This window comes from Rhinolophus ferrumequinum, chromosome 7 (assembly GCF_004115265.2).
Source record: "Rhinolophus ferrumequinum isolate MPI-CBG mRhiFer1 chromosome 7, mRhiFer1_v1.p, whole genome shotgun sequence".
NCBI classification, from domain to species: Eukaryota; Metazoa; Chordata; class Mammalia; order Chiroptera; family Rhinolophidae; genus Rhinolophus; species Rhinolophus ferrumequinum.
This window is the reverse complement of record NC_046290.1, coordinates 48,462,209-48,706,001: the sequence shown is the minus strand read 5'-3', so window position 1 is coordinate 48,706,001 and position 243,793 is coordinate 48,462,209. Positions and strand designations below refer to the sequence as shown.

Genomic DNA, 243,793 nt, shown 5'->3' with positions numbered 1-243,793 from the left:
GACTTGCCTATTCAATAGCTACCTTCCTTCTTCTTGGCTCATAAATGCCAGTGTTGTTCAGGCCAATCAGAAGCCATGTGCTTCACGAGGGAGAGAACTGTTTCCAAGCTTTCCGGAGGAAGGAGAATCTTGTCTCGTCTAAGTTATCGGAATTATATTCCCCTTCTAGTGACTCGGTTAGGAACAGGCAAATGACGCAAATCCAGCTAATGACACAGAGGGGGAAATCTGCTGGAGGATTCTGAGAATATTCCCTTTGATCTTAAAAAGGGTCATAAAGAAGAGACAGTCTCTCCCCCACCCTTAGATTTTTAGGTGACAATATGATGCTTAGACTTGCTAGAACCATCCCATGCCCATGAGGGGACAAAAGCCAGTGTGCTGAGGATGGCTGATCGAAAAGACAGAAAGAACCTGGGTCTTCAGTGATGGTGCCATGTCACATCATAGCCAACCCTGGCATTTTCCTATCTCCTTTGCTATGTGAAATACCAATTCCCTTTATTAGTAAAGATATTGGAAGCTGGATCTTCTGTTAAACGCAGTCGAAAGTATTCTTTTGGGATTAGCAAATCCATGGCAGGCAATCTGTGTTTCTGCCTCCAATGCCAGTGTTATAAAACATAGCAATTTTTTGTCCTCATTCTTCACAAGCTCCCGTTCCAAGCAGTCACCACCAATCAACTGGAATTCATATGCTAGTGAAAAATCTGTTTGCTATTCCTGCTCTAGGGCAAAAGAACACAAGCATCTGCTTTGTCACAAACTCCCCCACAAACATTTTCTTCCCATTGGTCCCGGCCAACAATTGGAAAGTGTTCCTGTAAAACCAACAATACATCAATACCCATGACACCAACCCACACAAACAATTCAAACAAGCCTGAATCAAGGGAAACAGGTTTGCATGATGCCCAAGGACATTTAAAAAGGAACTTACTTTTGAAGGGTCAATTCATGCTGGGAAGGGAAGTCAGTCACACGGCAATCTTTATTTGAATATAATGGAGCAGAAAATGCTCTTTTATTAATCTGATGTACATTAAATATCTTTGCAGCTGTTACATGAATGTTAGGTATCTGGCATATAAATGTATACACACTTCCACATGTGACAGATTTATACTGTACACGAGTCATCCCACACGAAGCATGCCCCTTCACAAGGATACGCATGGCTGTCTCAGGACATTTGTCAAAACACACTTGGTCAAACATTTTGGCAATCAGGAATCAGACACAGAGGAGCATACCAGAAAGATGAGTTCACAACAGGACCAGCTGTACTTCAGATGAAAAATCCAGAAAGCTGAAACAGAATTTATTGGGGTTCACACATGCAGCACGTATATACAGTACAATTAGGGTAACTGGAACATTCATAGCAGGAGGTCTTACAGAGCAGTAAAAACAGAAAAGAAACAAGACAAGACAAAGCAAAATACCCAAACGCCAAAACCAAGGTCAGGACCACTGCCAAGATCATATTGCAAAGGAGAGTGGGTTGTAGGTTTCGCATGTGGAAATGGAGGTTCACCTGAAAGAAGAAGCCCTTCCAGGACTTTATTTACAGTATCTAGACATTAGTGAAGGACATATCATCTCTTCAATATGTTCCTGGGTCAGGGCAAGGATACATAGCCACATTTGGGATGCTGTGAAAGCACATATCAAGAAAGAACATTTCTTTTTTCTTCCATTTGATTTAGGACATAGGTTCGGTACAATACATGTATAACAACAGCAGTGGAAATGAGATTAAGTCATTAATCTGTCCATTTCCTAGGCAGACCTGGGGTATGTCAGAGGCAAGGGAGAGTTCCTGTCTTGGACGCCTACTTGGGTGTGAGAGGGTGATACTCTGTAACGTCAAACAAGTTTATTTTTGTTTGCACATAATAAAATAGCCAATTTTCTGTAGGTTTTTCCTGGAGGAACAATATCCATAGAAAACTGGGTTCCCAACACCGTGGATCCTATTCTAAGTCAATACAAATGCAGAAAGAAACCCTTTGTGTACCGACATGAGGTTGAGCTTGCTAAGTCTTTCCTTCCCTGAGGCTTATGGGCAATGCTGACCTGCAAATCCTTGGGACTCAATGTGGTGTAGACTGGGCCTCTGCCATGGGAGATGACGCATAACTTTGGCCCCTGTGAGCAGGCTCGGCCCATTGTTCTCCAGGTACCTGAAAGCTGCTTAGGACTCTGCACCCCTGCATCTAGGGTAAGCTGTTAGCTTGGTGTTAAACCCTGTCTGAGTATGAACAGAGGGCGGAGGGGCGCTTTCTCCTCTTCCTAAACCTCCTCCTAAATCTGGACACTCTTGGCTCTAAGGGGAGCACGAATGTGGTAGGCTAGGCAGAGAAGGGGCAACCTCTGCGATTTCAGCATTTACCTCTGAATGGAAAGCACCCAGCCTTCCGCATCAAGGAAGACCCTCTGTAGGCATGGAGAGATGTGTCCACCTTCCACAGGTCAGTGGATTCTGAGACATGGGCCTCTCTTAGATTTCATGTCAGTGGTGCACATCCTATCTGCCCCCCACAGGAGTTGAGAAGCAGTTGGAAATCTAGCCCAGTACAGGGCCACGAGTCTAGAGCTCACACCCCCTGCACCCTTCTGTTCAACACATGCTCCATTCTCTGGCCTCCACCACACACGTGGAATGATCACCATGTTCTTTAGCCCCAAGCGCCCCAGTAAAGCTTGGCCTTGCCTTTGTACACTGCGAGAGTTAAGAGGTAGCAAGAGGAGGAAGGGAGACAGAAGAGAAGGGAAGGAAAGGAAGTGTGTACTACCTGGGGGAGGTAAGGAGGAGAGCGCTAGTGGGGAAAAATAGGGGCTCTTGGAGGGGAGGGTGGAGGGTCACTGACAACCACCCTCTCTCTGCTCTGCCTCCCCTCAGGCCGCAGAACCCCAAAGGTTCTTCAAGACACTTTGCAACAACCATGCACTGGTTTTAAACTGAAAACTGAAAATCTGCTACTGACTGTCAGAGTTTGTTTTCTGGGTGGCTTATCTGCTGAGGGTGGAGAGGGGGAAAGCTGCTCTAGGATATCTGTGAAGACACTTGACTCAGTCACAAGTTTTCCAAATCAGAAAGGAAACACCCTGGGAAGCAGAGGCCAGCAGCTGAGGGATTTGCTGACTCCACTCCACTCCAGAGCAGAAAGTCCCGCACTGCCTGCTCTGGAACAGACTTCCCAGCCCCCATCTCTAGGGTCAGGCCACGAAAAAGAATACCTGGGAAGACACTGGGATTTTAAAAATGAACATCCCTATAAAAATGGGGCTATCTTTGCTGCTGATTCTTTTCCTTGAATAATACCTAGGGCAATTTCCTGCCAAGACATTTAAAGACCTAGCACATACGTGGCTCCGTTTTTCTCGTTTCCTTAGTTAGTAGTCCCTCCGACAAAGGCCAAGCCATTGAGGGACTTTCTCCTCCTGTCAAAAATATTCCTGATTTTCAAGGAGTTCCTACACTGCCCACTATAGGCGATTAGTTCTTTTAAATTTGGAAAAATAACACTTTGTGTTTATGGGGAGGGCGTTTCAGCCATCTGAGACCCCTGTTACAGATGTTTTCTCTTTCACGCCCAGTTTGCCCTGACATCACTTCAGTCCCGTAAAGGGTTAATTATCTCCATGCAGCAGTGCCTCCATGGGAGGTGCTCAATACATACTTGCTGAATAATCACAGGAGATGACAAGCGAGAAGTGAATGCTCTGCCAAGTTCCTTCCCCCATCCAGCCCTGTTAGCCTTAAACATCCATCAACTGCATCCTTGTAACTCAGAATTCTGGGATTACAACACTGGATCTAGATATTGTTTGAGAAAGACCGAAGGAAACCCTGGCAATGGCTGGAGCGGCTGGTGAGACACTACCACCGTTTAGAGCAGAAGGCATTAGACACAGAGAACTGACCCTCTCCACCTGAAACAATGAAGGGATATACAATACATCTAGGAGAGACCGATAATTTTCTTTTGTCTACGTTACACAGACAATGAGAGAAGCTTAACTCAAAACACACTTTGCTTGGCAGAAACAAAAACTGTAAGAAACGTGTAGTCCATTTCTGAGTGCCCTGCCGGGTAGATCGCTTGGGTTGTTGCAACATGACTAGTGTTTGTGTAGGCTTGGTAACTGGACTAAGTTCTGCACGATATGGGGGGAAAGGAAAATCAAATATGTAGCCAATAGGCACCTAAACAGCCAACCAGTTATCTCCCTGTGATACCAGATGAAGGCCCAATTCAGATGTTCCTGACTTCAGAGCCTTTAATGCATGAACAGGTCAGGTGTTTTACTGAAAAACTAGATAAATCCCGTTTTGATATTGACCAGAAAAGAAATTGGAGAATATCATATTCTGTTTGGCTTGGCAGAGGGAATCAGAAGGTATTCCCAAGGAACGCTTTTGAAATGGTACCAGGGTTTAGAAAGGCTAAAAACTGTACCCCAATCTCTACACTGGAACTTTTGCAAGGCTATCTTGGACTCTCCCTCTGTCACCACATTTCTTTTCCCACCTCTGTCTTGAAATCTCAAGATATCCAGAAAAGCAGCGAAGCAGTTTTTGGTGCGAACCTGAACTGATTCGGTGAGATTTGTGAATGAAAGTGCACTTGCCAACTTAGGTAAAATCACTTAAAAACTCTGAAGGCCTACATCTACTTAGGCCCACATTTAAAGACTTAAGTGGAGTACACAGTCGGGAGAGCGACAGGATACAGCTCTGTGGTAGTACTGTGCTCAGTCTCCCAGTGGTGTCTCTGGCTGGGTGGGTCCCTTTCCTGGACAGGCAACGGTAACTGCCCAGCCAGCACTGAATCGAGATAATGTTTGGAATCTGAAAAAGCCCACAGCACAAACAACATGGGAACTATGTTCTCTGGCCCATGGGGGCTTCCAAAACAACTTCCTGAGCTCTTGTACGCGTGCCTAGCTCCTAATTTTTCAGTTTCTCAACTGAACTTACTCGATGCTTGTAAAGATGAGTTTAGCATCAGAAGGTAGATAATCAGATGAAGCGATTTTCATGAAGATCCTCTAGAGACTTGGAACTACTCCCACTAGCAAACTAGGCCCAATCCTTTATAGACAGGGAAACTGAGGCTGTTCGTGACTGACATTCTCCCCAGCAAGATCTGGGTCTCACTGTTGGTTAGTGGTGGAGCTTGGGCTAAGACCCGTCTATCTTATCTCCTAGGGTCAGCACTCTGGGTGTAAGATGACCTGGGTTTGGCTTCCAAAGCACAGGATTGCGTGGCAGCTGGATGTTGTTAAAACCCATCACTTGGGGGTGTAACATGGTATGGGATTTACAGTTTGGAGCAGCTGGGGGTTTTACCTACTGAGAGGACCCAGTGATAATAGGATTTCGGAGGATTCTGGATTGGTTCCAAAGAGCTATGAGGAAATTTTAGATAGAAAAGGAGCTAGAAACATAGGAGCAAGTGGTACTGTTTCCTAGGCTTTCGGTTTTTCATATACACTGATTTTCCTTCTACCTGAAATGAGATGCTGGGTGTATGTCCCTGTGCCAGCGGCTTCTGACATTGATAGAACTGAGAGTTTCTATTTAATTGCATGGCTATATCTTAATCCAGCTAACCCCAGAACAAGCCAGACAGGCCTCACTACATACTTGGGGAAGAACTTGAGCTCTCATAGAAAATCCAGGTGACGGGAACAATGTAAGGGAGGCAGAGAAAACTGTAGGAAGGGTGGAAAAGGTGGTGACCAAGAAGGTTTGTGACCACAGACTGTCCAGGAGATTAGAATAGATCCCTCTTGGGCCACCTGGGAGGTTTGGATTAGGTGACAAGAAGGCCAAGAAAGGCCCTGCTGAAGGGGATGCATGGTGGTAGGTCTCATGAAGTGGGGTTCTGCTGGTTTATCCTATTCTGACCCAAGCCAGCATTCAAATAAAATTCTGTGTAAACTGGGCTCCATCGCTTGGGAGGAGGTTTATGAATTTAGAGCGACAACAGACACTGGAGACATTTGTAAAAATAAAGCTAGTTCAGGAAGCAAAGTTAGCTGTCACGGAAGACTAGAGACAGTAACATCCATACACACTTCAATTCTTTTTTTTTTTTTTTTTTTGGAAATGGGTCAATGGAGATACGTATCATACTTTTGCAGTTTTTACTGCACGTGCTACGTCCAACTGAAAAAAGCCCTGCTCGGGTCCCCAAATATGTCTTTTCTAAGAAGATAAATCAAGGGGTACAGAGGTGGAGACATGAGTTCATATGGAAGAAGAATAATATACAGGGCACTTCCTTGGTTTTTGACTGCTGGCTTTGTTCTCCAACAATATTACAATGGGCAGATGTGAGAGTGTGTTCTGTTTCTTTCCCTGCTTTGTGAATATCGGTCTACTAGATCTCCTCTAGTCTTTATTGATTTTCCTTCTGCCTGCTACTTTAGCAGTTTTTGATTTGCGTTTTCCTGATGTTCTGGCCCTCAGCTCATATCCCCATGGAGCCACCCTCTTCCTGACAGCCCCAACCCCAGGCTGCCCGCCTACAGACCTGAATTGCTTCAAGGGGGAGTTGATTAGCAGCTTCTATTAATGAAAGAAGCTTTTCACTGAGTCTGAACTCTGCAGTCTGGAGCTCTAGGAGGATCATTAGGAAGCAGAGAGGGAGGCAGAGCGGCGTCTGGGGCTAAGACATCTTTGAATGTAATGACTATTAGAAACAAAGGCTCTCCTTAGTGAGGCCCCAAGACTGAGGCCTGCTGGAAATGCCTCTAATAAGTATAGGTATATAACCCTCTCACAAGACAGAGAGAGTTAAAAAAGGAATATTGTTTTAATATGGGATTTATTCCTGGCTGCTGGTCATTGCTGCAAGTCTAGAAGGAGGCTTCAGATTTCAAAGAAGATGAGTAAAAAGGACCAGCATGGAGGAGGGGCAGGCCCAAAGGGGTGAGAAGGTCATAGTAGCTGACAGCCCGTGGGAATGTCCTGCTGACCTCTCTCTTCCAGGACCAGGCAGATTCCATAGATAATATGAGCAACCCAAACTACCAGGAGATGCTGCCTTGTCTGCCGGAGGGCCCCTGGGAGTATGGCAGGCTGTGATTTCACACAGAGCCAGCAGCCAGTGCCCCAGCCCAGGGGAAGATAGAGGAACGGGACCCGCTTCAGTGATGCCAGCTATAGAAAGTCCAATGTCAACTACTGTGGTCACTGTTCCTCAGGAAAGTGGCACCCTCAAGGTATCATTTTGCATTTTCAAACGGCTTTTGGTGTGAATGTCTTCCTAACTTGTAATTGACAACTCAGATGACTGACAATCTTTAGACTAGAGACAGTTTGGATGAATGGCAGAATCAGGTAGGCAGATCCAATTTTTAGAAAGTGACTTTCTTTCCTTGAATCCGCTTTCTGGCAAGATCAATGGCAGCTAGGGGTGGACGGGGGGTGGGTCAGGGGAGGTAAATAGAAGCCCAAGATCTCTCTCTGATCTCTGATTTTCTAACATTCTGAACCACATGCCACCATCACAGATGCCATTACTGTCCCTTTCCCTCACGTTTCTCATAAGTTTAATTCGGCTTTCTGGCAGATATTTTGCTTATTCAACTCACTGAGATCTTTGCTGCTAACTGCAGAGCCTTTGTTTTTCTTGTCAGCAGAGTCACCTTAATTGTCATGCCTGAAAGAGCCCCACCCAGCTCCGTTTGGTACCACATAGTTTACTGAGAGGCCCCGCTGTAACAGCGAGAATTGCTGGGTGTCCTTTTCTAAGTAAACAGGAAATATCACTGTTTGAAAAAAAAAAAAGAAAGAAAGAAAGAAAGAAAGAAAAGTTAGAATCCCTCTCCTCTCCTCAGCACAAAAGCAATAATATGCCAACTTATATTTCCTGCAAATGTTGAACTAGGCGCAGGATCTATGGCTTATAGCAGCACAATCCTCTTCTTAGCTTCTAAACCTCCGGTGAACAGAATCTCAGGGAGGCCCAGCTCACTGGACATTTAAAAAATGCCTCCACTGATTTTTGGGAGGCAGTAACATCAAAGTGAGGAAAGGTAACAAGGCGTAAGAAAATCCCCAAATCAAAACCTGTGCAAAATCACATTTAAGGGGCAAGATGGTATGCATCTAAATTTTAGTCACAGCAAGAGTTAGTGTTCTCATATTTTTGACCACCTTTCTATATCTGAAAAACCTGAAGCCTTGAGTCGGTCAGGAGAGTTGACACAGACAGGGCAGGAGGAAACCCCACAGGATGGATGGCTTGTTTCCGGTTACATCAGGACCTGGGTTTGTGTGTCAGGCAGGCGCAGCCCCACCAGCCCCCCACACACGAGCACAGTGGAGGCCAGCAGGATGGGGATGGCTTTGGTGATGCTGACGAGGGAGCCGAATATCAAGTTCCCAAGGACGGCGGCGGCTTTGCAGAGTGCATTCAAGAAGCCAAAGCCTGTTGCCCTGCAAAGAAAACAGAGTTGGACAAGACTGAGAAAAGGAACTTCCAAGATTCCAACTTTAGATGCAAATGTCCTATATGTCACTTTCCAGTGATCTCCACGTAATTGTTTTGTGTATCATGAGAGCAAGGAACTAACTGCTTGTCAGCACATCTGGAGAGAGAGCACCCCACTTGTTGGTATGGTTCCTTCAGCCCTCTGTTGACTTTCTCTCCCTTGATTCTTATTCTGCCCACAAGTTGCAATGTCTCAAGCGAGGAAATTTCAGGGAGTAAGAGAAGTCTCTTCTCTCTTCCAGAGTTAAATGAAAATGTATGACAATACAGTTCTTTAGTTTTCTTTTATCTTCTTTTTTTTCACTCCCTATTTTTTCTTAACTAATGTGCAAGGTTTTTAATAACTAAAGTCCATTTTCAGGAAAAGTCAGGGATGACTAGACTGTATTCCTCATCTTTCCAGTACCATGGAGGTTAACTATCACGCTCTCTTCCAGAACGTTTTTGGTGGCAGGTAGAGCCTGACTACTGAGCTGGGCGGCCCATCAATGAGCTACTGACACATTTCTTACATCCTTGTCAGAGTTCCAGGTGGGTAAGCAAGTCCAAGAGAATATTACAGAGGAGAATCAGATTGCAGGCCTTGAGAGCTTGCATACTCTGTTGGCATTTAAGCTGTGCAGGTGGTATGTCGATAAGACACATCCCATTCCTTAAGACATTCTTTGGGAAAGAAAAATGGCTATCTTTACGTGTGTTGAGTGTGATTTTACTGAAGCCTTCTGGGCAGGAAACTTAATTTTGTTCATGAGAGTATCGAGATCACTGATGTCATGAGATAATATGAATTTCCTCTGCTTTCATGTCAGTTCAGTTTTTTGTCAGTCACGGGGTACACATGTATAGTCAAGTCACATCGAATGTAGGGTAATCGCTGGGTACGTTTTTTTCCTCCTCCAGAGGGAAATGCGTTCATTTTAAGTGCTGCAAAATGCAGCATTTAGTGCACATTTTCCTTTGATTGATTTACAAATTTGTAAGTGTGGCTTTTCTTTTGGCCAATCATAACAACTACTCATCACTGCTTGTGCTGTTCCTAGTGATATTTTCTTCCACGTGGAGATATTTATTGAGGTTATTATCCCACCCACACCACAGGAAAGGAATCCGCCCTCCTCTCGAGCTGCAGGAACCAAGCCTGTGAGTTAGTGCAGGCTGGTGATTTCACTAATCAGAACAGACTTAAAAATGGACAGCAAGCACTGACTTTCTTTGCGGCTATGACATCTAGAAAGTAGAGTAAGGAATGGGTGTAACAGAATCTCTAATTGAGAGAAACAGGAACTTCTTGAGAAGAGGGCAAACTAAATTTGTATCCTTCTTATTATTGTTGGCTTGTTTTTAAGAAAAGAGACCACTAATAGCAACAACCACCAAAAAGAAAAGGAGATTTAATATACTAATAACTATTTTCAAATGAAATAGCTTGAGGCTACATGTTGGGCACCAAACATTTACTACATAGCACAGTGTCATCACCCACCGCCTCTCCCATCTCTACAGAGATCGTGCCATGAGGCTGAGGCTGAAACATTTTAAAAAGTCATCGTTTTTTTGGCTCCCATTAACTAGGACTTTTGACTTCCCATTCGGGAAATTGTATGTATGGATTTAATACATATTTCAAGAGCGCAATGTGCCAGGCATTACTCTAAAAAACAAACAAAAAAATAAAATAAAATTGAGACTTTTTGGAGCAGATTTAGGTTTAGAAAAAATTTAGTGAAAAGTAAAGAGAATTTCCATATATCACCTCCCCCCCAGTTCCCCGATTATTACTATCTTAGTGTGGTATATTTGTTCCAGTTGCTGAGCCAATAGTAATACATTATCATTAACTGAAGTCCGTAGTTTATATTGGGATTCACTCTTTATATCATGTATTCCATGGACTTTCACAAATGTATAATGGCAGGTATCCACCATTACAGCATCACACAGAATAACAGTTTCACTGCTCTAAAAATCCCCTGTGCTCTCCCTTCATCCCTCTCTCCCTCCCTCCCTCGCCCCAACCTCTGGCAACCATAGATCTTCTTACTGACTCCATAGTTTTGCCTTTTCCAAAATGTCATATAATTGGAATCATACAGTATGTAGCCTTTTCAAACTGGCTTCTTTTACTTTTTTTTAAAGTACATTTTTTGTTTCATAAATTACCAAATACATCTTACAGTGGTGAAATAAGCTGTATTGTTCTGGAAAAAATGGGTAGTTGCTGATAAGAAAGAAAAACATTCTTCTGTATGAAGAAGTCTCTCAATGCTGAGACTGGAGAATGACACATGCAGAATTTACATCTGTGTTACAATAACCATATTTTCCCAAGCTATAAACCTCTGGTATAACTCAGAACAGGGTATAAAATACAGGTGGCCATCTCCTTATCTCTCTCAAAGTGTACCAGACGAGAGGACAACTTCCTGAGATTTCTGGGCAGCACTAAGACATGCGTCAGAAGCATCTGGTATCTGAAGCTTCTAAAAAAAGACGATCAAATCCTCATTTCCTAAGACTCTCCTTCTTCATTTACCAAGCAGAGGCAGCTCTTCACATGAAAATCTGGTGTGGATGCAAAGCATATAGCCTCCTTAAATTAATGTTGGCATTCGAGAAAACGTGACTGTCCTTTCCTTGGATAAGTAAATTATTTCTTCAAATACTTGTAGCTGGAGGCTGTGATTTTCTATGCATTGGAGGCACAGCTGTCTTAGAAAAATCATTCTCAAAGTGTCTCTCCCTTGGGGGTTATCTGTTTATAAAGAAGCTTTTAGTTTATTTATTCCCTTGTTATTACTTAAAGGCACGGCATTCACTTCTGCAGACGTACAAAGCACAAGCCACCATATGCTCCTAAAGTCCTCTGAGGATGGGGCGCTCAGAACGTGGAGGGTCCCCCCTTGTCAACTTAGCAGGACAAAAGATGTTCTGTACCTGCTCTTAACCAGCAAGCACCAAAGAGAAAGACTGAAATGATCTATCATCTTTCTAGAAGCTCCATCCCTCCTTCCCCCACCTCTCCAGCCAGAATCCTTTGTTTTCCATTCTTGCTCAACCTATCGATTTAAATCCTTCAAGTGGGAATTTTTTTCCCCAAACAGTACCCTGTGAGTGTAGCAGTCCTGTCCCCCATTCCATTAAGGTGGCTCTTCTCTAGCACCATTAATTCCCAGTCTGAGAATCAGGTGCTGGTCCAGGCAGCTGGCTTCAGCTCAGCTGATGGGGGCATGGCTGCCAGAGCGTCCCCTTGCTGCGGCTGGACTGTGGCTTCTCCTCCAGGGCCTTCACAATTTAGTGAGTCTTAGTTCATTTATATAATTATACTCGCATGTAGTAATTGGTGGCTGGGAAAAGAAAACTGTAGGCTCCACTCTGGATAGAGTGAGGGAGGGTAGCTTTGCCCTCCTCCCATCCAGTCTCTTTCTTATTTGGCTTCTCTGACTTCAGGGCAGGATCAGCTGGGATATTTTGAGGCTCCTGGGGAGAAGAAAGGGGCACTGAAGGATGGCAGCACTCAGGCAGTGCCTGGCGCATCTGGTACGCACCGTGTGAGTGTTAGCCATTGTTTTAAACATCGGCTGAAATATCTGCCCCATTGACTGATGAAATCGTTAAGACAAGAAAAATAATAAATGCTGTGTTGTGAAATGGAGTGAAATGGTGTAGATCCAGACTGAGCTCATGGAATGTACCTGTTAAAGGGTAAACTGTGAGCATTCTCTTTGTCTAGTCTAAACTTTGGAAAGGAACTTTTCCTGGACAGCTCAGTCCAATCATTGGTAGCAGTCTCTCAGCGTGGGGCATTTGGGAAAGTTACAGGCAATCCTTCAGTAAGGAATACTCCGTGATCTAAAGATTCAGCTGGCAGTGGACTATTTGAAATAAAACAGAATGAATTTCATTTTTCTCACAAAAACAATATTACAAATGACGTCTAGGTTCCCCAGGTTAACCTAAAAAAGCTACTTTAATACTGACTCCATCTGAGCTATAGAATTACAATGCTAAGAACACTAGAAACCCCTTGAATATTTGTCTAAGAAGCAAATGTGTCATTAATATAATCCTGATTTACACATTCTCTTATGCATTTACTCCTTTAGCAATCATTCATTAAGCATCTATTATATGCTCAGCACTGCACTAGACACCAGGGATCCCAAAATGAAGAAGATAAAGTGCCCATTTGCAGTAAGACAGATGCAAAGAGATCATGGTAACACAACATGCTAAGTGCAGTGACAAAGATACCCACGGGGTATTAGGGGGGCACAGAGGATGGCAAGTGATCTCCGGCTAGGGTGGGGTAGTGGAAGGGAGCTTTCTTAGAGGGGATGGGTGGGAACAGAATTGGTTTGAAGGAATAGGAGGAGCTTGCCAGGTGAAGGATGGAACGTGGGCAGAGGTGTTCTCTGCCTCTCACATCTTTCTAACTTAGCTCTGTGGTACCCCACTCAGGTCTGCCTGAGGCATCTCCCCCAGTGGCTTCTCAAATGCCAATGGCCTGCCTTCCGTCAGTCCCCAAATAAATTTCCCATTGCCTCATGCAGCTGTTCTCAACTTGGGGTGAGGAGAGCAATCTGGTTGACTAGGGTGCACAGACACGTATAACCGCAGCCTCACCCAGTGGTGTTCAAACCTGGGTGCATAGTAACACCTGTGGAGCTTTGAAAACAGTGATATATATGGCAACACCAATGCACAGGGTCACGCTCACAGAAATGACGACTTCATTGCTCTCCCGGGGGCCCAGGCATTGGTAGTTTAGGAAGCCTGCGTGATGTTCAAGTGTATCCAGGGCTGAGAACCCTGCAGTCTCCCACGGACTTCTACATTTTTTAATTGATTTGGATTTACTGTTACACACTAAAGGAAATTACAAAGGCAAAACATCCACTCCAGCCTTCAACAAATGAGTTTCATTTCTGAGTTCCCTTTAGAGTGCTTCCAATCATATCCACATTTTCACACGTGACAGAATTTATAGAAATTTGCTTTCTGCTTTTTCCAATCAGTAACGTAACTGTTTGTCCCATGTCATTTATGTTTCATTTAAAATGAAGTGATTTAGCAAATAACCATTATTTCTGTAACCATATCATTGGATAATTAGGAGCTTTCCAAGTTTTGGGGAACATAAATGATGCTTCAGTCAACACGTTCACACATGAGACCTCCTCTGTTTGCATGTGTTTGTTAGGGAAGATCAGGCAGTGTAGCACCACCAGGGAAGATGTTTACTATGTGGTGCTGTGGCCACAGGAGAGGAATCTAATGCAAAGGCCTCCAGCCTTTCTTCTTCTCTGCTGGCTCTTAACTTCTCTTGTGTATGCTGGTTTCACAGCTCATTTGCACCAGAGGCAATCAGTTTCTCACCTAACCTGAATCTTTCCTTCTCTTCCAACTCTCACTCAGTTGCTATAGGGTGGACTTGAGGCAGCATGGAGGCCTCCCCTGCTGGGTGAGACCCACCTTCCTGCTCCCCTCCTAAGGGCTGGGTTGTACCAACTGCAGAGCTCCCCTGTCTGGAGTTAGCCTTAGTGAGGTCCCAGCCACATTTTTAGGGTTGGACCGTGTAGTTCTTACATTCAGTCATCCCAACCCCTTTTTGGGACTGGCACAGGGATGCATGTGACACTTGTAAAATGAACTAAGGAATGTCCTGATATCTTTAAAATAGGTTGGAAGTAGATTTCTGCAATAGCCATTTGAATGGGCATTAGTTGGGTCATGTTTGTTTATTGTTGCCAGACTATCATCTTACTTTTTCAGAGGGGAAAAAAAAAAAAGAATTTCACATTCTTAAGTCAGAAAAGACTGAATTGCTTTCTGATCTTCAAAGAAAGAGAAAGTTTGTCTCACCCAAGTAAGTAGTATGGTATGTATGAGATCTGTGTGTGTCCTCCTTAACCTGGGGAGACTGTAATTAGGGCTCTCCTCGCTCACAGAAGGATGTACCTATGAGTTGTGAGCTGGGAGCAATCTCTGGGCCCAAAGCACCCCTCATCTCCCTCCCACCCCCACCGCCATCAAGGGTCTTCCTAGTTCTTATTCCTGTTGAAATGCAAATATTCATGCACAGCTAATAATGGAAGCCTTTGTGTCTGATCATTTATCTGTTAAAGCTAGCTAGGAAGTGAGGGCCTGGGCCAAGATAAGTAATGACAGAATGAAAGTGAGCGTTGGGAGGCAACTTGGAGTTCATCTAAGGCCAAGGTTCACAAACATGGCTGTCCATCCCAATTACCAGGGTAGCTTCTTAGAAACAGATTCCCAGATGTCTACCCGAGACCTACTGGGAGCTGGTAGACATGTCTGCACTGAGAGCAGCACCTGAGTCACACATCTGGGTTTGAGGCTACGTGGTCCAGGGCAAGTTACTTCCCTTCTTTGTGCCTTGTTTTCCTTACCTGAAAAGAGAGTAAAGCTACCTACTCTTGTAGGGTTAGAGTGAGGATTAAACAAGGTTAAATGAGATGATCTAAATAGCACAATGTCTGACTCACCCCCCCATTTCTCAGATTTGGAGATCAAACCCCAGAAAACTAACAGGACTAATCTGAAGTTACCCAGCTATTTTCTAGCAGCATCTGAATTCTGGTCTCCTCCACAGTGTTGATGGAGAAGGCTGGGAAGGGGAGGAAGAGGGTCTGTAACAGGCCGTTCTGTATGGGGGCGGGAGCTGATGGCTAAAAGATCGGGAGGTTACAGGCTGTGGATGACAGAAGTGGAACAGGACAGAGTAGGGCAAAACAAGTCAGACAGAGAAAGACAAATACTGTATGATCTCATTTATATGTGGAATCTAAAACAAACAAACTCATAGATACAGAGAACAGATTGGTGGTTGCCAGAGATAGGGGTGGGGGGGGGGGTCGGTGAAATGGGTGAAGGGGGTCATAAAGTACAAACGTCTAGTCATAAAATAAGTCATGGGATATAGTGTACAGCATGGTGACTACAGTTAATAATACTGTATTGCATATTTGAAAGTTCCTAAGAGAGTAAATCTTAAAAGTTCTCATCGCAAGGAAAAAAATTCTACAACTACGTATGGGAACAGATATTAACTAGACATACTGTGGTGAACATTTTGCAATATATACAAATATTGAATCATTATATTGTAGACCTGAAACTAATATAATACTGTATGCCAATCATTCCTCAATTCAAAAAGTAAAAAGAAGGGCAGCAGAAAGGGAACTGCAGAGGGCTCCTCCTTCACTCACAATTGGCCCAGCCAGCTTACCCTGGAGAGGGAGGGAGCTCATAGGGAGGAAAACAATCGCCCATAACCTGCTGAATTTTAAAAAGCATGTTTATTTCTTTCACTTATTCATTCACCTGGAGTTATGGTAGTAAATAAGGAAAACAAAGTCCTGCCTTCAAAAGCTCACATTCTAGTGGGTGACAGACAGTAAACAAATAAATGTACACCCTAACAGCCTGATTAGACATGTTAATCAGGAATCCACAGTCTACAATGGTTATTTAGGGCTTTAAATATCACTTTAGAAATCTGCATGAGAAGGTTTGTTAATAAACATGGAAATCATTTTTCACTGATGATATGAATGGTATTCAAGACATGCAGGTGGATCTACTGAATGAGAGAAGATGTTTGCAAATGATACATTCGATAAGGGATTAATATCCAAAATACATAAAGAACTCATACAACTTAACAACAACAAAAAAATCCAATTAAAAGATGGGCAGAGGACCTGAATAGACATTTCTCCTAAGAGGGCATGCAGATGGCCAACAGACATAAAAAATGCTCAACATCACTAATCATCAGGGAAATGCAAATCAAAACGACAGTGAGATATCACCTCATACCTGTCAGAATGGATATCATCAATAAATTAACAAATAACAAGTGCTGGTGAGGATGTGGAGAAAAGGAAACACTTGTATCCTGTTGGTGGGATTGTAAATTATTGCAGCCACTAGAGAAAACAGTATGGAGGTTCCTCAAAAAATTAAAAATACAGCTGACATACAATCCAGCAATCCAACTTCAGGTATTTATCTGAAGAAACCAAAAACACTAATTTGACAAGATATATGCACTCCTATGTTCACTGCAGCATTACTAGTATTAGCCAAGATACAGCAGCAACCTAGATGTCCATCAATAGATGAATGGATAAAGAATATGTCAAACACACACACACACACACACACACACAAACACACAAAATGGAATATTACTCAGCAATAAAAAAGAATGAAATCTTGCCATTTGCAACAACATGGATGGACCTAGAGAACATTATGCTAAGTGAAATAAGTCACGCAGAGATAAATACCATGTGTTCTCACTTATATATGGAATCTAAAAAAACAAAATGAATGAATCAACAAAAGAGAAACAGACTCATAGATGTAGAGAACAAGCTGATGGTTGCCAAAGGGGAGGGGGTGAGGGATGGGAAAATACAGCACATACAATTCTGTACTGTACATAATACTTGATAATAATAATAAATGAGTATGTCACTGGGAAAAAGAAAAGGCATGCAGTTGATTGGAAACAATTTTCTGTCCTTAGCACAATGGACAGACAAGCATCCTCCAAGCCCCACAACCTCATACCAGTGAAATGGTACCCTTGGCCTAGACTCCAGATGCTAGAGTCCACTGGTCCCACACCCCAACACTTAACAGCACACTCTGCTGATTGACCGGCCCCACGTCTGGTCGTCCTGCTGTCAGCATATCATGATATCCATGGCCCTGTCATGCAAGGGCTTGTTCAGTGCCCAAAAGCAGAAGTATGGACTCCCCTGGAGTCAAGAACTGGCCAAATGACTGTTTTTGTGCCTGTTCGCACATTTGGTAGGATCTGCTTCCATGGCCATACAGCACCTGGGGACAAGATGGTGGGCGAAGACAACTGATACTCTTCCTCCCCTCACCCTCTACTTTTAATTGCCAGAGACAAAAAAGGATCTGACATTTCCTGAATGGCCAAAGTGACTTGGGTCACATAAAATGTAAACATATATAATTTAATGCTAAGGCCTATAAAGGAAAATAAAGCAGGGACATGGGTGGAGTGTACATTGGGTTACATAAGATAGTTGAATGAAAGATTCTTTCATCATTCAAAAAAATAAGTGAGGTCTTTATCTTCATGACTACAGATGTAGGATGTAGTCAAGAAATAATGAATACAAGTGCTGTTATGGAATACCACAAGAAGAGGCAAATTCCAGACCTAGAAAGGACCTGAGATACCATTTATTTCAAACTCCTCATATTGTATCTCAAACAACTAAGGCACAGTTATGCTGAGTGGTCTCCCTGAGGTCACAGAGCTGGTCAGTAAGAGACCCAGGATTATAGGCCTTCAGGATTGAGCATGGGGAAGCAATGGGAACTTCTCTGTCTAAACAAGAATTGTCCTAAGGGGAGGGCTTAGGTTCTTTAATTCTGGGTAGATGTTTTGATTTTAGCTCATCAAGGAAGAGGACCATCCCACAGTGCTGGGTAACAGGAGCAACTGCCCAGAACCAGCAGGAAATAGCAGGTAGGCACAATCAGTGTTTTACTTTCAAATCCTTTTTGAGGTCATGTCTAGAAATTGTGCATGTGTAGGAGGGTAGGAAGAAGGAAGCCATTGGCCAGAGAAAAGCAGGAGATGCTGCCGGAAGAATATCCATGAGACAGGCCTGCTGGGCAAGGGGGTCTGTGCAGAGTTGGAGCCAAGCAAGAGGAGCCTGGATTTCATCACTTACAAGGTGGGAGCTCCTTGCCCTGACCTCCATGGAGGAGGGGTAAAAATGGCCGTCTGGCTATAAGGCCACAGGGAGCATGAGCAGTGGAGCTCTACCCCACCCACAGGGTAACAACAGGAAGTCACTGACTGGATGCAGAAGGACGTACAGGCCAAAAGTGAGAACCAAAATGAGCTGGGTACGTGGCCTATTATACAAGGTGGGCTACGTTTATGACTTTCAGGAAGTTTAGAACTTTTATCAGAGGGGAAGACAAAGAAGGGAGGTGAAGTGAAGAATGGGGTGAATAAATGGTGGATAAATCCAGGTCAACCTATCCCTCCATGTTTTTCACTCTTCGAAAATTCCAAGAGATGAGGGAAAATTTGTTATTATTTTTTTCCCCAGTTAAAATATAGAGGGTGGGCTCCAACAAGCCCTGACAGAAACCAATAAATGAAATGTATCTTCTGTTGGCACCTCCTAGTCCTCTCCCCAAAGAGGGTTGAAAGAAATTTGGGTGGTGGCAGTGCCTGTGAGTGGAGAAATAATGGAGAAAGGAGAGTCGGAACTTTTGGCCCTTTTCCCAGAGGTGGACAGGGGAGAGGCAGTGGAGATTGAGCTTAATTGCCAATGGCCGATTGAGTAGATCATGCGTATGTGACGAAAGGGGTGCTACTGAAAGTGACCACACAGAGTGACCTCATAAATTTCTAACTGGGAAGGTCAAGGTCGGTAGGCATGGCCCAGGAATATAACTTTTTTGTGTGTATTGCTTAAAACAATACCCATTTATTACCTCACAGATTATAAATCAGAAGAGTAAGTTACAGCATAACTCAAAGTCCCACAGCATTGCTGAAAGTCCCACAAGGCCAGAATCAAGGTATTGGCAGAACTGTCTTCCTTTCTGGAGGGTTTGGAAATGACTGCACTTTTAAGCTCATTCAGGTGGTTGCACAAATTTAGTTCCTTATGGTTGTATAACTTCTTTAGTAAAAGGCTTATCTTTGTCAAGCAAGCCCTGTGCACTAATTTTGTGCATCTACCATGTTTCCCCAAAAATAAGACCTAACTGGACCATCAGCTCTAATGTGTCTTTTGGAGCAAAAATTAATATAAGACCCAGTAGTAATATTATATTATATTATATTATATTATATAAGACCTGGTATTATATTATATTATATTATATTATATTATATTATATTATATTATATTATACCAGGTATTATATTATATTATATAAGACCCGGTCTTATTTTACTATTGTAGTAGTAAAATATTATAGTAAAATATTATAAAATACTAGTAAAATATTATAGTAAAATAGTACTATAGTAAAATAAGACCGGGTCTTATATTAATTTTGCTCCGAAAGACGCATTAGAGCTGATGGTCCGGCTAGGTCTTATTTTCAGGGAAACACGGTAGGTTAAAACACCTTTGAAATGTCTCTTTTCAGATCTCTCTTTCTAAAGTGTGACCACCCTCAAGAGAGCACATAATCTTGTTAACTGTCCTGTAATCTGATCCCTGCCTTGTCTCTTCCACCTTCATGGAATCTTCCTTAGATTTCCTCCTTAATTCCAAATGTGTAAAAGAAAATGCAAACTGTTTTCCTCTGAATCATTGTTGAATCTTGCTTCCTGGCAATTATCATCAGTTTTGGCTTAAATAAACTCTTACAAAAATGTCTACAGGTTTGGATGTTTCTTATGTGGACATCAGGGTTTTTCCACCCTTTTCTGTGTCCCTCAAATCATCATGTACCGGCCACTGTCCATGATCTTTCTGAAATGTCACTGGTCATCTGTTTAAGACTCTGCAATCATAATGTCATGCTTCTCCTCGATGTTGAGGTGTAGTGAATAGGAGAACGGTAGAGCATTTACACAGTGGAAAAGTGCTACCATATAAGAAGTATATTTGGTCTTTGTCTCCAGCCCTTGGCATAGAGCTCCTAAAACCATCGGAATTTCCTGAGTGATAGGAGTGTCTTTTGTTATTCGTAAGGAGCCCCTTTTGAGCACACTTGAGTTTCTGCCAATGAGGTGACTTAGGGGGTGGTCCCTAGTTAGCCCAAGGATGGGGCTGGTGACCATAAGACCAAAGTTGGAACTCTCAGCTCCTCACCTCTGGGAAGGAGTGGGGTGTGGCAGGAGATTCAGCTCTATAAAAACTCTTGAACAATGAGATTTGATGAACTTCCAGGGTGATGAATAGGTGGAGGTGCTGGGAGGGTGATACACCCGGACAGAGTATGGAAGCTCCGTGCCCCTTCTCCTATACCGCACTCTATGCATCTCTTCTATCTGGCTATTCCTGAGCTATACCCTTTCAGAAAAAATTAGTAAACATAAATAAATATTTCCCTGAGTTCTGTGAACCACTCTAGCAAATTACAAAACCTGAGAAGGGGGTCAGGGAACCCAAATTTATAGCCGGTTGGTCAGAAGTACAGGGGGTGACCTGACATGAGATTAGAGTCTGAAGTGGGGGCAGTCTTATGGGACGGAGCCCTTAACCTGTGGGATTTGATGCTATCTCCAGGTAACTCAGAATTGAGTTAAATCTGTAAGACACTCATTTGGTGTCCAGAAGTGACGGGTTGAGAGCAAAGGGAAAAAAACAGAGCTTTCCCTTACAAAGTGTTTGCAGCTGTTGTTTTATTTCCTTTTTTAGATACAGAAAAGTGCTCCTCAATAAGCACATGTGATTTTATTTTCAAATTTACCCGCCTCTTAATAAAATGATTTCGGGTAGCTTATAAAAGACACAAAATCAATGAAATCAGAATAAAAGAGGGCAAATCAGGATGAAGAGGAGCAAAGCAAAGGTCTGGACTGTGCAGATTTAGCAGAGACACAGGTTCTCTGCCTCTTGATTGCACAGCAGAGAAAGAAATGTGAAGAAATGTTACCGTAGGCAGAAAGCACAGGGCCTGGGGAGAGAAGGGGGAGGCAGGGGAGGGAAACAAAAGAGGGGATGAGATCATTCTTAAGAAAAGGTGCAGCTGCTGCTTACCGTAATAGATTACAACACTACTAGTGTTGCAGGCAGGGAGAAATCGCCACCCCGAGTTACCCCGACAGTTCCTACAAGGGAATCCCACCTCCCCATGGGTAGGAGTGGTCAGCGGAGACCCGCCCTGTGAACGTCTGGGACCCACCCAAGAATATTTCGTGCCCACATTCAAATATAATCCTAAATTTCTTTGTTTTTGGGGGCAGTTGCCCTTTTTTCTAGCCTGCCTCCTCTCACATCTTGAGAGTGTACTGTACTGTTTTCTTTTTTTAAAATAAATCCTTGGCTTGCTTGGCTTTGTTTATGTGGATTACGATTTGTACATCCTAGAATGCCTTCCTGTGATGATACAAGTCTTAAGACAGGGGATTGTAATGGTGGGACTAGCTAGCTTCTATTTTGAGATTTGGATCTCTGGTATAATTTGATTTAACAAGTGTAATTTAGCTTGGGACTTTTTGAAAGCTTTTCTTACCTTCTTTGTTTAGGGGCTTTCTCACAACATACTGGTGGACATCATCTTTAGAGAGATTGAAAGGTTGGCAGATTCTGCTCGTTCTTTTGGGCCCCAGGCAATGAAGCACAGTAGTATCAGTGAGACCAGGAATATTTTTCTCCCCTATTTAGGCAACCTGGTTGTCCCCCGCTTTGGCACCATATTGATGCTGAACTTAGTGAGGACGCACGATCGGCGTAGCACACTACAGTCCAGAACTCCTGGGCTCAAGCGATCTTCCTGCTAAACTTTTGGCCAAGACAATGAAGGAGGCCAAAGAAAAACACCAGGAACAGATTACCAAAAGATGCAGTCTGTCCTCTCTGAGACCTTCTACCTCTCAGTCTGAGTCCAGTCAAAAAGGAGATTTTCTATGGAGTTCGGCTTGTTCATTAGGGTGGGGGAAGGTGCAGTGAAGCTGGTTATTGCAACCTTTGCATATGTTTTGTACATTTAAGTTGGAGCCAGGAGTGGATCCCATACAGATGCAAAACCTCTCCCAAGTCACAGGGCCAGCCCTGGGCTGAAGTAAATAGAAACACCGAAACTGGTCTGCATAGTAAGTGTACAGGAAGCAGAATCATTAAGATCTGGCAGAAGGGAAGTGGAGAAAGAAAAGCTTTCAAAAAGTCCCAAGCTAAATTACACTTGTTAAATCAAATTATACAGAGATCCAAATCTCAAAATAGAAGCGATATAGTGCCACCATTACAAGCCCTTGTCTTAACAACAAGGACCTGCTCTCTGATAACAGAATTACCCAATTTTTATCATATTGTTAAAAATATATATAAATGAAGCCACTTTAAAATGGAGTCAGAGCTGCCATCCCAGAGGAAATACCTTGCAGGTCTTATGCCTCAAACCTCTGAAATGTTAAAACAGGGCAAAATAACCTTTGGACTGAGCCTAAAGCAATATCGTGTCCCAAAGAACTGTTCGCACAGGTAACAAGAAAGCAGATATTGTGACTCCTGGATTGGTGAAATTAAAAACATTGTTTAGAATTAGCGTCCCTATTTTAGTACAGCTTCTCTGCACCTACAGAAATGCCCTCCTTCTATTGATGTAATTATCCCTTCCCTTGCTCACACATACCCCTTGCCTTTGTTTCCTTATGGAACACTACTTGAGTTTCTGCCTGAATCTGTGCTTCCATAATAGCTGTTCTTTTTCATATCAAATAAATGCTTGTTGCCTCTGACTTTGGCCTTTTATTTTTAGGTTAACCATGTGAAGGGCAGAGGCAGAGCAGCTTCTCTGAGGGGGTCCGAGAGCCCCTGCACACTTGGCAGTGGGGGTGGGGGTGGATTCTGCATAGAGGGCAAGGTGAAATGTAACAGGCAATGTCCTGCCCGCACCGGTGTTCTCACAGGAAATGTGACCCGTATTAAAAGTCAAAGGTAGAACACTAAAGGTAAAATCTGTAACATGGTTGACAAATGTGACTTTCAAGTGTTATAACTTTCATAGTGCTTAGACTATAGCTTAAACTATGTTCCCCAAATGTAATCATTTTGACTGGGACCTTGAAAGGAGTTGGCTGTTCAATGATACAAGAGGCTGGTTTATAGCTTGGGTCCTGTAATCAGTGTGTCCGATTCTGATCACTGAGGAGAGATTCTAGAAACTGGGCAAGGAGTTGGCAGTGCTGAAGTTCTATTATGAAAAATTACAGCCTCTAACCAGAATTTTCATCAAGACATCTTCTATTCTGCCTCCATCCACGGGGAAGCAAAATAAGGTATTTGCACACAATATAGTTGGTGTTTTCCTCTAACAGCAGAACCAGAGATCAGAACCTCCTAACATGACCCAGAGCAACCTGGCAGAAATGGAAGAGAAGATTTTAGCCTGAAACAGAGTAGGTGGTACGCTAATCACCAGGGCCTGACAGTATTGCTCTGAAGGACAAGTTATCTCTGAATCACTGGAGGAAGTGACATCCTTCACAGTATCTGGTAACACCTGCTTCAGTGCTGGAAAAGGTCAGCCAGCCACAGTGTGGCTGCATGAGAATGCACCTTGCAGACCTCCCAGTCACTGCCCTGGCTACTGTGCTCTGAAGTTCATCATCACGTCTTGCTGTTCCCATAACTGAACATGACAGGAATACTACGACAGTCGGGTTCCTTGGACACGCAGGATTCCTCTAAGGCTGACATTGCCACCCTTCTCCTTGCCCTGCAGCAGCCTTGCCAAACCTTCCCTAGACTGCTGGTCTGGGATGGTTCCACCCAACCATCCATCCTCGCTTCTGCACTGGGGCTCCGGCTTGCACTGGGCTCTCCCAGACTTCACTTACCTCCCTTCTCATTTTCTCTCACACAGACAGTTCCTCTGAAAAAAATCTGTGCATGTTTAATCCCACCTTGTCCTCTGCTTCTCGGAAGACCTGAGCTAACACAAACAGCAATTTCTGTGTTTATTTTAGTTGACATTTCACATTTCCGACCCGCCCAATTTGTATTTTTTTTTTAAGCCAGGTTTTTGCTGCAGCAGAATACTCACCCCTCCATTCCTATGGCAGAGGGATAAGCATCTGATTCATCTAATATAGAACCAAACTCTTACAATGTATACAACAAAAAGGTAGCAGGTTATGACACAGCCTTGCTTTAATATTCACAATGTACATTTAAACATATCATTTAATCTACACCTGGGCCCTGTTTGCTGGATGAGAGGTTGATGAAATAAAGCTCAGTGAAAGCTGCACAGTCTTAATCTTGTTCCTGGCTGCACCCTCATCCCAACGCTCCTGGCACCTACCCCAGGAGCTTGCCCAAAAAAGAGAATTACTGTTCGTGGAGTGGATGAAGGAGATGCATACATGGGGTGTATGATTTCTTTCAGATCCTAAGTATTCAATGGGAGGTTACTGCGAATCTGGATGAGAATATTTGAGAAACAGATATTTATAAGAGTTTCAGATTTTCTGCAGAAAGACGGCTGTAGGGTTGCTGTAAGTTCAGTAATAGATGTTCATGAAGAAGAAATATAAGTTAGAGAGTCGGGACCTGCAGAGAATGAACCCTACTGGGGCCAATAAACAAAAGCAGGGACTCAGGATCAGTTGAAAATTGATATCCCAAATGTCTCTGCTTAGTCCTAGAAAACCCTCCTCCATTTCAAGGTCCAGACAATACTGACTCCATCCTCCAGCAGAGAGGGCTTTCATGGTGACAAAGCATACATGGAATAAAAGAGAGCAGGGCCATTTGTCTTCACTCATGTCAAACAACAAAACAGGACTTCTATTCTTTTAATTATTCAGCTGCTGAAGCCCTATCCCAAAGCCCGGCCTTCCAGTCCAAAGTCTCAGTGTTTCCATTTTGGGAGCAGATGCATAATTTTCTTACCTTTTTTTGGTAACTGGAAAAGTGCTGGGCTTTCCTCCAACAGACCAGGAAGGTCAAGAGATACATTCTAGAGACCTCTTTGCAGTTATTTAATGCAGAGCTCACGCAGATACTGGCCGACATAAGGAAAGGATCCTCTCAGGACTAAGTAGGGACTCAAAATGTGGGCCAAGAGAGGCTATTTGATCCCACCCCTCACCATCTCATTCCACCTTCCTTATATCGCTGGTCAGCAAACTGAGTCATACACAAAACTACATTCCTTTACTGGTTTCACTGCTCTATTAACTCCTGCTAGCAATTATATTCCCCTACATTTCCCTTTGAAGAGATACAAGGAGAATCGACACCTTCATAAGCCAGAGAGTTTTTGGATTTTCATTTTCTTGGGGACATGACAATTCGGTTTGTTTCTTATGGCTTTTCAGTGGTCCTGTGGGGCAGGCACAGAGGGCCTCTTCCTAGAGGCCCATTTCAACATACCTCCGGTCTGTGGGGTACAGCTCCACAGTGACCACATCGAGAGAGTTCCAGGCTGAGATGGTCAATCCGTTGTACAGACACAGCATACCTATCATCATGGATTCGCTGGTGCCAAACCAGAGGAAGAAACAGCTGATCCCTGAAAGCACCATAGAGCCACCTGCCAACAAAGCAGACAAAACACTGGGATGTTTCCTGTCCCCTTGGTAGAGCAAGGACCCTTGGGGTCTTCAAGGACGCACAGCAACACTGAATCCCAAGGGGAAGCTGTAGACGGGGCTTGGCAAAGCACAGGTATGAGTACGCATACCTGGATGAAAGTTCTGCCTCACTAACTGCCTTCTGAACACAGCAAGCATGAAATGCACATCATCAATTACTCAGCTACTTAAGTGGAAAAATATACATTAGTCACACGTAATTAGTTTTCCAGTCTGTGAACTCATGGAAGCTGCTCCAATGAAATGAGACATAATTTTCACTAAACTGTAGTCCTAATGAAAGGTCTTAAGGGATTTATTTCTCTCTCATCTCTGTGGGATGCAAATCCCTAAGAAGGTAGGGGGTGCAGAGGGACATAGGCTCCCTCTAGATTGCAGGGGCAGCGCTTTTACTTTACATGAAACCAAGCACATACCTAGCATTGTTAAGCGCCCGATTCTGTCCATCAGGAGAGCAGACACAATGTTCCCTGGCAACACTGCCAATGTGCCCAGAAAGTTGACAAAATAAATCCAGTAGGCACTGTAGTCATCGTCAAAGGTAATCTGGCATCCCGTTTTATTGTGGAAAAAGGAGCAGTTCTGAAATTCGCTGTCAATGAATTTATATTGCTCAAAATCTGTGAACATAAGAAAGATAATTCATTAAGCTCTTAATAGTTGTGTGTCAGTGTAAGAAAGCCTATTGTGAATTCAGTTTACAAACATGATATTGTTTCAAGGCCTGGGCTGGTTTGATTTTGAGTGCCTTTGTCTGGCCAAAGTGCAGGGTTGGCCCTCCTTACCTGTGGGCTCCACATTTGTGGATTGAAAATACTTGGGGGAAAAAGGTATGTTGCTGCTGATGTGTATTATGTAGTTAGGACCATACAATGGCTGCATCTGTACTGAACATGCACGGACTTTTTTCTTGTTATTCCCCAAACAATACGGTATTAACTGCTGTTTATAAGGTATTTACATTGTATTCGGTATTATAAGTAATCTAGAGATGATTTAAAGTATATGGGAGAATGTACGTAGGTTATGCAAATACTGTGCCATTTGATAGAAGGGACTGGAGAATTCATGGAAATTGGTACCCATGGGGCTCTTGGAACCAATCCCCCTCGAATACTGAGGGATGACTGTAGCTGAATGAAGGGCTTGAAAAAGGACTAAATTAAGAGTCCAGTTATCTTCCAATTTCTTATAGTTGGCCATACTAATTAATTACTCATTTATTCCTTTATCATATTAGTTTGTTCTAATTATCATGTTATATAAGGACCATATTATTATCATACTGATATCTCCCATACTACAATTACAAAAACAATTTGTTTCAAAATATGCATGAATCAGCCTTATTATTGCCATTTTATGGGACTATGAGACACAGAAAAGGAACAGGACTTTCCTTGGGTCCTTGAGGCTGGATTTATAATTTGAGGTCTAAGTGGAGGACCCCACCAAGGAACAAGAAGAGTCAGCCTCATTTGAAGCTCACTAGCAGGTCACTGCTGATTTTTTTCTTGAACTTGTACCTATCCAAGAAGGGGTTGCAGAGGATGGGGTCTGCCAAACGGTGGTGACAATCAAAACTCTTATCATCCTTGTGATCAAGACCTGCCTAAAAAGCTGGTCATCTGAGGTTGAATGAGTTAGCAGACAGTGATAGCACTGTTAAAAATAAAAAATAAAAAAAAAAACCCAAAGACACCTGACTCCATTCTCATCTGGAGACGGGCAGAGCTGGTTCCTGTCTGAGCACCAAAAAGGCAGGTCTGGCAACAGGTTTGAGCTGATACTTCTGCCAATGTTGGGCTGTTATTCTGGATTTTTCCAGGACAGACAGACCAATGTGTGGGGGTGGGGAAGCATGGGCTTTGAAATCAGATAAACTTGGGTTCGAATGTCAGTTGTTACTAGTTCAATGATTATAGCCAAATTACTTAATTTATCTAAGCTTCAGCTATTATGATAATATCTTAATGATCTAGAGTAGGGACCAGCATATAGTAGGTGCTTAGTTGATGTTTGTTTCTGCCTCCTTCCCTGGGCAGTTTTCCAGACTCCATTAAATGGATTGGGCTAAAAAAAAAAAAAAGATATCTAATTAAGCAAAGCCCTATGTTCTCCATTTCTGTTGACTTTAGTTCAGGCATGCTGACTGAAGCAAACACTGGATTTGGAAACCAGGATTATCAAAACAAATAAATTACAGGTTAATTCTTTGCTTTAGAAATTATTCACCAAACCATTACATTCTCAACTTTGAACTTCAGCAAGTCCCACTTGCATTAAATATAACAAAGACAAACAATACATACTTAACTTTGATCCAACCTGATCTAGGGAATCCGTTAATTTATACTTTAATCTCCACTTCCCCCATGAACCTCTGCCCACACTGTCACATAGGTGTCACATTTCTGCCAAGAGCTGGGCGCTATGAAGAGGGCTAAGGAACACACCTACCTGTGTTGTCAAAAACAGTATCAATAAACGTGCAGTTCTTGAAGTAGGTGTTGACAGAAGTTACATCCTCAAAGGTGCAGGCCTTAAAAACTGAATCTTTGAAAGTTACAGATTTGAACTTGACCCCGAGGAATCTGCCCAACACACACACAAAAAATTAAAATCAATGATTGTCCATCAGGATTCGAAGTTAAGTCAAACAAGTTTAGAGACGTGATGCCCCTCTGTGAACTCCCTTAATTATAAAAGACATTGGTTTCTGGATTTTCTAAGTTCTTTGCTTTACCCTTTCCCCCTCCTGCAGCCTGTACTTTGGCTATTCATTGCTCACCAATATTATTTTCTATCAGAAGAAGCGATGGCATTCAAGATAACGTCAATTAGCTTCTTGCAATGTTGGTAAAAGGTTGTTTTGGGGTATGAAATTGCAGGTAGAGAGTTTGGAGATTACCTGTGGCTATTATTTTTCAGTCCCATCCTCTTGCTCCTTCACATATATGCCTTTATTAGAAAAATCTCTATTTGAAGACTCTAACTTGAGGATGTGCTTCCAGGCACACTTTTAATGAAAGTCTGTTTTCTAAGCTGAAAACCCAAGGCTTCTTCATTCTAGCATAGGGATTATTCTGAAGAGGGTATGCGACTCAGGGGTCAAGCTCACAGGTCACACTCATTCCAAGAACACTTCTCTTTCAGAGCTAACAGGTAGTCCCTGGACCAAGAAGAATGAGGAGAGCTCTGCTTATTTTTGGAAATGTGTAGAATGATGAAACTTGCTCATATACAGTTTTGGGTGCAGGGGGAACTCTAGGTGGTAAAAATTATAAGTCACAATGATCCTAACATTTTAGAAGAGTCCATGATTCAGATCTGTGTTGATAAGGACTCCCAGGAGAAATGGATAAATATTCATCAATGTATCTCAGTAATTTATTAAGAGACTATGAATATACTTAGACAGTCACTGCAAGATGCTTATTCAACTGAGGAAGAAGTTTTTACATCAAATACCACTCTTATTAGGGGCAGGAAGGGACTGATCCTCCTAGGCAAGTGAGCTGACTGACTTACAGCACTCAGAAAGACTGAGTCATACTTTCAAAATTGTCCTCACCCTAAGGACTGATTGCATTTGTTGGTTCAAAGTGCACTGTGGCCTCACAGACCTACCAGCTTAAAAAATAATCTTATTTCAATCCCCTGCTCCAGGGGTCCAGAGTAAAATCATCTAAACTATAAATTTACCCAATAAAGGAGGGTAAGTAATGGTACATTTTAAAATGATCAATTTTCTGAAATGGAACTGAAAGGGGAAACAATTTTATTTATTTTTTGAATTGATAATATATACCACAGAGTACAAATGGTACAAAATTCAAAATGTTGGAAAAGGAAAAGTAAGTCTTTTCTGACCCATCCTCAAGCCACCCAGTCCTTTTGCCCAGAGATAACCACTGTTGTCATTTTCCCGGGTGCTCTTCCGGGAGCATTCTACATAGAGAGTGCTAGCAAATGAGACACACTGGTCTACAACTTGCTTTGCCTCCTGGTAGTCTATCTTGGACGTTGTTCCATATCAGTGCATAAAGAGTTGCCATTTTCTATGTTGAACAGGAAAGCTACTGCTTGAAAAATGAACTACTGAGTAGCATTTCAAATTTCCCTGAAAGAAAATAAATTATATCACCTGCTAAAATAAATGTAAGTTTTATAAGGACTTCAACATTATTAAAACTATTAATCATTATATTGCTAATGTAAAAAATTCTTAGTCATGATTGAATATCCATCCAGCTTACAACTTTAACAAATAGTACTAAAAATGTGACTATAGATACAAACATGTATCAGAAATTTCTAATGGGGTAACAATATTTTTTTAAATAAGTGAAGTAAATTTTCACCCTAGAATCACAGAGCACTTGCCTTTAAGGGTTCTGCAGAAAAACGAGGGCAGCGTTGAGTCAGGATTTTACATGGGAGAGTGAAGGTGATTCTGTTCGGCTGGCATTAAGGATCAGGCCCTCACTGAACTGTCCATCCAAACAATTTTCTCCTAGTTGCTAAGTCTCCTTTCAGCACAAACCATAAACATCCCACAGAATTCTTTTTCATCTTTCCAAACTGGTTTTTTGCTCTGGGAAATTTTGTTCAATTATTTTAGGTTCTTACTTTTATCACTTTTGAAATTGGGACAATTTCCTCAGAATGAGGCAAAGCATCAGGAACTTGTACCAATGATTATTTGCTCAGACAACAAATAATGGATATAAAGAATGACTTTGTCTATCCCTTTGCCTCTTTGGAAAAATGAACCAGAATCACCTTCCTGAGCCAGTTCTCTGTCCTCATCAAGAGACATTCCAGATTCTATACTCAAAAACGTCCGTGGCTAACTTATTCCGTATTTTGGGAAAGCCTTCTATTCTCTAATTGGAATTCTTCCTGATACAATTTAACTTCAATTCCTGATTCAGCATCATGAAGAAAGTAGGAAATCTGAAAAGTGGTCCCATTTTTAGGAAGAGAATGCAGACATAAAATTATACTTTAGATTTCTTCTCTGAACTAAATAACCTTTTAGTCCATCTTTTTTTTCTCATACTCTTCACTCTTCTCTTTGTTAACTGATTTTCATCTCTCTCCAGAGTCTCTCTAAATTTTCTTTTCATACCAGTTAATTCTGTTACTTAATAACTGTGAAGCAGCTCAGTTTCAGGAGTAGTTTTAAGTGAAGTAACTGATACACGTGTGCCTTTTCTTTAATGCCCATTTGGAAGTATTCACATTCAGCCCGGAAATGACTAAATGTACAAATGAAAAACAAAGCGAAATCAACTGTGCATGTTTCAGTGCAGTGAAGGCTAATAAGAAATAAGTTTTTGCAAATAGGTAACATATTAAGATATTTCAAACTTTCTGGACCTGCCATTGTAGTATTCCATTCCAGTATGAATCTGATTTTCCATTGTAAAGTTAATACTGAAATTTGCATATTTCTCTCTTGGCACAGTTCTAATTAGTAGTGCATATTCGTCGGATTGCAGATGTTTAATGACATCAGGGAACCAAACAGATAATCCATAGTACCTGCAACAACAAAGAAATGTGAATTTGTAAAGCTGCTAGCACACCACAGGCAATGACATTTTCAGAGAGGTATGAGTGGCTCCCACGGAGAAGCACTCTGATTGTGACTGGCTCCCTGTAACGTTATAAATCATCAACCACTAATCTGCACGGCTCTCCCCCCCCACAATTACAGTCTGCAAAAATCGAGCCAGAGAGATGACCTGGGGTTACCTGGAGACCCACAGGCATGTCATTCCCTTCCTGAACGCTTCCTTTGGGAAGAGACCTTCACAAGAATCCCATCCTGTATCCATACCTGGCGTCCTGGTCCTGATGTTTTTCTCATCACCAGAGTTTCATGTAGGAGCCCCATCTCCCTGTCTGGTGGTACAAACTCCTGGTGTCCAAAAACCATGAAAGCCCTTAAGGAATGACCTCTTTTACGAAAGAACACTCTTTCTTGGATCCTACGCTACTCTTCTACTGCTAGCCTGGGGGTAGAGCCCCGTTTCTCAAAGTGGTGCAAGGCGTGGAAAAGGGCACTCAGGTCATTATCTGAAAATCCAGGTTATTTCCACTTTCTGCCTCTTGGTCTCTCATGTGGCATTTTAACAGGTAACAGCCGAGTCATGCTGCTGTGCATTTCAGCCCAACAGCCAGTCACCACACGTGGCTACCGAGCAGTTGACATATGGCTAGTCCGAACAGAGAAGTGCTGTTAGTATAAAATATCAGATTTGAAGACTAATAAAAAAAAGAATGTAAAATAAGTTATTAATCACTTTTATATGGATTAAATGTTGAACTAATATTTTGGACATAATGATTCAAGTAAAATATATTATTAAAATTAATCTCACCTGTGTCTTTTTATTTATTTATTATTTTTAGTGCGGCTGCCAGAAAATTTACAATGACACATGTGGCTCATATTTCTACTGGACAGTACTGCTCTAAAGTAGTGGCTCCCAAAGGGGGGCCCCTGGACCAGCAGCACCAGCATCTCCTGAGAACTTGTCAGAAATGCAAACTCTCAGGCCCCATCCAGGCCTACCACATCAGAAATTCTGGGGGTGGAGTTTTCCATGATTCTTCTGAGGTACACCCAAGTTTGAAGGCCATAGCTGTAGCTTATCCCCAGTTATACTTAGTTACACAGGGAAAGAAATGTTTATGAGCATAGCTGTCGCAAGTAGACGTGCCAGGTTTGAATCCTGGCCTTGCCCCTTACCAGCAGTGTGATCTTGAGCCAGTCATCTAAGCCTCAGTTACCTCATCTCTAACACTACAATGATGATAGTATCCACCTGCCGGGGAGGTTGGTCAGATTAAATGGGATGCAAAGCACCTAGCCTATAGAGAATGCTCAAAAACCAGCACGTGTAATTTTTTATCAGCATCGTCATCAGGATCCCTGAAACATCTTTGCCTCAAGATTCCAACCCCTTCTCTTCATAGATGATGAATTAATTACCGCGGAGGTGTGAGTGGTGACTACTGGATAAGAAAGGATCAGGAATGCAAAATCTATTGCATTGCTATCTAGTCATATACACGGGGCAAAAACTTTGAAAATGGCAACCAAGAGGAAGCACGCTACTCTGGAATGTCCATAATCAATGACATGGAAGAGTTTCAGCTAAGTTTTCATTTATTCACTATCCGCTAAATGCTAGGCGTTGTTTGAAGTTTCGGGGGTATCAGTAAGGAAATCATAAAGCTTCAAGTGTGGTCAATAATAAATTATTAAAGAAAATAAACAAGCCAGATAATTATCATGTAACTTCACATCTTGAGAGTAGAACTTTCATCTTGCTTATCTTTGCTCCTAGCCCAGTGTTTAGCACATAGCAGGCACTTACTACATGTTAATTTTCGTCCTTCTCTTCCTTCATAGATAATTGGGTTTTCTAGAACTTGAGTGAGAGCTACTTTACATATTCTAAACCAATGCTTTCAACTCAGCAATGAGGAACTGAAACTTAGTAATGCCCCCAAGTGACACAGCAGAATGAGATGCTAGGTATCCTGACCCTCACTTTCCTTGTCTGTCCCTTTATCACACCCCACAGCACTGGGAAAGATTGGTCATCTTTGGTTACTCACCTGGTTTAATTTAGGGATGTTAAGGCATGGAACTTGCAGCATAAATGTTGAGCTCTATCTACCAGGCACAAAGACGCTATTGACCTGAAAGTGTAGTATATTATCTAATTGCCTTTTTAAAACAGCAATTAGGCAAAAATAGAGTTTGTATACTTACATTCTAAAGTGATATGTCAACTATTAGCAAATAAAAATTTGAATTTCCCCCCCTATCTCCTCTTTTCTTAGAACATATAGATGATGGTTTTATTCATTCGACAACAACTGTTTATTGAGTACCTATTATGTACCAGGGACCCATATCAGTGACCAAAAGAGTTTTAAATCCCTGTTTTCACAGAGCTTTCAGAGGGAGAAGACATATTTTCATATATTAGAGGATGGAAAGTGCCATGGAGAAACATAAAGTTGAGAAGGGATAGGGAATGCTGAGGGGCTGCAATATAAAAAAAGGTACTCAGGGAAGGTGTCATTGAGAAGGTGAAATCTGAGGAGAGACTCAAAGGAGATGAGGGAATGAGCCAGGCCATGTCTGGGGTAGTGCAAATGCCTGAGATTGGAATGGTTCTTGTAGTTTAAGGAAGACCAAAGAGGCTGGTGTGGCTGGGGACAAGCAAATGAGGAGAGGAGAGTGGAAAAGTCATGGGGGAGAAACCATCCAAGGTCTTATCGGGTTTTCCAAATACTATTGGTTTTGCCACCCCAGCTTTATGAGAAGATAAGTAAAAAGATTGGTGTCTAAAACCCACAGTTGTTAGAAACTCTAAACAAATCTGAAAAATATTATTTCTTAAAAGTTTATAGCATCAAGCAGCATAAGGAAAAAAAAAACAGCACAACTGGGAGTTACAGTGTGGAAATTTAAGATTTCACTCACCAAGAATGTAAATATCACTTACCCAAAGGACAGGGTGAACCAAACAATTGTAAGCTTTATTGTATTTTCCCTGACTGGGTAGTTGAAACATCTCATAAAAGTCAGCCAAATCTGTGAAATATTAGAAAGTTAGTTTACTTATGCAGCTATCTAGTCAACCCCACTCCCCAACGCTCTCCAATAAATTATTAAAAAGCTGAGTTTTCTTTGCACTGGATTCACTTGAGCTTAAAATGTAAAAGCTAAAGGCTCTAGGAAACCTAACACTGGAATTTTCATTTATCAGCTTCCTGGAAGCCAATGGTCAAAATAACTCAAGACTTCAGTGCACCCCGACACTGCCAAGGCTCTGCCCAACACCTTCCCTTTCCACCGATGGAATGTCTTGGCTACCTGATGATCCCAAGGGGCTCCTATTACCTCATCCTGCTCCAGGAGTCAGGTGTCCTGGGCAGAAAGAGGAAGAACCCTGTTCATGGAACTGGTCTCGTCAACCCTGCTTCTGACTAACCTCACATGAAACAAGTTGGCCAACATATTAGGGCAGGCTTGTTACTTACTCCATACAGTTCTGTGCGGATCCGAACAAAACACCTCCTGTACCATGTTCCTGTGTCACTTTCAATTTCAATCAGCTCATCTATTTGTTTTGGGGTTTTGATTCTGTTTACCTGTAAAGAGCAACAGCGGGCAAAGTGATGAGTTCTCTGAAGTTGCTCAGTTCAGGCTTACCATTTGTTTTTAAAGGAGCAAAAGCTGACTCCAACAAAAAAGAAACAGGTATTTGATCTTCACTCTTTCTATATGTGAGACCACCGGCATAAGTATGCAGACCCAAATGGTACCTAAAAGAGCTGAATGAAGAATGAATGGGAGGAAACACCATAGAGAAATGGGGGAAGAGCAACTGGGGAAGAGCAACTAGTAATGGAATAATATGAAACCAAAATGCCCTTCTCTTAATCATTACTACAAAGGTACACATTAGTATATAAAATATCTAGATAGCTTAGCTTCTGAATTAAGAATTATTTTGCTGGGACTAAAACAAAGATTGCACACACTTTTCTTTGGAATCTACTTATCTGATGAATTGGTCTCTAAACATATTTCTTAAAGCTTTCCCATTGAACTTTTATTCTTGGAGCGTCACTGTGACCCCCTTCTTCCTTCTCCCATAGCCTAACCCACAATGACTGGTCAGCAAACACCCACAGGTGACCATGGAGCAAGGTCAAGTGAATGAGCTTCAATTGCAAGCATCAACATTGATTCTTCAGCCCTAGAAGGGGAATAAATGATGGAGGTTCAGCATGAAAAGCTAGATCTATAACTTAAGTTAGCCTCCTTTTGCTAAGGAAAAGAAGCAAAAGTCAGGAGAAGCAATGCTTTCAACACAGAGAATGAAGCCTGAAAAGAAAAAAGAAAAAAAAAAAGAATGGTTCCTTTGTGGATCTGTCCCTTCTTACCCTGTAAGTCAACATTTACCTGCATTAAAAAAAAAACAACCACTCATTTATTTTTTAATTTTTTATACAGTATTGTATTAGTTTCAGGTGTACAACATAGTAATTAGACACTTATGTAATTTATGAAGTGATCACATGATAAACCTAGTACCTATTGGACACCATACATAGTTATTCAATATTATTGACTATATTCCTTATGCTATACTTTACAGCCTCCTGACTATTTTGTAATTACCAATTTGTATTTCTTAATCCCTTCCCCTTTCTCACCCACCCGCTCCAGCCCCACTCCCATCTGGTAACCATCAACATGTTGTCTCTATGAGTTTGTTTTTGGTTTGTTTGTGCATTTATTTTGTTCCTTAGATTCCATACAGAAGTGAAATCGTATGGCATTTGCTTTTCTCTGTCTGACTTACTCCCCTCAGCATAATGCCCTCGAGGTCCATCCATGTTGGTGCAGGTGGCAAGATTTCATTCTTTTTTATGGCTGAGTAATATTCCATTGCACATATGTACCACCTTTTCTTTTCCATTTATCCCTGGATGGACATCCCAGCTGCCTCCACATCTTGGCCACTGTAAATAACGCTGCAATGATCATGTGGATGTACGTGTCCCTTTGAAGTAGTGTTTTGTGTTTCTTACCCTGTTAGTCAACATTTATCTGCTTTTAATACATCTGAGAGAGGACACAGAAATGTGCACATTTTATCCCTGCCAGAGATAACTTTTGAAAAAATTTTTTTGAAGTGGAGATTCTGCCAAGATCCAACGCGGCACTTCTATTGTGAAAATCCAGGTACCAAGGCAGGCTTTTGACAGAAGTGAGTTGGGGACCCTCGGTATCTTTCAAATTATACATGGTAGGTAGTAGCCTCTTCCTGGCGGTATGAGATCTGACAATTAAGTTCGCGAACTCATCCTAGAAAAAGTGCTACATACCTCATTGCTGAATATCACTATGGTCACCTTTGAAGTACTCCCCTTGGGAAGTTATGCACTGATGCCAGAGCCTAGTCCACCCTTCAAAACAGTTTTGAAACTCTTTTTCTGGAATGGTCATCAGAGCTGTTGTCATATTACCCTTGATGTCCTGAATGTCATCAAAATGTCTTCCTTTCAATATTTCCTTTATCTTTGGGTAAAGAAAAAAGTCACTGGGGGCCAGATCAGATTAGTAGGGAGGGTGTTTTTGTTTACTGGCTAAAATCTCCCTCACAGATAGTGCCGTGTGAGCTGGTGCATTGTTGTGATGCAAGAGCGATGAATTGTTGGCAAAAAGCTTAGGTTGTCAAACTTTTGCAGCACTTTTCAGCATTCCAAATAGTAAACTTGGTTAACTGTCCAGTTGATACAAATTCATAATGAATAATCCCTCTGATATCAAAAAAGTGTAGCAACATCATTGCAACAAAGTTCGCTAACTTAATTGTCACACCGCATATAAACAAAACTGCTTGTATTTAATGAAAATAATGTCTGAGTGGTGGCCGGATTGCTCAGTTGGTTAGAGCACGAGCTCTCAACAAGGTTGCCCGTTCAATTCCCGCATGGGATGGTGGGCTGTGCCCCCTGCAACTAGATTGAAAACGACAACTGGACTTGGAGCTGAGCTATTCCCTCCACAACTAGATTGAAGGATAACAACTTGGAGCTGATGGGCCCTGGAGAAACATACTGTGCCCTAAAATTCCCCAATCAAATTAAAAAAAAAAACACCCACAAAAAACAAAAAAGAAAATAATGTCTGAATTAAATATGGGATTCTAAATTGAGTTAGCTCAAAATAATCCATGTAGACAGTACTTTGTGATACTCTAGATTTCTTCTTCTTTTTTTTAATCACAGGGATGTTCTTATCACTCAATATATTACTTTTTGGAGGCTTCCTCTTCTACATTCATAATGTTTGTTTGTTCATTAATTCATTGGCACTTATGAGATGCCAGGCCTGACACTGGACCCTGGAGATGCAAACATAAAACATCATACCCTCCAAGCAATTACCATACAAAGTAAAAAGTACTCTGATGGAAGTCTATATCAGGGGAGAGACATATTGCACAGAACACCCAAGTTGACCTGAGAGTGAGAGAGGAGAAGGCAGGCTTCATGGGTTGTGGAATTTGAGCTGGAGTTTATGGAGAAATATGTCATTTGCCATGTGCATAAATTATTTGGACGGCATTCCAAGTGGGAGGTATACCACGTGCATATGTCCAGAGGTGTGAGACAAAATAGGGTAGTGGGCAACTACTAAGAATTTGGGATTCCTGAAGCATAATCAAGGGCAAAGGGCAGTAAGTAATGAGGGCTGAACCAAATCAGTGGCAGTAATGTAGAAAGTAAGGAATGATGATATTCAGGATGGAGCCTAATAGGGCAGAGTGATGCTTTGGATATAATGAAGACAAAGAAAAGAAAGAAAAAGGATAGCTTTCAGGGCTGCGGTTTGGGTGGTATTAGTGGTACTTGATAGAATTTAGGAGAGGAAGAGGCTTGGATACTCTTAAGGTGTTCAATTCAGAATTTGAAGGGCCTATAGCACATAGGAGGATGGCCACAAAGCCTTCAACACGCATATCTGGAGCTCAGGCGATCTGTCCATTAGGCTACTGAGATGCAGGAAGTAGCTGAGATTAGCTAAGGAGAGTGCGTAGGGTTAAAACAGAAATTAGCTTAAAGCCCTGGAACACAAAATTTAAGGTAGAGACATAGGGAAAAGAGCTGAAAGAGGAGACCTTGAAGGAATGCATGTATATTCACTGTATTGTGTAGAAGACAAAAAAAAAAAAAGACAAATTAGCCATGGTGGAATCATGTGACGACTTTGAAAGTCACACATAAATGACTTTGAGATTATCCATTCTTTTGGATTGTTCCCACCTTATTTCCACCTGACATAATCACATGACCATGGATAACGATGAGTGGACTTGGTAACTCTAACCTGAAAGAAAAGCAGATAAGCAGGGCAACGAGGCCCTACAGAAACACCTTCTCAGGAGCCTTTGGTAAAGGGTTTATCTTCATCTGGCTGAGAAGGGTTAAGTGATACTGAGTATCTAGATAATGTTTCAAGATTCCTCCAGCCTCATGATCCTTTAATTTAAAAAGATTCTTCATCTATTTTGCATCTACTCAGAGAAGGGCCTACTCAAAGGCTTCCAGGTCCTCCAGCACTGATCTTAATTTCTCCGTTACACTGCATAAAATTTTTTGCTAATTATGAATCTGTGATAATTTGGATATAGGCCAGACTGAAGTCTCTCTTTACATTATGAAAAATTTATTTCCTAAATAAAAATGAAATAAATAAATTAGATGCCAGGGGACTGTTTAATCAGGGACTATTTCCCATTTTAAAAACTGACTGATATTGTTATTATTATTTATTTTTTGGATTGTCATGAGAAATTTATGGATGACAGATTGGTTTAAAAACAGGAAAACAGATCCAGGCAAGACAGACAGGATCCACTCCCCAGGGGAAGCAGCACAGGGTATTCGAAAACCCCACTTTTTTTTTTTTTAAATTTAATTTAATTTAAATTTTTTCTTTTTTCACTTTTTTTTTATTAGTTTCAGGTGCACAAAACAATGTAATAGTTAGACAGTTATCATTTATATCCCTCACACAGTGACAATCCCCTTTCCCCCATCCACTACCCCTCTGACATCGCACACAGCCATTACATTTCCACTGTCTTTATTCCTAATGCTGTACTCCGCTTCTTGTAACTATATATATAAAATTATAGTTGACATTCATTATTGTTCAACTTCATCTTCGGATGTAGAGTGCAGTGATCAGGCATCTATATCATCCCTAATGAGACAAGTGTCCATCGGATACCCTACAAAATCTTTACAACATTATTGATTACATTCCCCAAATTGACTTTCGTTTCCCCGTGGCCATCTTGTGGTTACTGACTGTGTTTTCTAACCCCCTCACCTTCTCCCTTATCCCCACCCCCCGCTCCCATCTAGCAACCCTCAGTGTTTCCTCTATTTCTTTGAGACTGTTTCTGATTAGTTCATTCATTAATTCTTTTCTTTAGATTCCACATATAAGTGAGATCTTATGGCATTTGTCTTTCTTTGTCTGACTCATTTCACTTAACATAATGTTCTCTAGGTCCATCCATATTGTTGCAAATGGTAATATTTCCTTCTTCTTTATGGCTGCATAATACTCCATTGTATAAATGTACCACAGTTTCTTAATCCAGTCGTCTACCGATGGGCATTTCGGTTGTTTCCAAGTCTTGACTATTGTGTATAGTGCTGCAATAAACATAGGGGTGCATAAAGTTTTTTGAATTAGAGTTTTGGATTTCTCCGGATAGATACCTAGGAGTGGAATTGCTGGGTCATAAGGTAGTTCCATTTTCAGATTTTTGAGATACCTTCATACTGTTTTCCATAGTGGCTGTACCAATCTGTAGTCCCACCAACAGTTCACAAGGGTTCCCTTTTCTCCACATTCTTGCCAGCACTTGTTGTTTGTTGATTTACTGATGATAGCCATTTTGACTGGGGTGAGGTGGTATCTCACTGTGGTTTTTATGTGCATTTCTCTAATGATTAGTGAGGTTGAGCATTTTTTCATATGTCTGTTTGCCATCTGTATGTCCTTTTTAGAAAAATGTCTCTTCATGTGCTCTCCCCATTTTTTAATTGGGTTGTTTGTTTTTTTTGAAGTTGAGTTGAGTGAGTTTTTTATAAATTTGGGATATTAACCCCTTATCATATACATCATTGGCAAATATCTTCTCCCATTCAGTAGGATCCCTTTTTGTTTTATTGATGGTTTCCTTTGCTGTGAAAAAACTTTTTAGTCTGATGTAATCCCACATGTTTATTTTTTCTCTTACTTCCCTTGTCCAAGGGGATATATCAGTAAAAATCTTACTCCGGGTAATGCCTGTAAAGTTTCTTCCTATATTTTCTTCTAGGAATTTTATGGTTTCAGATCTTACATTTAAGTCTTTAATCCATTTTGGATTTATTCTTGTATATGGTGTAAGGAGGCGGTCCAGCTTTATTTTTTTGCATGTGTCTGTCCAGGTTTCCAGCACCATTTATTGAATAGACTGTGTCTTTACCCTACTGTAAATTCTTGCTTTCATTGTCATAGAGTAAATGACCATACAGGCATGGATTTATTTCTGGGTTCTCTATTCTGTTCCATTGATCTATGTGTCTGTTTTTATGTACCAGACTGTTTTGATTACTGTAGCCTTTTAGTATAATTTGATATCAGGTATTGTTATACTTCCCACTTTGTTCTTATTTCTCAAGATTGCCAAGGCTATCCGGGGTCTTTTATGGTTCCATGTAAATTTTAGGATTATATGTTCTATTTCTGTGAAAAATGTCCTTGGTAGTTTGATGGGAATTGTGTTGAATCTGTATATTGCTTTAGGCAGTATGGACGTTTTAACGATATTAATTCTTCCTATCCATGAGCATGCTATGTGTTTCCATCTATTTGTATCTTCCTTAATTTCTCTCTTCAGTGTCTTATAATTTTCTGAGTACAGATCTTTTACTTCTTTGGCTAAATTTATTCCCAGGTATTTTATAGTCTTTGGAGCAATTGTAAATGAGATTGTTTTCTTAATTTCTCCCTCTGATATTTAATTATTGGTATATACAAATGCAACTGATTTCTGAATATTAATTTTGTATCCTACTGTTTTACTAAACTCATTTACCAGTTCTAATAGTTTTTTGGTGGAGTCTTTAGAGTTCTCTATATATATATCATATCATCTGCATATAATGATAATTTTACTTCCTCCTTACCAATTTGGATGCCTTTATTTCTTTTTCTTGTCTGATTGCTGTGGCTAAAACTTCCAGCACTATGTTGAATAGAAGTGGAGAAAGTGGGCAACCTTGCCTTGTTCCTGATCTTAAGGGGAATGGTTTTAGCTTTTCCCCATTGAGTATGATGTTAGCTGTGGGCTTATCATATATGGCCTTTAGTATGTTGCGATATGGTCCCTCTACTTCCACTTTCTTAAGAGTTTTTATCATAAATGGCTGCTGGATTTTGTCAAATGCTTTTTCTGCATCTATTGATATGATCATATGATTTTTATTTTTCATTTTGTTAATGTGGTGTATCACATTAATTGATTTGCGGATGTTGAACCACCCTTGCATACAAGGAATGAATCCCACTTGATCATAGTGTATGATCTTTTTAATGCATTGCTGAATTCTGTTTGCTAATATTTTGTTGAGGATTTTTGCATCTATGTTCATTAGGGATACTGGCCTGTAGTTTTCTTTTTTTGTAGTGTCTTTGTCTGATTTTGGGATCACGGTGATAGTGGCCTTGAGAAAAGTGTTTGGGAGCCTTCCCTCCTTCTGGATTTTTGGAATAGCTTGAGGAGAATAGGTGATAATTCTTTTTTGAATGTTTTGTAAAATTCACCTGTAAAGCCATCTGGTCCAGGACTTTTGTTTGTTGGGAGCTTGTTGATTACTGATTCAATTTCCCTGGAGGTAATCAGTCTATTCAGGTTTGCCGTTTCTTCTTGAGTTAGCTTTGGAAGGTTGTATGCTTCTAGAAAATTGTCCATTTCTTCCAGGTTGTCTAATTTGTTGGCATATAGTTGCTCATAGTAATTTCTTAAAATTTTTTGTATTTCTGTGGTGTCTGTTGCCACTTCTCCTCTTTCATTTCTGATTTTATTAATTTGAGTCCTCTCTCTCTTTCTTTGATGAGTCTGGCTAAAGGTTTGCCGATTTTATCTTCTCTAAAAACCAACTCTTGGATTCACTGATCTTTTGTATTATTTTTCTGGTTTCTATTTCATTTATTTCCACTCTGATCTTTATTATCTCCTTCCTTGTACTCCGTTTGGGCTTATTTTCCTGTTTTTCCAGATCCTTTAAGTATGAAGATAAACTGTTGATTAGTGATTTTTCTTGTTTCTTTAGGTAGGCCTGTAGTGCTATGAATTTCCCTCTTAGGACTGCTTTCGCTGCATCCCATAGATTTTGGGTCATTGTGTTTTCGTTTTCGTTTGTTTCAAGATATCTTTTGATTTCTTCCTTGATCTCACGGTTGACCCATTCATTATTTAGTAACATGTTATTCAGTCTCCATGAATTTGTGTCTTCCAGTTTTTTCCTATAGTTGACTTCTAATTTCATAGCACTGTGGTCAGAGAAGACAACTGGTATGATTTCAATTTTCTTAAATTTATCAAGACTTGTTTTGTAGCCTAACATGTGGTCTATCTTGGAAAATGTTCCATGTGCGCTTGAGAAGAACATGTATTCTGCAGCTATGGGGTGAAATGCTCTGAAAATATCGATTAAATCCAACTGGTTCAATGTGTCATTTAAAGCTGTTGTTTCCATATTGATTTTCTGTCTGGAAGACCTGTCCCTTGTTGTCAGAGGTGTATTGAAGTCCCCTACTATGATAGTGTTACTGTTGATCTGTCTTTATGTCAGTCAATATCTGTTTTACATATTTAGGTGCTCCTATATTGGGTGCATAGATGTTTACCAGGGTTATGTCCTCTTGTCAGATTGATTCCTTTATTATTATATAGTGCCCATCTTTGTATATTAATATATTCTTCATTTTAAAGTCTATTTTGTCAGATATAAGTATTGCAACTCCAGCTTTTTTCTCATTTCCATTTGCATGAAATATCTTACCCCAACTCTTCACTTTTAGTCTGTGTGTGTCTTTAGATCTGAGGTGATCTCTGTATACAGCATATACAAGAGTCTTGCTTTCTTATACACTCAGCCACCCTATGTCTTTTGATTGGAGCATTTAATCCATTTACATTTAAAGTGATTATTGATAGGTACGTAGTTACTGCCATTTTTTTTTATTTGCAGTTAGATTGTTTTCATCTTTCTTCTGTTTACAGAAGCCCTTTCCTTTTAATATTTTCTGCAATGCTGGCTTGGTGGTAATAAATTCCTTTAGCTTATTCTTTTCTGGGAAGCTCTTTATCTCTCCTTCTGACTGATATTATTTATAAGACATTAAAGAGCTTACTTATGTCCCTCATATATCTTACTGTATGTCCCCTTAAACCTATTTTAGGCAAAACATTTTTCATCTAACTATGTGCTGTACATATAAAAAAAATGTAAAAAACATTGTTCCTTCTCAAAAAATTCCATGCATCCAATTTTCATTAATTTAGACTGGTTTCCCCATGAGAATACACTTTGTAACTAGAGGATCGAAGAATGTTTCATGCAGCAGGAACAGTACATACAACAGTGTGGTAGGCTTTGGTATAATGATAAGTACGAGGAGCTGAAAGATGAGTGTAGCTGGTACAGGGAGAGAGGAACGTACAATCTGGCCTTTTCAGAAAAAGTTCCCAACCCCTGGAGTAGGGGATTCTCTGAGGAGCCATACTCACCGTGAAGACTTTCTCAGGCTGACCCCGTGCTCTCATGTTTGTGTCATGAATTAACTTCAGAATCATCCAAGCTTCATCATGTTTTCCAACCTAATACATGTGAGTAGACAGTAAAGTGTTAGGAAGTGAAACACACACCCTGATTTTCCAATAACCGCTTTGTATTATCAGATCAAATTGGGTTAATACTTAATTAGGTATACCTCATTGGAAATTCACTGTATTGTAGCACCTTTTTATAAAATTTCATTTATAAAACAATAAGCCATGTTCTCTTCATTGAATGAAAAGTTACTTTCTTGGGGAGGAACATTAGTGCTTTCTGGCCACGAGGCAGCTTTTTCACATGCTGGTTGTTGAAAGCATGTCTCCATGAAACCAAACTCTCCATAGCTCCACAGTAGGAAGGAAAAATGTACCTCCCAAAGAGGCAAACATACTTTGCTAGAATTAACAAGGAACTCTTTCCAATGTATGTTGCTTCCTTGGGTATTTGTAATAACAAGTGTTACCTCCAACAAGAACCGTGGGCTTTCAGGCATGAATGTGAGGGCCACCACTGAAGAGACACAGGGGAGTGCACAGACGATCACAAACACACGCCAACTGTGAAACTGGTAGGCCGATCCCATGCTGAAGCTCCATCCTGGAAAAGGAGGATGGGAAAAGTAAGGGAAAATACCTCTCAGACCGTCTACTGGGGAAGTGGGGACTCTGCAGTCATGGTGGGTGTGTACATCTCGACTTTTTCAGTCAAATCTTACTACCCACAGAAGAATGAGCTGATCTGGGCATTAGCCACAGTGACCACCAATGGCACCACGAATAGTGACAGGACTACCAACAGCAGTGCTGAGAAGAAAGGTACTTGGAACCAAAAGGGTCAGGGCCTAAAAATGAGAGTGTATATATGTTTCTGTACAACCAAATTCTGGAGGCCAAGATAAATTCCTTTGGGATAACACCTTTTCCAATGGACCACTGTGCTGGGTATCTTCTGTTTGCTCCTTCAGATACACTCTCCACTCTCCACCCTACTGTATGCCAGGAAATGGACCTCTATGGACGCATCAATTGGCTCCCTTGCCCACCAGCTTTTAGATGGGTTTGAATAAAGGAAGCACCGGCAGGAGAACAAAGGCTGGGAACAGGGTTCAGGATATTTATTTCCATTGCTTCCCTGTTCCTTCCCCCTGGCTGGGCGGAGGTTTGACAGTAGGTGTGCTTATCCCCTAGACCCTTCTACAGCCATAGGTCTTGTCAGGTTCTGGCCCTTTGAGGCATAGGTGGGTACAGGACACCCTCCTGCTATCAGCTCCCAGGTGCTTTATTATTCCTTATTGGTTTCTCTTAACCATTCCTACTGTTTTTAATGACCCCTTGTGAGAGTGTCATAGGCTTGCCTGCCAGCGCCCTGATTAGTACAATTGTAGTATCTCTTCACATGCACATGTCATATAATAGATCAAGATAATTCTAAATTCCTAAATAGTATTTTTATTATACTATACTAAGAACAAACATAATGGGATACAGAAATCTCTTTGTGAACTAAAAGAAAGCCAATATTTAAATGAATATAAAACGATTGAAAGCAAAATTCAAACATGATTCTAAATGAGAAATAATGAGGCATATCAAATTTAATTGAAAACAGAGAGGAGATTTATAGAGCCATAGATGAATTATGTGAGGCAAAATTTTAATTTTTGGCAAAGCTTGCTATTTATACGGCTTTCTAAAAAACAAACGTCAGGTCCTATACCCCGTCACCAGGAAAGCGGTATAATTCTTAATTGTTTACACAGGAGCCAAGTGAGATTCCGGAGGTGACATAACTTCAAGGGCACAAAGCTGAAGTTACATATCAGAATCTTCTCCACCAGGATTTGAGGCAGAATCTTGTACCACATGTGGCCTCATGTCCATGCACACTCTCACTCTTAAACACAGCACTTGTTGACAAATAACGTAAACATGCTATATCAATTTTAGATTAATAAATATTTTCTGGGAATTTAATACACGAGGACGACGTGAATTGCTAAATGAACTATGCTGTCAACTTTAGGAAGAGATGGCTAATCTCCATGTTTTATGTAGCAGAAGGTACAAGTCTCAAATATCTAAAATGCAGAAGACATTCTATGATGGAACAGAGAAAACATGCCTTGTTCACATTCGATCTGAGAGCTTCATATAAAGAATTTCTTTATAAAAAGCTCTAGATCTTATTATTATACATTAGATGAAAAATAAAAGCTTTAGATGGCTAAATTAATCAAATGCAGTATTTAAATTTCAGGCTACAGCATGAGGAAAGAGTGAAGACGAGAGGGAAAGGTCTCTGGTGTCTCTGTGAAAATAAATCGGTTCGGAAGATGCAGTTTTATAAACAAAAATGTGAGGGTTTGTTTTTTTTAATGAGATTATTTAACTAAGGAGAAAATCCCACTAGTGGATAGAGCAGGAAGTTCTGGGTGGTAGACAGAATAATGTTCCCTGCCTAAGCAAAGATGTCGTCATCCTAACGCCCCGAACCTGGGACTATGTTGCCTTACGCGGCAAAAGGACTTTGCCGGTGTGATTAAGTGAAGGATCTTAAGATAAAGTGATTATCCCACGTTACCGTGTTTCCCTGAAAATAAGACCTAACCGGAAAATAAGCCCTAGCAGATTTTTCAGGATGACATCCCCTGAACATAAGCCCTAATGCGTCTTTTGGAGCACAACTTAGTATAAGACCTGGTCTTATTTTTGGGGAAACACGGTATATGGCTGGGCCCAGCATAATTACAAGGGTCCTTAGGAGGGAAAGGGAGAGGCAGGAGAATCAGAGTGAGAGAAGGAGATGTGATGAGGTCAGATTGGAGTGAGACTTGAAGATGGCAGAGTGCCGGCTTTGAAGAGGGAGGACGGGGCCACAAACCAATAAATGTAGGTGGCTTGTAGAAGTTAGAAAAGGCAAGGACACATGTCCTCCCCTTGAGCCTCCAGGAGCCCTGTCAACCCATTTAGACTTCTGACTTCCAGAATGGTAAGATAAAAATTTGTATTGTTTAAAACCAATCAGTTTGTGGCTTTGTTATGGCAGCAGTAAGAAAGCAACACACTTCACTTTATAGGTTATAGCTACATTACTAACTTGATTGAAATAAGAGGGAGAATTTCAGCTGTTCCCTTTGAAAAGTCAGGCTCCTTGCTTTTGCTCAGACTTGTCCAGATGCCTCACCAAGGACTTCAGGCTCCTTCTTGACAGTGGTCTGAGGAATACTGCCCTTCACACTTACTTTTCCCGAACATCACATCAGTGGGTGGAGGAACGGACTGCAGTGTGATCCCAATGTAGCAGTTTTCAGACTACAGAGGAAACTGGACTGCAAACACAATCTAAACCCAGAAGAGAACTAGCTGGTCCAAAGTCCAGCTCTCCTCAACTTAGAATGTAGTCTCTTCAGGTGGCGATTCTTTTGTCCACCAGCTAAAGTTGAGCTTATTCACTACTATTCAGATCCTACTTCATGAGCTGTGAAGTCTCTCTGGTCCCTTGCTTGGGGACTGTGTGTGCGCATGCACTGTGGTGGTCTCACAATACATAAAGGGTGTGTCATCCATCCATTTCCCTCTCCATTTACTTGTAATATGATTTTCTCCAAGTCTACAAAACTATTTTGTACTCCTTTTCAGTCTTCAAATCTCTGGAAGCCTACTCCACTCCTTGCACTTGACCTCAACTCCTGTTTTTTTGAGAAAATAAACACAGAGAGAATTGCATACATCTCGTCACCTGAATCTCCCCACCTCCCTGGACCTGCCTGCATCTCTCTGCCTTCCCTTTGGTTACAGCAAATGAACTGTCCATGCTCCTAAGGCCAACCTGTCCACATGGCCTCGAGCCCAGCCATCCGTCCTCTCAAGGACAGAACTCTCGTGATTATCCATCCCTCCCTCCAGCCCGCATCATCCTGTTCTCTTACCTTACTTGATGGGTCATTCCATCTGTCTTCACCATCTAAGAAAAAACCCTCCCTTGGCCTCCACATGCGTCCCCAGCTGCATGGCTATTCCTCTGTTCCCATCACCACAGACCATTGAGAATGGCCTATAGCAACTGTCTCCACTTTCTCATCCAATAGTCTCACCCCAAATAGGCTTCTGTTCCATGACACAGAAACTATGCCAGTCGAGGTCACTTGTCTTTCCTCATCATACTTGAACTCTCTAAATCATCCCATATGATTGACCATGCTCTTCTCTTTGAAGAACTTCCCCCACCCCTTGGATTCTCATCATTACATATTCTAGCTTCTTTCCCACTTCACTGACTTTCTCCAGTTTTCTTAGGTGGCTCTTTCTTGGACTGTCATTTGCCTGGTCCAATCCCACTGATCTGCTGCCAGTTCTTTGGGATTCTGCTGCCAGAACCCCAAAGTTGGTACACCCCAAATCTTGGTCATCAGTCCTCTTCTCTGTCTATGTGTTCTTTCCAGGTGGTTTCATGTGTTCCCATGACTTTAAGTACCATCTACATACCATTGTCTCTGGAATCTAACCTGTTTTCTTCCGAGCTCCAGCAGCCTATTTCTACTTGCCTGTTTATATCTTCAGAGAGATGCTTAACGGGCATCTCAAAGTGACTGTGTCCAAACGGAACTTTTGATTTCCTGCTCCGCTGTGAAAGAAAACTTATTTCTCCCTCAGTCGTCTCTATTTCAGTAAATGACACATTGCCAGCTACCCAGATATTCATGCCCCAAACCAAGATCTCATCCTTCAAGCCTCTTTTTACCCCTTATTCTCCTCAACAACCAATGTCTCAGCAAGTTCTTTAATATTGATCTCAAAGCCACCCACTTCTCCCTGTCGCCACAGGACTGCAGAGCTTCCAGCTGGCAACACTCTCCCCTCACCTTCAACAGGAGCCTGACTCTCCTTTCTCTGCCTCTCCTGGTCCTCCAGGCCACTGTCCTGACAGCGGCCAGACTTATCCTCTTAAAATGTCAACAAGAGCACTTCACTCTGTGCTTGAAAGCCTCTGACATCTCTCAATATGTCTGAAATGAATCCAAGTGTCTTCCCATGGGCTCTAGAGCTACCGAAGCTGAGTCTTACCTACGAATCTGAGCTCATCTCCTGCCGGTCCTGTCATTTGCCTGGTCCAGTCCCACTGATCTGCTGCCAGTTTTTTGAATGTATGAAGCTTAAGTCCATCTTAGGGGCTTCCCGTATTTCCTTGGAAGCTCACTCATGTGTTTAAAAGGATGTTTGTTGTATTTTAGCCAGTTTTTCTCCGAGTTTTGAAATGGGGAGTTTTTCAGTATATCTTGTCCTCAATGTAGTTCCCTCTGGGTCTTTGCATCTGATACTTTCCCTGCCTGGAATGCTCTGCTTGAATATTTGCAAGCACAGATGCCTCCTTCACACTGTTCATGTCTCAGTTTAAGGTTGTCTCCTCAGAAAGGCCCAAACACTCCATTCCACTCTCTCTCACCAAAGCTCGTTTTATTGTCTCTACAGTAATATCTCTGTCTAAAGCTGTCATATTCATGTTTATTTACATCTTCGCTATCTGTCCCTCTCTCCACCATGAGAGCAGAAACTCGGCTTTTGTTACTCACCAATGTATCTCCACTGCCTATAGCAAGCCCTGGGGTATAACAAGTCTTCTTTAAATATTTGTTAAATGAAAACACACACTTACACGAAGTACGTGTGTATGTGTGGACATGAACATGTGAAAAATCACTGCAGGCTACTAAGACAGTAGGTACTCAGGTCTTCTTTTGACTTTTTTCTGAATTCACACTAAGCAGCAAAACAACCTTCATGTATTTTTTCAAATTAAATTAGTAATTTATACACAGCAAAATACAGTACTACTTCTTAGTTATACAGCTCTATGAGTTTGATAAATGCACAGTCATGTAACCACCAGCCTAATCAGAACACAGACCAGTTCCATCACCCCAAAACATTCCTTCTGGTTGCCCCTTTGGAGTGAACCCTTTCTCTATTCCTAACCCTGGTACCCCCACTGGTCTGTTCTCTGTCGCTATAGTTTTGTCTTTTACAGAATGTCATATAAATGAATCATACTGCATGCAGCTTTTTAAGTTTGGCTTCTTAGCATAATGCATTCATGCAAATTGTTGCAGGTATCAATAGTCTGTTCCTTTTCATCGCTGAGTAGTATTCCAGAGTGTGGATATATCACAGTTTGTTTACTCTCTCCCCAGTTGAAAGACAGTTGGATTGGTTCCTGTTTTAGGTAATTATACATAAAGCTGTTATAAACATTTCAGACAGGTGTTTGTGTGTCTCAAAGTTTTCCTTTTCCCTTGGGTAAATACCCAGGCGTAGGTCCATTGAGTCACATGATAAGTATATGTGTAGCTTTATAGGAAACTGGCAAACTATTTTCCACAGTGGCTGTACCATATTCAATTCCCACCAATAGTATATGCGCGTCCTTTCCACCACTTTTGTCAGTTTTATTTTTTAACATTTTGGCCATTCTAAGAGGTGTGTAGTGGTATTTCATCACAGTTTTAATTTATTTGCATTTCCTTAATGGCGAGTGACATCCTGATTTACTTTTTGCTCATTTATTCATACGCGCCAGTCACAGTGCTGTGATGTGCAGGCTAATGAGACTCATCCCCTGCCCTTTAGGACAGAGAGTCCAGTGAAAAAGGCAGATTTGTTCATATATACAGATAGTACGACTCATGCTAGAACAGGTTATGAAGAACGTGTAGTGGGAGTACAGAAGAGGTGGCGGTGTCTCTCTCAATCGCCCTAGCCAAATTTCTTTTCTGATTTGGGTCTATGAATAAAGAGAGCAAATTCTTAAATTTCGAGCATCTGGTTTAGAGGTACAATTCAAGTCAGCACTTAAGAAGTACATGAGACCAGCCAGGACTGATTGTGCCATGTCGGACCGCCAACTCTTTCCAGCTGGTTACAACTGGGTGACTTGGAGAGAGGGAGGAGAACCCTAGAACAGTAGGTAAGAGGGAGTCCAAACTTACTCTCCTTTTAGACTGCTGGGGGTGGGAAGGTGGGGGACAGCGTGATATCCTGTGGCCTGAAAGCAGGATAGACACAGTGGGGGTCTTGAGAAATGACCTGGCATATGCTTTGTAAAACAAAAATACCATTTTTTGGATTAAAAATGAATAAAAGAATGAAGGGGTGACTGACCACCACAACTATTCAGCCATGAATTCTTGGGACTCCTCCTCAGCTCCCTTTCAAGATGGCTTATATCTGAATTTGAGAGTGATACGAAACCTCAACCACAAACATCAGGAAGTGCGGAGACATCAACATGGAGTGAAGAACCAAAACATGGAATGAAGCCACATGTAACTGGAAAGTGGGTTATTGCTTTAGGACACTCATCTGAACTTAGTAAAATGGATTCTCTTAAATGAGCCCTTTACGTTAGCACCATGCCTTTTCTGTCTTAAAAAATAAAAATGATTCTTGTGTGGATGGTGATTCTAATTGTCCTTTGGATTCTATTACAAATACCCATTAAAGAGTCATGTTGAGGGATTTATCTACATATCATATAAATTCCATGCAAGGAAGGACCTCTCAGTTAGGGAGGGTGTTCTGGAAAGCAGTTATTGCACAGTGTTAATCAGTGTGGAAGAGTGTTATGTGTCTTGCATAATAATCAAGGCCATTTACCAACCTCAAGCTGATATGTGCTGTGACTGCAGATACCAGCTGCCTCCCCAGTGGCCTGTCTGAACTCTTTCAAGGTGCCAAGGCAGAAGTATGTGATGCACGCAGGAGAATGCCGGCTTTCACGCTCTTTTCTGGGCCCTGTCCCTACTGCACTGGTGAACTAGCGCCTGCTTTACTGATCTATATATATTTGGTTGCCAGTTGCGTGATGTTATCAACAACACAGTCTTTGGTAAGAAGGCAGACGTTAGGTGTGAGACACAGATCCAATGTTCTAAAACATGAATCTGATACTAATTAATATTAGTAAAAATACATAGAATATGTGAGATCAGTTCTCAATAGCTAAGAAGTAAATCACCTATATCTGTTGGTGGTCTTCACTCATAAGCTAACTATAATTCTCTTTGGAAAATTGGGTCAAAACTATTTTCTCAAGTGGCCAACAAGCTTAGGAAGGGAACCATGATCAGATGAATTTCTGATTTTATTCCTACAGAAATAAAATTTTATCCCCTCAACATATCACTGGTTTAAAATATAAATACTATCGAATCCTCATGGAACATTAATCCTTGGCTAGAAACTCAGGTTGTCATGCATCTAGTATCATCTGTGACTCCGTAAGACCCAACCAGATGCAGCTGGACAGTCCTTGTTGCTAATACCAGCAGAAATGTTCACCTGCTTCTCATTTGTTTAAAAAATAAAAAAAGAATTGTGTGTGGGGGAAATAGTAAGTAGAACACCCTGTAACTATCAGCAAAGAATGAGGTAGATCTTTCTGGACTGATATGGAAACTGTCCAAGTTACATTGCCCAGTGGGAAAAACACTCTTTTCAAAATAGTGTAAATATTAGTGATTGCATTTTTATATATACATAAAACATATCATTATATATAGAAAACAAGTGGGAGAAAAATAAACTAAGCTATTTGAAGTGGTTACTCAGGGTAGGGAGTGGGAGCTAATTGGGGACTTTCACCTCTGGTATTATTTCTTTAATTTTTGAGTTTTATTTTCCTTGTATTATTTTTTACTCAAAAAGCAGGAAAACTTTTCAGAGTTGCAAGCCTTTGTTTTTTCTGAAACACAAGGTCAATAGGAAAAGAGGAAAGATAAGGACATTGGAATGATAATTGTGACATTCTTCAGTATCCACACAATTTTTAGAACTAAACTAACGTTAATTCTGATTGTGACGAATCTAAACATTGGCACTACAGTGTTTACTTATGAAAAACAACTGAGAAAGTGCCAGAGACTACCCTGGTGTCTTTAGGCGGGAAAGAAAACAATTTTCTCAGACCTTTAATCTTGAAATCTGTACCTCCAGTCATATTCTACTGTTGGATTCTTGGCACAGAAGCCAGTTGCATCTTGAGCCACAGTTGTGTAAGCACTACTGCCAACAGTGATGCACAAAGCAATAAAAAGAATTGGCATGGATCTGCCTGCAGCACATAATCATGCCTGCAGGAAGTGAGAACCAATTCGACTAGAATCATATATATCCTAGGGAAAAGGTCCAAAGGTTAAATTCCACTGAACTGCAGTACTCATCTGTCTCTAAGTGTAGGCCCAAGCAATCAGCTGACCTTTCCTGCTACGGTAGTTTCTCTATTTCTGTTTCTGAGCTCTGGTCCTACCATTTGGAATGCACAGAGCCAGTGTTCAACAGCAGAAGGAAGTCACGTTATGTTGCTGATTCCCGAGTCTGACATTGTGACCCTAACCATGCTTTCGAAGAAGCAAATTTTAGGGTGGCTTTTGAAATTCAGAAAGTCATGGGCTTATTTTTTAGGGTTATTTTTTTCTGGAATATTTTCTGTGAGTGCTCTAAATATGAAAAGAACAAATGAGAAAGAATTCCTGCAGCGCGCATGTAAAACTCATTCAAGCATGGTGCTTCCCAAACTCCACTGAGAGAAATAATGAGTCTAAGGGTTTGAAAAAAGCTGATAGCATAAAGTGTGTGCATGTGTGTGTGTGTGTGTGTGTGTGTGTGTGTTTAAACAAAGGTCCTTTGGAATTTGCTTTTGTAGACAGAAAATAATATGGTATTAACGTTATGATAGTGTAGGTCAATCAAAATTTTATCAGAGATTTTTATACAAGTACATACTATAATAACCTACAGGATAGTCAAATTTTGACCATACAGAAATGAAGCTTATATCATAAATGCGTATAAAGGCAGCTCATTACTCTATAAATACACATTGTATATATGCATATTTATTATCTCATAGCATATAGGGACATGCATTAACTCTCCTTCATTATTTTATATTTAAAATGAATAATATATGTTTGCAGATTTATATTAATATATCAACTCTTATGTAAGCTGATGTCCATGGATAAAAACAATGAATCAATTATGTTCATTTTGCGAACAAAACTAAAAAATGGGAATTCTTACATTGGTAGCAAGTCAGACTAATTGCCTCTAAAGCTCATTCCAGGGCTAAGGTTCTTTCTGATTCTAAGATCTTGTGCCTAGAGCAGATGAGGTCACAAGAAAATCTCTCTTCACTATAGAACCATGATAAGAAACGGAACACTTTTAAAGCTTAACAAAACAAACTTGTAAACTGCTGTTAGTTCTGACACAAGTGCATAAAGTTTGGTAGAGGGCTTATAGCAAAATAATATACTTATTCTCTACATTAGCAGCTCAGTCAATCTGCTTTCAAAGTAGCTGTCTTGAAAGTACTTTTTTTTTTCCTAAAGAGTGCTCCATATAACTTCATGGTCCTTATTCTATTCCAGATCAAGACTTTTTTTGTTCTTTGCACATGGCCTCAGCAAGATCTTGCTCATGATCAACAAAAGCTCTCTGTTCATTCCCATATTTTTAGTGATGTGGCACAAAAATGATAGTAGAACCAGTTCTTAGGTGAAAGAGTTTTTCCCGGGGTGAGGGGCTGTAATATTTCAAGTGTTCTGACAACAGAGGTCAGCCCAAGCGCTCTTTGTTGCTGAGGCCGAAGGTCACGCTCGTATGTCTCGGCTAACTGCTGACCTGTCTACCTGCTCCTTTTTCTCTAGTCTCACTTCTTGCCTTGTAGCCTCTGATCCAGAACAAATCATTTAACACTTGACAAGTGAAACAGCTGCTTAGCTCATGAGTCAGGCCCAAAATGACCCTTAGAGTTTCGTCATTTATGTCAAACAAATTCCATTTTGACTGGCTGGAAAATACATGCAAACACAATGACCTGGGAGCTCTGGTTTCTGGGCATTGTGCCTCAAGGAAGGAACATCACACCCTCCTTCCAAGTACAGTGGATGGAAATACAACTCTGGAGAGGTCCTGTCTATTAGCCCCAGAGCCAGATATTGCTCCCTTGGATACAATTTAACCCATGAGAGAACGGCCTTCAGATCACCTCATGTCCTGAGGTTTACTGCCATCAGAAGCTTCCTGAAAGGCCCCAGCCCAGGTGGAGACAATCAACCTTCTTCACAGCCTTCCAGATCGGAAATGTGAGAGTTAGCCTCTACTCTTATCTTTCCCTATGTCCGGTTGATCACTGAGAAATGCAATTCTATTTTCTGTATTTCTCTCAAACCTGTTCCTTTTCCTCCATCCCTGCTTTAGCTGAGTTCCTTATCCTCCTTTGTGTGCGTCACCCTAATAGGGCTGATCTGCAGCTGGCACAGAGCTGTAGGGCTGTGCCCACTGCTGAAATCCTGAAGTACACACGCCACGGGTATTGCCCTGAGCGCTTGAGCCTTGCTCTCTCCACTGCCCAGCAATGGAAGGGGTAGCACCTGGCTCCAGTGCCTTCCTCTCTTCTGAATGGCCAACGCTCTGCTGCTAAATAATTTTATAATAATACCACCTCTCTTTAATAGAGCTCCCAGCTTCCAATCTGCTTAGTCTAGTTTATCTTCTATATACTTTCAAGAGATCTTTCTGTAATAAAAATCTGATCACATCACTTACTAGCTTAGAACCTTTCAGTGGTTCCCCGCTGGCCCTACAGGATAGAGTCCAGATTCTTTCGAGTGGCCACAAGGCCCGCCAAGACCCGACTCCTGCCTCTCTCCCCAGGCTCATTCCTCACAAATCCCTCCTTCTGCCCTTTGCTACCTGCTGTGCAACAGCTTTGTACCGTGTTTCCCTGAAAATAAGATCTACCCCCCAAATAAGCCCCAGTTCAGATCGTCAGCCAGATGGATGCATTTAGTACTTTATGACGATGTTCCATAAGATGACATGACTGTATTTGAATAAATGTAGATTGTCATACACGAAAAAAATAAGACATCCCCTGAAAATACACCCTACCGTGTCTTTTGGAGCAAAAATTAATATAAGACCCGGTCTAATTTTCAGGGAAACACGGTATCTTTACCACTCTCCACCCTTGTCAACTCCTAAATTCAGTCTTCTATTAACCAAGTAGAGATGAACATCCTCTGTAAATTCTTCCGGACACATTAAAAGGTATTTACTTCCCCCGCTGAGCTATCTTAGTATCCTGTGAATTCCCACAGCCCTTAGCACACTGCCTGACACAGAGAAAAGCCACATCAGAGAGTGATTATTTACCTCAAGTCTATTTCTTGAGGGCAGAGGTCATATCTCGCTCATCTTTAGTAAAAGAAAATGGCAGAGAATAGTCATTCAACAAATGCTTATTTAATCAATCAATAAAGAACCCACTCTCCGATTCCTTTAAAATCAAAGAGTTTGCCTAATATATTTAAAAGTGATTTTTTTGGAAACATAGCTATTATATTCCCTAATTTCAAAGTATATGGAGGGTTTATTTATTTATTTCTTTATTGTAACTGATATGTAGCTTAATTTCCTTGTGGAAAGAGCACACGCTTGGTAGTTTTTAGAAATATGTTGGAACTTGCTTCACAGCGCAGTGTGGGGTCCACTATTTTTCTACTTTAATTGAAGCATGAATGACAAATAAAAACTGTATTTATTTAAGGTGTACAATGTGATGATTGATACATGTATACCTTGTGAAATGATTGCCATAATCAAGTTAATTCACGCATATATTTCCTCTTTTTTTTTTTTATGGTGTAGAGGGAACACTTACGATCTACTCTCAACAAATTTCAAGTATACAATACAGAATTATCAACTATAGTCGCCATGACACATATAGAACTATAATCACATTAGATCCCCAGGACTTAATCATCTTACAACTGAAAATTTATACCATTTGACCAGCATCTCTCCATTTTCCCCAGCTTCTAAAGTTATAACTTGCCAACAGCCAGATAGAAAAGGGGGGCTTCCCTCTAGAGCAATGAATGTATTTTCTCATGGGCAATATTAATCCTTGCCCTATAAAAACTGGATTTTCTTTTAGAAAAATAAAATTCTTAAGACTTAATAAGCTGATATATAACGCCAAGGGGCACTTCTTACAATACATCTTGAAAGCATGTTTCATTTCAGATTGTCTGAGGACAAAATGTAGCAGCCCAAATCAGTTCAATTGTTGGCAGAGACCTAATTCTCTTTTGCCCACCCGGATTTATGACCCACAGGAGACATACAAATGCTATGTCTCCTCACCCACCCTCCTCCCCCTTTGTTTCAAAATGTCAGGCATCTACCCAGAGTTAAATTTCACCTTTGCTCTCTGGAAAGGCTGACTGCCTGGCTCATTAATCTCAGGCCAGAAAGAAGTTCCTTGCTGCCACCGACTGTGGAAATGATGAGTCCTGGTGCATCCCAGGGAATGGCTGTCTAGGCCTATGGCGCCAGAAAAATCAAACCCAGAGTACGCGAGTCTGGACGGATGCAGCCGTTTTTCATTCCATATCACCTTCTTTGGCTGCTATGTGGGAGAAATGAACTAATAACTCAGGCAGGCCACAGTGACAAAGCATGAGGGTGCGAGCACATTGCTGCTCCAGCAGAGGTGGCTACAAAACAAGCTTTGACTGGAATGCCAGTTCCCAACACTTACAGAATCACATGCGGGTGTCCTTTTTCCTCGTGACAGCGCATTGACTCCGAATACAGTTTTGGTAAAGGATAGGAAGATTTCAGTACCAACTGCACCCTCCAGGAAGGATACAGGTGGAGTGGATTCGAGGCCCGCAGCAGGTTCCCAGAGTGTGTACAGCACAGCCACCCTGTGCCAGGCGCCTCACACAAAACATCTTGCTTAATACATTAACAATCCTGTTTCCAAGCTCCTCCACCTCTCCGCCCCAGGATGGCCAGATGATGTGTGTGAGGCCACTAAAATACAGGCCACCAGCTAAACTTGATAAAAAATGATTTACTGTAAGTATGTCTCGTAAAATATGTGGGACATACTCATAGTAAAAATTTGTTGTTTATCTGAAATTCACATTTAACTAGGCACCCTGTGTTTTTTATTCGCTAAATTTGGTAACCATATCCCAGGAGACGTTTGGCAATGTCTGGAGACATTTTTGATTCCATGAGCTTGGGGGAGAAGGGTTTACTACTGGCACCTAGTGGGCAGAGGCCAGGGAAGCTGCTACATATATTACAATACACAGGACAGTTACTCCGCCCCCAAAGAAGTATCCAGCCCAAACTGTCAAAGAGTGCCCAGGATGAGGGATCTTGCTGTAAACTAGTCACTGTACCTGTCACAGGTACTCAAAGCTCTTAGAGCTAATGAGGATACTTCGAAGCTTGTTTTCAAACAGGGGTTTGGGAATAGACTTTCGTTAGGCTTTAGATTTCATTCCTGCATGAATGCATTGTGTTTATGTTAGTTTTTATTGTTATAATCTCCTTTGATTGTTCTGCTATAAAATTGACCTCTAGGGGTTGTCATTTTTCTTATGTACTTTTAAATGCACCCTGAACAACAAGTGAAAGTGGCATACAAGAAGAGCAAAGAAATATTTTTTCTCCAGGGGTTTTGGTAGAGGGTAGCATTCTCCATCAAATGCTTTCTAATAACACTCACAACTTATAAATGGTTATTACCACACAAAAAAGGGCACTAACGATGCATTTCCCAAAGCATTTGTATTCTTGTTTCATGGGGGAGGTTTACTCTTAAAATTCCCTGCTAATCTTCAGCAATGGGGAAGCAGCATTCTTAGTAAAAGCACCTGGCTTCAGCCACATGTCCCTGTAAGGTTACTCCAATAAAGCTGTGGATGGTCAGAGGGAGGGACCCATACTGGGTTAAAATTCCGGGAAATATTCATTGTCTTTGGGTCCTTCTCAGCTCTTGCCTCCTGCAGTCCACTTTTCTGTTCCCACCCATCATTATACCCAGTGATACCATGATCACGAGAGTTCACTTCCTTCTCTCAGCACTCATACCCACCATCCATAACAACTCACCTCTTCTTTCTTCCTGCGTGATCACTTCTTGGACCCCCTAGCTAATTATCAGTGTCCTGGAGGATGGCTCAGTAAAACCACATCAACTGTAAAATGCTTTACCGCAGCCTCCACATTTCCTTCCTCCTTCCCCCTTGTCCAGATTTGCTCATTAGTTAATCCCCTTCTGTCTACCTGCAGAATACAGCTGTCTAGAGTACAAGGCCCTTTGCAATCTGGACCCAGTTTGCTTCTCCACATCATCTCCAACCATATGCTCCCCATTCCACCTCTGTGACGCGCTCCACTGCATTTTTGTGTGCAATGGTATTACAAGGGGACAGTGTTGAAAATGCACATTACCAGCTTCTCTTACTAGAAATGTCCCATTTAGGAGGGTTGGGGTGGGGCCCAGGAATCTGCATCTCAAACAAGCACCCCAGGTGGTTCTCACGCATGTGTTCCTGGTCTAAACAATACGAAACACAACTTCTAGTCGCACCCTATTACTTTCTCTTGCTTGCACAGCCCTTTGTGCCTCAGCTCAGGTTCTTTTCTCCTCGGCCCTATTATCTGCTTGGAAAATTCCTGTGAACACTTCAGGACCCACATCAAATGTCATTTCTCTAGAGCTTCCCTTGACTGCAACAGACCTGCCCAGAATCGAAGGTTTTGTCTTTGGTATTCCTGCAGTGATTTACGTGTTCACCCTTCTTCCAGTATTTATCACATATTCTGCATATTTGTTTATAACATGTACTCTACTTAATTCCAGAGGCTGAAAATTTAATCTGTTGAATCATCTTAAGTAGACTGGAATAGATAAAAGGGTACTTTGCATTGTGACATAACCTCCAAGCCAAAAATGTTTGCGAGGTATAGGCCACCAAGTAATTAAAAATAGTCATATTGTACTTGGACTTCATATGTATGTATTAACTGTAAATTACACGTCTGTAAAGTTTTGCCTCTATAACCATTATTTCTCTTTGTTACATCAGTTTTGTTTTTTTTTTAAATTGGGTTACAATAACCACATCAACCACTCAACCACTGTCTAGCCTCTCTGCTACTATTTCTGGGGGTGCCCAGGGAACATCTCATATGTACACGCAAATGTCCGTATAATCGCCTTGTTGTGTCTTTCGTTTTTCTTTTTTGGGAATCTACTGTCAGATATATAGGCCTTCAATGTTCAGCAAAGCCCTAAGATGCTCTGCTTGCTGGTACCACCTTCCAACTTTGAAGCATCTCTGGATAGGGTGGCCAGATCAGGCTGTGAACCAGGTCACCTGAATGTGAAACTTCATTCTGCTGTTTACTAGTGGTGAGATCTTGGGCAAGCTACTTAACTGCTTTTTTAAATTGGTTTTCATTGTGGGAAAGGATACATAACACAAATGAACCATTTTAACCTTTTTAAATGTACAATTCAGTGGCATTAAGTACATGCACATTGTTTCGTAAGCATCGTCTCCGTCGTTCTCCAGAACTCTTTTCATCTTGCAAAACTGAAGCTCTGTAACATTTAACTGCTCAATTCCCCTCCCTCCCAGCCACAGACCACTACCATTCTACTTTCTCTTTCTATGAAGTTGACTATTCTAGGCACCTCACCTAAGTGGAATCGTACAGTATTTGTCCTTTTGTATCTGGCCTATTTAATTTAGCTTAATGTCCTCAAGTTTCCTCCATGTTGTATATGTCAGAACATCCTTCCTTTTTAAGGTGGAATAATACTCCATTGTGTGTACACACCACATTTGTTTATCCATTCAGCCACTGGTAGACACTTGGGTTGTTTCTACCTGTTGGATATTGTTAATAATGTTATGAACACTGATGCAAAAATATCTCTTCAATATTTTTCAATTCTTTGGGGTATCTACCTAGAAGTGGAATTGCTAGATCATATAATTATACATTTAATTTTTTTCAGGAACCACAATACTACTTATCCATTTTGACTCAGTTTCCTTGTCTGTATAATGGGGTTGCTGTGAGGATTAATCTGAAAGGATTATAACCAGTGTTGTGCAGTGCTGAGGTCACTTCTGCTATGCCAGACACTGGTCCTTCTAACATTACTGATAGGTCTGGACCCGAAGGGGCACCCCTCCCCTGCTCACTGTCAAGATTTCCATTCTCCTGTTTTGAGCTCCATTAAGTTCAAATGACTCCTTCAAGGACATCGTTTTTGGTTTACTTGCAGTTGCCTCTCACTGGTGTTCATACTAAAAAAGGATGAGCTAAATTTGAGGGAACAGAAACTGTACTATCTCCACGGTCCCTCTTTTTGACTGGGCCACTGGGCCAGGCTTATCTCTGTCTCTCTCTTTTTCCTCAGTATCCTTCTATCTCAGGTGGCTCCACCTGTCCTAAGCAGTCAGCATCTTTATGGGCACACAGACCAGCTTTACAGACATGCTCAGATAGCACACACACCTGAGCTATAGAGACTATTTAGCTCCAGAGGCAGCAATAAGTGTGAGGTTTTAATAAATAACATTAGTACATGTTAATGAGATTAATAAATAAGTAGCGAAAGCAAGGAATTTCTTTGCTTAACTCAGTGACTCTTGAATTTTGTTGCACATGGAACACTTGTTTCTACACATGTCTGGAGGCTGGTGGGCGGTGAAGGCTGGCAACTGGACTCAATAAACAAAACGGAGGGGTGTTTGGATATAAAGCTAGATGAAGGAAAACATTTTTTTAAAAAGGTTTTCATTAGTTTAGAAGTCATTTTCGTTTGGCAGGCAGCAGGTAGAAGTGTAGGTGCAATTTTAGAGACTAACAAGGCTGATAACAAGGAGAAACTTTGTCAAGTCTGTTTTGTAAGTGCCTTAGCCTTTCCATGGCAAAGTGAAGATGTGAACTGGCCAGTGCTTAATAATTTTATGAAGGTGTTGGAAATATAAATATCATGACATTTTAAAGAGGAGGATAATTTAAAAAGATTCAGGAGTGGGCAGGATCCTGGCGGGAAAGGAATTTCTGTGGAAACTGCTCTCCTTCAATCAGAGTCCAATTTACACAAAGGCAAACCTAAGTGAGTTTAAAAAAAATACCTCATGGGCCCTCCTCCCATAGACTCAATTTCCAGAGGTGACAAAGTCGGGGAAAGCGTCTGGCAGAAAAATAGGACTGATAACGAATCACAAAGCAAAAAGTGCATTACTCTCCTTCATCCATTCTAGAGTGTTCTAACAGGGTAATGTAATTAATGCTAACTGACACTGGGGGGCGCCCTGAGTTCATAAGATACATAAAGAGGAGCTGCTTTTAAAAGCCTCTTCCCCGGTGACTTTTACTTGGAAGTCTGAGGGGGAAGCTTGAAGCAATTCAGACCGGTGCGTGTCCTCCAGAATTCTCACTCATTCGAATTCTAAGGCAACCACTGCACCTTTCAATTCAACTGGCCAAGGAACCCACCAGGGGAGATAAGTACAAAGATTGGAAAGGCAGGGATCAGTGAAAACAACCTGACAGTGTATTTCCTTCCTATACCGAGTTCTGAAGAGACTGAATGCTCTTTTCTCCTGGAAGTTCTGAGAAGGGAGCCAGGGTGAAGGAATAGGCAGGAAGGACTAGATGATTCTGGGCATTTGGTCAGAGGTGGCTTCAGATGTGAAGGGCTGACGTGAGGCAGTCCCTCTTCTACGGCCCAGCAGCTCCACAGAAACTAAGGGATGAGCTGGAGGGTGGCTTGGCGTGACCACTCAAGTAAAGATTTCACGGGGTGAGGGTGTTTGGTTTTAGTGGGCATGGGCGTGGTACTGCAGATGTAAGGGTTATTTGAAACCAATCCACAGTCTGGAATTTGGGTGGGCAAAGACTAATGCCTAGCTACCTGGACACGGATCCACGCTGGAACAGTGGGGCCCAAGGGTAACTCTGGGGTCATAATAAAGAAAGTAAATGTGAATCTGTGAGGACTGGTAGGAGAAAAGGACCCTAAAACCAGGGGCAAGGAAAAGGGGCACCATGGACATGCCAGGGCAGAGGACGCGGCCAGTGTGGGAGAGAAATGGACGACTTGGGAAGATGGTCTCAAGACCCACTGGTCTTGTATCTAACCACTTGATATGACTATAACCAGAGTACAGCAGAATACATTCAGAAATCCTTGTCTGGGATAACAGATTAAACAGAAAAGATTAAAGCAGACACATACCTTAAGAGGTATAAAGCATTATGGATCTGATAATTCCCAGCAGGATAAAAGTTTTCTTATATCTGAAAAAAATCTCTGGTCACCTTGACTTATTAGAAATTAGTGGAGAGAGCCACAGAACTTAATAATGGTCTTGAATGATATTAAGAGTGATTATTAGTATTATATCCAACAGCTATTTTTCCTCTTCCCATAGGACAGGGAAACCTTTGAAATCTATGGTTGACAGAGAATTTGCTGACAGTGAATATTAAAAATTGTAGACAAACTAAAACCCATTGGGCCTTATAAAAGCAAATACAAATCAATCCCGAGAGTCTCATTTGTCTGGTATGACCTAGAAAGGGGGTGGATTTGATTTACTTTACCTGCCTGGGATTCTTTTTTTTTTTTTTTTTTTTAGTGTCAGGTATACAAAACAATGTAATAATTAGACATTTACACCCCTCACAAAGTGATAACCCTCCTCCCCCAATCTATTACCCCTCTGATATTGCATATAGCTGTTACAATTCCATTGACTCTATTTCCTATGCTGTACTCCACATCCTGTAACTATATATATATATTAAATTATAGTTGACATTCAGTATTATTCAGCTTCATGTGTACACTGCAGTGCTCAGGTACCTGGGATTCTTTTGATCATTTTCTTTTATCCTCAAATAGCAGTTTTGCTATTGTTGTTTCTTAGTTATAAAAACAATACATGCTTATGTAGCAAATTCAAGCAATATAGAATATAATCTAAAAGGAAGGAAATCACCTAAGTTTCATCACCCAGAGATAACATAATTAAAATTTTTGATTTAGTACAATTATTAGTATTTAATTAAGCCATGAGAAGATTTAGTTAGAGTCTTGAGGAAAGTAAGAGCTTCATTCACTAAGATTTTTTTGATATCTGAATTTTGGTTCACAATACATTGAGGGCAATCTGTGTATTTCACATTGAATATTCCGGAATATGTGCATCAAATATTAGCTTATGTACCTGGAAATTTCCATGGAAAACAGGCAGTTCATAAGGGCTGAAAGAGTGAGATCGAGAGAGAGAGAGAGAGAGAGAGAGAGAGAGAGAGAGAGAGAGAGAGAGAGAGACATCATAAAGCTAAATATGGAGGTTGTGAAGTAATGCTTGTGTTATGTCTCATTCCAGTTGGGCTTCTCAGAACCTGCTGCCACCAACACATTAGAGGCATTTAAGAAAAAGGAGGAAGTGCTAATGCTGTTATTCTGCCACCTTTGCTGGCTAGATGTGTACATTTTGACCTCCTGCCAAATCTGATGAGAAAAGCAGTTCAGGTTAAAAAAAAAAAAAATGAGAATTTTCTGCAGTAGGTTTTCATCTTAAGAGAGAAAGAAATTTCTTTGTTTATTCTTCCAGTACATGGAAATACTTGTTTCTAAATTAAATCATGCCTGTAGGTAAATCTTAAAGATTTCAACTTGGTGATTAAGGATTCTGATACCAATTACAACGCGTTTTTCCTCCCACCCATCTAAGCCATTCTCAGACACCAGTTGGGTATCCTACAATTCAACATAATTCTGACGATATCTACCCAGATACAGCATCAGACCGCACAGGTTAAGGGTTCAGTCCCACGAGAGTTCCACACCTCCCACCTCCACACCACCACCCCTACTCCCCCCGCCCCACTCCTCCCACACTTCAGACACCGTTTGCAAGCCCAGGTTGTCACCTGTGTTTCTGACAGAGTGGTTATAGATCAGAGGGTCCAGCAAATTCCTCCTTGGATTCGAACAATTTGTTGGAGTGGCTCACAGAACTTAGAGAAACATTCTACCATGTTTCCCCGAAAATAAGACCTAGCTGGACAATCAACTCTAACGCGTCTTTTTTTTTTCTGAAATAAATTTTATTGGGAAATATTGGGGGACACTGTGCTTCTCTAGGGCCCATCAGCTCCAAGTTGTTGTCCTTCAGTCTAGCTGTGGAGGGCACAGCTCAGCTCCAGGTCCAGTCGCCATTTTCAATCTTTCGTTGTAGGGGGCACAGCCCATATTCCCATGTGGGAATTGAACCTGCAACCTTGTTGTTGCGAGCTCGCACTCTAACCAACTGAGCCATCCGGCCCTCCTCTAATGTGTCTTTTGGAGCAAAAATTAATATAAGATCCGGTCTTATTTTACAATAATATAAGACCAGATAAAATATAATATAATATAATACAATACAATACAATATAAAATAAAATAAATATAATATAATATAAAATATAATATAATACCAGGTATAATATAATATAATACCGGGTCTTATATTAATTTTTGCTCCAAAAGACGCATTAGAGCTGATTGTCCGGCTAGGTCTTATTTTCAGGGAAATATAGTACTTACTACGTACATTACTGGTTTATTATAAAGATTATAACTCAGGAGCAGCCAGATTGAAGAGCTGGATAGGGGAAGGTATGGGAAAAGGGCTCGGAGCTTCCATACTCTCTCCTGGAGTACCATACCACTCTCCATACCACTCTCCCTAAATCTCTGCATGTTCACCAACATGAAAGCTCTCTGAACCCATCCTTTGGTTTTTTATGCAGGCCTCATTACATAGGCATGATTGACTAAATCACTGCCCACTGGTGATTAAACTCAATCTCTAGCGCCTCTCCTCTCTCTTAGAGGTCTGGGAGGGGGGTTTGGGATTGGAAGTTCCAATCACAATGTTGGTTCCATTTGAAACCAGCCCCCATCCTTAGGTGCTTTCCAAGTGACTTCATTAATACAACAAGACACCTTTGTCATTCATCACTTAGGACATTCCAAGGGTTTTAGGAACTCTGTACCAGGAGTGGGATCAAAGACCAAATATATGTTTCTTATTATAAATCACAATGTCATAAATAAATAAGTGATAATAAACAACTAAGAAACATTCATTTCACAAAGATGAAATCCTCATGGTAAGAATGGTAAGATTTAAGGGAGGGATGGGAAAATGTGTAGTGGGAAAAGGAAGAAAACAAAGACATTTAACTCTCTGGGGATGTCTGCAGCTTATTCTGTGTCAAGGAATCAGAGATGAATGTGGAACTCAACTTTATGCTTACCTAATCCCAAAGAACTTTGAAAAACCATTCTTCTCCCACATTTCTAAATTGATATTGATTTCTAAATTTCCATCTTAACTCTGGATATATGTATATATATATTGCTATGTATATATATGTGTATATATATATATTGCTTATATCTATATCTATATATCTATATCTATACCTATATCTATATATATATTGCTAAGGGTGAAGTTTTTGACATATTATAAATAATGGCAACCTTAAATAAAACTGTGATGTCACTCTTTAAAATGGAGCCAAGGGAATCTAAAATACCACAACAATTTGCAACTATCATCAGCCACTTAGTAACCACAGGGACAATCTCTTGATTAAAAGAAAATTTACGTGATCCCCTTTTCTCCTTGAACTTGAAATTCCATTCCACTTTCCCCACAGAATTCTAACCTAATGTAAGTATATTGTTATGCACGATTCATGCATTTGTGATTTTATTGATCAACATATTATACTTCTTTGCAACAAACACACGTTCTAAATGTAAAATGTAAAACAATATCCTGTGATCACAAGCTTTTTAAGTGATAAAAACCATTTACTGAACTATTATAATTTTTTACAATTGATCAATATAATAAAACGTATTATATAGTTTGTAAGTTTGTGACAATTTTAAACTAAAAATAAAGTTTTATTGGAAGTGTATATTTTAATAATACAAAATGGAGGTCCCTCTTCCCCAATTGGTTCACATATCCATGGGTGAATATTACTAATTGCTAAAATGAGACAGCGTTTATCATTAATTCTTATTCACATAAATAAGTAAATGTGAATGAAGAGAGTTTTACTTATAGCTCCATTGTCCAATTCTATGAACCCTAAGTTCACTTAGTTATCTATCAAATGTTGGTAATGATCTACCAACTTACTTGATTAGATCCTTCTTCAATTTTGTTAAAAGCAACGAATTATAAACTACCTGACAGCAAAAAGATTTATTATGTGCTCATTACAGCCATTTACTTTTCCACCACCTACAACAATATTTAGAATTGCTACTTATTCAGAATCTAGAGGTAACCAGCTGAGGACACTGGTGAGCATTACAACTCTCTTGAAGAAGAGTGTCTTCTAAGGCAAGTCAGTTTAGGGAAAGACAGTTTATGGAAGGTGAGCTTCTTAACATTGGCTTTCCGAAAATTATCATTGCATATGTCCTCCTTGGACAGTGACTTTAAATACCCTTGTTTGAAGAATAAAAAGCTCTAGAATTAGCCTGGTAACAATCCTAATTCTACTCCCTCACTGACCTTAAGCAAGATACCTACTCTTTCTGAATCTCAATTTTCTCTAAAAATAACATTTATAATAATAATAATAATAATTATAAAAATGAAAACAAAAACTAAGCCTTGGGGTTATCTAGAAGCTTAAATGAGGTAACAGAAGCAAAAAGGCTTTGTAAATTGTAAAATTCTATGTGTATTAGGTACTGTTGTTTTCATTACTATTTTTGATACCAACGATCCAAGTGCACCAGTAAGGCGAGGGGTCATGTAGACGAGTTACGCCGATCTCTGGAATAAAAAAACTGAATTCATAAGTTCAAAATACGGTCTCCTAAACCTCTCACCATAAAAGAATGAACAGGAGTGTGGCTAGTTCTACCACTCGATAGCACTGCTTCTCAAAGTGTGGTCTCTGAACCACCCACGTGAGCATCACCAGGGAACTTGTTAGAGACGCACATTCTCTGGCTCTACCCAGAGCTAAAGAATCAGAAACTCAGCGGAAAAGACCCAGCAACCTGTGTTTTAACAAGCCCTCCTGGTGACTCTGTTGACCCTGCTGGATTTTCCAGAATAACGGGTGGCATAAGAACACAGGAGGAAGCATTTAAAGTGAATTAATTTTTATTAACATGCCACCAAATTTCCCAGAGGTAGGATGTGCTCTTTCATTTTACAGGAGCTGCATATGCTGCAATTGGTCTGAGCAAACAACAGAACCTCAGGCAAGGGGGTTTGGGGGGCTACCCAGCAGTTTTCAGAGTGTAACTTAAGAGCTTTTATGATACACAAGCTAATGGCTGCTCCTCTTCTGGGCAAGAACAAAAAGTCCTTTTGGTCTTCCTTTTATAAAGAAACAGGATCAAAAGAAAGAAAAACATCCATTGGGATTTCAAGGGAGATTTAGCTGTGCCTATCTGGCTACAAAGCACTGGGTTTTGCTCTTGGTAATAGAGTTTTCTGTTTCAGTGCTGTACCACGGTAGCCTGGCCCTCCTTCATCAGTCTCCAGGCTCCTAAAGCTACCCAGGAAGTCTGCTCTCAGACAACCTCAATCACCTGCAGAATAGGCTGCCTCCAGTGGGGGCAGGGATGGACCCCAATCCTTTATGGCACATCTAGGAAGAATGTAGCTGTTTGTCCAAGTGGATATAGAGCTCCTTTCTTTCAATGTAATCTATTTCATGCATCTAGAAAATAAGTGCAAAGGGTTGTTTCAGAAATATTGGATGCTAATGGGGTTTGGATGCTGTTTCCACAAGATGCTTATTTAGTACAAAGGAAACAAAGTAAAATGGCAGCAACAACACTAAACCACAGTGTACTCAAGAGGAGAAGCAAGCTTCGGTCAGAGCATCTCTGATAGGCTGACTTTAATATAATCTTTTCAAAATAGAAAGAGTTTTTTGTTAACAACATATGTAAGAAACAAAAGTCAAGTTAAATACAAGCATGTTAGGCATTTTATTTGTAAACTAGTCAGGTATGGGCTTTTCTTGATCATATTTGAAGAAAAGCAGGAGCTGAAATAAACGAACAGCGAAAATACCATCGAGTGGGGAGTGAGGCAAAGATTGGGCATCTGTTGACATTTCTTTACCAAGGAGGTGACCTCTGAAACATAGGTACACAAAGAAGAATTAAGGTCACCAACCATTTTATTGTCACACCTGATTTCTACTTTTCAGAGGAAGTGACTTTGAAAGAGAATTGGAAGATCACTCTACCAACCGAGTGTTCAGAATAAAATGTCCCAGTGTGTAGCACATGCCAGAGTAGCCCACTGAGGGTTAACATGAAGCCAGTACCACTGAGAAAAAACTCTCATTCTGAAGATTGTGGCACAAAATGGAGCTGCTGATTGGTTGAGTGAGTCGAGACCCTGGAGATTAATATACCTCATGATTCTGCAGGGTCTTTGACCTGGTCTAGCTCAGGGCTACTGACACCACACAGACACACAGCCACGTGCATCGGCGACATACCTGTTCGTCATCACTTTCATAACAGCAAAGTAAGTCCGTGTCTTTTCACTGTCTTATCATAGAGAAATCTGTACAAACAGACATCTAAGTCACCAGAGAAATATATTTTCAGTGCATTTTGTTGAAGATATCCAAGTAGTCATCTTACTAATCAAATAAATGCAGCTGCTGGTATTAACAAGATTATTCAAAAGCCTCAGATCATATTAAAATGCTACCCAAATTGCCTTTACATTACAATGTTACAGTATTTTTCTAAGCCAGTATTAAATAGTTAATGGATAATGGGACTGCATCACTCATCTTTTCCAATTTACTTCACCTGGTGTTTTTGTTTTTTTTTTAAACTTTGTGAATATGAGGGGAATGTAAAATTGATAAGTATTTTGCATCTGGCATAAGATATTTCCTGTTGGTGCGTTAGAAATAACAATGGACTCTATCGTAAACAAAATCTACTACAGGAGCTTCCAACCTAACATTTTCATTCGTTCAGAACAGATGACAATTTCTCCACCAGCTTTGAGCCCTAACATATGATACTAGCGATCTTGGAGATCTCTGCATGTGTACTTTCATCTGTGTATTCTCACAGAGAGAATAGCCAAGTCCTTTCTTCTTGTCTTTTTATGGCTGATCTAGAATTTTTTTTTCTTCGTGGGTAATAGTGATATAATTATTTTTAAAAATCAGATTGCTATTTTCTCTGAGTGGCGCAGTCACCGCCACAGGATCGCCACACATTTGCTCCTAATACCTGCTCTTTCCTCTCATCATAGAACTTCTGGTTAATACTTCTTCATTCAGTCATTCAACAGTTATTTACCAAACACCGACTTATGGGCAGGGCATTGAGCTAGAAAGATGGCTGCTGTTAGGGGCTGAATTGTGCCCCCTCCACCTCCCAATTCATAGGTTGAGGCACCACAGTACCCCAAAATGTGACAGTAATTGCAGAGAGAGCTTTTAAAGAAGTGATTAAGTTAAAATGGGGTCATGAGGGCAGGCCTAATCCAATATGACCTGTGTCCTTAGAAACAGAGGGCATTTGGACACAGACAACACAGAGGGATGACCGTGTGAGAAGGTGGCCATCTATCAGCCAAGGAGGGAGGCCTCAGAAGAAATCAAACCTGCCAACACCTTGAACTCAGACTTCTAGCCTCCAGAACTGTGAGAAAATACATCTTTGTTACTTAAGCCTCCCAGTCTGAGGTATTTGTTATGGCAGCCCTAGCAAATGAATACAACTCCCTTATAAACAGGAAGGCTCTGCCTCTGAATTGCAGGTGATCATTTGATAAAATGAGTATGGAAGGCCAAAGTCCGCAATATGTGTTATTCCCGTAAGAATATTACCAGTTCTGCAGCATTTTGAAGGCAAACAGGTCGCCATGCATCTAACTCTGCCATCAGTAGCTCTAAAGCAAGAACTCTCCAGGCGTTGGGAAATTCATTTTCTCCCTTCAGAGTGGCCTTGCTTCTCTTCTTCCAGGCACTTAATAATTGCTGTCATCAACTGCCTCCCCAGGTGGGGAGGGACTGGCTGAGACCTTGAATTTCGGGCTTTACTATCTATTCATTTATAAAGTATCAACATGCATGTAGTCTTTGATTTTCAAATTTAATCTTAGAAGCTAATGATAACGGCATTGTGGGGACTTTGGGTGGCTTGACTGTTTTCAGTCTAAATATAAGAGAAACTAATTTGTTCCACAATTTTTAAAAATTCTGAGTTAAATTCAAAATTCAAGTGTACAGGTTGACTACTTTTCTTCTCAACAAATTTTCAAAATCAACCTAGTTCCCAGATGTTGTTACTGCCCTCCCCTTGGCATGTAGCAACTTTTTATGTTAGCGTCTGTGTGCCAGTATGCAGCAGTTGGAAGAAGGAATAGGCATTAGTAGCAGTAATAACTCATAATCTAAAATGAGCACACAGATAATAAATAATCACCTCAAAGGAGAAAATGTACTCAGTACATTTTTTTTCTACTTCTCTTCCACAGTTCATAGTATCCACTTCCATCCCTAACTGTGCAGAGGAAAGTTAGAAAGTGAGTGACAATTACAGATTGATAAGAAGTAAACATGGTGAGTGGATAAGGAGCATACAAATAATTGCAGCATATGTCATGGGAAAACATTGCTCTGTTACCATATTGACTTGCAAAATTTTAGGGTCGCCTCTGTTGCACACAGCAGGTCATACGACACAATCATTGTTTTCAGTTGGTTATTTCCTCTCATTTTTTTTTTTTTTTTTAGCATTTTATTAGGTCACTTAGCACTCTGATTACTAGTGAATCTTTTTTCGAGGTGCGTCAGTATCATTGGCCCCTGTCTTACCAATGAGGAAACTGGGAGACTGGGGCTTAAAAATTTCCAACTTTTTTTTAAGACCTGGTTCTTCAATTTCCATTCTGTAAAGGTTGTCAGTATACCTCACAAAATAAATCATTTGTAATCATTTCCTAGCTAGGTAGTTTCAAAGAAAAGGATGCCACTTGACACTCTTTGTACTCTCCATCCTTACCATCCATTCATGGGGTCCTAATTCTATGGGTGTTTCACTAACTCAGGATCCAATTTAAAACCATTTTTCTGGCAGGTGGTGTTAGGGTAGAAAACACAAGTTGAGAGCCACGTGTTCATGTGTGTGTGTATGTTGGGGTGGAGAAGGGTGACAATGATGGGGACACTGAGTCTTTGTGTCTAAAGGGAGGGGGAGCAGTGCCACTATGTCTTGCTTAGTTGGGCACCATCTGGGTCCATACACAGTACTTCAAAGCATTCCCTTGCCTCCCCTCCCATCCTGATTGTCCAAGCAAGTGTCCCTTCTGCAGTCTGGAACTCTTTCCATCCTGCCACAGTTGCAGGTAAGGTACAGAAGGAAGGGGTGTGTGTGTGTGTGTATATGATTGTGTTTGTGTGTGTTTGTGTGTGTGTGTGTGTGTGTGTGTGTGTGTGTGTGTGTGTGTAGCATTCGTGAAGCATGCACCCAGAAGATGTCTGTTTACATAGTTTCAAATAACAAGTCCTGACAGATTTTTCTCCTGAAAGGACTAAATTTGACCAGTTGTTTTGACAGTCTGTAGCAACTGAAAAAATATGTCTAGATGCCTGTGAGAGTGAGGTATTCAACAACAAATAAGAGTCCACTGGGGGGAGAAACACAAGACTTGCTTAACTCTGATGGCATACATCAACAATTATTCAACATAATTGCTTCTATGTTATTGTCATTTTTCTACTTAGATAAATACTAGATAGTTTTGACGTATATCCTGGTTTTTTAGTGCTAGTAATTTTGGCAAAGGGAACCACGGGCCTTCTAGTGTGACAAAAGCAAAGGAGTACTCAGAGATATAGACTTAGGTCATACTGGGGGCTTAAATATAAATAAAAGAAATTGCCTTTGTTTAGTTTTGTAGTCATTTCCCAAACACCCACGAGCTTCTGTGATGCAAACATGGAGTTAGGAACGTGATATTTGCTGATGGTGACAGTCACAGTATAAACAAACTTAAAAGGTAAATATATGCCCTTGAAAACCCCCAACCATAATTTCTGTATGCTGGAAAAACATCCTGTTACATCCTATGTGTACACTTTATCTTAAATACACACACACACACACACACACACACACACACACACACACACACACACACCTTGTCTCATGGATAAAACTAGAGTCTTTTTTTTTTTCAGTTTTTACTGCAGTGTTTTAGTGGGCCATTTAGTAAATTGTCTTCTTTGATTAATTACATCTCTCTTCCTGGCTCCAATAATTCCATGCTTTAAGTATCTTTAGATCAGATGCCCATAAATCATACAGTGCCCCAAGCCAGCGATGAATCGTTCACAGTTTCAATTAGCATACAGATTTAACAGCTGTCATTAGTGTGGACTGCAGTCACTGGACCACAGCTGACCAAACATTTAAGACTTGGATACGGCCCTAGAACCCAGTCTACTCACAACATTTAAAATGTCTAGCACTCTTAAATCAGGAATGTCAGTGAACTTATGAAAATATTGCTGAGCTTAGTTTTATCTGACTGTTGCTGTCGACACCCATGAAAATGATTTCCTGGTTACTAAATCTGATACCTTTTCTTACTTCTCATCCTCTCTGACTCCCAAGAAGCATTTGACACGGGGGCTCAACATCCCGCATGAACTGAGCTTCTGTGTGTCACCACACCTCCTGTCACCACACCATCCTGGCTCCCGTTTCATACCTTGGCTTCCCTGTTCTAACAGGATTAGTCCTTTTTCTTCCCTTTCTTCCAAAGGTTGGCCATTCAGTTAATTCAACCATAATTAATTTAGTCATTCCACAAATATGTATTGAGGGCCAGGTGCTGGGGAGTCAACAATGACAGCTTCCTGGCCACATGGAATTTACAAGCGAGTAGGAGATACAAATATAATTATGTAGATAACAATTAGAACATAGCACAACAAACTGAAGATAGATGATGTACAGGCTACTCTGAGAGCTTATAGTTGAGGGGACCTAATCCAATTTGAGGGTACCAGGGACGGCTTCCTGGAAAAGCTGACATATAAGTTGAGTCCTAAAGAAAGAGACAAACTCTTGTCAGGAAAAGGATGTGTGCAAAGGCAGTGTTCAGACCTTCGGTCTCTTCTTTATATGAACGCTTCATGAGTGTTCACTTCCCACATTTATATGCCTTACTTATCCCACCAGATCTGTGCTGACCAATATGGCAACCACTAACCATATATGGATATGGAGCCCTTGAAATGTTGCTAGTGTGACTGAGAAACTGAATTAGTTTTATTTAAGAACTGATGTTTGATTCAGTTATTAGAAAATTGTTAAGTATGTTTAGAACAATTTGGGTATGAATCTACTTTTCAACTGTAAACTTTACGCAATCTAAATACAAAAGCATTTCCAATGAAAAGTTACATCCAGTTGAGATGTTCTATAAATGCAAACTACATACCAGATTTGAAGTCTTAGTACCAAAAAAGAATGTAAAATATCTAATTGTGATTATCAGTTACATGTTAATATTAATGACATTATTAATGATAATAATTTTGGATATTTATTAGGCTAAATAACAAGTTATCAAAATCAATTGTATGTTTCTTTTTAGTCTTTCATGTATCTACTAGGAAATTTAAGATTACATATGTGGCTCACATTCTATTTCTATTGGACAGTGCTGTTTTAGACTTTGACTCTTGGAAAGCAGGGACTGGGTCTCACTTGTCTTTTACCTTGGCACTCTGTTATGTATGTAAATATGTGTCAAATGATTGGTAAGACATTCTATGCATGGGTAAGTCCCCTACCTACAAATACTTCATTCGATATTCACTGCACAAATATTTTGGGAGAGTCAGTCCTGTTGTAGTCCCAGGGGAACATAGCAGCACGAGACAGAGCCCCTGCCCTCAAGGAGTTTCATTTGAACACTATGATTAATGCATATTATAAATAAGTGTAAGGGGACAAGAGGCACGAGCTGGGAATAGGTTTGCTACTTTAGGTGAGGCGGTCAGGGATGGCTGCTCCAAAGAGCAGAGACCTGAAATGTGGTGAGTTGTAGGGGGAAGAACATTCCAGAAGAGGGGACTGCACATACAAACACACTGAGAGGGACATGTGCTTGGCATATACACAGCAGAGCAAGGCCAGTGTGACTGGAGCACCATGAATGAGAAAGCAGTCGGGCGTGAGGTAAGCCAGGGACCCGATTGGGTAAAGCCAGGGAGGCCAGGCAATAACTTGGACTGTACTTCCAAGTGTGATGGGAAGACTGCAGGCCAAGAGGAGGATATGGCAGGATAAACCTGCACTTTTAGGCTCACTTTGGTTGCCTTGTTGAGAACAGATTTGAGGGCACAAAGGGGAATCAGAGAGGCCAATTAGGAGGCTTTGGCATTAGTCAATAACAGTTCATTGAACATCCCATGGTACGTATAGCAGGAAACGAGGACAAGATAAATATGGATTCCTGCTGTGTATTCTTACCAGAAATTTAAAATGGTCATCTTTTAATCAAGAACCATATGATTTCACGCATATGTGGGATACAAAACAGAAAGCAACAAACAAACAACTCATAGGCACAGACAACAGTATGTTGGTTACCAGAAGAGAAGGGGGGTGGGGAGAGGATGGTTTGGATTAAGGGGTTCAAACATATGGTGATGGAAGGAGACTTGACTTTGGGTGGCAGACACAATGCAATATACAGGTGATATAGAATTGTACACTTGAAACATATAAACATTATTAACCAATATCACCCCAATAAATTTACTAAAAAACTTTTAAAAGCCATCTTTTCAAAAAGTCTCTCTTCACAGTCAAAAACATTACAGCGAGTCCACAATGTGTCCATGCAGGATCGTATCTTTGCTCTTAGCACTTTCTGGGACTCAGCTGAGGAAGCTTAGAGGGAAGTCTTCCAGCTATAGCAGGTAATAAAATCCCTTCAGTATTTGTTTACTGTAGAACTGATTGGAGAAAGCCCTTATGGAATCCTTCACTGGAGGTTTGCAGGTGGTTGACAGACCAATTATGGTTTTAAAAAATATGCATTTTCTCAATTCAGTGCATTTATATCATGCAAACATATTACACCTAAATACATACATTGCTACCATTTATTGAACACTTGCTATGGTGCCTCCCTCTGCACCGAAAACTTTACATGGGTCATCTTATTTAATACTATTAACAACTCAATGAGTCAATGCCACCATATTCCTTTTCTTGATGAAGAAATAAAATGTTTCAAGGTAATGAAGATGGTTGGTGCAGAGTGTGGCTTCAAGTCAGTCACACCTGGGTTTGAATTCCAGCTCTGCAACTCCTATCTGCATGACCTCAAAATACTTTGTTTCTTACAAACAAAATGAAGTGTGTCCAACTGGAAGGCCAGTGTTTTTTAAGGGTGGTCCATGGACCACCTACATCAGAGTCACCAGGATTCCTTATTAAATGTACAAAGTGGGGTGGCGTCTGCATTTTAATAAGCAGTAGAGATAGTTAATATTTATTTGGCATCTACTTATAGAGTCATAACTAGGATTACTATACTTTCAATTTTTTTTGTCATTTTATATTTATATATTACTCTTCTGAGGTATTTGGAGCTTCATAAAATCCTATGCTTAGAGGCAGTGTCATAGTTTGGTTTCCCCTGAAGAGAGCTTGAGACAAGGACTTGGGAGCAAGTAGTTTATGTGGGAGGTGAGCCCAGAACACAGGAGTGAAAGAGCAGGCAGAACAATAGAGAGAAGGAAAGGAAACATACATAAAGAGTGCATTACTGAACTGGTTATTGCTAGAGATAACAGGAGCTCAACCCCACTGGGGATCCTCTCAGGAACCATGTAGAATGTGTCACAGAATGGTCCCTCCATTCTCCACCCGTAGTCAAGAAGTTACTCATAGTCACAGAAGTTTCAGTTACATTTCTGGTACTTAACTCTTAGATATGAATAGGTGGCTGAAAATCTCCAGATACTTAAGGAAAGTGTCCAATATGAAAGAGACCAAAACAACAGAAAAAAGAAACTCAGAGGAACAGAGAGTGAAGGAAAAAACCACTGCTCACCCTCCCATCTCATAACCAATACCCTCAGAGACGTAAGAGAACATAACACAGCCATGAAACAAACAAACAAAAAGGTTGTATAAGAAGGGGCAACAAACACACACATAAATCTGTTAGTAATTTAAAAAATAGTAAGAAATGAAAACTCAATAGAACGACTGGAAGATAGAGTTGAAGACAGTTCCTATGGAGAATAAAAAGACAAAAAGATGGACAATTGAAAAGAGGAGGTCAAAATATTAGAGAATCAATCCAGGTAGTTCAACACCCAATAGAAAGACATTCCAAAAATGACAGCAGAAAAAGTGATGGGAGGCAATCATCGAACAAAAAATATATATATATGAGGCAATTTTTCAGGACTGAAGGACATAAACCTTCCAATTGAAAGGGCTCAATAAGTCCCAGGAAAGTGAGAAAATGAGAAACAAGAGACACATGAAAACATATTATGATAATGACACCATGGATAAAGAGAGGATATAAACTCACAGACAGAAAATACAGGTTGTATATAGAGCAAAGGGAATCAGAAAGGCATCAGATTTATCGACAATACTAGTTGCTAGATGATAGTGAAGCAATATCTTCAAACATTCTGAGACGAAATGATTTTCAACCTAGTATTCTATACCCAGCCATATTATCAATCTAGTATTGGGTATAATAAAGACCAAAAAAAAAAAAAAGAGGGTGTAAATCAAAAGGTCTATGGGTCCCAGAAACAGGGAAATCAACTCAGGAGAGCAGTGAAGGGACGTCCCAGGAAGATAGGTATACAGCAAACCCATGAACATAATGACTAAGGACTCCAGGAGAAATGTCTTCAGTAAAAACTAGTGGTAATACACTTCATTACGTTGAAAACTATATTGAGAGGCTGTAGATATGGAAAGAATTTGTGAAACACATATCAGAAAGTCAGGCAAATGAAAATACAATATAATTATTAACTCCAGGAAAGGCAAAAATTATATAAGAAAGAAATCATACTCACAAAACACTGCTTGATTCAGCAGGAATCAGAACGATGTAAATTCAGATTATTGTTTTAATCAAACATTATGAGTTAACTGTATTGAGAGCATAGGAGAAGGAGAATTTTGAGGTAGGGTGGGGATATAAGAACATTAATTCTCAATTTCCGTGCTAGTCAACAGAGAATGTGTAACTGACACTAAGGGAAAGAGAGCATATTACCTAATTTAGAAAAACAAAGCAAATACACAGGAAACAACTCTAAGAGTCAAAAGCAGTTGCCTCCGAGAAGGAAAGGAAGATGGAGAAGAGCAGGACAGAGAACTGCTATTTTTCGTTATAATCTCAGTGGTATTTGATTTTTAGTACTATGGACAAACGTTACTTTTATATTGAAAAAGTAACCAAAAGAGATAAAATGTATTCTGAAGTTCAAAAATAACTTTTGTGTGTTATTCATTGTGCCACAGAGCTGGTTTTGTTTAATAATTAAAGAGTTATATTAAAAGTTTTTGGCATGCTGCTGACCTGATGAGTAGAGCATCTGCCATAAAAAAGTGATTTCATTTTATCCTAGAGAAAAAATGGTTCAGCTGAGGGATTTGTTTCTTAGTAAGAAAACAGGTCTTACCACTGAACTCTGCAGCATGCAATTTCTAGATTGAGATCATTCTGTCTTTTAAAATACACAAATCTTTTAATTTCATAGGATGGGGAGGGGAAGACAACTCACATCACTGTTTCTTCCCCAGTTCAACCAATTTAGATACATGAAGAGTCATGCTCATCTGCAGGAGACAATTAATAAACTATAGTAAATATATCTGTGAGCTAAATAGAAAAGAAACAAAAGTGGATTTGTAAAATCATGATGTTTTTCTCTGGATCTGAAAGTAGGTTGACAGACATTTTATTATGTTTATATATTTTTAAACTGAATTCATCTTTTGTACTAAGCAAATGCCATGTGAAATTGATAGCCTGAGATTTTCAATATAAGTATTCACAATACACATCAATGACAAGATTTTGTGTCCCGAGTTTCTGCCACACTGAAAAGTCACATTGTAGTAGTGTTTATATTGAAATTTTTATATTGATTGGATTTTTATTTTTTTCTTTGTAATTTCAATCTTTTCCTTCATAAATATATTTAGCATCATATTAGAGCTGTCCCAACTTAGAAATGTTTTGTCTCAACACCGTGATACAGAAAGCTTTGTTGTGTTTCCCTTTACAAACTAATGTATAATATGTTTTAAAAAAATCCTTAACAGGAAAAAAAATCTAACGAAGTCTTGTTTACTTTGCCAAGACATGTCATGGCATCTCTGCATTTTTACTAAGGATTTCCATTTATTCCTTGACTTTGTGTCTTTTAAGACATAAAATGTCTCATTACCCTTTTGTTTATTTTTTCTTTCTGCCCTTTTCTCCATGGATAAATCTCTTTGTTTTGTCTTTTTTTTTTTTTTCTGACCCTTTCATGGAAAAACACCACTTAAATCAAATCACACTCAGGTGATTTGATCCTGAAAGGCCAAATTAATAACCACAGGAAAATTGAATGTTAATTGGCTTTCAAAGCAAAATGAAACAAGGATGCGTTGCCATGCCTATGTTAGTTCTTCCATCTAAACTGCACAAATGTCCCAGTCTTAGGAAATGCAGTAAATAATGCTGATGAATCTGGCCAGCACATGGAGCTGCTCTTGCTTGCATCTCTTGATTACAGTCACTGCAGGATGAGCAGTGTGAAATCATTCACCCATATCACCTTTCATTATAAATCAGGTAAGAGCAGGCCACCCTTTTGATTGGTTATAATATACTGCATAAAGGAAGCTTCAATTTCCCACTAAAGTCTGCTTCAGAGGGAGAAGGGGATTAAAATCAGCAAATCAATAACCTTTTCCCTAAAATGAAACTATGATTTATAATGCTTTTACAGAGTGCCAGGATGTTCGTTTTCTACGACGGTGGCAGTGATGCTGTGGGCAACCAATGAAAACCGAAACCTGAAATCAGGCTATTATTTGCTACTCAAACCACTGCTTTATTGAGGAAGCAAAACGGTCTATAAGAATAAAACATCATCTTTTTTGAATCCCTTCAATTTGGAAAACACAGTACCACAGACACAAAGCATCTGATTCTTTCTGTGTTAAAAACCGCCAAAAAACTTTTCCTCTGAAAATTTGCTGTACCTTTCAAATAAGACCATTGCAGGCAGGCCTTGAATATGCTATACTGAGTGTGATAACATGAGAATGTTATTTGGAATTTTGCTTTAGAATTTGAATCATAATTTTCTTCAGAAACATGCATAACTGGTATAATAGAGACTGTATTGCTCAGTGTGAATTTTTGATACACACACTTAATATTTTTGGAGGCAAAAGGGCAAATATTAAATTACTGTGGCTAGGCAGTTCTAGAAACATATCATAAGTGTTTCTACATTACTGGCTCCATTAAATTTAAATATTTATTGAATAACACATTATGGTCATACAAATGCAACTGATATGCCCATTTATACCCTGGCTTATAACGATGGACAACATTTTAAAAACATAAAACACCAATTTGTTTAAAAGAATTATGCATACAGAAGCCTTCCTACTAGAGCTGGTCACTCCATGTTGTGAATTAATGCCGTTTCATTGTTGTGACATAAAAATTATTTCAATAACAAACTTCCCAAGAGCAGAAGAAATAAAAACCAGCTCTGAACTGTAGCAGCAACAATCTATTAACACCCGTGTCTTTGAAGACAGAATTAAAACAGCTGAACTGAAGGCAGGTGTTTTGGGACCTTGGCAATGACTGACTGGACTGTACTCACAGGTGCTCATTAACCCTGCAGATTCCTGCATTGGACAGAGATGTTATTGAGAGAGCTCTTACTTAATCCATTCCTCAGCCTTGACTAATTACTTGCCATAAGATTGCAGAAGGTTATGTTGGAATGAAGGGGGTAGTAAGCATTTTCTAGTGCATGTGTCAGGAACTGAGGCTTGGAGAAACCAAGGGCCTGGGGGTATAAGTAAGAAAAGATGGCCTCTGATTCTCAGTTCAAGACTCTTTGTGCTACTTTATATCTGCTCCTCATATATCGTATGCTCAGAAAATATTTAGTAAATGAATAAAACAAACTACGACGAAATGCTTGACATTTTTTTCTTCTTCAAATTTAGGTGCAGAGGGCTGAATTAATTATCCTCCCCACCACCACACTGTCAACAGTATGGTGCAAATAATGTGCATCTTTATTTTCCCCTTTTATCAACATTCCCCGATCTCATTCCCTTCCCCCTTCACCCCCACAGCCAGTGTGTTTTAACTTGAATGAAACACTTATAAAATAAGTAATGTGTTTTTGTTTACTTCCCTGATGGCAACATGCTTGAGTCTTTTCTTACTCTTTTCCTTCAGCATTGTTTTTATAGTCCATTGTGTTACCATTATTGTTTCTAATTGATTCAAAGTATCCCACCACCTTTGGATACCCATTCCCTTAGAGATGGACAGACAGATTGCTCAAATTCTCTCCTTTCACAAATAACACTACGGTGAACATCCTCAGATATGGCCCATTATGAGTCGACATATGAATTTCTCTGTGTATGTACCAGGGATGGAGTATGCCAGGTCAGAGTGTACATATTTACACATTTTGACGAGCATCATCTGTTTTTTCTCCAGATGACTGCCCCAGTACACACTCCCCTACATCCTTCAGAAGAATCCCAGTTCAAGCTTTCCTTCCCCGCATCCTCTCTCTCACTTTTAGTTTTCAGTTGTCAAGCCCGCAGCCTCAACATGGCTTTGAAGAGAAGAGAGGGCTTTGTCTCCTGCCATTTGACTCAGGATATGCACCCTCTCCATACCCATCACTCCTCAACACACGTCCTCTCTCCTCTGCTGGGCACCATCTTGCCCTCTCTAAATAGGAAAAGGTAAAGGCTAACTGCACATTAGCTTTGGAACTTGGAGGCTCTGAACTGAAAAAGAAGGCACTTGTATGCAGGTGAGTGTGAAGATGGGAGACCGTATTAAAGGAGTGATGGTCAGCAGGCATGGCTCCTAGTAACTGACCTTCCTGGAGGACTTGCATTCCAAGTCCAAATGGTAATAAGAGATCTAGAGCCTGCCTGGTCTGACTGCCCAGCAGAGCAGTTGGTCTTTGTCCATTTCACTACCTTTCTACCCATTTCTAATTGTCTAGCTGGAAGGAAGGAAGGAAGTTTCCATTTTCAGCCATAGTTTATACAAATGTTGATTCTAGAAATTTCCCTGCTCTCCTGGCTAGACTATTTGGAAGAGCCATCCTGGAAGAAAAGGAGATGGAGAGGCAGTGCCTCTGAATTTGGAGAGACTTTGATGAAAAGCTGGGCATGAGCCAGAGGAGGTATAAGTGGCTTCTGGGGTGTCAGCCCAGCAGAATGGCAAACAACATAGTGAAGACACTAAGTGTGGTATCTGGAGGTATGCTGCCTGGTTCTGAATTCCAGCTCCTCCACTTTACTAGCTGGGTGACCTTGGGCAAGACACGTAACTTCTATGTCTCCACTTCCTCACCTGTAAAATGTAGATACAGTACCTCTTCCTGAGATAGCTGTAAAAATTAAGAATTAACATATGTTCACTTCTCAGAACAGAGTGTGGCACATAATAAATGCTCATAAAGGGTTAGTGAAAGGACTGACACCAAATCTTTTTTTCCAGGTGAGTGGGGGGAGCTGTCTCCCCCTCTGCTCCCGCCTGGGAGAGTGACCTCGGCATTAAACAGAAAATCACAGAAGTCTGGAGAACAAACTTGCCTTCACTTTCTAGCTGCTCAGTTCTGGAGTTTTCTATCCTCTCCACTCTCCTGCCAAGTCCACCTAGAGTGCAGCCTGATAGCCCGCCTCAGCATGACAGCCATCTTTCTGGTTTTCTGAAGCTTTTCCCCTGTGAGGTTTTTTGGCTGGGAGCCACAGACTCACAGATCTCCGTAGCCCAGCTTCTGCCCTGTCACTCCTCCATCAGGTGATTCTGTGCTCTTCAAACCTTTACCATGTTGACAGGCTTTTCTTTCAGAAACGCCCAAGTGGATCTGATTTGGCTGGAACTGATTCTTAATAGCAGGGAAAGTCTTGTTGACCAAGCAGCGCCTAATGAATGCCTGACACTTTATAAATAAATGTAACCATCTGGGTCTTTCCAGAAGCTGGCAAAGGCCACTGATACAATGCTTTAGAACTGAAATGTGAGTTACAGGCCAGGAAAAAAAAAAAAAAAAGAAAAGGAGAGAGAGAGAGAGAAATATCCCAGAAGCTTGAAAACCACTTTCAGTGACAATAACGTAGCAGTAGCTTTGCAATAGCAAAACCTCGGGCAATGGGAAAGTTACAGTTCTGCTGTTCTAAGTAATAGCTCCTATGGAGGTTTGAGCCAAGTGAAACGTGATGGAACAAACAAGTGCCTCCCTTCCAAGACCCACCAGCCACAGCCATCGCCAGGACGGGAACCGGTGTTCCTAAAAATGCTGATTCACAAAGGAAAACATAACCTCACAGCATAAGCTCATTTAATAGGACTAATTAGCACTGGAAGCAATTTCCTGGGATCGGGTGTATGGAGGGATCTAATATCCCTGACCCAGTCATTTGTTACATAGCTCTGTGACTCAATTCAACAAAACACTCATTGTGGGATAGTCTGGGTCAGGCATCGTGTTGGGTACCATGGAGGTTATGAAGATGACTAAGACCTGCTTACTTATTTTTCACTGAAGAAAATTCTAAAAATTCTGGCCCCCAAATTAGGCCGAGGTATGCACTGGGCACAAGAGGGATGTGACACGATGCCCCAGCAAAATCCTTGGCTAATGGTTCCTCACACTCAGTCCCATGGGTGCCACCTCTGGGTTTGGAAAGGGGAAAATGGCCCCTTGTATGTCTTTCCTTCCTTTCGCTTGCTCGTGGTACTCTACCCTCTTCCACTATGAGACAGAAACTTCACTACTGGCCCCGGGCATCGTCAAGCCCAAAGCACACACGGCAGAGGGAAGATGGTCATGAGAGGAGTGGCCCCTGTTGCTTGCCCACTCTGAGCAGCCCCTGTGCCTGGACAGGCCCTGTGCAGAACAGGTTGTCACGCAATTTGACTTTCATCTGTGTCACGTGATGATGCTTCTGAAAGTCTTCATAAACCACTAACAGTAATTCTCATGTGAGATGATGACAGCTGCCAATCAGACATTTTGTATCCCACCGTCCCCTCAGAAAGTCTCTGGTCCTTTTTTTCCCCTTCAGCAGGTCACTGCCCAGGCCCTGCCTTTTTTGGGTCATTCGTTCACTTCCAATCTCTAATCAAAACTCAGTTCTTGCTCTCTCTGGTTGCCAGGACTCTTTCCCCAGGACCCCAGCTCAACTCCCTTTGGTTTAAGGGCACAGGTGCCCCACACATGCCTGATGACCAAGCGTCCTGCCTGCCTTTCTCTTAGTGTGGAATCTTCCTCACACTAGGGTTGCCACAAAGGTGCCATCTTGCCATCAGCACAAGCTCATTACCTGTCTTCTTCCCTCCAGGTCAGCTTAGCTTTCTATTTCTTAAACCTGGCAGCTTCCAGGCCAAGTTTGGCATCTAGCCTACAAGTGGATCCTGTTTGGTCCTTATAGTGTTTGGGAAACTTTTAAAAAAAATTTGGATTTTGATATAGAGCCACTTAGTAAAACAGGTTAGCATTTTCTCATCAACTTAAACATATACTGTTAGCAAACAATCTAGTAATCTCCCTCCTAGGAATGAAGTGAAAACCGAGAGAAATGAAAACTTTGTTCACCCAACAAGTTGTACTCAAATGTATGTAGCGGTGTTACTCATAACAACCCAAACTGCAAACAACCAAAAAGGTCCATCAGCTGGTGAATGGATCAACAAACTGTTCCGTTCTTACCGTGAAAAACTACTCAGCAGCAAAAGGGAACGAACCACTGACACACCCAACCACACGGATGATTCTCGCTGGCATGGTGCAAAGTCAGAGTGCAGACACAAAAATGGCATCTTGTGTGATTACATATATATGAAACTTTGGAAAATACAAAATCTAACATTGCCAGGGATGGTGTGAAGGAACTGACTGCAAATGGGCACCAGGGAACTTTCTGGTGATGGAATTGTTCTGTATGTTGGTGGCAGTGGTCATCACACAATTGTATACTTTGATCAAATCTCATCACTTATACAATTGATAGATTTAATTATATGTTGTATTCATTTCCTAGTGCTCTGTAACAAATGACTACACCCTTAGTGGCTTGAAAGCCACACACATTTATATCTCGCAGCTCTGGCGGTCAGAAGTCCTAAATGGATCTCACTGCACTATGAACAAGGTGCCAGCAGAGTTGAGCTTCTTTTGGAGACTCGTTCCTCTGACTCTGATCATCTCACCCTCTAGGAGAGGTTTACGCATTTTACGCATTTCAGCGCATTCTCTCTCTTTTCCTGTAGGTCCGAGCTCACTTTGGGCTATGCTGCCAGAGTCTGGATATCTGGTGTGGGATAGGAACCTGGTAGCAATAAGAGCTTCCATTTTTGAGCACTAATTAGGCACTGGGTGTTCTAACGTGATCTTATGCACTTAATCCCCACCACAGTGCTGACTAGGAAATGGGGCTGGGGGAGACGGAAAAGCTTGGCAAAGCTCACACACCCAGACACAGTGGGGCTGACCCTCAAAGCCAGTTCTCCCTGCCCTGCCTTCCCCGTGGCCACAGGGCCTTCCCTCTTGTGAACAAAACATACAGCGCCTTTCCTGCCTCCTTCTTCAGCCAGACAGCTACTGGACTCTCCCTTCTCTCTTCACTCCAGTTTCACCATTAGGGAGAAGAAATACATTAGCTTCACACATCTTGACACTAAAGGAAACAAAGGCATCTTGGTAATCAGACAACCTTGGGAATATGTGTATTTTGAAGCCCAGACATCTCATGGGGGCTGGAGGTGAAGGGTGGGGTGGATTCAGGCTCTGTGGGCACCACAGCCTGCAGTGCTGAGTGCAGCCCCAGGTGCTGTGGGCTTTAAGAACTGAGGCGTTTCCTGCTGAAACGACAACCTTCCCACTTAGCTAATTGAATGTCCGTGCTGCACACTGTCGTGCACCTCAGCAGGGGACAACACACCTCATCTGATTTGCACGCACATTTAATAGAGAAAATGACCACAGAGGGTTTAATGGAGTGGACAGCACTGCATTCAGCAGCAAAGCCAAAGCCTGGGCCTGAATGAGAGCTTTCAGCCAAGGAGGGAAAGTGCCTGTGATTCAGCGCCCAGTTCCATTTTTTCCTTAAGGCACTGGGGCTTCCAGTAAATGCTGAAGTGTCCTGATTACTAGGGGTCATGGGGGAGGGGATCAAGGCTGAAGGACAACATTTCTACACACGCTGTCTGTTCTCGCACATAGGGTGTGCTCTTTTGGGAACCAGAAGCCAATCCCCACTGTGGTCAGAGGTCGTGGGCTTCACGATGGGTGTGGGGCCAAGGAGGGCCACACTTCCCAAACACCTGGCCTCAGTTGTTGCAGTCACCTGATTTCTGTGGCAAGGGCGTTTCCTGCTTAATTGGCTGTTCCCCCACCCCCACCCCGCTCCCTTGCTCTATGAGGACTACTCCTTGCCACAGCGGGAGAAACAGCTCAGAAGCTCCTGAATGGAAGGAGCTGGTCCCAAGGGAGGTGGTGGGCAGGAAAGGAGCCTGGCATGCTCTGCCTCCTACGGTCTTGTCAGAGTGGCCAAGGTAATTCCCTGTTTCCCCGAAAATAAGACCTAGCCGGACAATCAGCTCTAATGAGTCTTTTGGAGCAAAAATTAATATAAGACCCGGTCTTATACATTATATTATATTATATTATATTATATTATATTATATTATATTATATTATATTATTATTGTATTGTATAAGACCCGGTATTATATTATATTATACTATATTATAGTAAAATAAGACCAGGTCTTATATTAATTTTTGCTCCAAAAGACGCATTAGAGCTGATTGTCTGGCTAGGTCTCATTTCCAGGGAAACGCGGTTTTATGTTGGAAACCTTCAGATGTTGGCGGCCATTTGTTTCCAGGGAAGTTTTCAGCACCAAGAGCAGTGATGTGAAGATAAAGCACCACAATCATCTGATGCTGGTAGAGAAACAGCCCCTGCAGGCAAGATCGGTCCCACTGTCCATCAGGAGCTCCTGGCACAGCCCTTGCAGTAATCCAAACACCCTTTCTGATATTGTGTCTAACTTCACAAGAATCCTTCCAGATTTCCTTCCAGCATGCTCAGTGATCAGGTCAAGGTCTACTTTGAAGCTGGGGTGCGCATACAGCCTGAATCCACCCTACCCTTCACCTCCAGCCCCAATGAGAATGTCTGGGCTTACAAATCCACATACTCCCGAGGTTGTCTGATTACCAAGATGTCTTTGCTTCTTTTAGTTACAAGATGTGTGAAGTTAATCAGAAGCTTGTCTGAAGCCAGGATTCAAGTCTCACAGTATCAGCCTCAGGGCTCTGTGCGCTGACCACTCTGCCACAAACGCAGAAAGGCGACACCCAGAAACACGGAAAAGCCCTTTTCTTCCCTCAGGACTATGTGCACCATTTATCATTCGAAATACTTGCCATGTGGATGCTAATTCTCATTCCTGCCCTCCAGAGCAAATCCTATTACCAATGTGAGAAGGGACAGGACCTGGCTCTGAGTTCTTTTATTATGCCCCAAATTCCTTCCCTGCGGGGTGAAAACTCAATACACTGTACAGGTGACAGCACTCAAAGGTCCCCCGAGAGAGAGAGGATGGAGAGGCAGGACCTGCCTGGTCTTGTTTCTATGGGCTGCGGCATCATTTACACACCACAGAATTTCAGAGGGAAATAGAAAACTTTTTATTTTTTCAGAGGCTGCAGGGTAAGTGGATGGACTTTCACCCCTTGTCTATTTTAAGTAAGGTAAAACATTCTCATGGAAAAGAAGAGATATCTGGATGTTGAAGCTACTTTCAAAGTGTGATTCTAAATCTAATGAGCACTAAAGCCCTTTAGCCTGGATGAAACCAACAATACTAAAACTCAAACACCACCTGAATAAGTCGACCATGCAGGTCAGGCTGCTCATCTCTTTGCTTCAGTTCCTAGCCCTTCCTGTAGGTACATGATGAAATCCCAGGGGCTTCTGAGATCACCCACTGGGAGATGGAGGGAGCTGAAGAATCTCAAATCAGGCTGCATGGGAGAACCACCTGGGAGTGATAAAAACCATCCATGCTCAAGCCCTAGCCCTGAGAATCTGATTTGCTTGATCTGGGGTAGGACCCTCGCCGGGGTATTTTCAGGGTAAAGCAGAAGTAGTAAACATTGATTAAAAAGTGTTTATGAAAAAATAGAAACAAACTCATAGATACAGAGAACAAACTGATGGTTGCCAGATGGTAGGAGGTTTTGGGGGGCTGGGTGGAAAAGGTAAAGAGATTAAGAAGTTACAAAACAGTCAGAGGGATATAAAGTACAGAACAGGGAATATAGTCAATAATACTGTAATAATTATATATGGTGTCAAGTGGGTACTACACTTATCGGGATCACTTCATAAGTTATGTAATTGCCTAATCACTATGCTGTACACCTGAAACTTATATAATATTGAATGTCAACTGTAATTGAAAAATTAAAAAATAAAAATAAAAGCATATTCAGAAAAAAACTTATCTCCACCACTAGTGTGTTTATGAAAAAGTGTAATAGCCTTAGCAGAAGATTTTTAAACTTAAATTCTTCTATTCTGAAAAAATTAGAACTCTTCAAGTTGCAAGAGTATAACAATGAAATCAGCACGGGTATTTAAAAAAATCTCCCCTGTTGATTCTAATATACATATAGGATTGCAATAATTTGCTGGTTTTGCCACACTTCTGGCCACAGAAAGCCTTCAATAAAGCATGGGCAAAAGGTTTTAATATTCTGTTACTGATTTCTTAACCAGATCATTATTTCTTAAGGTTCCTTTAACACAGAAATTAAGGGCAGCCTCAGATACATTTAACTTTGTTGTATTGTGATTGTTTTTGTAACTCTTCATGCATTGTTTATGATTCACAAGCTCCCCTCTTTCCAGTTTTACATAGATTAGGCAGCTCTTTTTTCCAGTTTTATATGGATTAGGCAGAATATTTTATATGTGCTTGAGAAAAATAAAGGTAGAGATCATGCTAATTTTTGTGGGACAGCCACTGACAGATGGTTGGCAGGGCCAGAGACAAAATCTGGAGCCCTCCACTGTTCAAGGGCAGGGATATATGAAAGGCAAGAGCCTGAGGAATAAATGCTTAGTGAGGAAAAACAACAACACAAAAGCAACCATGCTCAGGCCTGGGTGGAAACATGCAGGCTGCAAAGCCAATCTGAGTTAAGAATTTAGGAAGGCCAGCAGGAGAAATTCTGAGATATGATGGGAAGTGGGGACCAAGAAAGTGACGGCAATAAACCCGGAGCCAAGGCACAACACAGAATAAGTGAGGCCGGAGCCAAGGAGCAGTGCTGCCATCAGAGGCTGAGACACAGAACGAGGCTGGCCTCAGCCGGAAGCCAGCTGCCAGTTGTGCCCTGTGTGTCCACCTGAACAAGGCACCTTATTTTAATTTGCACAAAGGCTACATATGGAGTAGTGATGCCTCTGGGAGCAATGCTGTGTCAAACTGTACTCTGCCCAGGCTCTGCCTCTCCTTTGTGTCTCCCTATATGTAGTTCCTAAGAAGCAATTCCTTTCATGGTGGTGAAATGACTTTTCCATTCAGAACAGCCAACTGAGTTGGGTGGGAGTTAGACGCTGCCCTATAGAGAAATGTTCTGAGGGTGGCTGAGATCCTCAGGTCCCAGGTAAAGGAGGAGAAACAAGTTTAATTCCTCAGATGGTGGCAGAAGATAAGCCTCGTGGTAGATACGGGTAACTGCCCACATGAGGCCATCTGTGGCCCAGAAGTGAACAGAGTCTAAAAAAGGTAAGCCCATCACTTAAGCTTGGTACCCTACACTTAACTTAAATGTTTGGCAAAGAAAAGTTCTCTTTAAGTTGGGTAACCAATTCTTTATGTATTGTTTTTGCTGTTGCTAAAGACAATTTTGGTTTGCAAGCAACATTTTAGGTTTATTATAAGAAAGAGTGTGACAACATGAATTTTGTAACTCAGTATGATAAAACAAATCGCAACACATCTGAATCCTAAAGTCTGTCTTGTCTTTGATTTTAGCAATGAGTTAAATTCACGTAAGGTTGTTCCCTAATAGAACTGTGCTTTACAATGAAAAACTGCTCTGTTCTATTTAAAAAAGGCAGAAAAATAGAAAAGAAGCAGGATGAAATTTTGAAATCTAATTTTTAGATTGATTAGATTTTAGACAGAACAAAACGTGAGTTTTTGAGTCACACGTGATTTTAATTTTTCAGTATTCATATTTTGCAAACTTGAGCCTGTTTACACACACACACACATGCCTAGAACACCTCCCCTCCCCTTTTCTTATATGTTAAATTCAATTCCTGGATTCTGTTAACCTCTCCCTGAATTTCACTGTTTGTGGTGAAGCAACTGGGAGCTTGTAGGTGCTGAGTAGGAGAGAACTGCTCAGGAACAAGAAACCTTCAAGTATTCTGAGGTGGTGGGAGCAGTGCGTGCTTAGGAGAAACTGGGGAGGAGACCTCTGTGGAGCAAAAGCCGCAGTTACCTGTTAAGTTCTGCTAACTGGTGGTCTGCAACAAGACGGGATTCTTCCCGCTGCCACCCCCAGCTCTGAGCTGCCCGGAGAGGTGGGGCTGACACGGGGCTGAGCTTTGGACTGGGCCAGAATAAAGGCACTTGTGTGTGCCTGGTGTGTATGGCAGTCCCAGAAACAACTGTAAGTCATGCTGCCTTACATTCTGATTACGATCCGTGGAACCCCTCACGTCCACTTGAACAGGGGCCCCAGAGTTGACAGCACATAGGAAACAAATGAAAGGGATGTCTCTAAAGACAGCAAAATGCTACAGTATTCCTACACAACCACTGGCACAGTCTTCATAATGATGACAGTGTTGTTCTCAAACCAGGATTTGTAAGAGAGAAAAGGGATGGGAATGGAGGCTGACGTAAAACAAGGCGACAGCCCCGCGGTGCCAGGCAGGCTCTTACCGTAGTGCGGGATGATGGCCCAGGCCATGGCAGAGGCATAGATGCCTCCAATCATCCAGAACATGCAGAGCCAGCTCAGATGCTCACCCCGCTTCTCTCGGGCCAGCACTTCAGCAAAGTAGGAGAACACAATAGGAATGGCTCCTCCAATCCTGCCAAGAGGGACAGAGAACACAATCAGGGCCTGTACAGCCGTGTGAGATGCAAAGGGCAGAACCAAAGCAAGTTCTAACAACGCATGCTCTCTCTCTATCCCAGCATACCAAGGAATGTGTATTTTCTATCATTCTATAACTTTCATATTATAATCCCTATGTTTAGTGTAGGTTTATTATCCCTGTAAAACCTCGAACCTGCAATTAAGCTATGTTACCAAAACGACCCATGTGGTTTATAAAATTTACTTAGCTTAAGATTCTGTTGGGCTTTCTGCTCAGTGTCAGATGTTCTATATGCGATTTGTAAAAAATTACAATATTTGATTCAATTTAGTGAAAGTTTTAATTAATGCATTAAAAAAAAGAGATACAATGATATGTCCCACCCATAACGTGGTGACTTGAGAAACAGTTTCAAACCGTTCTGGGAGGCTGTCTGCAACTCTACTTCCTCACGGCTGCCCTACAGCAGCGGGTCCCACAACCCAATCAGACTGATGAGCTGACAAACACAGGACCAATGCGGTTGCATCCCAGATTCATCGCCAAATGAGTACATGTAAAAGAGAGCCAGGTGGAATCAAACAAGGAGCTGTTGGCTTAGATACCAAAACACTGAGGTACAATGCTTCCTTCCCAGTCAGTGTAATTATAAGACATGCTAACTGAGCTCTGGAGAGATGGGTGATCAGTGACCTCTACTCAGGGTAAAGGTTCTCAAATGAGGATCTATGGAATAAAATGTTTGTTCATTCTAGGGAGACGAGCCATAGATCTAACGGTCTCTGAATGACTGGGTGGGCACGGAAAATGAGATCACTATATTGACTAGAAGGCATATGTTTTTTATGAGTATTCAAGATAGAAGAACACTTACTGGTAACCGAACCAATCATCAAATCAAGAACGGGAATCTCCTACGCCCAGGTTCAGTGCTACAGGACGGGTAGTTTGGATAGCTTTAGTCCTCCAATCGCCAAAGTCACAGTTTAAAGAATAATGTTCTTTGATCGGGGCAGTTGTTATTTTCTCAATATTATATAAACTATGACTAGAATAATTGGTAGAAAATGACTATTTTAAAAATATTGAGAAATAAACATATAATTTGGGTAAAAGTTGTGTTTCTAAGAAAACAGTTTCAATCTAACTCCCCTAGCCCTCGTTTGCCATCAGATTGGTGCCCTAAGCCCCCTAAACCCACAGAAGTCTACACATCCACAGCAGCAGAGCTGGTGCCCCTGGGGGAAAAGGTATAGTCATAAATCAGAATTCTAATGCTGCCTGGAAAAAAATCTTAATCTAGCAATTGAGAGAGCTGGAAGAATGTATTCATTCCCATAGCACCTAAACGGTGTAATGAATACAGATGATGATGATGAACATGGTGATAAAAATATGCAGACTTTTCTGGCTACTTCCTGGACATATCTACTCACCCATTCCTCTACTCATCCTCTCACCCACCTGCCATTTACCCATCCATCCATCAGCACCCACCCCCCCGGCCACCCCTTAACCCAGCCAAACTCTGGGCCAGGCACACCACCAAGTTGCTGGAAGTATACACATGAAGAACTCAAGTTCCTGCCCTCAAGAAGCTCGTGTAGTCTATTCTAAAGGCTGCATATGGTTCATTTTCCTCAATTACACATTGTAAGTCTAGGAAATCTTTTGCTTTATTACTTTTATCTTGAGATAGAAGTAACAATAGCACCTTTGTCAAAGGTATACTGGGAAATAAAGTGTGTCCAAAAGCTCAACTTTTTTTATGTTGGAAATCCTCATAAAAGACATTGTCTAAGACTGCTTTCCAATAGAAACATCATGTGAACCATATATATTTTTATATTTTCTAGAAAAGATATTAAAACACAAAAAAAATCAGGTGAAGTTAATTGTATGTACAGTTATTTAACCCAATAAAACCAAATATTATCAGTTTGACACGTAATCAATATAAAAATAATTTATGAGATATTTTGCATTCTTTTATATATGCTGTCTTTGAAATCTAGTGTTATGTATTCTATACTTACAGAACACCTCAAATTGCCCACATTTCAAATGCTTAGGAGCTACATGCAGCCTGTCAGACAACACCGGCTTAAGAAAACACTGACTCTCTGTTTATAGTAATTACGGTTTGCGATTTTTTTTCGGATTAAAGCTAATTTAGTCTGTTGCCTTACCTTCTATATTGGGAAAGTTCTTTCCATTCTGATTCTTTGGGTCAGAAATCTTCCTGAATGTTCTGTTTAAAACATTTATTTAGTGCCTATCTTGTGTCGGATGTTATGTCATATGAAATTAGAGACATTTATTGTTGAATCTGAGACAGCACATCCTGGTGGTTATGAGCGTGGGCCTGGAGCCAGACTGCTTGGGTATAACTACGCCACTTACTGTGTGACCTTGGACAGTTACTTAACCTCTCTGTGCTTCAATTTCCTCATCTATAAAGTGGGCAGAATAAATAGTATCTTCCTCATAGGATCACCATAAGGTTTAAATGAGTCAATATTTGTAAAATGCTTAACACAGCATCTCTCACAGGGAAAGCACTATACAGGTGTTTGATAAAACACACTTTAAAAGTTTTGAAAAATTTTAAATGAGTCTGCATTTTTCCAGTATGATAAGAAAGTAAAATATATCTTAAGAGAAATACTACTTTGAAGGGAAACCATATAAGTAGTTAGAATTAGACTAACACTCAGAAGACATTGGGGTCTACTGAACATTTAGGAATCAATCTATCTGTGGCTCAATTTCCTAATGTAAAAAAGGCATCATATTTTTGCATAGCTAATTATTTTTAAAATGTGCAGAAATAAATGAGAAGCTACATATAAATCACTATGAAGAATTCCAGTTAATGGTGATCATTTCTACAAAGCAATGGCATTCTGGTTATTATCACCTAATGTAGCTAATGGATGGACATTGTGAAGAGCGATGAAGTATGCATCTGTGAGGGTCCATTCGCGAAGGGAGAAATGACTATTTATTCACTTATGATAAACAGACACATTGGATTTCACTTTAATTTCTGCTGCTGTTATATTTTTCTCCTGACCTTCATGCGTAGCAGTGTGCCAGGCCCTCCGTGCGCAGCTCCCCACTCTACTGTTGCCTGGCATCCAAAGCATTATCATTCCCATAATTAACAGTGACTGGAAACAAATAATTTAATTCCGGGGCAAATGAAAATGAATCAATGGTGTCAACTCCATTTCCCATCTTTCTAATTTTCTGTAACAAAAGAGGAGAGGGAAGTGTCTGTTCCCTGGGGTGAGATGCACTTAGGAAAGTGAGAGACAGATGAATAACAGGTGATACCCTATTCCTCATTCCCACAAAACATTTCTGTCCCTGGCAGGAAAATTATGCTTTGTACTGAATAAACATTTAAAGCCACACAGAATATGGCAGCTAGACATATTTACGTTTCTAAGAAAATATACTCATGACTTGGTGTGGTGAATTAAGAGGAAAGCATGTTTAGAGACAATGAAACCATAAGCCCAGGTAGATCTGAGGCTAAAACAAGAGCCCCTTCCAGTCTCTTTTGTATGCAGAAACAGGAATATAACATAGTGCTGCTAATGATGCTTCAGCAATGAAATAGGAGTAACTTGTGGCATTTGCAATAAAATCAACACAACGCATCTTAAACTTGGATGCAGAATGCAGTTTACTTGCTTACAGAGTTGCTAGTTCAAAAGGACTTACTTGAAACTGAAGTCCCAGCTGTGTCATTCCTAGTTCCACTACTAAACCCTAATCTGCAAAATGAAGAGTTTGGACTGTGACCCAGAAATTCTCTTCCTCCTCTGAGATTCCCAGGGTGTGGAACTGGTGAACGGGCAGGTGCTGTACCAATGTGAATATTCTGTCAGTAGAATGGGAACTGGGAAATAACCACAGGGTGGACTCAGGGACCCACTGGACCCAGTCTGAGATGAACTTGAGCTAAAACTCCATTGATCACCTGACTTTCATAAGCCCCTACTCTGATTGGCAGACTGCAGTGACACTTTGGGTCTCCTGGAATTAGTGTCAGTTCAGAGCTAGTGCCTAGTAAACAACCCCTGAAAAGCCTGATTATTTCTTTTTCCTTCATGGCCACTTAACCTAGCAAAAGGTCATCAGTCCCTTGGGAAGCTGGGAGAGGGATTAACAGTATAAATTTTCAGAAGTGTACCAGGGTCCTTCCTCAAGGAGACTGTCTCCCCTTCATTCAACTCAACTAGCTCAAGTGTGGGAATTGATTGAGGGTAGGTAAACTTGAATTTCTGGACTCCCAGTCCTGTGCCAACCTTGCAAAGGCACAGTGTGTTCACCTCTGGTACCATAATTTAGAGAGCCCAGCTGAGTTAGCAACACACAGTCTGTGCTTTGCCAGGTAAATTATGTTATTTAGAGGTCAGCAGCCCTGAGCTGCTTGCTGAAGAATGATTTGTCTGTGACAGGGAAGAAGATTAGGTCATGAATGTACCCAAGCAGTCTCTGCTTCTGTGCTGCCCTTGAATTAGCTTCTGGATAGTCCATTCGTTTCAATTATTTTGCAGCCACCATAACGGTCCTTTTCTCTGCAGTCAATTGGGTTGACCATGTCACAATCCAGATTGTCAACTAAAATCGCCATCATCACATTTGACCACAGTCAGGTACTTTTGAGTCTGTGGGTATGGTTTGAAATTTCCAGGATAAGACTGAAAATGGCAAAGACTGGAAAGTTCAGAATGTAGGCTATTAGCCTTCCACCGACAGGCTAATGATATTACACAGGTAACAGAAAGTGGAAAGAAGCCTTGGCCTTTCCTGGTGGCAAGAATGTTTTATCCTATGGACCCTGAGAAGGTTCTTTAGCAAATAGCCTCAGATAACATTTGTTCTTCCTTAGGTATCTCAAGCCACTCTGAATTAGGTCTGCTGCAGCGCCTTGAATCCATGAGCCAAATTACCTGCTCAAGTCGGCAGTGTATGTAGCCAACCTCACAGAGTTCTGAGCACCAAAGCTTCCCTCTTCTGAAAAGCCCCCTTTCTCCATCATTACAAAGCTAATTATTGATTCTGGTCATTGTTTTCCCAGGAAACATATTTTTATACTTCCCCAAACTTTCCAGCCCTCCAGGTTTACTGGAGTGGTTTACTGGAATGTATTCACTTTGAGGAAATTTCTTGCAATTTGTGCAGTTTAGTCTCAGATTTGCAAAGTGCCGACTCATTTAAAAGAACATCATAAAAATGTGTGGATAATCCACCAATCATAATGTGTGCACAAATCTCGTGGCAGAAAAGAATATATTTTGAACTATTTTGAATGAATTATGAAAGGAGTCATTGGTCTGCATGGGGAAATCTTTGTCTTCTTGAAGCAAGCCCCTTAAACAGGCTTTGTCTCAGATGCCTTATATTCCTAACTAATCTAAGCTCTGATTTTAAAGTACTACTATATATCATTAAAAAGACATGTTGCAGTTCTTTGTCTTTCTCTTTTGACAAAACTGTGTCTTGCTGTGTGAGTACGATTATCATCAGCAACCATGCTGATATGTTTCTTAAATTAATAACCCAGCATTTCCCTTTCTTTATCATTTCATTTTGTATTATACCTATAGATTCATCTTATGCTAGTCATCTCAGAGAGAATGTCTCTAATGAAAATAAAGTTCTTAAGCATGAATCAGAAATTTTATATTTTTACTATTTTTTTCTTATTAGAGCAGTTTCTTGGACTCTCCTAATTGAACTATTGGGTCTCCCTAAGCTGGGATTCATTTAGTTTAGTAAGTGCTTCAAGCCCTTTAAAGAAAATGACTATACCATTGGCTATGTATATACTATGCCATGGCACTTGGCTAATAGCATAACTTCCTGTTAGTTCAACAAGAACTTAACAAAAAGAACCTATTACAACTCAGGAAGCAGGCTTCCTACCTAGTTAAATATGCTGTTAGCATAGATCAATAAAACAACATTTACTTGAGACAATCTCATCCTGGATTTAAGAAAATGCCTGAATGGTTCGAACCTTTAATTAGCTCATAATGTAGGACCAGAGCTATTTCTAGCTTAAATTAAATTTTCAGAAGAAAAATACATTTATAAATGTGCTGCCATAGAAACAGCATTCCATTGAAAATAATATCCATTTCCTAGAAGTAAAACGCTAAAAGAATCAGCCACGAGAACAAAGATGTGTGCTTCCTTCTCTTCTGGATTTAAAGGCTGATAATTATATTTTTAAGAACCAGCATGACTCCTAAAGCTGACACAAATATAGAGATAGAATATGTTAATGTAGAACTTCTTGGTAATAAGGAGAACATGTACAATTATGAAGAATAAACACATTACTATAAAATATGAAGGAGAAAATCTTACCCGAATCCAGAAAGTAAGCGACAGAAGAGAAAGAAGCCATAACCTTGGACAAATGAAGAAAGGAAGGCAAAGAATCCGTTGACAGACATGCAAATCAGAAGAGACTGTTTCCTTCCCACTTTGTCTGCCAGTCCTCCCCAGAAGAATGCCCCCACCATCATCCCGAGGTACACTATGCTACCTGCAACACACAGAAAACAAAGAAACACGTCAGAGATTGGGAGTAAATGACACATGTAACAAATAAACAAGGGACAAAATACATTCCAGCATTTTGCATGGGAAAAATTGCTTTTAAAAATATACCCTTTAGGACACAAAAATCAGCTTTCAAGTTGGAAACCAAGTTCTGTGGGCTACCTTCAGCTGCCATGACCAATGGCAAAAGCAAAAGACAGAACAATCACGTTCTTATCGGACTTGAGGTGATGGGTTCCCAGGGGGCAGGCACAGGAGTCTCCACACAGAACAATCCTGGAATGTGACGCATGGTCATATCACCTCTGGTCTGAATGCCTGGCTTATCACCATGACGAGGCCAAAATGAAAGACTGAGTCAAGGGTTTCCAGGTCAAAGTGGATTCCCCAGCCTGCTTTCAATCTGTCTGTAGCAAATGACTTGTGCCAAAGTCAGACACGTAGCATTCCATGGGTTCTTTCTCAATAGTCCTTTCTGAAAGTCCTGGCCCTTTCCTGGGAAGGAAAGAAACCTGGGGAAGGTGAGTCTGGAGATTACAAAAGTTTACCTAAAAATAGTCTCAAACTCTACACATAAGAGAAAATTTTTCTAGGACTCAGGAGTTGAAGGAGCCTAAAGAGAAAGGAAATAGCTTTTAGTAGTTTGGGAATTGTTAAACTTATTATGGTTGGCTTTGCTTCCCATAAGGGAAACAAATGGAAAATCAAGAGTTAGACAGATGTCCTTGCATCACTGTGAGTATACACTTGAATTTTCTAATTCATTTGCTTCTTCTAAAAGACCCGACTCCAGTAAGCCCTGTCCAGAATCTTTCCCAGGATGAAATAATATTAGATGTGGCAAATGTTACTTCAGGGAGGTTCCTGAAAGGGTGTGCAAGGTGTTGAGGAAATGGTACAGTGAACAATGGAAGTTTGTTATATCTGGATGTGGCATTAAAAAAGCTGTTACCACATCTTTCATCCACTTTTGCTTTTTCCCTTGTGTCACCAAAGCACCATTTGAACAGTCCCTTTTCAAAGGCACATTCAAGATACTCAGCAGCATCTAAGCAACAAGCTTAAAAAAAAAGGTCACTGATGTAGTTATTTAGACTACTTTGGGAAATGTCCTATTTAATCATTCACCCTGAATGTATTTGCTTAACACACAGTTAATAGATCAGTATGAGACCCAGAAGGAGAACATTTGGTAAAGTCTGGTGACTCTCGCATCAGTGACATCAGGATGCTGCTTGGCAGATAATCAAGTGCAGAGAGAGCCACAGTGAATGGCCAGTGTTGGAGCAGTTTGTACAATAAGACAAAACAAAAGCTGGCTTCACTCAGACTAGGGTGCAAACAGGTGACTGGTCATCCTTGCCTGGGAGGGGATGGCCTATTTTTCTCTGTACTACGGGGCTGACCATGCTCAGATCATCCTTCTCAATAAAGGGATTACTCATATCCTGAGACCTAATGCATACCTAAAGACAACTCAAAGAATGTATCAGCACAAGGCAGAAGAATTCCAAAAGCAGACACGTTCACCCGGGGAAATGTGTATGCAGCATATATCTTATTTATAGCTTAAGAGGCTCAGATTAGCCACTCACGTCTCTCAGAAGAATAATCAGGAGCTAAGCTTGTTCATAATCATATCTGTGTCTTTAAAAATGCCTACAAATCAGAAAGTGAGCACCCATAGATCACGAGTGACCTGTGGCCACTGTAATCTGAAGACTTGGGAGTCTTTCTTGTAGCTCCAGCCCTAGGAACAAAACATGGTCACTGGCACTTGCTGAACTCTTGCCAATTCTAAGTGTTTATGTGAATTAAGTTACTTAATCCTCATGACAACACTTAAGGGTTAATACTGTGGGAGCCCAGTACATTGGCGAGGAACCTAAAGTACAGAGACATTAATGATTTCACCACAGAAAAGGGAGAGGTGACTACATCCCAGTCTGCCAGCAGTTCTTTGTATAATGTGGTTATGATTCCTTTAACAACCCTGGCTGCTCTCCTGTGAAAACATCCCAGTTTGTCCAGGCGCCTGTGTGGTGGTACCACCTGGAACTGAAAGCAGTACCTCAAATGGCCCTGAGGTGCCTTCTCCCTGGGCACCACCTTCATAGAATTAGAGTTAAGTCTCAGGTAGCAGAACATGACAGATGGGAACTAGGGGAAAATGCTGCTTCATTCTACCCAAGCACAGGACAAGGGGCGCACTACTCCTTCTAAGTCATTCCAAATGGGCACATTCCCAATGCTCAGTGGGGAATAAAGGGGTCCGTGCTGAGAACAGCTCAGTGGTGCCCGAGGACAAATGGAAATGCAATCTCTTGCTAAAAAGAACAGGCTCCTGCACTGTGGTCCAAAGGAGAGTAACTATCTTATTTTCTGGTGCAGAAGGGACGATGCTCCTGCTGAGCTGGTCTCTATATCCTGTCTTTCCTCTTCTTCCGGGCAAACTGTAGCTTCGTCTTCACTAAGCCAGACCATGGTTTTATGAAATGATGAGTCCAACACTTTAGGGGCTTATAACTGGGTACTAGATCTCAGCCACCCCGCAGTAGTGTGAGGACATAGCCCCACCCCGGGAGCTTCTGGAAGCTCAGAGGTAGTAAAGGCTGAACGAGCTGAGCTTACCCTAGACTTCTGTGATGGGGACAGCTGAGGGACTTGACGAGGCAGAAAACCTTCATGTATCATTAGCACCTTGTACTTAAGCCATTTGAAAATAAAGCTTAAAATAACATTTACTAGGAGTTTTAATATACAAAAGAGTAAAATAAAAATGGGCCATCCTTCAATTCTCCCAGATATCCCTATTAACATATATTTAAACAAACAAATATGCCTCCATGGCCAAAAAGACAAACCATATAGAAATGTATAAAATGAAAAGAAAATTCTTTCTCTCCTTCACTCTTGACCCTATTCCCAAAGGTAACTATTATCATCTTTTTTTTTCAAATTTTTCCAAAAAGTTTATACAGATAAATCTATAAAAATGGATACCCTATAGAAATTGCCTGTGAAATACAGGGATTTTTTCCCCCCTGTGTAATGTTTATCTTTTCTCCTCTTGTGTTTAGGATTCCTAAACTTAGCAAACCAGAAATAAATCTCTGTCAGAATTTTAATATCTACTTCAAAGTATGTTTCCTATATTTCAGAAAAGCATTCACTAACAGCTATGAGGAGCAAAATCAAACAGTTTTTTTCCTCCTTCTTGCATTATTTCTGTGCCTAAAATAAATACACCCCAAGCTCTTTAAAAGAGAGGATATTAAATTCAAGTTTAAAGAATTTATTGAGCATCCACTATGCATGACTTTTCCCGAAGTGCTAGAAATACAAGGATTTCTAAATCATCATCCCTGACCTTATAGACGGTAAAACATAGCAAATGTTTATCCGATGCCTACTCTACACCATTACTTCACACAACCTTCCCAACGATCTCATCTGATCTTGGCCACTATGGAGAGGGGCATCCAGGCCAGAAATTTCCATGGCCTCCTGGGGTCATATGACCAGGATAGAACAGTGCAGAAGTGTTTACTCAGGGATCTGGGCTTCAAGTCCCCAGAGTCTCTTCCTGCTCCATCAAGATGGCTTCAAGAGCTCATAATTCAGTGAGGGAGACAACAGGCACGTAACTGAAGGAGCCCAGCTGTGAGGTGTGAGCTCCGATGGAGGCGAAGCGGGGACCTGAGAGGCAGGCGGTGACGACTACTTCTGACTGTGGCCTCTGGGAAAGTTTCACTGAGGAGGGAGCATCTGAGAAGATGCTAAAGGATAAGAAAGGTTTCAAGATGGCATGAAATTCCTCCACAACTGACCGATTTAGAAAAAAACTTTAGTGTTAAGCTGTATCTTCACTTCTACCCTGGTTAAAAATATGTTGTAGACCTAAAGGTAATAACCTTTTGTGTCTCTGCTAGATTATTATTGATAATTAGACTGCTATGGACAGAATCAAGCCGACCCAGCAGCTTATTTGAGACAAACAGTACAATTAGAAGGTTCGTTTGTTGATCATGGGATCTAATTAAAGTCAAACCTTTGAATGCTAGCAAAGGCACAATGTGAATAAAACTGGAAACACTCTGGACTGTCAGAAGACAAACTGTAATTCCTGCCTCATTTGTTTTCCTACTTCCATTTTGTCTTCACAGTGTTATAATGGGGAGCCCGTGAAAACTCAGAGCAGAGATGTGCTCTTGACATAGACCCTCCTGCTTAGCTATGCACGTCTCATAATGCTGCTGATGGTCAGAATTAAAAGGTATTTTAGTGCAAGGTCCCTTATTTTACAGGTGGGAAAACGGAGGCTGTAAGAAGCCAGACTTTGAAATCAAGTCTTCCAGATGCTTGCTCCTCAGAATATGACCCCTGGACTAACAGCCCCAGCACCCTGGGGGAACTTGCTAGAAATGCAGACGCTGAAGCTCCACTCTGGACCTACAGACTCAGACTCTGCATTGGAACACGATCCCCACTTGAGGTGGGTGCACTTTAGAATTTTAAAGCACTTTTATGCTGGCATGTTTTCCATTAAAACACGATCTCTCCGATGCATTTTTTTTTTTTTTTTTTTACTTAAAGTTTGCATTTGTCTAGTGCATATTAGAGAGGAGAAGCTGTAGGTTCTGGGATATGTTAATGCCAACAACACAGAACAAGCACGATCTTCCTACAGGAGCTGGAGAGCTCCAAAGGGCAAGCGGAAACTCCAGGCCCCTCCTAGGACCTGCCTCCCTCAGGACTACAGGCCAACCTCCCATGTTGAGAGAGGCCTGGCTGCGATTCTTAAACCTTTTCAAGAATCTAATGAAGATTTGAATTCAGTTGAGCTTTCAGGAGTTTGAACCTGACCTGAGAAGTAAATATCGCCCTAGGCTCACTCTGCTCCTCCCACCACATCTGGGCTCAGGCCGTTCTTGCCAGCCCAGCCTCAGTCTTTCAGAAGACAAGAGGCCTCAAACATGACTTACCCACTAAGGTATTTTCTAACACAGGGGCTGGTTCCATTTTATTTAATAATACCCTCATTTCCCCTGACAAATATCACATTTCCATTTCTGTCTCTTTGCTAAGCTGCTTTTGATTCTTTCTGCCAATCTCTAGGGGCCACATCTCTTCCCCCAGCACCATTTTAAACCACATTTAAACGAAACAGAATAATATTAAGAAACGGTCTATAGTGTTTTTCTCTTAGCGATTTTTAGCCAATAAGTTTTTAAAAATTATTTTCAGTTCTTCAGTTATCCATGGATAACACCTTACTTTGTAACTCATTGCAACATTTATTTACAAACTGATTTTCAAGGAAAAACATTCTGTGGTGGATTCTGAATTCGATAATAAATAATGTCCATGAGGCGAAGATCACACTCACCCTTTATAAGGGGGTTTTCTTAGGTTAAAATAAATTTTAAATCAAAGTGGAAAAAAAAAGTCTTTAAGCATAACAATGGCAGTTCTGGAAACGGTTGTTGAAATGAATAATATAATATGATCTATTGTATTCACAGGATTAAGAAAAAATGCTTTATTGCCTAAATTGTACTCATTAGTTTTTAGATATTACTCCTGTCACAAGAGGCAGATGCATTTATCTTCCCAAAGGTAGGGTTTTCCCCCACAAAATTGTGTTCTACCTACAGTAGAAGCTCACTTAGCCAATTGTTATTTAACCAACTCAGTGGATTAACTAACCCACCCACAAACACACTGAGAACTATTTCCACCCATCTTCCTTCTGCTTCCATTAGCAGTGGTTTAGGCTCACTGTGGTATACCCAACCTGTTTATGTCAGTTCTGCTTGTTATTAATTATGTATTTAATTAAACATCAGTCACATGAATAATGAAATATGAGTGTGAAAGGAATTGGAGCTATCTCTATAAAAACTAAGTTAAGAAAGATTTGGGGAAGACTAGTTGCAAAAGAAAATCATTGCTATTAAACAAACGTGACCAACACAACTCTGAAAGACTGAGAAAACTCATAAAGATGATAAATTCTGTGCTCAGATTTAGGCACCTGTGTCTTTAAACCCTCACACGACTTTCAAGAAATTAAAACTGAAAATCAAAGCCACATAATGGCTGTGGTGATGCCAGAAAGACAATGGGGTACTTCAGCTTGAAGATCCCTGCTCTAAGGAAAGTCTTTGCTTCTGCATCCAAAGATGGTCAAATGAATGTATGCTTGTATATTAAAACACAGTATTTAAGTGTATGTGTATATTTTATGCATTTTTCTGCTTTTACCAACCTTTCCATTAATTGTGCAAGTACCAGTCTGGATTTAATTAGAAGGGGTTTCTACATAATGGTGTTGATTAGCCCTGCAAAACTGGCCCAGCCCTTTTCTTCTGCTGGGGTGGGTGGTGGGGGGAGTAGGGGGAGGTGGGGGATTCTCTCCCTTGTTGGCCTCTTTGGCTCTTCCCATAGGCCCCGAAAATGGCGGGCGATGAGTGTGGCCACCTCTGAGCCAGACCCCACTGCAGTCAGTCCATAAAGGCTAATTCCAGTGAACACAGTCCCTCCCCAGCTGCCCCTGACCCTGGGCTGCAGTGTCTCCCTCTGTATCTATAATTTGCTCTTTCTTATCATTCCTGATTTCACATTCTGTGCTGGAAGTTTTAGAAACGATAACATAAAATCTCAAGTTCAGCACTTGTTCTGTTGGAAATTTTCACTGAATGTGCTGAGAGGAGGACTCATCACTAAAGCAATGGGGATTGAGGTGGGGGAAGAAGGAGAACGGGTTTTTTGTTGTTGTGATTGCTTTTGTTTTTTAACCAATGTCAGTACCCTTCACCTTCATTCCACTACCTTGACCACTCTAAACTTCAGGGTCGGGCAACAAATAAGAGCCCAGACAACCGAAACACATGGCTTAGATCTGAATCTGTGCTCTACTATTTACTAGCTGCTTGATCCTGGGTAAGTTACTTAATTTCTTTGTGTCTTAATTTTCTCCTCTGTAAAATGGGGTTAATAATAGTACTTATCTCACAGGGTTTTTGAGGAATTAAATGGGATAAAGCATTTAACATTGTGTGAAACACCATTGTTCAATAAAAAACAACAACTAATACAAGTATTGGTGTGAGGGAAAGACAGAAAAGAACAAAATGGTGATAAACAAGAGACAACAGGAAAAAAGGGAGTGCACTTTGGAATGGTGTAGAAAGTGAAATTATAGCTTTTGGTCTCCCTCAGCTCAACTTGTAAAAAGAAATGACCTAAAACAGTACTGGAAAAGTAATCTAATTTTTTTAAATCTCAAAGACTTATTTTTTTGCAATTTGCAACTATTTAAATAAATAATTAATAGGCTTCTCCTAAAACCAAACCCTCACTTTTTCCAATTACTATTTTTAGTAGCCACAGGCAAGGGCCATCATGTATTCAAATACATCTGTGGACTTTTACACAATTAAAGTAAAGAAAGTAATAATATTAAAGGCATATGTACAAATGAAAGGAAAAGGCCTTTCTCATTTGCGATGGAGAACATTTGCAACAAAAGTCAGCTCACCTTTGCTAGAAAGAACTGTAAATATCAGATGCAGTCTACAGTACATCTCTGACTGTTACATTTGGAAAGTCTGACATTTAAGTTCGTTGGTCCAGGCAGAGACTGATGTAGCTGCTTGTACTGGCAGGTAATGCTACATCAAGCAACATTTCTACTTGTTACCTAAGTCCCCCTGGGCACTACACAGCCTAGGGAAGCCCAACATCGCTTTCACTGAAGCCAGTGAGCCAACTGCAGAGGAGAGTTCTAATAAGAAAACCCAATCTATTTCCTATATCTTTCCTCAAGAAGCTAATAAACAGCATGTCCACTGGATAGGCAAAAAGACACTAAAATATTTTTTGCATGTAAGGCTCTAGAGGCCCCAAAAAGGGCAAGTACAGCTTACTGATGTTCAAAGCAGTAAAGAAACAAGTATCAGGAATCAGGAGCATTATAGCCAGTGTCTGTGTGGTGTGACATGGATATCACGTATCAGTTCCATACCAGTGGGATTTCTGTCTCTGCAAACTTCCCCCACTCCAAGGCCTGTGCTGTGGGAAAGAAGTGTAATTGATTGAACCCCTTTTTTAAATAACCCCAATCACTGAGCCAATGAATGAAGTGCGTAGTCATTAATTCCACAGCTCTTAGTTGAGCTCCTGCTGTCAGCTAGGCAGTTTGCAAGGTATGAGGAAAGGGGATGGGGAAAAAGAGCCTGGAGCAGTGAGTAGAGCTCCACACACAGGAAATGAACATGGCCCTTACTCTCAAGCAGCTCACAGCCTAGTGCGGTGGTTTTAGTCAACAACTGCAGATTAGAATCACCTGGGGAGCTCTAAGAAAAAGAATGCTGATGCCTAGGCCACACCCAGACATTCTGGTTCTGGGGTGGGACTTAGGCAACAATATTATTTAAAAACTTTCCAAATGATTCTAATACAAACCTGGGGCTTTTGATCTTTGGTTTACTGGGAGATCGAAATCATGCAAAAATTAATTACCACTAAATGAAACACATGCTATATAATTACGGTGAGTACGTTTTGCTTAAGGGGAGAAAAAGAAGAAGTGACTTAATTAGTTCGAGGGAATTCTCAAAAGCTGCCTTCCCATAGAGGGTAGCAGTGGGTCAGGCTGAGTTTTTCCCCAAGGGACTGCAGAGTAGGTTCAGAGCTTTGGAGGTGCGTCAGAGCACAGCACACTGAAAGGGCTCCAGGTCAGTCAGGATGGGGAGAATGTAGAGTTCATGGGCAGAGGCAAGGGTGGCAAGAGATGAAGCCGGAAGACAAGTTAGAATGAACCCCAGGAGTTGGCTTTTATCCTTTGGGAACCTAAAAAACAGCCTGGATATCATCCATACCTGAAAAAAATCATTTCAGCAATCTTGTGGAGGATAAACTGCAGGGAGAAAAGATAAGGGAGGAGAGAGCAGGGCAGGGCCTGGACTAGAGTAAAGCGATTGAGCTGAGGTGCCTGGAGCACAAAATTTAAGGAAGCACTCCCTCTCAAGTGCCAACTCTGCACTTGCCTGACCCTGAGAATGAGTATGTCTTTAAATTTTGTGCTCCAGGAACCTCACTCTATTCACCCTAGTCCTGGCCCTGGAAGAAATACCAGTAGATGGTGGGAATATAAAGTGATACAACCACTATGGAAAACAGTATGGAGGTTCCTCAAAAAATTAAGAATAGAATTACCATATGACCCAGCAATCCCTCTTCTGGGTATCCACCTGAAAAATTTGAAAACATTTATTCATAAAGATGTATGTACCCTTACGTTCACTGCAGCATTATTCATAGTGGTCAAGACATGGAAACAACCTAAGTGTCCTTTGATGGGTGATTGGATAAAGAAGATGTGGTACATATATTCGATGGAATGCTACTCAGCCATAAGAAAGAATGAAATACTGCCATTTGCAACACATGGATGGATCTTGAGAGTATCATGCTAAGTGAAATAAGTCAGGGAGAAAAGGACAAGAACCATATGATTTCACTCATATGTGGGATATGAAACAGAAAGCAACAAACAAATGGACAAAACAAACTGATAGACACAGACAATAGAATGGTGGTTACCAGAGGGGAAGGGGGTGGAGGGAAGATGAAGAGGGTAAAGGGGGTCAAATATGGGGAGTGCCAAAAAATGCATACAAGTGGACACTGATCAACGTTGCTCAAGTAGTAGTTCGTTGTAAGCAGAAGTGTCTGGACGCTGATGGTAACCACTTTGAGCACCTCTTGTAATGCAGAAGTCAAATGTGACTTGTATTCATCTTTTGTTATCGGTATATATTGAGTATTACAATTTTAACACAGTTTTCCTTTCTTAAAATGTGTATACATTTTTGGGGCACCTTCTGTATATGGTGATGGAGGGAGACTAGACTTTGGGTGGTGAGCACAAAGGCTATAATAGATGATGTATTATAGAATTGTACACTTGAAACTTAGAATGTTATTTATTAACCAATGTCACCCCAATACATTAAAAAAAACAACAACCAGACCTGCTGAAGGAATATCACTCAGAAGCAGCCTGGGGAAGGAATACTGGCAGCCCGATCTAAGGCAGGCGCAGTAGGCTTGGAAGAATGACAAGGCTGAAAGGATTTTTAGTAGTCAGAGCCCACCATTCTTGTAAACTCAGTGGGTAGGCAATGAAGAGTGGAAATTGACACTGAAGTTTCTGGCTTCAGATAGGTTGTGATAAAATTAATAAAGAGAGAGAATAAAAGAGGAGGGCAGGCTTGAAAGGGCTAATGTCTTAAACAAGTGAGAAAGATGTTCACATCAGCAACCCCTCATTATACTCTGTGAACAGGCCAGATTAGGGCAGTACAGACGCTCCATGCAAATCAATAAGGCGATGATCAATACAGCTGATCATCAGGAAACACTTCCTCAAGAACCAAGGATAGAGTTGAGCCTCAAAAACACTAGGAGAATATGAAGAAGAGGATGGGCAGAATGGCACTGTGCTTGCACAGCAGTCCAGGAAAGGTCTGGAGTGGGAAAGAGCATGAGAAGACTGGTGAGTAGCAGAGTAGGAGCCTGGGTAGCGTGGCCGGGCTGGGTGCGTGGAGAAATACAATTAAGGGGGATAAGTGAGAGAAAAATCCTTAAATGACATGCTAAAAAGTTTAACACTAATTACACAGACAATGGGGAGCCACTGGTGGGTTCCTGAGTGGGGGATGAATGTAATCAAAGCCCTCGTGTGAAAAGACCAAGGGCACTAGAGCAGGATCGGCAAACATTGTCTATAAAGAGCCAGATAGTAAATATTTTAGACTTTGCAGGCTACCCGTGCTCTGTGGCAACTACCCCACTCTGCTGCTGTAGAATGAGAGCAGTTGTCGACCACATGTAAGCTCATGAGCACGGCTGTGCTCCAATAAAGCTATTTATAATACAAAACAGACCGAGGGCCGGATTTGGCCTGCAGGCTGGAGTTTGCAGACCCCTGCTTTGAGGAGAAGTTTGCCTGTCACAGTGCTGAGGGTACATGTGTAATGACTGAACAGGAGAGTGGGAGTATCTGAGAGGCAACACAAAGCTTAACACCAAGGCTGGGGTGCCCATGCTTGGGAGGCGACAGCATAGCAGGGCAGTTTAGAGCCTTGTGAAATACGGAATTTCTCTGCAAGGATGAATGAAAGGGAGGACAGAGACCCAAGGAACAACCCTTGAGGAATAGCCACATTTCGAGCAGGAAAAGAAGTCAGAGATAAGAAAAAGAAAGTGTGCACTAAGAGATAAGAGGGTCTGGATAGAGGCGAGAATGTGTCAGAAGGAAAGAAAGAACAGGAAAGGCTGCTCAACACTACCCAAAGCGTGGGCACTCAGAACAGACCTCTGGGCCTGTCTCGGAAGAGGTCTGAAGGGGCCACCTCAGTGCCTCAGTCAGAAGAAAGCAGAGAACAGGAGACTAAAGCAGAGTGACAGTGAGGAAACAGAGGCAGGGCGTGTCGCTAAGTACAAAATCAATTCACCAATTCACAGGAGCCAAAGGGCACAATGGTGCTGGACTGAAAGAAAAACTGGAACAAACGGTAGAGCAATGAAAACAGACAGTAGGAAAGCATTAAGCATATTAACACGAACAAGACTGCCCCGAACCACAGCCACAAATACAACAGCACAGCAAAGGGCTTCGGCTACCGAAAGACTGAGCTATTTTGGAAGAACAGTGCTATCATGTGTCTTATTTCCAGAAAATGATGAAAAACAGGTTTATGAGAATTCACTAATCTTCTCAAGTTTAAGCAATACCTGCAAGCAATGACAAAATATTTCTTCAGAGAAGTCTCTTTTATATCAGCACAGTGAACAAATAAAGCATAAAAATCTAAAAGGAACTGGTATTTCAGAGGAACAGAACAAGAAAAATAATCTTTGAATGCTGTCCATATTATATCTTTTGATATTTTCAGCAACAGAAAGGTCTGGAGGAAAAGGACTCCTATGGCTAACGCAGGCCTTTTCCAGACACTGGGGACGTGCCTGTGTGTGCATGGCAAGAAAATAGGTTTGAAAATGGACTCAAAGATCACATCGTGCTTGGTCAATATTGATTGGAAAATGATCACACAATTCCTCCAAGACATCTTTCTATAAAAACTATGTGTAAGTTTTTTTTTGTTGTTGTTGCTATTGTTTTTTTTTAAACAACAAATGGGTGGCAGATAACACAATAAAAACCTGATTAGATTATAAAAGATTCTGGTAAATGTCTAAAGGGAAAATTCAGTTGTCCACTTCTAATGCTCCAACACAACCTTTTGTTTCCCTAAACGGGCAGATGCCTAAGCTGCCAGACCAGAATCATGAGTGAGTAAATACCAAGATCGGCCTTGGACTAATGGATGTCGGTCCTAATCCATTACGACTGGCACAGCCGAGATGAACTCAGGGCAGCACTTCTTGACACGTGAGATTTATTTTGTCATTAGTGATAAAACATCATGCAAGGGCTGCTTAATCCCAAACCATCAGAAGTACATTTAGGTATGTCAGGGAAGGTCACCCAAGTATTTCGGTGTTGACCCTCAGTACTGACTGAAGCTGTTATTTAGTGGTTGATTATTTTTATTATGACTATAAAGGACTTGTGTCTAGCATGAGCAGTCAGCCGTTTGCTTCTCAGTTAGGAAGGAAAAAAGGTGATCACTTTGAGAGTCAGAAAAAAATAGAAATTTTAATCAGTTATTATATTATGGCTCCAAAACAAAACAAAATGTTGAATCAGTTTTGTTTTCTCCTTCAAAACTGAAGACAAGGCATGTTAAAAATCAGCCTACCCCACAATCTCTTGATAGCCCTTAAATACACCGCAGTCATTCTTATCCTTGAACCCTTATTCAATTAATCTTACCTGAAGTATCTTTCTGTTGCCTTTCATCCAAATCCTGTATCTTGAACTTCACCTCCACATTCTTTGCAAGGACACCTTTGCGTGTCCTTCTTTCATGGGTAACTTCTACACATTCTCACCCACATTCTGAGTTATGTTATTTTTCCGTCTGATGTCTACAACCAATTTGCAATTGGACCCCTGGGAGATACTATGCTTTATGGCATCTTATTCTGAAACTCCATGAGACTATATTGTTCTAGGCACATTTTAAACAACCAGTAAGACCTAGCTAATTTAATTTGAATTTAAAATAGTAGGTTTAACTCAAACCCTAGTCTCTCTCACATATACCTATGCAATAGACGAAAGTAATGTAAATCTAAAATTTTGACCATAAAATCTTGAGTGTCCCAAGAAAGTTTGACAAATGGCATACTTGAGACCTTTTGTCTAGAAGAGTGATTCCTAAATGCACATCTACAGAAAGACTTCATGAGAAAGTTTCCACCAGCCTATAGTGAAATGAGAACAAGGATATGCCTTTCTCATAAAAATAAATTTTTTCAATTTAAAGGAAGGTCCTTTATTCTAAGAATATGTCCTTCCTATATTTTGATGTAAACATGTCTTTTGTTTTATGAAATTATAATATAAAAAGTAGTGTGCGCATTGTTGCAGTTATTATTTTTAAATATCTTTCCTTAGTAAAATAGAAAGTTGGCTTCTCTATGTTAATCCTCCTCGTTAATTTTTTAAATTGGATTTTAAAATCCAAAAGACTGGGAGCTACTTGTATAAAACTCCAAATGGTGGAAACAGTATTTTGGAAATACTGCATTCTGAAAAAGGGCTAAGGAAAGAAATTTCCTAAACCATGGCTCATAAAAATGACTTTCTAACATGTTAGAGAATAGAGATATCTCCTTTGTCCATGTATGATGATTATACAGTGTGGCTACAAATTCTTTGAAACTCCTCCCATCAAGAGGAGGAGTCTATGTTTCCTCTCCTTGATTCTGGGGAACTGTTTGACCAACAGAGTACTACAGAAGTGATGTCATGTGACTTCCAAGACTGGGTCATAAAAGGCCATGCAGCTTCATTTTGCTCAAGAGGACACTTGCTCTTGGATCCTTGAGCTACAATCTAAGAAGTCTGACTACCCTGAGAATGCCATGCTGGAGGGGTCACAGGTAGGCCCTATCCTTAACATTCCAGGCTGAGTCCAGCCTTTCAGCAATCCCTGCCAAAGTGTCAGCCATCTCAGATCCTCCAGAAGAGTCTATTAGCTAAACACCACTGAGTGACCTCTGTTGGCACCATGAAAAACAGAAGGATCACCCAGCCAAGCCCTGACCAGATGTCTAACCTACAAAACATGAGATACAATAAAATGGGTATTGTTTAAAGCAACTACGTTTTTGGGTAGTTTGTTACACAATAACACATATCAGGAATAGCATATTCCCTAAAACACTTTTAAAAACATTTAATTCACTGTGATACCCAGACTATAAGGAATACAGTATTAAGAATCATATGTATTTCTTCACTATCAGTTTTAACAAAATAGTTTAATTGTTAATATTTCTTTTAGTACAAGAAATCATTTCAAAAAAAGAACATAATAAGCAAATCCATTAAGGTCCTTCCCTTTCAATTCCAGTCATAAACTCAACAGTGAATGGAGGACCAGAAATGAAGCTAGGAAGTACTCCCTCTGGCTCCTGTCCAGGCTTCTTCCAGGAAATCCCAGGAAGGGTTTCTTGGGGTTTTGTTTTAATGGCGGGGGAGGGTTAAATGTAGGAGAAAGAAAGGAATTAAGTAAATGAAAGGGGGACTGAAGTAGGGGGTGTTTTGTGAGTTGTGGTGGTAGCGGGTGATTTGGTTTTAAAATGGAAGACTTGATCATGACTGCAAGGAGAAGAAACATGTAGAGAGAGCACTTTCTCCTCAACAAAATATATCAATTAGCTCCCAGAGGGAAGAGCGAAAGGACATAAATTCCATGTGCTTTGGAGCATGGCAACTGCAATGTGTCTGATTAATAAAGCTCGGAGGGGGAATGAAACAGAACCTCAGCTCTTCTTTGGGAAACTGGGTAGCAGATTCACAACCATGATTTGCTCTGTACAACCACCTTCCCACAAGCTGAGATCCTCCCATTTTCCCCATCTTGATCTCCACAATGGGATAAATCAGTGATTATTTAAATCTCACACAAATTAGACTAAATGTGTTAAACTCTGACTCACTGTTGGGGCGGGGTCAGTCAGGAGGAGAACACCATGCACCCAGGGTCGTCACAAATAACAGACTGCTCCTTGGGGCCAGGCGTGAGCCTCACAACTGTGTGTGCAGATAAGTAGAGCAGTGTAGCGTGTAGCTTTGTGCGACATACATGTTTTCATTCACACTTTAGGACACCACATCTTTGTCTGGCCACTTGTGACCTGACACATCCCAATGAAGAGATGTTGACAGAGGTGCAGGGGTGCTGTGGGACAAAACTGCCAGGGTTTGACTGTTGCCTTTATTATTGATTTCAACCTTGTCTCTTTCAATCGTCCACAAGCTAACTCTCCCAAAGAGAATCTGACTCATTTTAAATCTCTAAGTTATATGGCTAGTTTTCATTTCAAAAGTTCCAACTTCAGCTTTTGGAAATAACAAATTTTATTTAGGTTTCTAGATCTTATGTGTATTAATTGTTTAGCAATTTAAAATACAACCACAGGTAATTTTTCTAAAGTTCTGTGCACTCAGGATTAGTGTTAAGAGTATCCCATCAGCAAATCAAGTTTCACACACAAAATTGTCTAGAATGTGGGGAAAATTTAGCACTATTTAACGCTTCTGTGTTAGATCCAATTTTCTTTCTGCATTTCAACAGTTACAACTGTCACTAATGTCTACAAATTCACAATTATATTGTGTCAATTTTTCTTTTTAATTAAAACTATATATATGCATGTGTGTGTATATATTTCATATATATATATATATATATATATATATATATATATATATATATATATCTCCTCCTACTTTAAAGGATAAATTCTCTTTTTAATTGAATTATACCTAATCCCTGGGCCACAGTGAGTAAATTCTAGTCATGGTCAGATTTCCTTTTGTTTTATAACAAAGAGTTACAATGAGATTATAATTTGTGGTTTAGATACCCAACTGTTGTTGGCAAACTCTAGCCTCTAGGGGGAGCCAAAGACTCCCCCTCATTTTGCCCAGCACAGCAGAGGAGCTCGAATTTATGAAGAACAAAACGGAAACTTTGGAGACTTAAAAATGAGGCCAGTGTAGTTGGGGTGGGAAATGATCTCTTTTTTTGGATCATCTCTCCTCCACGTAGTGTTTTCTCTTGTGTCATCTCCTGTCCCACACCCCTTCGCTTCCCCTCTTTCTCTCCCTCCAGCCTCACTCAAGAACTGTGAGATTCTACCTTGCTTGAAAGATAAGAAGTTAGCCTTCCAGTTGCATGGATGCAGGTAAAAGATAGGAGGCTCCTGGCTCTGTGACAAAGGACATTCATAGTCACAGTAACAGTAATCAGCATTTGGGCCGACCAGGAAGGAATGGAGGAGGCAGCTCTAGCCTGCCTCTAGCCTTGGTGTTACTCTAGATGAAGTGGAGTCCGCTCATTAGGTAGGAGACCACATCCAACTTTGGAGACATAGTCTTACCTACTAACCAAGAGTGTATGGGTTTATAGCGGAGGTTAATAACTGTGTTTTTGTATAGCTAAGGGTGGTGTTTCATATTTTAAAAGAGTTACAACAAAGAATATGTGACAGAGACCATATGTGGCCCCAAAAGTCTAAAGTATTTGTTATATGGTCCTTTATAGAAAAACTTTGCTGATTCCCAGTCTATAGCTTCCTCTGTACTTGGGGTCCTATGATGGAGAGGGTGTGTATGGGGGGGGTGGCAGTATGACAAACAGAGGATTCAGGGGGTCTCTCTCTCTTTCCCTCCCTCCTTTCCTCTGATCCTCCTCCTCCTCTTCCTCCTCCTCCTCCTCCTCCTCCTCCTCCTCCTTCTTCTTCTCTCTCTCTCTCTCTCTCTCTCTCTCTCTCTCTCTCTCTCTCTCTCATCAGAGTCACAAATGGCAAGCCTAATGGAACAAGTGCATTATGAAATTACCTTGCTTTTTCAGGATTACCTCCCATATCTAACATAAACACCAGAGGCAGGTAGACTTTGTAAGATGAGGTTGAGATGAGGGCTGATTGTCCCATCAGAATTTTTGTGCGCAAAGTTTTTCTGACTGGCATCCTTCTTGTGCAGTTGATTTCTAGTAACCCCTACCCAGCCCTGCAGAAGACATCTCTGACCCTCTTTTGAGAAACTACTTCTTTCTTATCAAGTACAACATTTCTTTACAAATACACACCACTATTCCACCAGCACGGTTTTCGTAGCCAGCCAAGTTATCTCGCTCCCTAACAAGTTGACTCACTTAATGCCACTTTTCTCTAGCCCCTCAAATTCCACGTGCTTTTGTTGCTTGGACTGCCTCAGCAGTGTCTGGCAGCTTCGTGAACTGGTTCCATGTAAAGGAACCACTTAAGAACATTACTATTGTCAACCTTTGCTTGACACAGAATTTACCCAAACCTTTGCTAATTGGATAAATGGTTTGATATCGTTGATGGATTCCCTTAGTGCTACTGAGGGATTTACCAGTTTTGTGCTCTCTTCTTTGATCTAGTAGTTCTCTCAGTTTCAGAAACAAAATCCTGAGTGACAAGTCTGAGATAAAACACATCTGTTTAAGCCTTTGTAATACACCTAATTCCTCGTTTTTCACCACCCTGCCACAGTTTTCAGCCACAACTAAGAAGGTGCCTCTGAATGTTACATCATGTTTAGACGCTAAGTACAGTGCACTAGTCACAGAGATCTGAGGCAATCTGGTCACACCAGTAAACTGGAACGACAGGCATCACATTGCCACAGCGATTCTGGGGATCAGCATGCTTCTACATGGAATCACTGACCTAGTCCCACCAACTACTAACCATCCAATGTTGCTGGGTTAATTTATTTTTAACATACATTCGAATTCTCCCCCAAAGGGTTCGATGGGACTGTTGTTCATTCTTCATCTACTTTGTCTAAAAGGCTTTTATTTTATGTTTTTCTTTCATGCCCAGTTAGAATTGCCTGACACGGGAAAGTCGGCAATATTTTAAAGAACGGCCCATTAACTAACGGTGAAAAATAAAGAAAAGAAAGGCTTGCTAGATTACTTACCACAGCTGTATTAGTACCAAATTAGTTCCTCAAGGTGAATGTCACACCAGAAGAATGAATTAAGCAATGGTGTCTATAGGGAAGTCTTAGAGAACAATAAAGGAGCGGAGATTGTTTTATATTTTGAGAAAATCTGGTGGGAACCTTTGTTCTCTGAACTTGACAATGCACACTTATTAGAATGTAATTTAGAAGAGAGAGGTGAGGGCTGACAAGGAAGGGAAGACACATTCACCTCAGGGCACCAGGAAAGCAGAGTGGTGTGAGAGAGGGAGGCAGCGTAAGATGCGCAGTGCAGAGGGAACCAGGCGCCTCCTAGAGTAGGCACTGGGCACGTGGTCACAGAGCACAGTTACCCTTCATGACACCATCTCCAAAAGGAGATTAGGAAGTTAATGAATACGTTTTTCCTGAATTACTCTTTATGGATCTGCCAGACATGAATGTTTCTAAAATTTTATAGAATCTTCTTATGCTTTCTGCTTTTTTGCTTGCCTGCTTTAGTTTTTGGCCAATATCATTAAAGGTAGTAAAGGAGCTTTACCCATTATTGTCTGGCCTGGATCCAAGGTAAGGATGGGATCCAGGGTGAGTAGTTCCGGTGGGCTGGCGGGGTCTGGCAGCTACTGTAGCTGGGCAGGCAAGGGAGTGAGCCAAAGCAGGGAGCATCAGATAGGGCCACGCGATGCAGAGTCGTGGAGGTCAGGGGAGCCAGCGAGGGCTGCACTAGAAAGAACTCTCCAGCCAAGGCCAGTCAGGACTGGGTGTAGGTGACTCTGGCCCCAGGGATTTTGATTCTACCTAGAAGAGGTCCACGGTGTACGTGCAGAGTCTAGAGGCCCAGAGGCATTTAGGCATAAGTGCATTTATGCAGGAAACTCTGGGACCCTTTCACCAATATGTGCTAGCCAGATGTACAAACGATTGCCTTTCATTGCAAAGGGAAAGCAATTATAGGCTATATAACAGGTGTACATATATCACGGGTCTGGATTCCATGAATGTGGACTCTATGAATTCTGCCTCAAAAACAGAAGCAGTTTTCTCTGTTCCACACACTGAGATCCTGTGTTTCCTATGTCATTTGCAGACCAAAAAGTGGTGTGAAGTGCATCCTTTAGATCGGGATTTTTTTTTTTTAAAGAGAGCCTAGGAATAATTCAGTTGATAAAGGTTCTGATTCCAGTTCGTGGGTGTGAAGACTCTTCACCACCAGTCACTCAATGGAGCAGGACTGCATGGCTTCTATCCAGACACTGACACTTATTAGCCATGTGACCCTGTACCAACTCATTAACCTTTCTGGGCAGCAGTTTTGCCATTTGTAAAACAGGGATAATAATAGTACCTTCCTCATAGGATTATTATTAAAACAAGTTAAATCTTACAAAGTGCTTAGAACTGTTTCTGGCGCAAAGTAAAACCTATATAAGTATTTGCCACTATTATTATCCTGGCTTTCCCATTTGTAAAGATAAGCTGATGCTAGTTTTCTCTAGCTCACAAAAATAATACGAATACACACACTCAACTCTGAGAGTCATGACAACTTGGGGCTTTTCTTCTCATCGCAATCAGTCACATTCAAGGCCACTAAAACACAAAGCCTAAGAAGATATAGAATTAGAAGGGACAGTGATGTTGAGTCACTCATTTTACAGATAAAAATCTTAAAGCTAAAACTTGCTATGGTCCTAGAGTTAGTTTGGCAGTACACCAGGAATAGAATTCAATAAAGTGGATTTGCCAGTGTTTGAAGGTGTAGATTCACATCCTAATATCAGGTGCTTGTCAGGTCAGTATTGCCATCTTTCAGTGGCAGCCAAGTCTGTTTCCTTTTTAGTAGCATGATCAAATGTGAAAATCTCTTAAGCTCTGCAGAGGAGGGTCATTATATAATGACCCAATTATGTAATGGTTGGCTAAGAGTGGCGTACAGCCATGGAGGTACAACTCATTCATATAAGATCGATGTGGCTTGACTTCCTTTCAATATTCTAATTCTGCATCATGTATATCAAGTAGAGATGGGACCTTCTGTGTCGTGGGATGCCACACCTGAGCATGCCCTCTCCTAAGAGAAAGCGTTCTCCTAGGAGAACGCTTTACATGGCAAACTTGACCTGAACACTGGATTCGGTTGAAATGGGAAAAGAGCTCTGCCATAGAAAGCTTGAGCCTGTGGTGTTGAAGAGAATGAAGTTTGTGGATGCCTCAACAAGGGCGCTGTTGTTAGTCACTGTCATCCAAATCATTTCTGTCATCGTGTGGAAGGAATATAAATAGGAATCCATACACTGCTACATTCCCAAATTTGAAGGTGAAGGAAAAATAACTCAATGAAACATTTTCTGAGGCAGATTTAATAAGTACAGCTATCTATTGGCTTGACCCTAGCTTAGAGATATTTGAAGGATTTGTTTACCATAATATCAAATGATTGCTTCTACAAAGGTGCCTTTTATTTTTATTTGTTGCAAGTCCCATTCCTTCTATCACTTTACAATCAGATCTGGGCTAAGCAAAAATATTTAGCTGCTCAGGTTAGGGGTTTGTTGATTGTAATGATAAACTTGGGATTAAGGAGCCCAGTTTCTACTTCTTCCCTCTTCCATGCCTTTAAAAGGCTTTGGAATTTGAGCCAAATCACCTCAGATTCCACATCACAGGGATGTGGAATGTTGCTGTGTCGTTATGTGCAGGGTCAAAAGATAGGAATTTCTTTTACTCTGAAAAAATGCCCAAGATTCTTACCTATGAGAATATTCGAACCCTTACGCCTTTTCTTCCTTTCCTGGGCATGATCTTAACATAAGATATCATGGGAGAGAAACAATGTCGGGAGACTCGGGGAACAGTGAGCTTGAGGCCCTGGGGTTAGCCAGGGACAGACAGTGGAGGAGACATTAGGTATTTACTACCCCCTCCCCCCACACACACACACTAATCTTTCTTTCTGGCCACATCCAGTTCCAGGCTGTAAGTTGGACCCTGACACATCTCTGCTACAGCTGTCGCTTTCCAGGTCTGGGCTTGGCAGCATGGCCCTATGCCTCTCACTCTGGATCTCGATTCTGTCCCTGCTTTCTGCCCGTCTGTCTTGCTGCCTCCTTCCCTCCCCCTAAGCTCACCTTATTTGCTCTTAGTTCTTTAATCTACTCAGCTACTGGCTTGATCTTTTTGACTTTGGTCTTAACCTAACAAAAAACAAAAAACAAAAAACCTGAGCGCAAGGGATACTACTCATACTACTCAGCAATAAATAGGAACAAACGATTAGTACACGCAACCACTGATGGATGTCAAGGTCGTTAGTTATGCTGAGTGGGAGGAAAAGCCAACCACCTGAGGCTTCATACTGTATGACATCATTTCTATAACATTCTCAAAATGACAAAATTATAGAGATGGAGAACAGGTCAGTGGTTGCCAGGGGTGACGGATGGGGCGATGGTGTGACCAGAAATGGGAAACACAAGGGAGTTTCTTCGTGGTGATGGAACAGTTCTGGGCCATGATTATGTGGTGAGGTTATCCAAATCTATGTTTGTGATAACATTTCTTAGAACTTCACCCATCCCTCTAAAAGACTGAATGCAAAAAAAACCTGATGAAATTTAAATAAGGCCTGTATTTGAATTAATAGTATTACACCAACGTCAATTTCCTGGTTTGACAATATACTAAGGTTTTGTAAGATATCACTGGGGAAGCTGGGTGAAGGGTACACTGGAACTCTGTACTCTTTTTGCAACTTCTTGCAAGTCTTAAACTATATATATAGCTTAATTATAGATATAATTTAAAACTATATATGTATACATATATATAATGATAACTTATTTGCATGGCATTCTTAATGACAATATATGGATTTAGTGTCAAGTTGAAAGAGACTTGGTATTAAAACAAAAACAAAACAAACTGGATTAGTCACATGATTTAACTTGTGATATGTCTTCAGTGGGCAGAACTCAACAGTGGGCACATAAAATAGAGACAACACGCAAATTAAATGTGTCACATCACACAAATCGGGCTGGCTTTTTCTTTGGCAATGGTTTTTGACCATATATTTCTTATTCTACTATGAAGATTATAAACTTCTTCCTGATATGGACAGCAGTCCCTAATGTACATGACGATTGTATGAAAAACGATATATTTTTTCAATTTTTAAATATTTATCTATGGTTGAATTAAAAATGATCCCATTTCACATTAGCATAAATAACTTCATGAAAAATAAATATTCAAAAACAAAAAATGGTGAGAAGTGATATTGACATTTCTGCAAATCTCTTCAATATCTGGCTTCATAAAAGACAGCTCGATTCTATCTGCTTCAGCATTTACTTTGTTTGTTTGTTTGTTTGTTTCAGGTGGACAAAATGAGATCTTAAGAATACCTAGAAAAGGAGCAGGGTAATTCTCTAACAATTCATGACTTCCTGAAAGACATTAAAGCCAGAAAAATAACCCTTAATACTTCTAAATAAGATTAGAGTATTGAAAGAAAACATGGCACCTTAAAAAATTCATTGTTCTCATTTAAGAAAGGAGGTGGTTGGATTTTTAGTTTGACTTGGCAACTGAGTTAAGATATAGACAATCCCTGTCTCTGTCTGCTGAGAGGAAGGCAAATATGATTAGACACATCTTCTGGTTCTCAGAAGATAGTACAGTAACAGCGTTGGTGGCATACCTATTGAACGTGAAGACTGTAGGAGGGGCGTGTGTCAGTCAGGAAGCTTTCCAACTTCATGTTCTACCCTACTGTACCTAATCCAAGTATCTGGAGACATTCTTCTTTGCATTTGCAGAGGTTCCTCTATATGCACTGAGAGTGAGTTTATAGAAAATTAAAATGAATATATAACAGTTCATTCCTCCTTCATAGGACAGGGAGGGAAGCACGAGGTTCCAGAGTCTAATGAAGGTAATGGTCTTGCAGTAGAACATTTATAATGATGGACTTACAGGTCTAATTTGATTTGTATTATGAAAATTCTTAGTGTTTGATCTGTGTGAGAGAAAGAGCTCGACGAGGAGAAGGAGATCTGTGAGACTGGAACGGTAGTGCTAATGAAGAGCCAAGATGAAGTCAGGGCAGGGTCAGGCCAACAACACTAACAAAGTACATGGTACCATTAAAGAGGGTTATGAACTAATTGGGGTGACAGCACCCTGTAGACCTCAAACCCGAAACTCAGAGGGAAATCATTAATAAGCAAATCTCATTCATATTATGCAAGCTTGATGCGTAAATATTGATTAGAAGAGAGAATCACTGGATATAGTCCACCATGTACTCATACACATTCATTTATTCATTTAATCATTAATTCCACAAACCATTTTTGAGTAATAACTATATTCCAGGCACTGGTGACCCAAGGATGAATAAACCCAGAGCAACCAAAGAATGTTTCCTGGAGTCAGTGAATTCTGACACCGGTCCAGCCATGGCCAAAGCAGACGACTCTAAACTAGATTCCCAGTTCAGTCAAGTATTAATAGCTGCTCACTGAAGCATTGATATATGCTCTATGAAACAAAGGGTTTCACAGTCAAATCACTTTGGAAATATTGTATGGATTGTCTCAGTTTTGCATATTATAGGCTCTGAGAAGTTCTACACTAAAGACTTTAATACCTCACAACATCCAACAGTGCTCTCAGGACTACAGACCGGAACAGTGGTGGAGGGAGCACAGGCATCCATAGCGAAAAGACAGGATTCAGCAAGTCATACTTCATGCCCCATGACACATTCCAGGGCTCAATCCAGGTAAGCCAGCTACCTCTCCAGAAATGTCACTGTTAGCCAGTTATCTGATAGGATGCCATGTGACACGTATGCAGTACTTTTTTTTTTTCTTACCACCTTGCTTCTGCTTAAGACACATAGATAATTCAAGTTTCGTAGAATCTCAGCATAACAGAGGGCTAGAGCTAATAAGATTGTGGAGAAACCTCTGGTACTATCTTTTCATTCTACATATGAATCTGGACAAAGCTAATCAGCGATCAGACTCTGAAAACACCCTGGCCTCCGCTTCCCAGCCCAAAGTCCCTACTGAATTAGTACTTGCCTATTATGTGCTCTATGCCGCATTTAGTACGCTGTGGGTGCTCAACGACTGTTACTAAGTCATTAAAGTCAATTACAATATTTCTCACTTTACACTATAAAAATAAGAATAATAAAAAAATATACAGCCATTTCCTTGGAAACATTTATGGAACATTTCAGGGAAAAAATAAAAGTATATGAGGGCAAGAGTTAGCATGGTCTCAAGAATATCATTACCTGACAGTACCTCCTCCCATCACCATGTCAAGGAGATTTTTTTTATATCTTTAGTGTCGCTATAATCTTATTAACCTACTGTCTCACAGAGCTTATTACTCTGTAAACAGCTTTTTCTTTCTTTATAAGCCAAACGTATCCAAGAGCATCATTCTAAAAACTATAAATAGCCCAAGTAAAATGACCAGTGATATGAAAATGTAGGCTACAGCTAACAGAACTGAGTAACAGGTTTAATTTAAAATTGAAGAGCTAGGTAATAAGTTCCCACCACTTTCTTGTTTCTGTCCTGCATTTTATATAGTCACTGAAATGGTGCTGCACACAGGATTATGTACAAATGTACTTGGCGTAACTTTACAAACAAGCCAGTCAATTTCCCAAGCAAACTTGCATGTCTATTCTTTTCTAAAAACAGCTTTATTGAGATATAAGTCACATACTAATTCTCCCATCTAAAGTATGAAATTCAATGGTTTTTAGTATATTCACATATATGTGCAACCATCACCACACTCAATTTTAAAACATTTCATCACCTCAAAAAGAAACCCCATTCCCTTTACTTATCATCTCCCCCATCCTCTCATCAGCCCTAAACACCAAATAATCTAATTTCCATCTCTATAGATTTGCCTATTCTAACATTTGATACATGTGGAATGGCATAATACGTGGTCTATTATGACTGGCTTATTTCACTTAGCATACTACTTTCAAGGTTCATCCAGGTTGTAGCATGTACTTCATTTCTTTTTTTGGTTAAGTAATATTCCATTATATGCATACATCAAATTTTATTTACCCATTCATCAGTTTATAGACATCTGAGGTGTTTCTATCTTTTAGCTATTATCAATAATGTTGCTATAAACATTCATGTACAAGTTTTTGTAGAAATTTTTGTTTTCCTTTCTCTGGGGTATATACCGAGAAGTAGAATTGCTGGGTCATATGATAACTTTATCATTAACCTTGTGAGAAATTGCCAGACGTTTTCAAAAGTGGGTACCACATTTTATATTCCCACCATTGTATGAGGGTTCCAATTTCTCCAGATCCATGCCAATACTTACTGACTTTTTTTATTCTAGCCATCCTCGTGGGCATGAAATGGTGTCTCATCTGGCTTTTATTTTTAATTTTTTTTATTAGTTTCCGGTGCACAAAACAATGTAAGAGTTAGACATTTATCGTTTATATCCCTCACACTGTGTCAACCCCCACTCCCCCATCCACTACCCCTCTGACATCGCACACAGCCATTACATTTCCACTGTCTCTATTCCTAATGCTGTACTCCGCTTCTTGTAACTACACACACACACACACACACACACACACACACACACACACACACACACATATAAACTTGTAGTTGACATTCATTATTGTTCAGCTTCAGCTTCAGGTGTACAGTGCAGTGGTCAGGCATCTACATCATCTGGCTTTGATTTGCATTTCCTATGACTAATGATGCTGAACATCTTTTTATGTGCTTATTGGCCACTGGAAATCTTCTTTGGAGAAATGTCTATTAAAGTCCTTTGCCCATTTTTTTTAATTGGGTTGTCATTTTATTATTGAGTTATAGACGTTCTTTATATATGCTGGATATCAGTCCCTTATCAGATACATGATTTGAAAATATTTTCTCCCATTCTATGGGTTGTCTTTTCACTATTGTATGGTATGCTTCAAAACACAGACGTTTTTAATTGTGATAAAGTCCAATTTATTTATTTTTTTGTTTCTTGTGTTTTGGTTTCGTATCTAAGAATGCTTTGTCAAATCAAAGGTCGTGAAGGTTTTATTCTCTTTAGAGAGTTCTATATTTAAGTATTTGACCCATTTTGAGTTAATCTTTGCATAGAGATCCAATTTGTATAAAGATCCAACTTCATTCTTTTGCATGCAGCTATGTAGTTGTCCTAGCACCATTCATTGAAGACTTTTCTTTCCACATTGGATGGTCTTGGAATACTTGTTGAAATTAATCATAGATGTAAGTTTATTTATGGACTTTGAATTCAATTTCTAACCTTGTAAGAACATTCCTCAAAAAATTAAAAATAGTACTATAATATGAGCCAGCAATCCCACTTCTGGGTATCTACCCCAAAGGATTGAAATCAATGTCTCTAGGAGATAGCTGTACTCCCATGTTCATTGCAGCTTTGTTTACAATAGCAAAGACTTGAAAACAACCTAAATGTCCATTGACAGATGAATGGATTTTAAAAGATGTGATACACACACACACACACACACACACACACACGCACACAATGGAGTATTATTCAGCCTTAAAAAGAAAAGAAGAAAATGCCATTTGCTACACGTGGATGAACTTGAAAGACATCACGCTAAGTGAAATAAGCCTTTGTGACACAGAATAACAAACACTACACAATCCCACTGCTATCAGGAGTCTAAAACAGTTTTCCATGACCACCAGCAGGTCACTGAGTTTGAAAGCCTTCAATCCGCTTTTTCTTGTCTTCCAGCTTACACCCCCAGATCAGGAACACAGGATGAGAGGCTTTGGAAAAATGAGATCCTTTAATAAATAATAAAGATACTATTTATTTTCTTTTCCCAGATTAGTTAACTGAAGCTCAACAAGCTTAAGAAACTTGTGCAAAGTCACACAATTCCTAAATGACAGATGTAGGATTCAAACCCAGCTCTGCCTCGAAGCCTCTGCCCATCCTGTGCCTCTTTCCTGCACATCCTAATAAGAATGTATAACCAGACATTTGAACCACAGACCTGGAAATCATCAGAAAGTCTAGATTGCTTCTATTAAATCTTTCCAGTCCTGCTTCTCAGAGCACTAACTCTTCCTTCTTTTGAATCTCCTTGTTATAACATCTGTAACAATTAGGTGCCCTAATCTGTCATATGTCTGCCTTTCTCTGGCCTGGAAGTGCCCCAAAGCAGGGACCATGTCTTAGGAACACCAGCACCTAGTCTGGAACCTGGCACAGAGAAAGAACTAAGTGCTAATGATTGTGGAAAGAGACAATTTGAGTCACATAACACGCACAGACAACAAAGCCCAGAGTCTAAGTCTTGGGAAGACTCTCTTTAGGAGGAGGAAAGAAGGAGGCAGGAGGAGTATTAGGAGAGCTGAGAGACATCCAGAAGGATGCTGAGCTGCCAAGGCCACAGGAAGATACAATTTCAGGAAGGAGGGGGTGGTCAAGATTTTATTGGGCTCAGCCTTCAGACTCAAGTCAATCCATATGATGTGAGGAAGCTTAGGGAAAGAGGCCATTCCCAGGAAATCCTTTCAGACACTGAGCTGGGGTCTCTACCAAATAGGAGCAGCTCAGGATGCCCCCAGGGGGTCAGAGGAAGCACCTTCCCTACACTAGGGAGAATCTGGCAATCCCCTGGCCTTTCCTGGGCTTTTTCATGGGCTTCATGGTGGTCCAGCTAGGATGCACCCCCGTGTCATAGCTATAGAATGTATTTCTCCCTGAGAGGGGGAAATGCATTTCTGGGGGAACAATGCATTGCCTTGTGACTCTGAGAGAGTATGATCCGGGATCCCACACGCCATGCGGTGTGCAGGAGTGTGCGGGAGGCACCATCACATGCCTGGCTCCTCTGTTATACTGTAGAGAGCCCAGTGTGGGGAGGGTGGGGTGGGAGACAGGAGGCTCCTTTCCTGATCCAGCAGAAACCCAGGGGGCAAAGTTGTGGTGTGTACTCCTAGAGGATGCTCTGATTGAGCCAGCTCACCCAAAGGAAGTGGCCACCTGGGAGCTGCCTTTCCCCCTCTGCACACCTGTCCTGGGCAATTCCATACAATTCATCATTGTTAATTGACTGCTTAAATGTGAACATTTCCACATAATTGATTTTATTGTTAAATCCAGAGGTACCAGTAACTGCCACAGTTTTCAATTTGGAAAAATAAATAAAATGAGATAGCAGTAGCTAACTCAGTCCTCTCCCAGCTTGCCAACTTATCTCCTATATATTGTCTAGATGTGATTATTGGCACATAATGACGCAGAGTACTGGATAATGGCTACAGATCTGCAATTGTTCCCTTGCAGTAGATGATTAATGTTTTTTCTGCTGCTCTAGTCTATGGTATAATTATGTTATTAGAAGTATTATCCCAAAGAAATATACCACAGTACCTTATAACCAATTTTTAAATACTGATTTGTTTCCTTCCCTTTAAAAATATACATTAAAACTCAATTTAGCAGTTAATCTGATATTTGTGCTTTGCACTGTCCGGAACAGTTTTTTCACGGCCATGGCCAATGTCCTTTTCCGAGTCATGCTCCTCTGAAGCACTCATCAGTTAGGACTACCTCCTCCATCCTCACTCGCTGTCTGTTCTTGGCCTCCAGGCAGCTCAGACTTTTCCTACCTTTTAAGTCATTTATGACTTTTCTCCTCAAACCCCCTAAAGCAGTCACTATAGACCTGCTCCCCTCCACTCTTCATGTTTTCCCCCTCACCTCACCATCCTCTCCCATGGGCTCTCAGAAGTCTCTCCAATGCCCATTTCTAGGGTGAGTTTCCCCATCAAGCCGAGCACCCACTTTCAAATGCCCTCCCGAGTCATTTCTCCTGAGCAGCAGGGTCGGTACCTCAAACTCAACAAAAATTCACTGGGCACCACTTACCACCCAGGCTCAGAGCTACGTGCTAATGGTAGCCTGTGGATAAGACACCAAGTTCTTGTGCATAGAGTCTAGTATAACGAAATTCATCTTCCTTCCTATGCTGGGCTCCCTGAACCTCCCCACCAATCCTAGGACTCCAATTTCTATTTGAGGTACTGACACCCAACACAACACCTGGGCATGAAGCCTCAGTGCCGTATGTTTCTTTCCCCTGCTCCCATAGCTAATTGGTTGTGAAGATCCAGAATTCTCTCCTTTCCTCTCCAGTCCCTCTGCTCTCATCCACAGTCAGGCCCTCGTCACCCACAGGCTGGACCATTTAAATGCAAATGAACCATTACCGCTGCCCCGCTTGCTCCTCTCCAATCCATTCCAAACACAGCAGCTTCCCACAGGAAAGTTCTCACCACATCACGTCTGTGCTCACTGCCCGTTCCAGAATAAACTCATTTCAAGCTGTCTGTGAACAGGTAGGTCCCACCCACCTTTCCAACTGCTCCCTTCTATGTATGTTCCACTTGAACAGACATGAACCACAATCTACTCACTGTACTCAATCCAAGATTTTCATGCCTTTGTGTTTGAAACCGAGGGCCGTTTCCTGCACTGATTTGGTAAGAATTTCATGAATGGATGGATGGATGAGCCCCTGCTGGTGTTCTTTCTGAGTGAGAACTCCTAAATTGGAAAGGTGGCATTCCACAAAGACATCTCTAATCTATTAATTAGAAAAACAAATAGAAAATTAAATAAACAGAGGGCACTGAGAAGCCAACCACATCTCACATATACAATCTGCCTCATTTGAGTGTGTATGTTTAAGGCTGAATTAATTCCCACAGCAGGGCTTTCTTTGGTCCCTGTGAGCAGTTTGGTTTACTCTTTCAGTTTTCAATCAGTCCTTTTGACACCGGAGTACTTTAATATTTCTGATTTAACTAGATTCTGCGGAGAAAACTAAGCTACTCTCAGAAAATCCATTTAATTTCAGGTAGATAGGAAGAAAAAAAAAGCTGAAGGCGTCACATTATAATTTTATCACCACGGCTCTGGCACTGAGAAACTATTGCCACAAAGCAGAGCCATACTGTGCCCTGCACATCTGGGGTCCATTCTGGGATGTGTAGCTGTGTGATGCCCCCCACTGCGTAGGAGAAAGACCAGCACAAAGAAGTCAATACCCATTTCAGTGGAGAAAAAAACAAATGTGCATCCCTCAGATGTCGATAAGAGATCTACTTTTTGGAAAGAAAACCATTCCCCAAAAAAGGTACATAAAGCTCCCTTGTAGTGCATGTTATACCGCATATTGGTGAATAAGGAAAACATTCCCAATTATGCTCTCCCCCCTATTGTTTAAAATCATATCACTTATAACTTTCCTATTACAATTGTTGGGGATGTTTCTGCTTCTCGGCTGGGGGTGGGGAGTGGGGGGCTAAGACATTGCTACTCAAAGTGGGTTTATAAGCACCATTGTTGTCAGCATCCCCTAGGAGGAGCTTGTTAGATGAAGGCTCTCAGGCCGCTCCAGGCCTGCTGTATCAGAATTTGCACCCTCAGGTGACTTGTCAGCACATTTATGTCTGAGAAGCACTGGTCTAAATCATGGGGAAGTTTCTGAAACTTCCCTTTGAATTAAGAACCACTTGGGATCCTTATAAAACATATATACAGTTTCCCAGAGCTGTCTCCTAGCATTGATTCAGCAAGTCTGGGATTGGATGTGATTTTCACTAAATGAGATAACAAAACTAGTATGAATGATATGATGCCTGACACACAGAAGGCAAAGAATGGTCCCCCCTGCTGTCATCACCACTAGCAGTAGGGTGGCCAGCTTTAGCAAATAAATACACATGATGCCCAGTTAAATCTGACTGTCAGATACATAATATTTTAATGTAAGTATATCCCAAATATTGAATGAGACATACTTACATTGAAATATTAGTCATCCGTTATTTATCTGAAATTCAAGTTGAACTGGGCACCCTGTATTTTATCTGGCAATTCTACCCTTATTTTGGAGAATCGTGGGAGGGGCGTGGGTGGCAGGTATGGAAAACTACATTGGGCCCCTACTGTGGAAAGCTTTGAATATCATTATTCTAAGGCATTTAAAGCAATCTATGTACTAATCAGCAAATGTGCTGGGCAGGGCCATGATGGGACCTGAGCCCTCCATCCTCTCCCCCCAGGAATGATGAGAAGAGCAATGGCAAGTAGGCTTCAGGGACAAGAGTCTCCATCCTAAAGTTGCTCGGGAAGGGAGCTCAGAGGATGACAGGATGACTCACAGTCATGGCCAGTGACTATGTGACAAGAATAAAGAAGTTAAAATTTCAAAACCTTAAAATTATTTGTGATGAATTCTAAACTCTTAAACCCTTTACTTATACCCCACACTAACTCATAAAACACATTCAAGCCAGCTACTTGAGACAGACAGACAAAGTGGACAAAGTATCAAGGCCTTCACATGCTAGATTCCCCACCACCCGAGGACACCCCAAATCTCTCCTTCGGAGGCTAAAGGGCGGCACTTCTATTAATATAACATGCCCATCCCCCTAATTCTAGGTTAGGCTGCACTTCTTGCCCTGGAGATGCCAGATACATAGGTTAGTGCTGGAAGGAAAACCCAACTATGTTCAAGATCAGGCGAGACCTGGAAATTCCCTCCTGCACTGTCCCATGTGGCATCGCGGTGTGCTCTAAATCTTAAGACCCTAAAAGTGTACACTGCAGGTTTCAGGGTCAGCAGCTTTTTGTCCTGGACCTTCGGCCTCGGTGTCTCGGAGGAAGGTTTGATCTAGATGTGGGTGTGCCCTCTGGCTCTGTTTAGCTGTCACAGTGATCCTAATTGGAATAAAAAAGTTAGCGGCTCCCAGAGAAATCCTGTCCACCAGCACTAGCGGAAGTCTTACTTGAATTTATTATTGCCAAATTGCCCCAATCTCCACCCAGGGTCTCTGGAGCACCAACCTGCCTCCAAAGGACAACAAGAGGAGGCCTGTGCTTTTTTCGGCATAGATGGTGGAGCGTTGGCTCTACAGAAGCCAAGCACCTGTCAGTCCTGCAGATCTAAACACAAGCCCCAGGTGGAAGGGACTCAGTCGTACTGCCTTACAGTCTAAGGTGTTTCCACCACCATCCTTAGAGAGAAACCTGCTGCTGTGGGAATTTGTAATAAATAAAATAGGAACCTTAAGATAATGAAATCTATGATTGATGGAAGTTGTAAATGTCACTTGCTGGTAATTTTTTAATTTTTCCCAAACCAAACTCAGCAATTACTGGACCACAAATACATGCATGCTCCCTGGTTAGGAGTGGGACTGAAGCCCTGTGATTGAAGCATTTTTCATAACCCCAGAGTCCCGTATAGATCCATTCTCTGCCATTCTATTGTTCTAAATCATGATTAAAATGCAGTGCATTTACAAATACGAAAGTCCCTCACTTCTCCACATTTCCTAAATATTTTAAGCTAAGTAGACACACGAAGTGCTAAAACAAACCTCATACTAATATGACTGTACTTAATATTCAACAACTGTAACTGCTTATGTGAATGTTTACTGAATTACATTTGCACTTAAATTATGCTTTCCTTTGGAATTTTTCCCCACTTCCAAATATTCTGAATCTGCCCTAAACCAGGGTAAGACCGTGGTTTCTTTTCTCCTCCTCCTTTCGAATCTCCTCAGATTCCCCACTTCCTGATGTTGATCCCCAAGAAACGGAGCCTCCTGGCACCACAGGTGCCTCCACGTGATTGGGGAAAGGTGCTCATCTGGGTGGATGAATGATAAAAAGGAGCCTTCTTGGGTAGGAAACTTAGCAACGTCACCCCTTCCTCCAAACAGGTGGGAATAGCCCCAAGCCAGGGTGAATGGCTCAGAGGATAGGAGGGCTGGATTCCAGCACCCCCTCCCCACGAGGCAGGTGCCTCTGTGAAGGTCACAGCTGGCACAAGTGTACATGGCAGCCCCACAATGTAAGCTGACTGTGGAAAGTGCTTCCATTAGGATTTTCAGCAACTTCTCAGCTGTCAGCTTCTCTGTTTCCAGGCTCTGTCTTGAGAATGAAAACAATAAATGCATTGGCAGAAATCAGCAGTATTCTAATATTTGGAAATATTCACTCGGTCCTAACATGCACAGAAAGACTGCATTTTTTTATTGTGGTAAAATAGACATAACAACATTTATCACCTTTACCATTTTTAACAGAGGGATGTGAAAATAATTAAAAGATCATTATTCTATTGTTAAGCAAATTCCTTACTTTAAAAAATTTTAATTTGCAAGTAGTCATTGTTTCCTCATCATTCTGTACTTGATAGAGACTTCAGTTTCGAAATTGAAGGTAAGAACCACACCCAGGGAACTCTTTTACTTTTTTCTCACAATCTTGAAGGCCAATAAGAAATTTCTAAGTTTAAGGTAAGAATGCCAGTTTGCAAATATGTGGGTTGGGAATACTTACTTCAGTAATTTATCAGACTAATTCCTCAAAATGGATGTAATCAGACAGTTTCCTACTCTCCGAAGCATTCTACAGGAATCTTAGGTCCTACAAAAGCTCTCGTTTTGTGAGAATGTTGAGAGGTTAGATTTCCCCTTAAAGGGTGCGATTGCATCTTGATGTCTGGAATTCAAATCTCCAAGTTTGTATTATCTGTGTTTGGCTTGATCTGGTTATTAGATGATTAACAATTCAGATTGCCTTATTTAAACCAAAGTCATAATTACCAAATTCTCCAAACTGACAACATTTCACCAAGTTCTCCAGAGACTTTGGGGAGAGTCTCAGACTGAATTAGGACATATAAGGCCAGTACTCCCAGTGGATCTTCATCCAGGAGTGTTCTAGAATGTGGGGATACAGCGAATTAGAATGCAAGATGCTGCCTTCAGGTTCAAAGCTGCATGGTGGGAAATCCTCCAGTGATCGTCCGGGTGACAGCAGGGCATTTATTATCATACTCATATGGTCCCAGAGTGCTACTTATTAGCAAGTTTCAAGAATGCGGCAAGGAATTTGTTCATTCCAATCCTGTGAAAATGGATCGCAGACTCTACGGGAGAAGCATCTTTTCGGGCTACTTGACCCAACTCCATTTGGATGTCAGAAACCTCTCTTCTCTTAGGAGCATGTAAAAGACTCAAGGAAGTAAGACCCAGGAATATAATGATGATGAATTATTGAGTCTTTTCCAATTTGCCAATAATGAATCCAAATAAGATTTTGCTAGTGTTGGTGGGCAGGATGTTCTCTAAGCACCAATAACTTTCTAATACCAATTAGGATCACGGAGACAGCCAAGAGGCTACACAGAGCCAGAGGGCACACCCACAAGGAGATCGAGGCTCCCTCTGAGATACCGAGGCAGACAGTCAAGGACAGAGAGATTGGGCAGGCTGCAGAGCTGCGGACCCTGAAACCTACAGGGCACACTTTTAGGGTTTTAACATTTAGAGCACACACCCGGATGCCAAATGATCAGAATCTTGGAATAAAGTTAGAAGAGGAAAAACTCTGTAACACTCTTTGTTATCAGCTTGGACATGCTGGGATATACTTGGCAGCACTGAGCAGGTGTAATACACACCCTAAAAAGTCTGGCTCAGTGCACAGCGAGCAGGTCACTGAACTCTGCTGGCAGTCTAGTGGCAAACAACAGTCAATGGGACAAAAAAGAGGGCATCTCAGAAAGTTGAAGCTGGGTTTGTTCAAAAAATACAGATAGCAACAGATAAAGCAGCTAGAAATTCCAGCAAAATAGTTCTTCTTTTAATTCCTAAAGGAATATAGGTGCATATAAAGGGATGGAGAAAGAGAAATTAGGTGTGGTGGTTCAGGTCATAGGTCATATCTGTCTGGCTTAGCCGTCAAGGAAACTACCCTTTCTATAAATGGCTAACAAAGTAAAGGGGGAGGGGGTGAGAATATGAACAAATTCTGTATGTTCTAAAAAATGCCACCATCCAGGTAAAAACTATAGAGAGACAGGTTAAAAGGCATGCTTAAGGCCTACTGGAGATTTTTTTTTCTTTTTTCTTTACAATTGTATCTTAGAGTCTAAAACAGTGCTTGTCACGTAGAAGGTGTTCTGTAAATTTTTGTTGAATGAACATTATAGTTGTCAATGGAAGATACAGGGATGCCAAATAGTCTAACTTGATATGGTGGATAGCAAAGTATTGAGTAAAATGAAAATCACTGCTCCACTTCTAGCCAAAAATATACCTTAAATTCATAAAAATTTTTGTTTATTCCAGAATTACTTAAAAATATTTTTAAACATTTAAGAGCTTCTAAAAATGAAAAAAAAAAGTCAAGTAAAATTCCATTCAAACGCACAAATGTATTCTTGATGCTTTGATGTTCTTGTCTAGCTCTGTGTTTGCCCAATATGCCAATCAACTCTAGTCAATACAGGAGAGGTACTAGTATGTACTGCAGATGGGATGTCCATTTGACTTTTTAAGTCTCTCTCCCATCTCACTAATTTTCCCACACTGCTGCCAGAGGTGGTGGCTTTCTAAAATACAGATATAGTGATGCCATTCTTGCACACTACTGGAAAAATCCAATCTTCAGACACTTGTGATTTCTTCATACTAGACTATCACTTCCTTGGATACAGAAACTTTGCCTTTTCTTTTTTTGTCTTATTATTCTGTGTGGTAACACTGTGCTTTGCACATAATAAGTGCACAGTAAATAGACTTTGGCAATAGAGAATAGATTATCTTAAAGTGACTGCACTCACAAAGCAGATCATTGGACAATTAAATATTTACTCTTTTCTCTAGCCCAGTTAATGATGTTATAGAGGCAGACAGACCATACACACAGACATGTGACACATGATATACCCTTAGCTACCTTAGGTCCATCTTCTAGCAAACACAAAGAGAAGATCTCTCTCCCAAATAATGAAAGCATAAATCGGTTCATATTTTTTGTTCCTGGCCTGCCTTGAGGGAAATGACACAATGTTTAGTAGCAAATGAGAAATTATTTCGCAAATCCATATCCTCAAAATGCCACCAAACGCGGGTCATGCCTCTTTCCTTCTTGTATTTTGATTCCATTGCTATGACTTAGTGTGGTAATTACATTACAAAGCTATTATTTGATGAAATGAAAATGACAAAACAATTTAAATGCTTGTCGAAAAAGGACTTGGTGAGCATGCAATTATAAGTGAAATTACAATGGCAAAATAATTGAAATGCAAGTCTAGAAGGCACAGTTAAGAAACCATTAAGATGCTTCCGTTGTGGACTCACAATGTGCTGTGAAACTGTGCACTCCCGGGGACACATTTTTAATTCACTAAAGCAGGCAACATTTATGGAAAAATGAAACTATTTGTGCTCCAATGGTTCCACAACATTATCTACACTTCTGAATGCCACCTGGGGATGTGAAACCTCATCAGGGTTGACAGGTTTATAGGACAGACAGATAAGGGAACCACGTGTGATACTATGCTTCCATTCAGCACAGAAAAGATAAAGGCACAAGGGCAGTCTCAGCTTAGATTTTTCTGAAATGTTTTAAATATAAAAGCTAGAATCATACCATGAAAAGATTTGTGTTCTAAATTTAAACCTGCAATTATTAAATATTTGTGTAGATGTATTTCTAAGGCTCTACCTTCTTAAAATATTCTGCTGACAATAGTGCCATTTGGAACAACATGGATGGATCTTGAGATTATTATGCCAAGTGAAATAAATCAGACAGAAAAGTCGAGAACCATATGATTTCACTGATATGTGCATCATGAAACTGAAAGCAACAAAGAAACAAGACAAACAAAGAAACAAAAACTCATAGACAATAGTTTAGTGGTTACCAGAAGGTAAAGGGAAGGCAGGTGGTAGATGAGGGTTAAAGGGATCAAATATTTGGTGATAGAAGGAGAACTGACTCTGGGTGGAGAACACACAATGTGAGATATAGATGTATTACAGAATTGTACACCTGAAACCTATGTAACTTTACTAATAATTGTCACCCCAGTAAACTTGAATTAAATATTCTGCTGATATATTCCTTTATCAAAATCTTAATATTTTGATGCTTACAGTGGGTATACTTGCTCTCCGAAGGAAAAAAAGTACAGTGCTAGATACGAAACACATGTGCTGAAATGATCAACTGGACGCATGACTAAGGACGCTCTTCCAGACCAAGTGAGTCTATCAGCAAAAACCATGCAAAATATGCCCCCACTCTTCCCCCTGCCCCCTCACAGTCTGCTTTCATGTATCCATCTCTTTCAGTTGGGCGGTCAAAGAAACAAATACTAGGAGTGACTCATATACAAGAAACAAGTGGTAAAGGAATAAGGTGTAAATCCTCTTCTTATTCACGGCCATGTCTCTTGTGTTGTCACAGAGCAGGTTAGGGAATGGTATTTAATTATTTTTCACACAGAAAATTCCTCAGCTTCCATGATTATAACATTACTTAAGAAAGTGACTAGGTTTCCACAAAAAAGAGCTGCATAATTTTGTTTTTCAAGCTTTAGTTTTAAAACGCCCCTTGGAAACAGAGATAACAAGTATTCTTACTCTCACAGATTCTGAAACACATAAAGATTTAATATGTACCTAAACATGTTCTCTGAGGTATGCTTAGCAAAAGCGGTTTGAAAGTCCTCATGACAGTGTACCGAGTGTTTGAAACTGACTCAGGTTATTGGAGATATTCCACTGTGTGCACGTTTCTCGGCCTTCTTATATTCACTACACAAGGGAAATAATTGGAAGTATTAACTACAGCTTTGTAACAAAATGAACCTTGAGTGCATGGCAACTTTAAAACAAAATTCAGATCTGCTTTCTAGATACTTTATAGGGAGGTCCTATTATTTTTAACACATATAATTTAACTATTAATATGATTTGAAGTATTTTTAAATCCTACGAGAAAGTGAAGTTTTTCCAGTTTAGGCACAAAGGTACGAACTTTGAAAAGAAAAAGTCAGGTAGAGAAAAACCTATGAATAAGGCTAATTGAAGGAAATAAACAAGCAAACATACACATAGATTATAGGAAAAACAAAACTTAACAGGGTCCCCAAAATACTTAAACCACAGTATTATACATAAAATTTGAAATTCGGAATCTATCAGAATTTCATAGAATTAACCACTGTATTTACAAAAATGACAAATAAGTTTCATATAATAGCTTAATTAACTTCCAAGGGCATCTCTTTGGAAGTTAATAAAAGATAAACCAACGTAACGTAATAGTATAAGTTAAAATATATTGCTCTAACTTAAGTTGAAATGCATAAAAATGTAAGTTGGATTGGTAGATGGATAGAAAGATAGGTAGGTAGATAGATAGATGGGTGATAAAGAAAATAAAGTAAATGTTAACTCTAAAATCTAAGTGGTGGATATATATGGGAATCACTGTACAATTCTTTTGATTCCTTCGTGTTTAAAATTTTTTCTATAATAAAGTGTTTAAAATTTTTTAACACTATTTGAAAACGCAATTTTTAAATACAATTTTAAAATGTTTAAAATTTTTTCTATAATAAAGTGTTGGAGCAAAATACAGAGTTCTCAGTGAAAAGTATTTACTCTATCTGTTAACCATGCTCCACAAATAAACCAATTTCGGAATTTGTGTCTCGGACATGATGCACTCACCTAGCCATCCGGATCCTGAATTTGGAATGCACAAGTCTGTCTCCGCGCTGGGCAACACAAAGCCCACTACAAACACTTCCACACCGTCCGCCATAAGGGCCATGCCCAGGACGAAGAACAGGGCCCACTGAAAACGGCCATGACCACACTCTTGGATTATCAGCTCATACTGCTGGGCTAGCTCTTCCTCATCAGCTTTCCTCTCTGACTCCAGCTCCCTGCGGTCCTTGTACTCATCGCCCTTGGGCTGCCCCACGGACACAATGCTGTCTTTCCCTTGGTTCATACTGGGGATGCCCTGATACTCCCCTTCGTAGATTTCATCATCTTCATCATGACCTTCAGTAGCTTCACTGGAGCCTTCCTCATCATTGGCCCCCCCATCATAGGTTTCTCCGGGTGGATAATAGTCATCGTCCTCTTCTTCGTCCTGGAACCGACTGTACGACCTCTGGGTGTATTCATCCTGGGCCCGGTCCACTGCTCGATTCACCTTCTTCACTGTGTGTTTCTTCACCTCTTTGGCAATGTCCTTGGCACCCTTCACCAGTGAAGTCCTATCCTTGTAAGAGTCTTCCATCTTCTCTCAACTGATGGCCAATGAGAAGCTGGGAATTTTTCTCAGATGCTGGTCAGTGCTTCAGTCCCAACAGCATCATCCACTTTGGGTTCAAAACGGAACTGCAAAAAAAGAAACACCACAGGAGATATTTATTATTCCTTTCTAGATCTGTTTCACCACCTATCGCTGGATGTCTTTTCACTGCCCCTCAGACTAAGACACAAAATTAGCTTTTCCTTTCTTTGTTATCACTGGACACATGCACGCCAGATGTCTACTCAAGTGTTCAGCACTGGAAGTAGTTAGGATTTTTACTGTTATTATTATTATTATTGATTTGTTTTTAAGGAACACTGATTGTTGGGTAACTTTGCCTACACTGCACAAGCATTACGCTGAGAATAAAACAGGACGTCTGGCACCTTTAAAACTACATCCAACACATTTTGAAAGTGCTATAAAGGTATACCTTGATTGAGAAAAATAATATCGCTCACAGACATATACACATTACAAAGGCAAAACCAGACAATGAGGAGAACCCTGTCTGACCTTATTTCCTCAGATTAAAAATAAACAAACACAAAAACAAGAAAAGCAGGCACATAGCCCTATCTATAGTGCTATCAAACCATATGTATATTTGTAAAATGTATTTCCCCTCTACTTTCATTACACTTCCTTCCTATAAATGATAACAGAGACTCACGTGGCGTCCAGAACTGACAATGAGGCTGTTCCCCTGCAATCGTATCTGCAGGAAACTGGCAGAGTTCCTCAAATGATTTCACAGATGCCTTTGATAATCATTGAATTAGAACATTTGGCTTGTGTAGTGGGGGATCTGCCTTTTCAGAAACCACACCCATGCCAGCAAGGGCAGGTAAGTCACGTACAATGTCCCTTTACAACCACACCCGGTAAATATTCCAGGCTTTGGTCTGCCATCTTCATTTCTACACACCCCTCCCCCCACACACATACACTCTCTCTCTCTCTCCCCCTCCTCCCTCCTACCTTGTCCTGTGCCACCCAGTTAACTGCTCTCCTGGATACCAGAGTCAGCAGTCTCCCCGAGCCCTCATTTGGGTTTTGTTCTCCCTGACAGCCCCCTCGATCTTCACTCATTCCATTCAGGCTTACTCCATGGTAACTGATCTTTCACGTGCCCACTGAGCTGTCTCTTCTGGTGGCCCAAGTGAGCCAGTGTCAGGCTCACCCTTGCACATGGGTAATCAAAAGGTGAAAAAGTCATTCTCCTCCATCATTAATCTCCAAGCCCTACGCTGTGGCAGTATTCCAAACAGTGGTTTATATAACAGTCATTTTTATGTTTTCCTTTTGTACCCAGTATAAAATACTTGGTAAGGCTATTACAAAAATACATTTAAACTGCACGTTCAGACATCACAAACAAACACAGCAATAAAGACAAAAAAATGTTTGTTTCTAAATGGACTGAACGGCATTACCACTGAATACCTCCTACAAGTGCCTGGTAGGCAAAACAGAAGCATGGCTCTATACAGGCCTGTATTTTGGAAGATGACAAAATGAAATTAAAATCGATATATGATTATGAGGCTTTCTGCCAAATGTCTTCATAAAGGATTTTTCTGTTTGTTCTCCTTTTACTTTCTTTTTGGAGAGCTCAGAGGCAGGGGAAGGGAGAGATGGGAGGATCTGGGAGGAGAGGAAGAAAAGATGGGAAGGCAGTGAGAACAGAGGTTGAGGGTGGAGTGCTCAGAAACTCAAGGAGGAGGCAAGAAAAAAAGAGAAAGAGAAGGGAGAATGATAATAAACAATACTGGAGATGGAGAGACGTTTCCTACTTTAAGAATTAAAAGCAAGATTAAGACATTTCACACAATAAATAAGCCAACCGCTCTACTATTCATGAACTGATCACATCAGACACTGCACACCAGCTGCTTCCTGTGCACAAATAACAGCCCTGGAAACACCGTGGAGTAAAATCCCACGACGGGCGAGTGTGAGAGTAGACGGAGCTTGGGCAACCATAACGCGCCATGCTGGCAATGCCAGTGACGGCTAATCACGGAAAGTTTCTGCAATCGCTTTTCCTAATAAACAGTAAAAACATGTACTCCATTTGGCTCTTCTGCCTTTGTCCTCAGCCACCAGTTTTCTTACCACATACTTTAAGGGGCTCTCATTCCCAAAAAGGTGCTTCTGGTGGAACCACCCCTAGACAGGAAATAGGCCTGTTGTCTTGAACATTATGGTTGTGAGGGGAAAGTGCATAATTCTAACTCCCTAAATAATCTAATCACCTGAACAATGAAAAAAATATAAAAGAATTTTACAATTAAACATTTTGGTTTTGAAAAGTGCTTCTTGTAAAAGTCTTAATTTTCATTCTGGGTCAAAACGAGGAATGTGTGTATATAAATTCTCTTTTTGACTCAGGGCTCCTCATGCCAAAATAGAAGCTCCAGTTGATTTTCAGATCCTTGAAGGAAGAGACTGGGTTTGTAGCTTGCAGTTTCACTAAAGCAAAGCAGAGTTTTCGGTGTTTTTGCATAAATAAGGGCAGGTATAAATACTTATTCAAAACTTCTGCGTAAAATCTGATGTCTGTAGATGTTGCCACTGAAGAAAACTGGGTGATGGGTAGAGGGAATCTGTCCGTATTATTTCTTGTAACTGTATGTGACTCTACAATGATTCCCCAAATAAAATGTTAAACAGGAAAACAAGTGGGTATCAGCTTTCCTAAGCAATCTTGGAAAATGTGCAAGATGCTTGGCTAGTAGGCGCATTGTTCAGGGGGCAGAGTTGTATTCTATGGCTATTCCTCTCTCTGGAAAGTGGAAACATGCAAAAAAGCTTGACTCATTCCAGAGATCACCAGGGAAATGGTATATTGGTACCTGAGTGGGAAGGTCATGCCTACATGAAAGCAACCATTGTCAAGGTGTGGTCTGCACACCAGGTGGGGCCTGTGAGGAGGTCCAGGAGCAGCTGCTCATTGCACCATCCGTGTCAGCAAACAATACACCTCTGTTTTGGGGTGAGTTACTGAGATATACCACATAATACGTGCCAGGCACCATTTTAACAAAAAATGGTTAGATGTAATGCTTACTACAGTAAGCACCAGATGTTGTGCTAAAAAATTTATATAGTTTTATTATAACTATTTTATCTATGATTCAATCCTGCCTTCAATCCTACAAAATGGATATTATAGTCTGCATTTTACAGGTGAGAAAATTAAGATTTAGAGAGATTAAATAACTAGCCCACGGTTACAAAGCTTGTCAGAGGAGATGCTGGGGATCACGCATCTGCCCACACAGCCCTCTCACTGAAGTCTCAGAAAACGCAGCCGTGTTCTTCCTAGTCATGCTGGTAACTTGTGTTTCCTATATGAAAACGGTTTTATAGCCTCTTTGCTCAATTGTCTGTAGATTCTGAAGTAAAGAGAATTACTGTGATATGTTTCATCAGTGTTAGGCTTTATACGAATAATTCCAAAACATGGTCTTGTGTGTTCAGCTGAAACTCCCCCAAGATGGTGGCTGTACGTGAAAAGATAATATAGCCATGTTACATAAGAAGTCAGTGGGCCGGGAGGGCAGGAAAGGAGACAGAGCAATGACCCTCTAACCACCTCCGTGAAGTACATGCTGCCCCTTCTCGCTTATTCGAGTCGGTGCCTTTCTCCAGGAAATAAAGAGAATGATTACCTTACAGCATGGTGAGGAATAAATGAGTGGTGTTTACATTGTGTCCAGGGCAGAATTCGACATATATTAAGTGTGTTTACTTAGAATTCCCCAGAAGCAGCCCCTGTGATGAGGAAACAGGTGTGAATCATTTATTAAAGAAGAACTGGTGAGGGAGTGGACGTAAGGTAAGAACAGGTAAGGGAGGGGGACAATTGAAGCAAGAATGCAAATGTAGGCAAAGTCCCATGGGGTTGAGTTTCACCCCATGATCGGTTATCACTCCTGATTACTCAGGAACGTAACTTATGCCTCAGAGTTATTCCCACAAAGGCAAAGGCACTGTGCTTTCATTCTCCCACATTGTCCATTGCTGACTAAGGGCTCCCCAGAGCGAGGATGGGCTCTAGGCGCTTCTAGCTCTCTGCACCAAAAGGCAAAACAGTTCCAGCACCTCGCGGGCAGTCCTCAGAAGAGATGCAGGTGCTGGCCGGTGGAAGCAAAGTCACACAGAAGCCTGGGGAGGAGAGCTCGGAGATAACCAACGACTGGCATCCAAGAGTATCTAAGCAGAGCTTTAACAGTATCTCCTACAATAGCATTTGATAAAAATTGTTTAGATGCCCTGCTAATCATGCCGAGTGGTAGGACCCACAGCTGATTAAAAACTATATTTATAGAGGTGGCTGTTATCACCAAATAATATTTACAGCAAAGTTTATGTGACATATTTAATGACATGCATAATCATGGTGCACAAGTAAGTTATACACATAAATGAGAGTTATTCTGGCAAAATAGAATTTTAGTTTTTCTTTGATGGTTCATGCCAAACAGCATGTATCCACTAATACCACATACTATTTCAAAACCATCCTACATGTCCCCGTCATGCACAACCCCCCGCCACACACACACTGTTTTTCTCAGTTTCCCCACACTGTACCCAAGCCTCCAGTCCTTCCTTCAGCTTTACCCCTCATAAGCACCAACACTAAAGATCTTGGATAACTCCTCTTCCTCAAAACATTCTAGAATCTTCTGCATGCTAGGAGAGTCCATCGTTTTAATAACTGTATTTATGCAGCTTTAAAGACATTATGTACTCGTAGAGCAATGATAGCAATACTATTAGATTGCCTATTATTATGTCGGCCATGTGCTAAGCACTTCAAAGGAGTTACCACACAACAATGTTTCTCACAACAGTCATACGCTGCAGGTACTTTTAAAATCCTCATTTCACAGATGGGGAAACTGTATGCCCACTAAGAATTCAAACCTAGACAGTCCTACTCCCGAGCCCAAGCACTTACCCACTACATCTATTCTTAGTAGAAATGGGAGCACGCAAAGAAAATAGAGAACTGAAACAGCCAAGAACATAGTGGTAGAACACAGCCCCCACCTCCCATGCCTGGATATAGAGATCCTCCGAAGTACTTGCAGATTCTAGTGTGTTGGGACCAGGGGAAGGGCTCGCTGTGTAACAACCCTCTTCCCCTGCTAAGCTCAGCTCTGATGGAGACATCCAACCCAGAAGACAAATGGCAATCAATTGCCAGCAATTGGAGAATTGTGCCCACATTTCATCCTTGATGCCATAGTTTCTTCCCAGTTCAGCATGCTGGAGCATGCAGATCTTCTTCCTGTGGGGGAATGCTGTCCAGTGAGCTTTCCATGCTGCCAGTAGCAGACCTGAGTAAGCACCTCCCTTGGGGATGAGGCCAGCAAGCCAAGGTCTTTCCCCCATCTCCCCAGAACAATCGCTCCTTCTTTGCTGGGGAGGAGTGAGGGGATGTGCATGGGTGGGTAAGAGAGAAGCCACGAGTATGTTTCCCACATTTGTCTCTCCTAGGGAGCAGTGAAAATCCCTTGTCTGAGTGGAAACCCGAGAGGTGGGGAATAACAGGCCACTTTAACTTGGTTTTGTATAATTTTGGTCAAGACTATAGCACAGCTCACCTGCCACCCCAATAAGAGCCATACCACTTTCCATCTCTTATGAGACTAAACATATGTGACATTATAATAATGTCACAAAATAGGGTTCCATTAAAACAAAAAGACAAGGAAATGTACATCTAAACTTTACAATAAGTCCAGAGATATTTTGAGGGACACTGTATCACTCCAAACTGATATACATTTTCATCCATGCTTAATGTCAGAAACAGAGGCAACATTTAATATTCCTCACCTCCATTGTAAGTAGGGCTGATTGTAAACAACTAGATACCTCAAGGCTGTTGCACATATGTCTGAAAATAGTGACTTTTTTTAAAAAAAAAAAAGCTTAAAATCAATTTCAATGAGGTATAATTTACATTCAGGAAGATGCTCTAGTGATTATTAAAAGAACCTAGTCCAAGAGATTTGGTGCAGTGCACCATCTAAATTATGAATGTACTTATTCTGGCAGGAAACATTTGTTGAAATGCCTATTCAGCACAGGTTTGAAACCCCTGGACCTTATATTAACTGTCCACAAGAAAGGTCAGCATACCTGAGCTCTGGAGCTCTGGACTTTGGTGGTCTGAAGACAGGCTTGAGAGAGAGCAGGAAGCCGAGAAGGTGGAGATAGCCTTATAGGAGCTCTAAGTACCTGTTGCTACAGTATGTAGTCCAACCTTGTGTAATAGTGATAATACTGGAAGGTGACCAGAGTTAAAATGCAGAACCCCATATCTGCAGTGAGACAGCATTCTGCAAAGAAGCTTTGGGGAGGGAGGAGAGCACATTTTGAGATGAAAGAGTAGATACTGACCCATCATCCCTGCCTGTCCAAATCTTTGGCATCAGACTTTTGTCATTGAAGGATGCCTCTTGTCCTCCAAACCTTTAAACTTATGTGTAAATCCCCATTTTCCACGGTGCAGTTCAAAAGCCACCTTTTTCATGACGTGATCTCCTTTCATTATTGTGCAACTTAATCACATCTTTAATCACATCTTCAGAGTTAAACATAGTCGGTTTCCTCCTGGCATTCAATCATGTCTTCCTTTATGGTTACCCATGAATGCGATGGTCTTCCTTATTAGAACATAAGCTCTGATCCCCCTTTCTTCATGAGGGAGTTGTCCAAATCAGCATTTCGTCAAAGTGCAATCTACACTACCTGGTACCTGCAAGGTGCCCTGAGAGGAAAAAGTTCTATGGTCGAATACATTTGCGACGTTTCTGTCTTATACTTCATATATCCTTTTCTAGGAGTGTCACAATGCAAAGCTGTTGTAAAGAACCTATTTAAATGTGTTATCCAACCATTTCCCAAACTTTCATAACAAAAGAACGTCCCCACTCACCCACAACATGACACCAACTAGCAGTCCTCATTATACACTATGGTAAAAACTGTATTAAGATAAACACCAAGATCTTTTAAAATTCTAATGTCTCTGTTATAAAATACCATAAAACTCACTAATTAGAATTAATTGAGGGATGCAGGATGAAAGGCAGAAAGTCTACATTAAAATAATATTTCTAAAATGGAAGACAGTATTTCTTTCAAGTCTATGCAAAACTGAAATTAAGTTTTCAAAGTGATTTTAAAATAAAATCACTTATGATTTTAAAATAAACTTGCTACAAAAATAGCGTCTGCATATTTTTGAGTAATAACTCATTCGAGAGCCCAAAAATTTTTATTTTAAATATATTAACATTCTTTTTATGCAATTTTGACACAATTAATTTGCTCTATGAAGAATAGCTCTCCTAAACCAGGGCAAACTGGTTTCAGCAGTTGTCTAAATCTCTGCAAATTCCACATTAGTGAAATCTAAAGGCCTTATCTAAAAAACAAACCTGTTTACATATATGAACTTTTGTGACGGTCCTAGACCTCTTTAAAGAAGGAATATTCTCAAGTGAGTCAAAGAGAATAATATTCTCTTAAAGAAGTATCCAAATTCAATTTAGTACAGCAATATTCTTTCTGATTACAAAACTACAACATGCTTAAGAAATAACTGGAAAATTCAGAAAGTCACAAAGAATAAAATAAAACCCAAATGTATTTCTACTGCCCAGAAATCCCCACTCTTAACAATGAACAATTATACAAGCTATGCTGACGCTTGAGCATATGATTAATTTAGGTCTCACTGTACATTTGGATGTGAAACCCTTCTCAGATTACTCTATTATCTCTACCTCTTCAGGTGTGAACTTCCCCCATTCACTGGATTAGTAGACTATCTTAAATAGTACAGGACTTCATTAGATGTTTAGTAATTCTTGGCTGTGAGCATATCTTCCATAGCAGTTGTTCTCAAGGTGTGGTCTGGGGATTCCCAGAATACTCCCAAGACCATTCAAGGAAACTGTGAGGTCAAAATAATTTTCATAACAATAGAAAGAAGTTACTTGACTTCTTTCAGTCTCATTTTTTTTTTTTTATGTGTGTATAGTGGTCATTTTCCAGAGGCTACATGATGTGTGGTGACATCATTACTGTGATGGTTAATGGAATGTATACTTGTAGTTTCTTGTGTTTTAAAAGTTTCTCAGTTTTAGTTTCTAATATGGTAAATATCAATAGATATAACTGACAAAAAGGAAGGCACTTTTATCCTTAACAATTTTTAAGAGTGAAAATGAGTTTGAGGCCAGACCAAAATTTCAGAACTATGGTTCCATAGAAACCCCGTCCAGCTTGGACCTGGCGTTGTAGAGACTTCGCTTTAGAGATTCCTATAGGGTTTGACTTTGCTGCTGCTAAATCCTCATAGGTTTCACAAAAGTCTGAACTCGTTTTTCTATGATTAGCTCAGCTCTCCATATTTTCCATATTTACAGAGATTCTGGTAGGCTCAGAATTTCCATCTCAGGTGGATGTCATTTTCCCAGACTTATCCATGGTGGACAGTTTTGGACTGTCCTTTCCTCCAGGTGGAAATGGGCACTGTGCGACTCCCAGCTTGCCTGCTGACCATGTCCTGGCCATAACTTGGAAGGCAGAGGGTCAACTTCCACACACTGCTATGCCTTCCTTTTCCATTGCTGGCATCTGAGGATTTCTTTCTTTTGCAGTTAGCTATTTATTATCTAAATTATACTTTCATAAATTATCCATGGATGTGTAATAGGGTTTAGCATGTGCGCAACCCACCACCTCAACCCAGAGGTTGGCACTATTATAACCTGCTTCAATCATATATTTTATATTGACTTTTTTCATGCTTTTAAACATTCTTCTACCATTTTAATTTATGGTATACTGTAATTCATTTAACCTGTCTCCTATCATTGCACTTTTAGGTTGTTTACACTATTTTAGTATTATTAATAATATGGTGATACACACCCTTGTGTGTGCTTACTGAGAATTCCTTAGATCAAAGGGAGAACCTAATTTTATTGTTTTTTTATATATAATATCACATTGTCCTTCAAAAAGGTTGTGGCAATTTATAACTTCCAGAAACATGTAGGGCAGCTGCTATTTCCTTGTGTTCTCACTATACTAGAAATTAGTAGTTGAGGTTTCTGGCAAATTAGAGAAAAATGGTGTTTTATCATTTTAAGTTCCATTTGATTACTAGTGAAATTGAATATCCCTTCCCCTGTAAAATCTTTTATCCTTTGCCCATTTTTGCATTGAGGTTTATAGTGGGTGTAATGCTGGCTCCCAGAAAGATATATGCACATCCTCAAACCAAGAACCTATGCATGTGATCTTATTTGGAAAAAGGTGTAGTTAAGTTGAAGATCTTGAGATGAGATCATCCTGGCTTATCTGGGTGGACCCTAAATCCAATGGCAATGGCAAGTACCCTTATAAGAGACGGAAGAGAGAAGACACAGACAGAGAGAAGGCCATATGAAGGTGGAGGCAGAGTCATGCAGTCACAAGCCCAGGAAGACCCAGAGCCACCAGAAACTGGAAGAGGCAAGGAGGCATTGTCCCCTTTGGAGCGAGTGCAGCCCTGAGACATCTTGAACTGTGAGAGAGCAAATTTCTCTGTTTAAAGCCATCCAGTGTGGTAATTGGTTAAGCAACCACAGGAAACTAATACAAAGTCTTTTTCTTATTGAATTTTAGTTTTTTATATAGTAAGGATATAAACCCTTTTGTCATTTATGTTGTAAATACTTTTCTCTGATAGCCTTGTCTATGGTATTTTTGCCATGCAAAGCTATTAACTATTTTTAGAGACTATTAAAAAGTTCTTCTTTCATATTTTCTGCCTTAATAGTTTATCAAGGCCCTCCTGAATTTCCAAAACATTCATCTATGTTTGTTCTAATTAATTTTAGTTTCATTGTTTAATGTTTAGTTCTGGAATTTATTTTGCTATATTGTACAGAAAAGGAATTTCAAAAAATGAATAATCAAATATCTCAGAAACATTTATGAAAATGGCCCTTTTATTCTTCCATGTATTAGTGTCTCTTCAGTTTTGAATTCTGCTCCATTGATATGTTTATCTACTGTTGCCCTCCTACCATCTACCATTTTATCACTTTTAGGTTTAATATCTGTCAATGCCCGTACCTTTCATGACTCATCATTTGCAAATACTTATTTGTATCTCATCCACTTTCTCTTCCAAATGAACTATTCATTAGAATTTTAATTAAAATTGTACTAAGAATTTTATGTTAAAAGTTTCATTACCAGAGGGTAAGGAGGGAGGGGGTACTAGAAGAGGGTAAACGGGCTCCAATATATGGTGATGGAAAGAGAACTGACTCTGGGTGGTGAACACACAATGTGAGATATAGATAATATATTACAGAACTGTACACCTGAAATCTATATAACTTTACTAACAATTGTCACCCCAATAAACTTTAATTTAAAAACAAATTTCATTTGAATTTTAACAAGAATTGTACTGTTTACAAATTGATTTTACAGGAACTAAAAATCTTCAAATAGTCACTTAATCCAAAAATACAATATATCTATTTATTTAAGTCTTTTTTTATATAACTCAGTTTAGATGTTTTCTTCTTAGTATGCCAGTTTTTTAATAAATAAGATGCATACACATACATATAACTAAATACATATTTTAAAGTTTTTATTCATTTGTATATTTGTTTACTGGTTTTTCAGAACCATGATATACTATATACAGAGGGTGCCAAAAAAATGTATATACATTTTAAGAAAGGAAAAAACTATATTAAAATTACACTGATGGTAATCACTCTGAGCACCTCTCGTAATTGCAGAAGTCAAATGTGACTTGTATTCATCTTTTGTTATCAGTATATATTGAGGATTACAATTTTAGTACAGTTTTTTCCTTTCTTAAAATCTGTATACATTTTTGGCACCGTGTGTGTGTGTGTGTGTGTGTGTGTATGTGTGCCACAAACTTTAGCTTCTGTCAGATCCATTCAGTGCGTCAGGAAGTGTGCTCTCTTCCAAAGCAAAGCATTGGCCTCAAGGGAGAACAAACATACTGAATTTTGATCGTGGAGTAGATCAGATGAGCTGCAAATGTTGGGTTAAACTTGCTTGAGGAGAATTCAGACAGGAAAATCACTAAACCATGCTGACAGTCCTAGCTCAGCTTTCCTCTCTAGACCTTTCTGTAGACCAGGGTTCTCCTTAAAGGAGTAACTTTGCAGGAGAACTGGCAAGAGACTCGTGTGTCTTCAGTGGAACCCAGGAGAATGTAGTGCTCCTGGATTCCCTTTCCTAAGTAGCTACCAGGATCCTGTCACTCTTTGGGGAAATCAGATGTCTGAGGATCTTCAGATCAACCAGAATTATTAAGCAAAATCGGTCACCAAACTGTCATACACGATTCCTACTTTTAAATAACAGCAAGATACTCTCTTCCATGAAATGACCAAAAACTTTCTGGCAGATGATTTCCCTGGCATTACACAGAGGCTTCCAGATTTGAAACGGACCATCTGTGAATGTGGTATTAGCCACTGAAAGTGAATGTGGTCAGTTCTGCTTCTTTCACTGGGACTTACGAATCATGCGAGGGAAACACAAAGAGAAAGCCAGGGACTGAATCCCTTCCTGGAAGCACATGGGTTCACACAAAGGCTCTCCAGGGCTGGGAAAAGCAGGAGAAAAGTAATTTTTTTCAACAATTCTTCTTCTCTCCCCTGGGATTTAAAAAGGGCCCCCAAAAGATCCAATCATTCATTTATTATGTACTTATTAAGCCCTTATTATGTACCAGGCCCTCTTTGAGGAGCTAAAAATAAGAGATTGAACAAAACACACAAAGTCCCCTGTGTCTGACTGTATAGAGCTTTCTTTCGAGTGACAAGACAGATCACAAGACAAACAAATACATAATTTCATGTAATGTTGAGTTCTACAAATAAAAATAAAATAGGGTAAGAGATTAGAGCAGTGTTGTCCCACAGAACTTTCTGTGATGACGGAGATGTTCTATATCTGTTCTGTCTAGTAAAAACAGGGCCAAAACTTGCATTTAAATAACCAGACGTTACTCCACTGGACAGTGCTGGTTACAGTGCAGGAGGTGCTGTTATTCTAGGAGAAGTGGTCAAGTTGGGAGCCTCCGAGCAGAGGAAATCTGAGTAGAAGCCTGACTAAGGCCAGGACATAAGCCATGCTGCTCCCAAGGACTCAGTTTTGAAGACACACAGAATGGCAAGAGCAAACGCCTCAGGTGGAGAAGGGCAAGAAGGTCAGGTGACTGAGCAGAGTCAGGGAAGGGTCTCGTGAAGTCTCTGCTATGACAAGGGAAGTGGTTGGGGACACTTCCCTTGTCCCCAAGGGCTTTAAGGGTCACGGCAAGGGCCTTGGATTTTACTCTAAGTGGAGTGGGTTTACAGTCGGGGAGCTAGAAGAATGAAGCTTAATAAAACCCTATTTACCTAACGCCGGGAATACCTCTTCAACTAAATCTCATTCGCCCAGCTCTTTCACATCCATTATAATCTTTATTCTGACTATAACCATCTGATAATGAATATGACAACTTCAAAATACAGGCAGTATTTATGAAATGTCTTTAAAGGCAGATTTAAGGCTGGAGGAGGAAGCTGACAGAAGAGTTCCTCAGTACAGACTGAGCAATCAAAAGGAAAACGAAACTCTTAGCTGAATCTGGTAAGTGCTTAAGAAGGTCTGCGATCATTTACCCTTCTCCACATTCACTCAGTCTCTCATCAGAACTATTACGAAATGAGACTAGTTTCAGTTTCTCTGCTTGTCCATCACTGGAATTAGATGAAAAAGAAATCGACCCAAATAATAAATGAGATAGTCATACGTTGGATATTTAAAAGCTGGCTACGGTGGGCACCTCTTACAATGGAGGTGGCTGCCATGTGCAAGGAAACTTGGAAAAGCAGCATCCTCCGGGCGGTGGCAGCCTTCCACTCCAAAGACTCAGGTCCCCAGTTTCAGAACATCTGTGGGGCTCACCCACCTCTCAGCCATTCAAGCTTTGGCTCTGTCTCTGACAGTCAGCTGCTGGGACCTCCCCAGATGTGGCGCTCTCTCAGTGGTCACTTCCTCAGAGAGCTTCCCAGGTGCAGAAAATGAGCATCCTTAAGAGACCCCAGAATCCAACAATAGTGTGTATACTTCCTGCATGAAGTCTCATCACTGCTATGACCTGATTCCCACAAGCTCCAAATTGGTTGTATTTGATACTTCCCTGCAGAGAAAAACCTTTCTTTGCTTTGGCGAGTAGTGGTGTACCAGCTGCCCCTTTGTGGGATAGTAAGTAGTGAAGTGTTGGGGTATGCTGACCATCACCGAGTCCATCAATATCCTGCTCTGCTACTATAAATTAGCTTTGGTAAAGATCTCTGAGCTGGAAAAACACAAGATAGAAACTTGGAGAGAGGTGTACCTACAGGACCACTTGTCTGCATTTCTCCTAATGCCAGCTTGTTTGATGCTATCTTTTCATTCATTCGAAACAAGATCCACAGGCTGCCATTGACCCAGAATCGGGCAACACCTTGTACGTCCTCACCCACAAGCTCATCCTCAAGTTCCTCATGTGGTTTATCACTGAGTTCCTGAGCCATATCTAAGGGCTCATGTCTAAGTCTCTGGAAGAGCTATAGACTGGCACCTAGGCCAACACTACTAGGGTTTGCACCCCCACCCCCACCTACGTGGCTCTAGGCATCTTTGTACAGCACCGGGTCTCGGCCCTGCCTGTGGTAGATGAGAAAGGGCATGTGGTGGATATCTAGCCCGAGTCTGACGTTATCAATATGGCAGCAGAAAAGACCTGCAACAACTCAGATGTGTCCATGACCAAACCCTTGCGACATCGATCACGTTACTTTGAGGGTGTCCTCAAGGGCGACCTGCATGCAACTCCGGAGACCATCAGCAGCAGGCTGATGGCAGCAGAGGTGCACTGACCTGTAGTGATGGATGAGCACGCTGTGGTCAGGGGGTCGTATCACTGTTGGACATCCTGCAGGCCTGGTGCTCACAGACGGAGAGAAGCTCTCAGCTGGGGGAGGGGTCACTGGGCCATATGCCCACTCACGGCCTGCCCAAAGCTCTGCAAACCACAGATGGAACCTTGAGAGAATCAGGACTCTGTTTCCTGCGCGGGAGCCCCGTACTCTTTTACCTGGGAGCTGGGGAAGGTGGTAGGGAAGGGAGGAAGGAGAATGGATTTTCAGCTGTCCTATCCTCACACATACACTTGAGGAACTTTCAGCCCTCCCGTCCTAGCCCCCATCCTCTTAGACATAGCACCTGCTCTGGGTGAACTCTGGACTCTGTGCCCCTCGGGCAAACTCTGATCTCTAGGAGAGCCCAGACCTCACCCAGCCTTTGCTTCTATCTCCGTCCCAGACTCTATCCTAATAGCACAACAAAACTCTTCATAACAATATTTTATTCATCTGTTTCATGCTGTATGGAAAAGGCTGAATCCATTAGTGACATTTCTCCCCGTATGGGGCCCGGGGAGGATCGTGGGGAGGACGGCCTTTGGGTTCCTATGCTGTACGCATATGACGGGAGGTGGGTTAGGTTCAGGGGGAGGGCAGAGTGGTTAGCTGAGGTTATTGCTTTTCATGGCAAACCTAATTAAAATGACAGGAACCTCTTCACAAAACAGGGGGAAACGTTAGCTATGGAGCCAAATACTGGCGTCAGGCAATTACTTATACCCAAAGGTGGAACACTATAAGAGTGATGCAATCCATACACCATGTCAGGGGAACAAACACATGATCGTTCTTAAATTTACAGAGAAACTCCACGACCTCCCTTGAGCAAATAGTTGTCTTAGACATATTAAAACAACCTAAATGATTAGGCAGAAACAGTGATCGTGGTAGTGAGAAACACACACCTGGGTCCCAGTACTGCTTTGCCATTTACTAGCTTTGTGACACTAGGCAAGTTATTTATGGCCTTCAATACTCAAGTGCATTATCTGTACAATGGAAAATGAAAGTGCTCTTGGGAGGATTAAATAAAATAACATCAAATAACACTTGGTACATAGTACCTACTCAGCAAGTGCTAGTTTACTTGAAATTATAGAAGAATGTCCTTTATAAATAGAAGTCATCATCCAGCTGTGATAAGGCTGGCAATTTCCCTCTCACAGGAGCACTGGCTGGGGAGTCACGAAGCAGCAGCCTCTCCTTCCGAAAAGACTCACCCTGGGTGTTTGCAGCTGTTGCTGAGATACATACCCTGCGGTTGAGCTGTAAGGAAAGCACTAAGAAACATGCAAGCCTATTTGTCTGCGAGTCAGGCCGTGTGATGAGCATACTAGCAGAGTTTCAATGCAATTTAAAGGCAGAGCCAGACTGATCAAGTCTGCCTCCCTTATACTACATTGAGAACAGCAAAACACTTCCTCCTGGACCTCAGTTATCTAACCCCCTCGGATGTCAACAAGCCCAGGGACTCCCCGCCCCTTCAGGCTTGTACTATTCTCCCCTTAATGTCTGGAAATGACATTTTTTTTCCCTTCTGCTTTGTCTATGTTTTCCTTAGTAAATATTTCATTTCACAAGATTCCTTCCGCAATGGCTACAAAATCAGCCACCTTTGTGTAGTTCAGCAACTCTGAGCTAGTGATGACCCCCCCAGAGCATGATCCCCAAGGGATGCTCTGCTCTTTGTTCCCGTTGCTTTGTGGCCTCTAGGGGGGAGGCAGCAGAGACTTCCTTACTGCCTCCACCAGCACTCTGGGGCTAAATGTGGGTGCAGCTTGGGGACCAAGGTGCTTTAGTGGTTAGAAGTCCCCACGGCATGACCCACAAAGCAAGAGAACAGAGTGTCCATTGGCTTGGTGTTCCGTGTTCTGCCCAGGATTCTCGCTACCAGCTACTTCTGCGTGATCCAGGTACAGGGGAGAATAAGTGCCCTCGTGCCTTTCCCAACAAAACCTCTCCATTACTGCCATTGGTGAAAAGAGCTGGTCAACTAATCCACACACAGCACGTAAATAAACGGCTAAGGAGCTCCGAACGTACTCTGCCCTCCCCCAGGTTTTTCTCTTTTAATGCCTCAGTCTGAGGAAATGTGTACATTGTGGGATTTCAAGCTCAGTCAGTGGGCTGATAAGTTAGACACTGGAGGACAGGAAGAACCTTTTCGATTTAAATCCTCCCAAAGAGGCTACTGAATATCCCACTAGTGTGAGAAGAGATCTGGGCCAAAAGCCATAGTCACAAGGGAAGTCAGAATTCACCCATCCACCCATCAGACTACTAGTTCTTTAAAGAAAGAGACCCTTTTTTTTTGTTGTTTTTGGTTCATCTCATATTCTTGGTGCCTAAGGAAACCCTGGACGCTCATTCATTCACTCGTTCAACTAACAGCTATTTTTCACCGACTCAACAGTGGGGTCTGCCCAGACTTTACACAAACATAAATCAAAGCACAGGTCCTGGCCATCAAGGAATTTTCCTTTTAGTGGAACATCCAACAACCAAAGAGATAATTACCTTACAGTGTGACAAAAGCTATGTGCTGGCACATGGTATCACCATATTATGGGATAGAGCAGAGTCTACACTGAGTTTACCAGGCAAAAGGTGGACAAGGAAAGCACTCACAGACCAATGACTTAACTTATTAAAGGCCATAGAAGGAACTCAGAATATATTTAAATTAAAAAAACAAATCATAGCAAGAGTCCTTTGCATACCCGCACCTATGTCAGATCCAGAACAAAAGTAAAAACAACAATGGATTTCCAATGCCTTTTCTGGAACTAACAGTCAAACTCAACCTGGACCATACTTGCTAAAATTGCAATGTTCAGTTTCATCCATTAGCTTTTTGACGTCTCACCTCTCTAACACCTTCCCCCCCAGCACAGGAAGAAAGGTATAAAAGCACTTTCATGATTGACAGAAATACGTGAACGTGACTGGCATCTGATTACGTGTGTTTTCTAAAATGCATCCAAGAGATATTAAAAAGTGTTCCTCAAAAACAATTTATGGACAAATAAGATGGGAGACACCTGTCACTTTCTCATCACCTCCACTGCCTATCTATCCACCTGGTCCCAGCCACCATCCCATCTCACCTGGACACTGCAATGGCCTCCTCACTGGTCTTCCTGGTTCTACCTTTATCCCTTAGAAGCTCTTCTCTACATCGCAACCAGAGAAATCTTTCCCTAAGGTAGGGCAGGAACTATCACTCCTGTGGGAAGAACCCTCCATGGGCTTCTTTCCCACTCCCTTAGTCCCTACGTGGCCTGGCCCACCTCTTCTCTGTTCTCATCTTTCACCACACCCGCCTCACTCCACCTCAGCTTACTCCAGTATCCCAAACACTTCTGCCTCAGATCCTTGGCACATGCTACTTTCTCTGCTTGGAATGCCCACTGTGTCCGTCCCCCCCCCCGCCCCAGATAACTGCTGGCCTCTCTCACTTCCTTCTGATCTCTTCTCAAATATCACCTCCACACAGAGCCCTAGACCACTCTATCTAAGACAGTACTCTCACATCACCATGCTCTGACCCTTTATGCTGTTATTCTTATCAACTATTGCCATCTGACAATATATTACACAGTGTTTGTTTATTATCTAACTCTCCCCACAAACTTCATGAGAAAAGGAACTTCTGTTTTGTGCTTGCCTGAATTCCCAACACTTAGAACTCCTGATACATGCTAAAATCATTTGTTAAACAAATCACTGCACAGAACACTACATTAAGGAAAACTGATTTTTGTTATTGTTGTTTTTACAACCTTCTCAGAGTCTTTGATATGCGAGCAAGCATTACGTGCATCTTTCCTCCAAGAAGGAGGAAACCTATCTGATCTTGCAGCCCAAAGTATCTTCTAGAGCAAGCATTCTCAGTAGCAGTGTTGCGGAACCCTCATCAAGGGCGAGACACATCTGGGGAGAAGACATGTTTACTAGTGCTGCCCACAAGAAGGAGTCTCCCTCAAGAAAGACAGAGGCCGTCTCTTGCTATGAACATGCTTCCCACAATACAGGATGGACACTTCCTCTTAGTATGATCCCAGGAAAGCAAATGAATTGTGTGGTTTCTTGGTCTAATCTTGGAGAGGCAAATTAGTTTGATGCTATCACTGGGTACTGAACTGTTTCTGTCATAGCCAGCATGGTTGGCTGAAAGTCGCCTGCCTTTACCTTCCAAGTCTCCATCAGCAGCACTGGGATCTAATTTTAACAACCCCAGAGGTCACTCTCCTGTGACCGAATGCAAATACGCTGCAGGACATATTGAAGGGGGAGGGAGAGGGACACAATTCATTTCCTTCTTGGAAAAGGGCCTCACGTCACCCTCTCAATCGCTTTCACATAATTCACAAGTAGTCATTGTTAACTATTCATCATTAACAATCACCTTTGCTCTAGTCACAAGGAAGTCATATGTGATTCGTTAAGACAGATCTGGATCAAAAAAGAGTCAGTGAAGAAGTTTACCATCCAAAGGGCCATTAAGAAAATCCCTCCGGGGCCGGGGTAGCATTGAATCCAGTACATGTTTACGTGTGCCCGCGGCACGCAGAAGCTGAGGGGTGGAAGAATGGGTTGTAGGACAGGGGCAGGGCTGGCGGCCAGTGAGAAGGAGGAGCAGCATTTTCCCTCTGAAGTCACTCTCCGGTGGGACCAAGACCCCGTGACAGCTGGCAGGGATGCATGGCACGCAGTGGGGCATGCCGGACACGCAAAGGGCCAGGACGTGCAAAGCCCCAAGGAAGCATTCATCCCACTAGCTTGCTAGAAGGCACAGAGGTCTACGGGCTGAGTGTGGACTGCCTTATAGCCGATTCTATTTTAAAGCACTGCCAGTAGGTGTATGAACCAGACTTTGAAAGACTCTTTATGAAAGTGAACAGTGACTTGGGCTTTAACAGAGTATTTTGCACATCTGGGCTTTGAGGACTAGCCCAACATGTCTGGAAGGAGAAAACAAACAAACAAGCGCAGTAAATGGACTGTTTTCCTCCTGGCTGGAAATGGTTTCATCTGTTCTAAATTGAATTTTTTACTTAAGTGAGAACTTTCGGTTCTAATGATTTAAAAGGTTCTCTAAATGTAAGCAGAATCAATCAAGCTTATCTCCTCCCTTTCTTCCCTCCCCTAAAATGTTTCCTCTCTTGGTCATAATACAGAAACTGCAATACAGGCAATATTTGACTCCTAACCCTTGGGTGTTCAGGGATGTGTATTTATGGCAGGTTATCTTTATAGCATGTTAACATTTATAAAGTAATTTCACGTACATGATCTCATTTAATCCTCATTTGTACTTAGAGCAGATTTAAAAAGAAGTTGAGGTTGAGAGATGTATTGGGACCGGCCCAGAGTCACAAAGGGCCAGTTCTAAATGTGAATCCAAGTCTAAGACTTCCGGCTCTGAGTTTCTTTCTCTTTCAAGCTGCCAGCCATACTGAACTTCAGACACCCATCTTGATGGCAAGTACGCAACACTGTGCCTACTTTCTGATGTGTTTCATCCCATCCTGACTTACTAGAATTCAGTTTCTAATTTCCCCCTAAAATGCACATAAGGAGGCAAACAGAGAACAGAGCTCCACCTGGAAGCCGGTGCTGGCGGGCTGAGAGGCTGGCTTGCCCCCATCGCTCACGTCTGCACACCAGCCTCACAGCCCTGGGATCCATCAGCACACTTACTACAAGTCAGAGGCTTGTAGGACTGCTCTTGACTGTTCACTTCCAAATGTGAACGCCCCAAACCCTGAGGGTCTGCTGAATTAGATTAATGGCTCCTTCAGGAACATGCCTTTGCTTGAGAGAGCACCCTGCCTACTAACTTTGCATGTAAATACAGCAATTCTATCCAAGCGCATTTCTATTGCTGCTGCATTGCTAAGGATACTCGTGCTTCCACTTCCTGCAGCTGAAGAAGAGGCCCACCAGTGATACCCCATGCCCTTGATTTCAAGAAGAGGGGTCTCCTTTGCTTCTGTTCCACCCCCTCCACCCCAGGCTAGCCCTTCTAGCTGTTTTGACACCCATAGCTTCTCTCCTGTCCAGTAGCGTTCTCTTCCCAAAGATCTCAAGAAACATAAAAGTAAGTCCTTTGTGACATGCATGTGAGAAAACGCTTCACTATTGGGTACAAAGAGACACCACTTACAGTTGCAGATGATTAAAAGTAGTGTGGGCAGGCATTCCTCTGAAGGACAGTGGGTAACAAGACGTAACCCCTGTTATTCTATTTCTATAGAAAATCAGAGTTGACTTAAGTCGCTGTGCCTTGAAATATCTATTTTTATAGGCACAAATCATCGTACTAGCTTCCTAATACAATATTTCTTAGATATAGAAAATCCGAAGGACTCCACTAAACACAATTACAACTAATAAATTCAGAAGTATACTAGTTTCCTTAGGGCCAAGAGAGCAAAGGACCCCAAACCAGGTGGCATAAAACAACAGACATTGATAGTCTCACGGTTCTGGAGGCTAAAATCTGAAATCCAGGCGTCAGCACGGTCATGATCCCTCTATAATCTGTAGAAGAGAATCCTTCTCTGCCCCTTCCTCACTTCACATGGTGGTTGGTCATCAATCTCAGCATTCCTTGCCTAGCAGCTGTGTCATTTCAATCTCTGCCTCTGTCATCACACAGAATTTCCCCTGTGTGTCTATGTTCAAATTTCCCTCTTTTTATAATCTCAGGAGGTTTAGCCTTTTCTATCTCCTCTGATATTAGAATAAAGAAGCCAAATAGAATATTCATGAACACATATGAAAGACCCCTCTCACTTCCCTTTTCTCCTTTTTGCATTCCTCCTTCTTCACGGCAGCCTGCATGTATGTTAAAATCATGTGTAATAACACAGCAAGTAATTAAGATTTGGATATTAGTTCTTGAACACAAATTCTTCTTTAGTCTTCCTCGCCAAGTGGTTGACAGCAAAAAGGTTGGTTCCATAATCATAAATTCACAAAGACATCAAAAGGAAAAGAAAGTCAGACAGCCTGTGCTCACACCCTAGTTTGCTAGTTACTAGCTGGGGACCTTGGGCTAATCACTTCATCTCAAAAGTCAACAGGACTATGGTGAAAACAACCCAAATACATGGCTCATCTGTTAGTCAACCTCTTTGTCTACACAATGCCAGGCAACCAAGTGAAGTTTTTCCCACTACAATTAACCAAATTAACAAGCTCTCTCTATTTGCTTTAGGATGGGCATACTGAATTCACATTTTACTTCCATTTGATCTCTAGGTCAAGTAGCAGCAGATAATTGAATGTTTCAGCTTGAAACCAAAATACAGTCTTTTATGTCCTAAAAGGTTAAATGATATTCAGGTTATTCAATGAAAAAAAATTTTCCTCTATAAAATATAGATATATCATTTTTCCAGAACAGAAAGGCATTTCCCCCTCTCATATAGTGAATCACAGCATTTCAAGAACACGTGTGCTTAAAATTTTTATGTAAAAATACAGAAATTAAAGCTTTCTTTAGAGCAAGTTCTATGACTGTCCATGCCTCTAATTTCCAATAAGCTCAGTGTCTGAATTGCAGTCTCTTTGTTCCCATAGTCCCATCATTGCCTACCTGTGTGACTCGTCCAAATTCTTTTGTCCCAATTCCTCTTTATCCCTACATAGGGGCCATCATTCCCATGTTATCTTTTTGTTGTTGTTGTTGTCATGTTCTCTCTTTTAACCGACCACATTATAGAACAGACGTTGCTTTATTATTTTCATATTATTGTTTAAATCCATGTCTTTGTTATTACTTTTCAAAAAGCAAACATTTAAAAAAAAACACTTTCTAAATACTTTTAAAAAACCCTTAAGTTGCTTTCACGTCACATGATCTTCTGTTGACTCCTCACCCTCTGCCAATCATGGGTCAATGGCCCTAAAAGAAGGTTCCCGATGCTCAGTGTAGACAAATACTACCAAAAAAGTATCGTGAAAAACAAACATCTTTACTATTTGCCTATTGTGCTGTGTAGACTAAATGTGACTGACCTTTTCTTATAATGTAGTTTTTGCATACTTAGATATAATGCAAAGTTTAAAGGATCTGTAGATATTTTACTGATTTCAAGAATTAAACTTTGTTTTTAAAGGACAGACTTTAACAAAATGCTGTAAAATTAATTCTTTTGACAAAACTGCTTCCTTTATGGGTCTTCACATACTCCTTATATATATTATGCAATCAATTCTTAACTGCCAAACACAGTATCAAATAAAAATGTAATTGAAAATAATCTGGAAACTATAAGGTATTATTTGCTTGTTATATCTAAATTGTGTATGTGTAAACTCTCACTTTCGTGCTGGTCCATTATCTTATGGCAGCGTTCCTTAAACTATGTTCAGTGGAATATAGGTCAAAGAAATATTAATAGGTGTTACTGTATATTAATTAAACATTCACAAAAGGAACAGATCTCATTGCTCTCAAATTGTTAAAATTAAGCAACAAGTTTATAATCATCACATTTTGCAGCACTCTGTTACTCTCAAGTCAGACTACTTTCAAACTTGTTAATTATTTTTGGATCACTTACTGATTTTCTTCAGACATGATCTGACTTCCATTGAATTACATGGTCATTTCTAGCAGTATTTAATTCCTTTGTGTACTCATTTTTGTGGTCGACTTGACCCCAAATGTGTAGAACACTTCTTGAGCTTCTATTGGTGATCTGTGAATACATTCATTCTTTTAATAGTCAGAAATCTTTACTGTCTTTCTGGTGTTTCAGGCCCTATTCTAGGTACTTGGGATGCAAACATGACAAGCCGGTTCCCTGACTTGGGGAGTTTTCATGTTAGCATGGGGAGAAACACAGTAAGCATACTAAAATAAATCACAAGACGATCATCCATGCTATAAAAAATAAAAAGCAAGGTAGGGGATTGAGAGTGGGGAGAGTGTAGTTTGCAGTAACAATGAGGGGATTTAAGGGAAGTCTTACTGAGATGAGAGTTGGGCAATGACATAAAGGAGGTGAGAGTCACTTGAGGATATTTGCAGAAAGGATGTTCAGGGTAGAAAAGAAAGAACAAAATCCATAAATCAGGATCATTCTTGGCACATTAGAGGAACAGCAAGGAGGCCAGAGTGCTTGGAACAGGGTGATATAAAGGAAAAGTAGGAGATGAGATCAGAAAGCTAACAGGGGGTCAGATAATGGAAAGCCCTGAGATCATTTGTAAGGACTTTGGTTTTTACTGTGAGTGTGACGAGGAGCCACTGCAGGGATGTAAGCAGAGAAGGGACATGATTTCATTTCCTCTTAAGAGATTTCTCTGGCTGCTACCAGGTTTCCCTGAAAATAAGACCGGGTCTTATATTAAATTTTGCTCCACAAGATGCATTAGGGCTTATGTTCAGGGGACGTCATCCTGAAAAATCATGCTAGGGCTAATTTTCCAGTTAGGTCTTATTTTCAGGGAAACGCGATATGTTGAGAATGGACTCTAGAAGACAAGAGTAGAAGCAGAAACCAGGTGAGAAGCTACTCAGTAATTCAGGTGGTTCAGACAGGTGTGGAGGGGAGGGCAGCAGTGGAGGTGCTAAGAAATGATCAGATTCTGCACATAATTTGAAGGTAGAGGCACAAAGACTTCTTGATGTGGAGTGTGAAATGAAAGAGAAGGAGAAGGATGGATTTTCCATCAACTGCAATGGGACATGGTTGATGTCCCAGAAGCAGCAATTTTGGGTGCGGGTTGGGGAGAAAAGATCAAGAGTTCAGTTTTAGGATATATTAAATTTAAGGGATTGATTAGACACCCAACGGAAATGCTGAGTACGTAGTTCAGGTTCAGGGGACAGAGGTCTTGGTCAAAGTTATATACATTTGGAAGTCAATAGTATATAGATGGATTTGAAAACCATAAGAATGGATGAGATCATCAAGAGAGTGAGAGTAGGTGGAGAGGAGACGAGAGGAGAGGAGAGGAGAGGAGAGGAGAGAAGTGGAAAGGAGAAGAGAAAACGAGAGGAGAGAAGAGAAGAGGATTGCACACTGGATCACTGGAAGGTTAATAGGTTGGAAAGAAGAGAATAAACCAACAGAGTAGATTGAAGTGTGACCTATGGGGCAGGAGGACCCCCAAGAGAATGTAATTTCATTGGGAATTAATGATGAGAGTATCAGGGAGGTATCTATTAGCCAGGATCCAGTCAGGAGACTGACTTGAGAGAATTCAATGTAAATAATTATTAAATATGAAGTTGTTAACCAGGTAACAAAAAGAGTGAAAAGAGAACTCTAAAGTATCATGAAGGTAGCAACTGAAAGAAAAAACCACCACCTCTAGGGCTGGGGGAACAAAGGAACAAAGTTTGAATTATTAAACAGTTTTTAAACAAACAGAGGCAGGGCCCCACAGAACTGAGCTCAGACACCTGAGAAGCAGGTGCTGCTCAGCTGGTGCTGGTGTTTCTGAGGTCAAAGGAGGGTCCCCATGGGTCTGGGAACCCTTTTCTAAAAGAGGCAATCAGCCATCTGGTGCTTATGTCTCTGACGGGGCTATGATGAGGCGGTGTGTTAGTTTCCCAGGCTGCCATACAAACTACAACACACCTGGTGGCTAAGACAACAGAAATTTATCCTCTCACCGTCTGGAGGCTGGAAGCATGAAAGCAAGGTGTCAGCCAGGCCATGCCCCCTCTGAAGGCTGTGAGCGGATATCTGTTCCATGCCTCTCTCCTAACTTCTGATGGTTGCCAGGAATCCTGGGTATCCTGTGCACTGACGATATATCACTCCAATGTCTGCCTCCATCATTCCATGGCCTTCTTACAAGGACATCAATTGTCGGGCTTACGCCGCACTCTAATCCAGTATAACCTCATCTTAACTAATTACGTTTGTAAAAACTCTATTTCCAAATAAGGTCACATTCTAAGGTTCTGGGGAGACATGAATTTTGAAGGGACACTATTTAACCCAGTATAGGCAGGTTCTGCAAGTGTTGGAAAAACTGCAAGCTGGAATCAAGTGGCATCAGGAAGGAACTCACTTCTGGGGAGAAAAGGTTTTTCTAAGCCGTAACACTCAGCAAAACCACATGCAGACAAGAAGCCCATAAGCCCATGAGAGGGAGCAACCCCTTCTTTTTCCCCAAGCCTCTCAGTCTCTCTCTAGTATCTCCTACCGGCAGAGCCTATCATGGTGCCATCTCAGAAACCTAGTTTGCAGAGGCCCGTCACCCACATCGGAAACAATATTAAAAGGTAGGTTTGGAACCGAGAGAAAATATCCTAACAACTAGCACAAGGAGGCAATGATTAACTTTGTCAACAATTGTTAATAGGTAACAGAAGATGAGAATTAACAACTATCTACTAGAGTAGCTTCACTTCTTCTATGATCAAAAAAGTTTAGGAAGTGCTGTTCCAGGGCTTTTTGTGGGACCGGCAAGGGATTTCAGCACTTTGGCCAAATCCTTTCCAAAAGAGTTCAGCCAATTTTGACTGGCACTAAAACAAGTTAGTTAATAGCCATCATATACACGCGGCCATATACAAAATGCTCACGGTGCTATCCACTGCCACCAGATACCCTGGCACTCCCCTCTGCTGAATTTTATTTTGATGTTTGATGTTCCTTATTCAATTTCAGTAAGAAGTCCATGGATGATTGAAAGCAGGTGCTTATGTTCTCTTCATCCATTTCTTTGGAGGATGACAGAAGTAAGTAAAAGCATTAGAAAGAAATTGTTTTGGTAAATCTGAGCAAACTCAATGCACATGTTAGAGACCTTGCTACATCATTGATACTTTTGGTGGATATTTTCAGCTCTTCTTTAAATTAAAATTTAGAAAACATGCTGAAGTCCTGAATATTTAGAAAATACATAATGCAAAATAAAAGCAAAGAGGAGACTATAAAAACAACACTGAACTATGAATGGACTCAGTTGGATTCCAAGACCACCTTTGTCAACTAACTAGTTATATAGTTAAATAAGTGATTTAACAGCTTTTGGTCTGTTTTCTCTTCATCTATTTGGTCTGTTTTTCTTCATCTATTAATTAGAAAGTTGGCATAAAAGATCTCAAAAAACTGTCAGCTTTTGATTTGTATTATCTAACTACTAAAACTAACATGTATGGTTATCAGTGTTATTATGTGATTACTATGAATTTAGAGAGTGGAAATTAGTTGAGGATTTCACTTCAATATATATAAATCACTACTTTTGTGCTCTATAAAAAGGTTTGCATTTTTCACAGAAAAGTGACAGTACTCAACACATTTATAAGCTAATAGGGAACTGAAACACTGAAAGTGAAATTTGAAAGAAAACATCTCAGTTGTCTATCACTGTTACTTGTTACTTATTTGACATCTATGACTTTCTCTTCTTTCTTAGAAATTAACCAGTTCATGTGTCTAAAACAGATAGTAAAAAAGAACCATGAAGCACTGAGTGTATATCTGCACATGTGTTTAAAACTGATAAAAGGGGACAACAACATGAAGAATGCACATAATAAATCAATGTAGGACAGGCCATTAATCTAATTTAGCTCTGTGAGGAACTATAGAGTCCTGCAATGTCGAATTTGTGTCGAATTTCTCTATGTCCAGCAATTTCATTTTTCCCATGTGTGATTCACCTCTTACTTCCCAAAACCATCCAGGAGAACTCCCTATACGCTGCGCTAAAGGCAGAAGGTGTGGGGAAATTCATCTAACTAGAATTCCACTGGAACATGTATCTGCTCAGACACCATGGGTATTACTTAAATATCTTAATTTAACAATATGTTGCTTGCTGATAAATATCACAAAAGAAAATCATTAAATTTGATAAAACTTGAAAATAATCTCATTAAGAGGAGAAAAGGACTTCTGGTAGATACTGTTTGGGTGTGTGTGTGTGTGTTTAAAGTAACCACTTACGTTCCTTGATAGTTAGCAACCTTCAATGTAAAATTATATTAGAGGTTCTATTCTTATTTAATATCTGAAAACATTTTAATATCAAAAAAATTTTTCTTTAAAATTACTTGATGAGAAACTGCTTACAATAATCCATTTTCTTTTTTAGTGAAGAATATAGCTATTTCCTTCAAGCTTTCTTACACCAAAGAGAGACAATGAATGGTCTTACCTGCTTTGGGCTGTATAGACCTCAAGTAAAGAGTGAATTTTTCCCTCTATTTTTATTGGACCAAACCATTTAATTACGATAAATCAAAAGACATTTGTTTAGTGTCTCAATACTTGAGTGTCTAGCAATCAAATGAGCAATCAGGTGTGTTGTGCTACTAACAATCCAAGTTCCCAAACTGGCCAGTGACTTGCAAAGGTTTCCCCTAGAGCTTTCCTTCTCAAAGACTGGTCTGTGGACCAGCAGTGTGGACATTACCTGGCAACTTCTTAGAAATGCAGAATCTCAGGTCCCACGCCTGACCTACTGAATCAGAATCTGAATTTTAACAAGATCCTTGGGTGATTTGTATGCACAGTAAAGTTTGAGAGGCAGTGCCCTAAAGTATCAACTCACATTCATTTGCATTTGATATAGCTCCTAGAGCAGCAGAAAAAAAGAATTATAGGTATTGACCACGAACTGTAGCTGAGTATGCCCATAGCAGTGTGCCATGGAATTCATGAAGAAAAACAGATGCAGAACTGCTTATATAGCCACTTTTAACTTAACCACCTTAATAGTGAGTACAAATAATTATTGAATATCTGTATAGTACATCTGTGCCATTAATTAGAGTCACCGTATATTCCAGATTCCTGGGACAGTCCTAGTTTACACCTGATGTCCTAAAATAATTAATAGTATTCCCCACCACATTTTAAACTAAAATACGTCCTCATTTAGACAATAAATTAAACGGTGGCAGTCATTATAATCTGCTGCAAAATTCATCCATATGAAAACCTAGATAGAGAACAAGAAAACTGGACACCATTATTCAGTGCCATGGGTGAGACTATGAAAGCAAACAAATGCCAATGAGAAAGAAAGGTGGAAGGCATCTATCCTTTTCTAGGCTGAACAAGTAATGAGTATGTACTGCCATTCATTGGCTGCAGAGCAGAGTTTAATGAGATCAAAACACAAGGTTTGATAGGGATTAGCTCTGGGGAAGTCAATTCGGCTTAACTGATCAGAGGAGAATGGTGCTTAGTGGAGCCAGGGTCAATTAGTAGGAGCTAGAGTCCAATCAGAAACCAATGGGGGAGCTGGGAGAAGAGCCAGTTACTGAAGACGAGGACTGGAGGCACCAAAGGCAGGGAAACCAAGTCAGAAACAAATCTACATGTGGAAAAACAACTTGCCCAGGCAACACATTAAATTGCTTCAGAATCTTTTGTTAAGGTATAATTTACATGCAGTAAAATTCACCCTTCTTGGTTTATAATTCTGTGAGTTTCACAAACCCTCAACACATCATAATCAAGATACAGAATGGTTCTTTTATCCCCCAAACTCCCCAAGCCCATTTGCAGCCAACCCTTCCCCTGACTCCAGCCCCTGGCAACCATTTTTTGGCTATTTCCAGAACATCACATAACTATAATCACACAGTATGTAGCTTCTGTACCTGACCGCTTTCACTTAACATTAATGCATTTGAGACCCGTCCTTATTGCTGCATTCATTAGTAGTTTGTTCCTTTTTTATTACTGAGTAAATGGACCATAATTTGTTATCCATTCACCAGCTGAAAGACATTTGGGTTGTTTCCAACTTTCGTGCTACGAATAAAGCCTATATAAACATTCACATACAGGTTTTTGTGTGAAACTAAGTTTTCATTTCACTTGGGTAAATACTAGATGAGGATCAATGGGCTATATGGTGAACAGATGTTAAACTTCGTAAGAAACTGCCAAAGTGTTTTTCAAATTATCATTTTGTATTTCTACCAGCAATGTATAAGAGTTTCAAGTGCTCCACATCTTTGTCAGCACTTAGTATTGTCAGTTTTATTTTATTTTAGTCACTCTAGTGATTGTAAACCTCAATCCATATCTGTTTTAATCTCCCATAAGTGAAAACACTATACAATAAATTCCTATCTGTATGTGCAAAATGTACAACAAACACGTGTAGTTTTAATTTGCATTTCTCTGATGAGAAATGATGTTTAGCATCTTTTCTTGTACTCATTTGCCATCCATATATCTTTTTTGGTGAAGTGTCTATTTAAATATCTTGCCCAATTTTTACTGGCTGGTTAGTTTTCTAATTTGTGAGTTTTGAGAGAGTTATTTATATATTATGTATACAAGTCCCTTATTGGTACAGATTTTGCAAATATTTTCTCTCAATTTAAGGTTTGATTTTTATTTTCTTAATAGTGTCCAAACAGAGGTACTTAATTTTGATGAAGTCAAATTTATCAAGTTTTCCTTTTATGGACCATGCTTTTCATTTCATATCTAAAATCCTAACCCCAAATCACAAGTATTTTCTCTTATATTTTCTTCCAGAAGATTTCCAGTACTATGTTTTACAATTACTTCCATGATTCATTTGGAATTAAGTTTTGCATATAGTATAAGGTATGAATTGAAAGCTTTTTGTTTTTGTTTTTGTTTTTTAATACTTGGATACCCAAAATTTTGAGTACCATTTATAAAAAAGACTATTCTTTCTCCATTGATTGTCTTTGCACCTTTTTCAAAACCCAACTGACCATATATGTATGGGTCTACTTCTAGAATCTTTATTCTGTTCCTTTCTTCTATATGTCTATCCTTTTGCCAATATGACACTGTCTTGATTTCCTGTAGCTTTAGAATCAATCTTGAAGTCAAGTAATGTGAATCCTCCAATTTTTCTTTTCAAAGTTGTTCTGACTTTTCTAGCTTCCTTGTCTTTCCACATACATTTTAGAGTCAGATTGTTTATATATATATATATATATCTCCAGCTTGGATTTTGATTTGGATGCATTGAATCTATAGATTAGTTTGAGAGAAACTGATATCTTTACTATAGTGTATGTTCTATTCCAAGAACACAGTATAGCTCTTAGATTGTTGATTTCTTTACTTAGTGATTTATAGTTTTCAGCGTAAAGATACTGCACATATTTTGTTAGATTTAAAACAAAGTATTTCTTTTGTGTGCTATTGTTTTAAATGATACTGTTTTCTTAATTTTGAATTTCCAACTGTTTATCACTAATACATAAGAATATGACTGACATTTGCATATCAGTTTTAGTAGCTTTGTGTGTAGATTCTTTGGGTCTTTCCATGTTCTAACTATATCATCTCTTAATAGAGACACTTCTCTATTTCTTCCTTTCCAATCTACATGCCTTTTATTTCTTTTTCTTGCTTTATTGCTTTGACTATGGCTTGTAATACAATTTTCAATAGGAACAGTTAAGCAGACATCCTTGCCTAGTTGCCAGTAGTAAGGGAAAAACATTTAGCCTTTCATCAAGTATTACCTTAGCTGTAAGGTTTTTATAGGTGTCTTTTATTCTGAGTCTGCTGAGAGTTTTGTCTAAATCATAAATGGATATTTAATTTTATTGAATACATTTTCTGCATGTATTAGGCTGTTGATATGATGAATGACATTCATTGATATTCATATACTGAAACATTTTTGCATTCCCAGGATAAATTTGGTCATGATGTATTATTCTTTTCAGATTTGTTAGTATATTATTGAAGATATTTTTGTTTATGTTCATGAAGGATATTGGTCTAAAGCAGCGGTGTCCAAACTTTTTTCAATGTTTTTTACCAAGGGCCATATGCGGTAGAATACACAAACAGCCGGGCCACTCTCTTGAGGTAAAGTACGTATTGCCTCACCTGGTTTATTTAAGTAAACTAAATATATTTTTGGAATTTGCTGCGGGCCAATTAACAATGGATCATGGCCCACAGTTGGCCCGCGGGCCGCCGTTTGGACACCCCTGGCCTAAAGCTTTCTTTTCTTGTAATGTCTTTTTCTAGCTTTAGTGGTAGGGTAATGTTGGCCTCATAAGATGAGTTGGAAAGTGTATACGCCTTTGCTATATTCTGGAAGAGCTTATGTAGAATCAGTATTATTTCTTCCTTAAAAGTTTAGTAGAATTCACCGGAAAACACATTAAAATGTAACTGTACCAATCTCATAGAATTGTGAAGATTAAATGAGATAGTCTATGAAAATAACCTAGGTCCTATAACAAACACCCAGGCAATAACAAATATTTGCTATTATTATTAGTCTATTAATCCAACTTGATATAGGTAGTTAGTATATTGCTAAAAGAGCATACATACATCTCCCTGAAAAAGCTTATATGCTGCTGCAGGCTGACACATAAACCCCCCTAGGTTGTTCAGAAGTGGTAACGGTAAAAAACCAAGATTTGACAGAAAAAAAGTTAGATTTATTTGCTAAAATCATTATACATCAATTTAAGATGTGTAGTGAAGGGGCATTAACATTCAAAAAGAATTTCTTGAGGGTAAGGGGGATCAAATGTATGGTGATGGAAGGAGAACTGACTCTGGGTGGTGAACACACAATGGGATTTATAGAGGATGTAATACAGAATTGTACACCTGAAATCTATGTAATTTCACTAACAATTGTCACCCCAATAAATAAAAAAAAATAATTTCAGCATTATACTATTTGAAACATTTTGCTTTATAATTGTTCTTTAAATTTCTATATGCCCAAGGAAAACCTGTTGCTGTTTACTAGAGTCATAAAATTAGGAATGAGCTTAGATGCAGGTAAATAACATAACAAAATTCCCCTTTATTTTGTCCACTTTGCATTTTAGTAACAAAGTCATGAGGACTAAATAAATAATGGTAAGTAATGAATCAAAGGCACTGCAATTTTAGAAATCCATTCAACAACATACCAAATATTTAGCAGTTTCAATTGTGCATTATTATATACACCATAGTTTTTCACACATCCCAATATGGTTTTGACGACTGACATTATAACACAATGGATGTTCTGTTCTAACATAATTGAGAAGGCAGGGAAGCATACCAGGTACTGTAACAAAAATCACTTGTGTAAATATCTAATAGCATATTAACGAATCAGACTAATGAGAAATAAAATCTAGATCTTCCAAATGCTAAGGCTTCACTGGCTATGAACAGAGGACTCAAGCCTTGGCAGTCCTAGGTTGATGGTAATCACAGAAGCACTTCAATGAAAGAGACTGCTGGAGTCAGGGTCTTGTTTCCTGTTTGATGAATAATGAATATTTATTGAACACCTCCCAGCAAGTCTACAAATAAACCATCTAAGACAAATGATTTTCTGTCATGCTCTTACAAAGCTCCACAGAATATGGAAAGAATTGGGGTTTTTAAGCCCCACGGTATAAATCCACTATTTATAGTTCTGTGATTTTGAGTAACATATGCTCTCTGGGCATCATAAGCCTTTTCATTTCTATTTTCCATTACCCCCCACTGAGTCATCCCACAAATATTTCTTGATTATGCTAGGCCCCGTTGTAACCTACTGGGCCCACAAGGGTGAAGCTTCAAGAAACCAGACAAAGAAATGAGCATTCACAAAACAGTAATAAGTGTTATCACTGGATAAGAAGAAGGTGCAGCAGCTACAAGTTGGAAGAGTGCCTCAATTAGACCTGGGAAGATCAGGTAAGACTTCCCTAAGGTGAGTCTTTAGGTGAGTCCTGAATGATGAGTGGGAGTTAGCTGTGGGATGAAGGGTGAGGCAGAGAGCCTTCAGGCAGGCAGAAAGGCTCAGGGGAGGCAGAGGGAGAGCATGGTGACCTGAGGAAATTCACCGTGACCCTGGTAAGGGGCTGCTAATTGATCTTAAGGCAATGGGAAGCCATTGGTGATTTTTAATGTCAAAATGGAAGTGGTCTTTTGTGTTTTACAAAATGGATTGAAGGAGGACAAAAATGGAGGCCAAGGGGTCTATTAGGAAGCTGTTACATTATTCCAAGTGAGAGAGGATGTTGGCCTGGACTTAGGGTGTGGCAAAAACTAAATAACAGGTGCCAACTAACATGGCTGCTGTGTGCTGGGAACCAACAAACGTAAGCTGCCTTCTTTCTTCTTCCCTTGTAATCTGACTCATTGTTTTAAAAGGAATTTTTCAAATGTTCCAGTAGCAGCCATAGAAGTAAAATCCCTTTCTGATGAATAAATTTACAAAGAAATGTTCTTCATAACAGATACTTTATATGTCAACAGGGAAAAAAATACATTCTATTTTATCTCTATTCTTGGCTGTCCAGGGATGGGACTTCTAATAAATGTTGATGTAAATGCAATTTTATTGCAACAAAATTGTTAGTATGTCTTAGTTAATTATAATAAGTTTTATCACTAATATTAGCAGCTTTTCTAGTCACTGATGATCACATCAACCGTTTTACAGTCTTCAGAGAGTTTAAGCACTATTTAAAAAATATTTTGATAGTTTCATTTTTATTTGTTCAGTGTTTGTCTTCTCCCCTTCTAGAATGTAAGCTCCATGAGAACAGGGAGTGTATGTCTCCTTTTCTGTTCTACCTCTAGCAGCTGGGATCAGTGCCTAGCGCTTAATAGAGGCACAATAAATACATGTGGGTGGGCTGATTCACAGAATGAATTAAGAATAGGGGGTCTATCTATATGAAGTAACTGAAATTGGCCACTATTAGCTGGTATCTCTACCTCAAGGCTCTCCCTCCTCTAAGCCATTGCATACCTGATTTCAAATTCATCTATTTATTTATTTAAAGAAATTCATTTTTCTTTTCTTTCTTTCTTTTTTTAAGTAGGGCACAGCTCACAGTGGCCCATGCGGGGATCGAACCGGCAACCTTCATGTTATTACCACCACGCTCTAACCAACTGAGCTAACCGGCCACCCCAAATTCATCTTTTTAAATGTGCAGTTCTGATAAAGACAATTCCCTGCCGTCAAACTGAGCCTAAACGGCTGTATCTGACCTTCAAGGATTCCCATGCACCCTCGCAGCTCATTCTCCCACCACTCCCGTGTTCCAGTCCTCACACAGCCTCGCTCCCAGACCAACAGGCCCACTTGCCACTCCCCAACTGCCCCCAGTACACTCCCCCTCTCCCTCAAACACCCTGCATCTCCCTGGCTGCCTGACAAAACCCCAACTGCCCTTCAAGGTTCATCTCAAATGTAATTGCTTTTGAAGTTTTTCTTTATTCCTTAAAGTCAATGGTTGTCAACTGGGGCAATTTTGCATTCTCTCTACTCCTACCCTTGGGACATTTGGCAACGTGGGGAGACATTTTTGGTTGTGACAACTGGAGGGGAAAATATTACTGACATCTAGTGGGTAGATGCCAGAGATGCTGTTAACCATCCTACAATGCACAGCATCAATCCCTACAACAAAGAATTAGCTGGCCCCCAAGTCAACAGAGCCGAGACTGAGAAACCCTGCCGTAAGCAAATGTCCTAACCACCATGAAGTGTTGGCGTGCCTTTACTGAACTCCCATTCTATGTTTAGCAGTACCCATAAATAACCTGTCTGAGCTGCCCTACAGGTCTGTATGCTTGAGAGTCTAGGCTGTAACCCACTTACCTCATTTTTCCTATATGAGCATAGCCCATCCCTTGCACAGGGAGATGACCAATTTGTTGACTGAAATGGAATTTAAATTCCTCATTTAAAAACATATTTCAACTTTCTACTCAAGTTTATTTTCTCCTATTTCCTGTTAAGAAAAGAAAATATAGGCACCATCTTTTGTGCATGTAACCTTTAAATATTTAAAGACTGTTATTAAATAACTTATCTGTCTTCTTATCTCCAGATAAATTCAAGTACTTCCTATGATCCCATAGGAAAGTGTGCCTTTTAAGGGCAGTAACTTGTGTTAAACTGGATTAAATGTAGTTTTGATGATAGTTTTTGCCACAGACTATGAAGCTGCATTTATTTCATTTAGCTTTTCTGTAGCATTTGAAGTAATACAGAAACAAACAAATAGCCAATCTTAACCTCCAGCTGAGTTAAAAGGCAGCTTTCTATGAATCAGGACTAAATAATAAATGCTATGATTCATCTAAAACTCATTTCTTAATTATCCTAATACTTAACAAAGTTAATAAACATTTGCTAATTTTATAGTTAATAGAAATTATAAATATTTGCTGACCATGTTACAAATAAAATATTATGGCCAATTTGCTGACAGGGCTGTACATTTAGGGACTTTGGGCACATTTAAAAAATTCAACTAAGCCAGAATTCACACCTGATCACCAACTCCTCATTTTAGCTCTTCTGAGACAAGAGAAGTCTGTTAGCCTAAGGAATATACACACACGTAGATACATGCAAGTTCTTAGAACTAACTTTGGAATTCTGAATGAAATTCAGCTTGAGTAAAAAACAGTTAAATCTGATATGATCAGAAAAGATGATCATAAATCAATCACTCTCACCATTACTAAGCTGAACTTTCTTGAATATCAACCCAAATGGCCTTCAGGCTGAGGACAAGTGCTGTGGCCACGTGAGAAGCTAGGCATCCTGATTCCCAAGGTTGCCAGTCAATGACACAGTGAAAACCATTAAGAAAGAGAATTTGTGTTCTCATATGTCTCCAGACCAAAAACTAGTGGCTAGTTATCCTTTGAGGGAAGGAGCAAACCCCTCTAAGCAGAAAGGACAATGTGATCAGAAGACCTTGAGAAGGCCCTTAGCACTGTCATGGTTTCCCAAGTGAAGATGTCACAAGACATCACTACCAGCAAGAGGAAATGAAGATCCACCCCCAGCACACACACCCCAAACACACACATACCAGCAAAAGAAAGCACTAATATTGCCAGCAGGAGGTGAGGCAGAAGTTTCAGATACACCACTAGGAGCCTCAAGAACTCAATTATACCTTTACTTTATTGCACTTTATCCTTAGGCAAAGGTAGTTTATCACCTTGATTTTTAAAAATTTTGCAGTACCCAATTTCAAGATCATCTACTAAGCGAAAAAAATTTCTAAGCCAGTAATTGCATAGAGCATGAACAGTTACGTTCCATCTTATTTGGGAGCTTTATTAAGTGGAATATGATACTACACCAAACATCTGATGTGGTAATCAGCACAGCAACTGTGAAATATGGTAAAAACTAGGAAGTGCATAATGCCGAAAATTGGGAGTAACTGCATTAGTTCTCCATTGCAAAATATCCCTTTCATCTTGGCTCACGTCCCATCAGTGTACAACTTAGGCAGAGCTCAAATGTCTCCAAATCTTCCATGGCAGTAAAATCTCCAACAGTAGATTTTGTTGGAGTTAGCCCTTAAAAAGAATCATGTCATTGTCCTGAGGCTAGATAAAGCTGTAGGTATGAGATGACCTATATTCCTAAGTTTCACAATCAGTTATATTACTCAATGGCTTTTCTCCTTGGGCTTGCTGGGAAGTGAATGTTAACCTTTATAGGTTTGGATTCATTTATTTATTTATTTATTTTAGTATTTATGGCCTTTAAATATAATCAAACCTTCTTGTGCACACACATCTGTATCCCAGGCATGATTATTACATATACAGGTTCACAGTAATGACTATTTGGGCAAACAATTAGCTGTAATGCATTTATCAATAAATGAGGTGAGATCTGCCCAATAACAATGTCTTTTGCACACTATAGACAAAGAGTCTTATCCATTCTCCAACTTTAGATTGAAAGGTACACAGAGTGGCATATTTTTTCAGTCTGGGTCACTCTTTCACTGTCTTCTGATTCATTCCTTTTGAGTTACCCTGACAGCATTTCTAGTTGACAGAAAAATATTGATAACCTTGAACTATGGACCAAGATAGGTCATCAAGCTTTCACTCCCTATTTTGTCAGAGTCTTTTTTTGGAAGCAATTCAGAGAGCTCCCACCCTCATACTGGCAGGGGAAATCTCACAGGAAACATTTTTGAGCAGTGACCTCAGAAAATAGCAGGATTTTAAAAACAGGTTAGAAAGAACCACCAGACTCCTACTGGACATCTCCCACAGTTGTTGGACAGCTATCTTTGAACACATCTGTCTGTTTCTTCTCTTTCCTAAACTTCCCCTGTTCTTACCCATCACTAATCAAGATTAGAGCAGCATGGTAAAACCTCAGTGCCTTCATGGCCCAAATCCCCAGACTGTTTGCGTTTGGCGTGAGCCTCAGAAGTGGAAGTATGATAAAAGCTGTACAAGGCGTGATCAAACAATACAGTGAAAGCTGCTGCTGAGTGCCATTCAATGGAAAGGAGGGGATCTTCAATACGGGAAGCGGCGTGCTGAAACTTAGTAACAGTCTGTGACAAGTTTCAACTTGTTCGGTGCAGTCAGTTGGGTGTGAGCTACGGTTGAGAGAAGGTATGTTTTAAAGTATGCCATAAATCATTGATCACAAACAATGCATTAATATGAAATGGGCAAACGGTTTCATCCTCCATCATGACAACACTATGTGTCACACATCGCTTCTGATACAGCAATTTCTGTTAAATAAAAACATTATGGTGTGTCCACATCCACCTTATTCACCAGATCTGGCACCGTGTAACTTCTGGCTCTTCCCCAAAGTCAAAATTACCATGAAAGGTAAATGTTTTGAATTGATTCAGGACATTGAGGCAGCCATGACAGCACAACTAAAGACACTCATGAAAGAGGACTTCCAGAACTGCTTCAGAAAGTGGCAAGAGTGATGGGATAAGCGTGTTTGAAGGGAGGGGGAGTATTTCAAGGGGGAATAAGGGCAATGTGTCTTTTACTGTAATATTTTTTTAAAATTTAAACATTCACCATATTTTTTGATCACACCATGTATATTCTTTACAGACACACCATTTCTGTAAGCAGGCCCAGTTCACACTCTGCCTTTCACAACCACTGCTAGAGAGAGAGTAATATGGCAACCTTCACAGGAAGGTCGGCATGGTCCCTTCAGACACATGGCTAAGATGAAAGAGCCCTCCGTGTTACAGCCTGTCCCTTCTCAACTCCAAATATAAATCAGCTTACTACACATGGTGCTAAAATATAGAGAATTTAGAGCGAACCAACAACACCTACTAATAATATTCATTTTGCAATGTTTTATTACATAATTTTCATAGATAAAATAACGCTACCTGCACACATAAATTTAAAACATCTATAAAATACCCTAACAATAATGAGAAATAGGAGATATAATAAATTATGTTTTTAAATATCTAAACGTTCCAGTGTAACAACTCTAGAATACAAAATGAAGACATGAGATGCTTGCTTCTAAATGTAGAATCACCATGAATGCAACAAACACAAAGGTAGACAAATACAGGTGAACTTATTAACAACTTAAATATCACAACAAGTGTTTGTCACCACTGGGGATGTGATTTTTGGAAATGATGAACAACTGTTGGTAAGATTGTAAACAAAACAATGCTCGCTTCGGCAGCACATATACTAAGATTTTAAACAAAACAAAATACAACCTTCCCTTGATTTATTAGTAGTTTCACTACTGCAAAGCACCCTATATATAAAAGTGATGCAAACAATACTTGTGTTTATATATAAAACAGAAAACGTTCCAGGCTTAAGTTATCAGAAATAAAATTTCAGCTAAATGGATATCCGATGGGACAATGGAAATTTGTGCAGTATGTGAGATAATGCTTTGTTATGTGGAACTGTCCCATGTACTACATGTCTTTAGTCAATGAAATGTGAGCTGCAGTGATAGTGAACCAGTCTGAGCCTAGGCTTACGAGGCATCACAGGTTTCCACTCACCTTTCTTGTACTTCTGCCATCTCTATGTAGCCAATTATTCCAAGTAGGATTAAAAACCTGAACATAACCTGCAACTTGGAGAAAATCCATCAAGCTCAACCTAGATCATTTAGTACCCAGCCAATCCATAGAAGCATGGGAGAAAAGAAATTATTATTCCTTTAAGTTATTAACTTTTGGACTGGCTGTTTAGGCAGCATAATATAGCAAAAAATATCTGACAAAACTTGCCCACCCAGCATAGGCAAATATGGTTAAAGGAGGAAAAGTCAATGAGAAATTCATGACATGTACACAGGAAACCTATGTAACTTTACTAACAATTGTCACCCCAATAAACTTTAATTAAAAAAAAAAAGAAATTCATAATGTTGGACAGGGACTGGCTGGATATTATTAAAAAGAAGGAATGGGCGGGATCCAGGGAAAAAGCAAAAGTTAACCAGTACAATATAAACATATAATGCTGAGTCTCTAGCCTTATGAATTGCTGGGATTTAGAAGAACCCTCCAACAAACCATGCCAATATGTATTCATGAGATCACTACCCCCTACAGTCACCTTGAAAGACAGAATATGCAAAGTCTGCCATGTCCCGATAGATTCATGTAAAGGCAGGCAGAGATGTAATAAAGATTGAATAAGGCCCATGGTTGTCACAAAATAAAACCCCAGTCACTAAAATTCAAATCATGGTTCATTTATTCCTGCAAATTATAAATACACAGAGCATTTAATAACCAGTAGACCCAAGCAAGCCCATTTTTATCAACACTTTTGCTTTCAAAGGAATTGGCACCTTCAACAAACTTGGCTTCTATCATTTAGGTATTTTTAAAATTAAGTAAATATATCTGTCATTTTGTCTGGTTACTAATGTTCTGATATATTTAGGGTTGTTATTCAATAATAAGTAAAAAAATTAATGAGTTAAAAACAACTGGCATATAACCACAGGAAATTATTTCATGTTCAAATGAAATAGGAATGCATCTTAAATAATTCATATACATTTTTAAAGATCTTCAGATAATGCCACATGACTCAACTTCTAGAAACTGTACACAAATTGACTGAGATTCTAATTATCCAATGCAATGAAGAAAATACAATGCAATACATGAATCACAGAGTTCACAAAATAAAAACAAACCAGTGATTATAAATAGCTGTGCAACAAATTTGATAACCTGGATAAAAATCGACAAATTTCTTTTTTTTAAATGGAGCTTACCAAAATTGACTTAAGAAGAAAAGGAAACTCTTAAAAGATAACCAAGGAGCCTTTACGTATTGAAAAGAAACGATTTTATAATTAATTAGAGACTTAAAAGCATTAGATGAAATTCTATACATATTCATAAGAAATTTTAGGAAATTGGAAACAGAAGGAAACTTATCCAATCTGATAAAAGTGAGGGCAAATGACAGAAGAGCTCGTGAGGGACATAGACTTAAGGACCCAGAACTGCTCTGCAGACCAGAGGCGTGTGGCATAAATTAGGGACCATTTCCTCTACCTCTGGCACCTCATGGATTGGAAGTTTGGGTATCTAGAGAGACCATTCTGGGCATAATCATGACCTTTGTCGATCAGCAAAGGTAAGGCTCTGCCAAGCAGTTTCCCAGGTGGTGGGCAGGAAAACATGGGCATCCCAGCAGTACAGGAAGAGCTTTGTGAGGCCCCAGAAGACTGTGTCAGCATGCCTGGAAAAACATGCAAGGGGCTTCTGGAGCGCTGGGGAATAATCTCTTTCATGAGCTGGATGTTGGTTAAAGAGATGTGTTCAGTTTGTGAAAATCAACTGAGGTACATACCTTTCTAATAAGTGTACTTTTTATCCCCGTATGTTATACTTGAATTAAAAAGGTTTAAAAATTATTTAAAATAATTTCAGTCCCTATGAGTCCAGCACCAAGCGTTACAAAGATCTCAGTGACTTGAGGATCAAGGGACTCAGAATCTAGCAGGAAGACATGTATAGACAGGCCACGATGACCAAGCCTGAGAAACACTCCTACAGTGGTGGCTGCAAGGGGACTGGGAGAGAGAGGAAGGGCCCCGAATTCTGCTGTGGACGGTCATAAAATTTTAAGCTGAGGCTTGAAGGACGGGTAGGAGCCCTTTCCATAGATAAATGGGCGTATGTTGGGAGTGGGAGAGGGGAGATGGTGGGAGGGCGGACATTCCAGGCCCATGGGAAGAGAAGATAAAAAATTGCTGATCTCCAATCCCATCAAATACAGTCAGAGCATAATGAAAAATGTCCCTAAAAGCAAAATATTCTGAGTAGTAATGCAGGCTTTTGACAGCTATTGAACACATAAGATTTATTGAGAACGGTGGGGGAAGGGCGGAAAGTTCTCAGCTTCAATAACCTAAGTCAGCAATGAACCTTCCTTCTTAACGGCCAGCCATTGCACTGAATGTTTATAGGTGGGTTCCTTTTTTCATTCCAAAGGAAAATAGCTTTATTGAGTACCAAAGTAATTTATGTTCTCACGACTTCAATTACCTTACCTACATTACAGACTAGAAAAATATCCTTGGGAAAACTGGCACTGTTTTGCAGCCACTGAAACATTAATATTTAGACATATTTGAGAAATAGCAGCATAGGGGCATCTTGAAATTAATTTTTACCACATTTACTGGCGGTTTAATTAAAAAGAGTATGTGCGTATTGTCAAAAACTCAAACAATTCAGAAATATATAAAGTAGAAAATGTAAGGTTCTCTCTCTTGCTCCCAAAAGATAATCATATGGTCTTCATCCTTCCAGACTTTTTAATATATCCCTTAATTTTAAAAAATAGAGACATACCACATATTGTGGTCAATAAATTGCTATATTTTAAACTAATAACATATCTTCCAAATATTTCCATGTTAATTACATATAGGTGCACCTCATTCCTTTCAATGGCTGAGCAGTATTTCCTTAGTTAGATGACCCATAATGATCTGATCACCCTCTCATGGACATTTAGGGTGCTTCCAACTTTTCACTACTGCAAATGATGATGCAATAAACATCCTGTACAAAATTCTGATGATTTATTTTAATACTGTGATACCTCTGAACATGTCTGGGAGGGACAAAGAAGTCTCCCAGGAAAGGGCTCACCTGAAATGAAAGGCAATTTGAGACCTACTATTTAGGGTCCTAGGATGATAAGCTGGCATCCGAGGGGACAACTGATTATAAATACAGGACACGGTGTCACTTGAAGTGCCCTCTCACCAGCCTGCAGGCAGTCACGCATCCTCTAAACTCTCCAGGGACATGAAGAGCACACAGCATCATCAGCAGATTTTACAATACTGAAGCCAGGGCACTCAGGGCGCGGCGGGGGTGGGGGGGGGGGGCTGGTTCAGAAACACTGCAGGGAACAAAGGGGAATGAGGACTGCAGGATGATCCCTGAGGACTCAAAGGAATCCTGAGGAATCTGTGCAGCTGGCTGGGAATCCACAACTGGGGTAGAGGTACAACCAGACAAAGGATGGTGGAGGCTATTGTGGATCTCTGTTTCTACCTCCACACTGATGTGGCCCCCAGGAAACCAGACTGCAGATTTAATTGCATACTTCAAAAAATAATCTTTATACTTAAGTTACTTCTGTGTTCAATGCAGCTTATAATGTGTTTAATATGTCTTAACTGGAGCACGCTATCATGTGTTGTACATAATAATAGCATGAAGCAAACATGAGAATGACCCCATGGAATTATTAGAATGTCACTTCTTAAACACAAACACACAGAAGGGCAAAATGGAATTTTTAAAAAATGGCTTACTTAGAACTCCTAAAAAGTAAGATGGAAATGAGTATATTTAAAACAGGCTAGTCAAAACTTGAAATGATAGAGTGGGTCACCTTCTACACCCACTGTCAAAATGCATGGCGGTTCCCTGCTGCAGAGTCTCCCGTGCTCCATGACTCAGGGAGGCAATTTAAAGCAAAGAACAAGCAGCTCACATTTCCCTTAGAAAAGTGAAAAGCCTCAAGATCACTATTTATCTTGTGTAAATATGCAGTTTAAAACTGGAACATCAGAGGACAGAGCATCTACAACACACTGCTATATTCCTGGTGTTTCGACAAAGGCAGACTTAGAATTTCAAGCTCCAGTTGTTGAGCACCTGCAGGAGGAGTGATGGGGAGTAAAGGTCCATGGGAGTGATGTAAGAATAGAAGACCTCAGGCGAGTTCTTTAAAAACCCCTGATGCCCAGGAGGTCAAAGGTCTGGATCCACTGGATGGCTGTGATCAGGTGAAGACAGGTATGGGGTAGGGCAAAGGACATTGAACTTGGTCCAGTCCATGATAAGCCATCACCAGGGAGAATCACCAGTTCTCTGAGTCATGAGAAGCCCAGGGTCATTAGGCAGACTAAACCAGATGCTCTCAGCGCATGTGCTATATACAAATACGCACAGGTTGCCAGGACCAGTGAAATAATCGGCAGGGCCCAACGCGAAAGGAAAACGTGAGGCCTCTTGTTCAAAGAATTTCAAGAGGTGATGGCAGAGCATAAACCAAACACAGGGCCGTACTAAAAGTGAGGTTCTGCGTGGCTGCACAGCACCGAAGGCTCATGAAGCCAGCTCTAGGTGCTACCATGCTGCAGATGGGCGCTCCTTGGGATCAGTACTTGTAACCGCCTCACTGAATTCCCAGAGTTCCCTGCATTCAGTAAATATTGAAGAAACATTTGAGTGCTTACAAGATTGCATTATAAAAAAGTAGGATTTCATACATTAAAAAGCAATCCTTTCATTTTACAAGACAAACATTGAAAGAAGAGAAAAAGACATCTTTTAAAGTACAGTACCTACAAAGTACCATGTTAGGAGCTTTATGTTTATTTTCCCCCTTTAATCTTCACACAGAACCTTAAAAAGTAAATGTGAAAATCATCTTTTAACAGCTGAAAAAATTAGGCTCAGAGAGGTTAAGAAACTTGTCCATGGTTACACCATTTTTCTTTGATAGCAGCTCATTAATTTGTCTGGTAATATTTATCGTATTCTTGCTATGCTCCAAACATTACTTTAGATGTTAGGTAATTGCAAGATGAAACAACAACCTATCCCTAATCCTGTCGTTGGCCTCCTGGAGTTTATAGTTTAGTCAGCAGAAATAGGTATTAATGAAAGAATCTCATTTTTCTAAAAAGAGGAAATGGTAAAATTAATTAGCATTATAAACAGTTGTCAGATGTAGCAAATAAGTAGACAGGATGCTCAGATAAACTTAAATTTCATACAAATGACAATGTTTTAATATAAGGATGTCCCATGCAATATTTGAGACATATTTATATTTAAAAATGTTTTGTTGTTAGTATGGAGGTATCTCAAAAATCTGAAAATGGAACTACCTTATGATCCAGTAATTCCACTCCTAGGTATCTATCCGGAGAAATCCAAAACTTCAATTCAAAAATCTTTATGCACTCCTATGTTTATTGCAGCACTATACACAATAGCTAAGACATGGAAACAACCAAAATGCCCATCGGTAGATGACTGGATTAAGAAACTGTGGTACATTTATACAATGGAGTATTATGCAGCCATAAAGAAGAAAGAAATCTTACCATTTGCAACAACATGGATGGATCTAGAGAACATTATGTTAAGTGAAATAAGTCAGACAGAGAAAGATAAGTACCATATGATCTCACTTATTTGCGGATTCTAAAGAAAAGAATAAGTGAATGAACTAATCAGAAACAGTTTGGGAGACAATGAGGAAAAACTGAGGGTTACTAGATGGGCGGGAGGGGTGGGGGGTGGGGGGGAGGGTGAGGGGATTGCAGAGCAGTCGGTGACCACAGGATGGCCACGGGGTTTGAAAATTAATCTGGGGAACGTAATTTGGTGGTTACCAGAGCGTAAGGGGGTTGGGGGGTGGGGGATGAGGGTGAGGGGGATCAAATGTATGGTGATGGAAGGGGAGCTGACTCTGGGTGGTGAACACACAGTGTGATTTATGGATGATGTGATACAGAATTGCACACCTGAAATCTATGTAATTTTACTAACAATTGTCACCCCAATAAATTAAAAATAAATTAAAAAAAAATGTTTTGTTGTTAATCTAAATTTCAAATTGAACTGAGCATCTTGTTTTCCTCCGACCACCTCACTTACAAGGAAAAGTACACTGTGATTGGAGAGGGAATTTTAACCTCACAAGAGAGGTTTGGGAGGCTTCCCCAGAAAGGAAAGACTGGACTGAAATCTAAAGAACGTAAGCAGTTAATATGGTGAAGGTAGGTTGGGGCAGTTGATACGGTTGCCACAGCAGGAAGAGGCTGATGTGTGAAGGTTGCTAAGATGGGAAAGGTTTGGGGGTTATGCAAAACGAGGTCATGGAAGTGATAAGGACCCAGGCTATCCACAGCCTTGCAGGCCTTGAAGGTTAAGGTTTGCAGTCTTTATTTCACTAGACTGACCAGTCATATGCTATGTTCCTTCCGCCTATACCCTCCCTTCTTTGATACCATCTACATAACTGTCTCCATAGAATACTTCTCGGCCACCTTATTGAATCCACCTCTGACTCTCACCAAAGAAGTTAGTCGTCTTCAACTCTGTCTCGCCAGCTAGAATGTGATTTCTCTGAGGGCTTCAAGTAGATATTCAATATTAAAGAGAACAACATAGCTTATAAAGTCCATGCATTCTGGGTCTCTGCCACACTGCCTAGTTCAAGGACTCCTGCAAGTGTGGTCACCAGCCCACTTCGTGGAGCTTGATAAACAGCATATTCTGGGCCCACCCATAAAACCACTCACTTAGAATATCTAGGATGGGGTTCAGAAATACCCATTTGAAGAAACGCCCCAGGAAAGTACGATATACACAACTGTTTGAGAAGCACTGGTCTATTTGGCTATTCTAGGATTCTAGTTCATAGGATTTTCTAATAGTGGCTGATGACAAAAGAAAGCATTTGCTCTAATTTGTCATAAGTCTCACTGTGTTCTCAAATTATAAAAGGTCCCAAGTGCTTTGAGAAAACTAAAGCCCATCAATATAGTTCTTAGTGTCTTTTCTTAATCATTTATATTACATACTGTCCATGGGAAAAGATATAGCATTATTAGGTGGTCCACAGAAAACAATTCAAATGTTGTCACGTTAAATCGATTTGAATATCTGCTATACATTAAGCTGAGATTATTATTTTTGAAATTTGGTCTTTTTAAAAAATGTTTTTCAATTAACACCCCCAATGGTGAAATACAAAATATAATAGACCATTTACAAAAACACAGACCCATAGCTCCATGTAAAATGTCAATATGAGTTAAAAACACTTCTTATATTACACGTATAAGCAAAATTCAAATATAAAATATAATTCATCATATATTTCTGCATTTCAAGGAAGGAAAGAATATTAGGAACAGAAAGGACCAAACCACCAAATGTACCCCTCTCCATTTATTTTATTTTATTCAATTCTTACCAACAAGGAAGCCATCATAATATGCAACTACTACCAATCGTCCCGAATTAAGAGGGGCATCCATGATAAAGCTAAATTATGTCTCTATATCCCATTCATACATATTTCCAGAAATAAATAAAATAGTAACTTCTTCCCCCACTGGTACTCTCAGCTGTCTCACATAAAGAAAGAAGCTCCAAATTCTATCCACTGCAACATTTTGCACTGGTTGCTCAGTAGGGTTGGAATTGAAAAAGCAAAGCAAAACCAAAAACAATTTATCAATGTTGCACCCAAACTGCACAGAGCTGGGGGCCATCTCTCCTAGGTTTACAAGCAGACGTTATCAAAATGATGAGAGTGTGTGAAATTGGCAATGCTATCCATGGTCTAATCCATGGGTCAGATAGAAATTTCAGCAACATGCAACCAAGAAGCACACTGGTGATCCTAGGTTTTCCCTTGATGCAGTCTTACGGAATAAAAAGGGCATTTGAATTTCCACTATTCACAGAAATTGACCATTATGTATCAGTAACATGAGTAACAATATAGTGAGCTAGTTAGGAAGGTATTTTAACAAGTCAGATGTTTTTATTCATGAACTATGTCACAAGCTTACCTGAGAGTAAGAGCTAATATCCCTAATGGTAGGAAATGGGTTTTCTGGTACTTGCAGTCATATGATACCCTGCACATTATGATGTTCTCTGCAGTAATCTCCTTGAGGGTAGAAACTGCATCCTGTTCTCTGAGGCAACTTCCACACTTAAAGAATATTACAGGGTTAATAATGAGTAGGATTTTCCCCTAAAAGCTCTTAGGCTAGTCTACTGCTCAGACCAATGAAGCTACTTTTACTGTCATTAGGTCATAAAAAATAAATTTGATTTTTCTTCTACCTCACCAAAACAGTCAGATGTAATCCAGAGCTTTCCCCCCCGCCCCCCTTCTCCAGACAGCAGCTAATGGCATTTGATTTCATATTAGGCTGTTAGGAAAAGCCGATTGTCTGCATTTGCTGAGACTAAGGGCCAAATTTCATTAAAGGAACAGTGCCGGGGAAAGTCTCCAGAATTTTTTAAAAGATGAAATTGTTTTCTTCTCCCTTAAAGGGACTTTGTTTCATAATATTTTCCATTCATAGGGGATATGTTTGCCCAAAGCAATCTGAGACCATCTCTTTTGTCCCTGACACAGCTTTGTAATAAGAGCTAATCTGAGATATTTTTCACATTTCTCAAATGTTCAGGATGAACCAAGAGGTTAAGTCACTGGTCCAAGGAGATATAACATAATACTCGGAAAGTGGGGACTAGGATCTTTGTCTCTGGGCTCTGTGATAACTGCTTTTCTTCCTTCCTTTCTTCCCTCCCTCCCTTACTTCCCCCTCCTTTTCATTCCTTTCGCCTTAGCCATACATGCTGCAGATTTGGGCTCACTCAGTATAAAGCCAGTACAAAAACCTTCGCCATTAGGCTTCCAGAAAGTGGGGTCTTTAAATAAATAAATAAATAAATAAATAAATAAATAAATAAATACAACGAAACGACGTGGATTGGGCTCTTTTTTTCCTACCAGGGAATGCATTCGTGGTACTGTTTATAACACACATTTTTACGTTACAAAGGAAGAATGCGGCAGTGTTTTGTAAGCCATTCTCAAGTCCCCCTTAGAGACCAGGCCTCCGGACAAAACTCCTGAAGAATGGTGAAGGAATGGGGTAGCTCTACAGAATTCCGTGAACCTCAGCATCGAAGCTTTCACATGAAAACTTGCTGCGAGCACGAGGCCTTTCGGAATATGTCACTGAAAACGAGAACGCCCAAGAGGTTACGGCAAATTCTCCTCCAGGATTAAGGATAAGAATTAAACTGAAACAACTTTCTCGCGCTGTCAGTCACCTAAGCAGGCGGAAAAGGGGGTCCAGCGAGTGAGGAGACCATCAGGGCATCCCTATCTTGGCGCCTTAAAAGACGCCCCATCCGTTTGGTCTCCCGGGCAGCGCCCGGTAGCTGGGGCGCCTTCCCGGCACTGCGGCGCACTGCGGAGCCACTAGCCCTCCCGCAGCCCGGTCCCTGCGGGGTTTTCCTCGCCGCCGGTGCCGCCGCCGCGGCAGTCCGTTGGCCCCCGCCACCCCGCGGGGTCGCCGCGGTACGCTGCGGGGCATCCATCACCTGAGAGCCTCTGACGCACACACGCGCTCTCCCAGACCGAGACTCCGCCGCCTGCCCTCCATCCCCAACCCCTCCCGCCCCTCGTGGGTCTGCATCACTCGCACACGTAGCAGTGACGCGAGCGCCCCCCACTCGGGCCATCCAGGCGGCACCCTCCAACCCCTGTGACTCAGCCCCTCCCCCTCCGCCCTCGCGCGCCGGGTGCCTGAGGTCCCCGTTCGCCCACACAAATGCTGCGGGTTGTGCATCTGCGGCCGGGTGCCCACCGCCCTATGCCAAGTTCATCACCATATACCGCAGTCTTCGTGTGCTCAGCCCTGGGTGCTCCCCGCGACACGTTGGAGAAAAGTCTTCCCAGTTCTAGAACCCAGGCGGAGGGGAAAGAGCCCGCCGAGAGAAAGGGTCAAATGGATTAGGTGATCGCCTCCACGGCTCTCACCACCACCTGAAATTATCTCAGTAGTTTGTTTACAGGTGACGGTCCTTCTCCACCAGAGCCTCTTGCCAATCGGTCTCTTTAGCCGCACCTGGCGCATAGTAGGCGCTCGGTAGGGTTTTGCCGAATGCAGGCTCAGTGTAGTGAAGTGCAGGGACTTACAGCCACAGCCTCAGGGGTTTCCCTCTCTCGGTCCCTCCCTTGTTCTCGCGTAGACATTAGACAGGGGCTTCGGGGACTTAGGTAGACTAGTTTTTAAATTCCCCGTGTTTCTTTTAAGCTACCGCGGCGCCCACTGCGGCTGCCTCTGCTCTCCCACAACCCGCACGTCTGCAGAGAGATCCCCGCCGAAAAGTTGAGCCCAACGCTGGGATGGAGGTACTGGCCAGACACCCGGCCAGAGTCTCAGAGCTGTTTGTAATCAATCAGCCTCCCACTGCCCCTCGAACCACTCAAGCAAAGGATCGTGGAGGTTCCTGCAGAAGGCGGGCGCGGCCCCCGCATCCCAGCGGCTGCCCACCAGCCTCCCCCGGGAGTCTCTGACAAAGTGAGCCAGGACCCCCTGACCTAGCCCTGTCCAGTTGCTATACCCCGGACTTCCCCGGTCCCGCCCCAGCAAAGGCGCCGGGACGAGCAGAACTTGGCACCGGCAACCGCTTCTCCGGGGGACAGGCAGGGCAAAGTTGAGCTTTACAGGGCTGCAAAAAGTTCCCCAGGTTGCACTGCCTGGCCTCCCGGTCCCGCAGGAAAATTAAGCAGCGGCAGGAAATCCCGCCACCGCTGCCGGGGTCCCTCACTCACCGCTCCAGCCGCCGGGGACCCGTGCCCTGGGTGCTGTCAGCGCTGCAGCCGCTGTCGCGCGGGCGTCGCTCCGGCTCGCTTCTCCCGGCCGCCTCCGTCTGCCACTCTCCTGCAGCGCGCGGAGTGGTGACTCCTCCGAGCGTGTCAGCGGCGAGAGGAGGGGCGGGAAAGTGGCTCCCGGCTTGCAAGCTGCGGTCCTCCTCCCCCTCCTCCGCCTGCGCCTCCTCCCGAGGTGCTGCAGTGTCGGGCGGCGGCGTGGCGAGAGTACGAGCGGTGAGCTGGGCGGGAGTCACCGCGCGCGGGGGAGGCGGGAGCCGCGCACCACTCGGTGCCGCGCTGGCTGACGCGCTCCGGGAAGTCGGGGTGCTGAGGCGCTGCTGCAACGCAGGATCACGGGGGTAGGGCCACCCCTAAGTGGCAGGCACTTTTGGAGGAGTCAGGGCTCCAAGATCCAAGTTTCTGGTAGAGTGAAGGAAAGGAACACCAGTCCTGAGTAATTAGTCACTTAATGTGACTAGCTTTGCGTACCTGGGGGCGGGGCCCCGAGCCTGGTCCGGCGAGACCAGGAATTCTGAGTGCTGCGGCCGGCTGGTGCCGGGGGAAAGATGATTTACCTCCTATGTGGGGTCCTGAAACTGACTTGATAACTTCCACTTGGCTTCCAGGTAGCCACCAAGCAGGGCTAGATTGACCACTCCTCCCACATCCTACACCCACGCTGGCATACAAGTAGAGGGGAAGCTTTGGGTGCAGTAGGAGCAAACAGGAGGAAACTTTGCCGGGGATCTGGGGTCTCCTCAATGCCAGGTAGGGCCAGACAGCCGAATTCACAGGCAGACATTGGAAGCAGCCCATTTGGGGGAAACTACCAAATATTTAAATTAAAAAAACAAAACACGGGAATTTTCCTTGTAGTCTCAGAAACACTTCGCCCCCAGGCGTGCTGGAGACCCCAACTCGAGCTTCCTCATTCCAAAGCGGCGCGGCCTGGCTTCCCTGGAGAACCTTGCTCCCCACCACCCGCCGGTCCCCGACTGGCCACACCCAAGGCTGGCGCTGCCACCCAGCAGCCGCAGGGGAGGGCGTGGCCGTCTGCGGGCCTCGGGCCGCCGCCCCTACCTCCCCTTTACACCTCCACCCCACGTCCCGTGCTGCCACCTAGACGCTTCGAGAAGCTGGGCTTTCCCAAGACCCTGACCCTGCCAGCTCCACGCTCACACGGAACTCACGAGGGGGTGGGGGTGCGGGGGTTTGGGAAGGGGCCTCACAGGCAGGTGCCTTCCCGGTGGTCACTGCTGGAGTGATGGGTGACGAAGAGAGACAAAGAGCAGCGCTCTTGAGGGCAGCTGTGGGACACACACACACACACACACACACACACACACACACACACAAAGCCTGTACTCCAATGGGTTCTATTCGTGTAAATATGACTGGATGATTGGATGGATGGATGTGTGGATATAAATATAAATATTACAGGCCGGAAAGGGGAGGAATCAGGCACCTTGAGTAACCTTCTGCCCAGAGAAGTTGGTGGGGGTGAATCAATTCAGTTCACCCTGAGCTTTCCCGCTTGGTTTATGTCACTATGCATGATACATCCCGGCGGATAGAAGAAAATAGAGAAAATCCTTGGCCTATAACTTTCCCTTCTCTGCTGTTCAGGCACTCCAAAACAGTAAGTTATGACTGTCATGTCCCATTGAGCTACACTTGCTACATTGGTCTTTGAAAGGCTTTCTAGATCCTATTTTGGTTAAAGGCTTTGCAGGTTGCAACCATACATGGTGCTGTAAGGTGGTCAGGGAACAGGCTCATTTGCATTTCAGGAATCCTTCTGCATAAGTGAATTATTTAAATTAAATAATTATTTAGGCTATATCTGTTCAGAAAAAGGAATATGTACATGCATACAGAGAACAGAAAAACCAGACATTCACTAAATAGTAACCAAAGAGATGTTTCTTATTTAGTAATAAACAAGTATGATTATTTGTATAGTCTCACTTAATCCTTTCAACAACTCCATGTGGTAGCACAAGTGAGGGGCTGAGATTGGTGAAGTTTAAGTGATGGACCAAGAGAACACAGGTACTTGCAGTTTTGTTGGAATTTGCCAGCTCTCTTAGTTAAGCTTGGGTGCACTGGGAAAGATCTAAAATTTCAAAGTGGACCAAAGAGTTTTTCTAGGTTACAAGGTAATATTTGTATCTAGTGCTGTCATTATACCTGTGAAACAAAAACTAGTGGAATTGTCTACTTGTTTTTGTTAAGCACGATGAAGACATTTTTTCAACTTTAATAAAAATGTTTTTAAAATCTGGCAAAAAAAATTATTTAGGCTAAATTTATTGCATTGTTATTATGAGAAGGACAATTTACTCCCATGGGAGTGCTTATAAATCCAGCATTGGAAATAAAATTGTGAAATTAAAAAAATAAATTTTATCCAGATTGCCTATATATTATATACAAATTTTGAGCTCTCAACTACAAAATGTGCTGGTAGTTCATTGTGTTTTCAAATGGATACCCTCTTGAGAACCTCCCCCCGAATGTCACAGAATAATGGATTGTTCCTCCAAGTGACAGTTCAGAAAACCATGAAGCAAACCTTAAAAAATATCAATGTACTCTGTGCTATGCCATCTCTTCCTTAACTCATTCCCCTGTGTTGTCCATGGAAGATATTTAAAGAAGTGTATACATATTTTTAGCTGCCGATTTTTTATGTTTTGATGCATTTGCAGATAACAGCTCCTTCAGGAAAATTTCTGATTGTGTGTTTGCAGGAAATGTCTGATTTAAGACCAGGTTGTGCCAGAGGAGGGTATTTTCATGTTGTATCTTTGGAGCACAACAAAACATTTTCTCATGATGATGGTAGGTTTCTTAGCTTGCCCTCCAGAGCTGCTCTCATTCTAGGGTCCCTCATGGGGCACCCCTTGAACCCAGGCCTGTTGGATCCAGCACTAAGAATGGTCTTCTTCACACCTTCATTATAAGGACATGTTTTCTCTCCTAAAAACACTTGTCTTGCCGGGTAAAGAGCAACCCCGCCCTGTTCCCACAAAATTTCAGTGGTCTAAAGTTACTACCCTCCTACAAAATCAGGACTTTTATTCCTCAGTGCTATGTCTGCTTGTGATGCTAGAAAGCAAGCCAATAAACACACCTAAGGAGCATGAAAGAGCTGTAGTTTCAATAAAAATAATTCACCCTAAGTACAGATGCTGTGGGGATGAAATTTGATAACACACGCAAGAAGCACAGGGCCTAGCATGTAGTGGGCATAGAACACATGTTAGTGTCCTTTCCCGTTCTGTAGTCAGAGTGAGTGTTTCCAAAGGCTGTGTCATGGAGAGCTAGTCCTATATGATGCTCCTGCAAACTCAGAGTAACACCTGGCTTCCAGAATGGGTCCCGAGAGAGCCTCATACACTTGGACCAAGGCCACACCGATCCAGTCGTCCTCACCTCCATCATCAGTGGTCAATAGTGAAGCACAGACACCTACGCTTCTCACCCCCAATACTCACAGCTTCCCCCAACACTCTTTGGTTTTGAGTCTATCAATGTTAATCTCATTAAGCCCTTAATGCCTGTTTATATCAGTTACCACAAGCAGCCACAGAATCTCAAGTGCATTTCTCACCTCCTATATTCTAATGCTCATAAGGTTCAGCACATCCTGCCACCCAGCAGCCGCAGAGGAGGGCGTGGCCGTCTGCGGGCCTCGGCCTCCGCCCCTTCCTCCCCTTTACACCTCCACCCCACGTCCCGTGCTGCCACCTAGACGCTTCGAGAAGCTGGGCTTTCCCAAGTCCCTGACCCCGCCACCTCCACACTCACACGGAACTGTGAGTCTGTCCATTTCTTCCTATCCAACTCCTATAACCCTTGGACCAGGTCTTCTGGAATTCACAGTCCACCATTAGCAAAATGCACTATATCCTCAGCCTCTTCTCTGAGTGTTTCCCTTCCCGCTCTATGGAAGCCTCCCTCACCCAAAGAGGCTGCTCCCCTCATAATCCTCTCAAGTGATGGCTGTTATTTCTTCTCCAGCTCTTGCATCACTGTGTCCGGATGTAGGAAGGTGATGTCCTTTTTGTTCCTCATTCCTGCTTCCAAAACATTTTTTGTCCCTTCTCCATGACACGTACAGCTCTGATTCTCACCTCACTGGGTTATTTCACCCACTACTTTTAAATATTGCCGTCATGCTCAGGCCTCTAAGTCACTCCTGATTCAGGGTCACTCCCTAAACACGAATCCTGCCTTAATCCTTGCAAATTTAATATAAACCGAGATGTTCATGCCAGCTAGTACTACTCTTGTCCAAAGCAAGCAAGGACCCTGCGCCTCATTCCCCTTATCTTATACCTGAGTGGGCTTGTGCTTGAGAATGCTTTACTTAAAAAATTTTAAGTCCCCCCCTCTGGTGGCTTGGTTTGCAGCCCCAGATTTTCATTAAACGATGAATTCAATTTAATGTTGGTCTGGTAATTTCCCAGAGCCCTGGCAGAGAAAATGCAAATCTTTTTTGGAGGAGCTCTCTTTCATCCTAGACTTCAAAAAAGTTCTCTCAAATAAGTTTTTAACCAAAGAAAATAACAAAGCACACAAAACAACTGAACACACAAGGAGGGATGGCACCACAAAGGAGAGCCAGCAGATAAACAGAAGAAATGCCAATCCTTCCTTAAGGAAAAACTTCAGCCGTTGGAATTATTGGTCACAATTCTTACTATACTTGAAGAAAAATAAAAGACTACCTTAAAAAAATCAGTCAATAAGAAACTAAATGACCAATCGTATTTGAAAAAGCACTAAATCAACCTTCTACCCAACTCTGCTGGTTGCCTTACCAACACCCAACCCAACTTCCACACATACGAGTATATTCACACCTTACTCCCTCCTTAAAGAACCCTGATTTTATTTAGGGATTCACTATTTTTTAATTGCACACATATATTTAACAATACACTTTTACATCGAATACTAAGAGCACTTTTCTTCATATTTTACAGAATGGCTTGAAACAATATGAACCTTCTATTAATATTCATACCATAGCACAGCCAAATCTACCTCCTAAATAGATGGATTACAATTTGTTTAGAGTTGAAAGCCTTAAAGGCAATAATCAGGGGAGGGAAAAGAGTATGCAAGTTTATTTTACATAACTGACAAACGAAAATAGAAGAAATGGTAAATAAAATCTAGTACGGTCTCATGCACCCTGGAGGAAATGCTGCCTGACTTGGAGGAATTGTTGCTATGTCCAAATACCCGCTTATTTGGAAATTCTGTCACGAATCATCAGTAATCTTTTTGCCAGACATTATGCTGCCAACCTCCTTTACTTGATGGCCAGGTCTTTTAAGATCTGTAAAAAACAATTACAAAATCAAAGTGTATGCTCTTCTTTATAGATTGTGGGTAAACGTCTTTTACTAAACCAGTAACTTCTTTCAAGGTTGCACTCATTTGAGTGCAGATCTGCAGCTTTGGGGGACAGTAAGAGAACTCATCTTGTCCAGTTGGTGGCGGTGGCCATTACGGGTGGTGAAGACTTGCAGCAGCAGCAGCGGCTGGCATGTCTTCTCCTGGGCAACTCCACTGCCACCTTCCTCCTATTGCCTGTGAGATACTTGCTCTGACTTCCAAACCTGCGGCAAGCGGAATCCACCATTTTTCACGTGGCCACATGCTTTCGGGACTGGCTTCATTGCATCTTTATTGGTCCAAAGCAGTCCTGTAATCCCGTTATCCTTTCCAGGGATTGGTTTGGGCATGGGCATGTTACATAATTCTGGCCAATGACATGTGAAAGAAACAATTCTAGAGAGCTTTTGGGAAAGGTTTCCTCACTTCTAAAAATATGAATGGAGAAGATAAGTCCAGTTTCTGTTTTTAGACGTCATCATGACTACGTGTGACACATAGAACTTCTGCAAATGTCCTGTAATCATGCTCAGTAGGTAGTCTAATGACAAAATACATAAAGGGTGTTAAGAGCCAATTGTATTTCAGAGAAGTGGAGCCACAGCCTTGAACCACACCTGGAACAGCCCTACCTCTGTTGTGTAGTTATGAATTTTCTTATTTTTAAAAAGCCACTTTAAGTTAGCCTTTTACTCACAACTGAAAGCATCCTTACACCCATACTACCCCCAACTCTTAAAGAGTATCTGGCACATAGTAGATTCTCTGCACATGTCTACTGATTTAAACTGAGCTCTGTGTCAAGTTCATTTCTGTTGAGAAAACAAGAAGAATGTCTCCATCTGTTGGTCCCCATATCATAGAAGGTGTTTGGCAAATATTTGCTTAAAGCCAGAATGGTTTCACGATCTTAGCAAGCCAAAGGGAAACTTTAAGAGCCCAGATGGAAGGCTGAAAATGAGAAAAATTAGCTCAGTGGAAACTCAGATTCTGGAAGAATATTTCTGCTCAAATTGCTGGGGAAGAAGCTGCCCCAGACAGGGTCAAGGAAGGAGAACCTGAAGAGGCCTCTAGCCTCCTCTAGTGGCTCAGAGGGGAAGGCAGCAGGTCACTCAGGAATCTTGCTAGGGTGGAGGTGGGGAAGGGAAATGGAGAAATAGCCACAAGAGACATTCCTTGGTAAAAAGAGGCAGTATTTGCTGTCTGTAAAACTTTCTGTTAAGAAGGAGAGAGATGAATGAAAGGAAACTCTAAGCTGTTCAAGGATGCTCCCTGGGTATATTCCATGGGCTCATAATTGTCCCCTTCTAGTATGTACTTTGTTCCCATATGCATCTGCCCATCTAGAATAAAGTAGGCTTGTCACTCAGAAAATGTCTAGCCTCAGTGCATGGGGCTACTGATAAGACACAAGAGGGGAGGCTGTGTTCCTGAGGTCTCAGTCCCAGGAAAAGGAGCTCCTGATAACTGACTGGTGGCAGAGAAGACTGGAGCCACCTCACACAACATTGTGGGATCCCAGCCATGGGTTTGGAGACGTCAGGAGAAGTGGGGCTATGTGTGGGCAACTTGCCTGCTCCAAATCTCTCAGGGGCTGCACAGTACCTCCGAATAAAGTGTAAACTCCTAAGCCTGGCAGTATCTCATATCAGTTCCCACCAGAGAGCTTCTGGCACAGAGGAAGCTCAGAGGATGACGTGGCCAGTCTCTGACCTCAGCCACCCCTGTGCTTGCACAATGGGCTGTGAACCCTCAACTAGAGAGGGATGAGAGTTGATGGGTACGTATTTCAGAGTTCTTACCCCATGGAGGCACAATTCTGAGGAATGTTCTAAGCAGCCTCTCAAAGGGTTTCTGGTAGGACAGCACCCAGTTGCCCATAGTGGTAACCAGCTCATGAATCAACAATTTACCTCCTTATCTCATGTCCCCACCTGCTCAATGGACTTTATAGGATCACTTCTCCAGTTAACTACATGTACTCAAACCCTAAACCCAAACTGAGAACCTGCTGTGCAGAACCCTCTGTAATCTGGCACCAGTCTTCCTTTCCAACTCTTTCCTCCAGTATTACCAATGTGAATCTTATGCTTTAGATAGTTTGGACTAATTGCTATCCCCTCAAAAGTCACCAAGTTTTTCTACGTCTGTGTAAAGCTGCCATACCCACTCACTGCCTGGAATACCCAATGCCACCTTCTCTACTATACCTTTGCCAACTAGGCAAGAGTGTCCTTCCCAGTCAACAGTCTATAGCTCTTAGGTTCAACTGCATCTATAGCCCTCGTCACTTACCAGCTTGGGTGTAAGAAATTCTGTCTCATTTCCCTTGTGCAATAGCCTTTCGAGGATCTCCCCAACATAGTGCCTTCCCTATGAGCTGTGCTATACACAGTTTGAATAATTGCTCACTTAATTAATCTTCTACATTCCTTCTTGAACTTCTCTTTCCAAAATGAGACTTATCAAAGGTCTTTCTATATGAGGGACTTAGAGCTTCAAATTTTGCAATGCCTTCTTTGGAGGGGTAACAGCACAACAGTACCCTGAGCAACCTCCAACGTTCCTAGAATTTTAATTTGATTTAGATTTAAAAAAACCCAGAGATGTCCACTTTGTCAAAAGAGTCATCTCTCTGAATTTTTTCCATCTCTTTTTCTTTCAGTGACTTCTGCTGCTGCTCTAAGCTCTCTAACAAGTATTATGGATCCTCTATGTCTAAATGATTTGTAGCTCAAGTCTGAATATTCCCATTGGGTCTTCTACACTATTACTGGCTAGATCTTTCTTTTTAACATTCTAACACAGGTTTGCTAATACAGTGAATTCTATTAAGTTATTTTCCTGCTCAGGGGAGAATTATCATTTTCATGTTCAGAATTTTGTCTTGCATAATCTTTCTGCTCCACATTAGTGTTCTAACACTCAGCTTTTCTATTTTAATAATAGACATGCTGGTTTCCCCCATTTGATCTAGCTATTAAAAATGCATGGTATAAACTCTCAGGAAGTTAGGTTTGCTTCTGTTTTTAGCATGATCCATAGATATTGGTGCTGACCAACTTTTGGGTCGCGAGTGGCTTTTTATTTCAAGAGAGAGCAGCACCATGAATGCTAATGATGGAAACATTTGGTATTAATAGTTTGTCAATTTCATGTTTTGCTCTTTCACTACACTTAGACTAAAGCCATTTCCTGCTGATAAAAATATTTTTAAAAAACTACCCACTCCTTGGCTCCACTCCCAGTCTCAATAAGAGATCTCTGGGTGCCATGTTAACCATTTCCTGCATGAGGATGCTTCTTATATAAACATTAGATCTCCCATAATGCAACTTGAGCTCATTTCTATATTCATTAGCATCCCAGAACTAGAGGTTCCTTAAGAATGAGGTCTAAGGGAGTAGGTGAAACTTCGTGTCTCTTCCTCATACACTTGCCAAGGGTTCTCTCCACATCCCAAGATGGTAGCTTCTCACTTTTGTGACTGATGTAAAGTCAAATCAAGCTCATTCTAGGTTATTGTCAATGCTAAGGGAAGGAGTAGAAAGTCTCATTTTGTCATTAACTCTAAGCTATAGTTTACCCAAAATTCTGTGTTTGGTGTTATGGGGAACTTGCCTGCTCTCTGAAGTGCTGGGGGAAAAACTTATTCCCTTCTTTCCACCCCGTTTTCATTCATCCCATAAGAGATGGAGTCAGGTTACTGGCAGGTGCCTGGAAAGTATGGTGGGCTCCACCTTGTCTCTCTGACTCAATACCTCAAATGTCACCTTAATGTTGTGTAATTACTGTTTCCAAAAGAGGTAGCTCATCTTTGAAGGATTTCTGGAAGTGTAGGCTAGGGAACTCCTGAAAGATCAGAAGTTGGTCTGGGATCTCCATCAAAGAGATTTAAAAACCACCCTTCTTCAGGTTGTTCCAAAGATAATGCAGAATTGGTACTGTGGGGAAAGGATATTTCAGAGCATTAGTTCTCAGAATGCTTAATGAAGGGATTTCCTTGGCATATCATCCAGATAGGTTAGGACCAAGAGGTCACAGAGCACAGTTTTCATGAAGTACAAGAAGATGGTGGCAATTTAACATACAGGCCAAACGTCATCTTGGTAAAGTATAATTTCCAAGGCTGCCTTCCATGCATAACTTTTCCAAAAGAAGGCAAGATCCAGACACCCTGGGACAAAGATCTAGGGGATCAGTGGGATTGGGCAGTGGCCTTAGAGGTGATTGTGCTGAGGGCTCCATATTCTTATATACAAAGAACATCAAGATTCCCATCAGGGGAGAAGAAGAGACTGAAGTGCCACCATCACAAGTTGTTGTCTGTAACCCTTCAGAGGGTCTTAGCCTAAGGGATGGTAGACACTTGCTTGGTGGAACGAGGCCTGGGCATGAGACTAAAGGCACAGTTGTCACTGTGACACTTCTTCCTCTTACCTGGAAATACCTGCGCATAAACAGAATACTTGTTGAGGATCCCAAGAGCAAGGGCAGCAAATTGGCAGAACTCTGCTCAGAACATGGGCAGGTGGGCAGCAGATATCTGATAAGAGTTCAGGCTGGTGACATACCCCAAGAACTCAGGGCACTACGCCTGGTCTTCTCTGTCAGGATGAGAGAAGCCCAGCATCCTGGATGTGGGCTGGGACCATGGGAACATAGCCCGGTCTTGGATATAAGGCACGACTGGATTCCAAGCTGCAGAGCAAGGAGGGTGATCTAAGAGACAGCTCCAGGAAAGCAGCCAATGTGACAAGCCAGCAGACAGTACAACTGAGGCAACAACCCAAAGGGGCTACAGAGATCTAGAGACAGGTGACAGTGTATAGTATGCAAACAGCAGCAAACGAAACTGAGACTGACTTAGGCTTAAAAACAGTGAGGACTGGAAGAAAAATGAGAGAATTACAGGAAGAACTGAAGAGCCAGGTCTGAATAAGACAAAAGTCACGAGTTTTCTGAACTCTGAGAAGTCTCTTTTGAGGCTGTCTTTAGAATGATTCAGCTGCTTCTGCCATTAGGACTAGCCTGGGGTTCTCAGGAGACTTTGAATGACCCAGCCTGGGGCACATGACAAGTGGAGGGGTGAGCCAAGGGCATCCTAATGGACATGCCCACCAGGATCACGGAGAATGTGAGAAGGGGCCATTTGGCAAAGGGAAAGTAGGATATGGCTCCCAGGAGAACAGAGGGGGAGATTCTGTACAAGACAACACAAGAGATATCCACTTTGGGGCAGCTGAATGACAATCGGGGAGGAGTGTCCGAGGCATGAATGGAAGACAGAGAGAGCAATATGGAGAGATGCTCTGAGGCAAGCATCCGTCTACAGCGGAGAGGGGAGCTGCTCAGACACATAAGCAGCCATCAAGTCGGACAGCTGGCCTCTAAGAGGACAGCAGCCCCTCTCATTCTTGGTTGAGTCTCAAAGCATATAGTCTTGATATAGGAAATCTGTACCCCGGATTCTTGGCAGAGAGTGATTATAGCTTCAAACTTTCTACTGCTCATTTCTTATCAAAAGCTCAGTTGTGACTAAAAATATATTTATAAAAGGCCTGAAAAACAGGCAATACATCCATCTCGGTGAACCACATAGCTGAGGTGATTTTCCTTTTTTTGTGTGTACGTTACTTTTTTTTGGCACTCTGTCAATTTTATTAATTGTACTTTGATATTATAAGAAACTGCCTCACTCATGTGGAGGTGGTAGTGAGCATTTTGTTCACTAGGTCAGGCAGAAAAACCTTTAAGTAAACCCAAGGAAAATTTTCTTTCAACTCTTAGTATCAGTAAAAATTATGATGCTTCTATGCAAATGTTTTATTTTGTCCTAGTTATACTTTATCCTTTTATATAGGTTTTGGTAGAAACTTCCTAGTTCTTCTTGGAGTGTTTCAGGATAGAAATAAATAAGAATATAGACAAAAATTATTTTTTCAAACTTTTTACATCAGATAATTACTATGTTACTACTTTGAAGGGTAAATAAAACGTTGGAAGCCATTTGATAAATTATGAAACTAGAAAACCATTATATAAAAAACTTTACAGCAATACAAAAAGAAGAAAAACTACAGACCAATCTCAATTATGAATATAGATACAAAAATCCTGAATAAAATGCCAGCAAATTGAATTAGCATGATGAAAAAAATAGAGTAACCATGATCTCACAGGTTTTATCAGAATAAAAGCATAGTTTAGTAGTAAGAAATGTATTAATAATGTGGTCACATAAAAAATCCTATGCTTGTAACATGTAATACATGTTAAAATGTTCATCCTTAAAATTTCATACCCACTCTCGTTAATTTATTTTGTTCTTGTTAATTTATTTATTTGTTTATTTGGTGTACTTATTCTTAAATTAGTTTCAGGTGTACAAAGCAACATAGCGATTAGAGGTTTATATACCTCACAAAGTGATAACCTAAATAAATCTATTACCCACCTGACACTGTACATAGTTATTATAATATTATTAACTGTATTTCCTATGTTGTACTATACATCCCTGTGACTTTTTAAAATTGTTAGTTGACATTCAATATTATTTTATATTAGTTTCAGGTGTACAACATAGTGGTTAGACATTTATGTAATTTATGAAGTGATCCCCCCGATAAATCTAGTACCCACTTGACACTACACACAGTTTTTACAATATTATTGACTATATTCCCCATACTGTACTTTACATCTCCATCACTATTTTATAACTACCAATTTGTACTTCTTAATCCCTTTACCTTTTCACCCAGGCCCCCAACCCCCTCCCATCTAGTAACCATCAATTTGGTCTCTGTATCTATGAGTCTGTTTCTGTTTTATTTGTTTATTCTGTTCTTTAGATTCCACATATAAGTGAGTTCACATGGTTTCTGTCTTTCTCAGTCTGACTTATTTCACTTAGCATAACACCCTCTAGGTCCAACCATGTTGTCACAAATGGTAAGATTTCATTCTATTTTATACCCACTCATGACTCATTAAAGATCTAGGTATAAAGAAATACAATCTCAAAAAAATACTTATGTCAAGCTGACAGCCATATTATTATTATTATTAGGGAAACATGGGGGCATTCCCATTAAAGTCAGGGATGAAATAAAGAGGCCCAATTATTATCAACATCATTTATCTCGGTTTTACAAGCACTGGCCAATGCAATAAAAATATGGGCCAAAACTTTGATACATAACCATAAAAAAGTCGACGTAGCTATCATTATATGTAGTTGCTAAGATTTTATAGAGTAAACCATGACTTCATAGGTTTTATCAGAATGAAAGCATAGTCTAGTATTAAGAAATGTATTAATAATCATGTGGTCACATAAAAAAATCCTATATCTAAACATCAAGGAAAAAAACAATTAAACAAAATGGCTGAATATAGATAAATGTCCAAAAATCCATAGCCACTCTATATATTGGCAATAACTGTTATAAAGTCTAATGAAAAAGATTCTAATCACAAAAGCAAGAGAAAATATAAAATTCCTAACATTATGTTTACCCAGAAAACTGTGGGAATTACATGAATAAAACCACAAAGTATTACTAAAATATTTAAAAGTTGAATACATAGAAACACATTTTACATTCTTGAATGCCGAATCTGAATATTGTTAAAGTTTCTGTTCTTCCAAAGTCTATTTATAGATTTACTAAAATACAAAATCCTTAAGTAGCTTTGGGGACATTATCAAAATGATTGTAAGCGTACCTAGACAAATAAAGTAGATAAGAATTGCTTATGGATTTTTGGTAAAAGAACAACACTGAGCAACCATTCCCGCCAAATAATAAGGTACAATAATTAATTCAGTTTGTCACTGGCATAGAATACCTTATAAAGCCACTGGACTATTACAGATGACCAAGACTCTAACTATCATATAAAGATTTTAAAACGATAAAATAGTTAAATAAGGAACGACTCATTGATTAATTATTTGGCAAAAAAAAAAAAAAAGAGGGTTTAGATCCTTACTTCATGAACTTTGGTAAATTAAATTTCAGATAAAGAGTTTACAATAAAATTATTAAGGCAGTTAAATACTAGATAAAAATTGCATTTAGTATTTGTCAAATCTCTGGGTCAATGAGAAATTTCTAATCTCAAAAGCAGTGAAAGAAATAACAAATTCTGCTACTACTAATTCATTGACTGAATGTTTCCCAAGTGTGCTGTGGAGAATTTGATTAAATAACAAGGAAACTTTTTTTAAGTTAAAACATGATACAAATATAATCACAAAGAAAACTGGTATATATTTGCAACCAGATTGATAGCCTTGAGGGCCTTAACACATTCATACAAATTCATACAAATTATTAAGAATAAGGCCTCAAAAAAAAAAAAAGAAAAAAGAAAAAAAAGAATAAAGCCTCAATAGATAAATGGACAAAAGAAATAAATTAGAAACTGCCCAGAAGTAACTACAAATGGTTAATGAATAAATATTCATTTTCACTGATACTTGATAACATATGATTTAAAGCAACAATATATTTTTCATCATCAAAAATTTTTAAGTGAGTTATTAATTAACTTAGATCAATCTATTTACTTTAAGAATTTAAATCAGTTTAAAAATACAATTAATGACATACAAAATTATTTTGAAGGTAAGAAAATGAAATCAAATCCAAAATAAGGTCAAACAATAAGCCTATACAATGCTAGAAAATGAATCACAACGTGGCTTCTGAAATCCCTACTGGCCAAATGGAGAAAGAAATGCACTCAATTGTAAGGCTTCATTTGACTATAGACGCCAGTTGTTTACTAGGGGCACAATTTTTTTTTTGGCAATGAAATCTGAGAGCAGGTTCTCTCCTACGTTTTCTTAAGAAGTCAGTGACAGACGATGTCTTCAATAACACCTGCACAAAGAGAGCTGTGTATATTTTTCTCTCACAGCATACTTTGATGTGAACCTTAATTTAGTTATTTTTTTTAAATGGGAGGAGCAAATGAAATTAGATGACACAGAACACTGGTTATAAAACGTCATGAACCATCCTTTCTGATAGACCCCTGATGGCCATTTAAATTAGTGCCACTATTTGAGGGTTTATGGAAACAGTTTTCAAAACATGCCAAGAGCTCTAAAGCCATTTCTACTATATATGATTCAGTAATTCCCTTTCAGAGTCTATCCTAAGGTGAAACCCTAAAAACAGGAAACCTTAACCACAAAGCTATTAAATGCAGTATGATTTATAACAGCACAAAACTGGAAACAACCTAAGTATCTAACAATAGAAGTCTGTCTTAGTATATTATGGTATACCTGTGAACGCCATACAAATAGTTACAAGATATAGTGTAACCATGTTTCTAACAACATAGGGGAATCATTAAATTATATTAGGAGAAAAACACAGGGTATAAAATTATATATGCAGTATGCTCTCAAGTACATATACAATGTGTAATAGAACTACATGAAGGAAATATTCAAAATGTTATTATTTTATATTTTTCTATACTTTTCATAAAATTAGGGATATTTCTTTTTAATCAGAAATAATAAATTTTAAAATTCATGAAAGACAGATGGTTTATTAAATAGATGTAATTGTTGTGCTTATAAGTGTCCACTTCAATACCTTTCAATCTCCACACATACTATGTTTCCCCGAAAATAAAACCTAGCCAGACCATCAGCTCTAATGCGTCTTTTGGAGCAAAAATTAATAAGACCAGGTCTTATATTACATAGTATATATTATATTATATTATATTATATTATATTATATTATACTATACTATACTATATTATATTATACCCGGTCTTATATTATATTAAAATAAGACTGGGTCTCATATTAATTTTTGCTCCAAAAGATGCATTAGAGCTGATGGTCCGGCTAGGTCTTATTTTCGGGAAACACAGTAGGGAGCTAGGACAAGTGTTTTTTCATAAGACTTTGATTTTTAAGATTTCTGGTTTGCTGTCTTCTGACAGATGTTCAGTTCTCTGGCCTGGAGGTATTAATACAGGGCATTTAAAAATAAACATTTTGTAACACATATTTCATTTAAAATGTTTTTAGTTACAGGCTGCTGTTGGGTAATGTATTCTAAGAAAAATTTATCAGGCAAGTGATAAGATTATATTTTAAAAACCATAAATGTTCCCATTTGCTGAAGATACATACACTAAAGATTCAGACCAGACTTTTGTTCTTCCTTTAAAACTTGATTTTATATTATATGAAATAATTTTGGGGGACCAACACAGAGAATTCTTTTCTAGTGAAGTTTAAAGTTTGACATTAGATCAGACCTATTAACAACATCAAAACCAACCTTTCACAGATCAAAGACAGTAATAAATTACAAGCTTTGTTTCCCTTTTTAAGTTTCCTTTGGATCTAATACATTTGAGAAAAAGAAAGAGGTGAAAATAATTGTCCGTGTTGTTCCTTTGATTATTCATAAGTCTATCATTCTTAGCATCTTGTTGCGTTTGATCTTAAAACCACTTTAACAACAAGAAGATAGTCACAGGTAATAAAGCATTTTGATGTTCTCAGAACACTGATATTTAAAAGAAGAAAGGTTAGGGAAAAGTTGATCTCAACATTTTGACCATCTCAATCCAGTTCCTGCTAGGAAATAAACTGGGTTTCTACAACAAGGGATCAGAAGAAGGAGGGAAAGGATGGGTGCCTTCTTTGAGACCTGAACTGTAAACTCCTCGTAGGCAGGAACAATTTTTTCCTGATTTGCTCTGAGTAGGACCTAGCACAATACCCTATGAAGAAGAGCATTTAATAAATGATTTAGGGGATGAGGATGGAACAAGTGATAGGCAATTGCAAAATTAAAACAGGGGCTTAAGCCAAGGGACTCCTTCCAAGTAGAAACAGCTACTTACATAATATGCGTAATGCGCATGCTGTAGATTTTGTGGGCGTGTTGTTTTGTTTTTTTATTTGTTTTTGCCGAAGTCACTCTTCAAGGAAGACTCCTGCAGCCTGGGAGGAGCCCTGCTGAAGGGACGATCCTGCTTCCTCTCACATCCAGCGTCTGAACTCCATGGTTTCTCTAAAGAAGGCCTGTACCTTGAGATTGGCAATCTGCTTTCTCCTCTAGTCCTTTCTCAGATTTCTATTCCACACTCTCCTCCCCTGTCCTGAAGTCTAGTACTAGCTTTACTCTCCCCTCCACATTCTGCAGCAATTAGGGTTTATTACTCATATAAAAAATACTGGTGTAGAGTAAGAGTAGAGTCTTGTATTTATGCTGCGACACTTTTCATACTATCCTGTTATTTACCTTCCTCACTCCTTTATTGTCACTATTAACTTTATACTTTTTCTTATGTCTGTTTGATTAACAACACTCATAGGCACCCAGGATAGCTCTGTCCTTCTGAATGACTCAAGAATACCATGTAAAACTAATTCAAAGTTAATATCTCTTCAAAGGTGTTTTAGAAACAGAGTAAAAAAAATACAAGTAAGTTCTTTAAGAATTAAATGCAAATCTCTGGTAGAGGCAAGGTTATAAAATTGTACATTGAATAAAAAGGCTTGTTATAAAAAATGCTCTATATGTGTATCTCTGAGTTCTTTGTTGTAAACAAAGAGTATGAGACAATTTAATCAGAAAAGGTCCTTGTTAAAGAATATTAAGTAACTCACAGTCTCTGAGAGGACCAAAGGATTAGGCTTAAACCCTACATAGTGAGAATTAACATACGATCCCACAGTGGGATGGATGCCCCAGCAAAGATTTCATGGCCCCCGGTGCTGGGTGCTGATACCGTAACTCTACCACTGATGGAAGGCCAACACCTTTATCACGGCTGTGCTCAAAAGCTAGATACCTTCACCACTGCCTCTGCCAGGAAATGACCATGGCTCGTCTTTCCCACAGGCTTTTCTTCTGGATTAAAAGCCTGTCACAAAGATGTTCTAGAATTGGGGGGACCTAAGATACATACCTGTGCATTTGATGTAAAGGAAACTGAGAAAGAGCTGCTAGCTTCTCCAGGAGGGGTGGGGGGGTAGGGGGAAAGGGTGGGCGGGGGTGGAACCAAATGTAGGACTTCTCATAAACACATGGCACAACACAGCCAGGCAATTCAATGGGGGTAAGCAATTCATGGGCTCCCAGAGGGAGAGGGGTCCTGCGGAGGGGCAATCCCTTTCTGAGGCGATGAAAGCCATCACATTTGATGATGCATGGACTCATTTTATCGCCCAGCGTAAGGCAGGTCATTTTAATGGGCTGGGGAGGGGAGGGTGTTCACAGAGGTAAGTAACTACCCAGTGTGAATGAAGGCGGGGCAGCGTGCAGATAAGTAGGATGACTTATCCCCACGTTTCTCCATGGCATACAAATCTGAATGCCTGCTTCATGGTCAGAAAAGCCCATGCAATTCAAAAGAGATGCTGCTTTGTTCTCTGTACCTCTGTGAGAGCTTATTTGGGTTTAATTAAAAGCAACTCAAATGACTGGGCTGACTGCCATGATAAAAAATGTAATATTACTTTTGGTACTTTCATCTTCAAATTGACCCAAGGAGATGACATGGTCCTCAATAAAAAGCCTTTCCTAAGTCTCAGAATTTTTTTGCCAAGTCACCAGAGTAGAGAACTCTAAAGCAATAATAGAAATTGAACATAGGAAAATTACGTGGTTGTTTGTTTTGGTACAATACAACCCTGATACCCAAATTCACATAACCATCTATCAGAGCCCTCCCTCATTCTCCTTTCCCTGTACTCCAAAAACTGAATCAAATATAAAAACCTGCCAACTTTTTATTAGACAAAGATGACAGCTGGTTTTAGGGGCCACTAAGCTACTAGCCTCAAGGATAAAGAAAATTCAGGAACATTTGAACTATTTCAGTTAAACATCCCTTCCTTGTTTTGTATACTAACAGGATTAAAAATGAACCAAAGTGTTTACAACTCCCTACAAAGAAAATAATGTTTTTGTTTTGTATTCGACATGAATATCATCCTGCAGATTATTTGATCCCTTTCTGCAGTTGTCTTCATGTAGATCTATCTCAAAATGTCTATTTTAGAAAGTTTCAAATGAATGAGCACAGTAAACTTTAGAGGGCAGGTTTCCATGCCTCTGTGTGTCCTATATACTCCTGTATACGGCAGGAGCTCAATATATATTAGCTGATAAAGATGATAATGTTTGATTCTCTGCTCTGCAAATAAAGAGTATAGAAATGAGAAGGTCTGATCTATTATTCTACACATTTAGATATAACTCTTACCCAGAATATAATTTGAAGTGGGAGGAGGGCAGAGTTTCATCTCTTTTCTTTCTGACATGGTTATCTCCTGAAACAAACTAGGTCCCTTGATAGAAAAAAGATGACAAATCTAGTCTTTAAGGAATTGTTAGAAAATAATATGGGAAAATTATTTTAGCTATTTGTTTCTGATAATAAAAATAATAGAAAACACTTAACATAACTGAACGTTCCATTCTTTATCATAGGTCAGAAAATTTGAGAACTGACTCTGGGTGGTGAGCACACAATGTGATGTATAGATGATGTATTACAGAATTGTACATTTGAAACCTATATAATTTTACTAACCATTGTCACCCCCATTATTAATAAAAAAGAAAATGTGTAATTACTTATAGAACTTTGGAAATGACTTAATTCATTCACAATAAAGCATAAAAATTTGAATAGATGTCCAAGATCATTGTAGAGTATTATAAAAGAGTATTATAATAGAGTTTTATAAAATCTACATGTATTTATCTTAGTATTCTGAAGTGATCTTGAAATATTCTTATTTATATTTTAAAACATGATTAGATTTGCTTTGTAATAACTAATTTCAAATTTCAACTTCTAGTCACACTCATATTATAAGGCAAATTATCTCTCAATTTCTTCTGTTCCAAATTTAATTTTGTAATAATGTAAAATAGAATATTCAGTACTTGGAATATTTTTCAGCCCGTGGGAAGTTCCTAGTCTATGTCTTTATTTTAATAAGCACTTCAAAGTTTATCTTTGCCAACATTTATTTCTCTTCACTCTAAGTGCTTGCTCCATAGAAATGAGAATTTAATCAATCAGCCGTGACAGTTGGAACAAATAAACGTGACTTGGTTCTGGACCGGCCTCAGGTTAGTAAGTCAGGACTGGACAGGAGAGGATTTGGGTGGATTTGTCCTGGCAGTAGACCACCCAAGTGTTGCAAAGAGCTCAGGTTGATAGGCGAGATGGGATGCACCCCAGGATAGATCACAGAACTGAAAACGGTTCCCCTGGAACAGGGCATAATTCTCACATCAGACCCAGATTTGGGCTAGGTTATTCATGGTCACGTCAAGTGAGGTAGCTCAGGCGCAGAGACAGTTTCAGGACTGTGCTTGGTACCTTTTTTCTTCCCACAGCCAATTTCCTGTCTGCACCTGTACCCCTGGCATTAATTCAGAAAGAATGCCTGGCTCATAGCAGATTTATCAAATAAATAAATGCAAAGAAGAGGAGAAGCCAAATAGGTCTTAATGGTACCTTTGTGTGGAATGAACTTGAACCATCCCTAAAAGAAATGTTCTCTCTAAAATAAAGATAGGGCCATTAAGGAGGCTCTATAAAGTACTGCTCTAGATAAATAAAGGAAACAGAAAAAATACTGAGGAACTCCAATTACTCATAAACACTGAGCCTGTTTCAAAGAAAAATATATATTCTGTTTGTCACAATTTTCCAGAATGACCATAAACCTTGATCAAAATTATTAGATCAACTGGTGAGAGCTTAACTTAACCCAGGGTAATGATAATAATAATTGCAGCCAGTATCGTTGCTCTATACTTTTACATAAATTATAGTTCCTGATACTCACAAAACCCCTAAGTAATAGGCATTGATATTACAGGAGAGGAAACCGAGTTTAAGAGGTTAAAGAGCTTGTCCAAGGTCACGGATCTAGTTAATAGCCAAACCAAAATTCAAACCATGTGAGTGAAACACTGCAGCTCTGGTTATACTATAAAGCTAATTTTATCTAAAAAATTCCTTTAAGCTTTTTTCTTCTCATTAATTGTTATTAACAGTTTCCATCTCTATTGCATCTATAGTATAGTATTCCATCTCTAATACCTTAATATGTAATAAAATGTTTGATCCTCACCAAACCCTATGAGATTGCAGAAAAAAATTTCCTTTTTATGGACAAGGGACATTGAAACTCAGAAGTTTTGACAAAGCTGGACCCAGAATCCAGTGATCTTTTTTATAACACCTGCTGCCTTCTTGAAGCACATCTCAAAATTAACAAAGAATGGGTATTAAAGAAGCACAATTGATTACCTAAAAACAAAATGAAACCAAACAAAAGTACTGTGGATATCTGACAAAATGGTAAGTCCAGACCAGAATTAGTGATAGAAAACCTTTTTGTTTTTCAGATTTGTAACAGACAAAACTTTTGGAAAATTATACTCTACAAAATGCTATTTGACAATGAAAATGTCACACTGGGTTTTTGACTGGTTTCGCCCAGCTAAGAACAGATCAACCTCACAGCATCACACAGCAATCAATTAACGTTCTTCTAGTCCATGACGACAGGCTGAATGACAGGTCGCCCCTGCACCACAGAATCAAAATATCTGCTGTTTGACCCGAGGGCTGGTACATTCTGGACTAAAAAATATATTTCTCTCATTTCAATTCCAGAGACTAGCATTGTATCACAGAGCTCACGTCAATCGGGGAGTTGTGCGGAGAAACGCGACATAGAGTCAGGACCTGAAGTGTTGAGCTGAAAGATAAATGATACCTGAAACTAAAAGAAGGTCAGCTTTCCTCACACACAGATGCTTGGTGTAGGTTTTAAAATCCACAATAATTATCTGAAATTCTTGAGTGTTTCATTCTTTTTCGACCCATACTGAAAAATTAGGAATTAAGATACCTTTGTACATATTGTTAAATTAACTCCTAAAAGGACTGTACCAATTTAGTGTCTCATCAACAGCTTTACTACCTCCATCTTCAACAGCTCTAGGTATAAGCATTTCAACATTTGATGATTTGATAAAGAAAAATATTATTTTGTTTTTATTGGTTATTTCTTATTACTAGTGCAGTTGCACATTTTGGGGTGTGTTAGCTAAGCAGTTACATGGCATCCTCTGTGAATTTCTTACTCATAGGAAATATTAAAGTTTACACGTTTTTCTTAAAGATTTGTGAGAATATTTTATAACGATAACTTTTTATTTCTTACATTTGCTACAAATTTCCATTATTTATTTTTGTATTGATTATACATTTAATTAAGAACTACAAACTTTTAAAATTCAAATGTAGTCATATGTATATATACTTTGCTTTGTGATTTGGCTTATTATTATTTTTTAATCCAGACAAGTATCAGGGAAGCTTAAATGCTTTCCTGCCTGTGGTTTTCCTTTAGAGAAGTAACTTATCTAAATTTGATTAGCAGGAAGAAAATCACATATTTCTAAACTTAAGATTCATCTTGGTTTTACTCTATTACTTGGTACAATTCTGAATTGTTAGATCACTCTCTTTTGATGCTTTATTCCAGTGCATACAGATAAAAAGCCATCAGTGAGAACAGGGGCTTATAAACAGATTTAAATGCCAGAGTTTTAAATACTCTGGATGGTTTTGATCAGGAATTGGGGGAGGAATACTAAGGTGGTAAATCCTTTATAAGGAAAAGAAAATGAGAAATAAAAAAATGGATGATGGCTAATGAACAAATGAGTGAAGGAATACAGACTCATCAATGCAAATTTCAGTGTTCTCCACCTTTGCGATGGACTTCATTAGAAACTGGGACTCATCAATTTAGGATTCCCAAGGCTCTGAGTATGGAGATCCCTTAGAGATAAAACCCAGGATTTCTCTGCACACCTTCTCTCCTGCTTGCCAGTGAGGTCTTCCTGCTGGGTTGGCAGACTCCTCCTCTGTAACTACTATCTCCAAAGGCAAACATTGTGAGAATATTTCAAAGATAGAGAGTTTTAATCATGGAAGACAAAGAACATTACGGTACTTGCCCCATGTTGAGACCGGATAAATAACAGCATTTATAGCATCTCTTCAACACTAAACATTTTTTTAATCGTAAACATTTTTATGAATATGACTTGAATAAGTTTGGCAGCATTTACCTAACATCTACCATATGAGTGATAGTACCTATAACAAGGGCAAATACTGATTGAGCGCTTACTATGTGTCAGGCATTATTTCAAGGGCCTTACATATATTAACCCCTACAATGACTCTATGAGGTATGTACTATTATTGGCCAAATTTTGCAGACGGGAAAACAAAGCACAGAAAGGTCGGATGAATGGCCCAAAGTTACACAGTTAACAAATAATGGAACTAGCAGGAATCAACCTGTGCTGCCTGGTTCCCAGATTTCTGCTCTTCGTGCTTATGACAGACCGTTTGCTTGAGAAATCTGTCCTGCCTTGAGTAGAAACAATAACATCATTAACACCAGGTGGCATAACTATTGAAGCCTTTGTTACAAAATAAACATGAAAATTAAACAAAAATAAATGTATAGTGGAAGCTGCTACTTACTGAAACACCAGCTTCCTCTGTGGCTCCTGGGAAAGTATTTAATGCAGAACCCCCTCCTCCCAAAAAAACAGAAAACAAAAATAAGCAAAGCTCCACCAAAACCAATAACCCACAAACAAAAACAAAACAATTTGTTTCTTCCCGTTCTTACCAACTTTCAACCCAAAGCGACATTACAATAGACACCCTTGTCCTCAGCAGATACCTTCCAAGACCCCCAGTGGATGCCTGAAAACAAGGATAGCACTGAACCCTACAAATACTATGTTTTTCCTATACATAATAGCTATAATAAAGTATAATTTATAAATTAGGCACTGTAAGACATTAAGAACAATAACTAATAATAAAATAGGGCAATTATAACAACATCCTGTAATAACGGTTATGTGAATGGCTTTGGGGCCATTATTCAGTAGAATAAGGGTGACTTGAACACAAGCACTACCACTGGGATGGCTACTAAGTGACTCGTGGGCGGGTACAGTGTGGATGTGCTAGAAAAAGGGATGATTCATGTCCCAGGTGGGACAGAGCGGGACAGAGCAGCACAGCATGAGATTTCATCATGCTACTCAGAACGGCACGCAATTTAAAACTGATAAACTGTTTATTTCTGGAATTTTCCATTTAATATTTCAGACCTCTCAGTTGACTGCGGGTAACTAAAGCCAAGGAAATTAAAACTGCAGGTAAGAGGGGGACTATTGTACTTGTGTGATGACAACACGTTAAATAGAGCCCTGGTAGCGCCTTAGAATTGGGCTCCTCCGGACCTCCCTCCCTCCCCCCTACTGCAGAAATTCCTTTTGCAATAGTCCTATCGACCATCACTCAGCCCTAGAGAGAACACCCGCGTGGACATAAGCTCTCTAATTAGTAAAATGGTCTCCTAGGTGGTGTTAAAAGATAAGCTGAGGCATATCACAATTTTTAAGAGTCTATTTGAATAAAAATGGATTTGAATTGGGCAGCATCCAATCTAGCAGATAGAAAGGAGCTCTGAGGAGCTGTACAAAATGAAAGGCTTTCGTAGGCACATGGGAGCAGGAAGAAGGAAATTATACTCCGCGAAAAAAGCAGGGTTGGTTATTGGAAGGTTACTTTCCGTTAGGGGATAGCAGGGGTCTATCAGCCAGAGTACCTAACTAGTTCTGATGAGGCGATTCTTTTCTTCTCTTTTCTTTTCTTTTAATTTCTTCATCAAAACTTTCATGTTACTTTTTCAAATTTTTTCAATTACAGTTGACATTCAATATTATATCACTTTCAGGCGTACAGCACGGTGGTTAGACATTTGTATAATTTATGAAATGAGTCCACATCCCATCCCCCACCCCCGTACATCCAGTACCTACTGGCACCATACAGTCATTACAATATTATTGACTATATTCCCTATGCAGCATTTTACATCCTTGTGACTATTTTGTAACTGCCAATTTGTACTTCTTAATCCTTTCACATTTTTTACCCGGCCTCTTAACCTCCCTCCTACCTGGCAACCATCAGTTTGTTCCCCGTATCTATGAATTTGTTTTTGTTTCCCCTGTTCATTTATTTTATTTTTTCGATTCCACATATAAGTGAAACTATATGGTATTTGCCTTTCTCTGTCCAGTTTGACTAGCTGGATTCCATTTCTGGAAGAGCTGAAACTGTAATTAAGTCAGGCCTTGGCTTGGTGTTGTGGGATTCCAGCATGAGTGCCTCCATTTGGGGCCTGTTTTTTAACAGTAGTTAGTTTTGTTACCTACAGTTGAAATTTGCCCATTTGTAAAGTTCCTTTATATGTTCATCAAAGTATGCTGCATCCCTCAGTGTGTTGGCCTCCACCACGAATCCATGGACTGAGATATATCCCTTGTGTTCAAGGAACTTACTGTCTATCACAATTTTTTTTAATTAGAATTGTGCTTGTAATGATAGAGTATCCATTAACAGCATAATGATTTTTTCTTATCAATCACCAGTTCCTTAAGTTATTTTAAAAGTAATCAGCTAAGTGCTTTAGCCTCACATTGGGAACCACCTAAATGCCATCAAGAGCAAAATGGAAAGACACCCTGTGGTCGATTCACACTATGGATACACTCGGGAATACTGCGCAACCCCAGAATGCACCATCTGCAGCCTCCACAACCACACAGGTGAATCTCATGGAAATAATTTCAAGTAAAAGAAGGCCAACAGGAAATTACATCCTACCTGATTTCATTTATGATTATAAAAAGTTCAAATCTGGCAGAACTAATCGTTGTTTATTAGAAATCAGATCATGGTTGCCCTGGGGGTTGGGGAATAGTGACTGCGAGAGACTTGAGGGGGCTTCTGGGGTGCTGGGAAGATTCTATTTCTTAATCTGGGTGCTGGTTACTCAAGTGGGTTCACTTTGTGAAAGTTCCTCAGGCTGTACACTTGAGATTTTTGTACTGTCCTGTATGTACTCTACCTTTCAATCAAAAGCACACAATGAGAAAACCACTATTAGAAACATTAGAAAAAAGTCCATCAGACTTAAGAACATGGGTCAGAGAGTGGAAAAAATTCAATTCACATTCTTCAGTGAAATGCATATAAGCACTCAGTTCAGAAGACGGATTGGAAGAAAGCCAAACCATTACCATTAATAAATATAGTCTTGGGAAAAAAATAGCCTCAATTTCCGTAATGGGAAAAAGTCATTGGCAGAGTTCTGTAACATAAAATGAATGAACAAGGGCGGTCACATTGAGTGAGACCTTCCCTGAGATGTGAGGAGTTATGCTGCCGACAGGTCACCAGAAAGCGCACCACAGAGGGAGGCTTGGGTCCAGGCTGCCTCTTCTTTGGAAGAGTTCTTTCTGGCTCAGAGCCACAGGCTTTCTTATTTAAAAAATGCTGACTTGGCAGCTCTGTTCCTTATTATAAGAGCACTGCTTTATGTTCTTTGCATTTTATTTGAATGCTTTAATGCTGTGGAGTGCATGTTGGCTATTAGAAAAGAAGTTCTCGTTCAGTAGGAAAACCTTGTGAGGTTTTATGTTTGAGATAGCAATCCTTAGTATAATCATATGGATTTGAGCTGAATAGTCAGTGTTTTGAAATAGATATGTATTCTGTATTCAGAGTTCCCTCAATACTCATCCTTTCCCCTCTTCTTTTCTGCTTCTCTTTTAAGTCCCAACTCAAATGCCACGTCCTCCAGGAGGCTTTCTTAATGGCCCCCTCAGAATCCACTTTGTTTTTATCTTTATTTTAGCATTTCTAAAGGGAATGTACAGTGGGATAGGGGCCTGTGAATTATAAAGATCAAGGTTTCTTAATTTCTCTAAACCCAAATTGTCTTATTTTTCCAGTTACACGATTGGGTTATTTTGATGATCAAGAGAACCTATAACACAACTGGCATAGTGGACGATTCAAAAGAAGACACTCGATTCCCCCTCACCCTGCTCTATCTTTTTCAGCTAACATGAATTACCTTCTAATATGTGATAAATCTCATATGTTAAGTTTAGTCTTTAGTATCTGTGTCTTCCCACTACAGCATGAGTTCTATACACTTGTCTGTTTTTTTCCTTTCTTCTTTTTTTTTATTAGTTTCAGGTGTACAAAAACAACATAGTGATTAGGTATTTATATACCTCCTCCCAGAGTGATAACCCCAGTGTGTTACCCAGCTGACACCATACCTAGTTATTACAATATTATCGACTGTATTCCCTGTGCTGTACTTTACATCCTTGTGACAATTAAAAAAAACATAGTTGACATGCACTATTATTTTATATTAGTTTCAGGTGTACAGAGTGGTAGTTAGACATTTATGTAATTTATGAAGTGATCTCCCTGATAAGTCTAGTACTCATCTGACACTATACATAGTTTTTACATTGTTGACTATATTCTCCATATTGTACTTTACATCCCCATGCCTATTTTGTGACTACCAATTTGTACTTCTTAATCCTTTCACCTTTCTCACCGACCCCAACCCTCCTCTCATCTAGTAACCATCAATTTGTTCTCTGTATCCAAGAGTCTGTTTCTATTTTGTTTGTTCATTTATTTTGTTCTTTAGATTCCTCATATAAGTGAGATCATATGGTATTTGTCTTTCTCAGTCTGACTTATTTCATTTAGCATAACACCCTCTAGGTCGATCCCTGTTGTTGCAAATCACACTTGTTTTTTTGTTACTGATAAGTTCCCAATGCCTAGAACAGTGCCTGCAGCATTTTAGGTGCTCCAAAAATATTTGGGAGATGCATGACACGTGCGGTACCACCCAGAAAGCCTGGCAGATTTATTAGCTATCACTAGCTTTAAGCTTTTTGAGGGCAGGAACCCTCCTCGATGCAGCTTCATTTAACCTCCACAGAGCATGGCTAAGTGTCTTGCAAAGAGCAGGCTATGGAGAAGTCAATAGCAAGTTACCTTGATATTAATGCTTATACTTAAAAGCAATATAAAATAGATTTAAACAATGAAGTTTAGAGCAACAAAACCTTGGCATTTGCAGCATAAAAGAACATAAGCAACGTAGCCCAAAAGCAACATTTTGGGTCACAATAGATTTATGTGTTATTTGGTTTAAGATTGCAGCTAACCCGCTCAATACATATCAGTATAGAAAAGTGACAGGAGAAGAAATCAGAGTCAGAAGGGAGAACTGCATGATGTTATTAAATGAAACTTTTTTTCTGCTTCTTTATTTTATTTATTTTACACTACAGAAGAAGGAATGGTGTGCAGATATAGATAAAGAATTGAAACAAAATTTTTGGACAAAGCACTGGAAACAAAAATAAAGTGACAATATTCTGCGGTGTTTGGCTTACACTGAATGAAGTTTTGCAGTATAATAAATCTAATGTGGTTTCGTTTAGAAAATGAAATGCTCATTGACTCATGTATGGGAATGGTGTGGGGTTTGGAGGTTGTTACTAAGCAATCAGAAGTATGTTTTGGGCTCTCCCAAATTCTAAGAGAGACAGAAGACGTAGTGGTTAATCATCTGGGCTTTGAAATCCTGCAGCCTGAACTTGAATCTGGGTTCCACCACTTATTTATTATGAGTGACTTTTGGCAACTTACTTAAGCTCCATGACAGCTGGATTTGTCCAGAGCAAGTGATGAGAGAGAGAGAGAGAGAGAGAGAGAGAAAGAGAGAGAGAGAGAGAGAGAGAGAGAGAGAGAGAGAGAGAGAGAGGAAGAGAGAGAAGCTGCAGTCTTTATATCTTAATCTTGAAAGTGACATATCAACAAGTATTTCTTCTGTATGTTATTGGTCACACACACCAACCTTAGTACAATACAGAAAGACTACACAAGAGTGTAAATATGAGGAGGTGGGGATCATTGGGGACTATCCTGGAGGCTGGCTACCACAGATAGCTAAAATAGCTAGGGGCTGGCATAAATCTCCCCCTCTCTCTCCAGATAGGCTTCCCATGTAGCTAGCTTGGGCTTCCTTATTCCATGCAGTCTCAAGGTAATCAGGTTTCTAACAAAGCAATATGCCTTAATCAGAGTGAGCATTCTAAAGCACAACATGGAAATTGCCAGTCCTCCTAAATCCTAGGCTCAGAAATACTGAAACCACATCTGACCACATCCTATTGGTCAAGGTGGTTCCAGAGTCCACTCACCTTCAAGGGCAGGAGAAATAAACTCCACCCCATAGCAAGGCCATGTTGCAACAGAGGATGTTGGATCAGAGAGGTCAATGACAGCTATTGTTGAAAACACACTCTACCACATGTGGTAAAGGAGAGTGCAAAGAGGAGAGTGGCAGTTGTTCTTCGGAAGAGCTTAATACTAAGCTAGGCTTTGACATAACTTGACACCTGGGATTGGAGAGAGGAGGGCCAATGCCAAGAGCTGTTCAGGGGCTGGGCACACTGCAGCTTGAAAGATAGGAGCAGAGTCATGGAGGCCGGGAAGTGTGAGTCACTTGTGGGGATGTATGGAAATTTCCTTGGCAGGAACAGGAAAGTCACATCAGGGACAGGCAAGAGATGGGGATGGAGACAACTGCCAAAGGGCTCTGAATGTTAAATTGAGAACCCAGACTTAGAAGGAGCCGACATAGATTTTGGCAGAAATGACGCCCTTAGAAATACTTTTGAAGCAGGGACCTTGACATTTATGAAATATTTACCATGTGCCAGGCACTTGGCTAAACATTTTGCATACATTAGTTTGTCTAAATCTTACGGCAAGCCTACAAAGTGACTATACCTTCTTCATTTTTTTAGGTGAAGAAATTGAAGCTTAGGGAGTTTGAATAACTTGCCGAAGTTTGTAATGCTAGTGAGTGTCATATCTGGGCTTTGAACTCAGGTCTGTTTGAAACCCCATACTCTCTTATTCAATCATTTGTTGTTATTGCAAAATTCCAAGAGAAACAAATCTCTCGGGTGTTACCAAGAAGAGATACCTGAGCAAGGTGGACCCAAAGGACTGACTTGCAGTCAAGACTATGGAAAACGAGTAGCCAGACCCAGTGGGCAGCACCCTGGACAGAGCCAGAATGGGTGGCTGTGAATGGGTGGGCGGCGTCTTACACAGGATGTGGTGTGCTGCTCCACGGTCACAGGGCAGGACAGAGAAACCACGGTCTGAGAGAGGGGGCAGACATAGCCAGAAGAGCTGTCCTCAATGAGAAGGCAGAGCAGAGGGAGTCGTCTAGATTTTGGGGGTGTTTTCATAGGGGAGGATCATAGACCCTTTTCCACCTGATTGTTGTCTTTTTTGACAGCTTTGGGAAGAATTTGAGGGAATGAGATCAGCTGAATCACTTCTGTTGCCACTGCTCTGTGCACATCTAGGGCTGAGGGGTGGCCCAAGAGGCTGGTGTTGATTTGGATGAGGGGGTATAAAAGGAGCTTGGGCGTGCAGGTCAGGATGTCCACACACGTGTTTGTGGGGCTCTTTGACACGAGAGATAAAGCTGGATGTGGGACGAAAAGGGGTCTGACTGAGGACTGGGGCCGAACTGACAGAATTTGAGGTTCTAAATTTGAATCTGGCCTTCCAGTTTATGAAGGTAGGAGGATGGAGTATATTTTACCTAGCAATGGTTAGCTTATCTATAACTTTAAATATTTGGATGTACAGAGCATGGACCTCTATTTGTATTCCAGCCCAAAGCCTGCAGGAATGGGCCTGTGAATCCTGATCTCAGCACGAGCTCGAGAGGCTGTTCCTTTGATCCGTTCTCTCCCCTCTGCTCCTCCCAGCCAGCTCGGCTCACAGGACCCCACATTCCCATTCCCCAGGCCTGATAAGGAGAGTTCTTGACTTTGTGCCTTGAGATAAGTTGAATTTGCCTATTTTGGCAAGCTGTGCTGCCACAACTTCCCCTATTTCCTGAAGCACATGATTTTCCACTATGCTGTATCCCCAGTTTCTCAGTTTGAAAACGTGTCAAGAATAGCATTCAGAATCCTTATGACCACACAAGGTAGCCAGCACTGCAAGGTTACAGAGCTGTGAATGAGGGCTCAGCCGGTCTCACCATACCATTCCTACATCATCAACTTTCCAGAGGCTGAGGGAGACTTGGCTTCCACGCATAGTGTATGCAAATGTTCATATTTAGCCCATTCGCTTCAAAAGAAGCATCCAGGATTTAAAATGTTATCTCCCAACCAAATTGTTCTTCTCTTCCAGGCTTGCTTCTTTGTGCCAACTCCCACACACCAGCCTACAATGTAATTCCAAGTCTTCACAGAATTTAATATCGTACTACTATTCAAGTGAATATTTTAATTTGGCACATGAAGACCATTTCTGCATCTTTTATTTGATGATATCAAAGGCATTTTCTGTTGCATTATTCAGTATCCTTTGAAGAAAATCCCATGCAATAAATTCATCTTATAATTCAGTGCCAGGAAACTGTTTTACTGGCAGAAATAGAATGAGTTCTTTAAACTGATAACAGTTGACTTTTTAACCCATTATTTTTCCTTTTTGCATTGGCTGCTAAGAGTTTCAGAGTTAAATTTAGTACTCATAATAATTATCATATTCAATTATCTCCTGTGTTCCTTAGTCTTACTTGTTTCTCCTTTACTTTTTAACTATTCTGTTGTATATGTATTTTATGTTTTACTTTTAAAAGAGTTAATTTTTTTTAGAAGCAGGTAGATATGTACAGCTTATTATAAGGAAATAAACTTATAAGTACCTGCATACTTATTTATTATGCTGCCCTTTACATAAAAGATGCTATTATTAACTCTTATGGGAATATGTAGGTTGGATTTGGGTAGCGATGAGTTGAACAGTGATCCCCATTTTTTCTTTCTCATTTTCCTTAAAATTCTCCAAGTCTATAGACAAATGGGAATATATCCATGTGACCAGGCGGAGTATTGGTTGTACGTCTAACCACTGACATGATCCCTTATAAGTAGTTACCCTTCAGTTTCTTATTTATACAAGGAGGGTGTTGGACCAGTTAAGATCCCTTCTAATTTTAATGTTTTCTCTTCCATGCACTAAAATTTAATGGACTACATGCGAATGAGATGGCCTCTTGGTCATCTGACATGCTCCAGGAGAGCCAGCCTTCCCGGAGAGGAGACACGCGCTACGTCTTCAGGATTGGGATAGCAAAGCTCAAGAAGTGAGCACATCACAAGTGACAGCCAGTCACCCTTGTTGAAGATGAATCAGGAAGTAAAGGACAGAGCAGGAACCTGGGCTGACCATCCTTATGTAGTAGAGTTGATGCCTCATCAGTCCCATTTCTTTCTCCAGGGTGTGTCCATTTCTTTTGCTGGTCGGAGTGTCTAGCCCTGTGTAAAGCAATTGCTAAAAAATAGCCAATATTGGGGGTGGCCAGTTAGCTCAGTTGGTTAGAGCTTGGTTCAGTTGGGACTTGAACTGAACCAAGGTTGCCAGTTAAGTCCCCACATGGTCCACTGTGAGCTGCACCCTCCTTAAAAAAAAAAAAAAAAAAAATTGGCCAATATCACTTCAGAAACACTAAAATGAGAGCCGTTGAGAAATGGGACTTGGGGTAGTATCTCAGCTATACTGTTTTGTTTTTCTCATGGAAAAGAGGAAACCTAATTGAAGTCTCTCATGTGCTTATCTGAGCATTTACAAAGCAAAGCTACATATTGATTCGATTATGTGATTCCTCAGAGCTGTTACAGAGCTCTTCATTCATATGAAGGGGTGATGATAGATACAGTCTGAGCTGCCTTGCAAAAGGCTTTAATTTGCTCAGAGAAATTTTACAAGCTATTCAAGAATTAGGCAAAAGAGAAAAAGGTTTAACTTCCATTTTACTTCTTTACCATCAGCTCAGAGTGTATTGAGAATATTTTTCTTTTCTATACAAGATAGATTCAATTGCCCTTTAGGATTAATATTTTCCATGGATGATGTGACTGACCACTAATGTGATAAAGTTTCCCCATTTTAATCACTTACTATGTACCTGAGCTTTATTGCCTTATTTATAATTCATATGACAACACTGTAATATAAATATTTTACCACCACACAATTCTCATTTTTCCAGATTTTGAAACTGAGGCCCTTAGAAGTTAAGTGACAAGCCCAAAGCTACATGAAAGTGCTAGACCTGGATTTCTTGCCGAGATCTGCCTGGTTCCAAAGCTATGCTATTTCCTCTACAGAGCACTTCCCTGCAAACCTCAATCCCTTCACCTCTGAATGAAAGGAAGAGCCTTTCATTCATTCATTCACTCATTCATTCATTCATTCACTCATTCATTCATTCATTCAAATATTTGGTTTGCACATTTAGTGTATTGGGTGCTTTACAGAGTGGGAGAAGAAGGATAAATAATAAGATATGGTCCCTGACCATAGAGAAACCACGTTATTTTCTTCCATGTATCAGTTCATCAACAATAATAAAATAGCTATGCTATTTGAATATTCACAGTTAATTACATCACTTAATAATATGTATTTATATTTCATCTCATTCCACTGGAAAGATTTTAGGAGACTTCTTTTAAACACAGAAGAAAATATCTATAAAAGAGACTTCTTATTTCACCAGATTTGGTTCAGGTCTTGAGAACTAATAACTAAACTACCTTTTATCTTACCCAGGCTGGGCAATAAGGATAGAGTCCATATGTTATACTACCTCAAGAAATTTGGGACAGTCAGCTTTTGGGAGGCTGAAAACAGTTGGGCAAGGCCCTGGGTAAGTTGCTAAACTATTGAAATACTTCTATACCTGTTGGAAAGAATATAACAGTAGTTGAACAAAGCAGTAGATGTAATTAATAGTATAATTTCTAAGGTCAACTCATTAACTCAAGCTGATAGTTATAGAATGTCATTCTGACTATTAACAAACGGCTTTCTTGTTGCAGTGTGACCTAGGTAATAATAGACATATTGAATATATTAATATCTCAGGCAGCCTTTTATAGGTTAGACAATTTTGGAATGTAATTTCTATTTGATCAGACGATGCTTGAAGAAGACTCAGCACCTTGAAACAGAAGTGCCATTTCCTGCTTAGTAAAATTACAAGGCACATAACGACGCTTCCCAACTGCAGAGTCAGGTCACTGGCTCTACAAGCAGCACCTGGCAGGCACAGAGGGGGTCAAGGGGACAATGGCAATGGGGGAGAGTGCTGCTCCAGAACCAGTAAGCGTTGCTGGGGTGGCAGTGGTCAGAGGGGTTGGTGACATGGTAAGTGGGGTACCATTACAGGAAGCGTCTGAGATCCAGTTTCTTTGAGTCTAGATTGTGTGGAAAGCATTGGCATCAAGAGTGTTCCTAGCTGTCGTAAGCAGGCAATGCGCCTAGCAACTGCAGCAGAGCCCCAGGAGGCATGGACCGAAAGAAGATCAATTTCACCGGGAAGATGTTGGAAGAGTTTGATACAATCCCTTCACCAAGAGGTAGCTCAGACAGGGGCAGCATTTAACCTACAACAGCCAGGGTAGACAAAAGACCATACCTGCAATTTTAAAAATTCAACATATCACTTAAAAATATTAGGATGATTTGAATAATAATTTGCATACTTTATGTTGCTGATGAGCAGTGGTATGCTATATCGTTTAGTTGATTTAGAGAATAGAAGATAAATTTTTTAAATGTTTGACTTTTAATTTATATTACCATGCTGATTGTGAAATATTTTGAATTTCACCCATGGAAAGCCCCAGACTGAAGCCAGCAAAAGACCCAGTGACTATCTCCACTCTAAAAGGAGGCACATTTCTAAGCTAGACTGCCCTGACAGAGCCAGTCCCACTGATAGTGATGCCAACCACACACAGGGGCCTTCTAGAAATGTGATTTCTCTAGGGGCAGGGACCATATCTTATTATTTATTCCTCTTCTCACACTATGTAACGACCCAGTACACTAAATGTGCAAACCAAATGTTTGAATGAATGAATGAATGAATGAATCAATCAATCAATCAAAGCAATAGATCTGAACCATATATGTGTATGTATCAAGAACACATCCTTTTTTTTTTTTTTTTTTTTTTTGGAAGGGGAACAGGACTTTATTGGGGGAACAGTGTGTACTTCCAGGCCTGTTTTTTCCAAGTCAAGTTGTTGTCCTTTCAATCTTAGTTGTGGAGGGTGCCGTTCAGCTTCAAGTTGTTGTCCTTTCAGTCTTAGTTGTGTTGGGTGCAGCTCAGCTCCAGGTCCAGTTGCCATTTTCTAGTTGCAGGGGGCGCAGCCCACCATCCCTTGCGGGCGTTGAACCGGCAACCTTGTGGTTGAGAGGACGCACTCCAACCAACTGAGCCATCCGGGAGCTCAGCGGCAGCTCAGCTCAAGGTGCCTTGTTCAATCTTAGTTGCAGGGGGCGGAGACCACCATCCCTTGAGGGAGTCGAGGAATTGAACTGGCAACCTTGTGGTTGAGACCCGGTGCTCCAACCAACTGAGCCATCCGGGAGGCAGCTCAGCTCAAGGTGCCGTGTTCAATCTTAGTTGCAGGGGGCGGAGCCCACCATCCCTTGCAAGACTCGAGGAATTGAACTGGCAACCTTGTGGTTGAGAGCCCACTGGCCCATGTGGGAATCGAACCGGCAGCCTTCGGAGTTAGGAGCATGGAGCTCCAACCGCCTGAGCCACCGGGCCGGCCCGACATCCTTTTTTAAAAAAACAATTTTCAGATTTTTTTTTAAATTGGGGAATATTGGGGAACAGTGTGTTTTTCCAGGGCCCATCAGCTCCAAGTCATTGTCCTTCAATCTAGTTGGGGAGGGTGCAGCTCAGCTCCAAGTCCAGTGGCCGCTTTCAATCTTTAGTTGCAGGGGGCACAGCCCACCATCCCCTGCGGGAATTGAACCAGCAACCTTGTTGCTGAGAGTTCGCGCTCTAACCAGCTGAGCCATCCGGCCACCCCTCCAGCAGCTCAACGGCAGCTCGTTTGTCTTCAAGCTAGTTGTGGAGGGCACAGCTCACTGGCCCATGTGGGAATCGAACCGGCAACCCTGCTGTTCAGAGCTCGCGCTCTAACCAATTGAGCCGTCTGGCCACCCCAGAACACATCCTTTTTTAATGCATGTAACATCATTATTAGAGCAAATCAGTGGTACTTACTCCTCCTATGGGTCCCTTTCATTGCTAAGGTACTAATTCACAGATGGCATTTACCTTTTTGAATCTTTGATCCATCACTTGTAGAATGCTCTGTGACCAGTGAGTCTGTGAAGTAGTCCACAGCCTCTTTCTTCTCCAAAAGCTCTTGGGTCGGTGGGCAAATAGTTCCTACTCCTTAGACAAATAGGATGGAAACTTTTCCAAAAAGCCCTTTACAGGAATAAAGGAAACCAAGCCTCTGATCCAATCTGTTTGGCAGGAAAATTATTAAACCAATTCCAAAACACGTAAATATCCTTTCTTATGTAGGATCTCTTGACAATTGAATACAAGTATATTAAGAAATAAAGCCCCTTTTACTCAGAATTTTCTGGAATTTTAAAAAAGAAATAGGTAACCATTAAAATCCTTCCTAAAGTGATTTCCCTGAACTTTCAACCCATTGAAATAATTACCATAGAAATTGGGTCTGGGGTCAACTGGATTAAAATCTGCCTCTGGAACTGAAGGGGGCTATTCAATCAAGTTCTGAAAAGAAGCCACTGATGCAGAGACTGAACCCACTTCAAGAATTTGCTCTGATTACAGACCCTGAGTGATGGTTCTACTCAGAGTTAAAAGATGCCAGATCGAATTCTAAGTTGACATTCTGATTTTTATCCCAAAGTAGCCATCACGTGGTAACTGGCATTGTAATGGACACTTGTAGGTTAAGCTGAATGTTTTTAAAGCAAATTCTTCTTAGACCTGTGGAGAAGCCAAACACTCATACCTGTCCCTGAAATTGCACATGCTTACTGAGTAGGGTGGATACAAAGGGATAGAGACTTTGTCATTGACGTAAGGGAAATAGGTGTTCTCTTTTTTCTCTAACAAATACGTTTTTAGCATTGTTGTTGGACGTGGGGATTTCTCAGATTCTGGTTGAAAAATTACTGTAATGCTTGTTAAAATGCAAATTCCTATGCCCCATCTCATGTATATTGACTGACTCGGTGAGACTGGGGTTGGAGAATCTGCATTTTAACAAGACCTCCAGTGATTGTTAAGAACAGTGAAATTTGAGAATACTTGTTCTATAAGACAAGGACTGATGACACTCATTCATTCATGCTATCCATGACTTCATTTGTTCACTCCACTGCCATTTATTGAATCATTCTCCTGAGTGCTGCGAATGTAGAAATGAATAAAATACAGTTTATGTTCTCCATCAGTTCATGGTCTAGATTTAATTTTGTACCAGTGGTTCTCAACAGAAGGCAATATTGTCCCCCGGGGACATTTGGCAATTGTTGGACACATTTTTCATTGTCACACAACTGGGAATGGGGGGTGGGAGCTAGTGAGTAGAGGCCAAGAAGCTTCTATATATCCTACAGTGCACAGGACCGTTCTCGCCCCACCTGAAATAAAAATGATCCACCCTAAAATGCCAAGAGTGCTGGGGTTGAGAAACTCTGATTTGTACTGTACTAATTCATTCAGCCAGGCCAATTATTGGAATCACCTAGAAACTTTGCAGATACCCATATCCTCCAAATTATTGTCTGACAAATGTGTATACACAGAGGGCGCCCAAAAAATGCATACACATTTTAAGAAAGGAAAAAACTGTATGAAAATTACTCTGATGGTAACCACTTTGAGCACCTCTTGTAATTGCATAAGTCAAACGTGACTTGTATTCATCTTTTGTGGTCGGTATATATTGAGCATTACAATTTTAATACAGTTTTTTCCTTTCTTGAAATGTGTATACATTTTTTGGCTCCCTCTATACGTTTAGAAGTGTGGCTGAACCATGAATATGTGAACCATGATCATTAGATACTAGAGCCAAACAAATCCTGATTTGTAGTGTGAACAACAGAAGGAACAGTCATCTGTGCCATAAAAAGGCCCAGCGATATGCCATGGTTACTCTACTGACATGATTCTGTACCAAGACACATTGCCAAACTGTTTTTGGATTATCTCTCCATTGCTCAATTAAACAATAGTCCAGACAATGTTCAATCAGCAAATATCATCCTTAAAAAAATACTATGGACTTCCATTTCCAGCCAATATAGCATAACAGGGATTGGATTTACCCTCCCATCTGAAACAACAGCAACAAAGAAACTCTAGACAAAATATGTGGAAGACCAGACTTTCAGACATGAATATTAGGCAGTGAAGGACAGTGAACCTGGGAGACAAAAACAAACATAATGAGCCCTACGATTGCCTCCAGCTTGCTGCTGGATCTGTTGTTTTTGCTGAGTCTCACTTATGATAGATCATTCCTTTGTGTGATTTGCAATTTTGGTTTATAAGTTCACTTTCTGTCGTTTTTCTTTTTTCCTTTATGCGTCTAATACTCCCAGTTGTGAAAATATTTCCACTTAGTAGTTTTTGCTTTGATTGGCTTCTGCTGCATGCTACAGAGGGCTTCACCTATCTGGAACTAGAGTTTGTTTGTGTTAGTGGTACAGAATTGATGTTTTCGTTTCTCATAGGACATTTCTCCCCTTCCAAGAGCCCTAGAAAAAGACACACTTCTTTATCTTCCCTCTGAGTTGTTTTTTTCCCCCTCCTTATAATTGAGGAGATACCATCTAGAGTCCCAGCTTCTGAAAATGGTCTTGGGTCCAGTTTTATACCTTGCGCAGGCCCAACCTCACTCTTTTGTACCCATGCACTTGTCAAACTCTATCCTCAATCCCAGCTCCAGCTGTAAGGGCCTTTGTCCAGATCCAACTCCCAATTCCCCAGGCAGCGGCTCATGGCTACAGCTTTAAGGTCTTTGCTCACTTTTCCATCAGAGATTTCTCTTTATTTCTTTTGGATTCAGCTGTATTTCACATATTTTCTTTGTTATATTTCAGTCAGGATTTCCATGTATTTCTAGTGGGAGGATACAGTAGCAGAGTTTGCTTTGTCTCATTACTATTTGTGTTCTCTCGCAGGCTGTAAGCCTCCGGAGGGCAGGGATCACATCTTAGCTGTGTTAGCACACAATCTTCCACCGAACGGACCCTCAACAATTATCTGTATGGTGGATAGTACTGTGCTGGGCTCACCAATGTTTTTGGCTGGAGGTGGAATGAAAGTGCATAGAAAAAACAACTTCATCTGTACGCTTCCCTCCACCTAGTACAGTACCACCTCCACCTCCACCTCCTTTTAGTAAGCACCGGGGTGTGGGTGTGGGGGTGTGTGTGTGTGTGTACTTGTCAGGCTGATTCCTACTTGAAGAAATCACTTTGAATCTTTAGATCAGTCGTTCTCAGTCTCTTTCCATGCCCAACTCACCTGAGGTACCATCATCATTTCTAACTGTAACTGGCTTGCCTAATTGTTACTTTGGGGTGGGTGGTGGATAGAATGCCTTATAAAAGGATGTATCAGAATACTGGGTGAGATGTGTCATTTTCAAATTCCTTCTCTAACCACCTCCTATCATCCTGGTTGAAAATCACTGCCTTAGTCATCCAGGCAAACTTCTGAAAAGTGCTTCTCATCTAAGCTGATTGCCCAATGTTTGTTATTCATTTTGCATCCACACATGTTTGGAACGGTTAGGCATGAACAAGCATTAATGCTTAGATTGGCTTCCCCAAAGCCATACAGAAGCCTAATGGAGTGATACAGCAGAGATGGGCCATCTGACTTCCATTTTTCTCAATGTGCTATTAAACACCGGAACTCTTGGTCACCATACTGTATTTTTCTGGGTATCCAGCTGCAAGTATGTATCGTATTTCCCAGAAAATAAGACCAGGTTTTATATCAACTTTTGCTCCAAAAGACGTATTAGGCCTTATGTTCAGGGGATGTCATCCTGAAAAATCATGCTAGGGCTTATTTTCCAGTGAGGTCTTATTTTTGGGGAAACACGGTAGTAAACAGTGTTGCAAATCATGCATGTAGAAATCAATGGGCTCAATGTCTCAATACAGAGCATAAAGTCTTGGATGTTTATTTTGTTTTCGAAAACAACAATTCTAGCAGATGTGATAATATTTCAGGGAATTTTTTTTTAATACATTCGTTTTCTTACAGGAAAGGGATTTCCAATGTGATATGATGCTTAAGGTGTTAGTCAGAGTTTCGAAAAGCCTGCTTCCTTCTGCCACAGATAAACAGCCCAGCCATTTGTGAAAAGGCATTATGCCATCTGAACATATTAGTCTCTTCGCTGTCTCGCTCAGACTATCTATGCACCTTCTTATTGAATGTTCGCTGGCAGAATTCCCAGCCAGGAATGCCCCACAGCCGTCTGCTCTATCTCTGGTACCCTGCCTACGTGCCAGGGGGGTAGCGAGCTCTCCCCCAAGCACTGTTGAGGTGTTTGAACTGCAACAAAAGGGCAACAGGAAAACATTAGGTGCTCAAGGCACCTGGGCTTTTCTGTGTTATATTTTATTATACTTTGCTGCCCTGCATTTTCAAATCGATTCTACTAGTTGTTGTAAACATGCCCAGATGGAATGTGGAGGGGTGAGAGCAGCGTGGGAAGAACAGCTCCCTGAAGGCAGCACTGGGTAAAAAGAAGCCCTGGGTGGGGATCTGTGTCCTATCTCTGTTCTACCTTTAACTGAAGGTGCAACTTTGAGCAAGTCACTCCCCTTTACATCGCATCAAAAAAAAAAAATTCAAAAGACTACAAAAAACAAAACAAAACAACCAACCAACCTATTTGCAATACTTATGAAAAATGTTTAATATCCCTAGCAAAGAGCTCCTACAAATTGGTGGGGGAGAAAAAAAACAGATAACACATAAAAACAGGCAAAGAACATGATAGGTTTCATAGAACACGAAAAACAAATAATCAATAAATAAGCAACAACATACTCACAAATAATCAGGAAAATTAAAAATCAAAGCAACATTGGAACACGGTTTTTTTTGTTGTTGTTATTTGTTTGTTTTTTATGCATCTGACTAGCAAATAAGAAAACAAGGATGGTTAATATCCAGTGCTGGTGAGAGTGGAGGGTCACTTCAGACACTGTGGTGGGAATGTGAACTGCTTGCTGTAAGCTCTTAGGAAAGTAACCTGACAATGCTTGTCAACTTCCCTAGCAATCTCATTTGTGGGAATCCACCCTCTAAAAACAGAAGCAATGTTGTTTAAAGATACATGTATGGAGATTTTTATTGCAGGTGAAACCAAATCAACAGAAAATAACCTGAATCCCCATTAACAGAAATAGTTGAATAAATTACTATCAGTGGTTCTCAACCGAGAGTGATTTTTATACCCCACCCTGCCCAGGGGACATTTGGCAATATCTGGAGATATTTTTGATTGTTACAACTGGGAGCTAAGTGCCACACACACACACACACACACACACACACACACACACACACATTTGGAGTTTTATATATTTATATTTATACATATATATACGGGGGGTGCCAAAAAAATGCATACACCTGACTTGTATTCATCTGTTGTTATCGGTATATATTGAGCATTACAATTTTAATACAGTTTTTTTCTTTCTTAAAATCTGTATACATTTTTTGGCACCCTCTGTATATATTTGTTTGGAGTTAAACATATATATTTCTTGCATGAGCATGGTATAAAGTATGGAGGTATTTGTGCCAAACTGGCAACACTGCTTACCTTGGGAAGGACTAGGGGAAGTGGTATGGGAAGAAATATCCCCCTCGCCCCCCCCACACACAGACACACGTGGGCTCCTGTATGACTGTTTTGTGGATGGCTGAATCAGAATCATGTGGGATGCTTTTGAAAAATTTGTATTTCCTCAATAAAATCCCCATTTTTTGGATCAAATACCATGGATCTGAATGTTTCAAAAGCTCTTCAGTTTCCCCCCAAAACTGTCCTTTGGAAAAGATGGAGCTGTTTTTTATGAAAGTCTTTACAAAGTATCTCATGCCATGGGGACACTCTCAATTACTTTGTTTTGACAACAAAGTACCATTTGGGGGAAAATACAGTGGCCAGAAAGCTGGGAAAAATGCTTATAGAGGTCATCTGACAAAATCCCATGTCCTCAAACACAGCGGAGAGAAAGCACCCTGGTCCCTTCATCTCCTTATAAAGGCACCAAACCCATCTGAGTGGCTCCACTCCCGTCCAGACCCAACTATCTTTCAAAGACCCCACCTTCAAATATCACCACAGTGGGGATTATGGCTTCAACATATGAACTTGGGAGAAACACACATAGACCACAGCAATGGCCCTGCAATGGCCAATTACTTCATGCCTTTGCCTTCGGAGGGAAGGTGAAGTTTCCCAGCAAAGGACCATATTTTAGCTGGTGAAAGGAGAGAAAGAGGAATTGTTATAGGACAGTCCTAACAGGTGGTGAAAATACTGAGCAATGCTAACTCAATTTGTTGTAATACGTGAGATGGCAGGGATGAAAGGAAATACAGAACTGAGGCTGATGCGTACACTGTTCTGTTCTTCTAGCACCTGCTCCTCATGGCAAGTCAGGGACCTACGGAGGTACTTTGATATTATGAAGCCAAGAGGGCATCTGTTGATGCACCAGGCATGCTGAGAAAAGTAAGTGTCTTTCAGCGCACTAAATGACACCGGTGAGTTAATGCAGTTGTTAGCATTAGGCACCAGGGAGAGTGGGAGGCACAGGAAAGCGGTCTTAATGAGCTTCCTTCTCTCAGCCTGGCCTTGCCATGGCTGCAAAGTGGTACAGAATAAATCATTTTAACCTTGGCTCCCTGTTCTGTTCAATGGGATTGGCAATGCCTGCCTTGAAGAATGAGGATTAGACATTATGCAAGAATGGTTTAGGAAGATACAACATCATATTAATAATTTCAATGATTTTAATGATGTTTATTTTTATTTTTAAAAACAAGATCAAATAACTTTAATTCACCTACAGGATCTCAATACAAAGAAAGGCCAGTTAAAAGCTATCATTGTGCTTCAAATCCATGCACTTTTGAATATTAAATGATGAAACTAAAAATTTCCAAGGGATCAATGGGATAAAATGAAACAGAAGTTTCAAATGAATCATCAGCAAAACTGTCCTTTCAATTATAAAATGACTTTTCCAGGAAAGCAATATAACTGCTATTACTAGGACAAACAAATACCTAAACAATCTTGAGACCATACCTCTATCACTTGTAATTTCATATTTTTCAGTTCAGTTTCCCAAATATTAACTAGGATCTTACTATGTGTAAGGTATCTTGCTAGGTACTGGGGATATTGAGATAAATGTGAAAGAGGACAAAGATGGGACATTAGACTTGCCACGAAAGCAGCTAAAGGGATTGATAAAAATTGATCTGTATGGTGGTAACAGAAACATGATGCTACTAATAATAGAATGCCATTTCTTTCTAGAATGAACATTCATTTGTTATGATTAAATATTTTCTTCTTTCTGTGCTTGGAAATGTTGCCTTACACTCATGTCATTCACATATTCAAGTTTCATAAAATAGAACAAATCAAGTCACTGAGTATTCATGATAAATATGAATTCAAGAATGATAAATACATGAACTCAAGAATTTAACAATTTAATATAAGTTTGCATTATTGTTTATGGGAGCAAATAATGCTTGCAAACAAAGAAACCTAATTAATCTTCATATTAATCTTATATGAAAAAAAAGACCCACTGCTGTCTTATTCCCCTTTTGGCCAGATACCTAATCAACGGCCTTGGGCCGCCAGCAGGATAAGATGGAAATGAATTCCTAAAAGTGAGTGGCTGTAGTTGAATGTTAAATGTTTTTGTATTGGCTAAATATGAAGTTTCAGAAGATATACTAACCTACACTATGAAGATTAATGAGGAAATTCTGGTTAAAATCCTATTTTTAAAAACTCAGCAATAGAGAATACTTAACAAAAATTAACTCATTATTATTAATAAAGTAGCAGGCCCCAGGGAATGGCAGTTTCTGGTTAGGTCTCAGATTACACCTTCAGTAGTAAAGCAAAACAATGCTACAGGCAAAGCTAGGGGTCTATGGAGCCTTCAGTAGATCCAGGGAAAGAAAGGCAGTGACTGTTGCACAGGGATTTCCGGGTGGGAATTCCCACCCTTTCTCAGGAATTTTTTCACTTTCCTGTTCCCGAATCCGGAGAAAAGTTGGTCGGGAAATCGGGAAAATCGGCTCCTTAAACCCAACTGGTTGGTAGTATCGGCCGTCACTTTGTGGAAACGGTTCATCGTGGAGAACAAAAAACAGTTTGTATCTCGGGAATCAGGAACAGGAAAGCAAAAAAAATTCCTGAGAACGGGCAGGAATTCTCGCCCGGAAACCCTATACAGGGCTAATGTCAAGTGCATTTTTTCATGATGAAATTATAGAGGGTATATTTATAATCAAGTAAAATACAACTCTCCACCTTTCAATAATGAGTGAGAAATTACTGTGGAAAGGTTGGTGAACTATGATTAACAAACACAGCTGCTTTGACGCAGCTAAAGCAGGTGTGCGTTTTAGTAATGCTAATGACATTCATGGCTTTGGCTTTCCCGAACCAGGCAAGGAGATTCCCTCCGCGAGTGGAGCGGGACAGAAAGAAAGCCATGCCCTCGAGGTTTTCTACAACAGTGAAAAGTGTTACAGTCCATGTTCCCTGTAGTTATTTCATACCAAGTGAACTGGAATCAGGCTGCCTTTTACTGAGTACCTTCTGCAGTCCACATTGAATGAGATGCTTTATGTTGTTTTACTTGTAACCTCATCAGAGGAACCCTCGACCGCCAGTATCCTTTACTATTTACACCATTTTACAGACTTAAAAACACTCGGTTTCAGAAAGAATAAATGATTTACATGAGGCCATGAAGATAGGAAGATCCTTAGCTGTTTTAAACTCAGATGTGTCTGAATCTGTAGTAGGAACACATTGGTTTTGCTTGCCCAAGATTCTCCCCCTTCCTTGTGGTTCGGCTATGTTGACTCTGCCTCTCCCAGGAGTCGGTGTGGGACCCAGGTCAAATGTCACCATGTCCTCCTGGGCACAGTGGCCAGAAGTATCATGTGACACAACCACAGCCTATCAAAGAGAACTGCATGCCATTTTCTGGAGGAAACAAAAGAGAGGGACTTTTCTCTCTTTCCTCTTTTCTGCTGCACCGGGATTTTGAAGGCGCACACCTATAATGGCTGGCAACCTCTTGCTACTAAAAGGAGAGAGCCTGCTAAGAATGGGGCTAACACATTGAAAAGTGAGGTGAGAGCTGCAGAGAAACTGTTCTTAATGATATTATTTAACTGCCTAAATCCAGACATCCCTGAACCCAGAGAACCCACAGACTTCTCAGGCATATAAGGAAATTAATCCCTTTATTTCCTAAAGTCTAATGCAGACTCCAAAGCTCGTGTTCTTTCCATTGGGTCACACTATTTTAAATATCAGAGAATAAACAGCCTCCAAAAGGAAATAAAAATAAGACTTAATATAATAACAATTACATAATCATTTTGTTTATGATGTATTTTTTAGCTTATCTGTAAAAGCAATTATTAAAATCATTTTAAAAGATTTTGAGTAAAAAATATTTGAATAATTTTGCCATAAGGTAAATTACTTGAGCATGTCGTAAAGTCTTACTGGGAAATTTCTCAGTCTACTATGCATTAACAATAGCTTACCTCTAAACATAGTATTCTACCTGTCTCCTTCAACATAAGCCAATAATAAACATGAATTAAGAGGCTTTGTAAAACTGAGAAAAGAATTAGTCCATAAATATAAAGCATTTCTTTAAGATTATTTCTAAGAGTCAGATTTATTGGCAATTGTAATATTTCTCCATAGAATGTGGCTCAAAAGCATAGACCATACTAAGGATAGTCAAGGTCCAGGGGACTTGTAAGTGGGGAAGAGAGGGTCCAGGATACTAACTCCTAACGCATACTGATTATTGGCAAAATACATATGTCAGGCAGACAAGACTAGGCTAGGCAGTTTAAAAAAGCCCCAAATTTCAATGAACTTTATTTTTGTTCAGCTTTATTTTTTATTCATGCCATTTTAAAAATTAATGTTACCCATGGCAACACTGCTAATGATTATTTGTATTCATAATGATTCTCCACTTACATGCAAGCACCTGCCTACATTACTGTCTCTTCTAATGTGGTCGTGTTTGCTATTTATATATTTGAGCATATATTATTTTATTATAAATGACTTTCCTTTCATCTCTCCTTCTTGTACTTAGAACATTGAATGTTTTTAAAAATTACAGAGTAGTCAGTAATATCTAAGAAGTTGATTTTAGAATAATAAAGAAAGATTACAAATATTTGCTATGAAGGGGCTGGATCTGGTAAGGTTGAGAATGTGTTAGGTAATATAGTATGATGTTAAAAGCATGGAGTTCAGAGTTGAATAGATTTGAGTTCAAGCCTCGTTCTACCATATAATGTCAAGCAAATAATTTAACTTCTCTAAACCTTAGTTCTCTCATCTCTATAATGGGAGCACTACCTGTTACATTTGTTATTTTGAGGCTAAATGAGAGAGATGGTTAGTTTGGTGCCCGGTCCTTAGCAGGCAATAGATAAATTATGGCTATTATTTCAGTTATTAATGCTATTACTAATAAAGCTTAAAATTCAACATAAAACATGTAGAAGCAAACCCTAAAGACCCCACCAAAAAGCTATTAGAAACAATAAACGAATACAGTAAAGTTGCTGGCTACAAAATCAACGTACGAAAGTCCATTGCATTCCTATATACTAACAATGAAATCTCAGACAAAGAAATTAAAAAAAAAAATTCCTTTTGCAATTGCAACAAAAAGAATAAAATACCTAGGAATAACCTTAACCAAGAATGTGAAAGACCTATATACTGAAAACTATAAGACATTTTTAAAAGAAACTGAAGAAGACACAAAGAAATGGAAAGACATTCCATGTTCATGGATTGGAAGAATCAACATAGTTAAAATGGACATATTACCCAAAGCAATATAGAGATTTAATGCAATCCCCATCAAAATCTCAATGGCATTTTTTAAAGAAATGGAACAAAAAAATCATCAGATTTGTATGGAACCACAAAAGACCCTGAATAGCCAAAGCAATCCTAAGAAAAAAGAACAATGCTGGAGGTATCACACTCCCTGACTTCAGCTTGTACTACAGAGCAACAATAATAAAAACAGTATGGTACTGGCAGAAAAACAGACACACAGACCAGTGGAATAGAATTGAGAACCCAGAAATAAACCCACATAAATATGGACAGATAATTTTTGACAAAGAAGCCAAATACATACAATGGAAAAAAGACAGGCTCTTCAATAAATGATGCTGGGAGAATTGGAAAATGACGTGCAAAAGAATGAAACTGGACTGCTATCTGTCACCGTGTACCAAAATTAACTCAAAATGGATTAAAGATCTAAAAATAAGACCTGACACAATAAGCTGCATAGAAGAAAACATACGTACTAAACTTATGGACTTTGGGTTCAAAGAGCATTTTATGAATTTGACTCCAAAGGCAAGGGAAGTAAAAGCTAAAATAAATGAATGGGACTATATCAAACTTAAAAGCTTCTGCATTTCAAAAGAAACCATCGACAAAATAAAGAGGCAACCAACTGAATGGGAGAAGATTTTTGCAAACAACCCGATAAGGGGCTAATATCCAAAATATATAAGGAACTCATACAACTCAACAATATAAAAATAAACAACCCAATTTAAAAAATGGGCAAAAGGCCTGAAGAGACATTTCTCCAAAGAGGACATACAAATGGCAAATAGACATATGAAAAAATGCTCAACATCACTAATCATCAGAGAAATGCAAATAAAAACCACAATAAGATATCACCTCACCCCAATTAGAATGGCATCATCAGCAAGACAAATAGTAACAAGTGTTGGAGAGGCTGTGGAGAAAAAGGAACCCTCATCCACTGTTGGTGAGAATGCAGATTGGTGCAGTCACTGTGCAAGGCAGTGTGGAGGGTCCTCAAAAAATTAAGAGCAGAATTACCATATGACCCAGCAATCCCTCTCCTGGGTATCTACCAAAAAAATCTGAAAACATTTATCCATAAAGACAGATAGATGTGCTCCAGTGTTCATTTCAGCTTTATTTACGGTGGCCAAGACATGGAAACAACCAAAGTGTCCGTTGATAGATGAATGGATAAAGAAGTTGTGGTCTATATACACAATGGAATACTATTCTGCCATAAAAAGGATGAAATAGTACCATTTGTGACAACGTGGATGGATCTTGAGATTATAATGCTAAGAGAAATAAGTCAGACAGAAAAAGTTGAGAACCATATGATTTCACTGATACGTGGTATATAAAACTGCAAACAACAAAAGAACAAGAAAAGCAAATGAAGAAACAAAAACTCATAGACACTGACAAAGTTTAGTGGTTACCAGAGGGTAAGGGGGGAGGAGGTTGGTAGATGAGGGTAAAGGGGATCCAATATATGGTGATGGAAGGAGAACTGACTCTGGGTGGTGAACACACAATGTGATATATAGATGATGTATTACAGAATTGTACACCTGAAATCTATGTAACTTTACTAACCATTGTCACCCCAATAAACTTTAATTTAAAAAAAAACAAACAAAAAACATGTGGAAGCCATAGTCTCAGAATCTTAGAGATCTTACCTGGTCATGTCAAAATGGCACTAGCTTCTTTTTCTCTATTTTCCTTGGGAATGGGAAGGGATCTATTTTTTCAAATTCTAGCTAAGCCTTGTCAAGTCAGCTGTGGGAAGTAAAAGTTTTGGTATATCTAGATAGAACCCCTGGATTTCTTTGTCAGTATCTTTCTGCCTTCTTGATTCTCCTATAAAAACCAGTTACTTTAAGAGCTATCAACTAACAACGGACCATCCACCCACACAGGTTGCCATCTTGGAGGGTGTGAAAGGGCGGCTCTATTGTTACCCACCTTCAAGAGCTTACTATTTGAAAACAGACAGTTCAGTTCTATAGACTACAAATATGCTTCTACTTTGCTTTAGGGTCAGACATAATACAAGGTCTTAATGATTCCATTAGTAAAATATGCTCCATGAGATTAGCAGTCTAGACTAAATTGGGCAATTCTCTTTAGAACCCTTTTCTTCCTAAATTTAGTTTCATAGTGTAGCTGCTAATTGCACTAAAAAAGAGACATTTGCAACTCCTACCCCAGATCCTTACAGACTTAAGACATACCACCTGGACTCTTTTTTCCTTTTAGTCACCTGAAAACTATATGATGCCAAAAAAAGAAAAAAGAAAATACACTGAAGCTGTAGTTTCTAAGGTTTTCCCCAATTGCAGTATTAGAAAGAGCCCAAAGTAGCTTCAGTGTCATCAGATCACTAAAACTGATCTCTTATTTTGATTTGTTTAATTTCCTTTTTTTTTCCCTCAACAGTTGGCCAGAACATTAAAGAGTTCAAAATTGAAAAAAGGAGGAGGAACATGATTTCTTAAAAGAGAACTCTGGAGGTTGTTTTTCTTTCTACCTGAAAGCTGAAGACTTTCATAAGACAGAAGTCTGAAATTTTGCAAGATTCATCCCCTTGAATATGTACATTACCGATTTTAAGAAAATTGCTGCACTTTATAAGCAGTATCATAATTCAACTATCTTTTTCTTGGATAACTAGCAGTGTGTGATCAACTACTCTGAGAAGTAGGCATGCAGGTGTGAAGGAGCACACCTGGCCTCCCAGGGATCATGAACTTCTCTGCATCCCAAAAAAGAGAGGGCCTGATGCTCACTCACTCCACATACTGGGCTGCAGCGGATCCCTTCTGAAAACACAACATATGCTTTCAACAAATAGTATTGAACTTCTAACTATGTCACAGGTGGCCTTCTAGATACTGCAGTGAAAAACAAAACAAACTCCCTGCCTTGGTAGTGTTTATAGTCTAGTGGAAGAGGACAGATAATAAACAAAATATGTAAGTGCATGTGATATTGTGCCAGAAGGCAATAATGCTGATAGAAAAAGCAGGGAAGGTATTGGGAGTGCCAGGGAGTGGGAGGCCGTTGTAGTAGGATGGACAGAGGCAGCCTCGCTGGGTAGATGACGCCCGAGTAGACTTGAAGGTGTGAGGTCGTGCACCATGGAGCTCTCTAGAGGAAGAACATGCCAAGCAGAGGGGAGCATCGTGGAAAGGCCTGTTTGAAGGACAGCAAAGAGTCCAGTGTGGCTAAAGAGGTGAATGAGGGGCTTGTAAAGATGCGGGCGGACATGTCATGGGAGCCAGATCCTATGGTGCCTGTGGACCATCCTAAAGATGTTGCCTTCACTCTGAGTGAGACAGGGAGTCATTGCAGAGTTTTGATGGCAGGGATGACATGATCCAAATTAATTTTTAAAAGGATCATACTGGATAAAGAAAGGCCGAGGGGATGAAGAAAGGTGTAGGAGAGAGAAAAACCATTTTCCTCCACCTTTGTTTGGTTCAGTGAATGCAGCCTTGCAAATTATATTGGCAAAAGACAGATTAACAGGAGAAAAGCATACAAATTTTACTTGATGTTAATTTTTACGTTATATGGGGGGGGGGCTTCCTAGAAAAGTAGTGAAGACTCAAGAAGTAAATAGGCCTGAGAGCGTATGTACCATTTTCAGCAAAGAACAATAAATTGTGGAGATATTATCAAAGGAAAAGGAATCTTAGGATTCTAGGAGCTGTAAACTGTGGGAAGGTAAAAATTAATGGCAGATAAGGGCTATCTTAGCAAGGTTTGTTTGTTCAGGTCCATCTCAGTGCCGACTTTCCGTCTTCTTCATAGCCATAAAACTTCCCCAGGAGAGGGGATTTAGGGCAGTTCTAGTTTCTCAGAAGTTTCTGCTTTTAGTCAGATAAGGGAAGCTCCAGGAAGGCTTCTTTCTGTATCTGTTGAACCTCAAATGACTCTGGCTCAAAATAATTCTTCAATATGCCATGTTGATGGCATATTTTGGGGTGGCATATTCTGATCCCCTTCAGCCTGCATGGGGTCAAGGACAGAGCAGGGAGTCTCACAAGAGGGTCCTACAATAACTCAAGTGGGAGATGATGGTGCATTGGACCAGCATGAGAACAGTGGAGAAGGTGAGGGATGACTGGATTCTAGATGTGTTTTGATGGTAGAGCCAGGAAGCTTTCCTGTAGTATGGAGATGGGTTGTGATAGAGAAGAGGTCAGGATGACTCTAAAGTTTTAAGCCTGGAATTCTGAGTCATCTCGGCTAGTGGAGAGAATGACTGGTTTCAATTCTCACTTGAGTGTATGTTATTCCTGGAATCTATTTGGCTCTGTAGATGGAGGTTGAAAACATTTCTTCATCCCTAGAAGCTTCTAACTCCCCGTGAACAATCTCTGAACCAACAGGCCAGTGTCAGCACGAAGAAATGTTCCACACCAGCGATAACGGAAGCAGCCTGTTTGAATCCCACAGGTTTCCCTGCAGAGACAGAGAAGGGCTGGCCCTCAGAAGCCTTTATGACTTTACCCTACGGGGACATCTGAGTTCAGATGTTTTGATTTTGTATGTAAATAAAAATAATAAATAAAGTCCCTGCTTGGTTTCATTCATCAGCTAATGTCTTTCTTTTAATGTTATGGGCAAGATCACTACCAGCTTAGAAACGTCAGTGGAGTGTTTTTCTATCCCAGTGACAGCATAATGATCTAGGAAAGGCCTCAAATTTGCTCTTCTTTAGCCACATATCCATTCCTGGACAAATTCGTTTGCCTGCGGGATGGGATGCACGATCAGCCACGGCTGGCTAACGAGCCCTCCTAGAACTATATGGAAATAAATAGTAGAGGGGCGTTCTCCAAAGGAAAGCCTATTGATTAGATAAAAGTAACATATGCCTAACATAAATTATTCTACAAATCTAGAAAACCATGAAAGGTATGTAGAAAAGAAACAGACAATTGTTCATGAAATCTTAGAATGTAAAAAACCATAATAAGGCAAAGGTGAACAAATAAATAGGGCATATTTGTTTTAAGAGGAATAAATATAAGTATTACCAACAATAGTTTAAGGCTTTGATTTTCAGGCTATATTTTTAGCAGAAATTTTTTTTTTCCTCTTAAAAGGTATCTTCTTATGTGAAGCCCCAAAATATAAACCAGATAAAAGTGGAACAACTCTGAAGGGAGTGGAGACGATGCAAGGCTGAAAATTGCACCCACTTGGTTATCTACTCTGTGGCTGTATCAGCCACACGTCACTTAAAAGAAACCCTGAGAGAGGGGTGACCACTTTGTGAGGGGTATAAATATCTAACTATCACATTGTTTTGTACACCTGAAACTGAAAAAAAAAAAGAAAGAAAGAAATCCTGAGAATTTGTTGATATAAAGGCCAGTACCAACTGAAAACATAAATGTCTTTTAGAAGGGTGCAGACATGATCATGGGCAAACCTAAGTATCTGTCACGGATTATAAGGAATGTGAAGGAACTTTCTGGCACACCCCTAAACTGCAAGATGTAGGGCATGCTCCTCGGGCTGACTACCAAGGTATCCTGGACGTCACTGTGAGAGCAAACCACTGATGGCAGACTCCTGTGGTTCCTCTTACTCTAAGGGGAGGGATAGGCATGATGAATAACTAGATTTAAATTCCATTTCCAAACTTATTTCTTGGGTGACCTTGAGCCAATCGCTTAATTTTCTGAGCTGGTTCCCTACTGTATAAAAATGGTTTCTGTTTATTCACGGAGTCATCTTGCAGTTAAAAAGATAAAATCTAAATAAAACACACCAGAAGGCCTATCACACAACGAGCACTCAGCAGGGCAATAACTACATTTTCTTGGTCACCAGTGTGATTGAGAAATCTAAGATCCCCTCTAACTGTCAGACAGGAGCTTTTTTGGATTAGCACAAACCCCAGGATATGAGCCTCAGTATCCCAACGAGCAACAACAAACACTAACCCTAATACTGATTCTGATGCTGAAAGATTTGCATACCATGTGCCAAGGGCTAATCTGTGTCCTTTATAAGTCTCCTTTCATTTAATTTTTACAAGAACCTTATAAGGCAGGCCCTATTATTCTGCCCATTTACAAATGAGGAGACTAACCCTTGCAGTGCTTAACTGGCTTTCGACACATGTACCAGCTTTGTATTGACAGTCCAGGCAGTAAGTGGCCAAGGTAAGAAATGAGTTTTACTTTCAGTAACTGCAGTTTGATGTAAGGAAGAGTTTTTTGATAGTGAGGATGGTTTAGCAATGGATCTGGCTATCACTTCAGAGGTCCTTAAACATCACTATCCTTGGAGGTTTTCCTGACTGCCTGGCTGGTGGAACTACCGTCTTCCGTAATTCTTTGATTTGGCTATAGGAAGAGCTGAGATGGAACAAGGAAGAGGGAGTGAGGTCGTTGAGTTTGAGCCACTCACAGTTTCTTCCCGGTCCTTGTCCGTCTTAGTCTAACCTGTAAGAGACGGCAATGCTCCATAGAGTCCACTGAAATGACCTTAGCCCCACCTCCACCCTCTGCTTCAAACTCTCTCACCTCTTGTGGTTTCTCTCTTGGCCTGTGTGTTTACTTCTCCCTCCTGGCCTGGCCTTTTCTGATTGGTAACTCGCTGAGACAGTCTGCCCAACTTCTGCTTTGGTTTCTCCCCAAGAGGCCCGCCCCATAGTTCTCTCAGCTCCACACCCCACAGGCCTGGGAAATGGGATGTCCTGAGCCAGATGCCCAGACCTCATACCCCAACTGGCCCCCACTTTCCTCGGAGGGGAGTCAGATGACGCTAGGTTTACTTACCACCTGGTTCCACTTTTTGAGGCTAATACGGCTGCAAGGTTCCTTACTTGATAGTCTTGTTTTGTTGTTCTTCTACCCCTCCAACCTCCCCCAGTCCTAAGGAGTTTGGGGTGCTATTGCTTAAAGAAAAGGCATTACTGTCCCTGAGCCCTACAAGCACAAACAGATCGAATCAGAGTTCTCAGTTCCCTAAAACATGAAGTGGTAGCAGGAGATACAAGCTAGCAGTCGTGGCTGCCTATCTATGGATTTCTGTTACTGAAAATCCAATTATTATAATAACAGTACACGAACAATCCCACTCATCTGTCTGCCCACATCATCTCAGTGTCAGCTCTTGAGATCTGCTGTACGCTTAAAAAATAATACAGGCAATTTGTACTGAAACGTAGCCCATACTCTTACCTCCTCTTTATATTCCCTCTGGTTACTTTACCTATTTCAGAAACACAGAAGTAACTGGTAGGTGACGGAAAAGAAGCAGTCTTTTAATTTTTATCATTTTTATATATGCTTCTTGAAAAGTTTCATAATTACTCCCCTCCCAACTTGGATAACAAGTTTCCTGCAATTTCCAAACAGGTTTCACTCTCTTCTCTTCTTTGTGCCCCTGGATATGTATATATGTATATATATTTAAAATATATTTTAAAAATATATATAAATATAAATATATTTATAACAAATATAAATAAATATATATTTAATATATATACACATATATATACATATATGATATATATATCAGCTTTATTGAGATATAATTCACATACCATACAATTCAGCCATTTAAATGGTACAATCAAATGGTTCTTAGTATATTCACAGAGTTGTACAGCTATCATCACAATCAATTGTAGAACATTTTAATCAACCCCCAAAGAAACCCAGTATCCACTAGCTGTCACTCCCTGCCCTCTTTTTCTCCCAGTGGTTCTTCACTTGTCACAAATGAACAGCAGAGATTACGGAAGTGGCATTGCACATTTGATGAGCTCTTCATTCAGATGTCAATCCCAAATGTTCCTGATTGGGCTGGGGGAGTAGTGCTTTTTTTCAGGAGATTCAAGAGACATTGCATGTGATTTAGGGTGATATTTTAATACCCACAACCAAAACTTGCCCATATGGCCCCAATTACTTGTAAATAGAGTATTAAAAACTTTCCTTTATTCCAGGAGCCATTTCTGAACTGGAAGAAAGGTTTTTAAAAATTCCCTGCCAAAATTTTACATGCAGAATTGTTTTCCCATGACTCCCTGGCCCACCCTTGGCACTCCATCCTCTCTCTCAAACTCTGGGTCCTCTCATGGCCAGAGCTGATGAAGGTCCCCAAGTTGCAGTGCACCACCAGGCTCAGACATAATTCCACACTTCCAGTATGTTCTTTCTGCCTGTCTATTCCTCATCGCCCATCAAATCTTAACTGCCATATTTTATTTCCTCAAGGCACAAGTTTTGTTCATTTCAGTGGATGGTACTAGGTTAATATGTCTTCTTCTAGTTAATATAAAATCTTAACGCGGTGTGAAGAAATCACTCTGAAAGCCGTTGTTCTATTTAAACATGACAATCAATGTTCTGAATATTCATGGGGGGAATGAGAGTGGGAAGAGGAAAGAGAGAGAAGGAAGCTGTGATTCTTACAGGAATTAAATGCATTTGAGTTAAAGGTCTGTGTCAGAGATCATACTACAAATCCGGTGGAATAGCAGTGGAGGAAACATAATTCCATACTGGAAGTGTGGAATTACGTCTGTGTCTGGTGATGCACCAAAGTTGGAAACCCTCGTCAAGGAATGTTAGCCCACTGGATGTGCTGTCATATTGTTTTTTTCCTGAATGTCTCATTTTTTTAAATTCTAGTGTAGCTTGCTGAAAATAATTTACAGTGCTAATTTACGTTCATACTAAATGCCTGTTAAGGGTGGGACGGGTGGTATAAGTGTGGGGTCAGATGCTAGAGCGAGGCTTCTCAAACTTGAGTGTGCGAAGACCCACGGGGAGCTTGCTATAATTCTGATTCTTGGGTCCCACCTCCAGAGTTCCAGTAGGTCTGGGGCAGGCCCAGTATTATGCAAGCTCACAAGTGGTTCACCGGCCACACTTTGAGAAACACCGTGCCAGAGAAACTCCAGACAGGCATAACAGTTGTATGATGCAAACTGGGAACTGGCAGACGGCATGAGCTTTCCTCTTGTCGTTCTCCTCTCTGCTTGCTGTGGGGAGAGTGAAAACATATGGGGACCTGGGAAATGTTACCAGAAAGTTTACAGCAGGCAGCTAAATGTCTCAAAGGCTTAAGGAGAGATGCCTGAAATTTTATGTTTCTTTTGAAAATTTTTAAACCCGCAGCAAGGTTGAAACAACAGTATATCCCACACTAGACAGACCAACTGTTATTATCTTGTCACATCCACTCCATCTCTCACTGTGTACAGACATGCTTCCCTTTTGCTAAACCATCTGAAAGTAGACTCCACTTCTTAGCAGTTCACCCCTAAATTCTCCAATTCGCATCTCTCATGAACAAGGGCATTCTCCTACACAACTCCATCACCATTGCCATATCTAAAAAAACAACATTAATTCAATAACATCACGCAACACACAATTGTGCTAAAATTTCCCTCACCTTCTGCCAAATGGCCTTTGTAGCTGTGCACCTATCTAGAGTCCAGTCAAGATTCACACATTGCATTTGGTTATTCTATCTCATTATTCCCTCTAATCTGAAACCATCTTACCACTTCTTTTGGTTCTTCATGACATTGAATCCTCTTTAGAGTCCAGGTCAGTTGTCCTAAAGAATATCCCACATTCTGAATTCTTCTGACTCTTTCCTGGAATTCAGTGGATGTCAAACATAGCTAATGTTGAGTACCTTCATTTCGTGACTTCAGCAGACATATAATGAAAGGCAATCACATGAAAGGTGATGGTATAGATACAGTGTTCTCAATATATCTC

At 40.6% G+C, this 243,793-nt stretch overlaps 1 protein-coding gene and 1 pseudogene across 1 annotated transcript; one reads left to right on the top strand and one right to left on the bottom strand.

The window, feature by feature from the left end:
* Nucleotides 1-996: 996 nt before the first annotated feature.
* Nucleotides 997-187,951, bottom strand: SV2C (synaptic vesicle glycoprotein 2C). Its single transcript, XM_033110343.1, has 13 exons — nt 187,428-187,951; nt 137,128-137,808; nt 98,104-98,284; nt 91,553-91,704; nt 44,753-44,886; nt 44,241-44,330; nt 34,906-35,016; nt 34,368-34,456; nt 31,216-31,380; nt 28,291-28,424; nt 26,247-26,450; nt 25,610-25,769; nt 997-8,458 (listed from the first exon to the last, which is right to left on the bottom strand). Exons 2-13 carry the CDS (start codon nt 137,705-137,707, stop codon nt 8,275-8,277), a joined length of 2,184 nt encoding a protein of 727 aa, XP_032966234.1. The 5' UTR covers nt 137,708-137,808; nt 187,428-187,951; the 3' UTR covers nt 997-8,274.
* On the top strand, nt 150,759-151,963 carry LOC117024597 (5'-AMP-activated protein kinase subunit gamma-1-like; annotated as a pseudogene).
* Nucleotides 187,952-243,793: the final 55,842 nt, after the last annotated feature.

Bases quoted from the DNA above. Each gene is read 5' to 3' on its own strand.
- SV2C (XM_033110343.1), bottom strand. From the start codon at position 137,707: ATGGAAGACTCTTACAAGGATAGGACTTCACTGGTGAAGGGTGCCAAG. The intron at 31,381-34,367 runs GTAAGTGATATT...TTGTTGTTGCAG, and splicing joins TGGTTCACCCTGTCCTTTGG to GTACTATGGATTATCTGTTT. The intron at 25,770-26,246 runs GTATGTGCTTGG...CTTTGTTGGCAG, and splicing joins CGGGCGCTTAACAATGCTAG to GTGGCTCTATGGTGCTTTCA.